The sequence below is a fragment of the Saimiri boliviensis genome, chromosome 4 (genome assembly GCF_048565385.1).
Source record: "Saimiri boliviensis isolate mSaiBol1 chromosome 4, mSaiBol1.pri, whole genome shotgun sequence".
In the NCBI taxonomy this organism is placed as follows: Eukaryota; Metazoa; Chordata; class Mammalia; order Primates; family Cebidae; genus Saimiri; species Saimiri boliviensis.
Genome location: NC_133452.1, coordinates 133,971,121 through 134,199,096, shown reverse-complemented (window position 1 = coordinate 134,199,096; position 227,976 = coordinate 133,971,121). Strand labels below are relative to the sequence as shown.

The 227,976-nt window shown below is 44.1% G+C and overlaps 8 protein-coding genes, 1 non-coding gene and 3 pseudogenes across 15 annotated transcripts; 6 read left to right on the top strand and 6 right to left on the bottom strand.

Moving 5' to 3' along the window:
- Positions 1-20,620: 20,620 nt before the first annotated feature.
- Positions 20,621-20,748, bottom strand: LOC120363494 (small nucleolar RNA SNORA48; annotated as a pseudogene).
- A 2,477-nt stretch (positions 20,749-23,225) lies between these two features.
- On the top strand, positions 23,226-37,374 carry TRIM40 (tripartite motif containing 40). The gene is made up of 6 exons (XM_074398331.1): positions 23,226-23,387; positions 24,108-24,590; positions 33,317-33,412; positions 34,291-34,506; positions 34,816-34,838; positions 35,017-37,374. Exons 2-6 carry the CDS (start codon positions 24,246-24,248, stop codon positions 35,270-35,272), a joined length of 936 nt encoding a protein of 311 aa, XP_074254432.1. The 5' UTR covers positions 23,226-23,387; positions 24,108-24,245; the 3' UTR covers positions 35,273-37,374.
- TRIM10 (tripartite motif containing 10) lies at positions 36,845-47,927 on the bottom strand. 2 transcript variants are annotated; one of them, XM_010332859.3, is made up of 8 exons: positions 46,761-47,926; positions 45,499-45,594; positions 44,432-44,662; positions 43,416-43,438; positions 42,989-43,104; positions 41,662-41,694; positions 40,086-40,261; positions 36,845-39,547 (listed from the first exon to the last, which is right to left on the bottom strand). In XM_010332859.3, the coding sequence occupies exons 1-8, from the start codon at positions 47,187-47,189 to the stop codon at positions 39,464-39,466; spliced, it is 1,188 nt and encodes a 395-aa protein (XP_010331161.1). In that variant the 5' UTR covers positions 47,190-47,926; the 3' UTR covers positions 36,845-39,463. The 2 variants fall into 2 exon arrangements, with proteins under 2 accessions (XP_010331161.1, XP_003944887.1); XM_003944838.4 differs by having other exon boundaries at positions 36,849-40,261; positions 46,761-47,927.
- TRIM15 (tripartite motif containing 15) lies at positions 47,527-57,495 on the top strand. Of its 2 annotated transcripts, XM_074398330.1 has the most exons (8): positions 47,527-48,002; positions 49,263-50,243; positions 51,897-51,992; positions 53,024-53,254; positions 53,960-53,982; positions 55,318-55,433; positions 55,794-55,826; positions 56,640-57,495. In XM_074398330.1, exons 2-8 carry the CDS (start codon positions 49,863-49,865, stop codon positions 57,155-57,157), a joined length of 1,398 nt encoding a protein of 465 aa, XP_074254431.1. In that variant the 5' UTR covers positions 47,527-48,002; positions 49,263-49,862; the 3' UTR covers positions 57,158-57,495. The 2 variants fall into 2 exon arrangements, with proteins under 2 accessions (XP_074254431.1, XP_003944895.1); XM_003944846.2 differs by lacking the exon at positions 47,527-48,002 and having other exon boundaries at positions 48,932-50,243.
- A 13,397-nt stretch (positions 57,496-70,892) lies between these two features.
- Positions 70,893-101,819, bottom strand: TRIM26 (tripartite motif containing 26). The gene is made up of 8 exons (XM_003944847.4): positions 100,768-101,819; positions 84,283-84,771; positions 84,047-84,142; positions 82,065-82,295; positions 76,031-76,053; positions 75,450-75,565; positions 75,193-75,225; positions 70,893-72,980 (listed from the first exon to the last, which is right to left on the bottom strand). Exons 2-8 carry the CDS (start codon positions 84,718-84,720, stop codon positions 72,298-72,300), a joined length of 1,620 nt encoding a protein of 539 aa, XP_003944896.2. The 5' UTR covers positions 84,721-84,771; positions 100,768-101,819; the 3' UTR covers positions 70,893-72,297.
- On the bottom strand, positions 72,988-75,185 carry LOC104650397 (polyadenylate-binding protein-interacting protein 1-like; annotated as a pseudogene).
- Positions 87,627-88,190, top strand: LOC101053625 (tubulin beta chain-like). Its single transcript, XM_010332860.3, has one exon. The coding sequence runs from the start codon at positions 87,627-87,629 to the stop codon at positions 88,188-88,190; it is 564 nt and encodes a 187-aa protein (XP_010331162.3).
- A 12,568-nt stretch (positions 101,820-114,387) lies between the features above and the next one.
- Positions 114,388-114,490, bottom strand: LOC120363391 (U6 spliceosomal RNA). The gene has a single exon (XR_005578947.1). It is a non-coding gene; the product is annotated as a U6 spliceosomal RNA (small nuclear RNA).
- A 6,023-nt stretch (positions 114,491-120,513) lies between these two features.
- LOC101051494 (uncharacterized) lies at positions 120,514-175,749 on the bottom strand. Its single transcript, XM_039467419.2, has 3 exons — positions 174,839-175,749; positions 141,596-141,714; positions 120,514-140,383 (listed from the first exon to the last, which is right to left on the bottom strand). Exon 1 carries the CDS (start codon positions 175,747-175,749, stop codon positions 174,853-174,855), a length of 897 nt encoding a protein of 298 aa, XP_039323353.2. The 3' UTR covers positions 120,514-140,383; positions 141,596-141,714; positions 174,839-174,852.
- On the top strand, positions 174,450-192,731 carry TRIM39 (tripartite motif containing 39). Of its 3 annotated transcripts, XM_074398328.1 has the most exons (9): positions 174,450-174,710; positions 175,290-175,351; positions 177,314-177,445; positions 177,707-178,166; positions 179,180-179,275; positions 184,439-184,669; positions 188,922-188,944; positions 189,522-189,637; positions 190,714-192,731. In XM_074398328.1, exons 4-9 carry the CDS (start codon positions 177,714-177,716, stop codon positions 191,259-191,261), a joined length of 1,467 nt encoding a protein of 488 aa, XP_074254429.1. In that variant the 5' UTR covers positions 174,450-174,710; positions 175,290-175,351; positions 177,314-177,445; positions 177,707-177,713; the 3' UTR covers positions 191,262-192,731. The 3 variants fall into 3 exon arrangements, with proteins under 3 accessions (XP_074254429.1, XP_039323352.1, XP_039323350.1); XM_039467418.2 differs by lacking the exon at positions 174,450-174,710 and having other exon boundaries at positions 175,261-175,351; XM_039467416.2 differs by lacking the exons at positions 174,450-174,710; positions 175,290-175,351 and adding an exon at positions 175,387-175,476.
- Positions 192,732-194,153: 1,422 nt separating this feature from the next.
- RPP21 (ribonuclease P subunit p21) lies at positions 194,154-202,843 on the top strand. Of its 3 annotated transcripts, none has more exons than XM_074398329.1 (5): positions 194,154-194,245; positions 194,320-194,420; positions 194,504-194,586; positions 195,938-196,063; positions 202,300-202,843. In XM_074398329.1, the coding sequence occupies exons 1-5, from the start codon at positions 194,189-194,191 to the stop codon at positions 202,332-202,334; spliced, it is 402 nt and encodes a 133-aa protein (XP_074254430.1). In that variant the 5' UTR covers positions 194,154-194,188; the 3' UTR covers positions 202,335-202,843. The 3 variants fall into 3 exon arrangements, with proteins under 3 accessions (XP_074254430.1, XP_003944890.2, XP_039323355.1); XM_003944841.4 differs by lacking the exon at positions 202,300-202,843 and adding an exon at positions 196,219-200,071; XM_039467421.2 differs by lacking the exon at positions 202,300-202,843 and adding an exon at positions 196,219-196,361 and having other exon boundaries at positions 195,938-196,070.
- A 20,425-nt stretch (positions 202,844-223,268) lies between these two features.
- On the top strand, positions 223,269-226,919 carry LOC101054268 (protein phosphatase 1 regulatory subunit 26-like; annotated as a pseudogene).
- The last annotated feature ends 1,057 nt before the right edge of the window (positions 226,920-227,976 follow it).

Below are 227,976 nucleotides of genomic sequence, written 5' to 3'. Positions count from 1 at the left end.
GGGTTTCACTTTGTTCTGGTATAATTATTTATTAATAACACTTCCTTTCATTTTCAGAAATGTCCAGTTTGGATGATGAATTATGTGGCTCCCCTAATTATAGCAACTGCTGTAAACCAAAGACTTTCAGAAATGTTATACCTCCAGACCTGTTTATTTGCTTTAAGGTTAAATTAAAACAGGCATCCCCAAACTATGGCCTGTGGGCCGCATCCGGCCCCCTGAGGCCATTTATCTGGCCCCCCACCACACTTCAGGAAAGGGCACCTCTTTCATTGGTGGTCAGTGAGAGGAGCACAGTATGTGGCGGCCCTCCAACGGTCTGAGGGACAGTGAACTGGCCCCCTGTGTAAAAAGTTTGGGGACGCCTGAATTAAAACAACCTAACATCTGCACATTGTTTTATGTATACTCCTAAACTGCTGGCCCCTAGAGGCAGAACTTAACTTTTGACAGGTCTTGTTTGACTGGCATGGTGATTTAGAAAATAATGATAATGTAGATGCCTTTAGAGAGGGTGGCTATGTTCTCCACCACTCTGCTACCTCACATCTTTTTGGTCCTTGAAGGAAATTTGCCATTATGACCTTGATTTATAGATTTATTTTGCTTATATTACCTTATTTAAGTCTCACCTGTAAGAAATTATCTTTATCCATTCTCAAACAGAGCAAATCAGTATTCTTCAGAATCACTTGGAAAACTTTTAAAATTCAGATTTGTGGAACTCCAGCAAAGACTTTCTGTTTCAACAGATCCTTGGTGGGGCCTGATGATTGACATCTTAAGCAAATTCCCTGGAGATGTTGATGCTGCTGATAGAGGCCCACACATTGATAACCCCTGGTTTGGAGACGCTACTAATTGTTCCAGCTAATAAGTGACAGATCTCAGACCTAATTCCAGGTTTCCTAGCCCATATTACATCTTCTTTATTCTTTCTTGTTTCAGCATTAACAAAAACAAATAGTAATCTTTAAAAATGATAAGCAAATACTTTAAAAGAACATCAGTATTTCAATGAAGTTGGGCAAGCCAGAAGAAGAAATGAAAATATTCATATGAACACCACTGGAGAGTTTCAAACAACTATCACCAAACAGGTACCAATGGCTTCATGAGGAAGGAAATTTAGAAATAAAGAAGAATATATAGTGTTTCAAAGGTGCTTTACTCTCTCAAATTATTATTGTTATCCTGGGTTATCCATCCACTGGACTGAATGGATATATATATTTTTCGAGACAGAGTTTTGCTTGTGCTGCACTGGCTGGAGTGCAATGGTGCAATCTCGGCTCACTGCAACTCCTGCCTCCCAGGTTCAAGTGATTCTCCTGCCTCAGCCTCCCAGGTAGCTGGGATTATAGGCACCTGCCACCACACCCAGCTAATATTTTGCATTTTTAGTATAGATGAGGTTTTACCACGTTGGCCAGGCTGGTCTTGAACTCCTGACCTCAGGTGACCCACCTGCCTCAGCATCCCAAAGTGCTGGGATTACAGGTGTGAGCCACTGCACCCAGTCCCTGAATGGATATCTTAAACTCTTAGTAGCCTCAGTAGTCTGAAACCAAATGCCTCCAATTTGCAAGAGCTGGGGTCTTAAAAGAGCTAGTATTATGTTAGTTCCAAAGGACTTCCAAGTCAACTCTGAGGCATAGAGTTTCTAAAAATTAGCCATAGAAGAGGAAGTAATGCAGAGCTCTCCTGCACGAGACAGCTATCACACACAAGAAGGCAGACAAGGAGCCACGCAGCCGTGGGTGCACAGATCTGAAGGGACCTGCCAAGACTAATGGGATGAGACACCTTATCAGAGCCCAGGGAAGGCTAGAGGCAGCTCACTTGTCAGACTTTACAGCCTCACAATATTACATAAGCCTCCCTGCATCAGGATTCCAGCTACAGAAGCTGCTCCTGCCTCAGGATTCACATTTCTGGGCCAATGTCAATACTGTGATATGTTTCAAAATTACAAATGCTTATCCCCTTTATCCTAGAAATTCCACCTCTAGGAATTTATTCTACAGATACTCACATATATAAATTTACTTTGAACTTCATGGTAATGTTTGCATTAGCAAAATATTAGAAAACAACCTAAATGTACATAAGTAGGCAAATATTTAAGTAAATTATAGACCAGCTTTATAACTGAATAGAAATAAAAAAGAATCAGGGACTTCTTTATTTACAAGTGAAAGTATGCCAAAGACATGTTATTATGTGAAGAAATTAAAAAACAAATAATGTAGAGCAATGCATGTATTCTGCCACCATGTAGGCAGGAAAAAAATACTTATTTTCTTGAATATGCATATAAACTCTTTCTGGAAGGATGAGAATCTAATAACTAACAATGGTTGCCTCTAAGGAGAGGGATTGGCTAGCTGGGAAACAGGGGTGGAAGAGAGGCTTTTCTTTATATGATATATTACATTTTGTGAATTTTTAATTGTGTAAATACATTAAGTTCTTTTAGTATTTTTTACATTATGTTTTTACAACATTAAATAATAAATAAAAAAATGGACAGAGAATGAAATGGAAATTTACAGAGCAATAAAACCAATTAACCAATAAATATATGAAAACAGTAGTCCTGAAAATGCTTGCTGAGCACATTGGCTCATGCCTGTAATTCCAGCACTTTGTGAGACCAAGGCAAGCAGATTTCTTGAGCCCAAGAGTTCAAGAGCAGCCTGGGCAACATGGCAAAACCCTGTCTCTACAAAAAATACAAAAGTTACCCAGGCATAGTGGCACACACCTGTATTTCCCAGCTACTTGGAAGGTTGATGCAGGAGGGTTGCTTGAGCCTGGGAGGTGACTGCGCCAATGCATTTAGCCCCTTACAGCACTCCAGCCTGGGTAACAAAGCAAGACCTTGTCTCAAAAAAAAAGAAAAAGGAAAAAATGCAAATTAAAATAAAAGAAGATACCATTTTGTATCTTAAGTCTGGAATACCAAATATAGCCAACAGAATGGAGAAATGGGGACTCTTATACCCTACTGGTGAGAGTATAAATTACAATAATTTAAAAATATTTAGTAGAATTTAAACAGTGTACTTTCATTTTAAGGTTATGTAATGATAATGTTAATGATGAAAATACTGCTACCTCTAAATAAAAGCTAGCATTTTGTGAATGCTTACCATGTGCCAGGCATGGTCTCAAGCATTTTGCAAATTAGCTTATATATATATAGGGAAGTATTATTATTCCTATTTTGAGGACCAGTCTACTGAGGTCAAGAGAGATTAAGTAATTTGCTCAAGGTCATTCAGTAAGTAAATAGTGGAATGGGGACCTGAACCCAGAGAGGCTCTGGAGCCTTCTTACACCCTGTATGATTCTGCCCCAATAGAGAAAATCTTGCATATGCGCACTCAGAGATACATGTAACAGTGCTAAGTGTAGTATTGTTTTTAAAAGTAAAATGTTGAATAAATCCTGTATCAGTGATTTTCAAGTACAGCATTACTGGCATTTTAGGCTGGATAATTCTTTGATGTGGGGTGGGCCTGGACACTGTAGGATGCTTACCAGCATCCCTGGCCTCTACCACTAGATTCCAGCAGCACTCTCATCCCCAAGTTATGACAAACAAAAATGTCTCCAAGCATGACCGAGTGTCCCTGGGGGACAAAACCTCTAGTTGAAAACCAGTGATCTGTATGTAGTCATATAGCTGAATCTCAAAACTGTAATGAGTATGTGATAATTTATATACACTTAGAAACACACAACATTTCATGGAGTTTGCAGTTTCCGTATATATGATAGAAGTTTAAACACAGGGCCTGAAAGGATACACATTGCATTTATGGTGGTGTTTGCTTCTGGGGAGAGAGAGAGAGAGAGGGATGGAACTTAGAAGGGAACTAAATGGACAGAGAAAACCTCAAATCTATCTGTAATGTTTAATTTTTTTAATATGAAGCAAAGCAAAATGTTCATATTTGTTAATTCTAGGTTGTAGTTACAAGAGTGCTTATTATATGATTTTCTATTACTTTCTGTGTTAAGTTTTTCAAAATGAAATATTTTAGTTAAAATAGGAAAACTGTAGAAAATGAACAGTGGATAGAGATAGAAATTCACAGGAATTCTAAAATAAATTCTAGAATTAAGAAAAAGTTCAACTCCTTCCCTACTACTCAGGAAAATACAAATAATGAGATACAAATACAGAAATGAAATTAACTTTGTACTCATCAGATTGGCAAAATGTTTCAAAAATGTCCTGAGCTGATGAGGATGTGGAAAAATGGGACTCTTCATACATTGCTGGTAGGAGTGTGAATGGGCACCACCTTTCTCGAAAGCCTTAAGGCAAATGACTTAAAATGCATTCGAAGGGTGACTAGAAAGAATATTATGAGAAAAGTAAAATGGACACAGGATTTCAGAAGGGTTTTTAAGGCTTCAAGGTAAGTCAGGCACTGCGCGGCTGGAATGAAGTCAAGGGACAGCTTACACAGAGATACCCTATCACCAGTCTCCCGAGGAGAGAGAGAGATTTTACTTAGTTAAAAATGGAAATTAGAAACTAGAGGCAGTAAAAACAGTTCTCTTTTCTTTCTTTCTTTCTTTTCTTTTCTTTTTTATTAACAGAGTTTTGCTTTTGCCCAGGTTGGAGCGCAATGGCATGACCTCGGCTCACTGCAACCTCCACCTCCCAGGTTCAGGTGATCCTCCTGCCTCAGCCTCCCAAGTAGCCAGGATTACAGGCATGCGTCACCATGCCTGGCTAATTTTTGTATTTTTAGTAGAGATGGGGTTTCACCATGTTGATCAGGCTAGTGTCAAACTCCTGACCTCCAGTGATCAGCCCACCTCGGCTTCCTGAAGTGCTGGGATTACAGGCATGAGCCACCATGTGGCCATGAAAACAGTTCTGTTTAAAATACCAGAATGATTCTGTAGGTGTGGATCTGAAATTTAAAAAAAAAAGAAAAAAACTATCAGAATGATTAAGATGTTTACTTTCTGTTTGCATATATATGATCCCATTAAAAAATAAGTTTAAAGTTTTGTATAGAGATCATATACATGCAAACAGAAAGCAAAAAAAAAAAAAAAAAAAAAAAAGTGGGGCCATACAAATAAATGGAGCAACAAAGGTCAGTTTTTATATGGCAGTCAATACAAGACAGGGCTGAATTGTTCAACCAAAGGATCAACCGTGAGATTAAAAACCCCAACAAAATGTAAAGCTCCCTTCTTCCCTTGGAGAAACCCATTAAAAGATATAAGCATAAATCCAGAGATAGTTTAAGGTCTGTTGTGCCAACACAAATGGAAGAACCTGATGGTCTCACTCCTCACCCTCTGCCAGGAGAAACTGCAGTCCTCCTAATACCATGACTCCAGCTTAGGTAGGGGCAAGGGCAGGGGGAAGAAGCTGAAAAGACCCGGCCTTCACTTGACTCAGTTATCTGGATTGTTTAAATTATCGGACCGGCCATGGAATGACTAATTTCATGTGTCAATTTGTCTGGGCTGTGGAACCCGGGTGTTTGCTATGGTTATGCTACTTGAACAATAAATGACATCAGAGAAAAGTGGTTGAGAGAAAACTGGCAAGAAGAAATGAACATATGCTTGCATTTGAGGGTCTAAACGCCCCTATCAGAACACATCAGACTACGTAATATTCTTGTACCACGGAAGTACTGTGCCCAGAGTCTAAAACAGAGCTCTCTGTAACTCCTCACTCTGGGAACCACATTTTAATCAAGGTACCCACAAACTGGACTGCCTTGAGATGAGGGCACTTGGATGACAAGCAGCTTTGAAATCCCATTTCAGGAGGCATGGAGGAGGATCTGTGGGCCCTGAGGGACCCAGGAGTACAGAGCGCGGCCTTCCAGATGCTGGGAGGTTTGTGGTGGATGGCTGTCTCACCCATGGTCTCAACTTCTATGCAGATTTCCAAGGGCTGAATTGTGTTCCTCTCACCCACTCCTCCAAACTTGTGTGATGAAGCCCTAACTCCAAAAACCTCAGAATGTGACTATATTTGGAAATAGGGCCTTTAAAAGATGATTAAGTTGTTGGTGAAAAGAGTTAAACTCCGTAAAATATTCAAAGAGATTTACTCTGAGCCAAATATGGGTGACCATGGCCCATGACACAGGCCTCAGGGGATCCCAAGAACAAGTACTGGAGGTGGTTAGGGCACAGCCCAGTTTCGTACAGTAGGGTCCAGCCCTACTAGGGTCATGGGGTGTCCCCTATAACTGTGCTGAAGCACTGCATCCAAGAGATAAAGAGACAAGACACCAAAGGACTGGATAAGAGCAGCTGGGCTCGGAGGGCCAACACCACTTACAAGCGGAGACAGGCGAGGTGTCTGTATCCAGGCGTGTCTGTATTTATTGGTATAGGTTGGGGGGAAGGGTAGTGAGTGAGGTCATCTTAAGGATAGTGATAGAGTCAAGACAATCACGTGAGCAATAGACAAAGGGTCCACCCCCATTAGGTCACTGAGGCAAGGAGGTGGGCTGTGTGCGGCAAGGAGGGTGCAGTGTGCAATATCTCTTATCTAGGGGCAAGTAACTTCTAAGGATTTCTATAGGAGGATGCTTTGAGTCAGCACAGTAGCAAGAGAGCTAACAGGGTTCACAGCCACCAAGGGGCGATTATACTGGAGGGGTTTGAAGCCCTCCAATGTTCGTGGGATTGCCGGCCTGAGGCCAGATTTCCACAAGAACTGGATGCAAGATACTACAACTCCCTCACAGGAGGAGTGACTCTTACTCCAAGCCTGCCATATACAGGTGTCTTTACGATACTGAACGCTGCCCCTGGGCCGGCCTGCCATGTAGCACATGCCCTTTCAGGCAGGGGCACTCTTGGGCCATAGATTCTCGTCCAGGCATGGCTGTTTTTCCCTAGTTCATGCTCTGCACTGTGTCTGCACTTGACACTCCTCCAACTACAAACTAAGATACAATTATATAAAAGGATTACATATAAAAGGAAATAAATAAGCAGTTAAAGATTCTTCAGGCACTAACTGTGCCAGGGGTCAGCTTAGCTCTCCTTCCTCAGTGCCCAGAAAGGGGGGTTACACACATATACATTTTTGGGAGACATGAGACATCAAGCAAATACATTTGAGATGTATGTTGGTTCAGTTCAGAAAGGCAGGACAATTCAAAGTAGGGGGTTTCCAGGTTGTAGGTAGATTTAAACATTTTCTGGTTGACAATTGGCTGAGTTTATCTTTTAAAGGTCTATAATCAATGGGAAGGAAATGTCTGGGTTGAGATAAAAGACTGTGGAGACCAAAGTTCTGTTTTTTTTTTTTTGTTTTTTAGGGATGATGTCTCGATCTGTTGCTGGAGTGCAATGGCACAATCTTGGCTCACTTTAACCTCTGGCTCCCTGGTTCAAGCAATTCTTCTGCCTCAGCCTCCTGAGTAGCTGGGATTACAGGCACACGCCACCACGCCCAGCTGATTTTTGTATTTTTAGTAGAGACAGGGTTTCACCATGCTGGTCAGGCTGATCTCGAACTCCTGATTTCATGATCCACCTGCCTCGGCCTCCCAAAGTGCTGGGATTACAGGCATGAGGTACTGTGCCTGGCCAGAGACCAACGTTCTTAATGTACAGAGGAGGACTTCAGGTAGCAGGCTTCAGAGAGAAGAGATTGCAAATGTTTTTTATTAAACTTACAAAGGGTACCAGACTCTTAGTTGATTGTGTCCTGGATCTGGAGAAAGGGAAAAGGGGTTCTCCCTATAGAATGCAGATTTTTCCCCCATAAGAGACGATTTTGCAGGGCAACTTCAACATATGGCAAGGAAATATATTTGGGGTTAAAACATTTTTGCTTCCTTCCTTTTTATGTGATGTTATACCAGAGCCAGTTTAGAAAGTAGGCCATGTTACATAGGGTTAAATAAAACCCCTCTTATGAGATTTTATGGTTTGTAGGACATGACTGCCTAAGCCCCTTAGGGAGAAATTTGGGCAAGGTCAGAGTTTAGTCCTCAGAGTTAAAATAAGGCCATCAGAGTGGGCCTTTGTCTAGTCTGGCTGATGTCTTCATAAGAAGAGGAGATTTGGACACAGAGAGGCACCAGGGATGCTCCATGTGAGGAAAGACCTTGTGAGGATGCAGTGAGAAGACAGCTGTCTGCAAGCCACGGAGAGAGGCCTCACAAGCAACAACCTTGACCTTGATCTTGGACCTTCAGCCTCCAGAACTTTGAGAAAATAAATTTCTGTGGCTAGAACCACCCAGTCTGTGATATTTTGTTATGGAGGTTCTAGCAAAAGAATACACAGATGTCTTAGCACTTTGAGAGGCCAAGGCAGGCAGATCATGAGGTCAGGAGATCGAGACAATCCTGGCCAATATGGTCAAACCCTGTCTCTACTAAATATACAAAAATTAGCTGGGCGTGGTGGCACATGCCTGTAATCCCAGCTACTCTGGAGGCTGAGGCAGGAGAATCACTTGAACCAGGGAGCTGGAGGTTGCAGTAAACCAAGATCACACCACTGCACTCTAGCTTGGTGACAGAGTGAGACTCCATCTTAAACACACACACGCACACACACACACACACACACACACACGAACTCACATATCACTGCAGAGCCCACCTCCCATCCCCCCACCAGATCTGAGTTCCCAGCTCTCCACGAGGGGTCTCCTGACCCTCACACCTCCTGCTGGATGCAGCAGCATTCATCGCCTCTTTCCGCCATTCCAACCTTCAGTGCAGGCACTCCATAATCCTCCAGCTGCACTGTGAGCCAGTTCAGCCCCTCTGGACTGTATGTGGCCAATATATACCGAAATTATTTTAAAATGCACCTAAGAGCTTTTGGCCCAGCAATTTCATGTGTGAAAACTTACCCTGAGTGAAGCCATCCTCACAGGGTTAACAAGAATTCTGGACAGAAATTAAGGTATAATTAAGCCTTAATCAGACTGCACTTTGACTAATTTCCTTAAAACCAAAAGTCATGTAACACTAGACACTGACCAGTCACAACCCCATTGTTGCTATAGGTAGGATTTCTGATGTAAGAATCAACCAAGGCAGCAGGATTGCTTGAAACCAGGAGTTCAAGACCAGCCTGCGCAACACAAGCAAGGTCCCATCTCTACAAAAAACAATTATTAAAAATTTTTTTAATTTAAAAAAGAATTGCTTAAGCAGATCCTGAATTTCAGCAGAACAACTGATGACAACTAGTTTAAGACCTCCACAAAGCACTGTATTCTCAGCATAATTAATACGGCTTCTTCATCTCCCTGTCCTATGACTTGCACTGCACTCTTCAGCCAATCACTTTGGCCCACTCCAAAACCTTTAAAATCCCTAGCTCCAAATTCTTTGGGGAGATGGATGTGAAGTTCCCTTCCACGCCCTCATTTGGCAGCCCTACGATTAAACCTCTTTCTCTGCCGCAAGCAGGTTTCAGCTTATTTACTTGCTGTGCCTGTTGGGCAACAAATCTATTATGATTACATAAGGAAGTAATCGAAATGTAGTCAGAGAAAAGAAAGCAGAAGGATAACTTGCTTGTTCATTACAATGGATACTTGTTACTATGTGTCAGGCATAATTCTAGGCACTTGTATTGCAGTGAACAAAGCAGACAGAAGCCCCGCCCACCGAGAGCCAGGCAGTAAATCAGCTAACTAAATGAATCGTACGTTAGGAGGAAATTTTTTTTTTTCACATTAAGGCTCTAAGTAGGAAATAAATATTATGGAGAAAAAAAATTAAGGCGGAAGTGGGCATGAAGAGCAGGTGATATGGTTCCAGTTTTCAATAGGGCTGTCAAAATGGACCTGAGAAGGTGAAAACCGGCATCAACCTGCAGGCAGTTAACAGCAAGGGGTCAACAGTTGTTATTGCTGATTGGCAAAATTATGGGTCATTATATTCTTTTATAATTTTCTGTGCTTTCCAAATACAGTATAATTAACATACTTGCTTTTATAATTAGAAAAAGTCCACAATAAATGTTACTTTAAAACACCTGACACCTTCAATTGGTCCCTATTTTCTACAAAATAAAGCCTAACTCTTCCTCCATGGGCCTCTTCCCTTTCATCTAAACTTATCTTTCATTCCTCGACTGTTCTTTCCAGTCAGCCTGATACCCTGTGACCCAGATTTGCCAAATAGGGCTGCCAGATTTAGCAAATAAAAGTAAAGGGCACCCAGTTAAATATGAACTTCAGATAAACAACAAATAATGCAGTATTTGAGACATACTAAAAAATTATTTGTTGCACATCTAAAATTCAAGTTTAACTGAGCATTGTGTGTTTCTCCTGGCAATGTGACAAGTGATCTTCCCTCCCCTGTGCTGGAATTATCTCCTTTCCATTTTTTGAAATTTTTGCAACTGATCAGAGAGCATGGAGGCGGGATGGGTGCGGATGGGAATGCAAGACAAGCCTGCCTATCAACTCCTGTGTTTAATATAAGATATTCCTGGGGAGTGGCGGGGGTAGGGGGACAAGGATGGGGCATTGTGAAAACATCGTAAAAGGGCTCCTTTTTATTTTTCACCTTGAATTATGACTTTCCTTTAGATAAAAATTGCACCTTTAGTTGGAGAACAATGGCCCAGATGTAAGGTACAGGTGAAAGTTCAAAGTTCTCTTCAGAAAAGAAACTCTATTTTAGTTATACAGAACATTTATTCAAATCTTCTATTTAATTCATGCAAAATATCCTTAGTCAATGTTTTTAACCCAAGTATTTTTAAAAACTGCTTTTTTAAAAAAAGACAAAACAGTCTTTTAAAACATTGAACAATTTATGGGAGCTTTAAAAACAGCTTTTGTTCCAAACGAGGATGCCTCTCCTTCCATTTGTTTGACCTACCCTTTGCCCCCATCTCCTACTCCATTGATTAGCTCCACAGAGACCTGACAGCACCTTAAAGTCGATCCCTGAGTAAGGCTGGTCCTGTCACAAGGTCAGCTCACATCTGAAATCAAGCCTCTGCTGCATCTGTGGAGTAGAAGACTAATACTCCCTTCTCTCCTGCAGGACAGCTGTGTGCTCTGGCCCAGAGTGGGCACAGAACTGTTGGGCCCAGGCTGCCAGAAACTCTGGGCTGACATCCAGCTACTCAAATGCACAAAGCCAGCTAATGGGGGCAAACCATGCTAATGAGTCCAATTACAGATGGATGGGAAGCAGTGGGACACGGCACCCAGGAGTAACAGTCTAATCCCTCCCAAAGCCAAATTCTAGAAAAAATTTCCACTTAAGACTGTGAAAATAAAACTTTACCCATGACCATGGGTTTTCATCTTGACATCCTCAGCACTTATCATGGTAGCTGCCACAAAATAGCTAATTTTTCAGTTGCCATACTAAACCGAGTCTTTTATTCAGGCTCTCTATGTCCCAATGACAACAGTGTTTAGGCAACATTGTTAAGTGACAGAATAGTGTTTAGTACGCAAAACTTTGCTTAATAAAAGGGAAAAATAGCCATATATATATATAGATATAGATATAGATATACATGTGTTTACTTCTACTTACATAAAGAAACATTGAAAAGATACACAGAAAACTAATAAAAGTATGTACCTATGGGCCAGGGACAGGGTTTGTGGTAGACAGAATGAATGAAGAAGGGCAAGGTGGTCACAACCCTGCTTAATGTACATGTTTTATATATATATATATATTTGAGCCAAGTGAATGGATAATCCTTTAAGTTATGCAGTTAAAATCATCTATTTTTGGTTATATAATTGTGTAGTAGCAAAAAACTAAACTCAAAAACAGGAAGCTATGCTCTCCATTTCTCTCTGTGGTCACATAGCCTCTCATATTTATTTCTTCCTAGGCTCACAGATTGACCAGCAAGGCCACCATATTTGAGTTTCCATGACTTTATAACTCTAGTGCCCATCACTGTCTCAATCTAGATTTCCTTTTCCCCCAAAAAAATCTGCTGCATCACCTGCTATAATTTCTGGCTCTCTGCCAAATGTTTTAAGCATGGCTTTTATCTTTTTGAACATAGCATATACATTGTTATAGAGCCTATGCCCAATAACACCAGAGTCTGGAAGCTGTGTGGGTCTGATTCTGTTGTCTGTTTTGTCTTATTATCATTTGTGTGTGTGTGTGTGTGTGTGTGTGTGTGTGTGTGAGAGAGAGAGAGAGAGAGAGAGAGAGAGAGAGAGACAAGGTCTGGCCCTATAGCCCAGGCTGGAGTACAGTGGCATGATCTCAGCTCATTGCAACCTCTGCCTCCTGGGCTTAAGCCATCCACCCACTTTAGCCACCCGAGTAGCTGGAACTACAGGTGTGAACCACCACACCGGCTAACTTTCTCATTTTTTTGTAGAGATGGGGTTTTGCCATGTTACCCAAGCTGGTCTTGAACTTATGAGCTCAAGAGATCCTCCAGCTTCAGACCCCCAACGTGCTGGGATGACAGCATGCGCCACCACGCCCAGCCTGTTTCTGCTTTTCTTGTTGCAATCTCGCCTCTCTGGTGCTTGGTTATTTTTGCTTGTTTGCTAGATGCATTTGGGGCCTCAGATGCTGTTATCTTCTTCCCAAAATGATTTTTGTTTTTGACAGTAGCAGTTTAGAGTCACTTTGAACAAGTTCAGTGATTCCTTCAGATTTTCTGGGCTTGGGACTCCACTTCTACTTCCTTTAAGACTTTAAAGGCCAAAAATGCAGGTTGGATTCTTGAACTCTCTTCAGCAAATGCTCCCAGAACAGAGCAACTCCAGTTCCAGGTTCACCTCCATGTTCCTTTCCTTTCCCAAATTTTGGCTCAGCAATTCCTCACTAGCCCTTTGAATTTTTAAGTAAGATAATTTAAAAATATTTTACCCAAATAAAGAAAATTTTTTTTAAAAAAAGAACAACAACAAAAAGCTTACCCAGCATTTTTAGTTGTCTTCACTTGGAGGCTTGGTCTGAATTACTCAGTCCGCTAATGGAAGCAAAAGCCCTTTTGATCCAGGCCATAGTTTTGTAGCAGTTTGCTCTTCTCTGGACTTTAGCTTTCAGAAAGGTTCTATTTTCTATAGTAGTGAAGTCTGTAAACTCTGCATGCACGCATTGCCCCATTACCTCCAGTCAGGGCTGGAAGAGAACCTTGCATTTTTCACATCTAATATTTCAGAAGAGCTGAAGTCAGAGCAGTCCTCTTCACTGGGCCCAGAAACATAAATGCTGTTTGTGCACATATTCAGGCTGGGGCCTCTAAAATGCAGACTTGTATGTGCTGCAGCTTTAAGAATTCTACTTTCAGTGTGACAATGGCCTAAGGAGTTGCCCTGCAGACCAGGTTGTGACAGGGGTTTGGAGCTGCAGTCAGCTCTAGGCTCAGAAAGAGGGGCCAAACAGAAAACGCTCAATGTAAGACTAGCCGAGAGAAAGGAGAATAGACCCAAAGTCAGGCAAGAAAGTTTATTAACCTGCCCGGCTGCTCTGTGACAGTCAGAGGAGGCAGCCCTGAGCTTACAAAACCAGGGATTTGTATAAGGCGAGAGGGGCATAAGGGAGTTTCAGGACTGAGGTCGTCTATTCGATGATAACAGGGAAGAGATAGTTTATTAACTTGTAGCAGACCTACAATACGTTATCCTGTGACTTTTGTGGGAGCAGTCTTTTAAAAAAAAAAAAGAGAGAGAGAAATCGGGAGTTTTTTACAGATATGTGTCCAACAGGAATTAACAAGTATGGATAACCAACACAGGTTTTCCCTGTCCTCCCTGGAGCTGCCCGGATGGCTGTATCAGGCTTTGCTTAACTGTAGCACGCCTGGCAGCCTTGTAGTGGCGCCTAGGTAGGGGGTCAGTAATGCAGCTGCAGAGCAATCGGAGTGGGGGGAGGGGTCGGCCTGCGCAGCTTGTCCCTAACACTCAAGAGGTGCCACACGCTACCTTTAAAATCTGTAAGCCAGCTAAGAGTTCTGCAGGCTCACTAAACAAAACTTTTTTATTCCATTGGTTTGGGGAGTACTGTTCTTAGAGCTTTTGCCAGTGGTGACTAGAAGGATTGGGGGTCTGCACGGAAAAGGCGTGGAGGCCAGTTCTCGGAGGCTGCCTCTGTTGCAGGAAATAAAATGCAAATTATGCAAATCCTTCCAGAGCCACAGAACTAGCATTTGGAGACCACTCTCAGGGGTCTTTGGGGTACGATTTTCAGGGCTCTGGGCCTCTGTTTCCCTATCCGTAGAATGGAGACCGCTACTCTGTGAGAAGCCAGAGATGCGCAGGACCCAGGTGAGGAGGCGGCGACCGCAGGGTGAGGGGGGACCCGAAGGAGGCGGTGCCGAGACTCGGGAGAACCGCCTAGGGGTGGGAAGAGGACACCCCGGCCCTGGCTGCGGGCCCAGGTGCTGTGATGGGCTTCGTGCGCTCCGCATCAGTGCCGGTGCGAAGAGTCGGGCAGCTCGGGCGGCGGTTGCGGAATGCTAGGGAGGTTGGGGCGCGGACCACCGGGTGAGCCCCCAGGAACGCCTGACGCGCTCTCTCACACCCGAGTGACTGGCGGCGTTTTAGAAAAGTTATATTTGAAAAGCAGCCGATTGGGGTGAAGGTGGGGGTAGGGGAATCCTGATCCCACTGTCCCAATTTGAGGTGGGCTATTTTTTTTTTTTTTTTTTTTGAGACACAGTCTCACTCTGTCATCCAGAAAGTGGGCGATCTTGGCTTACTGCAACCTCCGCCGCGGGGGTTCAAGCAATTCTCCTGCCTCAGCCTCCCGAGTAGCTGGGACTCAGACCCGGCTAATTTTTTTATATTTTTATAGAGACGGGGTTTCACCGTGTTAGCCAGGATGGTCTCGATCTCCTGACCTCGTGATCCTCCCGCCTTGGCTTCCCAAAGTGCTAGGATTGCAGGTGTAAGCCACCGGTGCCCCGCAGAGGTGGGCTTAAAAAAAAAAAAAAAAAAAAATCCCAAAGCGCACATTCGATCAGGATAGTTACAAGAAAGGCTGAGGAGGTGGGGCTGGTAACACCCGAGGACGCAGATGCTAGTTGGCAACAGTTTTCTGCAAACGACAGAGCTCAAGCCTTGCCTCTGGAATTCTGGAGTCGTGTCAAAGACAGGAATTCAAAACGGCCTGAGCCCCGGGAGATGCAGCCCCTCGGGACGGTTACTAACAACCTTCAGCAGGACTTCCAAGAGAGCTGACCGCTGGGCACTGGGCTCTGCTTTTCACTTGTTCCTCCTCCATCCACTGAGCCCTGACACTTAGGACCAGCACTACCAAGAGATTTGTTTTCCGGTTCAGCTCCCCCTAGGGCTCCTGCTGGAAACCGGCCCTATCTGAGGAGCGTGCCTGGGCCACTCCCACTGCTGGAAAACTCTCCTGGGGCGGGAAGATTGCCCAGGTTTGTGAGACTTCAAGCTTACACAGTGTTGGACCTTTTCAAGAAAAAGAAATACAAAATTTGACAAAATTAAGAATAAAAGCAAATATGACTTGGAAGAAAAGCAGTGACAGTAAATGATAAATGTTTAAAAGCTGACAAATACCACAAACATCAAAAAAAAAAATCCAAAAAAAAGTTGCTTAAACCACTGCTATATTTTCACCTTTATACCTTTTGATTTCCTCTTCATTTGACACTTTCATAATGTATTTTCTTGGGTGAGAATAAATAATTTGGTATTTCATCTAGCATAGTTAAGCAAAAATAAATTTTTTTTATTGAAAGTTTAGAAAAGTTAATATCTGTTTCACAATCATTATTGATAAAAATTTTTAGTGCTATTAATTTTGGAGTAGCCTCTATGAAGAGTTTCCTATGTAAGTCTGAGATTTCAGGGCATTTCAAGTTATTTGGGCAGTGACTAATCTTAAATACTCTTTTAAGTTGCTAAAGGTCATTGCTCTGTTTATTGTTAAGTTCTCGTTGTAAAGGTGTAGGAGAAATTGTCAATGTCAATATTTTATGTCAAAACTTTTTTTTAAAGTTTTATGTTTATGTGGTTCATTCTTCATCAAGTGATTATCAAATAAGCTAGGCATCTATTTAAAATGTATCCCTTCCCTTCAATAAATTACTGCTTTCGACTGGAACCAAACATTTTTTTCGTCTTCCAATTCCCTTTCTGATGTCAGAATAACTTCTTCTAATTTCATGTGCAAATATGTAAGAGATCATTTTATTTCATGATGTATGTATAATTATATATGTATAATTGTTAAATATATTCCTAAAGAAGAGGACTTCCATTGTGATTCAACTTTGATGAGACTGAGTTCTATGCTTATAATTTTCTACATCTAGGGGTTAAGAGGATTTATTGGCTTCACCGTCCACAGACTTCTGGTGCTTCATGTCATAGCACCCATTCTTATCCTGACAGATTTCTGACCTTGCACTTTAGTCTCTGATGTCAGGTGAGTTGTCTCAGTGGGTGGTGGTTCCTGTAAGCCACGTCTACACTGAGACAGGTAGCAATAATTGACTATACATGCAAGTGTTTATGAACCACATGTCCTAGTAAGCTCAACCAATGTAATCCCAATTTAATTTCCCCTTAGCTAGATCCCCCAAAAGTTGCCTGATACAAGAGAAACTGTGACAGAGGAAAGTTGGCACGGAAGGAGACAATAGTCCTAACCGCGGTTAGAATATGTTACTTTTACAAATTTTACAAAACACCTGGTATGACCATGTGAACACATTGCTTGGAATTCCAGGGTCTTGGAAAGGGTGGGTGCAAGGGATGAACTTCACAGCAGAGCTTCCTCTGCACACCTCACGGTTGCAGCAGGATTGTCCCTGAAGTCTCTCTGCTGGGGTCTCACTTCAGGCTGACCCTTACTGTCTGCCTCACCAAACATCCCTCTCTGCATTTGCTTACTCCTTTTGATTCTTCCCTGTGCCTCAGTGTTTGCAGTTGGAAGCTCATAAATTCCCCTATTATAGGGACGTGGCTGATTGCGTAACCTTATCCTTTTGTTGAAATAGGTGTGTCCAGTTAAGTATTTACTGTAAGCCAGCCCCTCATAAGCATTCCGCTTGGGGTGGATTCAGTCCCTTCTACAACCTCGCCATCTAAAATGTTCACACTGGTTCATCTGACTGCTTCTCAGGAGCAAGTGTTTTGTAGGACTTGAAATAAGGATTCCTTATAATCTGATGGATGCCTAATAGCCTCAATACATTTCAGGCTGTTTTGGTTTTCTTTCATTTGGTTCTTGTTTTGTGGTGAGAACATTTAAAATCTACTCTCTTAGCAATTTTCAATAACACAGTGAATCATGACTAACAAGTCACCATATTTTACAACAGAGCTCTTGAAGTATTCTTCCTTGAAGTAACTGAAACTTTGTATCCCTTGATCAATCCATTCCCATACCCCTCATTGCGCAGCCTTTAGTAACCACCATTGTATTAATACTATCTGCTTCTATGGGTTAACGTTTTTTACACTCTAAGTGAGGCCAAGCTGTATTGGAGGCTGTTTCCTCCACGCCACTGGGTGGAGCTCAGAGGTTTCTACCAATAACTTGTTGCTTTCACCAGCAGCTCCCAAGGGCTCTGCTGAGTCCCCAGTGCCTCCTGAATCCCAGATCTTGAACCCTGCTCCTCCCCAACCCTGTTTTTCTGAGAATTCCATCATCAAACATAGCATAGCATAGCACCTTTCCTGTGACTCCTCTAAATTTCCTCTTACTCAAGTCACTGTGTGTGGGAAGTAGAAAAGTTCCTCTTCAAAGTTTCATAAGTGTTAGAAGTAATAGTTTGTTTTAAAGACTTTCTTCAAATCCTTGTTGCTTTTTGCTAATAACTCTTTGTTAAAGCCTATCCTATGTAGCTGTTAGACATGCTTACAGCCATGTAGTATATTCTATGTCCTTGTACTTTAACCAAGATACCTGTGCTGGACGTGCTCACAGGCATGTCCCAGCTCACAGCCAAGGCCCCTTCCTTATTTAGACTTCCTTTTTGTTCTCCACTGCTTTTACCTGTTTAGAAAAGTTTTAAGTTATTAGCCAATCAGGTTTTAGTTTAAATTGTGAGGTCTGGCTCTAACCAAGAGAGATCAGACACAGCAGTCAGGACAGCTCCAAATGCATAAAGGATAAATATGTCTGCTTTTCCTTTGTTCATTGTACTCTTGTGGCAAGATGGTTGGCCACAGAACACTTCCTGCAGGAAGTAAAAATTGCTTTGCTGAGAGATCCTTTGTCTCAGTGCTAATTTTTCTTTGTAGCACCAAGCATCTATTTCCAACACTGTATAACAGATTGGCTGCTTGTTTCCTGGAAGTCTAGGGATAAAAGGTATTGAGTGTGGGGTTAGAGGATGGGTTTCGTCATAGGACACACTCTCAGAGCAGACAACGTAAGGTTCAGTATTAGGCATTTCTGTTCTTAAACATTTCTTCGCTATTTCTGCCCAAGACATTTCTCACTGGTAAACGTCCCTCCTTGGTCGCCTGCCTTCTGCAGCCCTGCAGGCTGTCTCTCTCCAGGGCCACCCCTCTTCCTCTTACACAGTTTTATGCTCCGCTTCCCTCCTCTCTCCTCCCATCCTCGATCTACATATTTCACAGCTAGCTTTCCACAGCCAGACATTTCTTGCCCTGGGGAATTATCTACCAGTTTTTAAGCCACCATTAAAAGAAGAAAAATCCCAGTGCCCTGGAGTCTTGGCAGCAACGCTCCACCTTCCGGAGGCGAACCAGAAGTCATGTCCTGTCTTGAAAGACAGCGCCACCTACTGCCCACCAGGAGACAACTGCAGAAAACAGTTGAATGACCCTGTCCATTGCCTGTTCTGGGCAGGGTGGCAGATAATCCAGGTAAGAATAATTAGAAGGCACATTGAACTTGCGGTGGTGATGGGACATTTAAGAATGCACAAAAGTTTAAACTAATAGGGATATCAAGACTAGGATGGCATCGGCCTCAAGGAGGCTACAGGATCTGCATAGTGCTAACAACTGTGCAGAGGTAGAATGGGAATCTGAATCCGGCCTCTCCACCTGTGAAGTCCACATAGTTCCACATTGCTGCACTAGGATGGAGTAGATTTCCTTTCATACATCAGCAAATAAGTGAGAGAGAACCCAGGAGCAAGTTGGGAGAATTTCAAGGAGGAGACTGCTGATGATCTAACGTTTGAGTCATCAGTTTGGATGTGAACCAAGAAAATATCGCTGGGATTTGCGTTTAATACTTAGTTGGAGACCTTTAGAGAGTGGTTTAAGGTGCCCAGCCCTGGGCTAGGTGTAGGAGAGTATGAAAAGATGGAAAGATATAGTCCTATATCTCATAGAGCTAAATATGAACCAAAGCCAGGGAAGCTGGCAAAAATCAAATGGTAATAAATTAGACAGTGATTTTAAAAAGAGAGATACATATGGACCTTCAGGTCCCTCTGACACCTTTGTGCAAATTAGGATGGATCCGTTCACTTCCTTGGGGCCACTGCTGCCCTGAGCCAGAGCCCTCAGCTTGGCAAGCAACCTGTGGGGTAGGTCTTAGCCCCCGTTTATCAGAATGAAGACTGACTTGTTAGGAAAGTTCAATTCAGGAAACTGGGACTTGAACTGAGCTTCCACTGATGTGAAGAGTTTGGAACAGCTGTGAGAAAGGGGTAGGAGGTAGGTCTTTTCTGCTGGGAAATGTCAAAACAGAGGCAATTAAGAGTCATAAAGGAGAAGGAGAAGACAAAAATCTCCTGACTCTTGTCTCCAATATTTTTTAAGTAGGAGAAATTAAGTAAGATCACTCCTTTAAAACAGTTATTGAGCATCTAATATATGCAAGGAGCTATGCTGAATAGACTGACTCAGGGAAATAAGAACCCTGACAATTGCACATTGGTTTGTAGTTTATGAAGCACATCCATTTCCAGCTATGACATTTCATCCACTTTCCTGTAAAGAGGCTGAAGTTGTGGCTGCTCCTGAACATGAAGCTACAAATCTCTACAATTAGGATCATAATCCATATTCTTTGACTAGTTCAGAATTCCTTTTATTCTGACCACTGATCCTTTCTTTTCTTTAACATTTTTAAATTTAAGTAATTGTTTAGCTAGATGGCACATTTCCCAGCTCAAAATTTTAAAAACACAGAGGAAAGTCTCCCTCCTGCCCCTGGTTTCCAGACATCTAGTTTCTCTCTTCAGAAGCAATCTTTACTAGTTTATTGATGTATCCTTCCAGAGATATTCTTTCGATAAAAAGCAAATAAGAATGTTATTTATTCTTCCCCCATTTATGCAAATAATACCATATTGCACACACTGTTCTGTATCTTGCTTTTTTTGTTTGTTTGTTTGTTTGAGACAGTGTCTGTCACCCAGGCTGGAGTGCAGTGGCGTGATCTCGGCTCACTACAACCTCTGCCCCCCAGGTTCAAGTAATTCTTCTGCCTCAGCCTCCTGAGTAGCTGGGATTACAGGCATGCGCCACCACACCTGGCTATTTTTTGTATTTTTAGTAGAGATGGGGTTTCACCATTTGGCCAGGCTTGTCTTGAACTCCTGACCTCATGATCCACCCACCTCAGCCTCCCAAAGTGCTGGGATTACAGGTGTGAGCCACTGCACCCAGCCTGCACCTCGCTTTTAAATGTATTTTTATTTTTTTTAATTCAGTAATCTATGTGTCCAAAGCATAAATCAGGAGTGGGCATAGACTGAAAGCCAAGCTGGGATAAGCAAGGAGTTGCTTTGTTCCTGGATGATATGAGATGGGCACCATCAAGCTTTTTGTTAAAATCAGTTATGTTGGAGATTATTCCAATAGCAAAGGTTCCTTTCTGCAACCTACCCCCTACTAATGAGTACACAGTGTTCTACTAAATGAATGTAGCTAGTTTATTTAGCTTAACTTCCATTGATGAACATTTGGTTAGTTTCTAAAATTTGAAGCAAATGTTTCTCAAACATTGATGCAATATTTATATGCATATATTATTTCACATATGCATGAGTATATACGTATGTTAAATTTCTAACATCAGATTCACTGGCTCAAAGAGAATGTGCATTTGTAATCTTGGAGGAAGTTCTCAAATTCCTACTCCTCTAAAGAAGGAGTATTAATTGACATTTCCATCAGCAGTACATGGGAGTGCCTATTTCTTCACACACATATGACACTGTGTTACCAAACGCTTGGATTTCTGTCAATCTGGTTGCGGAAAATAGTACGCAGTGCAAATTTAATTTGCATTTTCCTCATGAGAGTGAGACTGAGTATCTTTTAATGTGCTTTAGAGACATTTTGTATTTCTTTTTTATGAAATGTCTGTTGAGATACTTCTGCCTGATGTTCTTCTTGGTAGTTGATAAATTCTTATTTGTAAGAGCTCAATATAAAGGGTAATTAATTGGTCCTTTGATTTTGATGGCAGTTGCAAATATTTTTCTTCTTCCATTTTTATTTGGTCATTTGTCTCTTGTTACTGCACTTATAGGTTTTTTTCCCTATGCAGATCTTTTTAAATGTGACTGAATTTATCTTTCTTTCCTTCTGTGGTTTCTACATTTGAAACATTCTGAAGCTAGTGCTAGTTAAATACGGTGGATTTCCACCTTCAAGTTGCTCAATAAGCCAGTAGGAAAATCAAGAAAAGCACCTAATCAGTAGAAGTTACTATATAATCAATACTATGAGTTGGTACAACACGCTGTTTCTTCATCTGTCTATCCGTATGTCTAATCATCAATCTATTTGTCCATCTGTCCATTAACCCATTCACTTATCAAGCTTTTACTGAATTCTTTCTAAAAGCAAGAAAAGGTATATAGAGAGACGACATTTTGATAATGAAACCCGTGGGCTGGGATGACAGACATTCAGATCCGCTTCCCAGCTCTGATCTTACACAACTGTGTTCTTGGGCAGGTTACTTAATCTGTCCACATTTTTGTTTCTTATGTTATTTCATGAGATATGACAGACATGTAGATTGTGGAGGGGTCAAGGATTGAAGGTTAAAGATCAGATGTTGTAAGAAACGGCTTAGGAAGAGAACTATAAGTGAGTACACTGCCTAGATTTTTAATTTCAGGTGGTGAAATCTGAATCCTGACAAGGTCAAGAGAGTGGCCACTAGGGTGGGTGGCAAAAGTAAAGGTCCTTGGATGTGAGCAGGACAAGGAACTGAAAGGCCTTGGTGTTATATGATCATGTATATAGCTTTGAAATCACCAGGATCACGGTGATTTCATGGCCAGATGAGGGGGTACACATCTGAGCACAGGAGCTGCTGTCCCCGGTGGAGTGAGGGATGTGCCACCCTCCCAGCATGTGGCTGCACTCATCAACCTGGAATCTCTCCAAACTTCTTTGTTTAGGGTCTTACGGAGATTCCATGATTTAGGTATGATTGATTAAGTTACTGGCCATTGGTGATTAACCCAGTCCCTGGGCTCCTTTCCCCTCCCCAGAGGTCAAAGGTGAGAATGAAAGTTCCAACCCTCTAATCGCATGGTTGGTTTTTCTGACAACCAGCCCCCATTCTTCTTCAAAGAGTCACCTCATGAGCATAAACTCAGGTATGGTTGAAAGGGGCTTATTGTAAATAATAAAAGATAGGTTCATCGGAATGTAACTGTGTGGTAAGTTGAGCTGTATCTGGATTTAGTATGATTCAACTTAAAGTTCTTGACTTTACAATGGGTTTACTGGGGTATTGAGTACACTTTCAACTTGCAATATTTCTGACTTCAGTGAATTCATTGGGATGTGACCCCATCATAAGTTAAGGAGCATCTGTTCAAGGGTTTTAGGAGCTCTGTGCCAAGACTAATTGTATCTATTATTTTTTTTTTTTTTGTATTGCAATATCACGCAATCCCACAGCAAACAGTGAGAAAGTGGGATTGAGGGAGGAGGCTATGAAATGAGGTTTTCAACAAGCTTCTTGGACCCTTAAAAGTTTGAAGTGACAGCCCTTATCAGTGGCACCCCTTGGGGGATCCCCCAAACTCTATGCCTCCAGCCTGACTGGAGGGAATGTAGACAATGGGGTGGGCAGTTGATGTTCCAGCATCTTGAGTGGGTGCCATGATTCTGTGACACCTGGATCCTGAGGTTCCATAAGCTGGGGTTCTGGGATGTCCATTCTGAGTTGAGTCCTGTCATATCGACGTCAAAGGCCCAAGACCTTCCTCCTCCCCGTAAGCAAACAAGCCACGCCCTGCACCAGTCAACGTCCATCTCACCTTCCAGCAATCCTAGGTCATTTTCCTGGCAATGCAGTGTTTCTAGGAAAGAGTGAGTCTCTCCATGCCACCTGAGATTTACTGACATATGAACACATATAATTGGCACAATTTAAGAACCACTCACCTGCTGGCCATCTCTCCAGGTCTGGAGCCAGAGAAAATGATCTGAAGTTACAGCAGAAGAAATTGAGGTAGGATACTAAGAAAGCTTTTCAGGAGGGGGACTAGGCAAGAGGTGTAGCATGAGGGAATGAGAGTGAATGCTCGGTGTGAAAGGAAGTGGCAGGTGGGGTGGGGGCTTCCTTCTTTGGGTCATCTTTGGAGGTGATTTGACAGCAAGGAACAAAGTGGCTTCAAACATTCCACAAGTCTCTGGTCTGTTCTGTGTCCTGTTTTCTTTCTCATCCTTTCAGTGTGGAATCTATATGACCCTGGGAGAGATGTTGGTTAGGAGAATGACCAGCGGATGGGGGTGCTGCTGTCATGATTGGTGGTAGGAATGGGCAGCAGTGAGCCGTCTAGTGTGACAGTGTGGGAGAAAACAGTTCAAACTCCTACCAAATTTTCTCTACTGATGGCAAATCAGTGGAGATTCACATTGTAAGTTTATGGTGGTCTGGCTTTTGGCCATGACATTGACACCTTGCCCTTTTAACTTGGGCCTCATAAAAATATTCACATAAGGCTCTCAAGAGGAAAACAGGGTTAGTTATTGCATCACTTACTTCCTTTAGGTGTATGAAAAATAATTTCAAGTTTGACAAATACAAGGAAACTGCAGGGTCCATGTGAAAGCTGATAAGCTATTTCTGAAACTTGTGCAGAATTGTGGTTTGTGTGGTCTATGTCATGGCATCCTTGACGGGGAGCGGGCAATTGCCTGAAGTTAGAGGCTGTGTCCTGTTCTCCAGGCTGCTCCAGGGCTGCCTCCTTCCAACCGGGCCTTCTTATCTGGGACTATTGAGGCCACAGGCCTTCCGAAGACCAGTGAGGAAGGAGGCTCTGCAGACAAGAGGCAGGCAGGAGGCTGGCAGGGTGGGGACACGGCCATGATCCCTTTGCATAAGGACACCCAGGAGGAGGGTGTCTGCCCCATCTGCCAGGAGAGCCTGAAGGAGGCCATGAGCACCAAATGTGGACATCTCTTCTGTCGAGTGTGCCTGAAACAGCACGTGGAGAAGGCCTCAGCCTCCGGGGTCATCTGCTGCCCCCTCTGCCGGACGCCCTGTTCCGAGGAGGTGCTGGGAACAGGTTATATCTGCCTCAACCACCAGAAGAGGGTGTGCAGGTTCTGTGAGGAGAGTAGACTTCTTCTATGTGTGGAATGCCTGGTGTCCCCTGAACACACATCTCATCGTGAGCTGACCATCGAAAATGCCCTCAGTCACTACAAGGTAAGCCCCGGTCACCGTAGCCAGCCCTGTCCCCACCTCCCTGAGGTACAGCATCCTACGTGTTCATCATGCCTGGCACCTCAGAATAGCTCATCAACGGACACCTCTCTTTGTTTCTTCTGCTTCCTCCTATTTTGGACCCTTGTCTTTGCTTTTCTGCGCATATTTTGAGGCTGATGTTCCAATGCATCAATGTGAGTCTGTCTAAAAGAGAACACTGTCACTGTGATGTCAGGGTCCCAATATGCTCATCTGCAGAATGAAGCAATTGGACTAACTAACGCGAAACCCTTTCAGGACTAAGACTGTGGGGATTCCTGCTTGAGAATACTGGAAACTGGACCAGAAATGTAATCAGGTTTTATATACACTGGTAATTATCCTGCCGATACATTAAAACCTGAAAGTTAGTACATAATTTTTTCTTTCTTTCTCTTCCTTCCGCATTTGCCTTTTCTTTCCTTTTCCTTTCTTTGCCATGGTAATTATTTTTATCTTATTCCGTTAAATTTTCTATCACCAAGGTTACATGCTCTAGCTAATAAATTCAGAAAGCCCGGAAAGGTATAAAATCAAGACTAAAAATTTGTCTTCCTTTCTCCCACCATTCACAGTCCTCAGAGGTAACCATTGTCAGATTTTTGTACATCCTTCCAAAAAAATGTGAGTGTTTATAAATGCACTGTTAAAACACACACACACACACACACACACACACGCACATACTCAAAGGATTCTCTATTTTTTTCTGTAACTCACTTTCATTATCTGAAAGTATGCGGACATTTTCCCATCAGCATGTATAGATCTTCTGAATTCTTTTCAACAACTGTGTGATATTGAATTCTATGAATGTACCATAAATTGGCAGACACTGGGTTATTTCCAAACTATTGTTTTGTTTTAAGATTACACAGAATGGCCGGGTGCAGTGGCTCACGCCTGTAATCCCAGCACTTTGGGAGGCCGAGGCAGGCGGATCACAAGGTTAAGAGATTGAGACCATCGTGGCCAACATGGTAAAACCCTGTCTCTACTAAAAATACAAAAAAAAAAAAAAGTATCCAGGCATGGTGGCACTTGCCTATGGTCCCAGCTTCTAGGGAGGCTGAGGCGGAAGAATCGCTTGAACCCAGGAGGCAGAGGTTGCAGTGAGCCGAGATTGCGCCACTGCACTCCAGCCTGGTGACAGAGCATGACTCCGTCTCAAAAAAAAAAAAAAAATGCAGAATGTTCTAATGAATATCCTTCAACATATATATTGGAGGATATAGACTATCCAAGATATATTTCAGTGATAGCATAAGATAGGAGTCTAACTTTAGTTTTTCCAAGTTATAATCATTTGTCCTATCACCATTTATTGAATGATTCATATAGTTTCCCCACTGATTTCAATGCCAATGTTATAATACACCATATGTGCATATTTTATTGCATATTTTCTTGATTCTCTGTTTTGTTCTATTCTGTCTATGCTTGTCTATAAGCCAAAGTATTTTAGGCACTTTACACATACAGTAAGTTTTAATGTCAGGTATTTTGATAGAACCCTCGCAATACTCTTATTTTTCAGAATTTGTGCAGATACTTGTATATCTTTATTTTGCCAATTAGCTTTAGAATTTTTTATCAACCTTTCCCCTGACCCCAATCCAGTTAGAATTTGACTGGACGATGGACAATATTTTCACATGGTGTCCTTTTATCCAATAGTGAAGGCTGAATTTCCAAAATCATCTTTGAGATACTTGGCTTTTAGAGAACATGTTATTATACAAAATAAGAAAGTGGGAAGTCCATATGGGAAATGACTGTGGGAAGGTAGAGAAATCATTCAAAAACCCAGTTTTCGAATTTTTTAAAAATTATTTTGCAAGGTTCTACTTGGTTCTAACATCATTTCCTGTAGGCACACTGTCCACAGAGAGTGGGGTGGGGGATTTCTCACCTGACGATGAGACAGCATAAGATGGAGAAATGTATTCCCCTCCCTAAATGATTAATTCAGGTCTGTACTTTGTGTTAGGTGTCATGCTGGGCATTGCAGGAAGTACAAAGATGATTCATAATTCTTGTTTCAAATCTGACTTTAAATAATGACAAAAAACCTAAAACAAATAAATAATGATGACATTTGTTCATTAAGTAAAAACTTATTAAGTTCCTGCTGTGTGTGAGAAATTGCAGTATATGCCAGGAATCAATGAAGACAGATACCATTCCTTCCACCAGGAGTTTGCAGTTTATTAAGGGAGACACAAATAAGTAATCAAAGAACTGTAACTTTTTTTTTGTTTTTGTTTTGTTTTTGTTTTTGGTTTTTGGTTTTGTTTTTTTTTTGAGACGGAGTTTCCCTCTTGTTGCCCAGGCTGGAGTGCAATGGCGCGATCTCGGCTCACCGCAACCTCCGCCTCCTGGGTTCAGGCAATTCTCCTGCCTCAGCCTCCTGAGTAGCTGGGATTACAGGCACACGCCACCATGCCCAGCTAATTTTTGTATTTTTAGTAGAGACGGGGTTTCACCATGTTGACCAGGATGGTCTCGATCTCTTGACCTCGTGATCCACCCGCCTCGGCCTCCCAAAGTGCTGGGATTACAGGCTTGAGCCACCGCGCCCGGCCTCAGAACTGTAACATTTTATTAGTTAGGAATAAAATAAGCAAGGGTCTGGGATGGACAGTAATGGGCGACCCATGTCCATGTGGTCAGTGAGGGCCTCATAGAGGAAGTGTCATTGAAGCTGAGGGCTGGAAGAAGAGAAATTGACCAGTGCAAAGACTGAGCAGCAGGGAGTGCATGCAGATGCACATGCCTGGGAATTTATATTTGAAGAATTTATCATTAGAGTTTGAGTCGACAGGACTTACTGATAGATTAGAAGTGAATTGAAGGAAGGAGGAGGGTCAAAGACAACTTCATGAGTTTCTGGTTTGAGAAACTGAGTGGATGATGTGAAAGATAAGAACTTGGTAGAACAGGTTTGAATGCAACATCAAGAGTTTCATTCAAGACAAATTGAGTCCAAGTTGAGACACATGAAAATAGGATCTTAGATATGCAACTGGATCACAAAGCTGTATCTCCACAGTCATATTCCTAGAACCTAGAACAAAGATCCATCAGGACAAAGACAATATTTAAATCCAAGGAAAGTGGGCACAGTGGCTTATACCTATAATCACAGCACTTTGGGAGGCTGAAATGGAAGGATCTCTTGAGCCCAGGAACTCAAGACAAGCTTAGGCAACAGCGTGAGACACTGTCTCTGCAAAAACAACAATGAAGTGAAATTAGCAGGATTTTTTTTTTAAAGGACTTGACAATTTGGGGCTGGGTGCAATGGCTCATGCCTGTAGTCTCAGCTACTTGGAAGGCTGAGGATTGCTGGAGCCCAGGAGAGTGAGGCTGGAGTGAGCTGTGACTTTACCACTGCACTGCACCCAGGATGACAGAGCAAGACCTTGTCTCAAATAAAGAAACAGACAACCAAGAAACCAAGGAATTGATGTAATAGCCTCAAAAGAGGCTAGACAGAAAAGAAGTTTCAGGGTAAGGCTCTGGGAAAGGCCGTCATTTAGATGTAGGTAGAGGAGAACCAGCAAAGAAGACGTAGGATGAGTTGCCACAAAGGCAGAAGAAAAACAAGGGTAATGGAGCCCCAATTGCTAAGAGAGAAGGGTATTTTAAGAGATGACAATAGATTGCATTGAACTATGCTAATACTTCAGTAAGGTGGTGGCAGAGGCATGGGAGCTGGGTTGAGAGGAGGCACACTTCTTCCATAGTAATAATAGGGAACAAGAGAAGGTGTCTGCAAGTGTAGTTTTGCAGTTTTGGAAATGCAGGTTTTGTTCTGGTTTTTATTTTCTCAGTAGGAAGGAAAGAAGGAGCATCAGCAGTATGGGTGAGGTCAGGATGGATGTGAAAGGTTTGAAAAGAAAGTTGGTGTGATGTAGTGTGGGAGAGTGAACTCACATGAGAAACTATGTAGGGTTAGCAGACAGTATGGAGCACCAACTTGAGGTCTGAAATGTTTAACATATTTCAGGAGGCTGCCTGAGGACAGACAGCCAACAAGAAGTGATGATACATTTTACCAAGGATAAGGAGTTGTCCAAAAAGTAATAGAGAGGGAGGGTTAGGGAGCTGAGGGTATTTCTGAAGAAGTGATTGTAATGGTGGACCCTGTGTGTACTCATGGATATTGATAGTATACTTTTGAAATCAAGGAGTTTTTTTAACTGATTTTTTCACCGTATCTCTATTTATTTAAAATAAACTTTGTAGATTAAGTATTACAAATTATGTTATTTAAAAAATCATATACTCTAAAAAGATTGAAAAATTTATAAAACCTACAAATTCTTATTTGCATACCTGTTTCCTCACTGCCCAACCAATGCCAGTGTCAATCACTTATGTATTTTGCTGATTTAGTGAGTGATGGTGATGTACATTGTTTTACTTTGCTTGATTATGAATGCTACTGGTGAGGCTTTTATCCCTGAAGACTCGATGTCTGCATTTTCCCTTAGAATCAGGGCATAAATTCTACATGACTGCATCAAAGTCGTTTATCTTTTGGTTAATGGACTACATTCGTTGTGTTTAACCTACACTTTGTTTTTTTTGAGGCGGAGTCTTGCTCTGTCACCCAGACTGGAGTACAGTGGCGAGATCTCAGCTCACTGCAACCTCTACCTTCCCAGTTCAAGCGATTCTCCTGCCTCAGTCTCCCAAGTAGCTGGAACCACAGGCACGAGCCACCACGCCTGGCTAATTTTTTGTATTTTTAGTAGAGACAGGATTTCACCATGTTAGCCAGGACGGTCTCGATCTCCTGATCTCGTGATCCTCCTGGCTCGGCCTTCCAAAGTGCTGGGATTACAGGCTGGAGCCACCATGCTCAGTCTTTTAACATGCATTTTAAAAATTCTGTTATTTCTTCTTAATTACATTTTTGGGCAAAACTTTAGAAAATTGTATTTAAATTGTTTGTATTCTTTTTTACAATATAATCTTCATGTTCTAACTACACAGAAATTTGTTGTCTAATATGAGTGTGCTGCTCTGTTTTATTTTTAAAGGTTTATTCATTCCTAGCTTACTTGGAATTTTATATAGTATGTTGTGTGAAGGATGACTCCATGTTAATTTTTCTTCATTCTGGTATCCAGTTGTCCCCAAAGCATTTCTATAAAAGTGAGTTCTTTCCACATTTACGTATTGTTTCTCGCTTGGCATAAATTAAGTTCTTATGATGGGCTTTTTTTTTTTAACTCTAGTCCATTGATTATTCTTTCTGTTATTATGATATGATTATTTGAAACATGTTACTTGACGGTTTATTTTTAAATCTAGCAGCATTTTTGCCATTTAACAATTTTTATTACCTTATATTTTTGCTAACTGTTCATTAAGATGAGTGCTTTTTTCCAATGTTTCTAAATTTTACAGAGCATTCCCTAAGAGTTTAATGGTTATTGCATTAAATTTGTTGATTACTTTAAAAATAATAACTTTTGGTATTTATTTAGTTTTCTCAACCAGTACCAAGATATATCACTGAAAGCTTTCCACTATGTATTTGAATCAGATACTAAATTTTCTCTACTTAAACCTCATGTGCCCTGACTCTATTGAGGATAGCTATATATTTTATAACATTATTTTTTTGACAATTTGTATGCTTGAAGATTCAAATGAGGTTTTTTGTTGAACTCATGTATTTACTCATGCATTTTAAAAAATTTTTCCGACATCTTCTAGATCATAATCATATGAATGATATTTTACATCCACATTTTGGGACTCAGTTCTATAAGGAGCATGCATTTTGAAAGCTGTTAATCTTTCTCTTTTTTCCCCCCTAGTATCAGGGATAGGTACTTCTTGTCTGTTTAATGCCCTTTTTTTTGGTCAGATTTTTAAAATTTAATGATTTAATCTGAATGTCTGACAGAATTTTAAAATATTCATTTAGATAAGACAGGCCTTTGACTATTTTCTAGATTTCAATTTCTTTTTTTCGCTAAGGAATATTTTGGTAGGTGGAAGTGTATAGAATTTGGTTTTTCAATTCTAATGAGTGTCCTATTTATATGCTCTGCACCCATTAAATATTTTAATGCCAAAATTGGTGAAAAAGCATTTTTTAGAAACAGAGGACTTTACCTTACTCATTTTGAATATTGTAAGTGATATGAATGTATTCTCTTCAGTTGTTCTGTGCTTTTATCTTTATTGCTGTTATCTTTGCCTTCTTTTTTCATTTACACAGTGCCTGTAGTTGACTTTATTAAATCTTAAACTGCCAGATAATAGGACTGTGGCTTTTTGAACTGGACCTTAACAGGTCTGAATTTGACAGGCAGAAACATAAAGCATTCTGGCAGAGGGAAGTAAAAGGCCATGAGGAGGTGTGGCCGTACACATGTGTTCAGGAAGCAGAAAGCAATGTTGTGTGCTGGTGAAGAGGGCAAGGAGGGAGAAGAGAGAGAATCCCGGACAGTGTCCACTGGGGCTGGGTCCCAGGGTGCCTTGGATGCTGGGTGAGGGAGTTTGGGCTTATCTTTGTTGATGAGAAGCCATTTTGAAGGGAGGAGTAACATCAACGAAGGTGAAATATGACCTTTTAAGGTCATATTTATGAGATTTTAAAATATGAGATTTTAAGCTGAATGGCAGGCACAATGGCAGTTCCAATGCCAGAAATATGAAGGTCAAGAGGGGTGGACTGCAGAAGAGGGTGGGAAAGGGGGCAGCATGTTTGATTTGACAGTATCGATTTTGAGCTGCCAACAGGGCAGTAGGCAATACTTAGCTCTCAGTTGGAAGCATGAGACGGACTGCTAGGAAGAAAGTTTTGGTTTTGGAATTATAAGATCTGAAGCCTCCAGAAAAGAATGCTAAGGACATAGTTTGAGATAGAAAAGGGTTGAGGAGCCAATTTCAAGGCCTCTTTTTACAGGAAAAATGAAGAGGCGAAGAAGCAGTGGCAGAAGGCACAGGTCTAGGAAGGATGGGGGTGGAGAGGTGGTCCAAAAAGGCGCCTGCAGATTTCGTGGCTGGAGATCCCAGGTGACATTGGAGAGACATGCTTGAAAGGAGTGATGAGAAACAAGGCGGCTGGCTGAGGAATGATGGCAGGGAGGACGTGAACAGAGCAAGACCGGAAGACTTGACTGTGAGGACAGAAAGAGAGTAGATGCAGGGGTGGAGACTGTTGGTGCTTTTCAGGACCTGGACTCTTGTGCTCACACAAACAATTCCACACCAACCCAGCCTGCCACCTTCTTCAGCGAGACCCGTGAGCCACATCCATGTTGCCCATTTATTACCTCCCACTCCCATCACTTTTTATTCCTCCTCTGCTGAGAAATGCCTGCAGGTAACACCCAGTGATATGACACATTTTTAGTAACTTCGTGGTGACATCACTGGCTTCTCTGCTTACTGCAACTTTTTGTTTGCCAAATGCCCTTGTTTACCGCTCATACACACAGTCCTTTGACCTTGATTTCTCCAGCAAAGTCTCAGGCCGGAAAGAACTTCCAGTTCTCTTCTCCATCCCTCGACTTCTACCTGTACATCAACAAAATCTCCTTGAAAAAGATTCTTTTAAAAATTCCGAAGTGGGAAAGATTTAGTGAAACACACGCTTTCCAGCTAACTGCATCCTGCTCTTTAGTTCACAAATCTGTTTCTCGTTTTGTTTTCCATTTTATCATCTACCCTCCAACCACCTCCCTGAACCATGGGCAGCCATTTAAAGCATTTGCTGTTATTTTTGCTTCTCTTATAGGTCATCAAAAACCTGAAAGCAAAATTTTTTAGAAACTCAAATCATTCATTATCTTCATAGCTTGAAGGACACAGTGACCTCTCCAGATACTGATTTAAGATTGAGGGAGAATACACTGCCGGCCTCGGCTACGGGTTTACATCTAGTAAAGGGCTCTGCCTGTCATTCATCGTAGTGAGGATCAGGGAGCAGTGGTAGCAGAGGCTTGCTATCTCTTTTTTTTTTTTTTTTTTTTTTTTGAGACAGAGTTTTGCTCTTGTTCCCCAGTCTGGAGTGTGGAATGCAATGGCACAATCCTGGCTCACTGCAACGTCCGCCTCCCTGGTTTGAAAAACTACCCTGCATCAGCCTAGCTGGGATACTACTACTAATTTTTTTTTTTTTTTTTTTTTTTTTTTTTTTTTTTTTTTTTTTTTTTTTTTTTTTAGTAAAGATGGGGTTTCACCATCTTGGGCAGACTCTGGTCTTGACTCTTGACTTCGTGATCCATCTGCCTCAGCCTCCCAAAGTGCTGGGATCACAGACGTGAGCCACCACATCCGGCCACCATCTCCTCTTTAAGGAAGTTCTCTCCCTACTGGCTTTACTTGTTAATGCAAAATAGTAAGAAGTGCTAGAAGACTGTCATATAACTTTCATATGTTGAGAGAAAGCACCTTGAAGTCAAGTAGAAATGGTTCTGTTGCTAGTAGTAATAAGACTATTAAAAAAATACCCATTGCTTTTTTCCCCACCATTATCCAATAAATAAACTCTCAAGTTCCTTACTCCAATCATGATTCTCCAAAAGCATTTCTTTGTAGGCAGAATTTTACATCAGTTTCATCCTGAGATCGGGCTTCCTTCCGTGTTCCATTGACTCTCCCCAGGGGTTGCCCCCCTCACTCCCAGTCTGACAAGCAGGTGTCTGTCTCTTTAGGAACGACTCAACCGCCGGAGCAGGAAGCTCAGAAAAGACATCGCTGAACTTCAGCGGCTCAAGGATCAGGAGGAGGAGAAACTGCAGGCTCCGCTGGTGGGTTTTTCAGATTCCTGGGAAGAACGACCTGGAGTGTTCTCAGGGCCCTTACTTACTGTTCTGCACATCTGTTTGTCCCTGGAGCAGCCTGATGTGGGCAGATGGTCATGGAGGCTGAACCCTGGGTGTTGGTCTTGGCATCAAGATTTGCTAAGTAAGTGGCAGGTTAAGCCCTCTGATTTTTTTTTTTTTTTTTTTTTTTTTTTGAGACAGAGTCTTAGAGTCTCGCTCTGTCACCCAGGCTGGAGCACAGTAGTGTGATCTTGGCTCACTGCAACCTCTGCCTCCTGGATTCAAGCAATTCTCCTGCCTCAGCCTCCTGAGTAGCTGGGACTACAGGCGCCTGCCACCGCACTGCCTGATTTTTGTATTTTTAGTAGAAATGAGGTTTCACCATCTTGGCCAGGCTTGTCTTGAACTCCTGACTTCGAGATCCACCTGCCTCGACCTCCCAAAGTGCTGGGATTACAGGTGTGAGCCACCATGCCCTGCCATCTAAGCCCTCTGATCTTTATGTGATTTATATGTTAAATGATAACCAGTCTTGCTCTAGCCGGCTCACAGTAAGGATCAAAGACCAGTATCTCATCCACTGAAAATTACCACACAAACCATAGGCCTCTGTTTCTGTCTCTGACAGTCTACCTTTCCATCCCGTCACATGGCATCTGTAGATGTTCAGTGTGAAGCAGAAAGGGGAGATGTCCCTACCTTTATGAGATCCACAGCTGCCTCTGCAGTACCTGTGACACACAGCGGAAACACTATAAGGGGAAGAGGGTTGAGGAATCAGCATTCCTGCTCAGATACTCAGACTGTGAAGGGCCAGGAGGGAGCCACCTGACATTGAGTCTTAGGGAGCCCCTTTCCTGTAGTTTCAGGTAGACCATCAGAACCACAGGCTGCAGGCTAAGCTGGAGAGCCAGCACCAAACTAGGGAACAGCTGGATGCCCTCCCTCAGCAGCGGCCGGGCCAGCTGGAGCACATGCCAACGGAAGTGGCCAGAATCTCCAAAGCAGTAACTGAGCTCAGCAGCCTGGTCATTGATCTGGAGAGGATGGCCAAGGAGTTAGACACCAACACCCTGAAGGTGCATACCCTGAGGCCTCCCCAAGGACTGGGATTCTCCCCGATAGTAGGCAACCCATGGGCATCCCCCTTCTGGGAGGTGTAAGAAGGAGGGGCCCGTGGGATACGTGGTGATTTGTGGTAGACAATGCTTGTTCCAGGCTACAGAGTGCTGCCGCAGCAGAATGGGTACAGAAGAGGGGTGTTGCTATGCTCCCCCAGTTCTCAAGGTGGGACCCCAGAGTGGCCTCTAAGAGTGAATTGGGAAAGGAATTTGGAAGTGAATGGAACCTGAGAACCGATTATGATTCTCACATTTTCTCTCTCCTAGAATGCCGGTGACTTACTGAACAGGTATGGGCTGTCCCTTCTTCTCTCCCACACATGCATATAAACCCACACAACATAGGCATGCACAGGGGTTCATCAAGGTCAAGGAGACCCACTGCTCTGTTAGCTTTTGTATCTTCATGCTACATGGCCACTTGACTATATGAATATATATTAATCTATGAAGGATTTTTGTTTCTAGGAGTGCTCCGCAGAAACTAGAGGTTATTTATCCCCAGTTGGGGAAAAGAGTCAATGAATTGCTTCTTCAGCCATCCTCAGAAGCTCTGACCTGTTCATCTCTGGGACACCTCACTTCAGGCTCACCTCAGCCTCCTCTTTCTCCTTCCTCCAACCTGTCCAGGCCCCCATTAGGTCTACCCAGTGCATCTTCAGGCCTGCCAGCTCCTGAACATGTCCCCGTTTCCACATGCCCACAGTCATCACCTGATGCCTGACACTCTGACTCTTGGATGACAGCCAGCCTCCTTCCAGGACAGGCTGATGCTTGTGGCTGCCAGTGCAGAGGTCAGGGTCCACGGTCTCCAGGACTATTTTTGAGATCTCCGTTTGCCTGTGAACTGATGGTAGTGCCCTTCTTTCGCTATCTCATTCAAGTAGGATCCTCCAAGGATCTGGATGACCCGAGCTCACCAGTGATGACCGCATCTCACATATGGAGCCCAGCTGAGCTCCTGCAGTACTTATTGTATGTACCACTTGCCTGGCATTTATTCATTATTGTTGTGGAAGATAAACTCAAAGACAGCCCCCCTTGGTGATCCTCACCTCTTGGTATTAATGCCCTTGTGTGGTACCCTTTCCTTGAATGTGAGTGGGATCTGTGACTTGTTTCTAATCAATGGAATATGGCAAAGGTGATAGAGTGTCACTCTGGTAACTGTGTTCATTGTATAAGACTCCTCCTCGTTGGCCGATGCACTTGGAGCCCCTCCTAGGAGCCAAGAGCAGCCTCCAGCCAACAAGAAGCAGAGGCCCTCCGTCTTGTGGCTGCAAGAACTTGAATTCTGCCAACAACCTGAGTGACCTTGGAAGCAGATTCTTCCCCAGCTGAGCCAGATGAGAACCCAGTTCAGCCAACACCTTGATAACAGTCTTGTGAGTCCCTAAGCTGAGGACCCAGCAAAGCTGTGCCAAAATTTCTGACTCACAGAAACTGTGAGACAAAAACTGTATATGGTTTGAAGGCAGTAAATTTGTGGCAATTTTTACGGAGCCGTGGATAATGAATACAACTATATATTAGTCATTCATGCATAAGCCTCACTTTTTTGGGTGAGCAGGGACCATACTGTCTGTGTCCTCCTGTCTAGAACAGTGCCTGGCTCACAGTTGGTGTTCAATAAAATTTTAAATGTATGTATAAACGAATTAATTAGAAAGCAAAAGGGCCCTTCTTAATCCTCTGTTTAAAAGGAGCCATCAATTACCATTTAATTGTATCTTTTGAGCCCCCAATGAAGTAGTCAATACCATACTGTGAGGTATAAGGAATAAAACATGGCCACAAGAACAAAACAAGCCATGTGGTGGTGCAAAGAGTAAAAACTACGGAGTCAGACTTGAGTTTAGGTCTTGGTCCTGACAACTAATTCCTCTGTAACCTTGGGAAAGAACACCCCTGAAGTGACAACTAGCAGTTCCTGCATCCCAGCTGAAGCTAATGTCACCAACAGAACTTGTACCAGGAGTGGGAGGAGAATGGCAGCCCACAGGGTCCCTCCACAGGAGAGAAGTTCATTATACTGAAGACGCCTGCCAGGCCCCCCCATGGCTCCGTCTGACATGACCACAGATGATCCGGCCAGGGGTGGGTGTCTCAACAGCAGATGGTTGGCCAGTCAAGTCTCTGAGGTCACCTGTCAAGAAAGGCCTTATCAAAGAGGGACAATAGTAATTAACTGAAACCATCAGGTCCTCTCAGAGATTCAGAAGGGATCCATGGTGAATGTGTCATCCATCAGTTGGCAAGAAGAGCAGACATGGAGAATCAGAGCTGCATGCACAGCCGCCCTGGATTGGAGCAGGTGTCCACCACCCATGCTGCTGAGAGGCCGCGGGAAGACCCAGTCTTCACACTGCCTTGGACCTCGGGCCCCCTTCTTACCAGTAGGTCTTGGGCACCCAACATACCACTGCATGATGGTCATGAGCATAGACTCAGGAGCCAAAGCACCAGAATTCAAATGCTGGCTCAGCTACTTACTATCAGCTGATTTGAGACCAGCTGCTCGACCTTCACGTCTCAGTTCTCTTAAGTACAAATGGGGATATTAATAACAGCACCTACCTCCCAGGGTAGTTGTAAGGATTAAACGAGATAATATATTACAAATATTTATTATGGGGTTTGGCCAAAATGAGTTCTATGTACGCTATTGTTATCAACATTTTTTGACTCTCTAGTTCTTCCCACAGGAAGGAGTGGTGACCCCACCAACTCACTCACCCCTGACATAGCTTCTCATGAGGCCTGGCTCATGATGGAAAATCCCATTTTCCTTATTTCTGTGCCTGTTCTTATAATAAACTTACCTATTATTAGAACTAACTTGAGTGGATCTCACTTCTTTGCAATAGAAAGGGTTGCTACCACGGAAGCTGTGAAAAATGAGGTGTAAACCGTGGATGTTACAAGTGTGCAATAGCCCTTCAGAGTCAGAAAGGGCAACTGGGACTCAGGGGCCTCTAGACTTGAGCACTTCCTGGGGGGGAACCCAGAGTTCCACGTCCGGCCAGCAGAGCAAGGAGGTTTCGTTAAGCTACCTTATCTTGAAGTTACCAGGTTTTAGGATGTATCCACTTCTCCTGTGCTGACTGCATACTCCAAAAGCAAGTAAACTCCAAGTGAAATTACCCTAGGGGAGAAGCAGGTGCTGACAGACCAACATGAGTGTTTTCGCTTATGAGCAGTTTTATTCCTCAGTGTGAGACATAGAAATTATTTTCACTGCCATGTAACTATTGAAAGAAAAAGAAGAGAATTTTAAAAGAAGAAATATAAATTGTATTTCTGAATCCAAGTCACTTGTGGGGTGTAGCCAGCATTAAAATAATCACTAGGACCCATGCAGGCATCTGTCTCTGAGTGAGGCGGTGCAGCACAGCGGTTAAGAGCCCTTGGGTCAGACACGGATTAACTGGTTGCATGATCTTGGCTAGCTACCAAGATAGAGTGACACAGGTGTGTAAAGCTCCCCAGCAGCAAGCCAGGATCTTTATACATATACATTTTAGAGGGTAACAGTCCATTTAAAAAACACAGCTAAAGCCAACAAAAATGAACAGAAAAATAGGATCTACTTTTTAGTGGAATCACAGGTTTGGGTGCTTTGGATATGCTTTATCATTATATAGGCACTTGTGTGTGTCTATATTTTTTTAAATATACAACATTTTAATGAGATACTGCACACTCCCAGGGAAAGCAATTCAATCTCTAATCCCTGGCTTCCGATCATATCTTTTCTACCTGCTGAGCTAAGGATGAACAGTGGAACTTCTCAGTTGAATTCTAAGGTTGGGCTTAAGCACCCTGTGCCCTCCGCCTTTGAGATTGCACCCTGATGGCCCCCCCTCCTCCCAGAAGACCTAGTAGGGAGATGATAGAGTGGTGTAGTTTACATCTGAGCAGAGAAAACAGAGACGATGTTAAAAGGACTGTCAGTCAAGGGCATGATTATGCAAAATGAAATACAATACAGAATGAACTAGAAAATAAAACATAGTCACTCTTCCATCCCATTTCTCAAATGTCACTACAATAGTCTCCACTCTTTAGGCTAAAGGGCACAGGTCATTCAACTTATGCCCTGGCCTCCTTCTGGGATTCTTTTACCTAGTAATTTCTGAGCCCACAGCTGAGCTATTTGTGACCCATTTGCTTCCACTATCTCATTTCTTGACCTCATTGGTAATCAGCTGATCAGGAAGACAATTTCCCCAGGGGTGGAGTGTGGTCCTTGAGTTATGATTTATGACTATCCCTTATGTCTCCCTGTCCCAAAGTCCTGCACCTTCACCTCAGCCAGGAGGGGCACCACCAGGAGGAAGGAGGCAGTGAGTGTTATCGGCTGGGGATGACACACATCTGCCCATGAGGACAATGGAGATGCCCCAGTGCTCCACGGGTCACAGGTCATCCAGCCAGTTCTCTGCTGTTTCCTCTTCTTAAGATGCTTCTTCTCCTCTTTTCCTTATTGACCATAGGCATCCTTTAGACCACCCCTTTCAGAAAGCAATCCCCCACTCACTCTCTCCCTCCAGGCTGAGCTACGCCCCTTCCTCTGAGCTTCCACGATGCTGGGGTTGGAGCTCCCATAGCACCCGCCACACTGTGCTGTAATTTCCTCTTTATGTTTCTCTGTCTTCCCAAGAGCTCTTTCAGATACAGAACAGGTTTTGTGTTGCTTCTTTTTCTATATATTTTCAAATCATCAGTGGCTACCACACTGCTTGGTTCATGCTTAACACAAAATAAATGTTTCTAGAGAATGTGATTACATGAACCCTAATATCATTGGAAGAAAACAAGATGAAAAGAAGTGATGTCTTGCTTAAAGTCAAACAACTGGTTACAAGGCTGGTTTAAGAACCCAGGTCTTCTGACTCTAAATCCAGTGCTCTTTCTATGCAGCTACTTCTGTGCCTGGCAACGATGGTGGTGAGGAGAGCCGGCAGCAGCCTGAGTCCCCAGGTACCCTGGCCATCCACTGGGCATTGGGGAAAGGTCTTGATCAGTAGATTGAGTGTCCTCTGCTCTGTCCCTTACCAACCGGCCCCATCCCATCTTCTAAAGCAGTAGTTTCTATTCAAGTTCTCCAGATGACCCAGCCAGGGATTAAGTCCATGTGGTACTTGAGTTGATTTGAATCCCGTACGTAGGGCAGGGTAGGTAACTTCACCTTCTCAGGAGCTCAGGGAGAAACTGGACCCTCGGCCCCAGAGCCCAAAGAAGGGAATGACCTTCCTAGTGAAGGAGGCAGTGAAGGTGTAGATGGGCTCTCGGGTGACAGCGTTGGTGAAGGTCACCCACCCCACCTCGTAGTCAAGAGACACCCGCACCTGCCGGGGCTGCTCCTTCAGGGCCAGCCGTGTGGGGAAGGAGCCCAGAGCGGAGATGAAGCCCCAGGCCAGCCTCACAGCCCACACTCCCTCCTCTGGCCGCAGCCGAAGCTCCCCCTTCCGCTGCACTTCCTCGCTCACCACGCCCACCGTGCAGCTGCCCCCGTGGGCCAGGTCTATACTCACCACCCACGTGTGTCTCCCCCCTGTGATGCCAGCATGTGCCAGAACACAGGTGGCCCGGTCAAAACGCTGGGGGTTGTCTGGCGAGTTCTGCCATTTGTAGGAGAACTGAGCCCGCTGGCCGTCCTCGGACAAGAGCAGCTTGGGGTGGGAAGTCTGAGGGTCTAGAGAAACGTGAGCTGTGGGGATAACCAAAAGGGACAGGTGTCAGCAGACATGCTATTACCTCCAAGGAAGCCCTAGAAACTTCCCCTGGGACCCACCCATTAGTGTTATTATTACCAAAACCATATACAGTCTCTACGTGGACCAACAGTGTGGCCTCACCTGGGAACTTGTTAGATATACACTGTCAGAATCTGCATCCTAACAAAATGCCCGGGTGATTCGTGCACATGGAAAGCCTGAGAAGCCTGCCTCAGAGGATGCAACAGCTCTCATTTAGTTCCATGTGGTCCTCGGGAAAGCTCTTCTGCTCACCGCGAATTGATTGGCTTCCAAAGTTGCATGTGCCTGCTCGGATCTCCTGCTGCTGATACACCACATTCTCTGCTCTTCCCATGTCTATCCCGGAGGGCAGAGACATCTCTCCCTTCAGTCCAATCTTCATGATTCCTCCCTGCTTTCCTCGCAGAGCACTTGTGACTCATTTACAGTCTTCCCTCCTTCCAGGCTCTCTGGCTCTCCCCCGGGTTATTCACTCTGCCTCAGTAATTCTAAAACTGTCCCAGTCTGAGGACCACATTTTAACACCAATGACTTCTGCAGAGCCTTGCATTTTGTTACTTTAGTCGAGAAGCTTCTGTAAATTCAGATCCATCCATGGGTTACAGAACCCCCTCCAACAACTCCATAACTCCCAGGTCTTAGGCTGGTTGGTTGAGAAACAACAGCCTTGCAGGGTCCATTCTGTTCATTTCTTTCCAACCCACAGGCCACCTTCCTTCCATCATCTGTGAAATCACATCTGAGAGGAAGCAGGGGTTCCTCACAGTTCTGAAGGTATGGTTACAAACCCAGATCAAAGTTCCCTTTATCCAGAAAGCATTCCCAGATGGACCTTATCCCATTCTGCGTTAATCTTTCTATCTACTCAACAGGCTTTCCATGTGCGTGAATCACCAAGATGTGAGCTTCACACCACTGACATTGTATGTGTGTGTGCTTGTCCTTTCTTCATGGTTCTCCTGAGAACCTTACAAAGAATGTGACAAACACACACACACACACACACACACACATATACACACACGTGTGTGTGTGTATGTATATGTATACACGCATGTATTCTATACACACACTGGGGATTGTCTGGTGAGTTTTGCCATTCACAGAAGAACTGAGCCTGCTGGACCCTCAGACAAGAATATATATATATATATATATATATATATATATATACACACACACACACACATATGTATATATACAGTTATGCATATATACTATACATATGATGTGTATATGTATGAGTATATGTATGTTATGACTATTGTAGTAGCCAATATAGAATCATGCAAAATTGTCTCTCCTTTCCAAAGACTTCTCATTCTCTCCCATTCTGACATGGGCTGCTCACCTGGCTCATAGTCCAACTCAAAACATAGTTTTTCTGTAAAGAAGAAATAAAACAGGATGATATTTTATTAGTCTTACTAAACCATCAGACACTTAATAATGAGAAAACTGAGGCCCAGAAGAGGGAAGGGACAAGAAGACGAAGCTGGAATCCTCTAGACCAGTGGTTCCAAGCTTGCATCAGAATCACCTGGAGCACTTGCTAAAACACACCTGTTTCAGATTCAGGTGCTCTGGGGCGGGGCTGAACGTCTGTATTTCTAACTAGCTCCTGAGCGATGCTGCTGCTGCTGCTGATGGAAGCCCCATTGCCCTAGCTCGAAGCAAGCAGGGTCCATGTCTGCCTTGCTCACCTCTGTACCCGCAGAGGCCAGGACAGAGTAAATGCTCAAGAAATACCTGCTTAATGAATAGAGAAGTAGATTCATTTATTTATTATTATTCTTGGAAATAATTCTGGGGAGAGTCAAAGGTCAGCTTCAGAGTCACCAGACAATCAGAATAAATGTTGATACAAGTTAGGGTCATCTCTGCCACCAGGGTCCAAAAAAGTAATGTTAAGGTTATGATCAGTTAATAGTATAGTAATGCCAGGGGCATTGATTAGAGTAAAATTTCCTTCACTGCCAGGCCACTGGAAGTATTTGCAGGAAGAGGACTTATGGGAAAAGTCCTTCTAAGGTGACATCATTGTGAGTGAGTCATTTAAAAATAGGTGGCATCATTCCTTCTGTCATGGTTAGTGAGGGAGTGGTTGACAGAGAGCCATATCCCATTCCTCTCATTCCAAACCCTCCCCACTCCCCTACCACCACTCCCTGTTCCGGAAAAGGAAGGGGAGCGCAGTCCCTACAGGGCAGTCCAACTCTGACAGCCAGGTTAGCAGAAGGAAATCAAGGAGGAGGGAGGGAAGAGCCAGCTACCACAGGGTAAAGATAAATACTGTCGCTGCCTGTTAATTAACAATGTTCATCATCAAAAACCTATCATGTATTACAAATGTTGCTGTGGGGTTTTTTAACTTATTAAGAATGATATATTGTTAATCATTTTTTTTCATGTTGCTTAATGTCCACTGATCAGATTTGTTGAATTATTTTTAAATCAGTTTAACGTTTTTGCCAGAAATATTCACCTTTATTATCTTTCTTCATTGTCATGATATTCTAATAGGCAGACTTCATAAAAGTCTGAAAATAAGGAAATCAAGGCACAGGAAGGACTAAGACTTGCCAAAGTCACACCTTTCAGCAGCGGAGTGTAGAGGCCACTCCCAAGCCCAGGCTTGATGCCCACCTGCGCTCTGTGGAGGCCTGGGGTCCTCTTACCCAGAAATATCTTCATCTCCCTCTGCAGTGGGAGGGCCTGCTGGGGGAAGTCCCGAATCCGCTGGCCCAGCTCTCGGGACACAGCCTCTGGTTTCCGGCACTTTCTGGTTTCACATCTAGGAGCACAGAAAGGGTTGGGTCTGGGAATTATTATCCTTAATAATGTCTCCAGACTCAGCCAGTTGTCTTCTACTAGGGCATGAAGGTGCCACCTTCTGCAGGCAGACATACTTCCTCTAGGATGAAACCCACTGCCCACTTTTGGGCATCTATGGGTATATCTGAGAATGCATTTGAATATGTTGAAGTTTATATGTAAATTTACATACTTAAGTGAAAATGTTATATATTTGTATGGCAATATCTAGGCATGTGGTGCATGTATGTATTTTTATATAGGAGAAGAAAGAGAAACTATATTGCTTACCTTATTAGAGTGCTTCTGATATCCTAGGAAAAAGAGATACCAGGGATTCAGTTTCCAGCTTCTCCTTCCCATTTTCCTTTTATTTTCTTTCTTTCTTTTTTTTTTTTTTTTTTTTTTTTTGTTGTTGTTGTTGTTTTGTTTTTGTTTTTGTTTTTTGTTTTTTTGTTTGAGGAAGGGTCTCACTCCGGTGACCAGACTGGAGTGCAGTGGTATAATCATGGCTCACTACAGCCTAAACCCCCTGGCCTTGTGCGATCCTCCCACCTCAGCATCCTGAGTAGCTGGGACTGCAGGTGTGTGCCCATGCCTGGCTAATTTTTTTTTCTGTAGAAATAGGTTTTGTTATGCTGCCCTGGCTCCTCCTCCTTTTTTATGACTGGAAAAGACAAAATATATTTCTAATCCTGGACAGGAAAAGGACAGGGCTAGAAGCCACAGAGTATTAGGGCTTACCCGTCTCTAGGAATCAGAGCCCAAAGCCTTTATTTTTTAGATTAAGATGGTAAAATGACCTTCCCTTGCTCATTAAGTCTTCTTTTTCTCAGTCCTGAGGGCATCCTTCTAAGTCATGCTGCCTTTCCAATGCCTTGTGGGGACCCTAGTATCTTTCCTCCAGTGTGAGGAAGTGAAATAGACTAGGACAAACTTCCTGAGTGACTGGTGGATGGTGACATTTACATTGTAGAGAATGGTTTACAACGTACTCAGTACTTTTCAAAGTGCTACTTTCACTTCCATCTTACTGTTGAATCCTCACAAAAGTCGTGTGAAATACTTAAGGCAAGTATCCTCCCTATTTGGCAGATGATGGGATGGAGAGATGGAGACCAGAGAGCAAAAAGTGACCAAGGAACTCTTGGAAAAGCATGGACTAGAACTGAGACCTTCAGATCCTCTGACCCACCTCCCACCTGCCATGCAGAGATGTGTGAGTGAGGGAGACATGGCTTAGGCAAGGCAAACATGCAAGAGCCACAGGACAGCACAGGTGGGGCAGGTTCAGGTTCAGGCCTCACCGTCAGGAGCTCCCTTGCTGGCCTCTCATTCTTCTCCTCCAGTTCTTCAATCAGAGCACTAAACCGGCAGATCTCCCCAGCAACCAGGAAATCAAATTCATCCCGTTGCTTCAAGATGTCTCCATCCAGGCTCTCCAACTGTGCCAAGAGGATGCTCTGCTGTTCCTCTAGAAACTTGCTCAGATGTGAAAACTCAGAAATCACCTGCTGTCTCTTGGTGGACACCTGAGTCTGAGGGGGCAGGAAGAGAGCCTGGGAGAAAGTTTGCTTCCTCCTTCTCCCCCGCTACTCCTCCTCCTCTCCTGTCCCCAGGTAGATCTGGAACTGTGTCATGGTTTCCTTTTCACCTGTCATCCCATGTCTGGGAGCAAGATTCACAGTACTGCCTCAGCACCATCTGCTGTAGCTTCTAAAAGGGGTAGGGCTCAAAGGAGGTGTAGGGGGAGGTGGTGGGGGGACCCTACCTCCTGTCTTATATGAAAAGCACATTATATGCACAGCCCTGAGCTACCTTACAGGCACAATCTGGTTTAATATTTACAGTAATTCAATGAGGTCATGTTTTTTTTTGTTTTTTTTTTTTTTTGAGACGGAGTTTCGCTCTTGCTACCCAGGCTGGAGTGCAATGGCGCGATCTTGGCTCACTGCAACATCCGCCTCCTGGGTTCAGGCAATTCTCCTGCCTCAGCCTCCTGAGTAGCTGGGATTATAGGCACACACCACCATGCCCAGCTAATTTTTTTGTGTTTTTAGTAGAGACGGGGTTTCACCATGTTGACCAGGATGGTCTCGATCTCTTGACCTCGTGATCCACCTGCCTCGGCCTCCCAAAGTGCGGGATTACAGGCTTGAGCCACCGCGCCCGGCCTGGTCATAATGATTTTTACTCTCCATTTTACAGATAAGTAAACTGAAGTTGGAGAGTTGCTTGAGGTCATAGAATTAGTGTCAGAGTCAGGATTTAAACTCATAATAACTTCAAAGCCCTATAATCTATGTTGCCTCAGTTTCAGGAAGACACTGGACCCTGAGGGAGGGGAGGGGTCTGGGGAGGGGTGATGACCTACCAGGAGGACTTGTATCCTCTTATTTTCTCTTGACTGGATTTCTTGAATCGCCTCTCTTTCTTTTCTTAGACGCTTAAGACACTTATGTATTTGTTCCTGGGGAGAAGCAACATAAAACACTCAAGATGGGAAATGATTTGTTCAGGTTGTCATGTCATCTGACCCTCTGCCTCCAGGAATGAAATGGCTCCAGGAGAGGAGTCTCTTCCTTAGCTGACAATGCCCAAGCCTTCTCTGCCCTGACAGACTCCCTTTGAGTCTTGTTCCTCTTGATTTGTCTCCAAGACTTTTGGTCAGGACTTTCCCCCTTTATCCTGTGCCACTAGAGGCTGTGACTTGGTTTTCTCACTTGAGTCTTTCTTCAGGTTAAACATCCTATTTTGTTTTGCTTCAGGTAAGTGGTGTCTGTGGCCAGTCCTGAGCTTGATATTCCCTGCACTGAAATCATTCCAAGTTTCCGACTCATCCCAAAGAAACATGTGCAAATAACAACCCTCCCTTGTTACTGGAATCAATTACCTGTGTATGACTCCAGAAGGGAGAATAAACTTGGATAATGTAAAAATAATTGATAAATTGTTTTAAAAATTATTTGCTCCAGAATAGTTAGGAACAGTACACACACATAATAAATATGTGTATTCAAAGATACCTTAGAATTCTCACTATCAATTGTTAATTAACTAGTTAAGACATCCACACCCAGACTTGTACTAAAATACAATTCACAGACAATGCATAAACAACTAAAACCAGCACACACTCATTTAATGACAGGTAAAATGACATGCCACATATATTTACCCAACCTGAATACATGTAAACACGAATTTATTTGCAAACAGGAACTCTCAGTTACACTTACACACTCAAATACATACACACTCAGACTCCCACCCACACACACCAGACACACTTCTAAACACGCAAACATTAACACATGTACACACTGTTTGTACAATCATTCCCTCAAATACAAACTTCAGACACACCCGATCCACGGCACAGACACTCACACTCGTATTTTGGTCACTCATTCATTCAACAAGTATTTGTTAAACTCCCATTATCTGTTGGCCACAAGTGAACACAGAACACACTCAAAAAAAATGTAAACACAAATTTCCATGCCTGGTCTACTGCCTGGGTGATCACATAAGTAAGGAGAAAGAATTTGGCCTCAGGGCGGCCTAAATAATCCACAGCTCTGCTGTTTCTCTTAGTCCAGTCCACCCTGGGATCCCCCAGTTCCCCTTTCCTACCCTGTAGGGAGCCGCTGCATCCTCCAGGAAGCGCATGGTGTGGGTGGCATGCTCCCCAGCCTCTCGGCACACCACGCACAACTGCATCTCATCATCCTCGCAGAAGAAGTAGATCTTCTCTCCGTGCTCCTGGCAGACGTCCTCCTCTCCCAAACCCAGTGTGGACACCAGCTGGAGGCGCTCGATGTTCTCCACCACGTTAGCCAGCTGCCAGTTGGGCCGGAAGCTCCCAGGACGGAAGGGTTCTTTGCAGAGTGGGCAAGTAGGGGACTCCTCTGGGTCTGGGCCCGGGATCTCACAGTAGCGGGTAAGGCAGCCCCGGCAGAAGTTGTGGCCGCAGTCGATAGTGACCGGCTCCCTCAGGGTACCCTGGCAGATGGGGCAGTTAACTTCATCTGCCAGGCTGGTCACAGAGGCAGCAGAGGCCATGCTGGCACTGCTGCTATGGCTTCCTCCAAGTCACCCTCTCTGCTTGGCCAAGGGGGAAGGGCTGGGCCACACACTCACACACCCACATGGGCACATGGCTGGACGCAGGCACATATGAAATATGCACCAGCACCCATATCGTCAACACACTTGCATCTCTGGTGACCAGGGTGTTATTCTTCTGCCAACAGCAGAGACGGAAAATAGCAGAGGAGAGGAAGGAAGAGGGGCTCACAGCATTTCAGAGTTGACCTTAGATGACCATAACCAGGAGCTGACTCTTCCTTTCCGTCCATCCAGAGACACTCCAGTAGAAGCAAAGTGGTGATATGCCAACTGCCTACTTTCAAAATAAATATTCATATGGGGCCAGGTGGGAGACTGGGTCACAGAGTGGAGATGCCACTCCAGCCTTTCTGCAATGTGGCCAGCTGTCTCCAGAGAGATTGGAGGTATCAGCCAGCCCAGGGTTTGCCCATCAACGAGCAGGAGAGTGTGGGGACTCAGATAAGGTCCTTGTGCCAGGGTATACACCGCACCAGCAACTTCATTGGTGATGCCTCAACTGGCCTGCTGCGAGCCTCAAAGGAAGCTGGAATATTCCCTATGCTGGGGAGGGGAAAGAAAACTAGTAATGGCCAGAATTTACTTACAATGACAGTACATCTTACAGTGATATAAGCAATTTAAAAATATGATCTGATTTCTGCATCTGCTCTGCAACATCAGTGCTATTAGGATCTCCATTTTATAAATGAGAAAGCTGAGGTCCAGCCAGATCATTCAGCTTGCCCAAGGCACACAAGTAAAAAGGTAAGTGACCATAAATCATTTACTGTCAAATATATGTCTTCCAAGCAAAGCTATTCAACATAAATGCAATGTGAGCCATGTATGCAATTTAAAATTTCCTAGTAGCCATAAATAAATAGTCTAAACAAAGTAATTTTAATGATGTTATTTTATTTAGTCCTATATTTCCAAAACATTATCGTTTCAATAGGTGATCCATATAAAAACTTATTAATAAGATATTTTACATTATTTCATTTGTGCAAAGTCTTTGAAATCTGGTATGTATTTTACACATACAGCAGACCTCCATTCAGACTGGACACATTTCAGTGCTCAGTAGACACGTGTGGCTGGGGACTCATTCACGTATTGGACAGTCTAGCTCTGGGCTGCACCCGTGGCAGGAAGAGCAAAGATAGGGTGGGAAGGGGAGGTGATAAAGTTATTAGCAAAAAAAGAACAACCACAGTGGGCTAGGCTGATCACCCAGTGGGAGAATAGGGGAAGGCCTACTTTTATTCACAGATGTGAGTGAGTGGATGAAAACCCGTACCTGCTGATCTTGATCTTGGCGTGGGGTGTGGAAAGAGCATAGGGCTTTAAGCCAGGAGATTGGGATCGTCCCTGACATGAGACTTTCCAGCTCTGTGACCTTTGGAAAGTTACTTTACCTTTCAGCTTACATTTCTTTCTCTGTAAAATGAAAGTAATAATGTCTGCGTAGAGGGTTGTTCAAATTGAATGTAATAATATAAAAGTACCAAACCTTAAATAAATGTGGTTGAAACGGTTTATCTTTTGAATTGTTTTCTAATGTGTGTCAACATAAATTGTTTGCATTATGGTGCCTTCTCCCTGCTACAGTAAAAATACATAAATAAATAAATAAATAAACCAGTGTTACCCAAACCCCAGTGGGGACTGTGGTGCCAGGTGGTAGGGGATTTGGGAAGGTAGGAAGGGTCAGCATGGGCAGATGTGGTGAGGGAGGAAAAGAGAGCAGAAGAGGGGACCCAATGAACAGTCCTTACACACTGACCTGCAGTGTCGAAACAGCGTGCCCCCACACCCTTCTCGCAGAATCTCCAGAAGTCCACACCTCTCACTCCAGCCTGGACTTTGATGCTGTGAGCACGCCTCAAAGCCAGAAGTTTATGGCTCCCACCTGCTCAATCTGACAGGAAGTGTCTGCTCTCCAATTCTCCCCAGCCACTGTGGTCTAGAGATTCTAGGAAATCCCATCTCCCTGTGACCTCATCTCTCTTTTCTCCACCCCAGGGACCAGAAGGAACCAGGAGTAAAGAACTGGCTTACTAGGCGGGGCACGGTGGCTCATGCCTGTAACCCCAGAACTTTGGGAGGCCAAGGCAGGTGGATCACAAGGTCAGGACTTCGAGACCAGCCTGACCAACGTGGTGAAACCCCATCTCTACTAAAAATACAAAAATTAGCTGGGTGTGGTGGCATGTGCCTTTAATCCCAGCTACTCAGGAGGCTGAAGCAGGAGAATCGCTTGAACCCGGGAGGCAGAGGTTGCAGTGAGCTGAGATCATGCCACTGCACTCCAGCCTGAGTGACAAAAAAAAAAAAAAAAAAAAAAAAGTCTGGTTTATTGGCCGCCGCTGGGAAATGCTGGGTAATTCGAGACGCCCTGGAGTTTGGACCCACTCCGCTGATAGGTGGTGGCCCAGGGTTCTAGGGAGCACAAGAGGCGGAGCCAGGTGGCTTCCCTGTGCTGACATTCCTGCCTTTATCTCTCGCTCAGCCTTGCAGTACTTCCCCTCTGTGTTTCCTATAATTGTGACTCGATTTCAGGGGAAGGGAATTCGCGTGGACTGAGGCAGAGGTCTGAGTGGACGGGCTGGGGAAGGCACCGTGATGCCCTCAACCCCGTCCCTGAAGGTGGTCCACGAGCCGCCCGCCTGTACCTGCTGTGCGGGGCCGCTGGAGGATGCAGTGACCGCTCCCTGTGGACACACCTTCTGCCGGCTCTGCCTCCCCAAGCTCTCCCAGATGGGGGCCCAGCCCTCAGGCAGGATCCTGCTCTGCCCGCTCTGCCAAGGGGAGGAGGAGGCAGAGACGCCCATGGCCCCTGTGCCCCTGGGCCCGCTAGGGGAGACTTACTGCGAGGAGCACGGCGAGAAGATCTACTTCTTCTGCGAGAATGACACCGACTTCCTCTGTGTGTTCTGCAGGGAGGGCCCCTCGCACCAGGCGCACACCGTGAGGTTCCTGGACGAGGCCATTCAGCCCTACCGGGTAAGAAGTGTGGCTTTACCTAGGGCCTGTTTGGGGCAGGATGATGTCCTGTGATGAGGGGAGGGAATGGGGTGGGGATCTGGATGAAAGGCCTGGCTTCCACATCAGGGGATCCTAAGGCTATAGGAACTTTGAGACATTCCCAGACTGAAGGCAGATAGGGCTCCACTCGGATGTGCGGATGTGTGTGAGTTCGCGGGCTGTGGGAACTTCAGCTCCGGCTCTCAGAGGACTCCACAGAGGTGGGGCGCACAGAACTAGAGCCTTGGCTTCACTCACTGTGGAAGGAAAGCCCAGTGCCGAGTGGGATCTTCTGCGGGTTATGGGCGGGGTGAACTTGTTCTCCCAGGATCCACACTGGATATGGGGTTTATAGGGCCCTGACTGCCAGCGGAGGGGAGGGAGGAGCTGGGAAAAGGAACCTGTTAGTGCTGCTCTTCGTCAGAAAGGGAGGGCAGCAGTAGTCCAGAACTGTGAGAATTCCCCATCTGGTCTCCGGCACTTTCCCTTCCCATCAGCCTCTCAGACCTCGCTCTTGTCATCAAGTCACCAGGTCTGGAAGTGGTTTCCTCCGCAACATCTCCCGAATCTTTAATTCTGCCTTATCCCCACAGCCAGGATCTCCCCGGCTCTTGCCCAGACTTCGCAGTCTCCAGTGCATTCCCTGTCTCCATTCTCACTTTTTCTAGTCACCCTCCAATCTGTTGGGAGACAGGCCTTCCTAAAACCCAAAGTCACTCCTCTGCTCAGAATCCGTCCACGTATCCCTAGTGCCCAAAGAAAGTCCAGTGTCTTCAGCAAAATATTCAAGGCCCTTCGCAGTCGGGATCCTGCCTCCCTGTCCAGCCTCATCGCTCAGACGCCCTCCTCCAGGCACCATGTGTCCAGCCAGACTGAGCTGCGCTTGCTATCTTTTCCTGAACTGTCTTATTCTTTCCTGCTTCCAACACTTTTTGCACATAGTCTCTTTCTCCTACTCTTCTCCTCTCCTCCCCGCCCCGCTTTGAGATGGAGTCTCACTCTGTCGCCAGACTGGAGTGCAGTGGCCTGATCTCAGCTCATGCAACCTCTGTCTCCCGAGTTCAAGCAATTCTCCTGCCTCAGCCTCTCTAGTAGCTGGGATTACAGGTACACACCACCACACCCAGCTAATTTTTGTATTTTTAGCAGAGACGAGATTTCACTGTGTTGGCCAGAATGGTCTTGATCTCTTGACCTCACAATCTGCCCACTTCAGTTTCTCAAAGTGCTAGGATTACAGGCATGAGCCACCATACCCCGCCTCTCTTGTGAAGTATACAATTCAGGGGTACTAAGCCCTTTTCTCTCCCTCTCTATTCAACTGGAAATATATCTTTCAAGGCGCACTGCAAATGTTTTCTGCTTTCTAAACCTTCCCTTAGGCCTACAGGCAGAGCTATCCTCTGTGTTCCCGTCTCACTGTGTGCACCCCTGGACTATTGCATTTATCTGTCTGTATTTTAATCACTTGAAACTGACTTCTTCCTAGACGTGATCTCTTTAGGAACAAGGACTGGGTCTTTTCCACCTTTGAATCCGTCAGCATTCAGCAGTATGCCCAGGATGTGGTAATTAATTGTGAGTTGAATTATGAATTCAGCAACCTCTATCCACCTATTCTTCTCCCCACAGGATCGTCTCAGGAGTCGATTGGAAGCCCTGAGCATGGAGAGAGATGAGATTGAGGATGTAAAATGTGGAGAAGACCAGAAGCTCCAAGCGCTGCTGGTACAGGCCACGTCACTGGCTACCTTTTCCTTTGAAGGTTTTTCTTAACAGACTCTGGGGAAAACTGTTGGCTGGTATCTGGTGCCTGGCTGAAAAGAACTGGCAAACTGTTCTCATTCACCTTTCTGTGGCTGCACAAAGGCATTTGGGATCTCAGACCATCAGCACTGGAAGTGGTTCTGATGTCTTCTAATACAAGATCCATCTTACATATCACGTTTTACAGAGCAGAAAACTGAGGTCCAGAAAAGCAACGTTCTCAAGGCCACATAGCAAAGCCCAAGTTCATAATGAACCTGGATCTCTTGACCCTTAATCCATTGTTCTTTCCATCCTAGTCTGTCTTCCTGAATATACCACCTTCAGATGGGAAGCTTGACATCGGAAGGCATAAATTAGTGTCAGGATTCTAGTCCTGACCAAAGTTGACCTTGAGGACAGTACGCTGATGGTGTGGCTGCATCTGGCTCCCTCACGCCTCTTTTTTCATGCTATAAAGTTGTGGAGGAATCGGAGTGTGGGGATTTCTGGTACCTTGACCAAGGAGACAGTGTGGGGACAAAACAGTCTCTCCCCCATCCCTCAGCTCTCATCAAAGTATGCCCTGCAGATGGTGATTTCCATGGCTAAGACCAAAATCACACACTCTCCCACTAAGTTGTATTGACTCCAATCACAACTTTCTTTGGTCTCTAAGAAATGACTACAGTCTTCCCCCGCCTAATTCTAAGAAGGTATAGTAGGGTTAAGATGGTATTGTAGTTGTGGAAATATTTTTGAAAAGTTCAACATTGTTCTGAGAGCATAATGTAGGGTTATCATTAGAATCTCTAGCTAAGGCAGAAGCACAGCCCTTGTCATTGGTAAGTTCATCCTGAGACCTATCTTCCTCTAGGTGTATTCACAAGTGGAATGAGTCTTGGAACTAGTTACTCTCTATTCCTGTTAATCAATGAGAAGTACGTAGATGATCGTCCTGGATGCTATCTCTAAGCCCCTTCCTAACCATGTCTGTCTTTTATCCCTTGCAGACTCAGATTGAAAGCAAGAAGCATCAGGTGGAAACCGCTTTTGAGAGGCTGCAGCAAGAGCTGGAGCATCAGCGGTGTCTCCTGCTGGCCAGGCTGAGGGAGCTGGAGCAGCAGGTCCGGAAGGAGAGGGATGAATATATCACAAAGGTCTCTGAGGAAGTCACCCGGCTTGGAGCCCAGGTCAAGGAGCTGGAGGAGAAGTGCCAGCAGCCAGCAAGTGAGCTTCTAAAAGTGAGAGACACCTCACACTTTGTGGGATAGGAGTGGGACTCCATGGGAAGGAGGTGGGCACCACGCTGTGGGCTGGAGAGAGGCAGAAAAGGGAAGTGGAGAGAGGTTATGGGGATGCAGACCCAGAGTGGCTGGAGACTTGCCCAAGTCATACAATGTGGTCATGTTAAGGGCTTTAGGGTCAGACAGTCTTAGCTTTAAATGTTCGCTCTTCCCATTGTGTGACTTGAGTGAGTCTCTTAAACTCTCTAAACATGGGGACGACAATAGCATCTCCTCATAAAGTTGTTGCAAACTTATAAGAAACAATCCATATAAAACGCTTAGCATGGTCCCTGGTGCACAGAAAGAACTCAATAACTGGTGTCTGCTGTGGTTATGAATATGTGATCCCGGTTCACATCAGGTTCAGCTGATAACTGAAGGCAGGTCCCTGCTCTCCACCACCTCCTAATCACTGCAGACACAACCCACCCACAATAAGGCTGAAACAGAGAAACCAGTACAAGTGAACTGATTATAGAGACCCAAATTAGTAGGAAAGCGTGATGTAAAAGGACAATTGAATGAGTAGGTAATTAAACAGGACAGCTTTCTGCAGGAACAAAGTTTTTAGCTCACATTTTAAGGAAAAAAGGATGTACAGAGTCCCTAACAGGAAAGATTTATGAAAACTAAATGCATGTTCTTGTCTTTCTTTTGTAGGATGTCAGAGTCAACCAGAGCAGGTAGGGTCCACTCCCCAGTCCAGCCTCCTTTTACTCAACATGAAGACTGAACAGGAAGGGGCAGGGGCCCTTACTGTCACCTACTTCCCCTCTTCCAGGAAAGCAAAGGCACTCTGGCAGACACACTGTCTCATTCACCCATGCACAAACAGTCCAAACTCACTAAAGATTCATGTTCTAAAGGTTAATTTTTAAACTAATTGGTTTGTATTGGGGACATATTTTTCCCCTAGAAGTGAAATTATAAATAATAATCATGTTTTTAGGCTGATCCAGGAACATTTATTTCATCTGTGCAATTATTAGTACTTGAGTCATTATCTAACACCATTGAAAATGTAATTCAAAGGGGAAATACTTTCTGTAGACTATGATAAGCATGGAAACTGGGAATATCAGCCTATTGTTTCATTCATTCATTTTTTTTACACACATCTCTTGTTTCCTTCAGAATTTTCTAATGCTGCTGCAAAAGGACAGCCACCAGGAGCCAGAGGCATTGTAAATGCATGCCCCTTTCCTTCCCTGTCTGCTATAAGCATTAGCAGTCTGCACCGAGATGAGAAGAGGTGTAGTGACTAGGGAACACTTGTCACGTGCTTTGTGCCTATTCACGCGCAGGGAGGATAAGCCCAGGGTCCATGAGTCAGGAAGTGTCTCCAAACATACTTTTCAAAGAGCATTAGAGGTTTATCTCTAGAAAGGCTTGGAGATCTTCATCTTCTGATGAAGAAACTGAGACCTGGGGGGTGAAGAGTGCTCAAGGTCATGCAGCGAGTATCTAATGAGGACTGAGCTGGGACCAGAATCAGGAGTTTTTTTCATTGCAATATATATTTTCTTTTATCTTTTTTCTCTTCTCTTCTAGCCTCTTTTCTTTTACAAATAGCAGTACACAGAAGGGTAATTTAAAGCTGTTTTCAAATGGTACCCTGTTGCCCTCTAGAGGCTTTCATGGGTAATGATCTCTGTCCCTCAGCCCACACAAACCCACTCTCCTAAAGGGGCCTACTCCAATTCTTGAGAAGTAATTATTGTTAGTTCCTCTTAGGTTTAACTGAAATGTCTACAACTTTACGAAATACACATTTCTTTTTTTCTTTTTTTCTTTTTTTTATTTTTCGGTAAACCTTTATTGAATCAAAACATGCATATGAAAATGAAAATCGAACTACACATTTCCAGCAAAAGTAAAGAAATGATACTCGATTTGATTGATTATTCACCACAGACATCAAGATCATTCTTTGGTTTGATTTTTTTTAGCTTCACTGGGTCTCACCCAAACATTTGTTTTTGGAATTTGGAGCTAACTGCTTACCAACCTGTCTGCAGGTGTGAGGTGAAGACTTTTGTGAGTCCTGAGGCCATTTCTCCTGATCTTGTCCAGAAGATCCGTGATCTCCACAGGAAAATACTTCCCCTCCCAGAGATGATGAGGATGTTCTCAGGTAAAGGGAAAGGGGCCTCAGTTTCCCCCAGTTCCATTAGCTGCCCTCCTGCCTTCCACCCGTCTCCATCCTTCTCTGCCTTCAAAAACTGGCTCAGGACATCTTCCCTCCTCAGATCCTTCCCTTAGTGATCTCAACTGACTCAGGGGCGCCATTCCCAGAGCATCTCTTCCACTCCCTAAGGACAGGTTCTGGACTGAGAGTCCAGGAGGGTGAGGACCACTTCTCCTCCACTAGTCCACAGCAGAAGCCACAGCCTCTGTCCTCATCTTCATGTTGTACTCAAGACGCCTTGCCCCTGGGGATGCCTATAAGAAGTAATAAGTCACAGATCTCTCTTTCTATTTCTGCTTCCCTCAGAAAACTTGGTGCATCATCTGGAAACAGATTCAGGTAAACAGCTTGGGATTTGGGAAGTCATTCTTCTATTCACCCATTCAGTCCATGGCAGCAAACAGAGCAATACAATGCATGAGTTCTCAAGCGTGGTTGCTTGGAATCCCTGATTCAGCTTCGGTAGCTCTGAGACACTGGGCTAGTTATTAAGCCTCTGTCTCACAATATTTCTTTATCAGTAAAATGAAAGGGGAAAAACTACTATACCTGTCCCATAAGTAGCTGTGAGGACAAAATGAATTAACACATGCAAAGAGCTTAGTATACTACCTGACTCATAGTAAGTGCTTAATTAATGTCATCTACTTGTATAGATAATACTCGTTTAAAAATATTTATCAAGCCCTAGATTTCTAAGCAGCATTGTGCTGGACTCTATCGATTTGAACAAATAATGTTCAAATTTTAATCATATTTGTTCGTAATTGGTGTTTAATTTAGAAATTGTTTCCACAAGCATCACTTCACTCTAGTATAGATAGATCAGTGCTTTTCAAACCTGACCTGCAGAAAGGTCTCCCAGGGATCCTGTTAAAATGCAGATTCTGATTTAGTAAGGTGGGATGGGGTCCAAGATTCTGCATTTCTAGCAAGCTCCGGGGCGATGGGGATGCTGCTGGCCCCTCCCCCTGCACTTTGAGAAGCAAATCCTCACAGCACCACTTGCCGATTAGGTAGGAGGACTGTTCCGAGAAGTGGCCCGACAGCAGGCTGCCCCAGCCAGTGCTCCTAACTCCCACTCGCGTTGCCGGCTCTAGGAGCAGCTGTGGCCGCCGCCCGCCGTTGAGGCCTGCGCCCTCCTCCCTCTAGGGGTCATCACTCTGGACCCTCAGACCGCCAGCCGGAGCCTGGCGCTCTCGGAGGACAGGAAGTCGGTGAGGTACACCGGGCAGAAGAAGAACCCACGAGACAGCCCCCTGCGCTTCGACGGCCTCCCGGCGGTGCTGGGCGTCCCGGGCTTCTCCTCGGGGCGCCACCGCTGGCAGGTGGACCTGCAGCTGGGCGACGGCGGCGGCTGCACGGTGGGGGTGGCCGCGGAGGCGGTGAGCAGGAAGGGGGAGATGGGCCTCCGCGCCGAGGACGGCGTCTGGGCCGTGATCATCTCGCACCAGCAGTGCTGGGCCAGCACCTCCCCGGGCACCGACCTGCGGCTCGGCGAGATCCCGCGCGGCGTGGGCGTCGCCCTGGACTACGAGGCCGGGCTGCTGACCCTCCTCAACGCCCAGACCCGGGAGCCCATCTTCACCTTCACCGCCTCTTTCTCCGGCAAAGTCTTCCCTTTCTTTGCCGTCTGGAAGAAAGGTTCCTGCCTTACCCTGAGAGGCTGAAGTGGGGCGCGCGAAAGGCGGTGAAACGGGGACCGTGGCGCCCTGGGATCCAGCTCAGCCCCTGGCCAGCTCGCGGCCCTGGCGGCCCCCTGTGCCCGCGTGAGGCGAGAGGACAGGAGACTAAGTCTGGAACAGCAGCTCTTTTTACTTTATCTTAGGCCCTCAACTCCCTGACGTCCTGAACCTCCCCGTGACCCTCCGGCCTTCTTTGCACCTCGCAGTGCAGAACCACAGGGGGGCTCGGCTTAGGGCAACAGCCAACCTAGGAGCCCCTCGGGCTTTGGGGTGGGGGGAGAAAAAAAAATCTAAAATAAAATGTTTAAACTGCTTCAAAATAATCATCGTGGGAATAACCAGGGTTTTGTTGGACTTGCATTAATTTATACAGTTAACTTCGTACTTTGACACACACGTGAAGATCCCTCCACCTTTGTAGGACTTAGGGCCTCTTCATCGGGCCTGGGGTCCCCCCAGGGCCCCTTCCTTTCCCTTCCCTTCTGGTCATTTCTCTAGACTTGCAGAGAATGTCCTAAGAAAGTGTGACTCACAGGCCTCTGCGTTCCATGTGTCTAATTAGTGTGGATGAGGCTGAAGGCTTAGATCCAGTGGAATCTGCCTGTGTTGGCAATTTGGGGCCGAGGTGGGTCGGGGGAGTAGATGCAGAGAGGATGGGTGCTGATCCCTCTGTGACCAAGACACAATCCTGTCCCTTCTTTTACTCAGGACACCCCTGATGACAGTGGGACAATCACCAGGTCCCACTGTTAAATCAAATGAGGCTTTTGCTCAGGTCTAACTAACCTCTCAATATTGCAGTTATTTGGACACAGAAACAGACCACAGGTTAAAATAACTTTACAAAGCAAAGTATGAATCCCTATACAGTGGATGGTTTCCCCAACCCCTACCCTTTCTCCTCTCCAGTGGAACACTCGTTCTCACCTCCCACCCTAACCTCTGAAAAAAAATCTGCCTTCAACTCCAGTCCAGGTTCCCTGTAGTGTAAGACGATACTCTACGTACAAGAACACCTTAGGGTCAGCACGGTGGCTCACACCAGTAATCCCAACACTTTGGGAGGCCAAGGCGGGTGGATCACTTGAGGTCAAGAATTCGAGACCAGCCTGGACAACATGGTAAAACCCTATCTCTACTAAAAGTACGAAAATTAGCTGTAATCTTAGCAACTCAGGTGGCTGAGGCAGGAGAATCACTTAAACCTGGGAGGCAGAGGTTGCAGTGAACCAAGATCGCACTACTGCACTCTAGCCTGGGTGACACAGTGAGACTCCATCTCAAAAAAAAAAAAAAAAAAAAAAAAGGCTGGGCATGATGGCTCACAAATCCCAGCATCTTGGGAGGCCGAAGTCAGGAGTTCAAGACCAGCCTGGCCAACCTGGTGAAACCCCCTACCTCTACTAAAAATACAAAAATTAGCTGGGTATGGTGGCAGACGCCTGTAATCCAAGCTACTTGGGAGACTGAGGCAGGAGAATCACTTGAACCTGGGAGTTCGAGGTTGCAGTGAACTGAGATCTTGCCACTGCACTCCAGCCTGGGTGACAGAGTGAGACTCAGTTTCCAAAAAACAAACAAGGAAACAAAAGAAAAGAACAACAACAAAAAAATCTTTCTTATTGGCTGAGCCCCTGCTCCTAAAGCATGGGTCAGATGTTTTAAAGGCACTCAAAGAGTTCGCACCATATGTGAGTTTTATTTAAAAATTGCAACATGGGCTGGGCAAGGTGGCTTATGCCTGTAATCCCAACACTTTGGGAGGCCGAGGTGGATGGATCACGAAGTCAAGAAATCATTACTATTCTGGCCAACATAGTGAAACCCCATCTCTACTAAAAATACAAAATTTAGCTGGGCATGGTGTGCCTGTAGTCCCAGTCCCAAATACTCAGGAGGCTGAGGCAGGAGAATTGCTTGAACCCAGGAGGCAGACGTTGCAGTGAGCTGAGATCACGGCCCTGCACTCCAGCCAGGTGACGGAGTGAGATTTTCTGTCTCAACCAAAAGGACTTAGCGTGGTGGCTCATCCCAGCACTTTGGGAGGTTGAGGCAGGTGGATCATGAGGTCAGAAGATCGAGACCATCCTGATCAACATGGTGAATCCCCATCTCTACTAAAATCAAAAAATTAGCCAGGCATGCTGGTGCTCACCTGTAGTCACTGCTACTCAGGAGGCTGAGGCAGAGAAATCTCTTGCACCTGGGAGGCCACGGTTGCAGTGAGCCAAGATTGTACCACTGTACTCCAGCCTGGCAACAGAGCAAGGCTCCATCCCCCACCAAAAAAAAAATGTAACGTGAATCATTGTGATGTGAAAAATTAACCCTAACTTGACTGTTGGGCAAATAGAGGTTCTTGATATAAAAGAAATCAGACAATGTGGGGTTTCCTCTGCCCCTGAGTGTGGTGAGCAGAGCCATCTGTGTCTGACCCAAGTGACTTGGTAGTCCAACCTACTAGTAGTCATAGCAGTAGTAGTAGTATTGCCCAGTCCTTATTATAAAAGTTGTATATGCTCATGGTTAAATTTAAACATTTTCAAAGTGTATAGATAAAAAAAAAAAAAAAAACCTTTTTCCCACCCGCTCAACACTTCCCCTGTCACTCCCCATAGTTAATCATTGATATCAATCTTTTGTATATCCTGCCAGTCTCGAATACAAATATATATTGCTTTCTTTTTTTTTTTTACATAAATTAGATTATGTCATAAATACTCTTTGCAACCCCTCCCAAAAGAAAAACAATGTGCAACACATGCTAATTGTAACGTTGGTCAAACATTACACAAGGCTATAAAGTTAAAAAAACTTTTTAAATTCATATCTGCATTTGAACCTTACAACAAGCCTGTGAACTACATAAGACCTATTTTGTTTTTCTCATTTGGTGGTTGAGAAAACTGGCACACATTTAAATGAACCCGTCTAACCAGTTTCTCAGCTGGTGCTTGTGACCTGCTGAAGTAGAACTTACCGGTCCTGGAGCTCAGCAACTCAGTGCAGTCACCTTCTAACCACACTCAGGCTCCTGAAACAGACAGATCCCAATGCGGCTTTGTTTCATTTGCTACCCATTGAATTCATGTTTTAGACAGGGCATTTTTAGTTCTGTATGAAACAGAAAAAAAAAAAAAAAAAAAAAAAGAACCAATGAACCATAAGCACACTGTATTTCCAGGTCTCTGGTACTTCTAATTTTAGAGTGGTCCTGATAATTTAGAAGTGTGGATATGCACATTTGGAGGCTCTGTGACTATATTAATAAATTGTTCTGCATAAGAAAGGAAAGAAAAATTTAGAAGCCAAAGGAGGTTTGGGAGTGGCTAAGACCACAGGGTGAGGTCTGGGAGCTGTCTGAAGGAAAAGCAGAGGAAAATGATCCATTTGGTGGTCCAGCTGGAGTGGAGAATAGCTGTGCTGCAGTGTTTGTGATGTAAAACTGTCCTTTATCTCCCCTACAGGATCCCCAGCACAACCTATCTTGCCCCTAATGCTTTTTGTAAGTGTTCCTGAGTTCCAAGTGCTGAGTTCTGTCCACTACTGGGCAGGAGGCAAAGAGACCCCACAAAAGAACTGCTGGGCTGCTGGACTGCGTGAGGAGCAGTCCCATTGAGGTGCCTCAGAGAACCAGAGGGGATATTGTAAGGACCCAGGTGAGACCTGGAAGGGAATCTCTCTGGAGCCCAAGAACTGTGATGACAGTGAGCTGGTTGTAATGAGAACTAGAGCTGAAGCAAATGCATTGTCTCTCTGGTCGGCTTACTCTGCTCTGGATGTGGGGCCCATTCTCCCATCTACAAAGAAGCTTCCTGGCTCTACTCATGGCCTTTATTTTCTCTTTCATTTTCAGTTCTTTCCTTCTTTCATACTTCAGTGTAGAGCGCTGACTCAGTCATACCTCTCGGTTCTTGGAACACGATCATCATCAGTCCATGCAAGATCTTCTTGTTTTATTTGTATTTTCTTCTCTCTTTCCCATTTTTACTCCCATTCTCCTCATTCCCATAGGCAGCTATTCCCTAATGCTTTTCTTTTTTTAAAAAAAGTTCCAACTTTTATTTTAAGTTCAAGGGTACATGTGCAAGATGTGCAGGTTTGTTACATAGGTAAATAAATGTGTGCCATGGTTACATAGATCATCCTATCACCCAGGAATTAAGCCCAGCACTCATTAGCTCTTCTTCCTGAACTTCTCCCTACTTCCACCTCCACCCTCCAACAGAACCCAGTGTGTGTTGTTCCCTGCCCCATATGTCCATGTGTTCTCATTATTTAGATCCTACTTCTAAGTGAAAACGTGGTATTTGGTTTTCTGTTCCTGTGTTAGTTTGCAAAGGATAATGGCTTCCAGTTTCATTCATGTCCCTGCAAAGGATACAATCTCATTCCTTTTTATGGTTGCATAATATTCCATGGTATATGTGTACCACATATTCTTTATCCAGTCTATCATTGGTGGGCATTTCATTTGACTTCATGTTTTTGCTATTGTGGATAGTGCTGCAATGAACATACACATGCATGTATCTTTATAGAGAATGATTTATATTCCTTTGGGTATATACCCAATAATCAGATTGCTGGATTGAATGGTATTTCTGCCTCTAGATCTTTGAGGAATTGCCATGCAGTCTTTCACAATGGTTGAAATAATTTACACTCACACCAACAGTGTAAAAGCATTCCTTTTTCTTCATAAACTTGCCAGTATCTGTTGCTTTTCGAGTTTTTATTAATAGCCATTCTGACTGGTGTGAGATAGTATTTCATCGTGGTTTTTTATTTGCTTTTCACCTATAACAATCTGCTATTTGACAAACCTGACAAAAACAAGCAATGGTGAAAGAATTCCCCAAGCACTAAACAGAAGCTAGTTGAAAAGAAGAACAATTGTCTCTTATCCCTTCTTTTTCTTATGTGTGACAAATCCAGCCCAGCACTCTAAGACAAAGAAAACCAAGGTAGCAGAGCTCGTACTCAGAATAACAGACGAAGGAAGGAGTGGAGCCAAGGGTAGATTCTGGTCATGGCCAACCTTCCCTGCATCTCTAGGGCTAGGTGTCCCTAGAATGCAAAGAGAAGTACGGCTTCATTGTCTGGGGGCAAGAGCAGGGAATTTAAAAAAAAAGAAAGGTGTATTCAAATTCAGAGAAACAAAGAAATACTAATGAAAATTGCTGTGCAGACTGCCTTTAATTTAGGATTGTGGGGCTATCACCAGTGAATATTATTTGTAAATTTCATGCCTCCCATTACACTCTTGTGTCTAAAAGACAGGAGCTAATTATTCTTATGATGACAATACAGCCATTGCCACTAGAATCATCTCCTCACAGAAGTCTCTTTGTAGAGGAGTTCTGAAAACTGAGTGAGTGGCCCAAAGAACTATGCAGAATGAACAGTAATTGCAAACACGTCAAGATGCCCAGCTGTGTGGATATAAAGGCCTCTTCTAGTCTTGACGCTGTCAATGACTTTGACCTTGAGAAAATTATCCCACTTCCTCAGGTCCTAAAGAGCACTGTGGATTCCCTTCTAACTCTGAGAACTTGTGACTTAAACCCTAACCTCAAGGAGCTGTTCATCTACAGGAGGAAGGGTGGTGCCCTTAGACCCTCTAGGTATCACCTTGTTACTCATATGACCGGCGCCAATTTCATACACTTTCTTACAGTTCCCATAGGAGAAACAACCTCCTACCTCTGTGCTCAGTAGTGAAAGCATGGACTCTAGAAACAGGAAGCCCCTGGTTCAAATCCCAATGTGTTTTAGTTGTGTGACCTTAAGGAGGTTTACTTAACTCCCTGAGCTTCCAGATTCCTGGTCTGAAAACTGGGAACAAGTGCCTACCTGAGAACTGTTGTCAGGACTAAAAGAGATAATACATGTAAAAGTGCTTGGCACATTGCCTGGCACAGCATAAGCAGTTAGTGAAGATGATGAGCTGGAACGAACCTCAAAGCGGATGAGATCCAGGCTTTTGCCTTTAGGCAACATCTAATGATGTCCATTTTACAGAGACGGCAATTATCTCTTTTTTTTTAAGGTCAAGAGTTACCAGGTATTAGGTGTTGCTCCAAGGCTTCCTTCTCTCATACTAGGGCATGTGCCAGGATCACATGATCTTCCTTGTTATGGTATCTTCTGGGCCAGGTTCATAGAGCCACCGCAGAGTTGCCGCAGGGGTTTTTGAAATTTTTATATTGAATTAAATTTACAGTTGATGAGTATACTCATCACAAGCATCACCACATTGTAAGCTCACCACCATGTTAACAACACTTTTCAGCCAGTGGCATTATGAGTTAAGTGGTTGGTTAAAATTTGTTTGTAGTTTTGCAAAAAGACAGGTTAGTACTGGTGACATGCTCAAGGAATTAAAACTTTTTTATTTTTGAGATGGAGTTTTGCTCTTGTCACCCAGGCTGAAGTGCAATGGCATGATCTCGGCTAACTGCAACCTCCACCTCCCAGGTTCAAGCGATTCTCCTGCCTCAGCCTCCTGAATGACAGGTGCTTGCCACCATGCCCAGCTACATTTTTTTTTAATTGTTTTTTTATTTTTAGTAGAGACAGGGTTTCACCATGCTGACCAGACTGGTCTTGATCTTCTGACCTCAGATGATCAACCTGCCTTGGCCACCCAAAGTGCTGGGATTACAGGCATGAGCCACCATGCCTGGCTTTCCATCTTAATTTCTTCATTGACCCAATGGTCATTCAGGACCATGTAGTTTAACATCTATGTATTTGTATAGTTTCCAATTTTTCTCTTGGTATTGATTTCTCATTTTTTTTTCTATTGTGATCTGAGAAAAAAATTGATATAATTTCAATTTTTTTCATATTTTATTTTTGACTCTATATAATTTCAATTTTTTAAAATTTGTTGAGACTTCTTTTGCTGCCTAATATATGGCTTATATTGGAGAAGGTTCCATGTTCTGACAAAAAGAATATAAATTCTGCAGTTGTTAAATAGAATGTTCTGTAAATGTTAGGTTCATTTGATCTAAAGTCCAATTTAAATCCAATGTTTCTCTGTTGATTTTCTGTCTAGCTAATCTGTCTAATGCTGAGCATAAGGTGTGAAACTCCCTCACTATTATTATATTCCAGTCTGTGTCTTTCTAGAGCTAGTAATATTTGCTTTATGAATCTAGGTGCTCTGGTATTCAGTGTATATATATTTAGAACTGTTGTATCTTCTTGCTGAATTGATCCCTTTATCATTATATAACTTTTTGGCTTTTTTCCCACAATTCTTGACTTAAAGTCTGTTGTATCTGATATAAGTATCGTTACTCCTTCTCACTTTTTGCTTCCATTTGTATTGAATATCTTTTCCATTCCTTTACTTTGTCCATATTTGTCTTTCCTGGTAAGAAACTTCACTGAGTTTCTTGAAGCAGCTTACAGGTGGATTATCTTTTCAAATAAATCCAACCATTCCACATCATTCAGGTTGAAGAATTTAGTCCACTTACATTCAAGATTATTATTGATATATTAGGCTTTGTTCCTGTCATATTGTTTTTCAATTATTTTATATATTCTTTGTTCTTTTCTTCTTGTTTGTCATTATGGTTTGGTGGATTTCTGTAGAAGCACCATTTGAGTCCTTTCTCTTCTTCTTTTGTGTGATTGCTTTACTAGTGAGTTTCATACTTTTGTGTGTTTTTATGATGGCAAGTGTCATCCTTTCACTTCCAGGTTTAGGACTCCCTTGAGGATTTCTCATAGGACTGATCTAGTGGTAACAAAATCCCTCAGTATTTTCCTGTCTGGGAAAGACTTTAGTTCTCTTTCATTTATAGTTTAATTTGGCTCGACCTAATATCCTTGGCTGGCATTTGTTTTCTTTCATCACTTTGAATATACCATCCCATTCTCTTTTGGCCTGTAGGGTTTCTGCAGAGAAATCTACCGTTAGTGTGAGTTTTCCTTTTAGGTGACTAGGCACTATTCTGTTGCTGTTTTTAGGATTTTCTCTTTGTTTTTGACTTCAGACCGTCTAATTATAATGTACCCTTTGCACTGCAACTGCCTGGGAAACCCTGAGCCTCCTATTCCTACATGTCCAAATCCCTTGCTAGGCTTGGAAAGTTTTCATCTATTATGTCATTAAACAGATTTTCTAATCCTTTCTTCTTCATCCTTGGGGATACTAACAATTCATATATTCAGTTGCTTTATCTTGTCCCAAATAGCATAAAGGCTTTGCTATTTTTTTTTATCTAGACAAAGTAAATTGCATTTTTAAAAATTATTTTTCCTTTATTTTTGTTTGACTAGATGATTTCAAAAGACCTGTCTTCAAGCTCTGAGATTCTCTCTTCTCCCCAATATAGTTCTATTGTTGAAGCTTTCAAATGTATTTTGTATTTCCTTTAATAAATTCCTCATATCCAGAATTTCTATTTGGTTCTTTAAAAAATAAATCTATTGCTTCAGTAAATTCCTCATTCATATCCTACATTTTTTTTCTTTCTATTGTTTTTCAGAATTATCTTGTATATCACTGAGTTTCTTTAAAATCAGTACTTTGAATTCTTTATCTAGGATTTTATGAATTTCTTTCTGATTGGGAACTGTAGCTGGAGAGGTATTATGTTCCTTTGTTGGTGTCATATTTCCTTGTTTTGTTTCCATATCTTAGTGCAACAGTCACTTCTTTCATTTTTAAAATTGCTTTCATAGTGGAGGATTTTTTTCCTGAAGGTTTTACATGTTTTCTGTTGAGCAGGGTTCTTTGGATTTAATTTTGGGTGCCTGCAGTAGTGTGATCTCTATGTGATTTATTTGGCAGTATAACATCAGTGGTATCTGTGAATTTCCTCAGTGACTTAAGGTGCACTTATTAGTGAAGGCCATGGTGAAGTTTGGCTGGGAACTAAGATGCCAGGTGGGCCAGTCTTCAGGCCCTAATTATGGTAGCAGTGGGTTGAATGAGCCTGTTCTTGGGCCACAGAGTGACTTAAACTGACACCAGTGTTAGTCCATCTTGGAGGGCCAATTCTTGGACCTTCAGGCGACTTGCTCAGATGCTAGCAATGGCAGCAGTGGGCAAGGCATGTGGGCAACTTCTCAGGCTCCTGGGAAGCTGGTGTGAAATGGGTAATGGCAGTAGGGGTGGTGGAACAACCCACTAGGACCCACTACTGGTGTTGGTGATGGCTGTGACAAGTTGGGCAGGCTAGTACCCTGACCACTGGTAGCATGTGTGGGTGGGTGTCAGCTGTGGTGGATTTTGGTAGGTTGTGTTGGGCTGACCTCAGACCTGGCAGTAATGATTCAAATGCCAATGGTAGTAGATTGGGCTAGGCAATTTCCAGGCCCCTGGATGATGTGCTTATGTACTAGAGGGGATGGGATCAGGCCAGTAGACCTGTCCTCAGGCCCCCTTACAATGCATTCAGGTGCTAGATATAATAGGCAGAGACAAGGAGGTCCCCAGGCCACTGGCAGAATGCTCAGGTATGGGCTGGCTGTGATGGCTGCACTGTAGTCCTGCAACCAGGGAAGGCAAGGCCACTCTCAGCTGGAGCATCATGAGCAAGTAGCTGTGGAGAGTGTAATCTGCTGACACCTTTGTCCACAGCAGTCCATAGCAGCCATGGTGGGATTTGTCCTAGGAATGTTTAGAAGTGCTTGGTCTCTACTCTCCCTCCTCAATTTAGTGTTGGCTTTGTGGCAGCAGCCCCAGACAGGCCCAAGGGCAGAGTGCAGACCCAGGTGGTTAAACTCTCAGAATAATGACTATGTGTTTGCCACCGGAGAGGGCAGGACCCCTCTCAGGTGGAGCAGCATGGACAAGTAGCCACAGGGAGTGCAGTCTTCTCATGCCCTGGTCTGATAGCAGCCTGTAGCAGTGGCAATGGGATTTGTCCTGGAGGTGTGTGAGAGTGCCCAGTCTCCCCTCTTTTTTTTTTTTTTTTTTTTTTTTTCCCAGTGCAGCAATAGCAGCAGCAGCAGCAGCAGCGCCACATCACTCCAGTCTTAGGGCAAGACATTGACCTCAGGTTCTCAGAATGGCACCAAACTGAAGCTGCTGTGGGCTTAGATGCCTGTGGGACTACGTGAATTCCTTCTATGGAGCAATGTTTCTGTGCGATTTCTAGGCAGCTCCCTGTGTTAGGCTCAAAGCCCACATGGATCAAGAGATTCTCCCACTGCTAAGACTGTAAAAGTCAATGGTTGGGAGTATGGATCCTGGAGGTTTCTCCGTTACCCTTTCTTCACATCCAGGAGCTTCCACCAGCTCCCAAACAATCCTGACCAAGCAAACTGCCTTGGCTTGCTCTCCTTACTTTCGGTGTTTCCCGTAACTTCTCTATTGAATCCTAGTGTTCTCTTAGATGATTGGTGCTACGTGCTATTTTGGTTCCTCTCCATGGAGGAGGCACATACTAGTGTCATCTATTCAGCCATCTGGACTACTTCCTCCATATACATTTAAGTAATTATATTTTTTCTTTCTGTTGAACTTATTTTCTAATAATATTTTGTATCTTCTGTACTTATTGTCTATCTCTCCCTTCTAGAATGTAAAATCCTTGAGGAAAGGAACTTTTTAAAAACTGATGCATCCCATTTACCCAGAACAGTGCCTGGTACATAATAATGTTCAATATTTGCTTACTAAATTGAAGGATTATTTTGCTTATAACACTTCAGTAGCTTCCCATTGGACTTAGGAAAAAACATCCAAACTCTTTGCGTGGTCCACAAGGCCCCACATGATTCATCCCTGCTTACTTCTCCACCTTAGTATCTATGGCCGGCCAGGCACAGTGGCTCACGCCTGTAATCCCAGAACTTTGGGAGGCCAAGGTGAGATCACACCACTGTACTCCAGCCTGGGTAACAGAATGAGACTCTGTCTCAAAAAAACAAAAACAAAAAAACTATGGCTCTTTCTGTTCTGCCATAACCATACTCTAGATGTAGTCTTTCTGTACCCGTTTGTCCCTGCTTTAGGACTTTGCTGTCCCTCCCACTGGTGTGATCTTAGACCTTCACTCTCACCATTCAGATTTCAGCTCTCATGCCATCTTCTCAGGGAACTCCTTTCTGATTACACATTATAAAATAGATACTGGGTCACTATCTGTTACAGACTTATTTCAGTTCCTTGCATAGTGCGTTGTTTTTTTTTGTTTTGTTTTGGTTTTGTTTTTTCAATTTTAATGTATTGCCTGTCACCATCTGCTGGAATATAAACTCCATGAGCGTAGAAACTTTGTTAACCTTATCACTGTTGTAACCTAGAAACATCATGGCACATCACAGGTACTTAATAAATGAATTCAGGAGACTAATGAAGCCTGGAGATTATAACAGATTTGAGAGTATAGAGAAAATGGAGGGAAAGTCAACATGAAATAATTCAGGCAGGGAACAGTGGCTTACGCCTGTAATCACAGCACTTTGGGAGGCCGAGGTGGGAGGATCACTTGAGTCCAGGAGTTCAAGGCCCCAGTGAGCTACAAGTGTACCAACACTAGATCATAGGATCCTAGGTGACATAGCAAGCCCATGTTCCTGAAATAATAATTAAGCCAGTTGTGGTGGCTCAGGCCTGTAATCCCAGCTAGTCAGGAGGCTGAGGCAGGAGGATCACTTGAGCCCATGAGTTCAAGGCTGCAGTGAGCTATGATCCCACCACTGCATTCTAGCCTGGATAAAACAGCAAGACTAAAAATAATAATAATGATAATTCAATAAAAGTTCCCAGAACTGAAAGGCTTTAAGTTTCTAGAATGAAAGAGCTCACTGATTTAACCAGCACAATGGAGGGAAAGGCTCATACAAAGTCACATGAAGAAATCCAAGAGTAAGACAAGGCGTGGAGTCTCATCCCTGTAATCCCAATGCATTGGGAGGCTGAGCATCACTTGAGACCAGCCTGGGCTATATGGAAAAACCCTGTCTCTGCAAAAAATAAACCAATTAGCCGGGTGTGGTGGCGTGCTCCTGTAGCCCTAGCTACTCGGGAGGCTCAGGTGGGAGAAATGCTGGAGCCCAGGAGTTCAAGGCCATGTGAGTTATGATTGCACCACTGCCCTCAAGCCTGGATGAGAGTGAAACCCTATCTCTAAAAGAAGAAAGCTGGGGGAGGGGGGAGGGCAAGGAGGGAGGAGAAGGGAGGAAAGGGAAGAGGAAGAGAAGAAATCTTTAAGAGTAAGAACATAGATAAGACCCAAAGCTTCCTGTAAAAAACAAAAACATAAAATAGGCCATACAGAAAGGATCATAAATCTGGGTGTCACAAGAATTCTCAACAACAAAGGATGCTAGAAGGCAGTGAAGCAATGCTGTTGAAATTCTGAAGGAAAATTATTTCCAACCATGAATCCTAAACTTAAGGAACCTATTAAGTGTAAAAGTGGGATAAAGATATTTCCAGATATTCAGGATTTTAAAAATTCAACTTCCATGCACCATTTCTCAGAAAGCTCCTAGATAATGTTGCACCAAAATGAAGTAAATTAAGAGGGAAAACAGGATAAAGAAATAGAAGCAATGCAGGAACCCCAGTATTGACTGTGAAGGAATATCCAGGGAGCCATGCACAGGTGAGAAAGCAGCTATTCCAGATTCAAGGCCAGCAGGCTTAGAGATGCATCCAGACAAAACTGGTAAGTGCACCTGGTGAATGAGGACCTGGAGATTTTGACAACCAGTGAAGGAGCTTGGAGTCCGATAAGTAATAAAGATATAGGAAATGATGCAAAAGGGGAAAGGAAACTCCAAGAAGACAAAAAAGTTCTGCAGGAAGGAAAAATGATCCTGACCCCATGCACAGCCCAGGTGTGAATAGCTTTTACACAGATGTAGTAACGAGCACACTGAATACTTGTTTAACCAGTTAGGACCACATTGAAGGGTTGGGGATGGATAGAAGAGAATGTGTGTGATAGGGGACAGAGAGAGTAGAGGGCTACATCTTCCTGCTCCACAGTGGGAAATGAGAAGATAATGCCCCAAACGCTCAAGTTATTTAGAAAAAATCAAGGCCAACACAAAACAGTTTGCTAAAAAGTATAAACTGGGTCTTTTGGGGGAGGAATAGGGCAGGGAAATGTTCCTATTTGTAAGAAGTACTATAGAAATCGTTTACCATATGTGCAAGTATAGTTCATAAAAAACTAATAACGATTAATATAAAAAATAAAAAGGGAAAACTTACATGAGTCCATAGAGAACACATACTCTTTGCCACTAGTGTAATTTTAGAGGTAGTTCTGTATAATCCTCCCTTTTCCATCTTTAAGATAGCAATTTAAAAAATCAGAAAGGACAAGAAAAACAGTTCAATGTGTTAGGGGACAAGGCTGAATCTCTGCACATTGTTTCCTTTGGGGCAGTGCTTATTTTCCAAGAAGAATTTTGGGTGTGCTGTACTGGATGTCTCCCTTCTCAGGGAAAGTCACTACTTGCTCCAAAATGCTGGACCTCAGCTCAAGGGCACCACTGAAAGAGGAATAACAAGGTGGAACCATGTGACAACTGGTGTCCTGCATAGGCTCATTTTGAGGGACTTCCAGAAATGACAGCATGTGTGCAAACAGAGAACAGAAAGCAGTTACACAATTCTGGAGATGGAAGGAAAACCTTGGGCTACTGCTATCAATGGAATTTCTCTATAGCCAGACTGAGATCTGGTGACATTTGAGATATTATAGATCTACAGATATGGATCCCCAGACCGTTCATTCAACAAGTCTTTATTGAGCACCTGCTCTGTGTCCAGCACTGGACTAGGTGCCATGAGAATACAAGAGAAGTATGAGATGTTATGTGCCCTCCAGCTTACAAAACTAGAGGCAGAAATAAGATGTACATGTGACTCAGGCAGCATGTGACACAAAGTGGGCAGCTCTGAGACAATGGTGGTGAAGAGACCACTGAGACCCAGATCCATTGGAGCAGTCTTAGAACAGGGTGGAGGAGTTAAAACTTGGATGAGCAGGGGCTGGCAGAGCACTTGGAACGGGTAAGGACAAGACTGGGAGATCAATTTGGCTGGAGCAGGGAGCTTGTGTTAACGGTGGTCATGAGGGGCGCCTGGACAGAGGCTGGGTCCGTGGGCAATGAGACTCGTTACTTCCTCACTTGAGATAAAGACCTAGTGGGTTTGTGGCCTCCCGCTGCCTTCCTTTCCCCATCTTACCATCTCCACTCTCTCCTAGGAAAGTGGAACCTGCATGCTGAGTAGGGCCAGGGACAGAGGCTTAACACTCGCTGGGGAACTTCGTCACAACTCCCGAGGCAAGAGAGGCTCTGCTCCACTGGATATTTGTCTTGGTGTTTTTGGATGTGCTGATCAAGAGCAGGATGTTCTGGGTTCTTTTTAAAAAAACTCCTCCCCTCACAAGGACCAATCCAGAGAGAATTTATTGATCAGTGGTCACAGCTGGTACCCCAAAGCCATATGTCTGGATCCTTCCCTAAGACCAGAGAGAGCTCCAGGGACTCCCACCAAGTTGGCTACGGAAATATGCTCCGCTCTGGTTTCAGAGAAGCCTGGACTCTGGACCCCATGAAATGATATGCACTGCCACTCCACGCCTTCAATGACCGGGAAGCCTCAGTGGACTTTTATTATTTTCAGCATTTCCGTGTATGCTTAAATCTGAGTTGGGGTGGGGCAGGTCTGTTTAAAATGCCAAGGAAGGTGGGCAGTAGAGTGGATTTGAGCAAGAAGGAACCTGTGGGGTTTAAGGAGAACAAAACGACCTTAGGCATAATCGACTTGTTTTTCCAAGGTCTCGCCACACCGGGCAAGAAAATGCTGCATCAGGCCCTTACTCCACAGAATGCTGAGCTGGGGCCAAGGTCAAGGTCAAAAAGGAAAGGAGCCCTCATGGACTCCAGAGTCAGAAGTTCCTACGGGAAACCAGCAGGAGGTGGGAGAAGGGCCCAGTTAGGGCAGGAGATGGAGAAATAGCACTGAGTGAGATCTCGGCCACAGCAACCGGTGGGGTGGCTGGCAGTGGATATGGGGTCCCCTGCTCCAGGTGCTCAGGCCAGGCATCCCCTCCCCGCATTGAGAGTCCTGGAATTCCAAGAAGTAAAGCATCTAAGGGTGTGGGGCCAGGGGCAGATGTCAGGGTTCAGGGTCTCAGTAGGAGACGTGTTCCTGGCCACTTGAGCCACAGGAAGGGAACCAGGCGCCGGGTGAAGGTGGCGGTGAAGGTGTAGATGAGTTCCTGTGACTCTGCATTGGTGAAAGTCACGGTGCCCCCATCATAATCCAGGGCAATGCCCACTCTCCGGGGCCGTAGCGCTGGGAAGAGCTCAGCCTCGGGGCTGGTGTTGGCCCAGATGCCAGAGGAGGAGAGGCGCAGTGCCCACACACCATCCTCTGGCCGCAGGGAGAGGTCTCCCTTCCTTTTCAAAGAGTCTCTGGCCACCCCCACCATGCAGCTTTCCAGAACTTCCTCCTCTTCATCCTCCTCTTCTTCCTCTTCATCACCCAATGATTCCTCATCCTCGTCCGTTTCCCAGTCGTCATATCCATCCCCATAGCCGGCCTCCTCTTCCTCCTCCTCCTCTTCTCCCTCTTCCTCCTCTTCCCCATCTTCTTCATCCTCAGACCAGCCCTCCCTCTCCACTTCCACTTCCCAGTAGACCTTGCCCCAGGTGAAGCCCTTGCTGCCCAGCACCCCAGGCTCACAGTCAAACTGCTGGGGGTGCAGGTAGGCACACTTGTACAGGCTGGTGTAGGTCACGCACTTCCAGTCCTCTGACAGCTGCAGGTACCCACTGGCCGACTGTGGGTCCAGGGTGACACTCACTGTGGGGACAAGGGGAAAAAAAGTAACAATATCACTGTTTTACTCTGTTCTGTTTTTTAAGTTAGAGGGAATAAGATTTATTTTGGCAGACATTTATATTTCAACATCCTTAAGTGTGGCATATTTTCTGGCTTTGTGTTCTGCTAAATCACCAACACTAAACTGCTTTATGAGCATGATATACTGAAATTTAACTTTACTGTTTTCACTTATGCTCTGATTCCAAACAGAACTTTTCACAAGCTTCCTCTATCTCTGGATCTCTGGGTCCAACTCGTCAGCAATATCATCCATGTGTGGATCACCAGCCAAATAAATCTGTTCCATTTTCTTCATAATCTAGAAAAACAGTCCTATTTTTCAAGTAACTCTAGATGTTCCTCTTGGTAATCTGGATCAGCTACAGTAAAAGGAACACTAAGATGTATAAAATGTTGGTTCAATCACATAGTAATTAGGATCATTTTCGGGTGCTGCATTTCTGTATGACGAAGTTGCATGGACTCCACCCAGTTACTGCACTGGAGTTCTACAAGCTTCAAGAGCATGTTTTTCATGTCTCTGCTGCAGTTTGCACCCATGACAACATTTTCAATTCCTGAATAATTTCTTCCGAATCCCGCTTTCCCTTTTCCTTCCGAGCATCTTCCAAAACTGACCCTGTCAACTTCAGTAATTTTACTGCACAAATTAAGTTGTCATCCAAGGATTTAGAAAAGAGAGCATTCAGTAACTCCCGAAGACCAACCTGAAGAATATTTGACCTTTAACCTGTCCATTTGTTATTCTGATCTGCAGGTTAAGAAAAAGCTCTCTCAGAAAGGACACAAATGCATGAAACGTTTTCGAGTAACTTCACCCCCTTTTTGTAGCTTGATCTTTCTTTTTTTTTTTTTTTTTTGAGACGGAGTTTCGCTCTTGTTATCCAGGCTGGAGTGCAATGGTGTGATCTCGGCTCACCGCAACCTGGGCTCAGGCAATTCTCCTGCCTTAGCCTCCTGAGTAGCTGGGATTACAGGCACACGCCACCACGCCCAGCTAGTTTTTTGTATTTTTAGTAGAGATGGGGTTTCACCATGTTGACCAGGATGGTCTCGATCTCTTGACCTCATGATCCACCCGCCTCGGCCTCCCAAAGTGCTGGGATTACAGGCTTGAGCCACCGCGCCCGGCCGCAGCTTGATCTTTAATGTCATATTCAGTTCGACATTTTTGAAGTCAAAATTTGCGGAAGGTGCTACTCTGTGTGCTGTCAGATGATGAGCCAGGTAATTATACAAGCGAGCTCCCATGTAAGAGAAATTTCGGACAGATGTGGCCTCTTGATAAGTGAGTTCCACAGGTTTTGCAAAGCATTATCTGTTGTAATACAAGCATTCAGGGTCTCTGCAAACTGTTCAGTTTCAGTTTCAAAACTGCCAGTCTGCTCTGTAACATGGTTCAAGAAACCCTGAACATATTCTGACAGATATAATCCTCACCATCATCCTCATAGGATACTCTATAATTAGAATAACCTGATGGGTAAAACTCAATGGTATTCACAGACAGCTGAGACATTAATAAGAAGCTACAACCACCTGGGGCTTAATCATTGCTGACTCAGTTCTGCTGTGGGATTTTTATCCTGTGAACTAGATGGAACTCTAGTTCACAGGGCCTCGTTTGCCCCCCAACAGCCCAACCTTCTCAATGGTTCTCAGGAAAGCAAGTGTGAAAGTGGGCCAGGAGGAACCCACCAGTCTTCACAGTCAAAGGGGCACCATTCACATCTTGGTCTATGTGGATGGCGCTCCTTGGTGGTATGCAGTGTACGACCTAACTGCAGGGCTGACAGGGAGCACAGTGGTGGGGCCTGTGGCAGATACAGCCTCTGGCCTTAGGTTGCCCCTGCTGTTTGCTCTGAATACACGAGCCCTGCAGCCAGGAAAATGAGAGAAAGCTCAGCCCCGGGGAAAGGACTGGTGGTAGGAACCTGTGAGGACCGGAAAAGGAAAAGCAAATGCAGGGCAGAGAAGAATCAGACTAGCAAGTAGAGGCCTCTACTGCAGACTAAAGAGTAGACAGACTAGAAAGTGCAAGGAGGGAGAGGGGCTTCTACTTTGCAAATGGGAAATTCTTCCTGTTGCAAAAGGAACTACCTGGGGGAAAACAGGGCAGTCAGTTTTCCATATTTGACATACATCTGGGAAACACCCCCTAGATACTCACCTGTCTTATATTCCAAGTCTCTCAGCAGCTTCCCTGGGGAGAAAAAAGGACAGCAATGACTCAAGTCCCACAAATTTATGAGCCCATTTCTTGCTCAGGTGGTATCAACTTCCTGATAGGGATCCATCTCCAAGATAACAACCAGGAGGCCCTCAGCAGAGTGAGGCTTGAGAAGGTGATGGAAAGGAGCCGGGGCCCTCTTTCTACAAGGTGGCCCCGCCCTGACTCCCACCCTTTATGTGCTCCCCAACCCTTACCCTGGAATTCCCTCAGGCCTCGCTGCAGAGAGAGGACTTTATCTGAGAATTCTCCAGTCTTTTTTTTAACCACTCGAGCAATGGGTTTCCCAACCCAGAACTTCTTCCGTGGATACCTGAGAAGATGACAGACATGAAAACCTGTTACTCAGCTTTTACTTTCCTGCATACTTAGTTCTCAATCCTCATGACAATTATGAGGGGGAGAGAAAAGGTATGATGATCCCCAGAAAAACCATGACCCAAAGACACAAGCTGAGCCAGGGCTTCAGACTATCAAGACTCCACATCCAGGATGCTCTGCCTACTAAGCCATGTTTCTAACCTCTCTGCTCTGTCCCACCTCAAATAAGGCCAGTGGGCCAAGGAGCTGGGGTTACACAGAGAACTCATAGAGAGGAGAGCAAGTCTCCAGTTCTCAAGGATGTGTCCTGCTCTCTAGGAGGGCATCAGGACGAACCATGGGATGTGAGTACCTCTGGCACCATATCACTCCCCGTGAATTCAACTGGACCTGGTCAGAAGGGAAGGGAACATAAACAAGGGGGATGAGGTACGCCAGGGAGAGGAGACTCTTTTACCTGTTTAGGAAATCTCTTGTGTCCTAGAAGGAAAAGAAAAAAAAGCGCAAGTATCAGTATGAATCAAATAAGACTCCAATGCCTATGCACCCAACACTGCAGTAGAGGTGGGACATTTTGGTGAACAAAACAAATGTGGTTTTTTACGGAGCTGACATTCCAGTGGGGTAATTGGATAAAACAAGAAAAAAAAAGCAACACAATGACAGAAGCCACCATGGCTGGGGATGACAGGGCAACCTCTTTGGGAGACACCTGTGCAGAGAATTGAGCAATGAGAAGTACTGGCCAGATGAAGACAGGTAAGGTAAAACAGGAAAGGGCTTGGTGAAAACAGCAGAGGCCAGATCATGCAGGGCTGGATATGCATGGTAAGGAGTTAGAATAAGTGGAAAGCCACCGAAGGTTTCAAGTAGGGGCATGATATGTGTGATCCGCTCTACACATGGCTGAGACTGCTGTGTAGCCTCCAGAGTCCACTCTCCCCTTCCTCCTTTTAAGAGCAGAACTCCCTGGAGTTATTGGTTAGATGGTCACCCAGGAAGACTGCATTTCCCAGATACCCTGCGACCAGGTCTGGTCATGAGACTAAGTTCCAATCAATGGGACACGATAGAAAGCAATGACCACAATTCTGGGTATTGTCCTTTAAAAAAAGAAAATTGCTTTCTTCTTCCTTTTTCCCCCTAGCTGAATTTTGGACCTGGTGGTGGTGAGCCCAGCTTTGGCCACACAGCAGGGGACAACATCCCTAGAAGTTGGAAGAAGAACCACATGAAAGTAACCCAGTGCCCTGGATGAGCTTATGAACAGCTACTGTGATAGCTCTAGACCCTGCACCTCTGAACTGTTACTGAAACACAAATAAATTTCTGTTCTGTCTGTGTCACTGTCCAGCAGTGAGCCAAAACCCTAAGTAATTACTTACTTGGGTGCCCCACAGGCAATGGACTAAGGAAGCAACAGGAACATGTGGAGACTGGTCGAGAGGCTTTTGCTATGGACCAGGGGAGAGCTACAGATGGCCTGAACTAGGATGGCAGCAGTAGGGAGAAAAAGAGAGAAGTAGCACATTCCAAGTAGTTTAGAGACAAATTCACCTGGACATACTGGTCAAGGATAATCAAGAACAGGGCATGGTTTGCACAGGAGAGATAATGGTGGTGCTACCTGTGTGACAGACAGGTGGCAGGACAGGGTGAGTGGGAAGAGGGTTATTCTGAAATGCTCAGATTCCCTTTTGTGAGTCAAGGGCTTCCATAACACTCTGTATTAATTGATTTTGTCTTCCTTTCACTCATTCCGCAAATATTAATTAAGTGGGTCCTAGGTACCAAGCACTGATCTAGAAGCCTCAAAACAGTAAAAAAAAAAAAAAAAAAAAAAAAGACAGCAACAAATCCCTGTAGAGCTGACATTCTAGCAGGGGGAAACAGACAATAATCAATGCAGCAAATATATCATACTACGTGAGTGATAAGCACCACAGGAAAAGAGAGCAGAGTGACGCGGGAGGGAGCGGGGGCTGGTGGGGTGCAGGCAGCTTCCTTGAGAGGGTGAGATTTGGGAAACAAATGGAATTAGCAAATTGTGGCTGCTGATGAATGCTTCAGAAAGTTTGGGAAGAATTGTGAGCTTTACTCCAGAGGAGCAAGACAAGAAGTCGGAGGTACATCCCAACCCCCACTCTGAAGCAAATGCCCAGATTGGTTGCAAATTTCTGGCAAAGTCCTCTAACATGCCCCTCAAAACAGTTAAGTTCAAGGCAGCTTCAGAGGACAGGGCAACAAAACAGACAGTGCGTCCTGACAGCTCGGCTGACAAAGGTGGCATAAAAGAGCAAATGAATAAAGCAGTAGCTGGAATGGCGGCCAGAGGCCCAGCTGGGCATATTTCCTGACGCGGAAGTTCCCAGAACAGTAGAAAGGGGGAGAATCATATAGGAGAAACAAGAGTCCTTTAAAGGTTAAAGTTGTGAGCAGCCCAGAGAGGGTGGGGTCCTGAGAGCCAGGGCAGGGCTGGTCCTGCCAAAAGAAGAGGCCAAAAGACTGAGGAGCCCCCATCCACAGCCATATACAGGGCCTCTGGAGGGAAGTGATCAGCCCAAGGCTCCTGGAGGACTCTTCTCACCCAAGACATCTGAAGCTGTCATGAAACAGGCAATGAGAGCCAAGCAGTGGGGCCACAGTAATGAGTCATGGCATGCTCTGGCAGGGGATGCACCTGGTTACTAACAGCATCAGGAAGGTTCTTCATGGAGGTGTACAGCAAGAGAAGCGGGGTGCAAGCGTGCCACCTAATCCTGCAGGGTCAGCCCAGCCTAACCTGAGCAGGAAGTAATGTCTCTCCGGGCCTCTCCTACTACCCCAGTCCCTTTAATGCCTTCTTGATGCTCCCAGCCCCACAGGTCTGTCTTTTCTTTTTTATCATCTCTATCAAAAGGTCTCTTCTATTTTACACATTTTGTCCTGTTGCTTCTCCCTCTCACCTGTTTCTCTTATTATTATTTGTTTTTTGAGACAGGATATCAGTATGTTGCCCAGGCTGGTCTCAAACTCCTGGGCTCAAGCAATCTGTCTGCCTCAGCCTCCCAAAGTGCTAGAATAATAGGTGTGCGCCACCACACTGGCCTCACCTGTATTTTTCTATCAGACTTCTGGAACCTATTTTGGGTCTTTTTCTTTCTATACATTGACAGCCAAATAATCTCTGGGAAAATATTAATGATAATTAGGGAGTTAGCTATCTAGTTCCCATGTGGTACAATCAAACTCAAATAAGCACACAGACAAAATCTACCAATGCCTTTTTTTTCTGCCTGTGGTTGGTTATCTAGTTTTCTTAGCACCATTTATTAAAGAGACTGTCCTTTCCCTGTTGTATCTTCTTGGTGCCTTTGTTGAAAACCAGTTGGCTGTAAATATGTGGACTTATTTCTGAGTTCTCTATTCTGTTCCATTGGTCTATGTGTCTGCTTTTATATCAGTACTATGCTGTTTTGGTTACTACAGCTTTGTATGTATTTTGAAGTAAGATAGTGTAAGGCCTCGAGCTTTGTTCTTCTTGCTTAGGATTGCTTTGGCTATTCGGGGTCTTTTGTGACTCCACATAAATTTTAGGTTTTTTCTATTTTTGTGAGGAATGTCATTGGTATTTTGATAATAGGGATTGTACTGAATCTGTAAATTGCTTTGGTTAGGATATTTTAACAATATAAATTCTAATCCATGAGCATAGAATATTTTTCCATTTGTTTGTGTTCTCTTCAATTTCTTTCATGAGTGTTTTGTAGTTTTAATTATAGAGGTCTTTTACCTCCTTGGTTAACTTCTTTCCCAGGTATTTTATTTTACTTTTGTAGCTATTGTAAATGGGGTTGCTTTCTTGATGTCTTTTTTAGCTAGTTTGTTATTGGTGCATTAAAAATGCAATATATTTTTTATGTTGATTTTTGTATCCTGCAACTTTACTGAATTTGTTTATTAGTTCTAAGAGTTTGTTTCTAAGGGCCTATAGGTTTTGCTACATATAAGTACAGCCATTACGGAAAATATTATGAGAGTTTCTCAAAAAACTAAAAATGTAAGTACCATATGATCCAGCAATCTCATTACTAGGTATTTATCTGAAGAAAAGAAAATCAGTATATCAAAGGGATACCTGCACACTCATGTTTATTGTAGCACTATTCACAATAGCTGAGATATGGACTCAATCTAAGCATCCATCAACAGATAAAGAAAATGTGGTATATACTGTAGACACAACAGAATACTATTCATCCATAATAAACTTGAGTTCATGGAAGTAGAGAGTAGAATAGTAAGGCTGGGAAGGGGGCTGGGAAGGGGAGGGTGGGAAGAAGTTGGTTAATGGATACAAAGTTACAGCTACATGGTAAGAACAAATTCTAGTGTTGTACAGCATAGCAGGGAGAATATCATTAACTACCATTTATTGTACATTCTCTAAAAACTAGAAGAGAGGATTTTGAATGTTCTAACACAAAGAAACAATAAGTGTTTGAGGTGATAGATATGCTAATTGCTCTGAGTTGATTATTATATATTATATACAGGTATCAAAATATCACTCTAGGCAGGGCACGGTGGCTCACACCTGTAATCTCAGCACTTCGGGAGGCTGAGGTAGGCAATCACCTGAGGTCAGAAGTTCGAGACCAGCCTGGCCAACATGGTGAAACCCTGTCTTTACTAAAAATGCAAAAACTAGCCGGGTGTGGTGGCGTGCACCTGTAATCCCAGCTACTTGGGAGGCCGAGGGAGGAGAATCACTTGAACCCAGGAGGCAGAAGTTGCAGAGGCAGGCGAACTGCTTGAACCAAGGAGGCGGAGGTTGCAGTGAACCAAGACTGCGCCACTGTACTCTAGCCTGGGAGACAGAGTGAGACTCTGTCTCAAAACAAACAAACAAACAAAAACTATATCCCATAAATATATATACATTACACAGCACTAAAAATAAAAGAGAACACATAAAACAAAAAAGAAACCCACCAGTACCAATAACATTTCCTGCACTAGTTTCAAGCAGACACCCATTTTCTCTCCCTTCCATTGACCTTACTCCACCCCAGGGATAGCTATCGTCTGAGTGCTCTGTGCTCTGAGTCACTGAGAGCCGGGGCTCTGCTCTGAGGGCCACTTCTTTTAGTGCATTAGGAAAAGGCACCCCTCTGGGCAGACACAATGGATTTCAGCCCCACCACATCCTCAGCTGTGTGCCTCTGTTCCACGCACAGCAGGCATCCATACATGGCAGGGGCATGGGAAGAAGAAGAAGAGGAACAGGGGCAAAAGGAGATGCAGAAAGTGACCCAGTCAAAGAGTCTGACAAGAGAAATCTGAGGGAACAGAATGAAATCTGGAGGAAAAGAGGGGGCCAGAGAGACATTCTGGACAAAATGAGAACAGCACAGAGCCCGGGAGTCAGGACACCGGGCTGAAGCCATGACCTGACACCTGCCTCGTGGCCTGGGACAAATTCCTTCCCCTCCCTGGACCTCAGTGACTTCAGCAGTAGGGACTGGACCGGATGGTCTAAAACTCTTGCCAGTCCTCATTCTGCATCAATTCACAACAGTGGGAAGCCGGTGGCCACCTCCTGCAGTCTGTCCTGGTGCACACACTTGGGAGTCTGCCTTGCTATCTCTCCCTCCTGGCTATTGGTTTGCCCTGCCATTGGCCTGGGACCCCACCTTCCTAGAGATCCTGGGTGACTCTGCTGCTGACCTAAACAGTGCAACTGGGGGAATACCATCAGAGAGCCCCTCTTCTCCCAGCCTGTGATGGAAGGAAGGTCAAGCCCTCTACACCTCCAAAGGCTGCTGGGCCCTGTTCAGGGCAGTGTAATTCTCAGGCTCCTGGGGGAGGAGATGTGGTGCCATTTCAGCTTCACAACCAGTTCTTCAGCCCCAAAGCCTCCCTTTCTATCAAAGCCCCCTCCTCTAGGAGGTGCCCTAAGGCCCCTTGTCTGCTTTGCATCTTGTTCTCTGTGTGGTAATCCCATAGGCCCAGAGAAAACCTGGCCATCTCTGTCTCCCTTCCCCAGTTACCCTATCTCTTCTAGACCCTCTGGGTCTTTGAGAGGAGCCGCTGGTCAGCCCTCCCTCCGCCACCCCCAACCGTGACACCATAAAAAGCTTCCACCAGCTAAATGTCTGCCAGTAACTTCTTAGAAGGGCTCATGATGGCAGTAATGAGAATGGAGGATGGAAAATTATATTAATTAATGATTTTAATAATCTTCTCTTCCATTTTTTACTCTATTTTATCATTTGGTTTTTTTTTAAACAGCTTTGTACAGAAAATTCATTTTCTGAAGTGACACCATGCCAGTTACTTCATTTTATGCCCATGCAATCCACACAATAAATGGCAGGGGTAAGGATCACCATCCTCATGTTTCAGATGACAAAACTGAGGCCCAAGTCTCCTAAGGTCCTGCAAGTGAATGGCAGCGCTGGGACCCACCATCCTGGTCCCTGGCTCCCTGCCCAGGGACGGCCTCTCACCTGCATGAGCTCTGCAGCTGGCTGCTGTGCCTTGCCCTCCAGTTCGGAGATGATCAGGGCCAGCCGGGCGAGCTCTCCGACGCCCCGGCTCTTGAACTTCTCTCTGCCCTCCGTGAGCTCCTGCTCCAGCTTCGCCAGCTGTTCCAGCAGGTGCTGCTCCCGCTCCCTCAGGAACTGATGACCCTGCTCAAACTCAGCCACAATGTACTGCCTCTGGTCCTGGAGCTTCTTCTGCAGGGGGCAGGAACGGGAGAAGAGCTGACACCTTCTCCCCTTCTCCCAGTGTTGGGAGGGCCCAGCACTGGACGTGCACAAGGCTGGCTCATTCACCTCGGTACCCCCGTTCAAGAATTCCACAGGATCTGGAGTGGGAGAAGCTATAGAGGGCTCCCGGTGCACACTCCTCAGACACTAGTAATGAATTAGTTCAGTTCACTCCGCCACTACGTGATGAAAACCCTGTCTCCACCTGACTGGTCAGCCACGATCTGTTTTAGCTAAACCAGTATGCTCTGGGGTCCCTGGAGAAACTCTGTGGATCTCATTCATGAGCCAACGCACTTTTCTCTCCTGGACAAAATCTCGGTCACCTCTTCCAGGAACTTTTGCTTGATTAATGTCATCTAAGCCTGTTCAGTCCTCTATTCAGCACCCCACTGTTAGGTCTAAAATATCTATGTGTACCCCACCTCTGCCACATAAGACTGTATCCTGTTTCCTCAGCAAAACTGTGTGACGTCTGTGCTTAGGGGCCATGTCCTTTCCTGCCTCCAAATTTCCTCCCCAGCTGGGGTCAGGGGAGTCCTCAGTGGCCCTGTTGACTGGTGCTGGGCTGGGGGCAGCCGTGCACACTGAGGGCCTGGAGGGGTCGTTGGACTTAGCCGTCTCTGGCTTACTTTCTCCTTCTCCCTGGGCCTGACCCCACTACTCCTCCACTGCCCACATCCCCAACATACACATTTTTCCCAGATTTTCCCCAGAAAATCAGAACCATTTTATCAGTTTTCCCCCCGCAACCCCATCTCCAATCAGGCACATAATGTGCTGCCTAACTACAGTTGTCCCTTGGTGTCAGTGGGTGATGGGTTCCACAATCCCCCTCCCCAAGGACACCCTAATCCAAGGATGCTCAAGTTTCTTATATAAAATGGAATCATATTTACATATAATCCACCATATACTTTAAATTATCTCTAGATTACTTATAATGCCTAATACAACGTAAATGCTATATAAATAGCTGTTACATTGTATTGTTTAGAGAATAATGACAAGATAAAAAAAATCTGTTTATGTTCAGTAGAGATGCTTTTTCTCTTTTCTGAATATTTCTGATCGATGGTTGGGTAAACCCACAGGTGCAGAGCCCACAGATATGGAGGAGGTCCCACTGGGCTGGCAACCATGATCCTGGGTCTGGGCCTCACTACATACAGTACCATCAGAGCTGGCAGGCCTGCCTTAGCCGTTCCCTAGCCCCTCCCTCTCAGTTCTTACCCTGGAGCCAACTCCCTCCTTCTAAACCCTTTGTCCCCCCTCCACTCTCAGGCAAGCTTCTGTCTCTCTGTCTGTCTGTCTCTCTCTCTGTTTCTCTCTCTCTCTCTCTCTCTCTCTCTCTCTCTCTCTCTCTCTCTCTCTCTCTGAAAGGAAGAATGAAGCCATGCCTTTCTTCAGTCCCCTGGCAGAAAAGAAGCTGCAACTAGACATGGGCCCTGCCACCAAGGTAAGAGTCACAGAAAAGGAAAGGGACTCTGGCTGACATCCAGGTGACCCACTTGTCTCTCAGATAAGAAACAGGCCCAAGACCACACAGCTAGAAAGACAGAGCTTGGACTAAACCCAGGTCTGCCACTGCCAGCCCGACGCCCATCCTCCCTGTGAGCAGCACCTAGAACACCTCCCAGCAGCCGCCTACTCACCCAGCCTCACTCTGCCCTACACGGGCACAACACTTCAGGGCTTCCTGTACCAGCCTCACTTACCAGCGCAGCCAGGATATCACCTTCTCCCTTTGCCTGGAAGCCCTGAATTTTGTCTCTGTCTCTCCTTAGGGTACTCAGGTGATTCAGGATTTTTTCCTGTGGAGAAACAAGCAGTGGGAACAGGTGGATGCTCTGGGCTGGGGCAGAAGGGGAGACTCAGGCTGAGTCCTCTGAGGGCTGCAGGCGGAGCGTCCACAGAAGGTGGCAAGGCACCCTTGCGGGTGAGGAGGGCTTACCCTGTGGGGCTGGGCAGCCTTCTCCATGAGGACGGCCGTGTGGGGCCTGTGCTCCCGGGACTCCCGGCACATCACGCACAGCAGCTTCCCATCGTCCTCACAGTAGTAGTGCAGCTTCTCCCGGTGTCGCTCGCACAGCTTCGCGTCCTGCTGCTCCCGGGTCACCTCTCCCGGCTGCCTGCCCTTGTCCACCTTCAGCCGCTCGATGTTCTCCACCAGGCTGGCCAGCTGCCACACGGGTCGAATATTCTCCTTCTTAAAAGGCTTCTTACAGAGCGGGCAGACGGGACGGCTCCCTGAGATGGGGCGGACATCTGTGGTGCAGCTGCGGCAGAAGACGTGGCCACAGTCAATGGTCACAGGGTCCCGCAGGTAATCGAGACAGATGGAGCAGGTCACCTCCTCTTCCAGGCTCCGTAGTGGGGCTGACGTGGCCATGGTACCCTTAGTTCAGAGAGGTCTTCGTTCACTGTTGGGGACTTCTTCTCTCTGGAGATGAGACATAAGAGTCAGGAGCAGAGGTGGCAGCCTTGTAGCTGCCAGGCACAGCACTCAGTCAATCTCCCGACACCACCAGCTCCTACAGGGCTCACACAATGTCAAAGGGAAGGGGCCCTTACAGAACTAGCCCAACTCCTTCATTGTACAGGTAAGAAAATGGAAATCCCAGAAAGATTAACTTGGTAGAGTGAAGAGCAGGGCTGCCACTAGCCTATACCTTGCTGTTGGGGGAGCCTGAGCACCCTTTCCATCTGTTGGAAAATCACTGTAATGCACCAACTGTAACAGAACAATCTCTTACTACTTGCTGGGAAACTCAACAATACATATATAAATCTACTATGTCTACCATGGACACAGTTCTCCCTCGCTTGTGGACACCTGCTCACTCAATTATGCAAAGCAGAAGACACATGACCAGCCATGGGGGTCCTGACAGAGTCAAGAGACCCCTTTCGTTTGTTCCTCAAGCTTTCAGGTTTCAAGAACTACGAGAGGGCAGCATGCCATGGCTCACCCTAACCCAACATTTTGGGTGGCTAAGGCAGGAGGATCACTTGAACCCAGGAGTTTGAAACCAGCCTCAGCAACATAGTGAGACCCTGTCTCTACTAAAAAAAGTTGTAAAAATTTAAAAAGCCCTGTATGGTAGAATATATCTATAGTCCCAGCTAGAAGGCCACAGCAGGAGGATTCCTTGAATCTGGAGGTGGAAGCTACCGTGAGCTATGATTTCGCCACTATACTCCAGCCTGGGCAACAGAATGAGAGACCCCATCTCAAAACAACAAAAGACATTAAAAAAAAAAAAAAAAACTAAGGGTACTGAGGTTCTTTACCAAAATTTAAGAAGCATCAGGAAGATTCAGGAGTCTGAGTGTCAGTGTTTCCCTTCATGAGTGTTTCCCTGGGCTGTTCTACAGTTTGGGTCTAATTTGCTTCCCCTAGAAGGCTAGACTCTAAACTCAGCCCTCCAGGGGAGCACATCTTAGCCTCAATGGGCTTGTTCTTGGCTGTGACTGCCCCATCTAGCTTGCTCCTGAAGGAAACCAGCATGGGAGGAACCCTCAGGTGGCAGTGGTGGCTATGTGCTGTGAAGCCTTGGCGTGTACAGGGAATGTGGACACACAGAAGGGACTCTGCTTCTGTTTACCTTTGTAGTCCTGTCCCAGTTCCAGTCTGAAGTTATGAGCCTCAGCACATCTAACCCAAGAGCAGCCTCCTGCCCCTAACTCTACCTGACAATAAAGTAGTCACTTAAGTACTGAGCCTCGCCCGGGTACAGTGGCTCAGGCCTGTAATCCCAGCACTTTGGGAGGCTGAGGCAGGCAGATCACCTGAGGTTGGGAGTTCAAGACCAGCTGACCAACATGGAGAAACTCTGTCTCTACTAAAAATACAAAAAATTAGCCAGGCACATGCCTATAATCCCAGCTACTCGAGAGGCTGAGGCAGGAGAATTGCTTGAACCCGGGAGGTGGAGGGTGCAGTAAGCTGAGATCATGCCATTGTACTCCAGAATGGGCAACAAGAGCAAAACTCCGTCTCAAAGAAAAAAAAAGTACTGAGCCTCAGTGTATCCATCTGTAAAATAGGAGTGATACTTACTTTCAAGGGTTTCTAAGCAGGTCATGTGAAAGAATTATGGTAAAAGTACTAAGCACAAGCCTAGTACAGATAGAAATCTAGCAGAGAACTCAGAACCCCTGGTTCCCAAATCCAGTAAGTGTTCAAACCACAAAGAGTTAAATTCAAAAGTGGCAGCAAGAGAAGAAGTGAGCAGAACCAGTCACGGTGACACGCATGCTACAGAGTTAAAGAACATCGTCACGGGGCAGTGCCTGGAGGACTTGCTCTCCCATAGATCCATGGAAGGCAACTAGAGTAGTGCTGGAAAGACAACCAGCAGGGCACAGAGGTGACTGCGAGGCTGGAATGAAGCAACTTGAATTACAGGCAAATCAATACTAGCAATGATTATGTATGGTGAAAGTCCATTGCAACAGAGTTCAGTGGCCTCTGTCAGTAGTGACATGAATGGGATAGAGATAAAACCCCCAGTCTATACGACCCAAGAGTAAACAAAACAGTAATATAATGTAACTCATTGAGGGTCTAGTTAAGTACTATATAAAAAGTGTTTTACGATGTAAAAGGACTGTTACAGTGCTGATAATAAATTCCAACTGGAAGCACTAATTGGATCTAGTTATGTGTGACTTTAAGAGACAAAATGAGGGGAAAATCAAGCACTTTCGAAGCACAAATGAAAGAATCAAGTAATTTAACTGTCAAGTGAAAGTAATATCAAGTTCCTAGATGTTAGTCATGCTGGGAGAAATGCTAGAAATTGCCTGGTCCAACTCCTTGGCTTTACTGTTGAGGAAATAAGCCTGGCCCAGCACTTTTTCAGTTGTAACATACTGCCAGTGTTTGGAAATAGGAAAAGGAAATGGTACTGGGTGTGGCTGTGGGCTGTGAAGCCGTTCATCATGCCTCTTTGCCAAATGGCCTGGAAGTTTAAAAGCTGAGGTTGTTTTCTTGCTCAAGGATGGCCCGTGTTATCTTTGGAGTTGGGAACTTATTTTGCAATTTACTTGCAAAATAAAAAGAATAAAAGGACTACGAAATGCTTAGCTACAGCTCTTCTTCCATGCCAAATAGGATACCTCATCACCCAGCCTCCATGCTGGGATTCGATAGTCTTTAAACCTCCTGAAACTGTCAAAAATTATTGTATCTACTAGATACATAAAACTGTCTAGAGATTACAGCAAACATCAGCAAATAACTAGAAAATCATTTTGCGACTGCCATCATAATAGCACAAGGATCATCAATAGATGCTAAAACTATTGGGTGAAAGGTTTTGGGGGCAAGATAGTCCCCATGGTGCCAAAGTACCGACGAATGGATTACTTCCTGGCATAACTGAGCTCACTCAGCAACTCTTTGATGCTAAGAATATGATGGCCACCTGTGACCCCCAACATGGCTACCTAACCGTGGCTGCCATTTTTAGAGGTCGCATGTCCATGAGGGAGGTGGATGAGCAAATGTTCAACATTCAGAATAAGAACAGCAGCTACTTTGCTGAATGGCTCCCTAACAACAGGAAAACAGCCGTCTGTGACATCCCACCCCGGGGGCTAAAAATGTCGGCCACCTTCACTGCTAACAACACAGCGATCCAAGAGCTCTTCAAACGCGTCTCCGAACAGTTTACAGCTATGTTCAGGCGCAAGGCCTTCCTGCACTGGTACGCGGGCGAGGGCATGGATGAGATGGAGTTCACCGACGCCAAGAGCAACCTTAATGACCTGATGTCAGAACACCAGCAATGCCAAGATGCCACAGCTGAGGAGGAGGAGTTTGAGGAGTGTGCTGAGGAGGAGGAGGTAGCCTAGAAGCTTCCTTTTCTGATAAGGAAGAGATCCTGTGATCACCTTAACTAAGTGATCAAATCCAGTGTTAATCCACAGAGGGGGCGAGGTGGCATGTGCTTCCTGGCATGGCACTACATAAATCACACATTACCCATGAAGTTTGTGCCAAAAACGTTTGACTTGAATGAAAGGCTAGTCAAGACTTTAGACGTAACTTCCAGTTTGTAGAAAATATGAAGGGTAAAAGAATACTCAAGTACGTTACAACTGAAAAAGTACTAACGGAGGAGTTTCCATGAGGAAACAACTAGAAAAATCCAGAATGCCGGACACCTCACATGGCAACTGGTCTAATCTTTAAAAAAGTCAATGTCATTAAAAAAACTTTGAAAGAACTGCTCTTGATTTTTACAGACTAAAGAAAAATAATAACCAAATGCAGTATGTGAACCTTGATTGGATCCCGTTTGTTTTTCCTTTCTTTTTTTTTTAATAGGCTATAAAAATAGTCTTGGAACTATTGTGGGAAATTTGAAAATAGACTGAGTGTTGGATCATATAAAAAAATTATTTCTGGCCGGGCGCGGTGGCTCAAGCCTGTAATCCCAGCACTTTGGGAGGCCGAGGCGGGTGGATCACAAGGTCAAGAGATCGAGACCATCCTGGTCAACATGGTGAAACCCCGTCTCTACTAAAAATACAAAAAAAAAAAAAAGTAGCTGGGCATGGTGGCATATGCCTGTAATCCAAGCTACTCAGGAAGCTGATGCAGGAGAATTGCCTGAACCCAGGAGGCGGAGGTTGCGGTGAGCCGAGATCGCGCCATTGCACTCCAGCCTGGGTAACAAGAGCGAAACTCCGTCTCAAAAAAAAAAAAAAAAAAAAAAAAAATTATTTCTTTTTTTTTGAGACAGAGTCTTACTCTTGTCCCCTACAGTCCAATGGAACTATCTTGGTTCACTGCAACTCACACCACCCTAGCTCAAGAAATCCTCTCACCTCAGCCTCCTGAGTTGCTGCAACAACAGGCACATGCTACTGCACTTGGCTGATTTTTAAAAGTTTTTGTAGAGAAGAGTTCCCACTATATTGCCCAGGCTGGTCTTGAACTCCTAGGCTCAAGCCATCCTTCCGTCTCAGCCTTCCAAAGTACTGGGATTATAGGCATGAGTGACTGCACCTTGTTTAAAATTCTTTTCTTTTCTTTTCTTTTTTTTTTTTGAGACGGAGTTTCACTCTTGTTACCCAGGCTGAAGTGCAATGGTGTGATCTCGGCTCACCGCAACCTCCACCCCCTGGGTTCAGGCAATTCTCCTGCCTCAGCCTCCTGAGTAGCTGGGATTACAGGCACGTGCCACCATGCCTAGCTAATTTTTTGTATTTTTAGTAGAGACGGGGTTTCACCATGTTGACCAGGATGGTCTCGATCTCTTGACCTTGTGATCCACCCGCCTCAGCCTCCCAAAGTGCTGGGATTACAGGCTTGAGCCACCAAGCCCAGCCAAATTATTTTCTAAATAGCATTTATTGAAGTTACATAAATAAATAAATGCATGTACTTATTTATTTATTCATTTATTTATTTGTTTTTGAGATGGAGTTTTCCTCTTGTTGCCCAGGCTGGAGTGCAGTGGCACAAACTAGACTCACTGCAACTTCCACCTCCCAGGTTCAAGCAATTCTCCTCCCTCAGCCTCCCTAGTAGCTGGGATTACAGGCACCCGCCAACATATCTGGCTAATTTTTTGTATTTTTAGTAGAGATGGGTTTCACCAGGTTGGCCAGGCTGGTCTCAAACTCCTGATCTCAGGTGATCCACCTGCCTTGGCCTCCCATAGTGCTGGGATTACAGGCGTGAGATACCATGCCCGGCCAAACCTGTATTTCTAGGCAATGGATGCTGTAGGGTTTACAGCTTGTCTCCCACCTAATTTGAAATGATTCAGCAAAGCAAAATAAAAAGCTATAAAAGTTTTCTGGGGAGGGAGCTATAGTTTTCTATCACATTCTTGTTTTTTTTTTTGAGATGGAGTCTTGCTCTGTCGCCCAGGCTAGAGTGCAGTGGCGTGATCTCAGCTCACTGCAATCTCCACCTCTCGGGTTCAAGTGATTCTCCTGCCCGTGCCTCCTTAGTAGCTGCGACTACAAGCATGTGCCACCACGACCGGCTAATTTTTTGTATTTTTAGTAGAGACAGGGTTGCACTGTGTTAGCCGGGATGGTCTCAATCTCCTGACCTTGTGATCCACCCGCCTCAGCCTCCCAAAGTGTTGGGATTACAGGCATGAGCCACTGCTCCTGGCCTTCTACCACATTCTTAAAAGTAACCATCAAAAATGGTTAAATCACTGATACAGATATCATGGTGCTCAATACACATCTGTTAAACCAGTGAATGGATTCAGGGGAACTGCAGACAAGGTTAATCGAATAGAACCATTTGTTTTTGAGGGTCTGCCGTAACTAGATAAACAAAACACAGTACCATTTTTATAACCGATCCCTTCCCTTGGTTATACAGACTCCTTCTGAGGAAACAGGCTTAGCAGGGTGAAGTGACTTGTCCAAGAGCACATGGCTAGGAAGCAGTGCCTGGTGCCAAGCCCTCCACTCAATCCACTACACTCTCTTCCCTACCCAAGCACACTGTAGAATGGGGTCTAATACCAGCTCCTTTGTTAGGAAGCTCAGATGAGGTCATCTACATGGAAAGGCTTTGTAAGCTGAGTAATGCTGACAAAAGAAAAGGGGCATATATTCTGCTGATACGGACCAAAAGCACCCTAGCCTTAGCTATGACAAACTTTCACATATGGGGTGAGCAATAAAGCATCCCTGTTAGATAGCACTTTTCCTTTTTAGGGATTGGGGATCTCAAGATTTCAGAATTAGGAGAAATAGGGTTGAGTATGAGAGATATGAGCAGGTCAGAATAACCACTCCCTTTCCCCAAATACAAATCTGTCAGGTCCGATGTAAAATTCACCCTCTCTTTAAAAAAAAAAAACAACTCTTCCCCAACTTGCCACACTCCCCCCACCCCCATGGTTCTACCCTATCTTTTATGCCTTCAGCATATTCTCTGTGATTATCACAACAGGTTTCTACAATAAGAGTTGTAAAACCATTACCCTCCTATCCATTCCTGGCTCCTGGGCAGACAGAAACCAAAATTAGAGCCAAAAAAAAAAAAAAAAAAAAAAAAACCCAAAAACACTGGATAACACACTCCAACCCCACCCCCTTTACCCAGATGAGAATTCTGAAGCCATCCTCCCACCTCAGGGAGGAAGTCACTTCATGAGGAAGTCACTTCATGAACTGCCTTGCACCAGAGGTCACACATCCCTGCTGGGGGTGAGGGGACATTCTTCTGTCTCTTCAGTAAACCAGTAGCAGCCCAGTGTGGTGGCTCACACCTGTAATCCCAGCACTTTGGGAGGCCAAGGCAGGTGGATCACCTGAGGTCGGGAGTTTGAGACCAGCCTGAACAACATAGAGAAGCTCCATTGTCTACTAAAAATACAAAATTAGCTGGGCATGGTGGCACATGCCTGTAAGCCCAGCTACTTGGGAGGCTGAGGCAGGCTTGAATCCATGAGGTGGAGGTTGCAGTACAAGACTGCACCATTGTACTGCAGCTTGGGCAATAAGGGCAAAACTCTGTCTCAAAAAATAAAAAAAAATTAAAAAATAAACCAGAAGCTAGCTGCAATTCTATAGAACCAGGAAGACGCCACAAACAACAAGCCCTGCAATGTCCTGGTACCCTCACAGACAGAACTGGAGACACCCCCCACCTTTATCTAAGCTGTTCCCCAATCCAACCCTCCCCTATAAGTCTCTGGATCTCATAAATACCTAATCTGCACATGTCAACAGACGAGGCAAGGTGACGCCTCGTAATTTCAAGATATGGATGCATGCATGATTACTGGCTCCAAGATAATCACTATGAGCTGTAAAAACTAACTGAGGGCCGGGCACGGGGACTTGTGCCTGTAATTCCTGCACTTTGGGAGGCTAAGGCAGGAGGATTGCCTGAGCTCAGGAGTTTGAAACCAGCCTGAGTAACATAGTGAGACCTTGTCTCTAAAAAAAGAAATTTGCTGACTTAGCTGGTGTGATGGTGCATGCCTGTAGTTCCAGCTACCTAGTAAGCTGAGGCAGGAACATCTCTTGAGCCTGGGAAGTTGAGGCTGCAGAGAGCCATGACTGCACCACTGCACTCCAGCTGGGTAAAACTTTGGCCTGCCTCCTGCTGCCTCTGGCTCCTGGATGCCACCCAGAGGTGCCCTGGTAGACAATGAATCCCAGATGTGGACTCTGGGGCCCAGGAAAGTGAATGGAAAGGTCTGGGTTTGCACCATGGCCTCCAGCATACCAGTTCAGGCCTCTCTTGAGCATCTCAAGCTGCTTCTCAAGCATATGTCTGGACCTCCAAACAAGAGGAAAGCACCTGTAAGCCCAAAGCACTTAGCCTAGAGCTCCATTCCCTGTGGGTACTCCATTTAAGGGCTCTTGAGGCCCCAGATTAAGCCCCATATTTTAATCTGAGATAAGCAACTCTCCTTCAGGTAAACTTCCATGAGACACCTCTAAAAAACTGGAGAGGCCAGAATTCAGGGCAAAAAGCAAGTGATACAGATGTGCATACTAGAGGAGTGGCTGCACTGCTACTAGTCATGCCAAAGGCCTGGATACCAGGCTGTCCGGGAGATCCCAGTGACTGTGGATGATGCATTCCTGTGGTCACAATTGGCTTACTTTCCCCATGGAGCTGAGCATCAGTGGTGTTCTGAAGCACAGTGCACACCACAAAAACCACCAGGGCTCTGAACGCTAGAAATCCCCACAGGGCTCAAAGAGGGGCAGGAGGTAGCGGCCAGCTGGGAATCGGATGAGACAAGGCTTTCAAGGGCCCCTGTCCTGCAGCTAACTGATAGGGAAAAATTGGGAGTTCTTCATTTTTGTGCCTGAATATTTGTTTGACGTTGAATCATGAACCAAGTTCTCTCTTATCTAAAATATTCCTAAGTGTCATTTGGTGCTTTGATAAAATCCTTTATCATCTCATGGGATGGTTCAAACCCTGACTACATATCAGATTTGTAGTCTTCAAACTGATGAGTTTTCAAAACATACCCAGACCAACTGAATTAGAATCTCCAGAAGTGGGCCAGACTCTGGTATGGTATTAAAAAACAAACTTCCGGGCTGGGCACAGTGGCTCACACCTGTAATCCCAGAACTTTGGGAGGCCGAGGCAGGCAGATCATGAGATCAGGCAATCGAGACCATCCTGACCAACATGGTGAAACCCTGTCTCTACTAAAAATACAAAAATTACCAGGCATGTTGGCACGTGCCTGTAATCCCAGCTACTCGGGAGGCTGAGGCAGGAGAATCACTTGAACCCAGGCAATGGAGGTCGCAGTGAGCCGAGATCATGCCACGGCACTCCAGCCTGGGGGACAGAATAAGATTCCGTCTCAAAAAAAAAAAAAACTTCCTAGGAGATTCTAAAGTCTATCCAGGACTATGAATCACCAGAACCCCCTTATTTACAGAGGAGGAAAGTGAGTGCCAGAGCCTTGGACTGATTTGCCCAGCGGCAGAGCTGCCTTGCAGCAAGGCCAGAGCTAGCACAAAGTGGGGTGAGGTGCACCTCCCAGCTCTGGGCTTTTTCCACTCCACCACATGCTGCACTTTGGTGCCTGGAAAATAAACTCTCCCCACCCATAGGGAGTGCTGCAAAGGGTGAGCCTCACAGGCAGAGGAAACCAGCTGCCAGATAAAGGGTAGCTTTGAGTTTGAGGAGCTGACAATTGGCCACAGGTGGAGTGCAGTGGGGTGAGCAGAGGGAGGGTGGAGAAACAGGAGGGAACAGATTATGCAAGACTCTGTGACCCAGGTTAAGAATTTTGGACTTTATCCTAACAGCCCTTGGCAGCCATTGAGGTTGTTTAAGCAGCAGGGTGTTAAAATTTATTCAATAGCTAGCAGATGTTTATTAGGTGCCTACTATGTGTCAGGCACTGAGGTTATGGCAGAGAATAAAAATGGCAAACTCCCTGCCTTACCAGAACTTAATCCAGTGACCTAACTGAGGAATCCTGCCGAAGCTGAAATCAGATCCAACTGTGGGATCATCAAACCCTCAGGACTTCCTGATTTACATAAACCTTCTCTCTCTCCCTTGCTGCCTCACTGCTGCAGCCAGTCTGGCCTTCCTTTTGTTCCTCAAGCACACCTGGTCATGGTCACCTGTTAAACTGCCAATCTGCCCGGATGATCAACCTGGTTAAACCCCTCAATGGCTTTCTGGTGCCCCAGGAATAAAGTCAAAACTCCTGCCCTTCCTTTCTTCTGTGAGGAGGCTGTCCCAGGAGATCCTCACTGGATCTTAGATAATCATGGCCCAGCCCCTGTCTTCAGGCTCATTTCCTGCCACTCCCCACCTCAAACTCAAATCCACAGCCAAACCAAACAGCTCTCCAAGACTCAAAGTGCCATGCATTTTCCTAATCCTGTTGAAAATGTTATTCCCAGGCCCAGCGCAGTGGCTCATGCCTTTTTATCCCAGAGCTTTGGCAGGGCGAGGTGGGCGGATCACAAGGTCAAGAAATCAAGACCATCCTAGCCAACATGGTGAAACCTTGTCTCTACTAAAAATATAAAAATTAGCTGGGCTTGGTGGTACATGCCTGTAGTCCCAGCTACTCGGGAGGCTAAAATAGGAGAATCGCTTAAACCCAGGAGGCAGAGGTTGCAGTGAGCTGAGATCACACCACTGCACTCCATTCCTGGCGACAGAGCAAGACTCCGTCTCAAAAAAAGAAAAGAAAATTTTGTTCCCTCTGTCTAGAACACCATCCCTTTTCCACTTGGCAAATTCCTTTTCTAGCTTGAAGTCTCAGCTGAAAGCCACCTCCTCTAGCAATTATTTCCTGACCTGTCAGAATGGGTCCAAGAGTAGTCTAGTTATACAGCCCGAAAGCACCCCATGCTGCACCCTGTATTTCTCTGTAATTTTAAGTCCTGACTTATTAGCATAATTACTCACTTAACACCAGCTTTTCCCACCGAACAAGGAGATTGTGTCTGTCTTATCCCCAGAATCTACATAGTACTTGGCACAAAGTAGACAAAAATTGGCTGAGAAAACAAAGCACAAGCAGAGTATCTGACACAAAGAAGACACTTCCTACATGTCTGCTGAAGGAATGCAAACAATCTTAGCCACCTGCCCTTTCGCTCCAGCAAGATGGTAGTAAATTAGTAGAGAGAGAAGCAATTTCTTCATATTCCCTGTAGCAGCAAGAACAGTGGGCTGCACGTCCCCATCAAGTCATTGTTTCCAAGGTTTCGCTCCAGGAACTTACAGAAACCAGAAGAAAAAGCTATGTCTGAGAAAATGGCTGTTCTGGAGGAAGTTATAATAGTAAGAATCACTCCTTCCCTTTTCTTTAGTTTTAGACCTAGGTATACACCCCAGAAACAACAGAGTTTATTTTCTCAAGTTTTGAGCCTCAAATGGATTTTTTTTCCCTTTTTTTTTTTTTTTTTGGCATGTATTTTTCCAGTGGTGGGGGTGGGGAGGGAACTGATCATGTTTTAAGGCTCATTCATATTATTATAAGCTGATTTTATTTAATTGCTGCTCTGATTACAATTTTTAATGCAGTCTACTGATAGCCATATAAGTTGTTTCCAGTTTGAGACAATTACAAACACTACTTCCATGAATATTTCTGCACACACGTCCTAGCACACACAGGCAAGATGAATCCTCAATTTGACTAATCAGGCCAAACTGTTTCCAAAGTGACTATACTGTTGTGCAGTCTGCCCAGCAGGCTATGAGCACTCATGCTGCCCCACAGCCTCACCAACACCTGGTATTATCAGCTTTAATTTTTGCCACTCTGGAGGATGGCATATAGTGTGTGTGTATGAGTGTGTGTGTGTGTTTAACTCTCCAAAAGGAAACAGCATGAGAGAGACCCAGTAACAGGCCAAGGAATCCTATAGCAGCAGACCAGATATTGTGCTCCTTGACCCAACTAATAAATGTCGCAAATGTTTATCTTTGGGGAAAGAAGGGGAAGGGCCCACCCAGCTTCGGTTCTTCTTCCCCTTGGTAACTTACCACCTATGAGGTGGTGAGATGGAGATATTCTAACCATTAATCCAGGGAAAGGGAGGAATCTGAGCCATCAGCTAGGAAGTTACTGCTTTTCATCAAATTTGAGACACCTATGACATCACACTTTAGCATCTCTGAAATGTGATTAATGGCATGTCTTAATTTAACTGGCAAAATATTTTTTTGATGTGGGGCATAAAATAAGGGCACATAAAAGAAGTGATGGTGCTGTGGTTTGAACACGTCCCCCAAAAGTTCACGTGTTGGAAACTTAATTGCCAATGTAACGGTATTAAGAAGTGGGGTCTTTAAGATGTGACTGGGTCATGAGGGTGGAACTCTCATGATGGATTAATGCCATTCTTGCTAGAGTCCATTGGCTTCCAGATCCGTGAGCTGAATAAACATCTGTTGTTTACAATTTAACCAGCCTGTGGTATTCTGTTACAGCAACAGAAAATGGATTAAGATAAATAGCATCTTAGATTTGGTGAGATGTGGCATTATCTCCTAAAAAGTGTTCCCAGAATCATCCTTCTACCACACAGGATCTCATCCTGTTATTCTCCTGCTTCAAATCTTCTAGCTGAGGTTGGGCTTGGTGTCTGTAATCTGAGCACTTTGGGAGGCTGAGGCAGGAGGATCCCTTGAACCCAGGGGTTCAAGACCAGCCTGGGCAACATAGGGAGACCCTGTCTCTTAAAATAATAATAATAATTAATTAATTAATTAAAATAAAACAAACAAACCTGGCTCACGCCTGTAATCTCAGCACTTTGGGAGGCTGAAGCAGGTAGATCACGAGATCAAGAGATCGAGACCATCCTGGTCAATATGGTGAAACCCCATCTCTACTAAAAATACAAAAAATTAGCAGGGCATGGTGGCGCATGCCTGTAATCCCAGCTACTCAGGAGGCTGAGGCAGGAGAACTGCCTGAACCCAGGAGGCGGAGGTTGCGGTGAGCCAAGATCGTGCCACTGCACTCCAGCCTGGGTAACAAGAGCGAAACTCTGTCTCAAAAAAAACAAACAAACAAACAAATAAACCAAAAAAATTCCTACTAGCTAAGGTCAAAACTGCACAGGCAACCTCCTCTGCCCCCCATCCGGTTAGCCCCAACTTACCCATCCAGCCCCAAATGGTAGCCTCGTCCTACCTAATTCTCTGGCCATTAGATACATTGAACCAGGGAGACAGCCCCTTCTTCACACTCCACTCTCCACCCATGCCCTTGTACGAGCTCTTCTCTCCAGTCCAGCTCGTCCTTGAAGGCTTGAATACAATTTGTCCCCTTATCTGTGAAGTCTTTCTTGTGCCCATCCCATCGCTAAGTTGAATGTATCCCTCCTCTGGAGAGCTCCTAAAGCTTTGCATACACTGTATTTCTATGATAACACTATCACACTGCTTCATACAGTAGCACCCCCCATCCGCTGAAAATACATTCATACAGGAGTCCCCACAATCCTCAGGAGATGCATTCTAAGACTCCCAGTGGTGTCTGAAACCTATGTTTCTTTCTCCTACACATACACACTTATAATAAACTTTATAAAGCAGGCACAGAAAGATTAGCAATAATAACAGAAGAGAATTTTAACACTATACCGTAATAAAAGTTACATGCCTGTGGTCTCTCTTTTGAAGTATCTTGTACTGTACTCTCCCTTCTTGTGATGCAGGAACAGTGGGATGGCAAGAGATTTCATCATGCTACTCAGAACAATGCACATCTAGAACTTATGCATTGTTTACTTCTGAAATTTGCTGTTTACTCTCTTTGGACTGAGGCTGACTGAAACCATGGAAAATGAAGCCATAAATAAGTGGCTATAATTGATATTTTTATCTGTCTTCTCTCCCAGCCAGAATGGAAACCCAAGGGTCATGCCTCACTGATGTTTTTATCTCCAATATCCGGTACAAAGTAGAGGGTCTGCAAATGTTTGTGAAATTAATATGCTCCTCTAATTCCAGAGCCTTGGCATCTCCATTCTCCTCCCTTTCACCACACACCCCACTTTCCCACATTAAAATTCTGCTTCGGCGGCAGGCTCCCAGGGTTCTCCTTAGATTAGACACTCTTGGCCACACACATTACCTAGATCTCTTCTGGTCTACCTCTGCATGCACACAATTTTGGGGGGAAGGACAAAATTCCATTTCTATCAAGTTGGCAAAAATCTAATTCATCCCAACACCAGCCAAATTACGCTTTTGTCTTCTAAAACCAACTTCCCATTCTCTGTGTCTTTTCTATTCAGATCCTGGGGTGATCCAAGTCTGAAGTCACACCAAGAAGCCTCAATTCAGACCACGGGCTCTCTTCTGAGATTTGCAGTGTCCTCTGTGGTGGTCACAGCCAATCTGAGTCCAACTTGTTTGTCCCTTGCAGGAAGTGGGATCTAAGAAGTCATCCACTGCCTTGGGCCTTCAGTCTCCTTACCTCTTAACAAGGGGAAAACATTTTGCCAAGTTTACCAGGCTACTTGAGGTTCAAGCAAGGTCACATTAAGTATAAGTGTCTCATTAGCAAAAAGCTCTATAAAAATACATGCTGGGAAGGAGCACAGGAGCCAGTGTGAAACAGCTCCCAACAGCCAAAGCTGCAATAATCTGAGCAACAAAATAAAGTAGTACTGAATTATAAACCAAAGCATAAAATAAATGTCTCTGAGTCTACACTGAAATTAATGATTTAATAAATTAATAAATGGGGGAGAAGAGAGAAACAATCTTCCATGCAGAATAACTGCAAATAATATCTGTAGGGGCTGGGTATGGTGGCTCACACCTGTAATCCCAATGCTTTGGGAGGCTGAGGCGAGTGGATCATGAGGTCAGGCGTTTGAGACCAGCCTGGCCAACATAGTGAAACTTCGTCTCTACTAAAAATACAAAAAATTAGCCAGGCGTGGTGGCGGGCACCTATAATTCCAGCTACACGGGAGGCTAAGGCAAGAGAATCACTTGAACCCGGGAGGCGAAGGTTGCAGTGAGCTGAGATTGCACCACTGCACTCTAGCCCAGGTGACAGGGCGAGACTCCATCTCAAATATACATACGTGTAGATACTTGCCTTTAAGGTATGGGCTGCACTTAGTGACTTCCTTCAAGAGGACAATACATGCAAAGAGTGGAAAACAGAGTAACTGTACAGTGGAGAAACCTGAAAAACACTCAGCCAAGATCGATATTAAGTCATAAATCATGTTGATAGTACATGCCCTTGACACAATGGGATGAAAATGGTAATCTACCTCTGTGTTCTTCCTCCCAGTTACTCATAAGCCTAGTCTAAGGAGAAAAACATCAAATTCCAATAGAGGGGCATCCTACATTATATACGACCAGTATTCTTCAATTCTGTCAAGGTCATCTAAACAGGTCTGAGAAACTGCCACAGCCAAGAGGAGCATAAGGAGACGTGACAACTAAATGTAATGTGGTAACCTGCATGGAATCATGAAATAGAAAAAGGACTGAGGTAAAAACTAAGGAACTCTGAGCACACTATGGACTTTGGTCAATAATAATGTATTGATATTGGTTCATTAATTGCAACAAATGTACCACACAGAGGTAAGATGTAAATAACAGGGGAACCGGTTTGGAGCATGTGGGAACTCTGTACTATCTTCCCAATTTTTCTGTAAATCTAAAAGTGTTGTAAGAAATAAAGTCTACTTAAAAATAAAATTGCAATTTTTGAAACATAAAAAAGCCTATTTTTTAAGGTGATTTTTTTGAACTTAGGGGAAAAACATGTTAAGCATTATGATTTCAGCTAACAGTTAAACAGGAGGTTAAGGCATGCATAAATGAACGTCATTCTCCCCTCTTTTGAAGCACACACAAATCGTAGTGTCAAAATTTGAAATCCTACCGGAGATTTGGAAGTGTTTCCCTCCCATTTACTCCACAAAGTTAATTTACACTTTTTTTCTAAGGCCAAATAGGGAGAAAATCAGTAAGAAAAATGTTAATGGGCTGGAGGGAGTGAAAGCACAGCTCCTAGTATTTGTGGCTAAACCAGTTTACTTCGACCAAAAAAAAAAAAAAAAAAAAAAAGAAAAGAAACAGAAAAAGAGAGCAAGCATGACACTTTGGTCAGGGAGCTGGATTAGCCGCCTATCTACCAGGCTCCAAGCAAACGGACGGTCAACCAGGCCCCGCTTACTTCTGGTTCCGCAGACTGTAATGGATCGGAGTCTGAGGAGGACACCAGAAAGCGAGGACCCAAGAGGAAGAGGAATGGAAGGACAAGCAAGCAGGAGGGACGAGGCTGGCGGGGAGGACGCAGCGAACTTGACCCCCTCCTGAGCCCGCCCGGGGGCCCGGCCCCGTTCTGAACCCGGGCCCGGCGGCCGCGTTGGGTCGCCCCAAACCCGGGGCGCGTGCGACACTGTTGCTTCGCTTATCTCTCATCCGACACCCCCTACTCACCGGTCCCGAGCTCCGGGCGGCGAACCCCTGCCGGGGACCCTCCTCTCTCGCGCCGGTCTGTTCCGGGTCCCGCTTCTCCACGAGCAACCAGCGCGACAGCTCGTCCCGGCCCCGTAATCTCCCGGCTATTCGGGGCCCTTCGCCGAGATTTCTCCCAGACCAGCCCCGGGATTGGCTCCTGCTGAACTCCGCCTTCCAATAGGAACCTTAGTCTCTTTTACGTCACTGATCACCGGGCAAATCCCCAGCCGCCTGATTTCAGTTTTCCTTTCTCTACCAGTGGAGCTCCGCATCACCGGCAGAGAAACGAAAACTGAAATCAGGCGGGACCGAGGCTGCGCCAAGAGCCGCAGGCTGAGTTTGGCGCGTAATCCAGGTGGCCTGTTACACGGTTTAAGGGAGCAAATCCTAAGGCTTGTGAGGCCCCTACGTAGGACTCTGGGGGTGCAATAATCCCCTTTCCACCTCTCGAGACCCCTCACTGCCCACCTCTGGCCTTCCGCTTGATCAGGGTCCGAGGGCGCTTTGAGGCGAAGGTGGCGCTCGCCAGGGGCTCAACAGTAAATACTGAGTCCCTGCCCCTAACATGACCTAATTTTGTTTCCAGAACAAAGCAGGATTTCAGCAAGCAAATAGCAGAGACCTATTTACGAAAATTATTACTTCCTACGTAAAATAACGTTCAACCAGACAGCCATTGTCGCCATTCGACGGAAGGTAAAACTGAGGTTCCAGAAGCTGAAGGGTCTGGGCCCAGTTCAGGGAGGTTGTTTCCGCTCCTCGACGCTGAATCGAGAAACCAGAGACTGCAAAGCGGGCCGAGACTCGGCTTCCCAGGGTCCTTGGTGGGGAGGTTTCCAGAAGGCTCGGGCGTGCCCTTACGGCCCTGGAAGCTGACGCCGCTGGAGCGAACGCGGGTGCCCAGCCTGCGCGCGTCCTGCTCTGCCTGCAGCCGGCGCGTCCAGTCGCGGGGCCATGTCCTGTGCTGCCGCTGCCGTGTCCCAGGCCCCGCCGCGTGAAGATCTCCGTCTTTCTGAGCCAACTGGGCGGCCGCGGCGATCGACGCGTGCACTGGGCTGGGAGCAGGCTGGAAGAGGCGGCGCAGGTCCTCTGGGTCAGCCAGTGCCCTGCTCCTAAGGGCGGAGATGTAGCTGGGACACTGGCCACCCACCTAGTCGGTGGTGAGAGGATGGGCCACACTGGGTATTCATGAATGGAAGAGCTCAGGGTCCTAGACCCTAAAACCTGCCGCATCTTCACCCCACCTACGCTGGGAGTGGGGAAATTTGCACTGCGTTTACGAGGAGTGTGGTGGAGTAGGTGGGACATTTAGAAGCCACGCCCACATGTAACGTCCTTCTCTTCTACCCTGCCCCACATTTTGTCTTTTTTCCCTTTGGCAGTATAACTCACGCTGCTCCTCCGAGCTGGGAGGGATGTAGACCTCACCTGCTTAGCACAACTCTGGCAGGCCTGTGCTCTGGAGGTGGTCTCAGCACATCCTGCCTAGACGCTCTTGATACCTGCTTTTTTAGTTGGTATTGTAGGAACAAAGTGTGCTTAAGATGCTCCTTTGAATCGCTTGAACCCAGGAGGCGGAGGTTGCAGTGAACCAAGATTGTACCATTGCACTCTAGCCTGGGCAACAAGAGCGAATTTCTGTCTCAAAAAACAAACAAACAAACAAACAAAAAAGTGCTCGTTAACCCATTCACAGGCCATTCTGGGCCTGGCCTGGGACTCATGACATAACAGCCCCTCTTAGCCCTCTGATCTCCCTCATGACACTTTTCCCTCAGCCCCTGTGCTTTAACCTCTGTGGTCTTTGTTCTAAGTAAAAATTTCAATGCCACAAAAGAAATAGCACTTGAAGATAAATCCTCTCAGCAAGGCAGTTTACTTCTATAGAAGGGTGTGGCATAGAGATGGAACAATGGCTCCTGCAGGCTTGTGGGGAGACAGGGAACTTATGCCTGATGGGGGTTGTCCCTACTGCTGTGTTGTTCCGCTATTGGCTAGGGTTAGACCGAACAAGCTAGACCAATCCCAACTGGCTATTTTAAAGAGAGCAGGAGTGGCAGAGTGGGTGTTTTGGTGGGAAGGACAGTTATGGGCGGGTCAGAGCAGGTAGCCAGGGGTGACCTACGTCAAAGAAGGTATCTGAGCAGTTGACTGGAGCAGGCCACCAGGATGAGTCAGGATGGAGCTGGGCTGGGGAAACAGATGTGAACTACTGATTAGAACTGGTGGAGAAGGTTGTTTACCAGAATTACAAGGAAGTTAAACTTTAAAATAGAGAATTAAAGAATAAGACAGCTGAACATACTGACATACTGATTCTGTGAAGAGAAACTTGAGGTTGACTATAACATCTTGAAACTCTCTGCCCCAGCCCCTTGCATGGCTTCCCCCTTCTTATCAATGATGTCTCTGTTTAATTGGCATCTCAGAAAGGTCTTCCTTACCCAATTGAAACCAGTTCCCCATCATGCATTATTCTGTTTTCCTTTCTTCACGCATTTGTCACCATTTGAAACATCTTGTTCATTTCTTTGTCAATGTGTTTATTTTCCATCTTCTTCCCCCTCAGTGTAAGCCCCAAAAGAGTTCAGACATCCCCTGTCTTCTACGCACACAGCTTCTATGTCAACGAATGTATATTAACTGAATGAGCTCAGTGTGGGCATTTCTGAAGCTGCCTGGCCCTGCTTGGCTGCAGTATCAGTCACACACTCCCCTCTCCCACCACGCTACATTGATTGGTGCAGATTCTCAAGTCCAAATAAGGGTAAGAGAAATGGATGCTGGGAAAACAGGTTCTGCTTTGTGATGTAGGAGACAGCTTGGTAGCAGCTCTGTAGCTTTGTGCTACCTGCCGTCTACAGCTTCTCTCTCCATTTAAGGTTCTGAAGCACAGTTAAAATTTCTTCCTCCAGCGCCGGGCGCGGTGGCTCAAGCCTGTAATCCCAGCACTTTGGGAGGCCGAGGCGGGTGGATCACGAGGTCAAGAGATCGAGACCATCCTGGTCAACATGGTGAAACCCCGTCTCTACTAAAAATACAAAAAAATCAGCTGGGCATGGTGGTGCGTGCCTGTAATCCCAGCTACTCAGGAGGCTGAGGCAGGAGAATTGCCTGAACCCAGGAGGCGGAGGTTGTGTTGAGCCGAGATCGCGCCATTGCACTCCAGCCTGGGTAACAAGAGCGAAACTCTGTCTCAAAAAAAAAAAAAAAACTTGGATAAAAATAAATGTGCATGCTTTTCTCTTGTTAATCTGTTTTTTGTTATTGGAGTCTCAGCATAAACCTTGTGATGGGTAAGGCAAATACATTAGTTTTTTCCCCTACATTTAGTATAAACGTATTGAACTAAAATATAGCATTCAGAATCTCAGGGTTTTTTTGTTTGGTTTGGTTTTGGGTTTTGTTTTTTGTTTTTTGGGTTTTTTTTTAGTAGAGGCAAGGTTTCACCATGTTGGCCAGGATGGTCTTGATTTTCTAACCTCATGATCTGCCTGCCTCGGCTGCCCAAGGTGCTGGGATTACAGGCATGAGCCACCAAGCTGGGCCCAGAATCTCAGGGTTTTAGGAATACTAGAGTGCTTGGAAAGAGGCCTCCAAACGAAAATCAAACAAACAAAAAACCTGAAAACAAGAAGCTCCCATTGGTAAAGAGGCAAAGAATCTGTCTTTTGTGTGAAGGATACTTTGGTATTAGTGCCAGAATGAATAAATGAATATCTGTAAAGGAAAAGATAAAAGTTATATCAGTGAAACAGTTTTTTTTTTCATTTTTCTATTCAAACTTGTGCACTTACACAATGAAACAAATTTAAGCCAACATTTCCATTTTCTAGTAGAGGCATAAGCTAATAAATAACTTTTGTGCTACTAAAATCTGCCTGCTTTTGTGCTAACAACTAGCTGCAGGGTAAAAAATAACAAGTTTAACTGTCCCTTTTAAAAGGAAGAAAAGGGATTTTGAATGCTAACAGCATTAACTACTGGGTTTTGAACAAAAAGCGTAGGCTGAACCAATCTCTCATGACTTGGGATGTCATTTATAATACGTTGTATTCCAAATTTGGTGACTTTTAAATGTCTATTAGCTCAAAAGTCAGTGAAAATATATTGTGTAATATATCATGACAAATTCAACTTAAAAATATATAAATTTTTGGAAACAGGGTCTCACTCTGTCACCTAGGCCAGATGGTTCACTGCAGCCTCAACCTGCTGAGCTCAAGCAATTCTCCCACTTCAGCATCCTGAGTAGCTAGGACAGGTGTGTACCACCATGCCTGGCTAATTTTTGTATTTTTTTATAGAGACAAGGTCTGGCCGTGTTGCCCAGGCTGGTCTCGAACTCCTGGGCTCAGACCTCCTGACTTGGTCTCCCAAAGTGCTGGGATTACAGGCGTGAGAAACCATACCCGGCCAAATTCAACTTTTCACTTTAACATTTCTGAGAATTTTAAGCTTTATGTGGTGATGGTACAGTTACCCTATAATGTGAAATGGAATACTCTCATTAAATTTTTAAAAATTATTTTGGAAAATTTTAAACCCACACAGAAGTAGAGAAAATGTGAGCCACTTAGCTTCAACAATTATTAATATTTTGCCATGTTTCACTTTGTTGTTTGTTATTACCTTTAAAAGAAAAAAAAACTGTGAGTATTTACAAAGCTTTTTTCACTTTACCTGTAAATAGAATGAGAGATGTTACATTAGAATTCGAATTGGAATTGGACATTTAGAATTCTAATGCTACCCAGACATATTTCACTTTACCTGTAAACCCTTCTGTATGCTTTTTTTTTTTTTGAGACAGAGTCTTGCTCTGTCATCTAGGTTGGAGTGCACTGGCGTAAACTCAGCTCACTGAGACCTCTGCCTCCTGGGTTCAAGCGATTCTCTCATCTCAGCCTCCTGAGTAGCTGGGACTATGGGCATCCACCACCACACCTGGCTAATTTTTGTATTTTTAGTAGAAACGGGTCTCCCTATGTTGGCCAGGCTTGTCTTGAACTCCTGGCCTCAAGTGATCCACCTGCCTTGGCCTCCCAAAGTGCTGGGATTATAGGCATGAGCCACCGTTCCCAGCTCCATATGATTTTTTTGTTTTGTTTTGCTTTGTTTTTGAGACAGAGTCTCACTATCTTACCCAAGCTGGAGTGCAGTGGCGTGATCTTGACTCACTGCAACCTCTGCCTTGCGAGTTCAAGCAATTCTCCTGCCTCAGCCTCCTGGGTAGCTGGGACTACAGGCATGTGCCACCACGCCCGGCTGTTTTATTTTTAGTAGAGACAGGATTTCACTATATTGGCCAGGATGGGATTACAGGCATGTGCCACCATACCTGGCTAATTTTTGTATTTTTAGTAGAGATGGGGTCTCCCTATGTTGGCCAGGCTGGTCTCAAACTCCTGAGCTCAGGTGATCCACCTGCCTCAGCCTCCCAGAGTGCTGGGATTACAGTAATGAGCTGCTGCACCTGGCCCGCATATGCTTTTTTTACAGATGGGGACTTTGTTTATGTACATAAATGCCATTACTGCACCACATTAAATTATTCTTGTAATTACTCAATAATTTTATAATACCCAGTTCATATTCAAATTCTCTGCTTTTATCAAATATGTCTTTTTATAGGTGTTTGAATCCAAATCCAAATAAGGTCCACATAATTAAGAAAGAAAATCTCAAACTTCAAAATAGGCAAAATGATAACTATATATCCTTTCTATGTGGCACTGTAGCATTTTCTTTCTCTTTTTTTTTTTTTTTTTTTTTGAGGCAGAGTTTCACTGTTGTTGCCCAGGCTGGAGTGCAATGGCGTGATCTCAGCTCATTGCAACCTCCACCTCCGGGTTCAAGCAATTCTCCTGCCTCAGCCTTCTGAGTAGCTAAGACTACAGGCGTGCGCCACCATGCCCAGCTAATATTTGTATTTTTAGTAGAGATGGGGTTTCACCATGTTGGCCAGGATGGTCTCGATCTCTTGACCTTGTGATCCGCCCTCCTCGGCCTCCATTAAGTGCTGGGATTACAGGCATGAGCCATCGCACCTGGCCTCACTGCAGCATTTTCTAACAGGCCTAAGTAAAAAATACCTAATTATCTAGGGTAGTTTCACTTTGATTTAGTATTTTAGGGTATTTAGAGTATTCTTTAGGGGTAGACATTAACTTGTAAAAAAGTGGTATCAATGCAAATGATTCTTAATCAATAGCAATGTCAATGAATTTTGTTCAGTGGAGGTATAGAAGATGTATGTCCAGTGTCTGTATATTCAATCTTCCAAATTCTCTTTGAACTAGTTCTTTCTTACTAGTCTCATGTTAGTATATCTTTGATACGTGGTCATTTTTTCTTTGTATAGGATACTGTCATTGACTCTGAAAAATTATACTTTGGCAATACATTGCATTTTATTATTATGTCTCTTAATCTTATTATAACAGTCTACCCTTCCCTTATTTTCTTTTCATTAATTTGCTGGAGAAGCCAGTTTATTTATTTTGTAGAATGTTCCATTTACTGGATTTGGTTGATTGCTTCCTCATGGTATCAGTTAACTTGTTTTTCTATTTCCTGTGTATCTTAGATAAGATTCATAAGATAATAAAGGACGCCACGTAGTCATCTCTCATTCTAAACAATCAAACATTTCCAATATATTTCACTGTGTGTCCCTAACCCAGATACTATTGTCTCTTTATGCTGTAGAGGTAACCGTCAATCTGCCTTTTATTTTTATTTACTTAACTCAAGAGGCTTTATCAGATTTGGGTTCAATTTTTTTTTTTTGAGATGGAGTTCCACTCTTGTTACCCAGGCTGGAGTGCAATGGCGCGATCTCGGCTCACTGCAACCTCCATCTCCTAGGTTTAAGCAATTCTCCTGCCACAGCCTCCCGAGTAGCTGGGACTACAGGCATGCGCCACTGTGCCCAGCTAATTTTTGTATTTTTAGTAGAGATGGGGTTTCACCATGTTGACCAGGATGGTCTCGATCTCTTGACCTCGTGATCCACCCGTCTCGGCCTCCCAAAGTGCTGGGATTATAGGCGTGAGCCACCGCGCCCGGCCTTTTTTTTTTTTTTTTTTTTTTTAAGATGGAATCTCTCTCTGTCACCCAGGCTGGAGTGCAATGGCTTGATCTTGGCTCACTGCAACCTCCACCTCCCAGGTTCAAGCAATTCTCCCACCTCAGCCTCCCGAGTAGCTAAGATTACAAGCGCCCACCATCATGCCCTGCTAATTTTTGTATTTTTAGTAGAGACAGGATTTCACAATGTTGAACCAGGCTGGTCTCGAACTCCTGACCTCAGGTGATCCCCGCCCCCCAACCCCAGCCTCCCAAAGTGCTGGGATTACAGGCGTGAGCTACCACACCCAGCTGGGTTCCATTTTTTAAGGAGCATACTTCAAAAGCAGTGTGGTGTACCTATTGTACCACACTTAGAGGTATATGATCTCATCCCACTTTCAGTGATGATAGACTTGATGGAAGATTCAGGTATTGTCAGCCTGATCCCTCAATTCCCCAGTTTGCCAGTTACGGATTTACTGCCTCTTGGTTCCAAAAATGATCCTGAATCTTTTAAATATGTGTTTTCTTTGCCAGCTGGCCCTGAAGCTTTGTCAGTAGAGGGCACTGGTTCTGGTGTGCAGTTTACCAGGTTCTCGCGCTTTTCCAGAGCCTGCTCCTGCAGCACCCAAAACTTACCGAACGTCCAGTTATTGCAGTGCACAGTCAGCAACACCCAGCAGCCAGCAGCTTCCTTAGGCACCCCTCCTGAAGGGGTTTTATACTGGAATGTTTCTGGTATGAACAGCTTTTGCCTGCACCCTAGAGAGTGGGTTTCCAGCACTTTCTGCCATAGCAGAACCACCTTGATGTCTCTACTCTCCCTGACCAGGCTAGATCCCATCCTCTCTTGTTTTCTCAAAAATGAACTAACCATCTATAAACATCTCCTCTCCTGCTTCGGCAATTTTTTTTTTTACTGTTTTACTGAATTATTCTCATGAGCATACAAACATGTTATAATACATCTTATTAAAAAACAAAACAAACTCCTTGATACCGTAAGTTTGTAAAAGGTTTTTGCTCCAGGTACTCTCCTATTTTTCTGCTCCACATTTATAGCAAAATTTAAAAATATTGTCTGTTCCTTCTCTCTGTTTCCTTTTTTCTCTTTCTTTACTTAAAAACTGTGAAATATATGTTCAAAAGTGTACATATAATGCATATACACATTTTAAAATGTTGATCAGATAATAAAGGATGTTATGTAGTCATCGCTCATTCTAGGCAATCAAACATTTCCAATATCTTTTATTGTGTGTCCCTAACCAATAGATCACTCTCCCTCTCTCTTTGCTAGAGCTGCATTTTTTTTGTGATAATCATTCTCTAGCTTTTATTTTTATTTATCTGTTTAACTTTTTTGAGATGGAGTCTCGCTCTGTCACCCCGGCTGTAGTACCATAGTGCCATCTTGGCTCACTGCAACCTCTGCCTCCTAGGTTCAAGCGATTCTCCTGCCTCAGATCCCAAGAAGCTGAGATTAAAGGCATGCACCACCACACCCGGCAAATTTTGTATTTTTAGTAGACATGGGGTTTCTCCATGTTGGTCAGGCTGGTCTCAAACTCCCGACCTCAGGTGATCTGCCTGCCTTGGCCTCCCAAAGTGCTGAAATTATAGGTGTGAGTACCCGTACCCGGCCTATTTTTAAGAGATTCAGCTCGGTCTCACTTTGTCATCTAGGCTAGAGGGCAGTGTCACAATTATAGCTTACTGCAGCATGTGAACGCCCAAGCCCAAGGGATTTTCCACCTTAGCCTCCAGAGTAGCTGCTACTATAAGTTCATGCCATCACACCCAGCGAGCTTTTCTTCTTCTTCTTAATTTTGTAGAGATAGTGTCTTGCTATGTTGCCCAGGCTTGTCTCAAACTCCTGGCCTCCAGCAATCTTACTGCCTCAACCCCCCATAGTGCTAGGATTAAAGACATCAGCCACCAGGCCGGTCATCCTAGCTTTTCCTTATACTTCCTTGATACATGTATGTATCCCTAAACAGGATATTGCCTAGTTTTGCCTATTTTTGAACTGTGTATACATGGAATTGTAATGTACATGTTCTTCTGTGATTTGTCTTTGTTTTTGAGATTCACCATCTTGATGCATATAGCTTTGGTTCGTTCATTTTCACTGCTGCATAGTACTCCAAATTTGAATTTCCCATGTTTTTTTCTTCTCCATTTTACTATTCTTGGAACATAGTTTGTCTTCATCTGTTTTGCTGTCATGATCAATGATGCTATGAACATTCTCATACATGTACCCTGGCACATACCTGCAGGACTTTTTCTTTTTTCTTTCTTTCTTTTTTTTTTTCTTTTTTTGAGATGGAGTCTTACTCAGTCGCCCAGGCTGGAGAGTAGTGGTGTGATCTCAGCTCACTGCAGCTCCCACCTTCTGGTTCAAGTGATTCTCCTGCCTTAGCCTCCCCAGTAGCTGGGACTACTGGTGCACAACACCACGTCTGGCTAATTTTTGTATTTTTAATAGAGATGGGACTTCACCATATTAACCAGGCTGTTCTTGAACTCCTGACCTTGTGATCTGCCCACCTCGGCCTCCCAAAGTGTGGGGATCACAGGCGTGAGCCATTGTGCCAGTTCTAGTAGTGAAATTTCTGAGTTTTGGAATGTGGTTGCAGTATATATAGTGTTACTTTGTGAGGGCAGACTATTTCCTAGGGGTTATATAATTTACATTCCCTTTAGTGGCCGATGAAATTCCTATTAAACCACATCTGCAGCTTTACTTGGAATTGTCAGACTTTTGCCATGTTGCCATTTTAATGTGTGTGAAATGTTATCACATTTGATTTTTTTTTTTTTTTTTTTTTTGAGACAGTCTTGCTGTGTTGCCCAGGCTGGAGTGTTGTGGTATGATCTTGGCTCACTGCAAACTCTGCCTCCAATGTTCAAGTGATTCTCCTGTCTCAGCCTCATGAGTAGCTGGGATTACAGGTGCCTGCCACCACACCCAGCTACTTTTTTGTATGTTTAGTAGAGACGGGTTTCCATCATGTTGGCCAGGCTGGTCTCAAACTCCTCACCTTGTGATCCACCCACCTAGGCCTCCCAAATCACTGCGATTACACGTGTGAGCCACCGCACCCAGCCATGTATTTGGTTTTAATGTGCATTTCCTAATTATTAATGAAGCCAAGAATTTTTCTTTTCTTTTCTTTCCTTCTTCTTTTTTTTTTTTTTTTTTTTTTTTTTTTGGCCAGTTGATTTCTCTTTCTGTATAATGTCTTTTTTGAAATATATACTTCCTTCTATTGGCTATTTTTAGTTTGTTTTGGATTTCTTACCAAAATGCCAAGGTTTTGGTCAAGGTTTCTCACTGCACAAGAAGCCAATCATGGAAGCAACAAGCATTGCCAGTGAAGAAGGCTTTATTCAGGAGATCAGTCTAAACTCTGTCTCCTCTTCTTAACTGACTTAAAATTAAGAGTTTTTATAACAGGGAAGGAATGTACCTATGTATGGGAAAACAGAAATTAGGGAGGGGTAAGGAATAGGAGTTGAACAACAGGCAGCAAGTGGTCAGTTAGGCAATCATGAAGGGTGGGGGTCTGGTGACTTACCAGATGCAGTGATCTGGTGAGTTTCAGTTTCGTGATACTAACAGGGAGCCTTGATGTGTTTTGATTTCCTGAGAAAGGAACTCAGATAAAACAAGTGTAAGTCTCTCAAGTTTTAAGATTTGTAGGATAAATTTCTGTGTTTATTTAAAAAAAAAAGAAAAGAAAAGAAAAAAACATAATCAGTCCTATGGAACAAATGTGGGCTGGTCTCAGATTGATGGGAACTATTTGTTGTTTGTATATTCTGGACACTAATTCCTTGTTGGTTTTATGTGTCACAAATAACTTCTTGGAGTTTCTGGCTTGTCTTTTCTCTTTCTGTCATCTTTTGAAAAGAGAGGAGCGTTTTTTTCATTCTAAAGTAGCTAAATGTATCAATCTTTATGATTTGGACTCTGAATCTAGTTTAATAAGTCCTACTTCATCTTGGGATTACAATCTATGTTATTGACTAAATATTTTTCAGTTTAGCTGCTATAGAATGAATGCCTGTGTCCCTCCCAAAATTTGTATGTTAAAACCTAATCCTCAAGGTGATGTTACTTGGAGGTGGGGCCTTTGGGAGGTGATTAGGTTATGAGATTGGAGCACTAATGAATGGGATTTGTGCCCTTATGAAAGAGACCCCAAAACTCTCCCTTGTCTCTTCCACCATGTAAGGACACAATGAGAAGTTAGCAGTCTGCAACCCAGAAGACAATCTTCAGCTGAACCTGACAGTGCTGACAACCTGAGCTCAGACTTCCCAGCCTCTAAGAACTATGAGAAATAAATGGTTGTTGTTTAAGCCACCCAGTCTATGGTATTTTTGTTATAGAAGCCTGAACAACTAAGATATTTGCCTTTCATATGTAAATCTTTATAGATCTGGAATTAATTTTTGTGTTTAGAACAAAATATAAATGTTTCCCCCTTTTTCCAGATGGTTAACTAATTATCTCAGTGACATCTAATGAACAGCCTCTCATTTTCCCCACTGTTTTGCACTGCCAGCTCTGTCATATGTTATGCAGCCATCCATTCCTTCATCAATACTCATTGAGCATCTACTTTGTGTTAAGTGCCCTTCTGTATACTGGGAATAAAGCAGTGCCAAAACAGACAAAAATCCCAATGGATCTTATATTCTTTTGGAGGAAGGCAAATGATGAGCAAAATAATTAAAAGTTTATAATATTAGATGCTGATAGGTATTATGAATTATGCAAACCAAGAAGGGGAATAGGGAGTGGGGAGAAAATGTTATCATTTTAAGTAGGGAGATTAGGGAAGTCCTCACAGAGAAAGTAATATTTCAGCAAACACCTACAAGAGATAAGGGAGCCAGCTTTGAGAATATCTGAGAGAAATGTGTTCTAGGCAATGGGAAGAGCCTGCACAAAGGCCTTGAGGCAGAAGAATACCTAGTAAGTATAGGGAGCAGTAGGGATACCCAGATGTCTGGACCAGAGTAAAGGGGGGCGAAGTTCAGGACATGAGATCATCAGGTCGAAGAATTGAGTGGGTCCAAGCTGGGTAGGAACATGTGGACCATTCTAAGGACTTTGATTCTACTTTGAGATGGATGGCACTTAAAGGTCAAAGGACTGATCGGCTCTGACTATAGGCTTTAAATCATCTTTTAATTTCTCTGGCTTTTCTGTTGAAAATGCAACCAAGGAAATAAGAATAGAAGAAGCAACGCCTGTCAGAAGGCCACTGAACCATCGAAAGAAGCTAAGCAAGTGATGATGGCAGTTGTGGGAAATAGTCAAGTTCAGAATGCATTTGAAGACAGAATCAACACTATTAGATATGGTCTGATAGGAACAATAGAGACAAGAATTATGCCCAGGTTTTTGGCTTGAGCAACTGAAAGGATGCTGAGATGGGAAAGACTTGTCAGATGGTAGGGGCAGGACCGACCAGGGGAGAAGATTTGGATCTGATTTTAGATATGCTAATTTTTAGATGTCTATTAAACATGCAAAACGTAGACCAGTCATTCAACTCATTTAAGCTACTATTAGTGACTACACTTTTCTCTTACCTTCCAGATTTCTGGGCAACACTCACATTCCTGGGGTGCAGCCTGAGACTCTCCATTTCAAGTAAGATATTCTTTTTTAAAAATATGTATTTATTTATTGCATTTTAGGTTTTGGGGTACATGTGAAGAACATGCAAGATTGTTTCATAGTTACACACATGGCAGTGTGGTTTGCTGCCTTCCTCCCCATCACCTCTATCTGGCATTTCTCCCCATGTTATCCTTCCCCAACTCTCCACCCTCCACTTTCCATCCCTTATTTCCCTGACAGACCCCAGTGTGTGATGCTCCCCTCCCTGTGTCCTTGTGTTTTCGTTGTTCAACACCCACCTATGAGTGAGAACATGTGGTGTTTGATTTTCTGTCCTTGTGTCAGTTTGCTGAGAATGATGGTTTCCAGGTTCATCCATGTCCCTACAAAGGACACCAACTCATCACTTTTTATGGCTGCATAGTATTCCATGGTGTATATGTGCCACATTTTCCCTGTCCAGTCTATCATTGATGGGCATTTGGGTTGGTTCCAGGTCTTTGCTATTGTAAACAGTGCCGCAATGAACATTTGTGTGCATGTGTCCTTATAGTAGAATGATTTATAATCCTTTGGATATATACCCAGTAATGGGATTGCTGGGTCAAATGGAATTTCTATTTCTAGGTCCTTGAGGAATCACCACACTGTCTTCCACAATGGTTGAACTAATTTACACTCCCACCAACAGTGTAAAAGTGTTCCTATTTCTCCACATCCTCTCCAGCATCTGTTGTTTCCAGATTTTTTAGTGATTGCCATTCTAACTGGCGTGAGATGGTATCTCAATGTAGTTTTGATTTGCATTTCTCTAACGACCAATGATGATGAGCATTTTTCCATGTTTGTTGGCCTCATATATGTCTTCTTTTGTAAAGTGTAAAAATATGGAATGCTTCATGAATTTGCATGCCATCCTTGCACAGGGGCCATGCTAATCTTCCCTGTATCATTCCAATTTTAGTATATGTGCTGCCGAAACAAGATATTCTTACACATAACAAAGCTTGAAAAACATTGCTTTAGGCTTTCTTTTCTCTTCAAGTACCTTCAAATGTGTATTTAATACTTTCATAATCAGAAAAGTGTTACAAAATCAAATACCCAATAAAAATTCCCTATTTTCACAGCATACCATACAACTACTTCATACAGAATTCCCAACATTTTGCAGTAAAATCATAGTTCACCATTTTTTTTTTTTTTTGAGACAGAGTCTTGCTCTGTTGCCCAGGTTGGAATGCAGTGGTGAGATCTCGGCTCACTGCAACCTCTGACTCTCAGGTTCAAGAGATTCTCCTGCCTCACTCTCCTGAGTAGCTAGGATTACAGATGTGTGCCACCATGCCCAGCTAATTTTTGTTTTTTTAGTAGAGACAAGGTTTCACTATGTTGGACAGAATGGTCTTGATCTCCTGACCTCATGATTCACCTGCCTCAGCCTCTCAAAGTGCTGGAACTACAGGCATAAGCCACCACACCTGGCCCACTGTTCACAATTTTTTGAGCCACAGTTTTTGGCCAGGCACAGTGGCTCATGCCTATAATCCCAACACTTTGGGAGGCTGAGGCAGGTGGATCACTTTAGGTCAGGAGTTTGAGACCAGCCTAGCCAACATGGTGAAAGCCTTGTCTCTACTGAAAGTACAAAATTAGCTGGGCATGGTGGTGGATGCCTGTAATTATACTATTTTAAAATGCACAATTATTATTGACTGTAGTCATCCTTCTGTACTATCAAATAGTAGGTCTTATTCTTTTAATTCTTTCTTTACCCATTTACCATCCCCACCTTCACTTCAGTCCCCTACTACCATTCCCAGCCTCTAGTAACCATTCTACTACTCTTTATGTCCATGAGTTCAATTGTTTTGAACTTAGGTTCAACAAATAAGTGAGAACATGCCATGTTTACCTTTCTGTGCCTGGCTTCTTTCACTTAACATAATGATCTCCATTTCCATCCATGTTGTTGCAAATGACTGGATCTCATTCCTTTTTATGGTTGAATAGTACAATTGTACTTCATTGCACATATATATCAAATTTTCCTTAGCCATTTATCTGCTGTTGGACATTTAGGTTGCTTCCAGATCTTAGCTATTGTAAACAGTGCTGTAACAAATATAGGTGTCCAGATATCTCTTCCATATACTGATTTCCTTTTTTTTTTTTTTTTTTTTTTAAGCAGAGTCTCCTTCTGTCACCCAGGCTGGAGTGCAGTGACACAATCTCAGCTCACTGCAAACTCTGCCTTCTGGGTTCAAGCAATTTTCCCACCTCAGCCTCCTGAGTAGCTAGGATTATAGGTGCATGCCACCACACCTGGCTAATTTTTTTGTATTTTTAGTAGAGACGAGGTTTCACCATGTTGGTCAGGCTGGTCTTGAACTCCTGACCTTGTGTTCCACCTGTCTCAGCCTCCCAAAGTGCTGGGATTACAGGCCTGAGCTACCTCACCCAGCATTTTTTTTTTTTTTTTTTTTTTTTGAGACAGGGTCATACTTGGTCACACAGCAGGCTGGAGTGCGATGCTATAATCTTGGTTCACTGCAACCTCTGCCTCCTAGATTCAAGTGATCCTCCTACCTCAGCCTCCCCAGTAGCTCAGACTAAAGGTGTGCACCACTACGCCTGGCTAATTTTTTTGTGTGTTTTGTAGAAATCAGGTTTTGCCATGTCACTCAGGCTGGTCTTGAACTTCTGGGCTCAAGTGATCTGTTCTCCTTGGCCTCCCATAGTGCTAGTACTAGAGGTGTGAGCCACCATGCCCCACTCTCATTTTCTCTTTTGGGGGGTATATACCCAGCAGTGGATTACTACATCATATGGCAACTCAATTTTTAGTTTTTTGGGGGAACCTCTAAACTGTTATCCATAGTGGTTGTACTAATTTACATTCCCATCAACAGTGTACGAGGGTCCCCTTTTCTCCACATCCTCACCAGCATTTATTATTGCCTGTCTTTTGGATATAAGCCATTTTAACTGGAGTGAGATCATATCTCATTGTAGTTTTGATCTGCATTTCTCTGATGATCAGTGATCATCCACACTTTTTCATATGCCTGTTTGCCATTTTTATGTCCTTTTCTATTGTTGCTGAGACAGGATCTCTCACTCTGTCACCAGGCTGGAGTGCATTGGTGCAATTATGATTCACTGCAGCCTCAACTGCCACAGGCTCAAGTGATCCTCCCATCTCAGCCTCCTAAGTAGCTGGGATTACAGGTGTGCACCATCACTCCCGGCTATTTTTTTTTTTTTTTTTCCAGAAATGGAATTTGACCATATCACTCAATCTGGTCTTGAACTTCTGGGCTCAATCCCACCTACCTTGGTCTCCCAAAGTGTTGGAATTACAAGGGTGAGCCACTGTACCTGGCTTTGTATGTCTTCTTTTGAGAAATGTCTATTTAAATCTTTTGCCCATTTTTTACTCAGATTATTAGATTTTTTTTTTTTTTTTTTTTTTTTTTTTTTTTTACTATAGAGTTATTTGAGCTCCTTATATGTTCTGGTTAATTCTTTGTCAGATGGATAGTTTGCAAATATTTTCTCCCATTCCGTGGGTTGTCTCTTTATTGATTGTATCCTTTGCTTTGCAGAAGTTTTTAATTTGACGTGATACTCTTTGTCCAGTTTTATTTTGGTTGCCTGTGCTTTGGTTGCCTGTGCTCAAGAAATTTTTGGCCAGACTAGTGTTCTGGAGATTTTCCCCAATGTCTTCTTATAGTAGTTTCATAGTTTGAGGTCTTAATATTTAAGTCTTTATTACATTTTTATTTGATTTTTTTTTTTTTTACAAAGTGAGAGGAAGGGGTCTAGTTTCATTCTTCTGCATATGGATATCCAGTTTTCCTAGCACCATTTCATTGAAGAGACTGTCTTTTCCCCAGTATAAGTTCTTGGCACTTTTGTCAAAGTGAGTTCCCTGTGGGTGTGTGGATTTGTTTCTGGGTTCTCTATTCTATTCTATTGGTCTATGTGTCTGTTTTTATGTCAGTACCATGCTGTTTTGGTACTATAGCTCTGTAGTATAATCTGAAGTCAGGTAATGTGATTCCTCTGGTTTTAATCTTTTTGCTTAGGACAGTTTTGGCTATTCTGGGCATTCCGTGTTTTCGTATAAATGTTGAGATTTTTTCCCCCTATTTCTCTGAAGAATATTACTGGTATTTTGATAGGGATTGCACTGAATCTCTAGATTGCCTTGGGTAGTATGGACAGTTTAACAATATTGATTCTTCCAATCCATAAAGATAAAATATTTTTCCATTGTTTGTGTCCTCTTCAATTTCTTTCATTAGTGTTTTACAGTTTTCCTCATGGAGATCTTCCACATTTTTGGTTAATTCCTAGGTATTTAATTTTATATGTGGCTATTTTAAATGAAATTACTATTTTAAATTTAAAATTTTTCACATTGTTCACTGCTGGCATATAGAAATGCTACTGATTTTTTTATGTTGACTTTGTATACTGCAACTTTACTGAATTTGTTGATTCTAATAGTTTTCCTGTGGAGCCTTTAGGTTTTTTACAAATATAAGATCATCTCATCTGCAAACTAGACTAATTTAACTTCTTCCTTTCCACTTTGGATGGCCTTTATATCTTATCTTGTCTGATTGCTCTAGCTAGAACATCGGTACTTTGTTGAATAACAGTGCTGACAGTAGACATACTTGTTGTGTTCCAGATCTTATAGGAAAGGTTTTCACTTTTCCCCCATTCAGTATGATACTAGCTGTGGGTCTGTCATATCTGTTTCTTTTATACATAGTTTTTTAAGAGTTTTTATCATGAAGGGATGTTAGATTTTATAAAATACCTTTTCAGCATCAATAGAAATAATCATATGGTTTTAATCATTCCTTCTGATTTTTTAAAATTCTTTCTTTTGATATGATGTATTACATTGATTGATTTGCATCCTTGCATCCCAGGGATAAATCCCACTTGGTCATGATGAATGATTTTTTTTTTTTTTTTTTTTTTTTTTTTTTTTTTTAGATGGAATCTCACTCTGTCACCCAGACTGTAGTATAGTGGCACCATCTCAGCTCAGTGCAACCTCTGCCTCCTGGGTTCAAGCGATTCTCCTGCCTCAGCCTCTTGAGTAGCTGGGATTACAGGCATGTGCCAACACACCCGGCTAACTTTGTATTTTTAGTAGAAACGAGGTTTCACCATGTTGGTCAGGCTGGTCTCAAACTCCTGACTTCAGGTGATCTGCCTGTCTCAGCCTCTCAAAGTGCTGGGATTACAGGCATGAGCCAGTGCACCCAGACCTGATGAATGATCTTTTTGTGTGTTTATTTATTTATTTTTATTTTTGAGATGGAGTCTCACTTTGTCACCCAGGCTGGAGTGCAGTGGCAAATCTTGGCTCACTGCAACTTCCGCCTCCTGGGTCCAAATGATTCTCCTGCCTCAGTCTCCCTGGGATTACAGGTGCATGCCACTATGCCCAGCTAATTTTTGTATTCTTAGTAGAGACTTTCACCATGTTGGTCAGGCTGATTTCAAACTCCTGACCTCATGGTCCACCTACCTTGGCCTTCCAAAGTGCTGGGATTATAGTTGTGAGCCACTTCAGCTGGCTGAATGATGTTTTTAACGTATTGTTGGATTTGGTTTGCTAATATTTTGTTGAGGATTCTGGCATCAATATTGAACAGAGAAACTGGCCTGTAGTTTTCTTCTGTTGATGTGTCTTTTTCTGGTCTTGGTATAAGGGTGATACTGGTCTCCAAGAATGACTTTGGAAATATTCTCTCCTCCTCTACTTTTTAATAGTTTGAGTGAGATTGGATTTAGTTCTTCTTTAAATGTTTGGTAGAATTCAACAGTGAAGCCATCGAGTCCTTGGCTTTTCTTTAGTGGAGACATTTTATTATGGCTTCAACCTTGTTACTCATTATTAGTCTGTTCAGGTTTAGGATTTCTTCCTGATTCAATTTCAGTAGGATGTATGCGTCTAGGAATTGCCAATTTCTTCTAGATTTTCCTATTTATTGGCATATAGTTGCTCATAGTAGCCCCTAATAATTCTTTGAATTTCTGCAGTGTCAGATGTAATGTCTTTTTCATTTCTGATTTTATTTATTTGTATCTTATCTTTTTTCTCTCAGTCTTGCTAAAGGCTTGTCAATCTTGTTTAACTTTTGAAGAAAAAACTTTTGTTTCATTCATCTTTTGCATTTTTTATTTCAATTTTATTTATTTATGCTCTGATTTTTATTATTTCTTTTCTTCTAACTTTGGGTTTGGTTTGCTCTTGCTTTTCTCTTTCTTTAAGGTTTATTGTTAGATTGCTTATTTGAAGTTTTTCCTCTTTTTTGATGTAGGCACTTATAGCTATAAATTTGCCTCTTAGTACTGCTTTGCTATATCCCAGAGGCTTTGGTATGTTGTGTTTCCTTATTTGTTTCAAGAAATTGTTTAATTTCCTTCTTAATTTCTTCATTGACTCAATAGTCATTCACGAGCATATTGTTTAATTTTCATGTATTTGTATAGTTTCCAAAATTATTCTTGGTATTAATTTCTAGTTGTATTCCACTGTGATCAGAGAAGATACTTGATATTTTTCAACTTTTCAATGTTTTAAGACTTGTGACCTAACATATGATCTATCCTTGAGAATTACACATGTGCTAAAAAGAAAAAGAATCTATATTCTGCAACCATTGGATAAAATGTTCTGTAAGTATGTATCAGATCTGTTTGTTCTATAGTGTAGATTAAGTCTGATGTTTCTTTTTTGATTTTCTGTCTGGAAGATATGTCTAATGCTGAAAATGTAGTGCTGAAGTCTCCAGCTATTATTGTATTGGGGTCTCTCTCTCTCTCTTTAGCTCTAATTATATTTGCTTTATATATCTGGGTGTTCCAGTGTTGTGTGCATATATATTTATATTTGTTATATCCTCTTGCTGAATTGAACCCTGTATTAGTCTATTCTTGCACTACTATAAAGAAATACCTGAGACTGGGTAATATATAGAGAAAAGAAGTTTAATTGGCTCACAGTTCTGCAGGCTGTACAGAAAGCATGGCTGAAGAGGCCTCAGAACACTTACAATTATGGCAGAAGGTGAAGGGGAGGCAGGCATGTCTTACATGGCTGGAGCAGGAGGAAGGTGGGAGGAAGTGCCACACACTTTTAAACAATCAGATCTCACAATAATTCACTCACTGTCATGAGAACAGCACCCAGGGGGATGGTGTTAAACCATGAGAAACCACCCACATGATCCAAGCATCTTCCACCAGGCCCCACCTCCAACATTTAGGATTACAATTGAACATGAGATTTTGGTGGGGATGCAGATTCAAACCATATTATTACATCCCTGGCCTCTCCCAAATTTTATGTCTTTCTGATTCTGCAAAATACAGTCATGCCTTCCCAACAGTCTCTCAAAGTCTTAACTCATTCCAGCATTAATTCCAAAGTCCAAAGTCTCACCTGAGACAAGGCAAGTCCCTCCCACCTGTGAGCCTATAAAGTAAAAAGTAGTTACTTTCAACATACAGTGGGGGTACAGGAATTGGGTAAATACTCCCATTTGAAAAGTGAGAAATTTGTCAGAAGAAAGGGGCTACAGGACCCGTGCAAGTCTAAAACTCAGCAGGGTAGTCATTAAATCTTAAAGCTCCAAAATAGTCTCCTTTGACTCCATGTCTCACATCCAGGCAACACTGTCACAAGGGGTGGGCTCTCAAGGCCTTGGGCAGCCCCTGGAAATTTGCAGGGTATAGCCACTATGGCTGCTTTCATGAGCTGGCATCGAGTGCCAGATGTACAGTGCAAGCGGTCATTGGCAGATCTACCATCCTGGGGTCTGGGGGGCAGTGGCCCTCCTCTCACAGCTCCACTAGTACCTTAGAGGGGAATCTGTGTGGGAGCTCCAACCCCAAATTTCCCCTCCACTCTGCCCCAGCAGCTGGCTTCTGCCTGGACATCCAGGCTTTCCAACATATATTCTGAAAACTAGGTGGTGGCTCCCAAACTTCAATTCTTGCTCTCTGTGCCTTGACAGACTGAATTTAACACCACATGGGAGCTACCAAGGTTTACAACTTGCACCCTTTGAGCAGCAACCTGAGCTGTACCTGGGGCCTTTTGAGCTGAAACTGGAGTGGGAGCAGCTGGGATTTGGAGAGAGGTTTCCTGAGGCTGTGCAATGCAGCCGGATCCTGAGCCTGTCCCAGGAAACCATTCTTTCCTCATAGGCCTTTGGGCCTGTGATGGGAGAGGCTGTCCACAAGATATCTGAAATGCCTTCAAGATGTTTTCTCCATTCTTAGCTATCAACATTTGGCTCCTTGTTACTTGCAATTTTCTGCAGCTAGCTTGAATTCTTCTCCAGAAAACAGGGTTTTCTTTCACTCTGCTTCCCTTTTAAATATAAATTCCAGTTTCTGGTCATGTCTTTGCTCACAAATATGAGCATAGGCTACCAAAAGCAGCCAGGTTACATCTTGAATGCTTTGCTGCTTAGCAATTTCTTCTGCCAGATACCCTAAATCATCACTCTCAAGTTCAAAGTTCCACAGATTCCTAGGGCAGGGGCACAATATCTCCAACCTCTTTGCTAACACATAACGAAAGTGACCTTCACTCTAGGTTCCAATAAGTTCCCCATCTCTATCTGAGACCTCATCAGCCTAGACTTCATTGTCCATATCACTTTCTCTCATCTTCTGAGGACCTCTACACTCTTCCAACCTCTGTCTGTTACCCAGTCCCACTGCTGCTTCCATATTTTCAGGTGTCCTTATATCAATGACTCACTCCTCTGTACCAATTTTCTGTATTATTCTGTTCTTGCACTGCTATAAATAAATACCAAGACTAATTTATGAAGAAAAGAGGTTGAATTGGGTCATAGTTTCACGGGCTGTACAGGAAGCATAGCAGCATCTGATTCTGGGAAGGCCTGAGGGGGTTTTTAGTCATGGAAGAATGCAAAGTGGAAGCAAACATCTACATGGCAGGAGTAGGACCAAGGCAGGTGGGTGGTGTGGGGAGGTGCTACATAGTTTTAAGCAACCAGATTTCAGAATAACTCACTCTCATGAGAACCACACTAAAAGGATGGTGCTGAATTATTTATGAAGAATCCACCCCATGATCCAATCACCTCCCACCAGGCCCCACCTCCAACATTGAGGATTACAATAGAACATGAAATTTGGGTGGGGACACAGAAATGGAAACCATATTAAACTTTTTATCATTGTATAATGACTTTGTCTTTTCTTGCAGTTTTTGTATCAAAATCTATATTCCTATTCTTTTTTTCTGGTTTCCACTGGCATGGACTATCTTTCCAACGCTTAGCTTTCAGTCTGTGTGTGTCTTTATAGGTGAAGTGTGTTTCTAGTAGGTAACAGACCAATAGGTCTTGTTTTTTTCATTCATTCAGCCAGTCTATGTCTTTTGATTGGAGAGTTAGTCCACTTTCATTCAGTGTTATTATTGATAAGTAAAGACTTATCCCTGCCATGTTATTTATTTTCTGGTTGTTTCGTGGTCTTCTTCTTTTCTTCCTGTCTTCCTTTTAGGAAGGTAATTTTCTCTGATGATATGATTTAGGTTTTTGCTTCTGTTTTCTATGTATCCAGTGTATGTTTTTTGGTTTGGGGTTACCATGAGTATTACAAATCCTATTTTATAACCCATTATTTTAACCTGATAACACTGTTTGCATTAAGAAATAAACAAAAACAAAATAACTCTACACCTTAACTTCATCCACCCAATTTTTAAGTTTTTGTTGTTTCTAACTTTGTCTTATTGCACTATGTCTTGAAAAGTTGTTGTAGCTATTATTTTTGGTTTATTTTTCTTCCTACTTACACACCACAGTTACAATGTTATCATACTTTGTGTTTTTCTGCATACCCTTGCCAGTGAATTTTGTACCTTCAGATTATTTCTTGTTGCTCATTAATGTCCTTTTCTGACTGAAGTACTCCCTCAAGCATTTTCTTACGGGACCAGCCTACTGTTGATGAAATCCTTCAGCTTTTGTTTGTCTGGGAAAGTCTTTATGTATTCTTCATGTTTGAAGGATTTTTTTGTTGGATATACTATTCTAGGGTAAAAGGTTTTCTCCCTTCAGCACTTTAACATATGTCATGTCACTCTCTCCTAATCTGTAAGGTTTCCACTGAAAAATATGCTGCCAGATGTATTGGAGCTCCATTGTATGTTATTTGTTTCTAGTCTCTTGTTGCTTTTAGGATCCTTTCTTTACCCTTGACCTTTGGGAATTTGATTATTAAATGCCTTGAGGTAGTCTTCTTCGGGTTAAATTGGCATGGTGTTCTATAACCTTCTTGTACTTGGATATAGATATCTTTCTCTAGGTTTAGGAAGTTCTGTGTTGCCATCCCTTTCAATAAACTTTCTATTCCCATCTCTCTCTATATATAGATTTGCCCTGTAGAGGATATTTTCTAGATTCTGTAGGCAAGCATTATTGTTTTTTATTTTTTGTCTCCTCTGAATGTGTATTTTCCCCTTTCTTTACTTGACTATGTATTTTCTCTCTCTTCTTTTTTTTTTTTTTTTTTTTTTTTTTTTTTGAGTTGGAGTATAGCTCTGTTACCAGGCTGGAGTGCAGCAGTGTGATCTTGGCTCACTACAACCTGTACCTCCTGAGTTCAAGCGATTCTCCTGCCTCAGCCTCCTGAGTAGCTGGGACTATAGGCCCAGCTAAGTTTTTCTTTTTAGTAGAGATGGGGTTACACCTTGTTGGCCAGGATGGTCTCAATGTCTTGACCTCGTGATCCACCTGCCTCGGCCTCCCAAAGAGCTGGGATTAAAGGCATGAGCCAGTGCACCCAGCCTTGAATTTCTTCAACACATCTACTTTGAATTATCTGTCTGAAAGGTCACATATCTGTGTTTATCCAGGATTGGTCTCTTATGCCTTATTTAGTTCATTTGGTGAGGGCATGTTTTCCTGGATGATTTGATGCTAATAATTATTCTTCAGTATCTGGGTATTGAGGAGTTCAGTATTTATTGTAGTTTTCACTGTCTAGAAGTAGTTGTAGTCATCCTTCTTGGAAAAACTTTCCAGATATTTGAAAGAATTTGGGTGCTGTGATCTAAACCGTATTCACTTTCGGGGGCACCCGGGCTCTTTTTAAACTTGTCTTATTCTCTCTTGTGCCTCAATCTAAATTCATTTCAGACGTAAGTTTATTTTGACACAAAAGATTTTGAAATCCATGAATAGTTTTTTCATAATATGCATTTTTCTTCAACTTTTTGAAGTCCCCTTGTATACACTTGGGGTAGTCTTCTTTAGATAAAATCTGTTTGGTGTTCCCTTACCTGCTTGTTCCTGATATTTCTTTCTCAAGTTTTGAAAAGGTTTGCAACCTGTTCTCTGTAATTTTTCTTTTGTAATTTATCCCACAACCTTGACCAAACTCCTAAAGTTCCAATGTCCAGAATGGTACTGCCTAAGTTATCTTCAGGATTATAATTTTGGGTTTGTCTTTAAATCATCTTAATTTTTGTACACGGTGTAAGGGGTCCAGTTGTGATCTTCTGCATATGGCTAGCCAGTTATCCCAGCACCATTTATTGAATAGGGAGCTATTTCCCCATTGCTTGTTTTTGTCAACTTTGTTGAAGATCAGATGGCAGTAGATGTGCGGCCTTATTTTGGGGCTCTCTATTCTGTCTCATTGGTCTATGTGTCTGCTTTTGTACCAGTACCATGCTGTTTTTGTTACGGTAGCCCTAGAGTTTGAAGTTAGGTAATGCCATGCCTCCACTTTGTCCTTTTTGCTTAGGAATGCCTTGACTATTCGGGCTTTTTGGTTCCATATGAATTTGAAAAGTTTTACTAGTTTTGTGAAGAATATAATTGATACTTTGAAAGGAAAAGCATTAAATCTATAAATTGCTTTGGGTAGTATGGCCACTTTAATGATATTGATTCTTCCTAGCCATGAGCATTGAAAGTTTTCCATTTGTTTGTGTCATCTCTGATTTCTTGGAAGAATGTTTTGTGTTTCTCATTGTAGAGATCCTTTACTTCCTTGGCTAGCTGCATTCCTAGGTATTTTATTCTTTTTGTGGAAATTATGAATGGGATTGTGCTCCTGATTTGGCTCTTGGCTTGGCTGTTGTGTATAGGAATGTTAGTAATTTTTGTACATTGATTTTGTTGCCTGAAACTGATGAAATTGTATATCAGCTATAGGACCTTTTCGATTTTCTAGATATAAAATCATGTTGTCTGTAAACAATGATAGTTTGACTTCCTCTCTTCCTATTTGAATGCCCTTTATTATTTCTGTTGCCTGATTGCTGTGGTCAGGACTTTCAACACTGTTGAATAGGAGTAGTGAGAAAAGGCTTCCTTGTCTTGTGCCACTTTTCAAGGGGAATGCTTGCAGATTTTGCACATTCAGTATGATATTGGCTGTGGTTTGTTATAGTTGGCTCTTATTATTCTGTTTCCTCAACACCTAGTTTATGGGGATTTTTTTCCTTTTTTTTTTTTTTTTTTTTTTTTTTTTTTTTTTTTTAGATGGAGTCTTGCTCTGTCACCCAGGCTGGAGTGCAGTGGCATGATCTCAGCTCACTGCAACCTCTGCCTCCCAGGTTCAAGTGATTCTCCTGCCTCAGCCTCCTAAGTAGCTAGAATTACAGGCACATGCCATCATGCCTGGCTAGTTTTTGTATTTTTAGGAGAGATGGGGGGTTCAGCAAGTTGGCCAAGCTGGTCTTGAACTCCTGACCTCGTGATCCACCTGCCTTGGCCTCCCAAAGTGCTGGGATTACAAGCATAAGCCACTGCACCCAGCCTTTATGAGGAATTTTTAACATAAAGTGATGCTGAATTTTATTGAAAGGCTTTTAACATAAAGTGCTGCTGAATTTTGTTAAGATAATTATATGGTTTTTGCTTTTAGTTCTGTTTATGTGATGAATTATATCGTTTTGGGTCTACTCAACCAATTTGCAATAAAGCCTGCTTGATTGTGGTGGATTAGCTTTTTGATATGCTGCTGGATTTAGTTTCCAAATATTTTGAAGATTTTCCATCAATGTTATCAAGGGTATTGGCCTGAAGTTATCTTTTTTTGTTGTGCCTCTGCTAGATTTTGGTATAATAATGCTGGCCTCATAGAATAAATTAGGGAGGAGTCCCTCCTCCTCAATGTTTTGGGATAGTTTCAGTAGGAATGGTACCAGCTCTTCGTTGTACACCTGGTAGAATTTGGCTGTGAATCCAACTGGTCCTGGAATTTTTTTGGTTGGGAGGATATTTGTTATTGATTCTATTTCGGAGCTCTTATTGGAGATCTGTTCAGGGAATCAATTTATTCCTAGTTCAGTCTTGAGAAGGTGTGTTTCCAGTAATTTATCCATCTCTTCTAAAGTTTCTAGTTTGTGTAAGACAGATGATCATAGTAGTCTCTAATGGTTATTTGTATTTCTGTGGGGTCAGTGGTAATATCTTCTTAGTCATTTCTAATTGTGTTATTTAGATATTTTATTAGCCTAGCTAATGGTCTACCTTATTAATTTTTTTAAAAATAGAACTCCTGGATTTGTGGATCTCTTGAATGGTTTTTCATGTCTCAGTCTCCAGTTTAGCTCTGATTTTGCTTATTTTTTATATTCTGCTAGCTTTGCGGTTGATGTACTCTTGCTTCTCTAGTTCTTTTAGTAGTGATGTTAGGTTATTAATCTGAGCTATTACTAATTTTGTGATGTGGGCATTTAGTGCTATAAATTTTCTTCTTTATGCTGCCCGAGTCTTTAGTCTGCTGTTAAAGCTCTTGACTGTATTTTTTCATTCACTGAACTTCTTTAACTGTAAGATTTGATGTTGGGTTCCCCTCCCCCCCACCCCGCATTATTCTTTTATCTTTTTTCTATGTTGCCCAGGCTAGTCTCAAACTCCAGGGCTCTAGTGATCCTCCTGCCTTGGCCTCCCAAAATGTTGGGAGTACAGGCAGAATATCTACCCTTCATCGAATTTCTCATTCAGATCATGAATTGATTTTCTGGTTTTGCTATTTGTATTCTCCTGTATCTAGTTGAGTTTCCTTAAAATTATTTTGAGTTTATTTTCAGATAATTTCTTCTGGATTGGCTACTAATTATTGTTTCTTTAGCATTACTATGTTTCCTTGTTTTTCATGTTTTTGCATTGTTATCTGTGCATCTTCTGGAACAGTCTCTTCTTCCAATTGTGTAGAGTAGCTTTCATGCAGATAGTTTCACTTGCAGATGGGTTTGAGATGTTGGGTAGGATGTGTTGGCTTTGTTCTGGCTGTATGCAGTTGTGTAAACTTTGTGCAATTTATTTAGCTGTATTCAACATGGAAGATGTCTCTGAGTGCCTCGGTGGCTTGGGCTGCAGAGGTCTGTGAGCAGGGCAGCTGGATAATCCTTATTCTGGGAGAAGGACAAGGCTGTTCTGCCAGAATATGATTATTAAACCACATAATCATTAAACAAAAGGAGATTTGCAGATTCTCTGGTACCCCAGTATTACCAGAACTTATGGACCATCTTTCTAGGATCATAATTTTGATTTGTATTACTAAGGTTGAACATCAAATCCTCTTGACTTCAGGTCTGTATCTCCTAATCTCTGCACACCTTCCTACAGCACTGTGAGAATCCATGCATTAGGTAGTTCTCAGGTGAACTTTGTGGTAGGCAGGCACAAAGGTGGCCCCCAAAGATCCTCATCTCCTGGTATTTGTGCCCTTATGTAATCCTCAGCTTTGGAGTGTAAGCTGGACCTAATGTCTGTAATAATCAGAATATGGTAAGTATTCTATTTATGATGGAATATGTATTTTAGAGACATCAGGGGTCAAATATGTCAGTCTGCCCCACAAAACTGATGGCAAATGGCCCTGGATTTTCCCCCACCCTTTTTTTTTTTTTTTTTTTTTTTAGCCTGAGGGGCTGTTTCTCTCAACCTCAACCTCCACAGTCCTTGCTATGAAGCAGGTTCATGAATAACCAATCCCAACTGAGGACTCACACTGTATAGAGGATAGGGAAAACTATCATTATGTCAACCAACAAAATTAGGAGTCAGAATGCCTCAACCCACTGCACCTGGGTTGATTTTAGCAACTGCCAAATATGGTGAGAGAATGAACACCCAACCAGCTATACGACACAGGTTTACTACATACAGATAGGCAGCAAGTGACAACAGAAGCCTAGAAGCACTATGAGCCAGTCCCTTCAGGCTCAACAAGGTTGCCAATGGTGGATGGAGTCTCAACTGCATGTGCCCTAATTGCACCATGGCTGAAGGTCCCGAAAAGGCAACCTGACCAGGGTTGCATGTCTCAGAAGCATTGTGAATCACTGAAAAAAGCTTTCAAGAACATCTTGCTTCCACAGGAGAGAGGAACAAAAGCCCAGGCTGTCCCAGGCAGTTCCTCCCTAACTCAAAATGTTGCATTCCCTAGGAGGGAGAGGAATAAAGTCTGAGCTATTTCATGTAGTTCCTGTGCATCTCAGGATATTTATTTCATTTCCAGCACATTCTAAAGTTATTTTTGAGAAATACAAGCAAGAATAAAGGAGAACAGTGTCAGTCCACGACCACCTAAAGAACTGCCCTGCATCTGTCATCAGATAGCAGCAGCAGGAGGAGGAAGATGAGGAGAGGCAGTGAGTCTGATTCGGCTGGGATGAGTAAGGGATCTGGTGTGTAAAGAGGAAAGGAAGCGAAAAAACAAAGACACAAATCCAACGCCTGGTGAGTACAAATACCCTCCCCCCCCTCCCCCCAGGGAATCCTCCATGACTAGAAAGATGGGGAAATAAGAGTCTCCAATCTCCCTATGCTGCCCCCAGTGCTCCGGGTTTCCCTTACTTCAACTCAGAATAAATATCCCAGGGAGCTGAGCGGTGAACACTGAAAATATGTCTTCGCTCATCTCCAGAACAGACTAACACAGCTCCTCACTCCTCGAAGTCCTAATCTCTCTATACTTACTAGATAGGGTATCAATGCTGTTGCATGCAGCAGCAACCCAGATGGTCAAACAGGAAAGCAGTGTGTATGTTTCCCATGACAGTGAGGCAGACACTCCAGGGCCACTAGGGCATCTCTGCATTATGAAGTTGTCCAGGCATCTTGGCTCCTACGGCCTTCCTTCTCTGCTATTGCTATTATAATAATTATAATAAGGGTATTGCCCTTATTACCATGACTTGGAGTACCCAAGGCCATGTTTATGGTCCTTAAGGAGGGAAGGGAAAGCAGAATGGAGAAAACAGCCCTGACCTTTAAGGGCAAAACTTACAATTTCACGTCTGCTTCATCTTCTTGGCCAAAATTTAGAGCTAGCCTCAAGAAAGGATGTAGAATGAAGCTTTTAATCAGAGCTGCTATGTGCCCAGATAACTCCACTGGTGATACAGTTTAGACATTTGTCCCTTCCAAATCTCATGTTGACATGTGACCTCCAGTGTTGGAGGCTGGTCCTAGTGGGAAGTATTTGGGTCATGAGGGTATCCCTCATGAATGGCTTGGTGCCCTCCTCATAAATATGAGTGAGTTCGCACTCTATTTGTTACCGTGAGATTTCACTGTTAAAGAGCCTGGCTCTACTACCTCCTCTCTGTTTAGCTCACTCTCCTGCCATGTAACACGTCTGCTCCGTTGGCCTTCCACTCTGATTGAAAGCTTTGTGAGACCCTCAACAGCAGCAGATGCTGGTGCCACATGTTGTGTCAGCCTGCAGAACTGTGAGGAGTTTTAAAAGAAATAAACATCTTTTAAAAATAAATTATCCAGTCTCAAATATTCCTACATAGCAATGGAAAACAGACTTGTACCAGTCGTGTGGAATAAGGATTAATTTTTGCTATGACTTGCAAATTTTAAAATATCAGCAGCAATAGAATTATCAATATCTTGTCATTATCAGTATCTTAAACTTAACCAGATTGGGATGTTAAAAACGGAATAATCTCAAAACGTATCATTAAGTGAATATAAACCTGCAGATTCAGCATGGTAAAATATCTGGAAAAAGGGGAACCTCTATCTATAATACTGTAGAAACTGCTAACAGTGGTTGTGTCCAGGCAGGGAATTTGGAAATACTGTTGATGGGATAGAGGACGGAATTTATTTTTCACTGTATAGATATATTATATATATATTTTTTGAGATGGAGTCTTGCTGTCACCCTGGCTGGAGTGCAGTGGCACGATCTTGGCTCACTTCAATCTCCATCTCCGGGTTCAAGCAATCTCCTTCCTCAGCCTCCCGGGTAGCTGGGACTACAAGGCATGTGCCACCACACCCGGCTAATGTTTTATTTTTAGTAGAGACGGGGTTTCACCATATTGGTCAGGCTGGTCTCTAACTTCTGACCTTGTGATATGTCCACCTCAGCCTCCCAAAGTGCTAGGATTACAGGCAAAAGCCACCGCACCCAGCCACATTGTGTTTAAACTTTGTGCATCTGACATTAAAAAAATAACTTTGAGGATGGGCACTGTGGCTTCTACCTGTAATCCCAGCACTGTGGGAGGCCAATAAGCAGATCACTTGATCTACAAAAAACTATGAAAATTAGCCCGGCACGGTGGTATGCCCCTGTAGTCTTGGCTATCTGGGAAGCTGAGGCAGGATGGTCACCTGAGCCCGGGGTGGTAGTGGCTGCAATGAGCTGTGATCGCACCACTGCACTACAGCCTGGGCAAGAAAGTGAGACCCTGTCTCAAAATAGTAATTCTGAATTATAAAGTTGGACTAAGTGATGGTGGTTCTTTAGAGATGCAGGAGGCCTGAAAAGTAACAGGGAGAAATATATATATATATATATTTTTTTTTTTTTTGAGACGGAGTTTCGCTCTTGTTACCCAGGCTGGAGTGCAATGGCGCGATCTCGGCTCACCGCAACCTCCGCCTCCTGGGTTCAGGCAATTCTCCTGCCTCAGCCTCCTGAGTAGCTGGGATTATAGGCACGCACCACCATGCCCAGCTAATTTTTTGTATTTTTAGTAGAGACGGGGTTTCACCATGTTGACCAGGTTGGTCTCGATCTCTCGACCTCGTGATCCACCCGCCTCGGCCTCCCAAAGTGCTGGGATTACAGGCTTGAGCCACCGCGCCCGGCTAAGGGAGAAATATTAAGAGGGCATACCCTCCCAGGTTCACAGAGAACTCAGGAGCAGCCTTTCCTGTAACATTTCTGATGTTTGTATCCAAGGATTTGCTTTCATAAACACAGCTCACCTCTGCAAATCATCTGGTCCATCCCAGGACCTGGGTTATAAAGACCCTGTTTAGTGATGGTCCAGCCTGTGTGAGACTGTCCAGGGAAGAGGCCTGGCTACTCACTTTTCTTGGTGTCTCTGACCAGGAATATCCCTGTACAGACAGATCCTAAGATGGCAATCAGTGATCCTGCCTCCTGGTGAAATCTCCACTTGAAAATGGGCATGACCTGTGACATGCTTCTAACCCACAGAATATGGCAAAAGTGATGTCACTTCCATAATGAGGTCATATGAGATACTCCAATTCTGTCTTGCTAAGATGACTCTGTATTCTGTCCTCTTTGCTTGCAAGTTTTGTTGGAGCAGAAAGGCTCATATGGCAGGGAACTGAGGTCAGCCTCTGGCCACCAGCCATTAAGGAACTGAGGACGTCAGTCTAACAGTCGTCAAGGAACTTAATCCTTCCAACAATCACCAAAGCCTGGAAGTGGATCCTTCCCCAGTTCAGCCTTCAGATAGAAACCAGCCACGGCAGACACTCTGATTAACACCTTGTAAGAAACTCTAAGGCAGAGGGACCAGTATAGCTATGCCTGGGTTTCTAACCTACAGAAGATGTGAGATAATACATATTATTATCAGCTGCTACATTTGTGGCAATTTCTTACATAGCAATAGGTAATCTGAAAACATTTCACAGCTTTCACTAAGTGACCCTTGGGGGCAGTTAAAACTTCCCTCATCCCCTTCCCTATGGCAGCCCTTATCTTTCTCATAAGTAGACATCCCACTTTCTCTTTATCAGTGTAAATGTCAAGTTCTCTTACTATCTCAGTTGCTGTCCTCTCACACCATCCAGGAGACTCCACTAGGAAGTGGAAGAATGGAGGAAGTGACAGCAGGGGCTGGCTAACCTCCCCCTCACAGTTCATCTGTAATGCTAGTATTACCAGGAGTTCAGTTGGAAGAAGAGAAGTAATGTCCAGCAAGAATTAGGAGATGAATGAACACCCTAAGGCTCTCAGGCCCACATGGGCTGTATTCTCAGGCTGTGAAATAAAACGGTGATGAATAGACTCTGCATGGCCACTGCTGGTCTTCAGCATTCTGGATAGCACACCTCATACTCGCTGATAAAAACACCATTTATTCCCTCCAGGACAAATATAGCCCATCCTTTCCCCACCTGCAGCAAGCACACTCCATCAGCCTATGGCTCACTCTGACACAGGATTTTTCTCAGCCACTTGCCAGTCCAAGACCCCTGAGGTCAGTGGTGCCCCACCCCCCACCCCCAGTATCACTTGGGTGAGGCTCCCACAGGAGATGCCCCATTTACTCAGCCCATCAAGCCACACCTGGCTTGCACTCCAGCATGGATCCTGTGGCCACCACGACTTCGTGCTCAGCCCCTGACAGGAGGGGCTGTGTGAGTGAGCAAGTGCGTAACCGGGCCAGCCATCCAAGCTCAGGCACAGAAGCCGGCTCTGTATGGAGCTTGTGGCTGGACCCCCTGGTGTCCAGATGAGGGGGTACAGGGTGGCATCGAGGCAGTGCTGTCTGCAACCCTGAAGCACCCAAGGGGGTGTTATAATGTGCTCTTTTAGTCCGGTGCATTAACAGCCCTGTCAGCCTCTGCCCATCATATGGGGCAGCTGCCCTCCGCTGGCAGAGGGCAGAGGACCACAGTGAGTTCTGAGTTCTTGTCCCCCATCCAAGAATGAGGTTACCCTGACAGTTGTAGGGTGAAGAGGGAAAATAACAGCTTTATTGAGAGATAAAACAGCCATCAGTGGAGAGGGGATGGGAGGTTGGTTTCTTACCCCCAACCTGAAGGGTAGGGAGTCCCTCTGTGTGTTTGAATTTGGGGCTTTTATAGGCACAGCAGCATTGGAAAGGACAACATTCAATTGGTTAAAAAGCATTATTCAGAGAGAACCAATTGGAAAAGAGTGGGCAAACAGGAACAGAAATTCTCACGTTGGGTCGTTTCAACAAGAACAAGCAGCCCAGTGTTAGGCTTCAGGCTGTTTTTGGTTGGAAGGTGCAGTTTCACCGGGCACGAGCCTCTATCTGCCAAGAGATTTGTCTGCCTCCTGCTGCTATCAATTTCAAGCCCCTCCCTCAGCTCCCTGTAGCAGCCCTCGAAAGGACTGTGGCAAATACAATAGACTCCAGTCCAGTCTCTGTGCCTGGAGAAGAAAGGGAAGCTGGTCAAAACCCACAGGAGGCAACTCATAGGTGGTCAGTGGACAAGTATGGGGTCAGCAGGACAGGGTGGTTACTTGGGCTGAGCAGTCAGACTGTCTCCTCAGAGTCATGAATCAGCCCACTGAGAGCCACTGAACCTCCTAGTGACCTGTTTCCTTGTCTGAAAAAAAGGGGTTGAAAGCTGTCCCTATGTCATGGGGCTCTTGTGAGATTTAAATGATTTAATTCCTGTAAATCCCATAAGAATGTGACGCTTTTATTAAGGCAGAATTCTGTAAAAGGGAGGGACCCATCCATTTAGCTCCTGTTTGCTTATTCCAAGTGTGAAGAGGCCCAGCTCTCCCAAACACTTATCCTTACCTCACTTCCATGCCTGCAGGTGGAGAGCTGTTCTGTCCCTTACAACCTATAGGGTGGGGGGCAACCAAGAAAAGGCCAGGGTGGCACCAGTATGAGGAAGTCACAGAGCAACACTCACATGACACACCCATACATGCTATGCTTACATACATCAATGTGCAGACACACACATATACAAAAACCTATACATGCTTATAAACACACACATATGCACAAATCCACATACATGCAGATGCCTATCCCTGCTTATATATCTACATGTACACACACAGAAACATGCACATTACACACTCCCTTCAGATTTGCCAATTCATTTCAGGCACTGGCTTATTCCCACTTAATCTCTTATAAGCAATTTAGGAATCTGAAAGAGAAGCACCTGAGAATTTCTGTCCCATCAGAAATAGACCAACTTCCCAGGCACTCTGGAGTTTGAGCCTCATGCAGCCCTGTGTCTGGAAGCTTATGGAGGAGCAGAAAAAAATGTGAACTCAGATCCAGGTCCTAGAGTCAGGGGCAGCCACAGGCACTGGCCTCCCCTGGGTATTGAGGATCAAGAGTCCAGAATGTCTCCTTCCTCCTACCAAACCTGTGGCTGCCCAACCTGCCCTCCATAGCCAGGGGCCCCTCCCAGACTTTGCAGCATAGCAGGAGTCTCCCCAGGAGCTCCAGAAGGAACAGGGTTAAGAGTTTAACTCAACTTCTTCAGGTGATGCACCTGTAGGTGAGAGTAAGAAAACCCAGAGTAGCATTCTACATCTGAGCTCTTGCTCCTCCAGAACACAATTGTAACCAGAGCTACAGTGATCACAGCTCCAGCAGCCACCACACCACTGACTACAGCTCAGTGGTTACCTACAACTGGGAAATATTCCCCTGATAGGGATGGAGGGCTCAGAAGTTGGCTTTCAGAAGGGAAGGGAAGCTGAGGGATCCTGGCCTGCAGGCCTCAGCCCTGACCTGCTGAAGGTCTCCAGAAGAGGCGCTCCTCTCCTTTCCCTGAGAAGTGGCTCTCTGCCTACATCCCTCTCCTTACCCCGTCTCAGGATGAGGAGCTTTACCAGCCCCTCATGCTGCACATGGCATGTTTATCTTTACTCTTCTCCAGAAGGCACCACCACTTCTAGAAGGTTCCCTCTCCTGCAGCCCTGGTGTTCACAAGCTCTATGGTTCTCATCATGCTACCAGGTCAGTGTGATCTCCACAGGGCCCAGAGCCCTGGAGTTCATGTGTGCACCAGGAGGCTCTGTGGAAGAGAAAGCAGAGACCCCAGGCACAGGCCTGTTGAATAGCAAGAGCAGGCACTGTAACTCCTGAGTTTTGGCTGCTGCCAGGGTAAAGCAGGGAGCATGCCTAAGGGAACCCAGCCTAAGCTAAGCAGGAATCCAAGGAAAGGGCCTTGGAGCTCAATCCAGACATTCTCCTTCAGAGTAAGAACCTCTTCAAAATTTCTCTCTTACCAAGCCACCAGTCAGTGTTTCTAGGTAAATTACAGCTGCCTGATCTCTAGTGGGAAAGGTGAGAAGTGTGAGAAATCTCTAAAAGCCCACAAACAAGCCCAGTGGTCTCCTGGGAGCAGTTCCACCTCAGCGAACACTTAAGAAAATGGAGCAGTTAGCACTGCCTAGGGGACATAAGACGGGAGGCTCCCCAAATACACACCTCTTGCTTGTGGGGGAGCCATCCTCAGCACATCAGTCCTACCCCACAGTAGATACCAACATCCCTATGCTGGATGAGTTCTGGGGGAGTCCCCTCAACCCTGGAGAGAGAACTGGTCCCTCGTGGGGACTTGGGGAGGGCTGAGTTGGGGAGCTGTGAAGGTCATTACCAGTGGGGCTCAAACTCTCGCCTCCAAGCTCCAAGGATCTCCGCAGCCACAGGATGCATTCCTTCTTCACTTAGACCTTGTCTCTGTGAAGTACCCATTCGTCTTCCATTTCTACTCGGTGTAGAATGCAGTGCGCAATGAATGAGACTGCCGAGTACTGCAGAGTCCACGTCCAAGCGCAGGCAGTTGTCTCCGTAGTAGCCACACCTCCAGTACCTGTGGTTCCTGCCAACCCCTCCATTGCCCAGGTCAGGCAGTGTCAGTCTGGCAGTTGCACCCCCAAGGACCCTCCCTCATGGTCCCTGCTCTTCTACCCCACCCTTCTGATCTCACGGCTTCTCCTTAGGTGACATTCACACTTTGTAGACAAAGTTGTTTGGTCCCCTGATTATGATCTTCTTTATTAGCCGTCAGCTCTGCCTGGGAAGTGGTCTATGCTCGGATCCAGGATGTATTGAAAGAGCACTGGATGGGCAGGTACAGTCTTGGGCTTTACCATGAACTATGTTGTTTGGGCAGGTTGTTTAACCTCCACAGCTCTGTTCATCTTACATACATGGGGGAGGGAGGTGGGGCGGGGTTACATTATGAGCCCACAGGTCTGCTTCTGTGCTCACCGTAACAGATTCTAAGTACAAGTCCCTGAAACAGGATCACAGTACACATTAAGAGGGCACAGTACAGCTTTCCTTGAGGTTCTAGAGAATGCAAATGTAACATTAACAAGCAACAACCCTCTTCTGAAAAATCCTCTAATGAATTTCAAGGTTAAATATAAATAACTGTGGAATTGTTCTGCCTAAAGTAGTCACACCCTCCTCTGGGGTCCCACAGTCCACAGGCTCAAATCCCTGATCCAACAGTTACGCACTGCACCAGCTTTCAGATGTCTCTCCTAATAAGCAGTGAGCCCCTAGAAGACAGGGACTGTGTAACAATGACCTGGCAATTGTGTTGAATAGCTGCTCCTATCAGGATCAGCTCGTAAAAAGCCAAGCACTGCTCAGCTTTTATTATACCTCTCACTGATTTATGCCTTCATTTGGCATTCATGAACTTGTCCCAATTGTGCCAAACAGTTGGGAGATATTTACTAAAAATTATTAAACTGCAGTCTATTCTCTGAACACACTGTGCTCAATCCCACACTTTGCTGCTCCCTAACTTCCAGCTGCTTGGAAAGTCTTCCTTTCATTTTCTTCATCCACCCGAATCATACACATCCCTTAGGTTCCATGCGAAGTTCCATCTCATTCATGAAACTCCCTGACCACTGGGTATCTGGTCTATGAACCTAAGCAAACTATTTCGCTGAATTTCCTTTGGCATTTGAGGAGGGACTGGTCTCTGACATCTCGTGGTATGCCTCGCAGGGTCAGTAAGGTGTTCCGAGACCTATGGGTACCACCCCATATTGTTAGTTCTTTGAGGACACACACTAGGTTACACTTTTCTAGTTCTCCACCCTGAGCTCCCTAAAGGTAGCTGATAGGTACATCTCAGCTCCAATGAGACTGCTGAACATTGAATGAATTAATGTCACACAGAAACTGACCCTGGTGACCAGTCTGGGCCAGTTCACTCACGTGACTGCGGGGGGCTGGCAAGTACAGAATTTTCAGGTTAGACTGGTGGGCTGGAGACCCAGGAAGAGCTGACACTCCAGCCTGAGATCACAGGTAGCCTGGACAAGCAGTGTTGCTGGGCTGCTGCACATTCTTCACTGTGAGATTTAGAAAAACTGTCAGTTTAGCATTATCCTAATATTGTCATAACTCTCAGATAGTCTATTTGCTTTTCCTTTGTTCTTATTGTTGGTGTGTTGTTATTCCTGTGGAAATCACAATTGTGCAGTGTTTTGATGTCTATGAATTCAAAAACTTAAATAGAATATTAAGAACAAACAGTAACAATAAATTGACAAACTTTGGGTATCTTTTTAACATTGTTTCTAAATATTGTAAACATGAATCTTCTGGATCTCAAAGGGAACAAGGAAGCAATGATAATAATGAATCATAATCTGGAACATCTAATATTGTACAAAAAGTATAACAACTGGAAATGCCTTTGCAATTGCATAAGATTTAGTTCAAAAGAAACAAGAATTTGCATTTCTAAAATTTAAAAAATCCCCAATAATTTTGACAAAACTCACAGATGGCTTATTGCTAGCAATGTAAATACTAGATGCAAATCGCGCTCAAACGCTGTGTAAATAGCTGAAAGCGCTAAGCACATTCTGTCAGTACTCATGATTCAAAGAAAACATTAGCAAAATTCAAAGAGAAAAACTTGAAAAATATTAAGAACAGTTTTGTACAATAAAGTATTTGAAAAAAGCAACAAACATTGGAAAAATGCCATCAGATGTTAGTATACAGTTTAGCTAAATGTGTAATTAAATCGAGCATTTTACATCATTAAGCAGAAGCTTTTAAACAGTTACACATAGTGCTTATCACAGTGTAAATTAACCGTTCTGCTGGTTGCAAACCATATTCTATATAATAAGACAAATTTTGGAAAATGTATGAATCCAAGCAATAAATCATTATCTGTGAAGTGTCAACTATTTCACAAAAAGTTTTAGTTCCTTAAACACTAAACATAAGACTTATAGGAAAAGGGGTTTTTGTTGATATGAACAACTTAAATATACCGACCTTACTCATCAGTGCTCTAGAAAAACAGCTTTAACGCGAGATAGCTGTATGATGGGACAGACAGTGCCAGTGTATGCCACAAAGAAAGTTCAGGGTCTCAGCAAAATTTCTGGGTTAAAAAATCTGGAATACGATCACAGAAGTCACATGACTATCTCACATTTACTCTTCCTCATGTCTTGATCCTGCTGACTTGTCTGCATGGGCAACCAGGAAGCTGGCACAACTATACTTGTTTGCTCACTTTGGTCATCACCATTAACTCTGCTGTTGGGTGCCCATGTGTAGATGGATTCCATGAAAATATCAGGTTCCCTAAGCAACCTGAACTGGGAGGCTCAGTGCGGGAAAGATTTCCTTAGTCAATGACTTATTGAGAGACTGACTCAACATTCCCAGGCACTAGACAGAACTAGTCGGGAAAGGAATCATTTCCTGATTGCCTGTGGGAAAAAGAAACTATTATTTGGATAGACCAGTCTGGAAGGACTCTTAACACAGTAAAGGAAAATGAAGGCAGTGCATTCTTCAGAGGGTGGCAGATGGGGCACCACGCATCCCCAGAGGGGCTGTCCTGCGGTGCTTGCAGGAATTGCCAGGCTCCCAAAATCTCCTCCTGCTGCTATTCCCCACCCTGCCTGAAAGAGGTGAGAAGGAGGATAGGGAGTGAGTCACACAGACTCAAGATAGCAGTGAGTGCCCTGGCAAAACTGTCCCCAAGTACACGCTTAACACAAGGTCAATAGCAACTACTTAGCCAAACCTTTGGCTAAAACTCTAGGAAAGGAGGCACAAAATAGAACAGTGTGTTTTTTGCTTCTCTAGGTAAAGGTTTAACTTCAGCACGGGTAAACTATTCTCTCCGTCTTTATTCTCTCCTAGAGTTCTCACCACCTCCTCCCACGCTAAACCCTTTATGTTGCAGGAGACAGAATTCCAGGTAAGATACAGGGCCAGCATCTGTGGCACAGATTATCCCTCTTCATTCTGAACCCCTCCCTCTTCCCATCTTGAAACCTTTTCCCATTCCTGACCACACCCTCCACCTGTCAAAGTCACAGGTGTTTACGAAGAGATTTCTGAGCACACCTTAGACAGAAGTCATGACAATGGGGCCCCTGACTGGGAACCTGCTGGGAGAGGTGGCCTGCAGTGTCTGTCTGGAGTACACAGGGAACCCTGGGAGCATCTTCTGTGGCCATGGCCCCTGGCATGGCTGCATCACTTGCTGTGCCTCTATGAAATCCACCATGGGAGCCATGTGATCTCCATTCCACGAGGAGCCCTTTCAACAGGAAGACGTCAGGCCCAACTGGATTCTGGCCACCTTGGGTCTCCAATCTCCTACTCCAGTCTCCTACAAGCCCGTGAGTGACAATCCAGCACAGGAAATTTGGTTCTGTGAGCAACGTCTTTTTCTGTTGGCAGGATGACCAGCAATTCTTGTGTGTGGTTTGCAAAGATCTTATGGAGTGCAAATGTTAGTGCTGCGGAAGGAGAACGATGCTAGGTTCCACAGGGAGTCTGTCCTTTTGCTGTCTTGTCTAAACCAGAGAAGAAACTTTGGTTGAACTGCTTTAATATTGGCTTCAGTTCTATTACAAAACAACAAAATTATTGTATTCTAAACATACTGCTAAATGCAACGATAGTTTATCTTTTAATTGTGGATTATATAGTTTAAAATTACTTGCAAGTGCATACTACCTCACTCCAAAAAACTTCAGGCATTCAGGCATCACAATTTCTCTATCTTCATGACACAGAAACTTCCATGTCGCTAGAGGATTTCACAATCCACACAAATCCTCTGAAGACTTCTAGGTGTGAAGGAAACCATCACTGGACACAATGTTGAAAATAGCAATAGGCCAGGCACAGTGGTTCATGCCTGTAATCCCAGCACTTTGGGAGGCTGAGACAGGTGGATCACCTGAGGTCAGGAGTTTGAGACTAACCTGGCCAACACGGTGAAACTCCGTTTCTACTAAAAATACAAAAATTAGCCAGGTGTGGTGGGGCACACCTGTAGTCGCAGCTACCCCAAATGCTGAAGCAGGAAAATCACTTGAACCCAGGAGATGGAGGTTTCAGTGAGCCACTGCACTCCAGCCTGGAGATAGAGTGAGACTCTGTCTCAAAAAAAAATAAAATAAAAAGCAATAAAAGCCCTGGATAGATAGGGGTTTTTTAGGAGAGCTATAACATCTGGGCAAATAAAAACACTACATTATTCCTAGAAAAATGACAGAAATCTAACTTAACCTTGTCGAAATGGGGGTTCATTATCTTATTTAGCAAACTAAAGGAAAAGTAAGAATGCAATTGCACCTTAGGTACAACTGGAACCAGGGATTTGAATGCAACTAAGACTCCCCAACTTTTCTTTTCTCTTCTCTATATTAGCTCAATTTTTTTCACAACACATTTCCTAGATGAACTATAATTATAGCCATATCTAGATTGCTACCTCTTGCCAGCAAAGCAAGACAAAGTTATTCTCTGATCATGAAGAAGATAATTCCAGAAAAGAGCTCTGAATCAAAGGCCCAAATTTTGGCATATCTAGTACTGTGCAGAGCTGAGAGACTAGCTAAAGGGTGAGCCAGCAGTATGCTATCCTAGGCATAGGGCCTGACCTAGAAATCAAAGACCCTAATGTAGCAGTATAGCAGTATAGCCTAGATTATGCCACAATGACATACAACTCCCATATCTCACTGCTATAAACCAAAAAGGTTTCTTTTTCATGCTACCTGTTCATTAGGAATTGCTGACGGGGTCTCTTGCAGTCACTTGGAGATCCAGGCTTGCCAAGCAGCCACTGTCTTCGGCACCAGCTATTACCCTGCTGGTGCTGGGCAAAGAGGGAGCTCTGGAAGAACCATAAACAGCAGTTAAATTCCCAGTCCATAAGAAACGCATATCACCCCTGCTAACACTTCATTACAGGGCACAGACGGTGACAATAATGACCTCTCAGGCTTGAGGACCTTTCCAGTCTGAGAGTGGGTATCTAGTGGTCACCTAGTTACTATCCTGTCTTTCCCGCAGGTGGAAGTGGGTGTGGTTTCCGACACCCGTGACAACAAAATCTTTGTAATCACAAGTCTGAAGCATTTCAGAGGTCAGAAAGGTGTTTGTTTGCTGTTAAGACACTTGCTCTCACTTGTAGCTGACAAGAGAGAAGAATTTGTACAGACTATTAGATATGTGACTACTTTTTTAAAGCACTAGGTATTTGGGGCAAGGACAACATGTTTCCATATCAGAAGTCACTCATGGATATGTTCTGTGAGGTCAGGAATTCTATGAAATAAAAATAAAGAAACTTACTGAGCCTCTCTTGGATGCCAGCACCATGCTCAATGCTTTCATTTATTTCAGTACATTACTGATTATTTTTCATTTATGATCAAAGCAAGGGTTGAAGAAATGTCCTTGGTTCAAGGCTACATCCTAGTAGGCAGAGTCAGAATTTAAATCCAATTTGAAAGACTGTGCTCTGTGCTGGATCACACTGTAAGGTTTTTAAAGTGATCTAACAATGACAGCATCCATCAGTGAACTTTATGAGTCTACCAAGCAGGAAGTTGCTCTTAATGGGTTCATCTAATGGCAGGGCCAGCTCAAGGCAAAATTGTTTGTCCCCCTCCCTCTTTTTCATTTGATATAATCTTGCTCTGCCATCCAGACTGGACTGCAGTGGCATGATCACAGCTCACTGCAGCCTCAAACTCCTGGCTCAAGTGATCCTCCCTCCTCAGCTTCCCAAATAGCTGGGACTATGGGCACATGCCGCCACACCTGCTAATGTTTACAATTACTTGTAAGGAAAGGTCTTCACTATGTTTCCCAAGATGGTCTCAAACTCCTGGCCTCAAGCAGTCTTCCTGCCTCAATCTCCTGAAGTGTTGGGGTTACAGGAATGAGCCACCATGCCCAGTCCCTTCTCCCTCATTGAAAAATTTAAATATATATATATATATATTTTTTTTTTTTCCACTATTCAACTTCTATTTCGGTTCAACGGGTACATGTGCAAATTCATTATATCAGTAAATTACATGTCATGGGGGTTTTGTATACAGGTAATTTTGTCACCCAGGTAAACAGCATAATACCCAAAAGGTAGTTTTTCAGCCTTCACCCTTCCTCCACCCTCCACCCTCAAGTAGGCCTGGATGTCTATTGCTCCCTTGTTTCCATGCATACTCAAGTAGCTCCCATTTAGAAGTGACAACGTACAGTACTTGGTTTTCTGTTCCTGCATTAATTCACTTAGGATAATGCCTCCAGCTGCATCCATCTTGATGGAAAGGAGATTATCTCATTCTTTATGGTTGTATAGTATTCCATGGTATATATAGACCACATTTTCTTTATCCAGACTACCACTGATGGACATCTAGGTTGATTCCATATCTTTGCCATTGTGAACAGTGCTGCAATGAACGTACATGTGCACATGTCTTTATGGGAGAACCATTTAAATTCCTTTGGGTATATATCCAGGAAAGGGATTGCTGGGTTGAATGGTAGTTTTAAGTCCTCTGAGAAATCTCCAGAATGCTTTACACAATGGTTGAACTACTTTACATTACCATCTGCAGTATATAAGCGTTCTCTTCTCTCTGTAACCTCATCACCATTGGTTAGTTTTTTACTTTTTTAATAATAACCTATCTGACTGGTGTGAGATAGTATCTCATTATGGTTTTGATTTGCATTTCCCTAATTAGTAATATTAAGCAATGAGACGAAGACACAACATAGCAGAATGTCTGGGACACATTTAAAGCAGTGTCTGGAGGAAAATATATAGCAATAAATGCCCACATGAGAAGCAAGGAGAGATCTAAAATTAACACCCAATTGTCAAAATTGAAAGAGCTAGAGGAGCAAAATAAAAAAAAACTCAAAACCTAGCAGAAGGCAAGAAATAACTAAGAGCAGAGCAGAACTGAAGGAGAGACATAAAAAACCCTTCAAAAAAATCAATAAATCCAGGAGCTGGTTTTTCGAAAAGATCAACAAAATACACAGACTACTAGCCAGATTAATAAAAAAGAAAAGAGAGAATAACCAAATGCCCAGGTCCAGATGGGTTCACAGCCGAATTCTACCAGACACACAAAAAGGAGCTGGTACCACTCCTTCAGAAACTATTCCAAATAATCCAAAAAGAGGGAATTCTTCCCAAATCATTTTATGAGACCAACATCATCCTGATACCAAAACCCAGCAGAGACTCAACAAGAAAAGAAAACTTCAGGCCAATATCCATGATGAACATAGATGCAAAAATCTTCAATAAAATACTGGCAAGCCGATTGCAACAGTACATCAAAAAGCTTATCCACCATGATCAAGAAGGATTCATCCTGGGGATGCAAGGCTGGTTGAACATACACAAGTCTAGAAACGTAATTCACCACACAAACAGAACCAAACACAAAAAACACATGATTATCTCAATTGATGCAGAGAAGGCCTTTGACAAAATTCAACAGATCTTTATGCTAAAAACCTGCAATAAGCTCGGTATTGATGGAACGTATCTCAAAATAATAAAAGCTATTTACAACAAACCAACAGCAAATATACTGAATGGGCAAAAACTGGAAGCATTCCCTTTGAAATCTGGCACTGGACAGGGATGCCCTCTCTCACCACTCCTATTCAATATAGTATTGAAAGTTCTAGCCAGAGCAATCAGGCAAGAAAAAGAAATAAAGCGTATTCCAATAGGAAAGGAGGAAGTCAAACTGTCTCTATTTGCAGACGACATGATTGTATATCTAGAAGACCCCATCGTCTCAGCCCAAAATCTCCTGAAACTGATAAGCAACTTCAGCAAAGTCTCAGGATACAAAATCAATGTGCAAAAATCAAAAGCATTCCTATACACCAATAACAGACTTAAAGAGAACCAAATCAAGAACGAACTGCCATTCACAACTGCTACAAAGAGAATAAAATACCTAGGAATACAACTAACAAGGACCGTAAAGGACCTCTTCAAGGAGAACTACAAGCCACTGCTCAATGAAATAAGAGGACACAAACAGATGGAGAAACATTCCATGTTCATGGGTAGGAAGAATCAATATCATGAAAATGGCCATACTGCCCAAAGTAATTTACAGATTCCACACTATCCCCATCAAGCTACCAATGACCTTCTTCACAGAACTGGAAAAAAACATCTTAAACTTCATATGGAACCAAAAGAGAGCTCGCAGAGCCAAGTCAATTCTAAGCAAAAAGAACAAAGCAGGAGGCATCACACTACTGGACTTCAAACTATACTACAAGGCTACAGTAATCAAAACAGCATGGTACTGATACCAAAACAGAGATATAGACCAATGGAACAGAACAGAGGCCTCAGAGGCAACACAACATATCTACAACCAAAACTGACCAAAACAAGCAATGGGGAAAGGAGTCCCTGTTTAATAAATGGTGTTTGGAAAACTGGCTAGTCATGTGTAGAAAGCAGAAACTGGACCCCTTTCTGACACATTACACTAAAATTAACTCCAGATGGATTAAAGACTTAAACATAAGACCTAACACCATAAAAACCCTAGAAGAATATCTAGGCAAAACCATTCAGGACATAGGCGTAAGCAAGGACTTCATGACCAAAACACCAAAACCATTGGCAACAAAAGCCAAAATAGACAAATGGGACCTAATCAAACTCCACAGCTTCTGCACAGCAAAAGATACAGTCATTAGACTGAATCGGCAACCAACAGAGTGGGAAAAAATTTTTGCAGTCTACCCATCTGACAAAGGGCTGATATCCAGAATTTACAAAGAACTAAAACAGATTTACAAGAAATAAAAAAAACCAGCCCATTCAAAACTGGTCAAAGGATATGAACAGACACTTTACAAAAGAAGACATACATGAGGCCAACAAACATATGAAAAAAATGCTCATCATCACTGGTCATCAGAGAAATGCAAATCAAAACCACATTGAGATACCATCTCACACCAGTTAAAATGGCGATCATTAAAAAATCTGGAGACAACAGATACTGGAGAGGATGTGGAGAAACAGGAACACTTTTAAACTGTTGGTGGGAGTGTAAATTAGTTCAACCATTGTGGAAGATAGTGTGGCGATTCCTCAAGGATCTAGAAATAGAAATTCCATATGACCCAGCAATCCCATTACTGGGTATATATCCAAAGGATTATAAATCATTCTACTATAAGGATACATGCATACAAATGTTCATTGCAGCACTGTTTACAATAGCAAAGACCTAGAACCAACCCAAATGCCCATCAATGATAGACTGGACAGGGAAAATGTGGCACATATACACCATGGAATATTATGCAGCCATCAAAAATGACGAGTTTGTGTCCTTTGTAGAGACATAGATGAACCTGGAAACCATCATTCTCAGCAAACTGACACAAGAACAGAAAATCAAACACCGCATGTTCTCACTCATAGGTGGGTGGTGAACAATGAGAACACATGGACACAGGGAGGGAAGCACTACACATTGGGGTCTGTTGGGGGGAAATAGGGGAGAGACAGCAGGGGGTGGGGAGTTGAGGAGAGATAGCATGGGGAGAAATGCCAGATATAGGTGAAGGGAAGGAAGGCAGCAAATCACACTGCCATGTGTGTACCTAAGCAACAATCTTGTATATTCTTCACATGTACCCCAAAACCTAAAATGCAATTTAAAAAAAAGAGAACTAAAAGGAGAATATTTGGGAGTTTTAGTAGGGGGGTCATAACTGTATTGAGCTCATGTCATACATATAAACAAGGGAAAGTAAATTAAAATTTACAGGGCAACTTCTGTGGGCCAGGTTCCTTCACACATAATTTCAAATCATGCTAAAATGAATGCATCCAAGGAAAATTTTATCATACATAACTTATGATAAGAAAACTTATGCTTAGAAAAATTAGTTAGGATGTTAAGGTCAACAAGGCTCTAAAATGTTTAGCCAGGACTCAACCCAGGTCTGGCTTCTGTTTGGCTTTGGAGTCGGTGTTATCCCCACTCCATCATACTGCCTTTCCAACCTGCAGCCCTGTGTCCAGGAGACAGGGGTCAGGCCAGGATCAGAACAGGCACTAACACCAACAGGACTGGCGAGGTGGGAAATACAGGAAAGGAGTGTCTCTAATTCAGCCCACTCTTCTCTCCCTCCTGGAGGGACCATCAGGACCATTGACATTGTTGGGTGATATAAGTTGTAAATAGGGGGTGAAGGACATGGATGAGAACATCTCCATGAGTATGGGATACAGTAGCAGGCCAGAGGTTAATATCCACATCCCAGGGAGCCAAGGATATTGTTCCCAGTAACAGGGCTTGTGTTCTGCTCTCAGGGCTGATGAAAGAGGACAGAAGTAGTACTCTTTGTTCCTCTACTTCAATAAAACTAGGCTAAAAGGAGAGATTGGGAGACAGAGGTTTATGGAAGGAAATTTATAAGATAATGGAGTCATATCAAGGTAATTCAAGAGGGAAAATAAGACAAGGTGGCTCCTTCCCTAAATCGGTGGCACAACTCTAATCACTTTCCCCACAGAATGGCTGAGCCTGACCCCAACCATAGTAGCTCAGCTGTCTCTACCCTCTGCAGGCAGGCGGTAGGCAGGGGTCATGTTAATGCAGCCTAATGACTTGCGATTAGAATTGGCCACTGCCCCACTGCAGGGTGTGTGCCCAGCACAGCTTGACAGCTTCCTTCTCTGCTCAATCTTGAGAAAAAAATAATACTAAATAAGGAAGGTGAAGCTACAGAAAGTCCTGACTGTTAGAAAATGTTAAGATTCAGGGCTAGGAAAGACTTTAGAAACCATTCTAAATTTCATAATGAGACTAAATCAATTGTAAGGGCTGTTAAGGTTGGCAAGTGGCAGAACATGGATGCAAACCTAGGGCCCTTCACTCCTCCTCCAGTGTACTTTCCATCATGCCAGGAGAAAGGGTAAAGAGTAAAGGTGCCAGGGGAAGGGCTGAGGCTTGTCTCCTTTCACTTCTTTTCCTCATAGAAAATGTAAGATACAAATGGAGCCAAAAATTTAGGCCCCTGGAAGCTACAGGTCTGCTTCAGGTGGATATATTCCTTTTCCTGAGTTCAGCGAAGTTATTTGGCCATAAAGCCCTAAGCAATGTATGATCATAACATTTTAAGAAATAGGAGCCATGTATCAGAAGGTTTCCGTTTTCTCTATGAACAGTTCAAACTATCTCAATGAAGTTTAGGTATCCAAAAAAAAAAAAATACCTCAAATTTTAGGGGTATTAAATATTGTGAGTAATAAAATAAAATAAATACAATGGGGGTTTCAGGACAATTTATCTCTTGAACATAAGTAGATGTGCTCAAGAAAACTATCCCAAGGACGGATTTGCATGCACAAACCTGAGACCAAGTTCCACAGTCAATACAGAGAGCCCTATTTCCTTACTAGTAGCATCTGTACAGCATCAATAGGTATTTGTGGACGAAGTCATGAAAAAATCCTCAAAGGTCTGTGTTGAACCAACTGTGGTTAAAATAGGAGAGTATGAAAAGTGAGATTCTCTAGTTAAGTAACTAATAATTCAGACTTAAGACTTTTTAGAAAGATGATCATCTTTTATTTCTTTCAGAAGCCATGGCCATCGACATGGATAGAGGCCAAAAGACACCTTCTACTAAAGGTTGAGGTATCCACATCAGTCAGGAGTGGCTTCTGCAACAGCAGCCACAGAAAGTGAGTAATGGAAATTAAAGGATAAAGATGTACAGGAAGTCCTCTTTCCTTACCCAGAGAAGGAAGAAAACAGGAAAAAAATAAGGTCAACTCCACGATCAAGGTAGAGCTGCTCTAGAATCGGAAGTGGCCAATGACCGACACAAACCACCTTGCCTTTCTGTGACTCAGCTCTCCTGTAAAGTAGAAACCACACTGACCCTGGATCAAAATTCCCTAACAGAAGTGACCTTGGATTTCAAGAAGGAGCAAATGACCTCTGCTAATGCAGATAAAGAGGCCAAAATTTTTTCAGGATTTCTCAGGGAAAATAGTCTCATTCTTTGGCTTCTATTAGCCAGGGGCCCAGATGACCCTGTGTCCTTGAATGGACATGGCTTTTCCATGGCCTCTTATGAGAACCTGCCCAGCAATAAGTTCTTAATTACCAGAGTCAGTGGTTCCTATCATTGATTGAGCTTACTGATTGGACAATGAGGAGGTCATATGTGGCTGTCTCCAGCCATCACATCAAGGTGACACTTGAGCATGACATGAGGTCTGCATTCTCCACAATCAACTGGATCTGTCCCACTGCTTCCCAGCAGAAGCAGAAGCATGCTGTGCCAGTTCCTAAACATCATCATTTCCTTTCAACCAACAGCCCTCCCCTGCCCAGATTCCCCACCATCTAAAGCAGCAATCCTCAAATGCTAGTGTGCACAAGGATCTAAGGCACTTGCTGAAAATGTAGATTCCTGCACCAACCCCAGAGAACCAGAAGCAATCCCTCTAGGGCAGAACTTGAGAATTTGCTTTTAGAAAAGATCTTATATGTTTCTGGATAACACTTAAAGATGATCCTAAAACAGTGCTTCTGGAAATTTTAATTTGTAAGCAAATTAAGAGCAGCTTGTTAAAATGCAGACCTTTAAAAATTTAGTACGGGCCTGAAATTCTACACTCATAAGTTCTCCCAGAGAAAGTGATGCCGCTAAACCTTTCGGCTACACTTTGAGTTTCCAGGACCCAAAGGATTTCCGGCCTATATCTGGGCCCAAGAGAGCAACAGTGTCATAAATAAACACAGTTTCAACCTTCCTTGATTCTCTGTGGAGTAGAATCTCCCTCCTACCTCCAGTCAGACAGGTCCCCATGGATGAGGGGGTACTGTTCTGCCTTGTGTGTCCTCAGTTCCCCTCTACTGAACACTGTTCTGATCTCAAGCTTCCACTAGCTCTGCTATTAGAAGTGCTGAACACTGATTTTCTGTAAGTATAAAGTTGTTAAAAGAAAAGAGAAACATATGTGAGGCTGTAGAGTTTCCATTTATAGACATCAAGAAATGAGTATGAACTGTTAGGCATTCCCCAGGAGGTAGACTGCTTGTTATTTAAAGATCCTCCCAAGTTTGAGACCTCAAATTCTTTCAGGTGATATTCATATTCTTCTCCTTTTTTTTTTTTTTAACTTAGAAAGTGAGTTGTAGTAAGTTTTCTCCTGAAATAACTGCAAAGATGAAGCATGGCCTCTTTCTATAGTCATAATTTTTGTTTTAGGGTTAAAAAGACTCCCTCAAGGACAGAAAATTGTACCTAATGATACAGCCTAGAGCTCATGCTGTTCCTTTAGTCTATGGTACCTTCTGCCTCTTGCTCAAATGCACTCTGGTCACTGATGCACCTCCAGCTCTCACAGCTTAGTAAATTATGGAGTAGTGATCACACGTCTATGTCCCTACTTCTCCAACCAAATTCTCTGAGCTATGCCAGGGTGAGGATCTGGCCCTTTTCATCTTGTAATTCCCAACAAGTCTACACCAAATGAAAGAATCACTTGTACTGGTTCAAACAATACCATAAACACCTTAGGCTCTGTGGTGAACACAGATCAGTAAATAAATGTTGGGCAATCTTCCAGTCTCTCAGTGTCCCACTGGATATTTGTTCTCCCATATTGATTTGATGGGGACACTGATTTGCATGGGGAGGCCTGGTGCAAGGCCCCTGCTGGGTATGAGCAGTAGTACAAGCCTTTGAAGGCTGTGCTCTGTTCAGAACTTGTTTGAGCTGGTTGGTTGCCTTCAATGCCCTGTGCTTATGAGCTGGTCTGAAGCTTCCCCTTGCTAGGGTCTTCTCTCAGTGTTCAAGGTGTGCACATCTCTTCCTGGACACACAGGCAATGGGCTAGACAAGCACCTCTCTCCCCTAAGGCTTGTCAGCAAGCATTCCCTCCAGAAGGTGGGGTCTGGAAATTCCCACTTAACATAGCACCCCTTCTGTCATTTGATATTTTCTAACACCGGAGTAGTGGTTCCCAATTTCTTTACCATCAAGGAGGCTTAGATAATTTCTTCCCTTTCTATTTTAATATGGTTTTAACTACCAAACAGAATCCTCTTAAGTGATCATTTGTTTTCTTATGCTGTTCATTAGAGAAATGTTTAAGATCAGCATGAAAAATACAAAGTTACATCATTTGCTATTCAATATTGGAAGATACGTCTTACCCCCAATTGAGATCCTTGTCTGGGCTAGCTGAATTATAGGGGCTACTAAAACTCTAGTAACAGGAACAGCTGTCTGCCTTCCATTCTCCTGCTATGGCAGACACTACTTTCCTTTAGAATCAGACTCCTGAGATATATGATTCATAACCTTATGGCTAGAAATGAGATGTCAAAAGAGGACATGGTCATTCTGCAGGTCCCTTGCTCCCTTGAATTACCTCTCCTGGGCCCATTAAGAAAGAAACCCAGGGTTGTGCCACAATCGCACAAAGATCTGTCCACAGATAATACCTCAAGGAGGCAGGGCCTGCTCACCTGAGTCACTGTTGTCTACATAATGCAGCCTAACCATCCTGTTTTGCTTTTAGCTATTCAAGACTTTTGTAACCAGTGCCTGTAGTACAGGTTCTGTTTTCCCAACTGTACCCTGACTGAATCACCGGGTATCATGTCAGAAGAGTGGGACCTACTTAACCTCTTTTCCCCGGTGTCCTGGTGCCCAGGGGCTCCTTTATGGCAATGGGTTCCAGAAATGTTTCCTTAACTAGGGTATAGGGCTCCAAATTTCCATAATATCTATAGATTGATTTCTTTAAAACTTATTTGCTGTTAAAATACAAATACTCTGGACTTCAGAAGAAATTAATACTTTAGCAAGACTATGTCGGGCCGGGCGCGGTGGCTCAAGCCTGTAATCCCAGCACTCTGGGAGGCCGAGGCGGGTGGATCACAAGGTCAAGAGATCGAGACCATCCTGGTCAACATGGTGAAACCCCGTCTCTACTAAAAACACAAAAAAATTAGCTGGGCATGGTGGTGCGTGCCTGTAATCCCAGCTACTCAGGAGGCTGAGGCAGGAGAATTTCCTGAACCCAGGAGGCGGAGGTTGCGGTGAGCCGAGATCGTGCCACTGCACTCCAGCCTGGGTAACAAGGGCGAAACTCTGTCTCAAAAAAAAAAAAAAAAAAAAAAAAAAGACTATGTCAAATGAAAATAACTACCACCACTAACTGAAACCTCTTAATTATCACATATATTACTCATACATATAAACCTCTTAATTATCACATACATATTACTCCATGTAACCCTCCCAAGAAAATGATGTCACATAAAAGATAAGAAACTGGGGTTCAGACCAGTGAAGCCCCATGGCATAAGTCACACAGGCAGGAAATGGTAGAGCAAAAACTCACACCTAGGTCTCCCTGAGCTTTGCCACCTTGTACACTGGCTTCTTTACTGTGAATATTGCCAGACAGAGTGACACTCAAGTAATTACAAGGATTTATCAGAGAGAAGGGAAAAGCCAACATGACAAGAACTAGAACACAGCTCAGGGGATGCAAGTCTGGGTAGATTGTGGAACTCAAAGCCCAAGAATCATTTGAAAGAGATTTGCTTTGTTTGGTTTTGAGAAGAGTCTCGCTCTGTAGCCCAGGCTGGGATGCAGTGGTACAATCTCTGCTCACTGCAAGTGCCACCATGCCCAGCTAATTTTTGCATTTTTAGCAAAGACGGGGTTTCACTGTGTTGGCCAGGCTGGTCTTGAACTCCTGACCTGGTGATCCACTCACCTCGGCCTCCCAAAGTGCTGGAATTACAGGCATGAGCCACCGTACCCGGCCAGAAGAGGTTTTTTAATTTATTTTTTTTAAATGCACAAGTGAAATGCAAGTTAAACTTAACAATAGCTTAATTTTTACTTCAAAGACTGCTCAGCTCACTTTGGGAGTGTGAGGGGAATTAAGAAGACTCTGGATAGATTTGTGGGAGAGACAAGGTGTGTTTCGGGAGAAGGGGAGCAACTGTATTGGACTGTAAAATTATTGGACTGTATCCAATAATTTTCTGGGCCAAAAGGGAGCAAGTATAGACGTAGGGAAGTAGTGGCTTGAGTGGTGTCAGGTGCTACAAAGACAACCAAGGACAAATATCTGATGACCACAGGGATAGTGTAAATTGAGTAGCAAGAGAAGTAAGACTGCAGAGGTTCAAGAATGATGGGAACTGAGGAAGCAAAGATAAACACAGACAACTTCTTTCACTGCAGCAAAGAGAATAAGATGGTGTTACACCGGTAAGCAGGATCAAGAAACAGTTTTGTTTGTTGGTTTTTTGATGGAGACTAGCTCTATTGCCCAGGCTGGAGTGCAGTGGTGTGATCTCGGCTCACTGCAATCTCTGCCTCCCAGGTCCAAGAGATTCTCCTGCCTCAGCCTCCCAAGTAACCAGGACTGCAGACACGAATCACCACACCTAGCTAATTTTTCTATTTTTAGTAGAGATGGGGCTTCGCATGTTGGCCAGGCTGGTCTCAAACCTCTGACCTCAAGTGAGTCACCTCCCTGGGCCTCCCAAAATGCTGGGATTACAGACATGAGCCATTGCACCTGGCCAAGAAATGGCTTTTAAAAATGCAGATTTGAAAGCAAAAGAGAAGGAAGTAGAGTAGAGATTTATGATTTTTAAGAAAAGAGGGGAATGTGAAAATATCTAGCTTTAAAAGAGATATGATAAAACTACAGTTGGTGTGGAATAGGCTATTTTCCTAGAGAAATATTTTGGAATTATTTGTTTGTCTTCCCAGATATGGGCTCAGCTTCCTGTAACAAGAGGCCATGTTGGCCTTGATCACCCTATATCCATGTGAACTAGCACAGTGCCTAACACTGAACCTTAATAAAACTTGTTTCTTATTGACTCTTTCAGAATTTGGGAAGTGAGTGCTCAATGAGTATCTTCAATGCTCCAGGCCCATCTTTTATTGCAGAGATAGAGTAATTTCCATGAGCAGTTTGTAAAAAACTGGGTTTCTGAAGAAGGTGCTATCTCAGTTAAACAAAACAGAATCAACTTTGCTTTTCTCCACCAGCCAAAGGACAGATTCTAGAAAGATGGTTTTAAACCTTACCTTCCTGCATTTCTAAGTGTGCAAAGATGCCATGCCTTTATTTCTCTAGAACTGGGTTTTCTTTCTCACAAGTCTCTCATCCATAAATGTAGTCCAGCCCAATGGACGAGACCATAAGGAACCTCAAACGCCCTTCCAAAGTGATTCAGATTTTACTCAAGAGGTGAAGGGGAATCATTAAATATGACTGAGTAGGGGAACACCACTGTCGGAGTTTCTTGTTAGAAATATCACTGAGGATGCCATACAGGGGAAAGACTGGGAGTGTGGCAAGGGAGTGAGACCAAATAGTTCAGAACTGAAATAGGACAGCAGAATTGGAAATGCAGGGAGGGGACAACAAAGACATGTTTAGAGATATCAGAAATTGACAATTAAAACAGGAAGCATACAGGAAGGGAAAGCGTATCTCCTTAATTAAGAAACCAGTCACATATTGGATACCAACAGCAAATAGCAAAGAAATTGCAGGGTTTTTGTTAAAGGGAAAAAAATGAGGATAAAGGTGAAAGTCGTATTCCTATCACTCCATGTAATGATAATCTCCAAATATCTCTTCCCAGTAGTTCCATATCTTAAGGGTCAGGATCTCCATTCAGGGATCTTTCTGTGGTGCTCTTAAAGGGGCAGACTGAGGACTTTAAGAGCTATCACTCTCAGGTTGCTTTCTAAGCAGCAGAATTCATGGGATGAGAAGGATATTCTTTACAGATTCATGGAATTGAGTTTGGGGGATGATCAATGACAACACTGCATTGATCCCATAGATGACAAAGGGGCTGAGTGTGAGATAACAGAGTTCCTGAAACCCCTATGATGAATATGCCCACCCTTACCTTTTCATCAGCTGCTGGTCCCTATCTCATCCGTCTCCTGTCCCAACCCCATTATTCCTAAATGTGAGTTCAGGTTTGCCAGCACCTCTAGGAGTAAATCACAAGATTGACTGGGCATGGTTGCTCTAGCCTGTAATCCCAGCACTTTGGGAGGCCAAGACAGGAGGATCATGAGATCAGGAGATTGAGATCATCCTGGCTAACACGGTGAAATCCCATCTCTACTAACAAAAAAAAAAAAAAAAAAAAAAAAACAGACTGAAACCACAGCAAAAAGAAAAGCAGAAACAAATGACTCAATAAGATAGACAAAGGAAAGGGACTAGAAGAGAGAGAATGTAAAACAAAAACAAAAACAAACACCACGCAGAGAAAATCTGGGCCGGGTGTGGTAGATCATGCCCATAATCCTAGCACTTTGGGAGGCCAAGGTGGGCAGATTGCCTGAACTCAGGAGTGTGAGACCAGCCCAGGCAACATGGTAAAACCTCATCTCTACTAAAAATACAAAACATTAGCTGTGCACGATGGGTATATGCTGTAGTCCCAGCTACTCAGGAGGCTGAGGAATCCGACTCACCTGAATGCAGGAGGCAATGAAGGTTGCAGTGAGCCAAGATTTCGCCATTGCACCACTGCATTCCAGTCTGGGCAACAGAACAAGACTTTGTCTCACACAAAAAATAAATAAATAAAAGGGAGGGTAGCCCTCCATTCTCCCATGACTTCCAATAAGTCATTAGCAGATCACTTATTAACTCTTTAATTTCTTCAAAGACAAATAAAAACTCAAACTTGCATCTGGGAAACTGAGAAACTCAGTAAACACAGAAACAAGTCTTCAGGACCTTGGACAGCAGAAAAAGGTTGCCCCGCCCTCCCCGCAAAGCAAGACACCCATGCCAGCAACATTGCTGAGGAAATGTGACATCTCAACATGCTGATGAGGGAAAGAACAAAAAAAGGGCCATACAATAATCAATGGAGAGTGTCCGGGGAAGTATGCAGACTCAGGCTCCAACAGTCAAGAAGAGCCCTGGGCCCTACAGAATACCTAGTCTAACTTCCTAATAGTCTTGAGTCAGAGAAGGACATTCTCTACACCTACATTACAGCCAACTTCCCTCTTCACACACTGATTTTTAAAAGAATATATGGAATAGAATATTGAGACTTTTTCAAATTCTTTCGGGGAAAATGCATAAAAATAGAACTTGCATTTCACAGATCTAGAAATATCCTTACAAATGATAAAGAAAATTTCACAAAATAAAATATCTCATCAAGGTAGAGTAACACAAGAGCTGTTGACCCAGGATTAGTCCTTGGACATCCTGACTTCTGTGCAGTATTTTTTTCTTTATAGTTGGTGAGTGGCTAAAGATCTGGATTCTTCTTTTGGCTCTGCCATACATCAGTTGTGTGATCTTTGGCAAATTACACAATCATTCTGAGCCCTGGGTTCCTTTTTTGAACTGGGTCCCCCCTGCTATGAGTCAGATCCTGTTAGGGAATGAAAAAATCAGTCTCATACTAAAGTAGCTACCCTACGAGAAAAAAATTCCTTCACATTTATAGAAAACCTCTATGTGAGGCCGGGCGCGGTGGCTCAAGCCTGTAATCCCAGCACTTTGGGAGGCCGAGGTGGGTGGATCACGAGGTCAAGAGATCGAGACCATCCTGGTCAACATGGTGAAACCCCGTCTCTACTAAAAATACAAAAAGTTAGCTGGGCATGGTGGTGCGTGCCTGTAATCCTAGCTACTCAGGAGGCTGAGACAGGAGAATTGCCTGAACTCAGGAGGCGGAGGTTGCGGTGAGCCGAGATCGCGCCATTGCACTCCAGCCTGGGTAACAAGAGCGAAACTCCATCTCAAAAAAAAAAAAAAAAAAAAAAAAAAAAAAGAGAAAACCTCTATGTGCTCACTATACTAGGAGCAGCTCCTTTCGGTCCCTTCCTAAAGAAATAGAGCCAGGTCTTCCGCCAAGAATGGCCAAAAGGGAGCTTCTCCAGAGTACAGCTCCCACTGAGTGAGACATAGAACAAGACCGATCTCCACGTTTCCGAACAAGCTACCAGGTTCGTTTCAAAGGGACTGGGTTGAACAGCGGGATTAACTCAAAAAAACACAGCGAGAGTAGCCCAAAGAGGACGAGCCAAGGCAAAGCGGGGTTCCGCCCCACCACCGGGGAAGTGCGTCTGGCACAGAAGACTGGGGGCTTCATCCCCTCGGTAGTCCAATTTACCCTGTGACTTCGGCAGCACACAGCCCAGGAAAACGCCACCTGGCTGAGAACCGCCCCCTAGTAGTCAATGCAGACCCGGAAGACAGCCCCAGCCGGCCCAGTGCCACGAGTTTGTCACGCAGACCTGGGTGGAGACTTTGACTAACACCAAGAGGGCTTACAGGATGGAACTGCCCATCCCACAGAAGGAGGGAGAGTTGAAAGCGGGGAGTTGGATGGTATGTCCAGACGGGTCCCATCTACACAAGATCCAGCAAGCAGAAGCCTTCTCGCAGTAGAGTTTCGCAGTTAACACATCAGATTGAGCTCTACCTGCGAGGAGTGGGCTCGGTGGAGAGAAAGAAGCCCACCATTAGGAAGGCGAGACTAACCTCACCTGTGAAAGTGAAAACCAAGGGAAGAATAAACAGCAGCCGGGCTGAGATGGAGGCAGCCGAGCAGTGCCTCCACAGGCAGACAAGGGACAGACTGTCTTAAGCAGCACACTGACACCAGTGTAATAAAAAATAAAAAAAAAGAGAGAGAGCTTCATACAGGACAAATAACCCCAACTTTAACAGAAAGGGCGTCCACTCAGAGATCCCATCTGAAATCACCAACTTCAAAGATTCAACCATAGATAAATCTACAAAGGTGGAAAGAAACCAGTGCAAAAAGGATGAAATAAAAGTCCAGAATGCCTCTCCTCCCAATACATCACAACTACTCACCAGCAAGGGAACAAAACAGGACGGAGAATGAATTTGATGAACTGACAGAAGCAGACTTGAGAAGGTGGATAATAACAAACTTCTCTGAGCTAAAAGAACATGTTCTAACCCAATGCAAAGAAACTAAGAACCTTGAGAAAACATTAGACAAAATGCTAACTAGAATAACCAGCCTAGAGAAGAACATAAATGACTTGATGGAGCTGGAAAACACAGCACGAGAACTTCGTGAAGCATACACAAGTTTCAATAGCCAAATCCATCAAGCAGAAGAAAGGATATCAGAGACTGAAGATCAACTCAATGAAATAAAAAGACAAGACAAGAAAAGAGAAAAAAGAGTGGGGAAAAAAAAATGAATAAAGCCTCCAAGAACAATGGGATTACGTGAAAAGACCTAATCTACACTTGATCGGTGTACCTGAAGAGAATAGGAAGAATGAATCCAAGCTGGAAAACACTCTTCAGGCTCCCACACTCTACTGGCTTGTAGAGTTTCTGCTGAGAGATCTGCTGTGAGTCTGATGGGCTTCCCTTTGTGGGTGACCCAACCTTTCTCTCTGGCTGCCCTTAACATTTTTACCTTCATTTCAACCCTGGTGAATCTGATGATTATGTGCCTTCATATTGCTCTTCTTGAGGACTATCTTTGTGATGTTCTCTGTATTTCCTGTATGTCAGTGTTGGCCTGCTTTGCTAGGTTGGTGAAGTTCTCCTGGATAATATCCTTATACTAAAATTAATTCCAGACGGACTGAAGATTCAAATATAAGACCTAACACCATAAAAACCCTAGAAAACCTAGGCAAAACCATTCAAGACATAGGCATAGGGAAGGACTTCATGACTAAAACACCAAAAGCAATGGTAACAAAAGCCAAAATAGACAAATGGGACCTAATTAAACTTCAGAGCTTCTGTACAGCAAAAGAAACAATCATTAGAGTCAACCGGCAACCAACAGAATGGGAAAAAAATTTTGCAATCTACCCATCCAACAAAGGGCTAATATCCAGAATCTACAAAGAACTAAAACAGATTTTCAAGAAAAAAATACAAACCCATCCAAAAGTGGGTGAAGAATATGAAGAGACACTTTTCAAAAGAAGACATATAGGTCAACAAACATGAAAAAATGCTCATCATCACTGGTCACTAAAGAAATGCAAATCAAAACCACATTGAGATACCATCTCACACCAGTTAGAATGGCTATCCTTTAAAAACCTGGAGACAACAGATGCTGGAGAGGATGTAGAGAAATAGAAACACTTTTATACTGTTGGTGGGAGTGTAAATTAGTTCAACCATTGTGGAAGACAGTGTGGCGATTCCTCAAGGATCTAGAAATAGAAATTTCATTTGACCCAGCCATCCCATTACTGGGTTTATACCCAAAGTATTATAAAGCGATCTATCGTAAAGACACATGCACACCTATGTTCATTGCAGCACTGACTTGACCACATAGCAAAAATGAGGAACCAACCCAAATGCCCACCAATGATAGACTGGACAAAGAAAATGTGGCACATATACAGCATGGAATACTATGCAGCCAGAAAAAATGATGAGTTCATGTCCTTTGTAGGGACATGGATGAATCTGGAAACCATCATTCTCAGCAAAACTGACACAAGAACAGAAAATCAAACATTGCATGTTCTCACTCACAGGCAGGTGTTGAACAATGAGAACATGTTGACACAAGTAGGGGAGCATCACACACTGGGGTCTGTCAGGGGAGCTAGGGGAGGGACAGTGCGGGGTGGGGGAGGGATAATGTGGGGAGAAATGCCAAGTATAGGCAATGGGGAGATGGAGGTAGCAAATCACCTTGCCATATATGTACCTATGCAACAATCTTGCATGATCTGCACATGTACCCCAGAACCTAAAGTACAATTTTAAAAAATGAAATAGAGCCAGTGTGAGAAACAGGAAAATCAAATTCTGTACTTTCCTAGTCTATGAAACACCAGTCAAAAGGTAAAAGTGCTTCCTCTGGCTGGGTACAGAGGCTCATGTGTGTAATCCCAGCACTCCGGAAAGCTAATGTGGGTGGATCATGAAGTCAGGAGTTCAAGACCAGCCTGGGCAAGATGGTGAAACCCCATCTACACTAAAAATACAAAAATTAGCTGGGCATGGTGGCAGGTGCCTGTAATCCCAACTAATCAGGAGGCTGAGGCAGGAGAATCACTTGAACCTGTTAGGCAGGGGTTACAGTGAGCCGAGATCTCGCCATTGGACTCCAGCCTGGGCAACAGAGCAAGTCTCTGTCTCAAAAAAAAAAAAAAAAAAAAAAGTGCTGCTTCTATCAATATCCTGATTCCTCCACTGAAATGTCACTTAGTTAAGCACATCTTGTACTTGTGTGATATGAAAACAAGGCTTTGCCTAAAGACCGGAGTATGCAAGGGAGCACCTCTGGGATGATCTTGTGGCACTCAGCACTCAAGCAAGGTGGTAACGTAAGAGTCAGTCTCGACAGAAGTGAATTTCTCAGGCCCACTTGACAACAGGGACACAGAAAAGTGGTCCAAGGAACAATCTTCATGCCATTGTACTTAATAGTAATTTTCTTAGTTTCTTATAATTAGATATGTACATATGAGCTAGTAGTAGCCACTGTCCTACAATCTAACTAGTTCCTGCCCAACTCCATGCCTGCATCAGGGCTACTGTAGTGTCATCGAAACTCTTCTCCTCTCTCTGGTAAAGATTATCTAGAGACACCCATGAATTTTAATATCTGGTTTGAACAGTGTCCCCCAAACTCATGTCCACCCAGAACCTCAGAATGCAATTTTATTTGAAAATAGTGTCTTGGAAGATATAATCAAGTTAAAATGAGGTCATTCTGAATTAAGGGTGGACACTTCATTCAATGACTAGCTTCCTTGTAAAGAGGGCAACTTGGATGCAGAGAGACACACCCATAGACAATGTGATGTGATGAGGGAGGGAGAGATTGGAGTGATGAGTCTACAAGTCAAAGAATGCCAAAGACTGCCAGCAAACACCAAAAGCTAGGAGAGAGGCATGAAACAGATGTTCCCTCAGACCTTCCAGAAGGAACCAACCTGCCTGACACTTTGATTTCAGACTTCTGGCCTCCAGAATTTTGAGAGAATATGTTTCTGTTGTCTTAAACCACCCACTTTTGGTAGCTTGTTAAAGCAGCCCTAGGAAATGAATGCATACCACCACTACTCCATAGTACATCTATTTTCCTTCCATGTGCCCGAATTTTTTTTATCTTCTCAGAGAATAGCTATAAACCCTAGTTACTGTATCAACACATGGGAAGGGGCACTGGGCAGAACAGCATGAGAATGAACAATTGGTATCAGATTAGCAACTTCACAGGTAAGGTAAAGGGCATGGGAATTTACTTCTGAAGGTTCTATAATACAAGACTCTTTAAACCCTGTGGTGTTTTTGTATTCATCTACAAATTCTGTGATACACTTTCTTTGAAAAGGCAGAGCCAAATTCCCCTCTTTGAGTGTAGTCACTGCTTGATGACTTGCTTCTAATAAACAGAAGTGATAGATGTGACTTCTGAAATTAAGTCATTAAAAACACTGTAGCTTTCTCCCCGCTCTTGCTCTTAAATCATGTACTCTGGGGGATGCTAGCAGCCATGCCATGAAGATACTTTAAGGAGATATATGTGATAGGAAATAAACCTTCTGTCTCAGGCACACCCAGCACACCCTGCCAGGCACATGAGTGAGCCACCTTGGAAGAGGATCCTCCAGCCCTGCTCATGCTTTCAGAACCGCAGCCCCAGCTGGTATCAACTGGAAGCACATTAGACCCTGAGCCAGAGCCACTCAGCTATGCCATTTCCAGATTCCTAATCACGCAAACTGTGAGACAATACATGTTTATTGTTTTTGACCATTAATCTTTGGAGTAAAACAGGGCAACAGATAATTAACGTAAGACCCTTAAACATGCCGGGCGAGGTGGCTTAAGCCTGTAATCCCAGCACTTTGGGAGGCTGAGGCGGGTAGATCACGAGGTCAAGAGATCAAGACCATCCTGGTCAACATAGTGAAACCCCGTCTCTACTTAAGACACAAAAATTAGCTGGGCATGGTGGCACGTGCCTGTAATCCCAGCTACTCAGGTGGCTGAGGCAGGAGAATTGCTTGAACCCAGGAGGCGGAGGTTGCGGTGAGCCGAGATCGCGCCATTGCACTCCAGCCTGGGTAACAAGAGCGAAACTCTGTCTCAAAAAAAAAAAAAAGAAAAAGAAAAAAATTAGAATCTTAAACATAGTCTTGAAGTCCTAATAAGTACTCTTCCTTCCTACAAGATACCCGCGCTATGTGATTTCTGCCATGTCTCTAACATACGTCTGGAACAAGAGCAATTCCAAACCCCTTAACCCAAGCTAGTGCATAGAATTCACAGGACCTCTGCCTTTGTCCTCCTTCAGCTCAGAGACTGATTGATGTTCACATCCTGAATGCGCTAAGGCAGAATCACGAGTGGAATCCAGTATCAGTAGCTGGGAGCAAAGAACACTTGCAATAAAGGTCTTTGTGTTTTTCACTGTGAGACTTTCACTTGTGAAAAAAATTAAAATAGGAAAGAAAATTTAATCATTTAAAACAAACATTAAGTATATTCTGTGGCAAGCATAGTACCAGACAGCAGGTATAAAAATGGTCCCTGCTTAGAAATTTATAGGAATCACAAACAAGTTTTTTAACAGAAGCTTTTGTTGTATAATCATTTATATTCCCTTAGACCAAGATCTGTCTACAGAACTTGTGGAATCCCAGTGCAAAACAAAAATGTAAGGTCCCAAAGGCCAGGTGCCATGGCTCTTGCCTATAATCCCAGCACTTTGGGAGGCTGAGGTGAGCAGATCATAAGGTCAGAAGTTCGAGACCAGCCTGACCAACATGGTGACACCCCATCTCTACTAAAGATACAAAAATTAGCCAGGCATGGTGGTGTGCACCTGTAATCCTAGCTACTCAGGAGGCTGAAGCAGGAGAATAACTTGAACTCAAGAGGCAGAGGTTGCAGTGAGCCAAGATCACAACACTGCACTCCAGCCTGGGCAACAGAGCAAGACTCTGCCTCAAAAAAACAAACAAACAAACAAACAAAACGTGGGGGTCCCTTGTTCAAAAATTTCAAGAGGATAGTAGCAGATCAGTAAACCAACTGCATAGGTATATGCCCATGAAGCTACACCTGCTCTTTCAGTAAGCTTTTTTCTGGCTGATTGGGATGCTTAATTTACACCAAGGAGAAGCTTAATATTCCCGAAAGCAGCACTCAACCAACGGAAAAACGGCAGTCAACAGATATAAATGCTCCTGTTTTTTACCCCTTGGTTGATATAACTGAGGACTATTCTAGTGTTGAGTTTTCCAGTGGGACTGAGATGCAAGTGTCCACAGTGGCAACTGGGAGATTCCTTAAGATCACCTCTAAAATAAACAATGCATACTCACATTCTTATCTCAGTCTGCTTCTTGGTAAACCCAAACCATGATATGTTTCATCTTTCAAACCAACTCTAACTTGGAATATTGTACAATGAAAAAATCTAAAGCTGCATCTCATTCAACAGGAATGAATGTAATATAGTAATGTTGGCTCTCACTATGGCAAAGAAAGTGGTGGCTCTTTAAATCTGAATGATGAAAGACCTTGTGTTTGGACTTGAGACAAAAAGCTGTTATTGAAGGCTGTTAAGCCGCAGTTACAGGGTCTTATTTATTTTAGAGCTACTTCTTCCCATAATGTACAACTGGATTAAAGGGTGGCAAGAATGAAGGTAGGAAAACCAATCAGGAAGAGACAAACTCGCAACTGGTAAATAGGACAGGATATCTACCAGGATACATTGACTGAAATAGAGAAAGCAAACTAAGCTGTCAAAAATAAAATAAATCAATCTGTGTTGCATAAGTGGCCACAAGTACTGGGAGCACCTACCCACTGAGCCCCGAATTTAACTACCAAGGAGTGGGAAACCAAGAGGACCAAAAGACCAATGTTGAGCACTCACTGGGAAATGATGGTTCTTTTTGATACTAAGACCAAATTAGGAACACAAAGCACTGACAATGCTGCCCATCCGACCACTGATTTTCACCAAGGAGTACTTATCAAACTCAAAAGAACCTGTATCCTAAAGATGATATCACAATCTCAGACCAACAACCAATAACAAGATTGAATCAGCAATAGAAATGTTCAATCAAAGAAAAGCCCAGTACCTGACAGTTTCAGAGATGAAGTCTACCAAACATTTGAGAAGAATTGGTATTAGTTCTTCTTTAAACTATTTTAAAAACTTGAAGTAGAAGGAAGTCTACTTGAAGTAGACTCCCTTTACAGTTAATCTTCTGATGAAGGAATTCACTCCATAAGCCCAGCATACTCTGTTACCAAAATCAAACGAAGACAGAATTAAAAAAAGAAAGCTACAAGCCAAAGCCTTGTCAATTTTATCTTTTCAAAAACCAACTTTGTTTCGTTAATCTTTCATGGCTTTTTTTTTTTTTTTGTCTCTACTTCACTTATTTCTAGTCTGGTTTTTATTATTTCTTTGTTTCTACTAATTTGGGGTGCATTCTAGTTTTGTTGTTTTGTTTTTTTTTTTTTTTTTGTAGTTCCTTGAGGTGAAATATTAAATTTTTTGAGATCTATTTTTTATGTAGGCATTTTATTGCTATCAACTTCCCTCTTGGGACCATTTTTGCTATATCCCATAGGTTTTGCTATGCTGTGTTTTCATTTTTATTTGTTTCAGGAATTTTTTATTTTTATTTTTCTAATATCTTCATTGACCCATTGGTTCAGCAGCACTGCCCAACGTGTTCTCCTTGCCCACTGCCCAGATAGAGCCTATTATCAAAATGGGAATTGCAATAAAGGAGAGTTTAATGTATACAGAACTGGCTGAATGGGAAACTGGAATTTTATTACTCAAATCAGTCTCCCTGAAATTTGGAGACTGGGATTTTTAAAGGCTAATTTGGCCAGTAGGGTGCTAGAGAGTGGGGAATGCTGATTGGTCCAGTTGGAGATGAAATCATAGCCGGGAGGGGTTGAAGCAGGTTTTTCTTGCTTTCTTCTGTTCCTAAGTGCAATTGCAGAACTAATTGATCCAGATTACCAGTCTAGGTGGCACCAACTGGCCCATCAGAATGCAGGGTCTGAAAAATATCTTGAATGCCAAATATCTCAAACACTTTTACAATAGTGATGTTATCCATAGGAGCAACTGGGGAGGTGAGGAATCTGGTAGCCTCTGAGTTCATACCTCTTAAATCATAATTTCTAATCTTGTGGCCAATTCGTTAGTTTTACAAAGGCAGTCTAGTCCTCAGGCAAGAAGGGGTTTTGTTTTGGGAAAGGAATGTTATCTTTGTTTCGAAGTTAAACTATAAACTAACTTTTTTTTTTTGAGATGGGAGTCTCACTCTGTCACCCAGGCTGTAGGTACAGTGGTACGATCTCAGCTCACTGCAACCTCCGCCACCCAGGTTCAAGCGATTCTTCTGCCTCAGCCTCCCTAGTAGCTGGGATTACAGGCATGCCCCACTTTGCCCAGTTAATTTTTGTATTTTTAGTACAGACAAGTTTTCACCATCTTGGCCAAGCTGGTCTTGAACTCCTGACCTCATGATCTACAAGCCTTGGCCTCCCAAAGTGCTGGAATTACAGCGGTGAGCCACCGCACCCAGCCTAAATTAACTTCTTCCTATAGTTAGCTCAGCCTAACTATAGAAACACCCAGAATTGAATAAGGGCAATTTGGGACGTTCAAGGCAAGATGCAGCTTCTTAGGTCAGATCTCTTTCACTGTCATAATTTTCTAATTGTTACAATTTTTGGAAAGGTTGTTTCAGCTTTACTGTCTCCATATCCAACCCTAAGCTCTATGCAGCTTAGTTTTGCCTGTTTTTCTATCTTTATGTACAAATGAATCATGTGTTGAATGCCTTTGTATGTCTGGTTTGTTTTGTTTGTTTTGCTAACACGGTAGGTTACTGCATGTAGCTGTAGTTCATTTGTTTTCATTTCTTTGTAGTATTCCACCTTATCAATGTGCCACAATTTATTCATGGTGTTGATAAATTCTGAGGTTCTTTGCCAGTTTTTGGCTGTTGTGAATATTTATGTATGTATCTTAAATGTTTCTGCTTACAGTTGTGAGTAATTCTAGGAGTGAAACTGCTAAATGATTGGTTAACCTTGTTTAATTTTAATACATAATTTCACATCATTTCCCAGAGAGGTTTTATCACCTCACAGCAGCTCCACCAAGCAGTGCAGAGTCCCCATTGCTACACATTCTCTCAGTACTTGATATCTTCAGACTTTTGAATTTTAGCCATTTTTACTGAATATTTTCCACAATTACAAAGGAGATAGTATATATTGTCCTATGTTTATAGGCCATTTGGTATTCTCCATTTGAAATATCTGTTCTGCCCACATTTTTCCATTGAGTCATCAACCTTATACTTCTGAAGGAGTTTTTTGTTTATTTTTTTAGAAAGAAATGACATTCATTTCTGACAGTTCCAGAGGCTGGGAAGTCCAAGGTCAAGGCGATGCATCTAGTGGGAGCCTCCTTACTCATGGGGACTCTGGATGGGAAAAATGCTAACTCTACCCAAATTAAGTTATATACTTGATGCTTTTCCATTTAAACTCACAATAAGGGCTTTTTTTCTTTCAGGGAAGGAGATGGTAAAAAATGATTTCAGAGTTTACCTGGAATATATACCACGAATAAGAACATCCAAGAAAAAGTACAAAAATTACAGTAAAGTGTAAAAAGAGAGATACAGATTAAAGGGTTAGAGTACAAAATCAAAAACTGGAAACATCTCACAATGAAAGAATTTAACATTTAACAAGTGTGGTCAATAAGTAAAGAATGATTACTTAATAAACGGAGCTCACACAAGGAACCATCCATCCAAAACAGTGCTGTTCAACACAGTAGCTAGTCAAAGCCCTTGGCCTCTTCCTGAAGGTTCACTGAAAAGTCATCTCACAAAAGGCAAATTAATGAGAGAAAAGGCATACACATTTATTTAATGTGCATGCAAGGATGACAAAGTCTGATTACTCACCTCCCAACAGGGTTCAGAAGCTTATATACCACCCTGGCAAAACAGGTTCTGGGAGTGGGGAGAAGAGGACCTCTGTAGAGAGCAATAAAGAATTACTAGGAGGCCGGGCGTGGTGGCTCACGCCTGTAATCCCAGCACTTTGGGAGGCCGAGGCGGGTGGATCACGAGGTCAAGAGATCGAGACCATCCTGGTCAACATGGTGAAACCCCGTCTCTACTAAAAATACAAAAAGTTAGCTGGGCATGGTGGCACGTGCCTGTAATCCCAGCTACTCAGGAGGCTGAGGCAGGAGAATTGCCTGAACCCAGGAGGCGGAGGTTGCAGTGAGCTGAGATCGCGCCATTGCACTCCAGCCTGGGTAACAAGAGCGAAACTCCTTCTCCAAAAAAAAAAAAAAAAAAAGAATTACTAGGGAAAATGAATGGATCTGGGAACAGAGACTGACATGTAAATAGTTCTCTTTGACAGTGAAAGAGTCTGTTCAGATGTGATTGCATTCTGGGTCTTACAAGGGAGGGCAAGAAAACACAACAGTTCTTCTGGGTGGGTCTAGATCTTAGGCAGATAAAGAAACTTCACCTTATTTGAGAGAGAAGGTAGAGGATGGGAAAGTCACAGAGAACTTAGGGTTACTTCAGTTCACTATGCCACAGAACTGTATTTTGGGATATCAGTTCTGAGCCCCCAAATGGCCAGAAGCACTTAACCATGGACCTAGTGATAAAAGTATAAAATATACACTAGATTCCAAAGACTTAATATACAAAAGAACATATCTTATTTGTAATTGTTTAAAATTGATTACATGTTAAAATGGTAATTTTTAAATATAATGGGTTAGGTTGGTAAAATAAAATATATTATTAAAGTTATTTTACCTGTTTCTTTTCTATCATTTTTTGTGCAGCTATGACTACAAAACCTAAAATTATACAAGTAGATTCCATTATATTTCTTCTTTATGCGACAGAGTCTTGCTGTCATCCAGGCTGGAGTATAGTCACGTGATTTTACCTCACTACAACCTCTGCCTCCTTAGTTCAAGCAATTCTCCTGCCTCCCAAGTAGCTGGAATTACAGGTGTGTGCCACCAGGCCTGGCTAATTTTTTTGTATTTTTAGTAGAGATGAGGTTTTGCCATATTGGCCAGACTGGTCTCAAACCTCTGCCCTCCAGTGATCCACCCACCTTGGCCTCCCAAAGTGCTGGCATTACAGATGTGAGCCACTGTGCCTGGCTCACTTCTATTATATTCCTATTGGACAGCACTGCTCTGCAGAAAAAGATTCTCCTTTTTTGTATGATATTTTTAAAAGCAAAGATTTAAACGTAAGACATAAAAAATACTGTAAGCAGTGCTGGGCGTGGTGGCTCATGCCTGTAATCCCAGTACTTTGGGAGGCGAGGCGGGTGGATCACAAGGTCAAGAGATCAAGACCATCCTAGTCAACATGGTGAAACCCCGTTTCTACTAAAAAATACAAAAAAAAAATTAGCTGGGCATGGTGGTGCGTGCCTGCAATCCCAGCTACTCAGGAGGCTGAGGCAGGAGAATTGCTTGAACCCAGGAGGCGGAGGTTGCGGTGAGCCGAGATTACGCCATTGCACTCCAGCCTGGGTAACAAGAGCGAAACTCTGTCTCAAAAAAAAAAAAAACTGTAAGAAAACCCAAGAAAGCAAATTAGAATCTGGAGGTCAGGATGGTTTTCTTAATGAGGACAGGTAGGGGTGTGTTTGTGTTTGCACACATGCACACAGAGATAGGACAAGCACACATGCATGTGTACGTAGACCAATAAACAATCCAACAGGAAAAATGGGCAAAGGATAGAACTGAAAACAAATCTGAATGGCAAACAGTAACATAAAGATAATCAAAATTATTAAAGGGAAGAGAAAACATAATTAAAAGTAATTGGCTGGCAAAAAGAAAAAACAAAAAAAAAACAAAAATAATACCTATCTTTGCTGGGCATGTGGGAAGGGAGCAGGATCATACATTGTTGCAAGGAAATGTAAAAATTAACAGCCTTCTGAAAAAGCAATATGGCAACATCTATTAGAAATATGCCATATCCTTCAACCCAGAAACCTTTCTTACAGAAATAAACCCACTAGCACATGACGTGTTCAGAAAGTTGTTATTGTAACAACTTTACATTTTAACAGTTTTTTATTGTAACTGTGTAGCAGAAAAAAAAAGGAAACTAAGTATCAACAGGAAACTAAGCAAATGCCTATCTACTCACAAAAGGTTAAAAAAAAATTGCCTGCAAAGCAAGATCCATTATGTAATTATCAAGAATTATACAAATTTTTAAAAATATGAAAATATCAGCAATGGCAGCACTGTAGGAAAACAGACTACAGTAGTTCCTTCTTATTCTTGGAAGACATGTTCCAAGATCCCCAGTGGATGCCTGAAACCACCAGTAGTACAGAACCCGATTGCTGTTAATAGGAACTTTTTTTGGCGATGTTTCCCACCCACAATTTTAATGAGTTTTCTATCTTAACTAATTGTTTAACATGCACTGTGGCCACAACTTTTCCATTTTGAAGTGTAACAGCAAAACTAGCAAAAGTTTTTTTTTCCTTTTTCATAATTTCAGGGATAGAAGATTCGTTCTGACCATAGATCTTAGCAAACTCAGCATTTTTAAAAATTTCCTTATTAAGTCAAGAACTTTTACCTTTTCACTTTTTTTTTTTTTTTTTTTTTTTTTTGAGACGGAGTTTCACTCTTGTTACCCAGGCTGGAGTGCAATGGTGCCATCTCGACTCACCGCAACCTCCGCTTCCTGGGTTCAAGCAATTCTCCTGCCCCAGCTTCCTGAGTAGCCGGGATTACAGGCACCCGCCACCATGCCCAGCTAATGTTTTGTATTTTTAGTAGAGATGGGGTTTCACCATGTTGACCAGGATGGTCTCGATCTCTTGACCTCGTGATCCACCCGCCTCAGCCCTCCCTGGGATTACAGGCATGAGCCACCGTGCCCGGCACCTTTTCACTTAATAGAAGCACTTCACGGCTTCTCTTTGGTATATCCAAGTTGCCACCATTAGTACTCTTGCATTTTGCAGCCACTGTCATGTAAAATAAGGGTTCCATGAATATAAGTACTGTGTTACTTAGGCAGTAGAACTGATAACCAAGAAGGCTATTAAGTGACTAACAGACAGGCTGCATATACAGTGTGGATTTGCAAAGGGATGATGCAAATGCTGGGGACAGATGGAGTGGTACAGCAGGAGATTTCATCATGCTCATCAGAATGGTGCGGTGTTTAATTTAAAACTTAGGAATTATTTCTGAAATTTTCCACTTAAAATTTTCAGATTGTGGTTGCCAAAAGTAACTGAAACCTTAAGAAATGAAACCGAGGATAAGGGGGAAACTACTGTATTTCATCATATGCTGGTATGGATAGAAATAGGCACAACCTTACTGAGGAGAGCAAAATCACCTGGTAACCACTGAACAGGCCCCAGAGACAAAAACCCCTTATCTGAGGAATTTCGATGACAAAGACAACCTGGTGACCACCAAACAGGCAAAACTCCTTTTCCGGGAATTCAAAAGTAATTAAACTTTCCTAGCATCTAAAGTCTGGTTCCAGGCCTCTTTCAACTTCTATAAGTAACTAAAATTCTATACATCTCTGAAATGCCATGCCAAAACTCATTTTACAACCCTAAGCTCCTACTTTAAGATCTATAAATACCCCTAAAGAAAAATCCACAGCAGCACACTCTGTCCTCTTGCTGAGGCACCCCACTGCACTCTTCTGCAGCGTTCTGTAACCGCCCAAGGGGTTCATCTTGGCTGCTGTCTACACAGAGTCAATTCACTGAGACAGGGGAATTGTGAAAAACTAGAGAAAAACTAATTCAAGCAGAACCTGCTGTGTGGATGACCAGAGTTTTATTACTCAAATCAGTCTCTCCAGCAGCACTGGGGAGCAGAGTTTTAAAAGGTAACTTGGTGTGCTATGGGAAGCCAGTGGGTCAGGAGTGCTGATTGGTCAGAGACACAATCACAGGGAGGCAAAACTGTCTTCCAGCACTGAGTCAGTTCCTGGGTGGGGGGGCACAAGATCAGATGAGCCATTTTGGCGGCCAAGGTAAGTGGATCACCTGAGGTCAGGAGTTGGAGACCAGCCTGACCAACACGGTGAACCCTGTCTCTACTAAAAAATTTTTTTTAATTAAAAAAAATAATTAGCCAGGGGTGGTGGCACACACCTATACTGTCAGCTACTTGAGAGGCTGACACAGAGGAATTGCTTGAACCTGGGAGGTAGAGGTTGCAGTGAGCTGAGATCGTGCCCTTTGCACTCCAGTCTGAGTGACAAGAGCAGGACTCCGTCTCAAAAAAAAAAAAAAAAAAAAAAAAAAAATCAGATGAGCCAGTTTACTGATCTGGGTAGTGCCAGCTGACCCATCAAGTGCAGGTCTGCAAAAATACCTCAAGCACGGATCATAGGAGCAGTTTAGGGAGGGAACCTTGGAGCCTCCAGCTGCATGACTCCTAAACCCTAATTTCTAATCTTGTGGCTAATATTACAGTCTAGTCCCCAGGCAAGGAGGCCTGCTTTGGGAAAGGGCTGTTAGTCTTTGTTTAAACTATAACTAAGTTTTTCTCCCAAAGTTAGTTCAGCCTGTGCCAAGGAATGAACAAGAACAGCTTGGAGGTTAGAAGCAAGATGAAGTAGGTTAAGTTAGGTCTCTTTCACTTTGCAAAAGTAGTTTCTGTTCTTCCCTTCTAATAAACTTTCCTTTTTTCAAACCTACACTGTTTGTACGTATGGTAAATTCATTTTACCCACCTGCAAGTCAACTACTTCCTGGTGCCAGGACTCTGACACCTTGCCAGGCACTTACAGAAACATGAAGAATCTAATAGAATTTTAAATTTCCATGCCTTCCAACCCAGCAGCTCAACTTCCAGGAATTTATCCTACTAATATAATAGCATGACAATCTAAAGATGTATGTGCAAGGATGCTCTCTGCAGACTTCATTTAATAAGATGTGGAAAGAACCTTAAATGTCTACTCAAAATTGTTGAATAAATTCCATGTCTACAAAATGACTAACGCAGACTTGAAAAAGAATGAGGTAGCTCTATATCACCAAACTGGAACAATAAAAGACAGCCATTATAAAGTATAGAAAGCAAGCTGAAGACTGCCTTTATGTTTGAAACTATTCATGACAAAAAAATGTTTTTAATGCAGGGGGGATTAGATACTTTGCCTTCTCGTAAGAAAGTATCTCACAAGTCTCAGACAGTTAAACCCCGCCCTTATCCCTTCCATCTCATCATATCTGACCTCAACCAGTTTCCTACCTACACTGCTCATATGCCCATTTGCTCTACATGACTCAGTCATTTCAAGATTGCTTCTGTTTTTCCTTACTGATACAAAAACAATGTTAAAAATGTATGTTTAAAATTTGTTTAATTACATCCCATTATTATAGTTTCATTTTTGCATATTCCTTTGTTGAAAATCCTTTGGTATAAACCAACATCAAAAGTCGGTGTTATTCCACCCTTCTTGAACTGTAATTCTTTTTAAATAAGGAATAGCCTTTCTTGTTTGAAGACTATACTTAGACTCTAGCACATTCAAAAATCTTGGCAACTTTCAAAGCCAACAACAAATGTGTCAAGAGCTCAGATCCCCTTTATTATCATTATTAAATAGACAGATGAAAATAAGATATTATACATTGTTTTCACTCTTTCCCATTTACTATCTTTTGAAAAATACTGAGCACTTCACTCCTGTCAGGAGCTGGCAAATTACAGTCAGCTATTTGTGTTGGTATGACTCAAAAGCTAAGAACCGTTTTTACATTTTTTAAATGATTGGGGAGGGAGGGTCAGAATCCAAGGGAATATTTTATGACATTTGAAAACGTTATGAAATTCAAATTTGAGCATCCATAATAAAGTTTTATTGGAATACAGCCATGCTCATTTAGCTTTTGTTTGTTTTTGGAGTCGGAGTCTGGCTCTGTCGTCCAGGCTGCCGTGCAGTGGCACGATCTCGGCTCACTGCAACCTCTGCCTCCTGTCCTGAAGCAATTCTCCTGCCTGAGCATCCCCATCAGCTGGGATTACAGGTGCGTGCCACACACCCGGCTGAGTTTTGTATTTTTACTAGAGACAGGGCTTCACTGTGTTGGCCAGGCAGGTCTCAAACTCCTGACCTCAGGTGATCTGCCCACCTCAGCCTCCCAAAGTCCTAGGATTACAGGCGTGAGCCACGGCGTCTGGCCTACATTTAGTATTGTCTGCAAGAAGAAAGTATGGACCACAAAGCCAAAAAGATGTCCTCTCTGTTTCTCTACAGCAAGCCCTGTTACATGTCATACTACTTGCACTTTATAATTTTATAGTTTTACCTAGACATTTTCCCATTTTTCCTTCCATATTCAGCATAAAATCCCCTTAATATCAGTCTCTAGGCAAGCACATTCTTCATAATCCTTAGAATCAGCAGGGCGCGGTGGCTCACGCCTATAATCCCAACATTTTGGGAGGGCGAGGCGGGTGGATCACGAGGTCAGGAGTTCAAGACCAGCCTGGACAAGACAGTGAAACCCCGTCTCAACTAAAAATACAAAAATTAGCCGGATGTGGGGGCAAGCGCCTGTAATCCCAGCTACTCAGGAGGCTGAGGCAGAGAATCGCTTAAACCCGGGAGGTGGAGATTGCAGCGAGCCGAGGTCAAGCCACTGCACTCCAGCCAGGGCAACACAACGAGATTCCGTCTAAAAGGGAAAGAGAAAGGGAAAGGGAGAGAAGAATTGGACTTTCTCTTGTTAATTTCTTGTTAATTTCCTTAGTCTAATCACATTCCTGGTTATCTACAAACTGAAAGCCAGAAAGAAGGGCTATCAACATCTTAAGCGCCACAAATTAACAAATCAAAACCAAATCTGACCATAATCACTATCCCTCTGGAGCCACGGCTAAGGAGGCTCAATGCCCAGTTAGTGGCTTTCAAACTCCCTTACAAGTGAGGCATCTTGTGAATTGGAACAAGCACTGCTGCTAAAATCCCTAACGGCCATATAGCAATGCGGAAAAAGGTGTCAAATGTAATTTTCTCAAATTTAATCTTCTTCAATTGTTGGCACCAAATAAAAAGGAACAGTAAAGAAAAAGTAGACTCCTGTAATTAGCATGTGCGATAGATACCTCGGACATTGAATCATATTCTCTGCAACTAAACAGTTTCTGGCTCCCAAGATGAGAGGTTAAATAATGCAAGGTGTTTGTAAACAGCAGCACAACTTACACTGGAAACTAGGGCACTTTCTCACCAAGCCGAGTACATCAAAATTTGCTCACTTCTTTCAATCCACATTCTGCATGACTAGTGTTGGGGGCGAGGAGGCGGAGCTAGCTATCTTTTCTACCAGCCGGGTCACACCCCTCCTATCACTAACTCCTCCTCCTCAGCGCCTTCACACCTCTACCCAGTACTAACCCCTCCCCAGCCCCATCACCTCTTCCCCGGCCTCATCACCTCACCCACTTCCACCAAAATCACAGATCTGGTAAGCTTCCAGCAGCAGGCGAGCAAAACAGGGAGGCTACAATACGAAAGTCCGCAGTCCCTACACAAACACTATCTGCACCTGCCGAGAAAGTCAAGTCACAGCCCCAGAATTGCAGGAACAGACCTTGGCTCTCACCCGGTTAACCAGCGTTTATCCAGCGCACGTGCTGCGGTCGGACCCCGTGCGAAAGAGCTAAGGACACAAAGGTGAGCAGTACAGTCGCGGTTCCCGCTCTCTCCCGGCTCCCACTCCAGCGGGGTGGGTAATTTTGGTAAATTTCGCCAAGCAGGAGCAGGACAAAGAGCATTTGGAGTCTACCGCAGGGAGAACTTACCTAATCCCTGAATGTTAAAAGGCCAAAGCTCCCCTAGTCGGAAGTGACGTGCCAGCTGAGCCCCGCAGGTCCGCCACGTAATTGGCCGCCGCCGCAGCTAGCCACCCTCTCACCGGACTGGCCCGAAGACAGGAAAAGTGTGGAAGTCCACAAGCCGCCCCCGCCCCGCCCTCCTCAGCGACTCCCGGCTGCACCGGGAGCGGCGGCGCCTGGCCGGCGTCGGGGCCTGGAGCCGGGACGAGGCAGGCTCGCCGGCCGGGGCGTCCACCAGCGCCCTGCGGGCAATGGGCTTCAGCGCCCGAGCGCGCGCATGCGCGGGCCTGCTTCTGCAGAGGCTTCCTCGGGTCACCTGGACGCCGGCATCTCGGCCACCTGCCCCTCCGGGTCCCTTCTCGCCCTTGACGCCTCCCGCTGGTTCTCATCGCCAGGCCTCTTTCTTCTTCTTCCGCAGGCACCTCTAGACCCGGCCGCGACCGCCCGCCGACACCCTGGGTGCCGCTGACACGAGCCTCGGTGCGGCTTCCGCTTCCGGCGAGTATTGTGTGTCGCGCCGCGGGCGGGGGCGAGGGGAGGAGGAAGGAGGGAGGCAGCGCTCCGGCGGCTCCGCGCCCCGCACTCCCGGACCCGAAGCCGGGAAGGTAGGTGCTGTCCCGCCGCCGCGCCCGGGCCTGGGGCCTGCCCCCGCCGGCCGGCTCCGCACGCCGCGTCCCAGCGCCCCGCGACTGCGTCACCGGCCCCCTGCACGTAACCGCAGCTGCCTCCGCCCGCCTCGGGCCCGGGCGGACGTTTTGCCGCCCCGGCGACGTCAGCGCGTCCGGCGTTGCTTGGCTACCCCGCCGTTCCCCCGTCCCGCTGCCGCTCACCTCCCCGGGTGACACTGACGCAGTCACCGCGGGTCTCGGCTGCGTCATAGCGTTGGGCATCCCACCTTCACGTCATACCTCTTCCTCACCTGGACACGCATCCCTCCCTGCCCTGTCAACCACGACGCTCCTCTTTCCCCTCTCTAATCCCCCTGCCCCAGATCTGGCGGAAGAAGGTGGAGATGGGGGTGGGACAGAGTTGTGGACCCCCGCTCAGGAGAGGGTCGCAAGGTGGGACACCCTGAACAGTGGTGGAAACAAAATGAGTATGTCCCTGAAGTTTGCCCTTCAGCTGAGACACAAGGAGTAGATGGAGAGGAAGGACCAACCCAGAGGCACTCAAGGTCTCACTATGGCTATAGCTCCAAGTCCTCGCCATCCCTCCCTAACCCTTTCCCCATTTCCCTCACCACTTCTTTGCCAGTCTAGATCCGTCCTGCTGCCTTACTGTGCATGCAGTTCTACTCAGGTGAGGAGGCCACCTAATTTGTGAAAGACTGAGGAAGGGGTAGGGTCACCACTAGTCAAAGTTGAATTCCCACAGGTAAAGAACAGTCATCTGACTGAACTTCTCTCCTATTGCTGACAGAAGAAATTCAAGTCCAAAGAAGTTATCAGCTCCTACTCCAAACCAAACACATTTGTGTGTGCCAACCACATATACAGGAACAGTTGTTGTTAACCCACCTCATTACATGGCCACTTAATCTCTCAGCACATAGATCTACCAAATTTCCTTCCTTCCATTAGGTCCCTGGTTAAGGATGGGGGTCGGGGAGAAAGGGTTATGGGAATAGATAAATCAACTTACCTATGGCGAAAAGTATCGACGTTTTAAGGATGGATTGGGGGACCAACCTTCTGTTTCATAAATCTGATGTATTTCCAGTTCTTCTGAGGCTGCACTTGAGGGAGATCTGATTGCCTCTCTTCTGCCTCTTAATTCCCAACCACTTCAGAACCTATTATGTCCAGGCATTAGTTATCAATAGCTATATGATACAGTATGCCCAGGCATTAGTTATCACTACAAATAGACATACTGCTCTCTTTTCAAGAAGTTGTTGGCCTGGGCTTAGTAATGTACTCCTTAATGTAGTTGCCATAATTTATCAGTTTTCAGCAGTTCTAAGTGTCCAAACGCACACAATAGAATTGGAATGTTGCATGAAACATTTCATTCCAAGAAGAGGGCATACTTCCTTTAGGCTAGTCTGATAAAAGGAAGAACAATTTCAGATTTTCCTGAAAAGAGGTTGTCACCTTTGCCTCATTCATTCCATTTATTACATTTTAGAACAGTGTTATCTAACCCTTTGAATTCGATGACTCTTTTGCTTATCCGCGGTGACTGACAGAACAAAAATTATGCCCAGACTTTTTTTTTAAGCTCATCAGCTATCATTAGTGTCAATGTATTTTATGTCTGGCCCAAGACACCTCTTCTTCCAGTGGGCCCGAGGAAGCCAAAAGGTTGCATATCGTCAGAGAATCAAGTTTAGACTCCAGTGACTTATCATAAAGCTCTTATAACATTAAAATATGACTAATATAAGAAATGTTAATATTTTTCTGACTTTTTTACTCCCCAAATTCCTTTCTTGTCTATTAGAAGCACATGCCAAACTAGGATACAGTGATCTGGAACTATTGGTTCTAAGATACAAGTGGAATGAGCCTGGATCAGAAGAAGTATGCTGAGCTAGAGTTGAAGAAAGCTTCTCTTTCTAACGAGAAAGCAGAGGTAAGAGACAAGATAGATTGGGGATTGGGTGTCAGTTTACTAACAAAAAAAAGGTTGATCATTGGGAGTCACAAGTTTTGGAAATGGAGAAACAAAGAGGTTGAATTGATTGGAAGAGAAGATGGAGAATAACAAGATAGGGCAAAAATCTGGAGTTAGGACTTAACATAGGGGTAAATGTCAGGCCAGGGATGCAAAAATAAATCAATAAAACGTTCAATTAACATTTTTATTTTCTCTGTCTCCTTCCCTACCCCCAAGTTAAATTATGGCAGAGACAAGTCTGTTAGAGGCTGGGGCCTCTGCAGCCTCCACAGCTGCAGCTTTGGAGAACTTACAGGTGGAGGCAAGCTGCTCTGTGTGCCTGGAATATCTGAAGGAGCCTGTCATCATTGAGTGTGGGCACAACTTCTGCAAAGCTTGCATCACCCGCTGGTGGGAGGACCTAGAGAGGGACTTTCCTTGTCCTGTCTGTCGAAAGACATCGCGCTACCGCAGTCTCCGGCCTAATCGGCAACTAGGCAGTATGGTAGAAATTGCCAAGCAGCTGCAGGCCGTCAAGCGGAAGATCCGGGATGAGAGCCTCTGCCCCCAACACCATGAAGCCCTTAGCCTTTTCTGTTATGAGGACCAGGAGGCTGTATGCTTGATATGTGCAATTTCCCACACCCACCGGGCCCACACCGTTGTGCCACTGGACGACGCTACACAGGAGTACAAGGTGGGGAACCAGACACGTGATGTCAATGTGGGTAAAAAGGAAGGACCGCAGAGGATGAGATACTCCCTATGTAGAGATTGTAAGCTCCTACTACTCACTCTGTATTCCCCTCAGAGCTGCATGCACAGGGGCACACAGTATGTGTGATGAGTTGTCCTCTAGCTTGAAAAAGGACGATGGTGAGAATTGCCCTAAAATTTCTCTCTGACTTTTGCAATACATGAGTCTTATGGGTGAATATTGGTATGTGTGGTCTTGGAAAATATCATAATTTTCGTAAATGAATGAAACTCCATGGAGAAGATTAAACTTAGGAAGAACTGAAAAGTAGTCTGGTTTTCATTCTGCCTGTCTGCTCAGAATGCTCCTTGTTTTCACACTGGTATTGGGAATAGGTGCTGTCACTTTAGACTGATACTCACCAGACTAAGCTGAACCATTCTGTTGTTTGCAGCTTCTACAGGTAATCGGTAACATGGCATACCGTTTAATTTACTGCTGAGACACAGGAAAATGTTTAAATAAAGGAAACGAGATATTAATGTGTTAGCGTTTTATCTGTACTTTGCTTAATTATTTTAGTCTTGAAAGTAAGATTTCAGGTTACTTACAGTATAGTAAGTTTTTATTTTAGGTGGATAGAGGTGGATGGGAAGACAGGTTTAAAGAAAGGTATTAGGGTACAGAAGGTTGCTTTGATGGTAATAGGCAGTTGCCTCAGTAAAAAAATGAAAAGATTTGAGGAAAGACACAGAGTTGGTGACAACTATCTCAGATTCCATAAGAGGATAGTTGGGTGAACAGAGAAGGTGATGTGGACAGGCTGGTGGCAGGAAGAGGGACTGTAGGAAGTTGACCTCCCAAATTATAGGTAAGAAAAGAAGTCAGATCAAGAGGCAGTCAGGTGGCTAGGAAGCAAATAAATGGTTTAAAACAAATGGTTTAATCTCTGAATGATAGATTTACCAGTCCACCCCAAATGTCACCACTCCCACTTCCTCCCTACCCTTCAGGAAAAACTGCAGAAGTGTCTGGAGCCCTTGGAACAAAAGCTGCAGGAGATCACTCGCTGCAAGTCCTCTGAGGAGAAGAAGCCTACTGAGCTCAAGGTAAAGGCAGGCAATCCCATGTAGGCTGCTCTGAAGGGTATTGCCTCTGAGGGAATTAACTATATATAATTTAATCCACAGTTCTGGTTCATTAGAAAAATACAGTTCCCTTAGATGAGAACATGTACTGGAAAAAAAGAAAAGAAAAGAAAAGAAAAATGCAGTTCTCAGCAGGGCATGGTGGCTCATACCTGTAATTTCAACAATTCTGGAGGCCAAGGGTGGGCAGATTGAGCTCAGGAGTTTGAGACTACCCTGGGCAATGTAAATCTCATCTCTACTACAATACAAAAAAAATTTAGCTGGGTGTGGTGGTGTGCACCTGTAGTCCCAGCTACTCAGGAGGCTGAGGCAGGAGAATTGCTTGAACCTGGGAGGTGGAAGTTGCAGTGAGCCAAGATTGCACCTACACTCCAGCCTGGGCAACAGAGCGAGACTCTGTCTCCAACAAAAAAGGAAAGAAAAATGTAGTTCTCTCAAAAATGATGGTATTTTATTAGGCTTGATTGTCATGAAAGATTGTACTTAAATTACTTGTCATGAATTAAGCGTTAAGAGGGATTTAAGGGAGAAGAACAGACAGAATATCTTACATCTGGTTAGCTGAGAGAGTTCGTGTCTCTTGGTCTCCTTTTTTAAAGCAGCAGAGCAGGCTCTGTGCTGAGAAGGCAGGGATGGGAATTTCTTAGAGGAATTGAAGAGAGGAGAATTTGGAGGATTCACTGGGGAGAAAGGGAAAAGGAGCTGACCAAGAATCTCAGAAGAGCTATCCAATGACATTAGGACCACATTCTTATAACGCAAGTAAGCTAGATGATGTTGATTCCATCCTAGAATGTTCTTCCCCTCTCCATCCTCCGCCACAGGATCTTATTCATCTCTCTGATGCAATGAAAACCACTTCCTATGGAGCCTTTCCTGACCCTTCAGAAATTAACTTTCTTAATTTTCATACAGTTTTGCACCTCTTTTATAGCATTGCCTTATTTGTAGCATGGTATTTCGGTATCTGTCTTTTTTCTTCGATTGAACGGTGAACAATTATCACTTGTAGCAAAAATAATAACTAGAATTGAGTTCTGTGCATTAATTCCTAAAGTATCCATGATAATCCAGATTTATAGGGTTGTTAGCATCTTAAGAGTTCAGGCCAAATTGGGTAAGTGAGTCACAGAAAAGCTACGAAAAGGGCAAAAAGAAGGAAATCCTGAGATCATCTTTGTAAAATGTAGGGGTAAATTTAGATATTCTTTAAGGTAGGTATTATTACCTTCAGCTTACACAGAAGGAAATGGACTTTGGATAAGCGGCTAGTCCAAGATCATAAAGCCAGGAAGTGGAAAACTCAGGAATACTAGTTCTTCATGAATCAGTAAATATTTGTTAAGCTCCTGGTTTAGGCCGAACCCTGTACTTGACACTGAGGAACAATGATGAGCAAAAACACAGTTCCTGCCCTCCTTGAGCTTAAAGTTAATGGAGAAAATAGGTAATGGCACAAAAAGCACAGCTGCAAGTTCATAAGAAGATAACATAAAAATTTGGCCTCATTAAAGGTTTCCCGAAGAAGTAACGAGTTTTTTTTTTTTTTTTTGAGACGGAGTTTCGCTCTTGTTACCCAGGCTGGAGTGCAATGGTGCGATCTCGGCTCACCGCAACCTCCGCCTCCTGGGTTCAGGCAATTCTCCTGCCCCAGCCTCCTGAGTAGCTGGGATTACAGGCACGCACCACCATGCCCAGCTAATTTTTTGTATTTTTAGTAGAGACGGGGTTTCACCATGTTGAACAGGATGGTCTCGATCTCTCGACCTTGTGATCCACCCGCCTCGGCCTCCCAAAGTGCTGGGATTACAGGCTTGAGCCACCGCGCCCGGCCGAAGTAACGAGTTTTTAAGATGGACATTTAGGGATCGCCAGAAATTAAATACCAGTTTTAATTTGTAGAAACACAAATATTTAAATGAATGACAACATTTCATCAGAAAGCAAATACTATTACCTTAATGCTTTATACATTTTACCAAAGTAAGCATTTGGATTTTTTAAAATTTGAACCAATTTTGGTTACAAAGGTGAACTGTTAAAAAAGGTTTTTGTTCTTTTAAAAGGCCTTCTGAGAAACCTAAAAATATGAAAATAGGGCTTATTACTAGTCATTCACTCTCTTTTTCATGTTGATCACCTTCTTGAAGGTAAAGGATACAGAGGGAAATACACCTTTTTAAAACCTTTTAAGTGTTTGAACAGAAGTGTAGTGGTTTTTAAATTGTAAATTGTCATTTCAGTGGCCTCTGAAACTACCACCAGCATTCCTCTTGTAACCATCTGAATTCTCTCTCCTCCCTTATCAGACTCAATGCCCCTTATAAAAATCATTTGTAATTATGCTAACTGAAAATTACAGGTAACCTGTATATGTAATTTTAAATTTTGAAGAGTCTTATCATGTCCCAATATAATATAACATATAATGAAACATAATTGATGATAAAATATGGTATGTAATACTTGGGCATGACTACCCTGAAAGAGTAGTTTACAGTGTAGCCAGTTATATGCTCGCACCTATATGTGTCGTCAGCAATACAATAAATACAAATTCAGACTGAGATGATATGTGTCAATGTGATTGAAATACCATAAGTAGCTTAGCTGTTGGTGATATGATTTTTTTATAATAATAACTTTTGGTAAAATTCTAAGTAAAACAAAATACAATTTTGAGTTTTTTTCAGCTATTGCTAAAAAATTCATGTCTAGTAAAACCATGTAAGAATTACTCTGTGTTTATACAATATAAAATGGCATTCAAGCCCAGGCCTATGTTTTTTAATATCCAGCAGAACGTTAGAAAATGTTACAGGTCAATTCACTATGCCAGGTTTTCTCACACATTGGAGGTGTGCTAGCATCCTTGTCAGGAACTCCCCCAAACGTGGAAAACAAGAATATGTGTCCATTTTCAAAATATTTTCAGAGGGAGGTAACACCTTCATTAAGAACCATTGCCCTACAAACATAGTGAAAAAAAAAAAAAAAGATTACGGGTTTATAAAAGGAAGAGCCTTTTTGCTTCCTATTTGTCACAGTCATGAATGTTAAACTTACACCCATACATCACCCCTAAACAAACACACATGCACACTTATGTACTCATGCACTCACATACACAAAAACGCTGTGTTTTATTGAGGGCAACTCTGAGAATATACTTTGTTCAGATGTGCACTGAGAAGGCAGCAGTGGGAAGTGAAGTGGCCCTGAACTAGAAAGAGCTACTCAGCCTCTGCTAGGAACTAGCTTGAATCCACAAATGCCATGCTTGTCATCCCCATCCTGGCTTCGCATCCTCACTCTCTCTTCACCCTCTTCACCTTTCTTTCCGTATCCACTTCTAGAGTGCCACCCTCTCCTGCTCACTTTGCTTCATTATTAGTCACATGATGCTTGAGGAATCGTTCTTTGGGAAGATCACTATTTATTTTAGTGGAGATGCAGAAGAGAAGATACACTGATAATTCCCAGAAAGTGTTATGGCTGGTGTTTGAGTCCTATGTTATCAGATTTCAGGAATGCTAGAGGCTTCAGTCTATGTGCTGGCTTAAAGAAATTATGTTTCAAATTTCAAGCAGCTAATTACTAATAAACCTCTGGAACCTGTTCCTGGGCTAGGAATTGCCAATTCTCTGAAGTGACTTGAAACAATTTAACAAGTTCAGCCCTGAAATCTACCTATGTATATTTTGTAACAACCCATTATTAAACTCTTTTTTTTTTTTTTTTTTTTTTTTTTTTTGAGAAGGAGTTTTGCTCTTGTTACCCAGCCAGGCTGGAGTGCAATGGCGCAATCTCGGCTCACCGCAACCTCTGCCTCCTGGGTTCAGGCAATTCTCCTGCCTCAGCCTCCTGAGTAGCTGGGATTACAGGCACACGCCACCATGCCCAGCTAATTTTTTGTATTTTTAGTAGAGGCGGTGTTTCACTATGTTGACCAGGATGGTCTCGATCTCTTGACCACCTGCCTCGGCCTCCCAAAGTGCTGGGATTACAGGTGTGAGCCACCGCATTCAGCCCATTATTAAACTCTTAACTGATTCTTATACTTTCCCAGTTGGTTCTCTGGTTTTTATCTGGTGGATGTGTTACAATATGCAAAGAATGAACAACTTTTAACTTTTTAATATTTGTACTTTTCATTGTGTTGTTTTTGTTGATGTTTGTTTGTTTTGAAACAGAATCTCACTCACCCAGGCTGGAGCACAGTGGTGATCATAGTACACTAACTTGAACTCTAGGATTCAAGCCATCCATCCTCTTGTGTCAGCCCTTTGAGTAGCTAAGACTGCAGGTGTGCATTACCACACCCAACTAATTTTTTTTTTCTTTTTAGTTGAGACAAGGTCTCATCATGTTGCCCAGGTTGGTCTCAGACTCTTGGCCTCAAGTCATCCTCTCACCTGGGCTTCCTAAGCACTAAGTTAACAGGCATGAGCCTGTACTTTCCTTTTCTTGACAGATTGAATTAACTAGAACTTTACAGTTGGTAGTAACACAGCTATCTCTGTTATCTGTAATAATGAATGTCATATCATTGAGTTTTTTATCTTAAATTAAAAATACATATGTATCCCTAATGGTCACTACCAAGTCATCAGTGGGGGGTGATGATGATGGAGCCATTCTTTACAGAAGGAAATTCCAGTGAAGCAGAAAATTAGTGTTCTGTTAAACCTTTTTTATTTATTTATTTATTTTTTAGACAAGGTCTTTATCTGTTGCCCAGGTTGGAGTACAATGGTGCAATAATCTCAGCTCACTGCAACCTTTGCCTTCTGGGCTCAAGCCATCATCCCACCTCAGCCTCTCCAATAGCTGAGACTACAGGAATGCACCACCACACCCAGCTAATTTTTCTATTTTTTGTAGAGTTAGGGTTTTACCACGTTGCCTAAGCTGGTCTCGAACTCCTGAGCTCAAGCAATCTACCTGCCTCAGCCTCCCAAAGTCCTGGAATTACAGACATGCGTCACCACACCCAGCCTTTGTTAAACCATTTCCAATGAAACTGGAAGTCTCTGTTAATTCATACATATGGTGGGTGAGAGAAAGGCTTCCTTATAACCCACTGACCCTGCTGATACAACATCTTCCCTCTTTTTTCAGAGACTAGTGGAAAGTCGCCGACAGCAGATCTTAAGAGAGTTTGAAGAGCTTCATAGGCGGCTGGATGAAGAGCAGCAGGTGTTGCTTTCACGACTAGAAGAAGAAGAACAGGACATTCTGCAGCGACTCCGAGAAAATGCTGCTCACCTTGGGGACAAGCGCCGGGACCTGGCCCACTTGGCTGCTGAGGTGGAGGGCAAGTGCTTACAGTCGGGCTTCGAGATGCTTAAGGTTCGACCTTTGCCCCTGCCTAGCCCCTCAGGTCAAGGGCAGTGTAGCTTTGCAGAAGGCGTTCTGTCAGCCTGGGATGCTCATTCTTCTGCTCTGCTTCCCTAAATCCAGTTCTTCTAGGTATACTCAAAGGATTTTTGCTACAGAAAAGCTGATCTGATTTCTCCCATCCCCTTCTAATCATTTTTGTGTTTTTATGTTTTGTCAGCAATTATGTGCTTAATCTGTTCTAAAGAAAAAATTCACTCTTTTGAAAGGAGGGAAGTCTAGTCTGAATTAGTGAAAACCTATTTTAAAGATTTTGTAAATGCAGTTACCATACTTTTAAGTCCTGAAATTTTTTTTATGTAGTGCTGAAAAAGAACAGAAACATAGTTTAAAGGATACAGGCATACCTCAGAGATACTGTGGGTTCAGTTCCAGACCACTTCAATAAAGTGATTATCTTGATAAAGCAAGTCACATTAATTTGTTGGGTTTCCTAGTGGAATCGTAATCTTTTTGATGGTGGATGGTCTTGCGTCAATATTGACTGATCAAGATGGTGGTTGCTGAAGATTGGGGTGGCTGTGGTAATTTCTTAAAATAAGACAACAAAGTTTACTTTTGACTCTTCCTTTTATGAAAGATATCTCTGAGCATGTGATGCTGTTAAGTAGCGTATTACTCACAGTAGAACTTCTTTGAAAATCTTTGAAAACCCACATCTGTAGTTACTTACTCCACTGAAGTCCCTAAAAGTCATCCATGAGGGTTGGAATAGACTTCTAAATGCCTGTTGATACTGATATTTTGGCCTCCTTACACAAATACAAATGTTCTTAATGGCATCTAGAATGATGAATCCTTACCAGAAAGTCTTCAATTTACTTTGCCCAGATCTATCAGAAAAATCACTATTTATGGCAGCTTAATGAAGTATATTTATTAAGTAAGACTTGAAAGTCAAAATTACTCCTTGACCCATGGGCTGCCGACTGGATGCTGTGTTAGCAGATGTGAAAACAACATGAATCTCATTTTACATCTCTATCAGAACTTTTGGGTGATCAGGTGCATTGTCAATGAGCAGTACTATTTTGAAAGAAATCTTTTCTCTGAGCAGTAGGTCTCAACTTAAAATTTTCAGTAAAGGGACAGGCATGGTGGCTTATGCCTGTAATCCCAGCACCCTGGGAGGCCGAGGCAGGTGGATCGCCTGAGGTCAGGAGTGTGAGTTGAGCCTGGCCAAGATGGTGAAACCCCATCTCTACTAAAAATACAAAAATTAGGCCAGGTGCAGTGGCTTATGCCTGTAATCCCAGCACTTTGGGAGGCCAAGGCAGGTGGATCACCTGAGGTTGGGAGTTCGAGAACAGCCTGACCAACATGGAGAAACCCTGTCTCTACTGAAAATACAAAAAAAAATTAGCCGGGCATGGCGGCACATGCCTGTAATCCCAGCTACTCGGGAAGCTGAGACAGGAGAATCACTTGAACGCAGGAGGTGGAGGTTGCAGTGAGCCAAGATTGCACCATTGCACTCCAGCCTGGGCAACAAGAGCAAAACTCTTTATCAAAAAAAAAAAAAAATTAGCTGGGCATGATTGTGGGTGCCTGTGATCCCAGCTACTTGGGAGGCTGAGGCAGGAGAATCGCTTGAACCCAGAAGGTGGAGGTTGCAGTGTGCCGAGATCATGCGACTGCACTCCCTCCTGGGTGACAAGAGCGGAACTCTGCCCCCCCAAAAAAAATTTCCAGTAAATACTAGGCACATTAGCTCACACCTGTAATCCCAGCACTCTGGGAGCCCAAGGTGAGAGGATTGCTTAAGCCCAGGAATTCAAGACCAGTCTGGGCAATATAGTGCCACCCCATCTCTACAAAAAGTAATTTTTTTTAATTAAAAATATTCAGTATACCATGCTGTAAACAGATGTGCTGTCATGGAGGCTTTGTTGTTCCATTTCTAGAGCACAGGGAACGTAGATTTAGCATAATTCTTAAGAGACCTAGGATTTTTGAAATGGTAAGTGAGCATTGGTTTCAACTTAAAGTCACCAGCTGCCTTCTAATAATAGAGCCATCCTGTCCTTTGAAGCTTTGCAGCCAGGCATTGACTTCTCTCTCTCTTAAAGCCCTAGATAGTATCTTCTTGAATAGAAGGCTGTTTTGTTTACATTGAAAATGTGTTGTTTAGTGTAGCCACCTTCATCAGTAATATCTGGATAATTATAATCTCTTCATAATAATCTCTGGATAATAATCTCAGCAAGATCTTCTGGATAACTTACTGCAGCTTCTGCATCAGCACTTGCTTCTCCTTGCACTTTTTTGTTACAGAGATGGTTTTTTCTCTTAAACCAACCTACCTAACTTTAAACTTTTCTTCTGCAGCTTCCTTACCTCTCTCAGCTTTCATAGAACTGAAGAGAGGTAGAGCCTTGCTCTGGATTGGGCTTTGGCTTAAAGGAATGATCTTATATCTAGATCACTAAAATTTTCTCCATCTCAGCAATAAAGCTGTTTCACTTTCTTATCATTCATGTGTTCACTGAAGTAGCACTTTTAATTTTCTTCAATAACTTCGTTAGCATTCACAGCCTGGCTTGCTGTTTGGCACAAGAGGCCTATCTTTCAGCCCATCTTGGCTTTCAACATGCCTTCCTCACTGAGCTTAAACATCTCTAGGTGTTGATTTAAAGTGAGAGACATACGACTCTTCTATCACTTGAACACTTAGAGGCTATTGTAGGATTATTAATTGGTGTAATTTTAATATTGTTATGTCTCAGGGAATAGGGAGGCCAGAGGAGACGGAGAAAGATAAGGGAATGGCTGGTGGTAGATCAGTTAGAATACATAAAATATTTAACATATTTATCAATTAAGTTTTTCATCTTATATGAATGCAGTTCATATAAGTGCCCCAAAACAATTACAGTAGTAACATCAAAGATCACTGATCACAGCTCATACTAGATATAATCATGAAAAAGTGTGAAATATTGTGAGAATTATCAAAATGTGACAGAGACATGAAGTGAACATATGCTGTTGGAAAAAACGGTGCCAGTAGACTTGCTCGACACAGGTTGCCACCAACCTTCCAGTTGAAAAACACACAGTGTCAACAAAACACAGGAAAGCAAAGTGCAATAAAATGAGGTAGCCTGAAATTATGTATAAATAATAATTTGCTTTTGATATGTAAATACTAATAATACCTCTAAAGTGTTTGAAATAGTTTGTTCTCTTAAATAAATGGTGTTAGCAAAACTGTAGGAAACATATTTTTTAATCTTAGAGATTAGATTACCAGCATTTCAATCAGTGAGGCTTCATTGTACGTTTATGTTATGTATTGCTTGGTATTTATTCCTGTGTCCTTTCATGTATGTGTGTTCTGCTTTCCACATTAAACTGGGAAATCCTGTGGGACAGAGATTTGTCTTCTTTGTCTTCTGGACCCCAAGTATTCACAAATCAGTATTAGCACACAGTTATTAATGTTTATTGTTCCTTTTTTTTTTTTGGAGATGGAGTCTTGCTCTGTTGCCCAGGCTAGAGTGCAGTGGCATGATCTTGGCTGTCTGCAACCTTTACCTCCTGGGTTCAAGCGATTCTCCTGCCTCAGCCTCCCAGGTAGCTGGGATTATAAGTTCATGCCGCCATGCCCGGCTAATTTTTCTATTTTTTGTAGAGATGGGGTTTCACAATGTTGGCCAGGCTGGTCTTGAACTACTGATCTCAAGTGATCCACCTGCCTTGGTCTACCAAAGTGCTGGGATAACAGGCATGAGCTACTGTGCCTGACCAGTTATTAACGTTTATTAACTAATGCAAGACAAGGGATGCCAAACGGTAACAGGAATGTGTGATTTGTTCCTATGCCACCAGTCTGGAACTCTCTGTACCGATCCTCAAGGAGACTGAGATATGTGGTTGGTACTTGGGGGACAGAGTAAAGACTGACACAATCCCTGATTCCTGTAGGGAGCTCCCAGCACCCTTGAGGAGCAAAGACAAACATAAAAGAAATAATTGGGAAGTGATATAAATGAGCAGGTTTCATGATGATTGAAAATTGAAAGTAGGGATTAGGTTGGAAGTACACTCAGGTCCCTCTGGAGCTCTTCTTGCATTGTGTGACCCTCAGTTTATCCTACGCCTATTTTGTAGCTGTGGAACTTTGGGGAGGAACGGGAACCTTTGGCATTCAGGACCATTGACTACCAGGACCAATATTGCTTTCTTTTCTCCTTCCTTCTAGGATGTCAAAAGTACCCTGGAAAAGTAAGTGATGGTTGTATCTCTTTGAGTAAGTTAGGTCTTGACTTAGAGAGGAGGGGTACAGTCAGGCATTTGGGTCAGGGGTAAGATTGGGAAAGTCATGTAGCATCTGGGCAGGGTATGGGAGAAGGTTCATTGCCCCTATGAAGCCAGGTAGAGAACAAATTATTGGGAATAATCATCCCTTTTCCCCTGTAAACATCAGGACTACTTGAGAAGGAGAATGATAAGGCAGAACCAGATTCTACCATACAAGTGGGTGGAACTGTGTCCAAACAAGATGGCAGGAAGAAGGAGTTCAGAGAGCATGAAGGACAATTATCCATTTGCATGAAATATAGGAATATTTTTAGAAAGTTCTGAGGCTCACTCTCAAAAGTAGGATCTGTCCACAAGATCATAAGGCTCTCCTTGGATTCGTAAAAGAAAGCAAAAGGTGAGCTCTTCATGGAGGAGGAAGAAAGAGGGAAGATATAGAGAATTTCATTTACTCCCTAAAGACGTTAACATCTGAATAGTCACTTGGCTGGAGCTTCCCCCTGACTCCACCCTTTCTTCCCTGTCTCCCTATCCTTCCTAGATGTGAGAAGGTGAAGACCATGGAGGTGACTTCAGTATCCATAGAGCTGGAAAAGAACTTCAGCAATTTCCCCCGACAGTACTTTGCCCTAAGGAAAATCCTTAAACAGCTAATTGGTGAGTTGTTACCAAAAGGAAACTAGAAGGAACCACTAGAGAGAAGAAAGCTTTTAGGTCTTACCTTATATGGGTTTGAGTTATCCCGTCTCTCACTTTTCTTGCTCCCACCCACACCTACCCCTTTAACTGGCTTTTACTCTCACCCTGAGTCACAGAACTTGGAGTGAGAGGAAGCCTTAAGTGTTATCTACTCTTATCTACTCTACTTTTCTACATAGAGACCCAGAAAGGTTAAATAATTTGCCAAAGGCATCGGGTAGCATGATTATATAATTTATCCTGTAAACTTGCATAACCTTGAAAGGCTGGGTGGCTCACACCTGTAATCATAGCACTTTGGGAGGCCAAGGCTGGAGGATTACCTGAGGTCAAGAGTTCAAGATCAGCCTGGCCAACTTGATGAAACCCTATCTCTACTAAAAATACAAAAACTAGCCAGGTGTGGTGACATGCACATGTAATCCCAGCTACTCTGGAGGCTGAAGCAGAACTGCTTGAACCCAGGAAGTAGAGGTTGCAGTGAGCTGAGATTATGCCACTGCACTCCAGCCAGGGGGACAGAGCGAGACTCCATCTCAAAAAAAAAGTGAAAGGGAGTATCATTATATTAATGTTAATATGCAGGGAAAAATAGCCATAAAGTCATAAACGAGGCCAGTTCTCAGAAAACAGACACATGGTCACTCTATCCCTAGGCCATATGCTGTCTTGCTCTGCATTCTTCTTAACACTTTCCATTTTTTCTGGCCCTCAGGCTGTACCTTGTACTTGTCTACATAGTAAAATAAATGATGATATCAGAGGGAGATGAAGAGAGGACCAGGCGAGAACCTAGATTACCAGCCCCTGCAGAGTCAAGAGATTATCTGTTTGCTTTAGGGTCAGTGTGAGAAGTGAGCCATTGCTTTCTCCCCTCCCTTAGGTGACACCATGGATTGAGAAAGTTAATAAACCATGTTGTTCTGGGGACCTTTAAGGGGCCAGGCTCTGTCAAGGCAGGCTGGAAAAGTGAGGCAGGGGCGTTTAGCTATTCCCATCCTCATCTAGCTCCCCACTCTGGCTTCTCCCGCCAGCGGATGTGACCCTGGATCCTGAGACGGCTCATCCTAACCTAGTCCTCTCGGAGGATCGTAAGAGTGTCAAGTTCGTGGAGACAAGACTCCGGGATCTTCCTGATACACCAAGGCGTTTCACCTTCTACCCTTGCGTCCTGGCTACTGAGGGTTTCACCTCAGGTCGACACTACTGGGAGGTGGAGGTGGGCGACAAGACCCACTGGGCAGTGGGTGTGTGCCGGGACTCCGTGAGCCGAAAGGGCGAGTTGACTCCACTCCCTGAGACTGGTTACTGGCGGGTGCGGTTATGGAATGGGGACAAATACGCGGCCACCACCACACCTTTTACCCCTTTGCACATCAAGGTGAAACCCAAGCGGGTAGGCATATTCCTAGACTATGAGGCCGGCACACTGTCTTTCTACAATGTCACAGACCGCTCTCATATCTACACCTTCACTGATACTTTTACTGAGAAACTTTGGCCCCTCTTCTACCCGGGCATCCGGGCTGGACGGAAGAATGCTGCACCACTTACCATCAGACCCCCAACAGATTGGGAGTGACAGGTTGGGATGTGGGAATAACTGGGGTGAGGCAGGGTCAAGTGCTGCGGGCCTCCTTCCTGTGTCCTGCTGGAACGTCTTCGTGTCCACCTGGTTCCAGTCCTGAATCATCTTGGAGAAACACCTCAGTTTCTAGGATGGTTTCGTGTGGAGGGGGAGGCAGGACTGGGCTGGATGAGAGAGCACAGCTGTGTCTCCCTCCTGTCAGGGCAAGGAGCTGGTTCCCAGAGGATTATCTGCCCTGAAGTCCATCAGGTTTTCTGTTGCACAAGGACGGGTTGGGAAGGAAGGAGAGGCTTTTCCAGAAACAAAAAAAAATCTGTGAGGGTCTGACTTTCTCAAACCAGAGGAGGAAACAGAAACCCCTGCACATCTTTTAGGGGGTTCTTTGACCCAGGATAGTCTTGCTTCTCGAGGTAGATCACAGGAGTCTGTGTACCTCTAAATTAAAGAAAGATGAATGACAGATGCTCTCATGGGTCTCGACGTTGAGGAGTTTTTCTGAGGGCAGATGTTGGACATCAACAAGGTTAGAAGGAAGGTCAGGGAAATGGGTTAAAGGAACAAGTTCCTAGAGATTAATGAAGGGGAGAGAGGTTTCTTTGGTCTTCCATTCCAAGGGTAAGATTGCCATTATGGGTAGTATTGGCCAGAGGTAGGAATGTGGAAAGGAGAGGCTGAAAAGAAAGCAGAGGAGAACCCAGGTCCCTGCCTCAGCCTTCAGCAGAGTTGGCTGATTGCCTGCCTCTTTACACCAAGAAGTCAGTCACCTCGCTCCTCTCTAGAGCCAAGGTAGAAGAGATCCTGCAAGACATATCTATCCTTTCACAGTTTTCCCAAGGGAAATTGGAAAGGAGAGTCAGGTATTAGAGGAAAGAGTATTTGTATCCAAAGCCCTGGCCGTAAAGAATGTTACGAAGTAGCTGCTCCCAAATTGTCAGCCTTGTTACCTGGCCAAGGTGTCCAAGCCAGAAGGGAAGAAAGGTAATAGAGTCTTCCTCACCCTAAGGGCAGGGTAGAAGAGGGTGGTGTACAGGGAATGGCCAAATAGGCAACTTTCTTTGGCCCGTGTGCATCTGTCCTGGAACTGCTGTTTACAAAAGCCAGGCTTTTGCCTGTTTGTTGCCATCCCTCACCCTTTGCCATTTCCCTTTTCAGAGAATGTAAATGATTTTCATGTTAGGCCAAAATAAACAACTTATAGGGTACATATGTTGTCATAAAAGGTAAAAGTGATGCATGCCAAACCAAACTAAACTAATTTGGATTATCTGCTGTTTGGGTAATCTTCACAGAAATGACTGAGAGAAGAATCTGCAGTTTATTGAGGGCATTTCAGTTCCTCCTACCACCTCAACAGGACATTGTCCAGACTCTCCTCCTCTTACCTTTGTGCCTTGATTGTGGTTCTTTGTGGCAAGATACTTTGGTTGGTTAAAATAATATGGAACAAAGGATCCACTGAAGTGATCTCTGTGTTGTGTGGTAATTTGGTGATAGCCTTGTACTGATGTGTAAGAATCACTGGGTGTTACACATGCATGTTCCTGGGTCTCACCCTTAGTGATCAGTCAAGGTCTGGGGTGGGCCTTGGCATCTACATTTTATTTTATTTATTTTTGAGACAGAGTCTCACTCTGTTGCCCAGGCTGGAGTGCAGTGGCATGATCTCGGCTCACTGCAACCCCTGCCTCCTGGGTTCAAGCCATTCTCCTGTCTCAGCCTCCCGAGTAGCTGGGACTATAGGCATGCACCACCACGCCCGGCCAATTTTTGTATTTTTAGTAGCGATGGGGTTTTGCCATGTTGGCCAGGCTGCTCTCGAACTCCTGAACTCAAGTGATCTGCCTGCCCCAGCCTCCCAAAGTGCTGGGATTACAGGTGTGAGCCACTGTGCCTGGCCTCCATCTACATTTTAAACACACTTCTCTCCTTTGAGTCTGAGGATCCCTGTGAAACTAGCTCCAGAGGTTTCAGCCATGCCTTTCCTCCCAGCTGGAGCCCTGCTTTTCTGCTCCTGCCTGGCAGCAGGTCTGAGAGGGAAGAGAAGTCGTACCCTCTCCAGACTAATGCTGCCTCCCCATCTCAGGGTTCATTCATCTTCTACCCCTCCAGCTCACATCCATCTGCTTTTGACCTCAGTAACTGATAGTCACTATGAGTCACAGGACACCAAACAGAAGAAATGGAAGACAGAAGAGGTCAGAGGGAGGGGTGCGAGGTGAATGTCAGCGTGGAGAGGGGGGTGAAGTTTCAGGGGCGGGGGATGCTGTTGACAGATTTCTGTGCCGTACCAAAGCCTAGGAGTTAGAAACCATTCACTCAAAGTGAGGATCACCTACTGTGTGTCCAGCTCTGCATAACAGGAACTGATCTCTTTGGTAAGTGGAAAAGTGGGAGCAAGCTGTGCTTTATGAGGACCGAGAGTCCTTTTGCCTCTCTCCAGCACCCTCGTGATCCTTCTCACTTTCACCCTCGCTGGCACCAGTGATTTTTTTTTTTTTAATGTAGTACCTCTGTGCCTTCCCTCTGTAGATCTTACAGGCATCTGCCTCTGACTTCAGGAGAGTAGGGCAGAAGCTCTAGCTGTGTATAAATTGCACATAACCATCTCCCCAACCTATCTGCATAAAGAGACCAGGCTTCGGTCCTGAAAATGTCTAGCCGATTTAAGATCCTCACCTGCTCCACTAGGTCCCTAGGTAATATGACTGGTCATGAAATTGAGGAAGATACAAACACTGAAAACTTAAAAAGGGACCCTGGGCATGGATTGCTGGGGATTGGTTTTGGCACAGATGAATCTGTGAGGCCGCGGGAAGGCGCCTGAAGGCGCGGGGACTACGCTTCCCAAGAGGCCTCGCGCGGACGCCCGGGCGGGGCTGTGCGAGGGGCGGGGCTGCGGGCGGCCCCGGAGCACGGCGCTGATGGCGGGGCCGGTGAAGGACCGCGAGGCCTTCCAGAGGCTCAGCTTCCTGTACCAGGTGAGTCTGCGACAAGGGCCCCACGGGCCGATGCTCCGCGCGCAAGCCCCAGAATGACCGCGCCCCTCCCGCAGGCCGCCCATTGTGTCCTTGCCCAGGACCCCGAGAACCAGGCGCTGGCAAGATTTTACTGCCACACGGAGAAGACCATCGCGAAGCGGCTCGTCTTGCGGCGGTGAGAGCCATGGGACGGGTGGCGGGCGAGAGGAACGCGAGAGGGAGCGCGGGCGCGGGACCACTGCCCTCTTCCGCCCCCAGGGACCCTTCGGTGAAGAGGACTCTGTGTCGAGGATGTTCTTCCCTCCTCGTCCCCGGCCTCACCTGCACCCAGCGCCAGAGACGTGAGTGCTTCTGCCGAGGTGGACGATTGCGGAGCATTGTGGGTGGGCTGGGGCGGGGGCACTGGAGGCCAACAGCGCCTTCCTCCCTCTAAGTGGATGTTGGGTGTGGAACTCGCAGGAGTCTTCCTTCTTCAGGTTTAGATTAAGTTGCTAACTCCATTGCACAAACTAGGGTTTGGGCTTGGGGTTTTGTTTTGTTTTGTTTTGTTTTGTTTTGTTTTGTTTTTCCAGCGTGGGCAGTAGAGAATAGTTGTTACTTTAAGAGGCAACCTCACCCATGCACAATAATAGATGTTATTTGGCTTTGCGGAGGACATGAGTCCCATCACCGTTCATTGATTAAGCAAATATTTATTTTCTAAAATGTGTCAGGTACTGTGCTAGATTCATTATTCTCCTTGAAATTCTAATTGTAGAAAAAGACTTTAATTGGGGGAGTAAAATGCTCACTTACTCATGCCAGTGGTGGTAAAGTTCATGATAGCAAAGGGAGTGCGAGATGGAAATTCTTGGCATGTGTTAGGACTCTGAGACAAGAGAGCTGTTAAAACATGCGCTTTGAATGAAGATACCCCCCACAACATGGCTGTTTATCCACCCGGGTGCAGGTGGGCTGAGCCCAAAAAGGGCGTCAGCAAAGGGTGGTGGGTTAGGAGTTGGTTTTATAGGTTGGGACAAATTTTTTGGGAAGGAGGCAGGGATGTTACGGATCGGTTACAGTGGTGGGGGTAGGAGCAAGGAGTATACATTATCATCAATTCAGTTACAATGGCGGGTGGGGAAGGCGTTAGAGTAGTTAAGGTGGTAGGGTGGGGCGGAGGGATATTAGAGCAAGAACAGTTAAGGTGGCAGGGTGGGGCGAGGAGTATTCACACTATCATAATAACAGTTAAGATGGCAGGGTGAGAAGAGAAGCTTAATATCCAGGGGAAGCTCCAAGTTAGTGATAATGGCGAACGCAGGCAGAGGATGGAGGACGATCAGCCGAGGCAGGCAGGACTTCAGACTTTCTGGGTCCAGGCTTGCACATGGAGGCCTGACAAGAGCTTGTGGTGCTGTCAAGGAAATGAGAGTTTAGGGGGCCGGAGTTTGAGGTAGGAGGGCAAGACATGAGGCTGGAGAAGGAAACGGGCCACTTCTTGAAGCCTTGTTAGGGAGTTTGGACTTTATCTTAAAGAGTTCCAAGAAATTGAAGGAGCTTATACAGGGGCCTGACACCACCAAACGTTCCTTTAAATTGGGGGTGTGGTGGGGGAGCGGGGATACCTACTGAAAAACACTGGAGGCAGAACTGGCAGCAAGAGACCATTACTTCTGAACCTGGACACTCTTTTTCCCATGCCCACCCTAGGCTGCAGGGGACAGCGCTGGACAGTACAGACCTGCCTCACATGCCAGCGCAGCCAACGCTTCCTCAATGATCCTGGGCATTTACTCTGGGGAGACAGGCCTGAGGCCCAGCTGGGGAACCAGGCAGGTGAGAGGTGAGGGAGAAAATGGAGGACACCCCAGAAGACAGGGACTATGGGAAACACAGAGTGAAGAGGACACATGCACAGGTCCTGTGTTGGTGTGAGAGGTACCACAGTCAGAAAACTGATTCTGCACCTCTGATTCTGCTCATTTACCCAGATTCTAAACCACTACAGCCCTTGCCAAACACAGCCCACTCCATTCCAGCCCACCTTCCTGAGGAGAAAATGCCGACTCAAGGTTCCAGTCACCAGTGATGGATTCACCCCAGCTCCCAAATATAGTTTACTTGTTTTACGTTCCATGATTCTGTTCTGTGGGTATCTCAAGTCTTAGTTCCATTTTCTTCTGTTTCTGTTTGTGTTTCTTGGTTGCCTTTGTAATCCCACCATGCAGGGAGATCTTAATTTCCATAGACCACTTGGCCCCACTCAGCAGCTCACATTTCCAAGGTCATGGCCCCAGTTCCCTATCAATGACCTGAGCCACCTTAGGACATTCCATGTTTAGGTAGCCATGACTACTGACTGAAGAGCTGGAGAGAATAATGTCACTGCTGTCATCTTCAAACAAGGAGGAGAATATGGGGCACTGGAGAGTGTTCATACCCTCTAGGCCCACTCAGAGTCAGAAAAGACTCAGGTCTTTTCCCAATCTCAAAGTTGTCTTTAATAAAATTCTAATAAAGGAAATGGCACAAACCTGAACTAACAAGGTCAAAGGTGTTAACAAGGGACACTGACACATTTTGCAAGGATATTTCGTAGGTAAAGTCCCAGAGTTTTCTTAAGAATAAACAGCGGGGAGCCTGGATAGCTCAGTCGGTAGAGCATCAGACTTTTAAGGGCCGGGCGCTGTAATCCCAGCACTTTGGGAGGCCGAGGCGGGTGGATCACGAGGTCGAGAGATCGAGACCATCCTGGTCAACATGGTGAAACCCTGCCTCTACTAAAAATACAAAAATTAGCTGGGCATGGTGGCACGTGCCTGTAATCCCAGCTACTCAGGAGGCTGAGGCAGGAGAATTGCTTGAACCCAGGAGGCGGAGGTTGCGGTAAGCCGAGATCGCGCCATTGCACTCCAGCCTGGGTAACAAGAGCGAAACTCCATCTCAAAAAAAAAAAAAAAAAAAGAATAAACAACTAAAATGTCTTCTTTGATATCCCTAGAAAACCTACTGAAGTACAGAATTCCTAGACTGACCTTTTTGCTAATTGACAGCTAATCAGGTTACGCCAAAAGCATACGAAATTTACTATCCCCAGAATGCAGTTTTCTTTCTTTCTTTTCTCTTAAAAGCCCTGTGTTTGCTTATCGATTGTTGTATAAAAATCACTTCATCATGTTGGAACTTAAAACAATGATTTATGCTGGGTGCCGTGGCTCAAGCCTGTAATCCCAGCACTGTGGGAGGCCGAGGCAGATGGATCAAGAGGTCAAGAGATCGAGACCATCCTGGTCAACATGGTGAAACCCTGTCTCTACTAAAAATACAAAAAAAAAATTAGCTGGGCATGGTGGCGCGTGCCTGTAATCCCAGCTACTCGGGAGGCTGAGGCAGGAGAATTGCCTGAGCCCAGGAGGCGGAGGTTGCGGTGAGCCGAGATCGCGCCATTGCACTCCAGCCTGGGTAACAAGAGCGAAACTCCGTCTCAAAAAAAAAAAAAAAATCACTTCATCATGTTGGAACTTAAAACAATGATTTCTGCTGGGTGCCGTGGCTCACGCCTGTAATCCCAACACTGTGGGAGGCCGAGGCAGGTGGATCAAGAGGTCAAGAGATCGAGACCATACTGGTCAACATGGTGAAACCCTATCTCTACTAAAAATACAAAAAATTAGCTGGCCATGGTGGCGTGTGCCTGTAATCCCAGCTACTCAGGAGGTTGAGGCAGAAGAATTGCCTGAACCCAGGAGGCAGAGGTTGCCGTGAGCCGAGATCTTGCCATTGCACTGAAGCCTGGGTAACAAGAGTGAAACTCCATCTCAAAAAAAAAAACAGTGATTCATTATTTCCTCCGGTTCTGTGAACTAGGAATTCTGAAAGACTTTGGCTGGGTGGTTCTTCTGTTCCACAGGAAATCAGAGTTACATTGCTGCATTTAGCTGGTGTCTGGTAGGTGGTCTGGAAGACTCAAGAAGTTTCACTCACATGTTTAGTACCTCATTGCTTCTTCAGGTAGCCTTGCTCCCTAGCTAGCTTTGGTGTTCTCACAGCATGGCTGTCTCAAGGTTGTATTTTTTACAACAGCTCTGGCTTCTACAAAAGCATCCCAATATGTAAGTGTTTGGCTGGGCTCAGTGGCTCATGCCTGTAATCCCAACACTTTGTGAGGCCGAGGCAGGGTGTGGCAGTGGGCGCCTATAATTCCAGCTACTTGGGAGGCTGAGGCAGGAGAATCACTTGAACCCAGGAGGTGGTGAGCCTAGGTCACGCTGCTGCATTCCAGCCTGTGTGACAGAGTGAGACTGTGTCTCAAAAATAAATACATAATAAACTAAAATGTAGATGCCCAGGCCCTGTGACAGAGGACTTCTAGGCAGAGATTGCAGTGAGCTTCCCAGCTCAGGCTCTTAGCTCCGCTGACTGTCTGGTAAAATCAACTGCACTCACCTCTTCCCTTCACTGTCAACTTCTATGTTCTTGGGCATCAAACATAATTTTGTTTCAGAAATAAAGGGCAATGCAGCCTAAGGAAAATTTCTAAGACTGCTTCAATCTTGAAGTTCTTTGCCTGAAACCCAAGGAGAGATCAAGCCTAAGGAGAAGAAGGGGAACATTCTCTTTGAAATGCTGGGTATTTCTAAGCAGGAGTAGGGGGCCCTGCCCTGGAGGGGAGGTTTGGCTTGAACTGCACTGCCTGCGCCCTGCCCCAAACTCTGCCCTCTCCAGGTCCTAATCCAAACAAGTACAAAAGGAGGCTGAGTTTGCGGTGGAGAGTGAAACAGCATGACGGTTAGAAAATTGTTAGGACTTGTATGTGGTGGATTGCTATTGTTTTTATTTTCTTTCATTCCCTATTTTCTGCAAGTATCACTACTGCCTAAATATATTTAAAGAATTGTATCTGTACCTTGAAATTAAAATTAGTATGTTCTAACACATTAAAATAACTAAGGAACCAATTATATTAATATAAACAAAAAAACTAATATTTTTTTTGAGACAGAATCTCACTCTGTCACCCAGGCTGGAGTGCAGTGGTGGGATCTCAGCTCACTGCAACCTCCGCCTCCTGGATTCAACTGATTCTTCTGCCTCAGCCTCCCGAGTAGCTGGGATTACAGGCGTACACTGCAATGCCTGGCTAATTTTTTGTATTTTAGTATAAAGGGGGTTTCACTGTGTTGCCCAGGCTGGTTGCAAACTCCTGAGCTCAGGCAATCCACCCTCCTCATCCTCCCATTACAGGCATGAGCCACCACGCCCAGCCAAAAAATTAATTTGGGCCATGTGTGGGCTCACACCTCTAATCCAAGCACTTTGGGAGGCTGAGGCAAAAGAATTGCTTGAGGTCAGGAGTTTAAGAACAATCTCGGCAACATATTGAGGCTCTGTCTCTACAAAAATTTTAAAAAATTAGCCAGGCCTGGTAGCGTGAATAGTCCCAGATACTTGGAAGGCTGAGGCAGGAGGATCACTTGAGCCCAGGAGCTCCAGGTTACAATGAGCTATGATGATCTTGCCACTGCACTCCAGCCTGGGCAACAGAGTTAAATCCTGTATTTAAGAAAAACTGGCTGGGCACCATGGCTCATGCCTGTAATCTCAGCGCTTTGGGAGGCCAAGGCAGGCAGATCACCTAAGGTCAGAAGTTCGAGACCAGCCTGGCCAACATGGTGAAATCCAGGAGGCAGAGGTTTCAGTGAACTGAGATCACACCACTGCACTCCATCGTGGGCAACTAGAGCGAGACTTCGTCTCAGAAAGAGAGAGAAAGAAAGAGAAAAAGAAAAAGACTAATCTGCCATTCTGCCAAATAAAGATGCCTCTGGGAGATCCAACTCTGAATGATGTCTCAGCTATCTTCTACACATCAGTTCTCAAGTGAACCCTCTTCCCTCAGGACATGTGGCAATGTCTGGATATATTTTGGGGTTGTTACAATCAGGGAGGTGTTGGTGTTACAGGCATCTAGTGGGTAGAGGCTAAAAATGTTGCTAAACATCCTACAATTCACAGGACAACCTCCACAACAAAGAGCTATCTGGCCTGAAACATCAAGTACTTACATAATGCTGAGATTATGAACTCCTGCTCTACCCAGGTCCTCTGAGTCTGACACTCCAGGCCGGCTTCCTCCCCTGTAATACCCACAACACCTGCCTACATTGCTGTGCTAGCCCCCATCACACTGCAAGGTTATTGCATTTATTGTCTCCTCTTTACAACTGTCAACTCCTGGAAAGTGGGTGCTCTGTCCGACAGCTATGTTTTGTAACTGTGTTTTATGCCTTATATTTTTCTCAGCACTTGAACATTGCCAGACACATACTATTTGCTCCATGAATGACTGCCAGTGGCGTGAGTTTAGTTTTGAGACACCTAGGAAACAACAGAAATTAGCAATGATTAGTGAGATAAAGAGAGGTTATTAATAAAGCCCTCCCTTTATTACTTCTGCCAGCCCTAAAACCCTAGTGTCTATGGTAACATGATTACATCCATTTTATAAATAAGTTAATTAATGCTTAGATAATTTACATGATGTGTCCAAGATCTCATGACTGGACAGAGGACCAGTTGAGACTCTCACGCAATTATCTAACTTTTTTTTGTTTGTTTGTTTTTGTTTTTGTTTTTGTTTTTGAGACAGAGTTTTGCTCTTGTTACCCAGGCTGGAGTGCAATGGCGCGATCTCGGCTCACCGCAACCTCCGCCTCCTGGGTTCAGGCAATTCTCCTGTCTCAGCCTCCTGAGTAGCTGGGATTACAGGCACGCGCCACCATGCCCAGCTAATTTTTTTTGTATTTTTAGTAGAGACGGGGTTTCACCATGTTGACCAGGATGGTCTCGATCTCTTGACCTCGTGATCCACCCGCCTCGGCCTCCCAAAGTGCTGGGATTACAGGCTTGAGCCACCGCGCCCGGCCTAATTATCTAACTTTAAAAGTCCAATTCTGTTACTACCTAAAGAGTTTCCCTGAAATATATTCCTACTAAAAGACCATGAGTGGCCAGGTGTGGTGATTCGCACTTGTAATCCCAGCACTTTAGAAGGCCAAGGAGGGCGGATCACTTGAGGCCAGGAGTTTGAGACTAGGCTGGCCAACATGATGAAACTCCATCTCTACTAAAAACACAAAAATTAGCCGGATGTGGTGGCCAGGTAACTGAGGCTGAGGCAGGAGAATCGCTTGAACCCGGAAGGCAGAGGTTGCAGTGAGCCGAGATCGTGCCACTGCACTCCAGCCTGGTCAACAGAGCCAGACCCTGTCTCAAGAAAAAAGAGAAAAAGACCATGACAGATGCCTCTAGCTTCAAGGTGGCCGACTGGGCACCAAATCTTTCCTCCTTGCTTCTTAAGATTTTTTTTTTTAATGAATAAATAAATAAGAGAAGATGTTTCGCTATGTTGCCCAGGCTGGAGTGAAGTGGCTATTCACAGGCGCGATCCCACTACTGATCAGCATGGGAGTTTTGACCTGCTCCGTTTCAGACCTGGGCCGGTTCATCCCTCCTTAGGCAACCTGGTGGTCCCCCACTCCCAGGAGGTCACCATATTAATGCCGAACTTAATGTGGACACTGGATCGGCATAGCGCACTACAGCCCAGAACTCCCGAGCTCAAGAGATCCTCCAGCCTCAGCCTCCTGAGTAGCTGGGACTACAGGCACGCGCCACCGCGCCCGGCGAAGTCATTCTTAAAACGTTATTAGGGGAACTGAAATTAACTGTAAAGAAGGATGAGTCCAGTAGTGAAAAATTTTCCACAATTAGGAATAGAAAAAGATCCTTGCTGATCAATGAAAGAAAGCAGAACTTCCAGCGCATAAGAAACGCTAGAGGGGGCTGTAGCCCCGTGAAAACCAATCAACCTGCTAAAAGGAGCCCTAGAAAGAAACCTCCTCCTCGCACCCCCTCCCCCCCCATTCGCCCCCCCCCCCCTCCGCCTTCCTCTCTGTTTCTGCCGCCCCTCCCTTCCTTCTCTGGAAGACTTCACCCTTCACCGAGGCTACCAACCAAATCCGCTGCAGGGTGTGGTCCGGGGTCGACTTATCACAGGCCTGTCTCCCCAGGGTTCCTGCGTCGCGTATCTAGGCAGAAGCACTGACCCCGCATCCCTCCCGTCGGGACCCCACGTGCTGCCCCAGTGAAATGAACTCCTGGTGCTTGTGGCGTGCGCTGCGCGGTTCCACCCCACTGTGCCTTGCTTTCCACCCTCCCACGACAGCTGGACGCTCCCCTGTCGCTTGGCGCGGTCCTCAGCGCTACTCGCGTCCTGGGATCCACAAAGTTGGCCGCTCCCGCAGGGTGTGCCAAAGCTTATCAAGCGCCATTCCATGTAGGGAAAATAACTGATACACTCAGCACAGTTCTGCATATACATAGGCCATTAAAAGGAAGTGAATGAAGCTTGTGTGACACCTTCTGTGAAAGCAATAGTACCGAATTACAAATCAAATTGCATCTTCGCCGATCTCCTGAAGAGGAAAAATCTTGCCAAATGCGTTTTCCCAGCAAAATGCAAACCTCCTTCAGCTAACACCAAGTAAGTATGGGAGTGCTGAGACATAGCACAATGTGGGTTTTCAGTATAACTAGAAAAAAAAAAAAAAGAAAGAAACCAAATTAATACTTTCTACGTTTTCAAGGACAGTACCTAGGCAGGACATTTGAAGAGTGATATTTTTCAAAAATCCTGTAAGAAACTATTAAGTCACTGGGAGATATTCTGTTAAAATGTGTTTTTCTACAAAGCAGAGTCACAAAAACGCATGCTATGTGGTACACAAATAAAGTGGAAGCTGTCGATACAGGCATAAATATAAAGGATTTTGTTTACACAAAAAAATAATTTGTTGTCTCAATATACAACATTGTTGAACAAATACGGAGCTAAACAACTGGCTTCTAATGAATTATTCTAATAAATTTTACTCTGATAAGTTACATACTTAAAATATTATATTTAAATAACAAACTGGAGAGCTGTAGAAGAAACCTTATTTATCCTAATGTGAAGTTTAATATTCGTTTGAAAAAAATTTGTTTAAATAAATGCAGGAGATAAGTGGGTTTATTAAAACAACCACCTGGTATTAAATAGCATTTCTTCTCACCATAAAACAAAAAAATTCCACTCACTGCACTTCACCTTAGAATATATTGTGTTCATTTTAAGCAGGAAATGTTTCAAAACTCAAAATTTAGCCAACATTTTAATGATTCAAGAACTATTATCAAAAATATTTTTTTTTTTCAGGAAAAGTTGCTATAGCTTAATTATTAAGTAACCCAAACTCCTATTGCTTTTAAACTTCCTAGTTTGCTTCATTCAACAGCCCAGTGTGGAAAACATTTGCTACAAAACTGTCCTGTGAATTTTGTAGGCATTGTGGGTTCACCCAGTGGGAGTCTGCAGCATTGGCTAAAAAAATTGTTTCTGTGGTGCCTGATGAGAGGCTTGTGCTTTTAGCAATTGCATACCTAGATATGTCACCCCATAGAGCCTTCAGTGCTTCCCAATCCACCCCTCACTCCCACCTAATCCCTGACCAGGAGTAAACCCTAAGATGAGCTTGGAGGCTCCTGTGGCTAAGGGCAGTGGAATCCATTAAAGAATGCCAGGGCTGACAGAATATCAGAATTCTGCAACTGTGCCCCAAATTCAGGATTCTCTATTCTCGGTGCATCATGGCTCTTGTGGAGCAGAGCCTACGCATTGTGGGTTTTCAGTTACCTATTGCAAGATGTTGCTTACTCCCCTCACTCCATGTTCTTTGTATGGTGCAGTAAAACTCTAGTGGGGCTGCTGGTGCTGGGTGTTGTGGGGGGTGGGCTCCTACCCAGCTGCTGCTGAGCTCTGTGAGTTTGCTGTGGGCCATGGATTGGGTAATGTATCTCTAGGTTCTGCGTGGGAAGGGTGACCATCTCCACCTGGAGCCATAGCTTAGGAAGGAGGCAGATGAAGCAGATGAATAAACACCACTGTGTCTGGAAAGAGTGGGACACTCTGGAGACTCAAGGGACAGACAGTGTTTGCGATTTATTGGAGGTTTGCAGTATCACAATAGGAGGGTTGTTCAATAGGAGGAAAACCGTCCAATTGAAGAAAGAGCCGGAAGGAAGAAAATAGGACAATGGGCTCCAGTGCTCGAAAAGAGAGACCAAATGCAGTCAAAAAAGCACAGAAATGTATTTTTCCTCAAGTTCCTCATCTGTCACGTTCACCACAGATCTCAGCTTTGCTCTCTCAGAGTCCCGCAGCCCTCCAGCCGACTGAGAGGGACTCCTGTTCTCTTTGCGAACTGCCCATCCCCCTCCTCACTCAGCACCCTCCATCTGCTGTCACCCATTCCAAGTGCACGAATACTTAGAGCTCAATCCTTGCAAACCTGGTTTACACCACAGTGCCCCAAACCGGGAGACCTGCATCTCCTTTCCCTCTGCACCTCTGTAACTGACCTGCAGCAGTGGGCTTAGTATTCAGCTCAGTGCCCTCCTGGTCTTTGGTTCAGCCTTCTCTCCCACCTGGACATTTGGAGCTACTCCATCTCAGGCTTCTGCTCTTGTCTGGGATGCGAATCGCAATGTGTAGCCACTTCCCTAGCTCAAATCATCATTATCTGTCCCTGGGATTTCTACCAAAATTTCCCAACACATTTCTTTGCCTCCAGTCTTGCTCTCCTCCAAAGACTGCCTGCAACCAGAGAGATCTTTGTAAAGGAAAATATCATCTGTCTCTCCCCTACTTCAAAACTTTCATGGTCCACATAATCATCTCGACTGACACAGAAAAGCATTTAACAGAATCGAACACCCTTTTCTGATTTAAAAAAAAAAAAAAATTCAACAATGTAAGAATAGAAGGAAACTACCTCAACACAGTAAAGGCCATTTATAAGAAGCCCATCACGAACATTATACTCAAGGTGAAGGAATGAGGAAGGCTTTTCCTCTATGATCAGAAACAAGACAAAAATACCTACTCACACATCTGTTCAACTTAGTATTGGAAGCTCTAGCCAAAGTAATTAGGCAAAGAAAATAAAGTAAAACATCCAAAGTGGAAAGGAAGAAGTAAAATTATCTTTGTTAGCAGATAGCATGATCATATGTGCAGAAAACCCTAAGGATTACACACAGACACACAGATACACACACACACACACACACACACACAGAGAGAGAGAGAGAGAGAGAGAGAGAGAGAGAGAGAGCCAGTAAACAAATTCAGCAAAGTTGCAAATACAAAATCAGCATGTAGCAGACAGTTGTATTTCCATACCATGACTTGCAACATGGTGTTTCTTCTAGTCCTAAAGAGGCAAGTTGACCCAGTCCAGGTAGAGCACCGACTTAGAGAGAGAAAGAAGGAAACAGCTGAAAGAATCTGAGAAGGTGTATCAATTTGTAAGCCAAATATAAATCATAATGTGTGTTAGATTAAGGAAATGTACTTTCTCATAGTAATACCGTATTTCTAAATTCTGCTCAGATACTCTGTTATTGTGCATGTTTCTAGAAAACACAGCCCCAAATGTGCATAGTCTTGAATACAAAAGAATCAAAAGCTATTAATATGTAGTATAAATGCTTAAAGCATTTTCATTGCTAAAAATACATGCCAAACTCAAAAAAAACAACAACATTGCTCTGTAAACTATAGGATGTAAATAATTTGCCTCTCTATAATAATTTTACTCACAAATTGCTACCTGAGTAATCTCGTTAATGGCCCGTAATTACGTCCTAATCCCCAGAAACCGCCAATGTTGCCTTATTTGGCAAAAAGGACTTTGTAAATGTGATTAAGAATCTTGAGACAGACAGATTATCTTGGATTTGCTGGGTGGGCCCAATACAATCACAGTGGTCCTTATCAGAGGAGGCAAGAAATGTCAGAGTCAGAGAAGAAGGGGATGTGATGAGGCCAGGAGAGGCTGAAGTGATTCATATCGAAGGCGGGGGAAGGGCTTACAAGCCAAGGAACATGAACAGTCTTAGAGGCCGGACAGGGTTAGGTCTTCCCCTAGAGCCTGTAGAAGGAACCCAGCCCAGCTGGCATCTTGACTTCAGTCCACTGTACTAAAGCCCACTTAAAATTATTTTAATTTGCTGATTTCAAGAGCTGTAAGTGAATATGTATGTTTTATATTGTCACCAAATTTATGGTAATTTGTTATAGCAGCCACAGGGAAATGAATATACTACTTTGGGAGGCTGGAAGACAACCTTTCAAAGGATATCTATGTCAAATTCCTGGAACATATAACTATTACTTTATACGGCAAAAGAGTGAATATTACTTTGTATGGCAAAAGATATGATTAAGTTAAGGATGCTGAGAGGATGAGCTAGCCTGGAGTATCTGGGTGGGCCTTAAATGCAGTCACATGTATTCACATGTATTTTTATAGAAGAAAAGGAGAGGGAGGTATTTTTGTTTGTTTGTTTGTTTGTTTTTTGAGACGTAGTCTTACTCTGTTGCCCAGGCTGGAGTGCAGTGGCACAGTCTCAGCTCACTGCAGCCTCTGCTCCTAGGGTTCCAGCAATTCTCCTGCCTTATCCTCCTGGGTAGCTGGGATTACAGGCACACACACCACACCCAGCTATTTTTTGTATTTTTAATAGAGACAGGGTTTTGCCATGTTGGCCAGGTTGGTCTTGAATGCCTGACCTCAGGTAATCTGTCTGTCTCAGGCTCCCAAAGTGCTAGGATTTCAGGCGTGAGCTACCACACCAGCCATGGAGAGGGAATTTTTTAAACTGTTAGGTTTGAGGGTACATGTTGAAGGTTTGTTACAGAGGTGAACCTGGTTCATGGAGGTTTGTTGTACAGATTATTCCATTACCCAGGTATTAAGCCCAGTACCCATAGGGAGTTTGAGGTTCACAGGCACACAGAGGAGAAGGTGATATGAAGATGGAGGCAGAGATTGGAGTGATGCAGCCAGAAGCCAAGGAATGCCTGCAGCCCTCAGAATCTGGAAGACACAAGGAATTGATTCTCCCCTAGATCCTCTGGAGGGAACCCAGCCCTACTGAGACCTTGATTTGTGGCTCCTGGCCTCCAAAGTTGTGAGAAGATAGATTTCTGTTGTTTTAAACCCTCACGTTTGTGGGAATTTGTTGCAGCAACCACAGGAAACCAATACAACTACTACAATCTAATGTTTAAATAGCAATCCATTGGATGATTGCAAGGCAAAATTATGTATCTCAAATTTAAAAGTTGATACCTGCTTGCAAGAATCTCATTAAATGCAACAGAAGTACTTGATTCAAACAAGTTCCTTGAATGCAGAATCAATTATTTGTATCTAAAAGTATAAATTGCATTCTATTTGCATCACCATAACAGGACAATGCAACGAAATGTAACATTGTATTAAGTACCTGTGAAACATTGTACAAATTAAATAACTTTGTTTAAAAAAAACCAGAAACATTGTTATACTACAGAGCATTCCAAAACTTTCAAAGATCCTACTATATATCCACTTATATTGTTATTAGATGTTATAAATTTGCTTTATGACTCAAAAATTTTATTGTAGTAAACAGATCTATTTGTTCCTGAAAACTAATTTTTAGAGTTTGTACCGGTGAGAACTTTCTCCATCAGGAGCCTGCAGTACATGTTGAAAAAAAATCATATTCTGGGATACCTGGTCTGGAACTTCTGTTTCCTCAGGGGGACAGATGATCATGTTCTCTGCAGAGCTCCAGTGCACCCCTATCTCCATTCCCTCCAGGTCAAAAGCAATCCCGGAGATAAGTCTGAATCTCTATGGCTCATGTTTGTAAACTGTGCTGAATCTGTAATGAGGCTTCCATTTCCCTTTAGGCTTTGACGTGGTTAAAAGTGTATCACGATTGTGGTGGATCAATGATTAAATTACACTTCTCATGAAGTGGCAGATTATATGCTGTGCCTTGTGGTGAGGCTTCAGGTTCCTGCTGCTAAAGCTCTGTGTCCTTTCCACTGCAGGCCCTTACTTGGGGCAACAGTACTTGTCCTGTGAGGACCTGTCAGTGACACCCCCAATGCTGATGGTGCTCCGTGGTTGTTATGGAAACTAGAGATGAGGTAATGTTCTCTAGTTTCTACATAGGAAAATTGATCACTTTCAACTGAGGAAACTTTGTTCACTAAGGAAACAGGTAGATCCCCAACAGACTTTTCTTGAATGGCACTCAATATTGGTCCCTCAATGTCAGGCTACATGTTGAACAGGGTAAAATACACCCCTGAGATTCTCTCAGGATTGCTCAAGGCATTGCTTTGATATGTCATCATTTTATGCATCATTTTTGGATGCAAGAAAAGTTTTAACAATTCTCATATTATATCCAAATTATAAAGCTGAATCTAATATCTAGATTCCTATGTATCAACTGGCAATGTTTGGGAACTGGCAATACTTAAGAACCCTTATAAAGTCAGGACTTTGAAGTGTACTTTAAATTTCCCATCCTCTGCTGTACATAAAGATCTCTCCAAAGGCACCTAACCCACAAGGATTCCTCTTGATAGAACCAGATGTGACGTTGCTACAAAGAAATGATGGTGTATGAGAAACCATGACTTCCCAGGGTCTGCGTTTGCTGAAGTAACTGATTGTGAAGTCTATTTTCTCTTTGGATTTGGGTGATAAGAAGAAGCCACTGTAACTCCATTATGGATCCATGCTCACTCAAGATTTGGAAAATCAGCAGCACAATTTGGTTAACACGGTGTCTTTCCCTTGCACTGCTGGATGGAGCTGGTCCAGGCAACATGAACTTCCTTTTCTCTTTTGTAGTCTTCACAGTGTCTTTTGATCTTGGGCTTCACAAGAGGCATCTACAGGGCATAGCTGTCAGTGACTCAGGGAGGCCAGGAGGTGGCAGGCAAGTGAGCAGAAACCAGAAGTAGCCAATAGCTGTTCAATGCCAGGAAAACCTGGGCTAGGACGTGCACTTCAGTGTTGAGGGACACAATGGCAGCTCTGAGAACTATGGAAATCAGTATAAAGCTGAATTATAAATCAGTATATGTGGTCCAGTACAGACTGCTTCCAGGCTCTCTGTGGTCACAATCCCAATTAGAATTGGATTTATAATTAAATCTAAGTCTCTTTGAGCATTATATTGTCACAGTCTATCACTGTCTCTAGAGGAAATTAAATAAATACTTTTGGATCTGTCATTGGTACATTATCAATGATTTTGTGGAGTAACTTATGGAAACCCTCCCCCCCCAAAAAAATGTCCCCTGGCTATTTATCCCTCACTTGCCAATCACTATCATTGTCTCTTCCTATTTTCCTGTTCTTTTCAGGGTGTTTTTGGGACCTTCAGTAGAAATTCTCAACTCCAGGCTTTCAGCTGTTTCTGCACAGAGGACATAGTCCTGGCCCAAACTCTCTAGTATCACATGCGCTCTCTCTCTCTCTCTCTCTCTCTCTCTCTGTCCTGAGACCTCCTCCTTTCTCTCAAGTTTCTGGGATCATATCACATGTCCCAGTGATTATTCCTCCAGGATTTTGAAGCATCTCATCCCCTCCTGCTCTCCTAAGGAGAAGGGATGGAGGGAATGAGCCTGGTCTCTTTACGATTTTTTTTCACATTTAGGCCCGTCTGGCCTGGGAATGAAAGGACACCACCATTAGTGAGCAATTATGGAAGTACCAAGAGACATCATCCAGGACCTGTGCATGGGTGGGCAGTTCAACAGGAGAACCAATGAGCCAGATCATAAAAAGGATCATGAAAAAGGAGTGGGGGAGTTAGCAGGTTCCCATGGCAAATTGATTACAGAGTAGACCAAATGCCTTCAAGTGTGCAGAGGTTCTGAGCCAGGGGTTATTCTCTTGTGCATCTTCTAGCTAATTGGATTTACCTTACCCCACAGGACTCCCACAACCTTCAGCTGCTGCACATCTTGTTGAGTGACAGCCTGCAATTCTTCTCTACTCTGGGCTCCACACTGTGTTGCCCACATCGTCCTACTGCCAAGAACATAGAAAATCCTAGCCCAAGGGCTCCCTTGCCCACTCCCATTCTGCCCCTTCACTAGGGTCTGCAGGTGTTAGACGTCTCCTCTGCTCCACAACCGGGAGCCTCAGGCTTTCCCAACCCTGCCCCTGAGCCTTTGCAGCTGCACCATCTCTAATGCCTCTCCTCCTGGATCCCAGTGTAGTCTCCACAGCCCTACATCTCATCACTATTTCTGCTGTTCAGAGGTCTTCAAAATCTCCCAACTCATTTTATTGCTTCCAGTCTCACTCTGACCCAAGCAAGATGCAGATCAGTGCCCTACAATTGCAGGAATCCTGCTGAAGCAAAAATCAAATTTCGTTTCTTTTTCTTTTTGTTTTGTTTTTTTTTTGAGACGGAGTTTTGCTCTTTGTTGCCCAGGCTGGAGTGCAATGGCGCGATCTCGGCTCACCGCAACCTCCGCCTCCTGGGTTCAAGCAATTCTCCTGCCTTAGCCTCCCAAGTAGCTGGGATTACAGGCATGCGCCACCATGCCCAGCTAATTTTTGCATTTTTAGTAGAGACGGGGTTTCACCATGTTGACCAGATGGTCTCTGTCTCTTGACCTCGTGATCCACCCGCCTTGGCCTCCCAAAGTGCTGGGATTATAGGCGTGAACCACTGCGCCCGGCCTGTCTCTTTTTCTTAAAATATTTTAATGACTCACTATAAGTATCAGGATAGCACGAAAAATCTTAATCACTTTTCCCAACCCTATATGAACAGGACCTTACACACTTTCCCAATTTTCTCTCTCTCCTCTTGCCCTTGACAGTGATGCCGCTTACAGTTTCACAAACATGCTGCAACATCTTTCATTTTTTGGTCTGAACTAGGTGTTCCCTTTGCTTGGGTCTGCCTAATTTCTGCTCATTTTTTTATATTGTTGTTATACTTGGCTTCCTGTCCGAAGTTTAACCTGCTTTCCTGAAACTGACTTAACTCTTCCTCCTTTCTTTTCTCACTGTTCCTTTCCTTCCTTCTCAAACCACTTACTGTAGTAGCTTCTATTCAACTGGTTGTGTATTTCTTTCCCATTACACTGTAGCTTCAGAACATAACTACCTGTGTTTACATTCCTCATCTTATTCCCAAGGAGGAGCACAGAAGCTGGCATATTCTGGACCCTCAAGCTCTATTTGTTGGATAGATGAAAAATAGAGATTCTTATAGTAACAATGCACACTGATAGTGTCTCTTCACAGTGAGAGTTCAAGAGATAACACATACAAATTTAAAAATATGTATTTCTAAAATGTGTAATATTAGGTATGACACTAACAAAGGTGTCCATCTCCCCTGCTAGACACCAGAATCAACGAGGACAGCTACGCTGGGTTACTTACGTTCCCCTCAAACAGTCTATATTGGATCCTTGTTTGTTGAAAGAGTGATTCACATAAAATGGATGATAAAATGGAGACCCAGAGAAGTGAAGGACTCTGTCCAGAATCACACAGCTGATTTGTCTCAAACTCTCGGGCTTAAGCCATTTCCATGCCTCAGCCTTCCAAAGTGCTAGGATTACAGATGTGAGTCACCACACCAGCCAGCATCATATGATGAATTTATTATTGGTTAAAAAAAATGTAAAAATGGAAAGAGAGTTAAGAGAGAATGAAATATGGACAGAGAATAAAGATGGGAGGCTTTGAAGGGCTGTTCTTCACTGTGTGCGTGTGTGTGTGTGCATGTAATTCCTCTGTCTCAAGCTATGTCGAACCTCATAGGGATTAATTACTGGGGTCTCCATCGGCCACAGCCACACATATCCACAGAAACCCTGACCTACACTGACAGATGTCAGAGGGTGGCCTTGAACGTTCCGAATCCCTGCCTCATAGAATTTTGGATAATCTGGACACTTTCCTCTTGCACTGTTTCTGTATCAACCTTAGGAACTGTGTTTGGGGAGTTTTCTGCACTCATCTTGTGAAAGAATTCTGTTTGCCCCTCAGATTGCCTCTTTTCCCTTGGAGTGCAACAGTGGCTATCAGGGTCTTGGTCTGAGGGTCCATGGGTGACAGTGTGGGATGCTGGAAGCAACCTCATACTTCATAGCCACCCCACACTTCATAGTTATACTCATCTCTAAGAAATTATTCAAATTAAAAGGGAAAGAAACACATATAGACAATTTATGGACTTGACTGATTAACATGGAAAAGGATTAACTTTCTAGTTTTCTGCCCCTCACTGGAATTTTATTCCGGTACTTTGAACTCATTTCAAACTTCCAGCTTAACTAGGAATTGCTATAGCCAGGCTATTCCAGACAGCTCCGTGAGCTGCTAGGATTCAGCAAATACAACATATTTTTTCCAATTGAAATATGTAGTTCTAGAAAATACTATTTTAAGGCCAGGCTTGGTGGCTCATGCCTGTAATCCCAGCACTTTGAGAGGCCAAGGCAGGCAGATCACTTGAGGTCAGGAGTTTGAGACCAGCCTGGCCAACATGATAAAACTCCATCTCTACTAAAAATACAAAAAAGAAAAATAAAATTAGCCAGGTGTGGTGGAACACACTTGTAATCCCAGCTATTTGGGAGGCTGAGGCATAAGAATTGCTTGAACCTTGGAGGCAGAGGTTACAGTAGCCCAGATCATGCCACTCCACTCCAGCCTGGTGACAGAGCAAGGCTCCATCAGAAAAAGAAAGAAAGAAGAAAGAAAGAAAGAAGAAAGAAAGAAAGAAAGAAAGAAAGAAAGAAAGAAAGAAAGAAAGAGAGAGAAAGAAAGAAAGAAGAGAGAAAGGAAGGAAGGAAGAGAGAAAGGAAGGAAGGAAATAATGAAAGAAAAGAAAGAATAAAAGACAAAGCTGTTTTAAAATTCATATGGAACCAAAAAAGAGCCTGAATGGCTAAGGCAATCCTAAGCAAAAAGGACAAAGCTGGAGGCATTACGCTATCTGACTTCAAACTATACTGCAGGGCTACAATAACCAAAACAGCATGGGACTGGTGCATAAACAGACACACAGACCAATGGAACAGAATAGAGAACTCAGAAATGAAGCTGCACACCTACAGCTATCTAATCTTAGGCAAATGTAACAAAAACAAGCAATGGGGAAAGATTCCTTACTCAATAAGTGGTGCTGAGATAACTGGCTAGCCGTATGCAAAAGATTGAAACTGGACCCCCTTCCTTACACCATAAACAAAAATTAACTCAAAATCGAGTAAAGACTTCAATGTAAAACCCAAAACTATAAAAACCCTAGAAGACAACCTAGGCAATACCATCCAGGACATAGGAATGGGAAAATATTTCATGATGAAGACACTGAAAGCAATTACAACAAAAACAAAAATTGACAAATGGGATCTAGTTAATCTAAAGAGCTTCTGTACAGCACTGGAAACTAGCAACAGAGTAAATAGACAACCTACACAATGGGAGAAAGTTTTTCTGACTATGCACCTGACAGAGGTCTAATATCCAGCATCTATAAGGAACTTAAAGAAATTTACAAGAAAAAGCAAACAAACAGCCCATTAACAAGTGGGCAAAGGACATGAACAGACATTTCTCAAACAGAATTTCTCAAAAGAAGAAATTTATACAGCCAACAATCATATGAAAAAAGTGCAACATCATTGATTATTCTAGAAATGCAAGTGAGAGCCACAGTGAAATACCATCTCACACCAGACATAATGGTTATTACTAAAAAGTCAAAAAGTAACAGATGCTGGCCAGGTTGCTGAGAAAAAAGAATGCTTATACGCTGTTGGTGGGTGTGTAAATTAGTTCAACCATTGTGGAATACAATGTGGCAATTCCTCAAAGACTTAAAAACAGAAATATCATTCAGCCCAGCATTCCATTACTGGTTATATACCCAAAGGAATATAAATAATTATGTTAAAAATATATATGTGTGTGTATGTTCATTGCAGCATGATTCACAATAGCAAAGACATGGAATCAACCTATATGTCAATCAGTGGTAGACCAGATAAACAAAATATGGTACATCTATACCATGGAATACTATGCAGCTATAAAAAAGTACAAGATCATGTCCTTTGCAGGCATATGAATGGAGCTGGAGGTCATTATCCTTATAAAACTAAGGCAGGACTAGAAAGCCAAATGCCACACATTCTCACTTATAAGTGGAAGTTAGATGATGAAAACACATGTACACAAAGAGGGGAACAACAGACCCTGGGACCTATTGGAGGCTGGGAGGAGGGCAAGGATTAGGAAAAAAAAAGATGGGTACTACGCTTAATACCTCAGTGATGAAACCATCTATACAATAAATCCCCATGACACAAGTTTACCTATATAACAAACCTACATATGGATTCCTGAACTTAAAATAAAAGTTTAAATAAATAAATAAATAAAGTTCAGGCTGGACGTGGTGGCTCATGCCTGTAATCCTAGCACTTTGGGAGGCCAAGGCAGGTTGATTGCCTGAGCTCGGGAGTTCGAGACCAGCCTGGGCAACACAGTCAAACTTTGTCTCTGCCAAAAGCTTAGCTGGGCATGGCAGCATGTGCCTGTAGTCCCAGCTACTCAGGAGGCTGAGGCAGGAGAATTGCTGGAACCCGGGAGGTGGAGGTTGTGGTGAGCCAAGATGGCGCCACTACACTCCAGCCTGGGTGACAGAGCAAGACTCCATCTCCAAAATAAAAACAAAATAGTTCCAGCTGGATCCGTGGGCTTCTAAGATCCTTCTTCAGTAATACTGAGGTAAATAGCACAAACCATGAGTTCATTCTTTTCATAATCCCTGACACATCATACACAATATTTGCTGAGTTTAAAACAAGTCTCTTAACACATCACTAGTTTACATCAACTGTGGAATCTCTGCTTGTCAATCAGAGGTCAACCAGCCCATCTACACTAACTATCATTAACTAATGTGCAGGATTGTGTCTTATCAAATCAACAGCCTCCTTCTCTGCAGAGAAGCAAGGAGTATGTCTCCCAGAATCCCCTTGTCTGTATAGTTCCAGATCACATTTTCCAGTTGGAAAAAAACTTGCATTAGATGTGGTGCCAAGAAGAGATGATGGGACAGGCCTCTACCCATCAACAGTGAGCTGCAGGCAGAGGAGTAGGCAGATGTGAGGTTCTTGATGGCTTCTGTGCTAAGCCGAAGACCCACCTGCGTCACCTGTGCAGACTGGGATGAATGGTAGGAGCTTTCTCAGAGGTTCTGGAGAATGACAGCAATCTCCTCGAAGGATTCTGGGAACCTCCCACCTGTGCTTCAGGCTGAGGACTTCAGCACATGCTTCCCTGACAGCTGCTGCCTCCAAGAGGTCCAATGGTGACTGGTATTAGTATCCTGTTGCTGCTGCAGTGGCTTAAAACAACACAAATGTATTATCTTGCAGTTCTGGAGGTCAGAGCTGAAATGAGTCTCTCTGGCCTAAAATAAGGTGTCATCAAGGCTGCATTCCTGTGGCAGCTCTCAGGGAAAAATGTGTTTCTTCACCTTCTCCACTTCTCAATGCTGTCTGAATTCTTTGGCTTGTGGCCCCTTCCTCCGTCTTCCAAGGTCAACATTCCCATCACTTTGACCTCTGATTCTGTGGTCACATCTCCTTCTCCAATTCTGACTCTACCGCTACCTCTTTCACTTATAAGGACCATTGTGATTATATTTGGCCTGCCTGAATAATCTAGGATAATATTCCTATCTCATGCGCCTCAAATTAATTACATCTGAAAACTTCCTTTTGTCATATTAGGTGACATTTTCACAGATTCCAGGGATTAGGACATAGACATCTTGGGAGACCTTTATTCTGCCTACAACATGATTTCATCAACATTTGCTCCCTTAGATTTTCAAATATTAGTATAGTCTGTGATTCCTATATGGAACACTTTATTCCTAAAATATTATACTAGAGTGTGGTGGTTTTTCTGAAATAAAGCTGTTCCCTACCTCAGAACATTTGAAACTCAGCTTCTCCAGGCACAGTCACTGTGGAATCTTTGCTTGTCAATCAGAGGTCAACCAACCCATCTATACTTAACATCATTAACTAATGTGCAGGATTGTGTCTTATCAAGTCTACAGCTTCCTTCTCTGCAGAGACTTACTTTCTCTGAGACTTACTTTCCCAGTCTCAGAAGTTCCCACTCTACCTCTAAATTCCTCTGTCCCTAAAACCACCCTTGTACTCCAGCCCAAGAGCTATTCTATCCCTGGCTCTACCACTTACAAACTGGTAGAAAGTATCATCTGGAGAAAGTAAGTAAGGGATTTATCTCCATTCCCTTCATATCTAGTTATCAACTCTTCCACGTAGCTCAGTCAGGTTGAGTTGAAAACATTCTCAACTTTAGTCATTTGGCCACTGAACACATCTTAACTCTTTCATACCTCAGTCCTACTCAAGTATTTAATTTTACATAAGCCTACTTATCAATGCCAAGCTTCTCCCTTGGCCTCCTCTGACCCTACAGTTCCAAAGTCCTCCCAGTTTTAAGAACGTGCTCCTGCCAGGCCAGTCTCCTCACTGCCCCCTGATTGTTCATCACTCTCTCTGCTTCCACACCTTTGCTCATTCTGACCCTCTTGTCAGTTCTCAAGTGTCAGCAGTCACCTCTAGTTGCAACAGAGTGGGCTTTCCTTAATCTTATTGCCCTCAACCTCTCTAGGGCATTCTATAGGTAGAATCCTTCTTTTTGCCATCCCTATATTGGCCTGGATATTACACCAAAGTCTAGAATGCAGAGTCATGCCAAATCCTATGGAGAACCTTTTATAAGTAACTATTTCTGGCCCTCTCCTAGGCCTACCGAATCAATCTCCAGAAGCAGAATACCTCACTCTTTTAAAATTTTTTGGAGAACTGTGAGCATCTAGTCAGTGGATCTGAGGTTGATGACCACAACACCACACTCCAGTCCTTGCAGTTTCTGCATTCCTCAGTCAGTTAATCTGCAAGCTACCTTGCTTCTCACCCTCTCCTCCACAAGAGGTCAGGGCCCACATTCTCACGGTTTTCCCAAACATTCCTCTGTTCTTAGCCCCAATGGTCTCCCCTCACTTACCGACATTTTATCATTTTATCTAAGGGATAAAGAAGCTTTGTGTTTCTGTTCTTGCTTACACTTCCTTCTATCCCTTCCCAATTTTAACCTTTGTATATATATTTATTTAACAAGCATTGACAGCTTACTAATTGGAGGAATTGCATTAGGTGCTACAATTCAATTTCCCTAAACATTGTCTTTCATGTTCTTATATGTACCAAAACAAAACAAAACAAAACCAAACCAAACAAACAACGACAACAACAACAAAAACCTACATGGAGGTGACCGAATAAAGTTTTAAAATTCTGATACTAGATTGTCTACCACAGTGTCTCAGTCTATCTTTCTGTTCAGTCAGTTAATTATTAGGACAAGAAGATACCATCAATCTGATTTTCCCCCCATACTTTTAAAGGAGAGGAGCGAGGACAGTTTTGAAGGTGAAGGGATCGGTATGCCCAGGAGCTCACGACTCTCACCTTTGGGGTTTTATTTAATCTTTTTAGGCTTTATTTATTAGTCAAAACAGAATAATGAGTTATTCCCTAACAACTGTACAGAATTGTAAGGATCAAGTGTGTTCGTGTGTATAAGGCACCATGAATATTATACATATATATATATAATGTAATTGCAATAGAATATATGTAGAATTAGAAATCATATTTTGAAATAACAAATGGTAGAAATATATATTGAAAAATATTAGTGCAGGATATCACAAAATTTGTTAATTGTTTTTTATTTCATTTTAAAATGAATATATCTGAGTATGATGAGTTCTAAGGATTCCTTTCTGGGCAAAAATTGAGGCTACCCCATTGCAGTTGTACAATCTTTCTACTGGATGGCAAAAAGATGGACAGTATTTCTTTGAAATGTTTACTTGCTTATGCCACTAAATTTTGAACTTAGCCTTCTAGAAATGAGTTTATAATTTATCTTTCTTTTTTTTTTCTTCTTCTTCTTTTTTTCTTTTTTTAAAGACGGGGTTTCACCATCTTGGTCAGGCTGGTCTTGAACTCCTGACCTCAGGTGATCCACCCACCTTGACCTCTAAAGTGCTTGGATTACAGGCGTGAGCCACCACGCCCAGCCTAACTTATCTTTCCTGAAGGCAACCTCAGATTACCTATGCAAAGACACCTATGAGATACTTTGGCAAAAACACCTAACACATCAAATGTGTGCTCAACGCATCTCATTAAAGTAAAGTGTAAAACATTCTCAGGGACCTATAAAGCTAAATGTCACCTTCTGTGTTCAAGATATATGTTGAATATTATGTCCAAATCTTTTCTCATTATTGGACTTAATTCTATAAAACTTGAAGCTTGAACTTTTCATGAACTAATTGGTGTATCCTCTGCTTAATTGATTCTTCCCGTTTGACTTGGAGGATGGTGCTGGCCAGAGGCCCTTTCTTGCAGAGGCCTTTAAAGCTGTTTATTGGGAAGAACATACCACACAGGACATTTGACTAATAAAAACACTGTTATTAGCACTGACAATAAGCAAACCACATATTTGTTAACTGCCTTGCAATTGGTACATTCTTCTCTTTCCATTGAGAAAGTAAATGCTCTACCGTTGATTCAGAGATTAAACATCTTGAAACTCTCAGCTTCCACATTATTGAACTTCACTTTTATTAAAATAACTTTTTCCCCAAAGTACAAGGACTACACTATAACTCCAGAAGATGCCCCTAACCAAGACTAACACTCTGAAATCAAAGAAAATCTGTGGATAAGATACTGAGAACATGGCTGGGCATAGGGTCTCACACTTGTGATCCCAGCACTTTGGGAGGCCGAGATGGGAGGATCACAAGGTCAGGAGTTCAAGACCAGCCTGGCCAACATAGCGAAACCCTGTCTCTACTAAAAATACAAAACAAAATAGCCAGACATGGTGACGGGCACCTGTGATCCCAGCTACTGGGGCTGAGGCAGGAGAATCACTTGAACCTGGGAGGCAGAGGTTGCAGTGAGCAAAGATTGCGCTATTGCACTCCAGCCCTGGCAACAGTGCGAGACTCCATCTCAAAAAAAAAAAGAAAGAAAAAGAAAAGAAAAGTAAAAGAAGAAAGATATTGGGAACTTCTGTAAAATTTTAGTTGGACTAGAGAATTTTTACAATCTTAACAAATCTTGCTTATTCAACAAGTCCTTGGATAGCATTCATGGGAACCTATAAAAAAGAAACTTTCTCAATGTATTACATGAAAAATAACAAAAGCAACAACTATAATAATAATAAAGACTGGCCACGCACGGTGGCTCACACCTGTAATGCCAGCACTTTGGGAGGCTGAGGCGGGCGGATCATGAGGTCAAGAGATCGAGACCATCCTGGCCAACACGGTGAAACTCCACCTCTACTAAAAATACAAAAAAATTAGCCAGGCACGGTGGCACTTGCCTGTGGTCCCAGCTACTCGTGAGGCTAAGGAGGAAGAATCACTTGAACCCAGGAGACGGAGGTTGCAGTGAGCCAAGATTGCGCCACCGCACTCCAGCCTGGTGAAAGAGCAAGACTCCGTCTCAAATAATAATAATAATAATAATAATAATAATAATAATAACTGCATTTAAAGGGCACTTGCTATATTCCAAGCATTGGCTTAAGTACCCACATAGGTTATTTGTTCAGTGTTTATCACAACCACATGAAAAGAATGTTCTTATCCATAATAAAGAAATGAAGCCTAGACCAGGTACAGTGACTCACGCCTGTAATCCCAGCACTTTGGAGGCCGAGGCAGGTGGATCACCTGAGGCCAGTAGTTTCAGACCAGCCTGGCCAACATGGCGAAACCCCACCTTTACTAAAAATACAAAATTATCCAGGTGTGGTGGCATGCGCCTGTAATCCCAGCTGCTTGTGAGCCTGAGGCAGGAGAATCACTTGAACCGCAAGACAGAGGTTGCAGTGAACCGAGATTGCACCATTACACTCCAGTCTGGGCAAAAAGAGCAAAACCCCATCAAAAAGGAAGACAGGAAGACAGAAAAGAAAAGAAAAGAAAAGAAGAGAGAGAGAGAAAGAGAGAGAGAGAAGGAAAAGAAAGAAAAGAAAAGGAAAGAAATGAAGTCTAGAAAGTATAGGTAAGTTGCTCAAGAAAATTAGGTGCAGAAGAAAGGTTAAGTAACTTGCCTAGGATAACACCATTATGAAGATTTGAGGCCAGAATTCAGTTCCAGGCAGTTTTGTTCTAAATGTAATCTATTGCTCTTCAGCCACTATAGTGTCATACCAAGACTGGCCTAAAGTGGCATCTTCTGCTGAAACAGGCCCTTCTGTGACAATAATCATGAACATTCCCTTTATATGCCCTATACTAATGACCATGAAGCTAAATAGATCTGGTTATGTTAGTTGTCCTGGGGTTTCTAGTTTCTTAAGGTTACCATTAAACAGGCCCTTCTATGACAACGATCACAAAATACATGCCTAATAAAGTATTAGGAGTAGGAAGAGGGGTGAAAAGAATGCAGTATTTGAGACTATGATTACTGACTATATTTAAAATCACAATTTCATGACTATTGAGGTTCATCTTAAGCTTTTTCTCCTGATGTTTCATGGTATCTAGGTGAAAGAAGACTCTTGATCCCTTCATCCCAGGACGTGTGGAACTGTCCATGGTTCTGAAAGACAAAGTGGCAGGTCCCACCACTTTCATAAATGATTCTTATTGTGGAAAACATCACTAGTGAAAACTCTACATATGACTTTGTACATGCATCACTTAAAGGATTCAGCAATCCTTGGGAGGATGATGCAGACCCACAGAATATTCCCTTTATATGCCCTATACTAAAATTACAAAACAAAATCCAATTAGACCACATTATGAGCTAGAAGTTTATCCTGAAATTTTAGATCACAATGCAAAGAAAAGAAATCCAGCATTATGGTATGGACAAGAGAGAATAAAGATATATTTCAACTAACTGTATATCCCCTCAAAACTCATATGCTTGGCCGGGCGCGGTGGCTCAAGCCTGTAATCCCAGGACTTTGGGAGGCCGCGGCGGGTGGATCACAAGGTCAAGAGATCGAGAGCATCCTGGTCAACATGGTGAAACCCCGTCTCTACTAAAAATACAAAAAATTAGCTGGGCATGGTGGCACGTGCCTGTAATCCCAGCTACTCAAGAGGCTGAGGCAGGAGAATTGCTTGAACCCAGGAGGCGGAGGTTGCGGTGAGCCGAGATCGCGCCATTGCACTCCAGCCTGGGTAACAAGAGCGAAACTCTGTCTCAAAAAAAAAAAAAAAGAAAGAAAAAGAAAAAGAAAAAGAAAAAAGATTTATTTGGCTCATGGATGTATAGGTTGTACAAACATGGCACCAGCATCTCTGCAGTTTCTGGTGAAACCTCAGGAGCCTTTTACTTGTGGTGGAAGGGGAACGGGAAGCAGGCATGTCACATGGTAAAAAAAAGAAACAGGGCGAGAGGAGCCAGGTTCTTTTAAACAACCAACTCTCTTTCAAAATAATAGAGCAGGGGCCAGGCCTGTAATCTCGGCACTTTGGGGGCCTAGGTAGGCGGATAATGAGGTCAGGAATTCCAGACCAGCCTGGCCAATATGGTGAAACCCCGTCTGTACTAAAAATACAAAAATTAGCTAATGATGCAGGTCTGTAGTCCCAGCTACCCGAGAGACTGAGGCAAAAGAATCGCTTGAACCCAGGAGGCAGAGGTTGCATGATCCGAGATTGCGCCACTGTACTCCAGCCTGGGCGACAGATTGAGACTGAGTCTCAAAAAATTTAAAACAATAATAAGTCCCCTCCCGCGCTTCCCACAGCGCGGCCCGGGCGCGGGGCTGGGGGCGGCAGCGGCAGCGGCGCGCAGGGAGGCGGGGAGGCGGGTCCCGGCCGGACGCCCCCGTGCCCTCTCCCTGCACCCCGGCCGAGGGCTGAGCACGCCGGCCCCGCAGCCTCCGGCCCGCCCCCCTGGGGCGGGACGCCGGCGCAGGCGGGGTTGCGCAGCAGGCGGCGGGGGCCGGGCGGAGTCAAAAGTCTTTTTAAAAAGGAGCGAGTGCCGGGCGCGGTGGCTCAAGCCTGTAATCCCAGCACTTTGGGAGGCCGAGGCGGGTGGATCACAAGGTCAAGAGATCGAGACCATCCTGATCAACATGGTGAAACCCCGTCTCTACTAAAAATACAAAAAATTAGCTGGGCATGGTGGTGCGTGCCTGTAATCCCAGCTACTCAGGAGGCTGAGGCAGGAGAATTACCTGAACCCAGGAGGCGGAGGTTGCGGTGAGCCGAGATCGCGCCATTGCACTCCAACCTGGGTAACAAGAGCGAAACTCCGTCTCAATAAATAAATAAATAAATAAATAAATAAATAAAAATAAAAAGGAGCGAGAGGGTGCCTCGGCGTGTAAGTGGAGAGTTGAAGACCTGACCCTGGGGGTGGGAACACTGGCTGCCACTTCATCCCGGTCAAGCTGGACTCAGAGAATTTCAAGAGCTTGCTGGTTGGGTCAAAAGTGAATCTACGTATGCCGCCCTGCTGATCCTGGGTTTATAGCCATCTTTCTTTTTTTTTTTTTTTTTTTTTTTTGAGACGGAGTTTCGCTCTTGTTACCCAGGCTGGAGTGCAATGGCGCGATCTCGGCTCACCGCAACCTCCGCCTCCTGGGTTCAGGCAATTCTCCTGCCTCAGCCTCCTGAGTAGCTGGGATTACAGGCACACGCCACCATGCCCAGCTAATTTTTTGTATTTTTAGTAGAGACGGGGTTTCACCATGTTGACCAGGATGGTCTCGATCTCTTGACCTCGTGATCCACCCGCCTCAGCCTCCCAAAGTGCTGGGATTACAGGCTTGAGCCACCGCACCCGGCTTATAGCCATCTTTTTTAACCTGCAAAGAAGCATTTGCAGACATTCTCTTATGGGTAGCGCTTTCCAACCTTTGGAGGATGTGAAGCCAGCAGAGAAATAAAGCGTCGCCCCTGTGCGCGTCCCTCCCCGCCTGCTAGAATGTTTCTCATGAACGCCCCTCCAGTGCTTGCTCTCCAGTCCAAATGGGAGGGCTTTGGCCCGCCAGGGAGCTTTAGGCTCCCCAGGTGCTTCTCTGAGGCTGACGAGGGCATGGAGAGCGCGGCGGTGAGCGCCAGGGTGCAGATGCTCATCACTACGCTGCAGCGCGACGGGGCTGCTCCGCTCACCAGTTATGAGCTCGCCGCGCAGAGGGGCCACAGGGCGAAGGGATGCCACGACTCCAGGCCGGCGGCCAAGCCCCCCGTGCACAAGGAGCCGCCCGCCTTGGCTACCTGTGGCCTTGTGGCTGACATTGACCCCATGGGGGAGGAGGAAGCTGCCGATTTTGGTCCATTGGTGCTAGATTCAGACAGTGATGATTCCGTGGACTGGGACATTGAGGAGGCCATCCAGGAGTACCTGAAGGCGAAGAGTGGTGCCACACAGCCCGGGTCCGGCGGGGTCCAGCCAGGCGCAGCCCAGTAGCCTTCCAGGGCCTTCGGTGGAGACAGTAGATGTAAGCCAGAACCGGCTCCCAGCAGTGCCCCAACTGCCCTGGGTCCCTCAAAACTTGCGCCTGGCTCAGGCAGTGGCCCTGGCAGCCAAGTGGGATTCAGCCAGGACCAGGGCTCCGCCTCCCCAGTCAGCGTGAGCAGCGACTCCTTTGAGCAGAGCATCAGGGTGGAAATGGAACAGTTTCTAAACGAAAAGAGATAGCATGAGACCCAAAATGTGATGGATCCGTGGACAAGAAACCAGACCCCAACGAAAATTCGGCGGCCAAGTCACTCTTAAAATCCCACCAAGAGCCGGCCGCGAGGGTTGTGCATCGGCAGGGTCTGATGGGCGCCCAGAAGGAGCTCACCTTCCGCAGACCTCCGCGGTTAGCAAAAATGAACCTGCAGCCCAGAAACCTCAGGTCCACGGTCATAACCACTCGGGAGCACGAGGGCAGCACAAAGCCAGCAGCCCCCTGCCGCCCTTCAGAAGCAACACAGAATCAAAGTGGGATGAAGAGGAGCGCCAGCGCCGTAAGGAAAAGAGGGCGAGCCCCGAGCGCTGCACAGGCGCCTGAGGCGTCTGACTCCAGCAGCGACGACGGCATCGAGGAGGCCACCCAGCGGTCCCAGCTGCAGAAAACACGCAAGGAGGCGGACGGGGACCCGTCCCAGAGGGTCCAGCTCCGCGAAGAGAGGCAGCCTGACCCTCCTGCACACAGCACAAGCAGTGCCACGAAAAGTGCCTTGCCCGAAACCCACAGGAAAACACCCGGCAAGAAGAAGCAAGTGCCCGCCAAGACCACGGACCCTGGCCCCGGGGGCTGGACACTGATCACTTCCCCAAGCTCCCGAAGGAAACCAAAGCTCCGCCTCCTGTGAGCCCGGTTTCCAGTAGCGAGTTTGTGGAACGGTCCTCGTGCCGGGCAGACACGTCGACTTAGCTGATGTGCGCGGAAGCGATCCTGGACATTTCCAATACTATCCTGCCGGCCCCCGTGAAGGGCAGCGACGGGTCCCTGTCCGCAAGCCCACTTTTCCACTCCGCCAACGTGCCTTCCCGCTCGGACGGCGACAGTAGCTCCGTGGACAACGACGACAGCAACAAGCAGGAAATCCTGACGTTTTTGGCCCTCAAGGCGCAGTCAGGGAGTTTGCTGGCCAGAGGTGAGAGCTGCCCGCAGGCTGCCCAGTGCCCACTTTCACCGCCTGGCCCCAACGGCCAGACCAGCAGCCCCAAGGCCCCTCTCTCTAAAACACTGGACCCACTGCTGGGCTGCAAAAGGAAGCGTAGAGGCTGCGGCCAGGTGAAGCCATCCGTGCCCAATAAAACACGGGTGGTAGTGAAAGACGGGGGCCAGGATGCTGACCACAGCCGGGGGAGAGCGGAGCCTGGCGGTGAGGGCCGGGAGCTGCCGGTCCAGGGCAAAGCCAGGGAGGCCCCCGGAGGGGACGGCGCCGCTCGCCTGTCACAGGGCCAGGGTAAGGACAGAAGAGGCGCGGCGCCTAGACGAGAAGGAGAGCTCCGAAGACAAAAGCAGCTCCCTGGACAGTGACGAGGACCTGGACACGGCCATCAAAGACTTGTTAAGGTCCAAGCGGAAGCACAAGAAGTGGTGCAGGGATCCCAGGGCGGCCTGCAGGAAGAAGGTCCGGTTCAGCACCACGCAGACGCACTTCTTGGAGCAGCTGGGCGGGTTCTGGAGAGGCCGGGAGGGCTCGGGAGAGACTGGGAGGACACCGGAGAGACTGGGAGGGCAGGAGGCCGCCGGTGCTCAAGAGCTGCCTCTCCAAGTCCAAGACAGACGGCGGTAAGGGCCCCGCGAAGAAATCCCCCAGCGTCTTTGGCGGCACGACAGAGAGGACGAAGCAGGAGGGTGCCGGGAGCCAGGACACGGCCCCCGCCTTCCGGGTGAGGAGACCGGCCTCTGCCTCCACCTGCGCCTCTGACTCCGAAGGGAATCCATTCCGCACGGAGTCCTAGGGCTCAGCTCCCAGCCCAGGCTCCCTGTCTGACGACAGCAGTTCGGTGGACAGCGACGATAGCATCGAACTGGAGATTCGGAAGTTCTTGGCAGAAAAGGCCAATGAGTCGGTGAGCAGTTCAGAAATTCAGGCAGAGGGCCCGGCTGCCCTCGGGACAGGGGGCCCAGCCAGGCCAGAAGTGCTGGGCAGGAAGGAGCCCGCCCCACCGCCTGGCATGTGTGCCCGGAGCCAGAGTACCGGGGAGTCCCACAGCCGGCAGAAGAGTCGAGAAGCACAGAGAGCTCTGGGGCGCAGGGTACAGCTGGTCTGTTTGGCTGGGGTGGGAAGGGGCTCCCCGCTGCTCCAGGCCGAGGGGATCCGGAACCGCCCAGGAGCACCAGCATCTCTGCCAAGGGGCTGTCGCTGAGCAGGAAAAACGTTTACGTTCACAGACACCAGAGCCCACGAGGGACCGAGCCTGCTGCCAAAAGTGCTTTTGGTCAGCTGCCCATCTGTGCCACAGCAGGCACTGAGGCAGCAGGTGCGGGGGGACCTTTCACATGGGCTGTGGGAGCCGGGGCTTCCTGACCCCCAGCCCCGGAGCTGAGAGGGACGCTGGAGACCAGGCTGCCCTGGAGAGACTTTGCCCACCAGAGTCCGCTGCCCAACTCGTGGGCGCTGCGCTCCGAAGGTAGAGATGCAGCATGGAGTGGGGGCGTCGGGATCGAGAGAGATAAGAGGTCCGAGGACCCCGCCCGGGGCCTGCCCAGCTTGCCCCTTGCTGGCTTCTCCCCACTGCTGTCCACCCAGCTCTTCCACTTTGGAAAGGGCGTCTTCTGGGGGGGGCAGGCAGGCCGGCCTCTTCAGCTCCCACCTGGGGCTGCCTCTGCAGGGCCCGTCCTTCTCGGCCATCAGGGAGGCCCAGGCTGGGCCCACCCCTGTCTTTGGAAGCCCACACCTGCTGGCGAAGAAGTACGGAGGGCCCTGGCCAAGCAAGAAGGTGCAGCAGGGGCTGAGTTTGCATGAAAGGAGGAGCTCGGGCTTGGAGGACAGCATTTTGGACCTGAGGTATCGGCGAAGGGTGATCGATAGGGATGACCAGGACCAGGATGCCTTGGGCAGTGACGCCAGTGACTTTAGCGACAGCTCCGGGGAGGACAGTGGCGGCAGCTCAGTAGTGAAGGTCTAAGCCCTCGAGCTGTGGATTCCGTCCTGGGTTCCGGGTATTTGTGGAAAGCGGCGTAGCCATGCATGTGTCATGCGTGTGTGTGATGGTCTGTGGTTGCCGGGAGGGGAGCAGGAGTCTGTTATACATACCCCTGTATATACGTACATCAACATGAAACGATGCTTTTATTTAACAGACGCGTCCCAGTAAATATGATTTTTGTAGCTTTTTGTAAATTATTTAAAGTAACGTAAAAAATATTTTTGGAAAATCCTGTTCAGTTTTGTAGGGTGTTCCTAACTGCAGTTTTCTGTGTTCTGCATACAAGTCTTAGATTAGAAAACACTGGGTTCTTACCATCACAGCCAGGTTCACAGAGACTCTGATGCTTTTTGGTCGGTTGCTGGTGAGAATGTCCGGCGGTGGTAGCCTGAAGGAGGCCGAGCTGCCCTCTCCGGAATCACTCAAATGCCCCAGGGTGTCCGTCAGGAAGATCCTGGGACAGCACTTTTTATACAGAGGACACCAACCCCCACATGGCCCCCCGCCATCCTTGAAGGCCAGAGCACATCTGAAAACTGCAGTCACAGCTGTCTGTTGGAAAAAAGTTTCAAAGCACAATGGCCATCGAGCCCGTGACCATCCCCGTTCATGTGAAATCCATGCGGATCTCAGCGCAGTGACCTGCAGCCCAGCCCTGGGCCTGGGTGGGTTCATGTCCAATTTTGTTCAATCACTAGATGATTCTAACATCTAAATAAACCTCTTTTTATGTGGAAAAATAATAATAATAATAATAATAATAATAATAATATAGAGCAAAGAGAACTTACTCATGACTGTGGGAGGGCACCAAGCCATTCATGAGAGATCTACCCCCATGACCCAAACAGCTCCCACTAGGACCCAGCCCTGGGGATTACATTTCAACATGAGATTTGGCAAGGACAGATATCCAAACCATATCAGCCAAGCACTAAATTACAAAGATGCAGAGTAGACACCCAGACCCCCTGCTGAAAATGCAGCAACTGGATATTGATAAACAGAACAGAGACATCGGCTGTAGCCAACTGCA

Bases quoted from the DNA above. Each gene is read 5' to 3' on its own strand.
- TRIM10 (XM_003944838.4), bottom strand. From the start codon at position 47,189: ATGGCCTCTGCTGCCTCTGTGACCAGCCTGGCAGATGAAGTTAACTGC. The intron at 43,105-43,415 runs GTAAGCAATATA...CTGTGCTCCTAG, and splicing joins ATCAGAAGCACTCTAATAAG to ATGTGAAACCAGAAAGTGCC. The intron at 40,262-41,661 runs GTGAGCAGCCCA...TTATCCCCACAG, and splicing joins TGAGTTGGACTATGAGCCAG to CTCACGTTTCTCTAGACCCT.
- LOC101053625 (XM_010332860.3), top strand. From the start codon at position 87,627: ATGCTAAAACTATTGGGTGAAAGGTTTTGGGGGCAAGATAGTCCCCAT.
- TRIM15 (XM_074398330.1), top strand. From the start codon at position 49,863: ATGCCCTCAACCCCGTCCCTGAAGGTGGTCCACGAGCCGCCCGCCTGT. The intron at 51,993-53,023 runs GTACAGGCCACG...TATCCCTTGCAG, and splicing joins AGAAGCTCCAAGCGCTGCTG to ACTCAGATTGAAAGCAAGAA. The intron at 53,255-53,959 runs GTGAGAGACACC...TTTCTTTTGTAG, and splicing joins CAGCAAGTGAGCTTCTAAAA to GATGTCAGAGTCAACCAGAG.
- TRIM39 (XM_074398328.1), top strand. From the start codon at position 177,714: ATGGCAGAGACAAGTCTGTTAGAGGCTGGGGCCTCTGCAGCCTCCACA. The intron at 184,670-188,921 runs GTTCGACCTTTG...CCTTCCTTCTAG, and splicing joins CGGGCTTCGAGATGCTTAAG to GATGTCAAAAGTACCCTGGA. The intron at 188,945-189,521 runs GTAAGTGATGGT...TATCCTTCCTAG, and splicing joins GTCAAAAGTACCCTGGAAAA to ATGTGAGAAGGTGAAGACCA.
- TRIM26 (XM_003944847.4), bottom strand. From the start codon at position 84,720: ATGGCCACGTCAGCCCCACTACGGAGCCTGGAAGAGGAGGTGACCTGC. The intron at 82,296-84,046 runs GTAAGTGAGGCT...TGCCCCCTGCAG, and splicing joins GTGATATCCTGGCTGCGCTG to AAGAAGCTCCAGGACCAGAG. The intron at 72,981-75,192 runs GTGAGTATCTAG...TTGTCCCCACAG, and splicing joins AGACTTGGAATATAAGACAG to TGAGTGTCACCCTGGACCCA.
- TRIM40 (XM_074398331.1), top strand. From the start codon at position 24,246: ATGATCCCTTTGCATAAGGACACCCAGGAGGAGGGTGTCTGCCCCATC. The intron at 24,591-33,316 runs GTAAGCCCCGGT...CTGTCTCTTTAG, and splicing joins ATGCCCTCAGTCACTACAAG to GAACGACTCAACCGCCGGAG. The intron at 34,839-35,016 runs GTATGGGCTGTC...TTTTGTTTCTAG, and splicing joins GCCGGTGACTTACTGAACAG to GAGTGCTCCGCAGAAACTAG.
- LOC101051494 (XM_039467419.2), bottom strand. From the start codon at position 175,749: ATGACGCAGCCGAGACCCGCGGTGACTGCGTCAGTGTCACCCGGGGAG.
- RPP21 (XM_003944841.4), top strand. From the start codon at position 194,189: ATGGCGGGGCCGGTGAAGGACCGCGAGGCCTTCCAGAGGCTCAGCTTC. The intron at 194,421-194,503 runs GTGAGAGCCATG...TTCCGCCCCCAG, and splicing joins AAGCGGCTCGTCTTGCGGCG to GGACCCTTCGGTGAAGAGGA. The intron at 196,064-196,218 runs GTGAGAGGTGAG...TCATTTACCCAG, and splicing joins CCAGCTGGGGAACCAGGCAG to ATTCTAAACCACTACAGCCC.